We start from the raw sequence: 288,358 nt of genomic DNA on the forward strand, positions 1-288,358 counted from the left end.
TTCTTGCGGCTGAGCCATATAGCGGTGTGGCGGTTCTTTTCACCGCACCGGTAAAATGCAGACGGATGATAGAATTAGAAATGGGGAGGTGCCTGATTTTAGATGTTCTCATGAAGGGCCAAGAATTAAGGCTAATTAACATCTATGGTCCCCAAACAAAGTGGGACCGAAAAAGTCTCTTTATGAGGATTAAACCTTTCCTTTTTTGTAGTCGACAGGTCATCTTTGGAGGGGATTTTAACACTGTCGTTAGATCCGGTGATAGAGGAGGTTCCAAAGATAGACTAGGCTATGATAGCGTGGCCTTAAATAGCATAGCTAGCGAGGCTCGTCTGGTGGATATCCACATTAGGCATACCCCAGGTCATCCCGGGTTCACCTATCAAAGAGGTAGTTGTAGGTCTAGGATAGACAGGTTTTTTTTGAAGGAGGAAGCCATCTCTTCACCAGTGTCCGTTGTTGAGGTGGAATTCTCCGACCACTGTATGATTTTGTTTTCTCTGGACATTGCAGAATCCCTCCGGATGGGACGAGGTATATGGAGGCTGAATTCCACTCTCCTGGAAGAAGCAGAGATAAGACAGGCCTTTGAGGATTTTCTTCAGGACCAGGTACCTTTGTTGGATCTAGGTGGCACTAAGTCAGAGTGGTGGGAGTTGTTCAAATATCGGGTGGCAGGATTTTTCCGGCGGCTTTCAGGCCTCAGGTCCATGAGCAGGTACCGCCTGTATCAGGAACTGAGGAGGAAACTCGAACGTCTGATCTCGGCCGGAGGTAGCCAGGTGGAGATCTCCGGGGTGAAAGCGTTGCTCAAGAGGTGTAAGTATGATAGGCAAGCCTCTTTGGTTCTTGAGAGGGATTTCGGGAGGTACCGCTCGCCCGACCCCTACAGGAGCTGTAAGATGTCAATGAGTCGTAAAATAGTGACTGGACTAATAGACAGTACAGGGTCCCTGAGGAGATCCAAGTCAGGGATTCTGGAGATCGTTAGATCCTTCTACTCTCACCTTTTGGGTAAGCAGGATCCAGACCGAGAGGAGATGTCGGCTTTCCTGGCTGAAACTGTTCCCGAGCCAGGAGAGGATTCCTCTCAATGTTTTGATAGATCCAATGAAAGAAGAGGAAGTAATGCTGGCGATTGACGTGCTAGGTCTGAAAAAAATCGCCAGAGCTGGATGGCTTAACATCCGAATTCTATAAGACCTTTAAAGGAACCCTAGTTCCCCTCTTGACATCGGTGTTTAATTAGTGTCTATCCTCGGGCACTCTGCCGAGGTCAATGAGGAGGTCAGCTTTGATTGTTCTATCAAAGGGTAAGGATTCGACTCGTATTGAGAATTGGCGTCCCATAGCGCTCCTCAATACGGACAGAAAGGTTCTCGCCAAGGTGCTGTTTAATCGGTTGGTGAAATTTGCACCCCGGCTCCTTTCACCTGTCCAGCATTGTTCCGTTCCAGGCCGCAGCACATTTAGTGCTGTCCTCAGTGTCAGAGAGGCAGTGGAGCGGGGAAATTCTGGCCAGTGGAAGGGGTACGTCCTGTCCTTGGACCAGGCCAAAGCGTTTGACCGGGTGAATCATGAGTATCTATGGTCGGTCCTTCTGAGGTATGGCCTGCCGGGTGGGTTTGTCAATTGGCTCCAGACCTTATACGCTGGGGCAGTGACTTTTGCACTGGTTAACGGTTGGGTTGGAACCCCCTTTGAGGTTGGGTCTGGTGTCCACCAGGGCTGTCCTCTGAGTCCCTTGCTATATGTGTTCGCGATTGACCCTTTTCTTAGAAGGGTTGACCGTGGACCATTGGCGGGGATCGGGATCGGCTGGGAAGGGCCAGAAGCCACTCAGAGGGTGGTTGCCTACGCGGATGACGTCTCCATCTTCGTCTCCTCGCAAGGGGAGGCGGAGTGGGTGATGTCAGAAGTGGAATGTTACTCGCGGGCATCTGGGTACAAGATTAACCGTGACAAGTGTGAGAGTCTCTGGCTGGGAGGAGGAGATCCTAGTTTTGGTCTCCTGGACACCCTTCCTGAGCCTCAGGGGTCTGCAAAGATCTTAGGAGTGGAATTTTGCCCAGGTGATTATCCCAAAAAAAACTGGGATGGCAGGCTAAACTTAGTTGCCCAGATGGTTGGCCAATGGAAGGGTTGGTCCTTAACCCTTAGAGAAAGGGTTCATTTGGCCAAAGCTTACCTGATGCCCATGTTGCTCTACCTTGGCAGTGTGTGCATCTTGGTGGATTCTCTCCTGCAGTGAGTGGTTTCAGCCCTTCTTCCAGGAATGGGAGAGAGGAGGCCAAGTGAAAGACCTGCGTACACCCCACGGGCATCTCCCGGCTTATGCCGCCCTGGTTTTGAAGATGGTGCACCGGTGGGGTCTGGAGGTGTGGGAGATCGGGACCATGCCGAGAAAATTTCTCGACAGAAGGGTTCTGATGACCCACTTCCAGAAGCCCCTGGCACTCAAATATTGCCCAAGTAGTTACCTCGGGGAGGGGTTAAAACTTTTAAATTCAGTGAGGATTCCCCAGAAGTTTTGGGATCTGGCTTGGCGCTGCTTCCACGGGGGACTGTACGTAAGGGGCAATCTGAAGTACAGAAACACTGATGACAGAGGATGTCCTCGGGAGGAGTGTAGCAATACACTGGAGAGTATGGAGCATTTCCTGCTTCATTGCCCCTTTAATGCAGAGGTATATAAAAGGGTGGGTACCTCCATCGGCTGGCCCGGCTTAGCCAACTTCTCCTATGCCGGGTGGGCTTATGGGATGTTCAGAGACCTTGGTGGTAGGGACCGTAACACTTCCTTTTTAGTTAGCATAGTGGTTAGGCACTTTACTTGGAATGCACGTGTTTAGTATCTACGCAGAGCAAAATCCTCCGGGTTGATGAGGTTGTAGGGAATATCATCGGTGACCTGGTGAAGGTGCGTTCTTTGGAGGTCGATAGACTGGGAGCACCCAAAGCCTCTCGCTTATGGAGGGGCTTTTCATTTAGGGTGCCTTAGGGTATCGGCCTTCAGGGGGGGGCTCATCCGGCTCATCTGGGTGGGGTTCGCCCTTGTTTCGGCACATAAAATGAAGCGATAGGGAGAATAATAGGGAAAGATTAGGGCTAGATTAAACATAGGGTAAGAGAAGGGACAGCAATAGGGGAAAGCGATAGGGGAAGCGATAGGGAAAGTGTCAGCGTGGGTGGAACCTGGCCTTGGGGGGGTCGGGTGAGTCTCTTTTCTCCTTCCTTCTGGTGGTAGGCTGGATTAGTGCACTTCAGGTTTTTGTTTTTTTTGTTTTTTTGATACGTAAAGGCAGTATAAAGGCTTACAGGAACCGAACTTGGTGCTTTCGGGTTGTGGTTTTGTTGTTTCGTTGCTATGAATATGTGAGGGATAGTGAAAGGGGTTTAGATAGGATAGGTGGGGGAATTGGGGGGAGTGGTTAAAGTTTATTTTCCCGCTCAGGCCAGGACTATGCAGAACATGAGAGGACATGGGGCGAGGGTCTGAGTGGGAGGTTTAGGGTGAGGTGGTGGAGGCCAACGCCAGGACTAAGCAGACATGAGAGGACATGGGGCGGGGTGTTGGCCTGGTGTGGTGATGGGATAGTTTAGATAGAGTTAGGGTCAGTATATTAATATAAACAAAAAGAAAAAAATATATATAAAAAAAATGTAAATGAAAATGGATGAGGAAATTGGCCAAGACCAGGGATGGGAAAAAATGCAGTCATGTATTTTGTGTATATATTGTATATATTGTTGTCATTTATGTTATGTATTTGTTATGTTTTTCTATTTTTCTAATACAACAAAGAGTTTCAGGCTAAGATGAGGCTCCGACAGTAGACAGACACCCGGCGGGGTGCGACACAATAGATGCAGCGGAGGGCACAACACGACTCCAACTCTTGAAGGCACAGAGACACGGTAGCACGGGATACAGGGTACAGGCAGCAGGAATGGGTAACACTGGGAACTGGAAAACACTAGGAGACCATTTGCAAGGACAAACTTAAGGTAACACAACAACGCTCAGGCAAGGATCGAGAGGGCAGAGTCCCTTTTATAGTCCAGAAGTATTCTGGGCTAATTGCAGTATTCTGCAACTGTGCGTGTACTGGCCCTTTAAGGCCATGCACGCACGGGCCCTGTGGGAGACAGTGTCCGGACCAGGAAGTGAGTGCCGGCGTCTCCCAGGAGAGAGATGCCACCTGGAACTCGCTCGTCCATGGCCGTGGCTGTCAGAGGGTAAGTCAGGACGAGGGTCCGCGGCCATAGACGTTACAATTTCTCTGATAAAACTTTCTGTGTTACAAAAAAAATGGATTAAAAAGGAATTTCTGCAAAAACAAATGACATTTGTAAATTTCACCTCTACTTTGCTTTAATTCCTGACATTTTTTTTTTGTTAAACAGTTAGTGTATAGGCGATTAGACATTGTGCTAATTTTTTTATTTTTTTCACGAGTCAGGAAATATTATAAATTAGATTCTAATTTATAATATTTCCCAGCGCTGGTCACTAGATGGAGCAATTCCCAAAATTGCAGCATTGCATGTGGTAAAGCAACCACATTGCTTTATGCTGCAAAATTTGAGAAAACTCACTCGCTCTAGTGAGCTCTCAGAACCCCCCCTTCCTTTATCCTGGCTAGTGCCGGGAGAAACGAGGGGATTGAATGGTCAAACCTCCTACACTGTGTCGCCATTTTTTGAGCTAACACACAGTGTAGTAGGTTAACATACAGTAGTAAACACACACTAAAACACGAACATACATAAAAATAACTTACCTGCTCCTGCCGCCGCCGCTCCTCCGGTCCGTCTGCTACCGCCGCTCCAAGTGCACAAGTCCGGAAGCCGCGACCGGAAGTAGTAATCTTACTGTCCGGCCGCGACTTCCGGTCCACAGGAAAATGGCGCCGGACGTCGCACAGTTCAACTTAGACTGTGTGGGAGCGGTGCATGCGCCGTTCCCACACAGAAGGTGTACAGCATAGTGGATGGAACGGGCCCCGTTCGCATTCACTATGGGACTGTAGCTGCCATATTCCATGTCTGTATGTGTCGTTAATCGATACATACAGAAATGGAAAAAAAATGGCAGCCCCCATAGGGAAGAAAAAGTGAAAAAATAAAAAAAAGTAAAACACAAACACACAAATAAATAAAAAAATGTTTAATAACACACTAAAGTCAAATTGATGTAAAAAAAAAATTTGCCGTGACACTGGTCCTTTAAGAAACTTTTAATATGCCGTTTTTAATAGTTTGAGCGGTGAAGTTTTTAAAATGGGGTTTCTAATATATAAGGCCCTCAAAGCCACTTCACAACTGAACTGGCCCCTGTAAAAATAGCTTTTTGATATTTTCTTAAAAATGTGAGAAATTGCTGTTAAAGTTCTAAGCCTTGTATCGTCCTAGAAAAATAAAACGATATTCAAAAAATTATGGCAATCTAAAGTAGGCATATGGGGGATGTTAATTAGAAACAATTTTGTGTGGTACAACTGCCTGTCTTACAAGCAGATACATTTAAATTTAGAAAAATGCTAATTTTTGCAATTTTTCACTACATTTTGATGTTTTTCACAATTAATTACTAACTATATGGAGCAAATTTTGCCAGTAGCATAAAGTCCAATGTGTCACGAGAAAACATTCTCCGAATCGCTTGGATAGGTGAAAGCATTCCGAAGTTATTACCACATAAAGTGAAACATGTCAGATTTGCAAAATGAGGCTGTCAGGAAGGTCAAAAGTGGCCAAAGCGGGAAGGGGTTAATACATCTGACTCAGGGGTTATTAGTCCCATCTGGCTATGGTCCCTTGGGCACTGCCCTAATGTCTCAATGGTCAGTCTGCCACTGCACCTAAGTTGCAGAAATAGCAAGAGAAGGGCTTGGGCATCAAGCAGCAGCACATAATGCCAAACAGGCAAGCTGCAAAGGCAAATAAAATTTTGTGGTGTACAAAAAGAGAAATAAACACCGATGATCTTAATATTATATTGCTACTTGTGACGCCTTAAATGCAAAATATGGGGTGCAATTTTAGGCTTCATATTCTAAAAAGGATATTGAAAAGTTGGAGAAAATTCAAAGGCGCCAACTAGATTTGTTAACTTGATGGTTGGTCTTTTTTAACCCCTTAGAGACATAACCAATTTTCGTTTTTTTTTCATTTTCATTTTTCCATTGTTGCAATCTAAGAGCAATTCCTTTTTTTTTTCCTTCGACATAATGAGGGATTGCTTTTTGCAGGACAAGTTGTATTTTTTATGGCACAATTTGTATCATATAATATACTGAGAAATAGGTAATACATTTTTTGTGGGGTGTAATAGAAAAATAAAACTGAGATTAAACCTGCGGTAAAAACGACATGTTAATTTTATTCTGTGGGTCAAAACAATTACAGCGATACCAAATTTATATAATTATAAGTACTATCATAAATTTTACCGCTCAGATGTTTGCAAGCAAAAGTACGAAGTAGCACATTTTTTCCCTTTTAAGCCACGCCCCTAATCCTACCCAATCCCCGACCATACACACCTGCTTCAGCCCGCACAGTATCACAATGCCTCCCACACAGTATAATGCCTCCATAGCTGCCCCATACAGTATAATGCCCTCATAGATGCACCCATACTGTATAATGCCCACACAGATGCCCCCATACAGTACAAAGCCCATGCAGATGCCCCCATAGCTGCCCCCATACAGTATAATGCCCCCGTAGCTGCCCCATACAGTATAATGCCCCCATAGCTGCCCCACATAGTATAATACCCCCATAGCTGCTCTTATACAGTATAATGTCACATAGCTGCCCCATACAGTATAATGCCCCAGTTTCCCCATACAGTATAATGCCCCTATAGATTCCCCATACTGTATAATTCCCCCATAGCTACCACCATACACTATGATGTCCCCACAGCTACCCTATACAGTATAATGCCCCTGTAGCTTCCCCAATACAGTATAATTCCCCCATAGCTGCCACCATACAGTATAATGCCCCTTAGCTGCCCTATACAGTATAATGCCCCATAGCTGCACCCTTACAGTATAATGCCCCCTTAGCGGTCCATAGTGCCAGTGCCCACATATAAAGTGCCAGTGCCATGTAGATAGTGCCATAGTGCCCATGTAGATATTGCCACACACAGTGCCCATATAGATAGTTCCACACCCCCTTAAAGATAGTGCCATACCCACTGTAGATAGCGATACCCCCCTGTAGCCATTGGAGCGTCCTCTAGGGGCGGAAACTCATATATAGATAATGAAATCAGGGATTCCCTCTAGGAGCAGAATCCACAGCCATAGCATCCGCAACACACTGGTACGAGATTCCACTCAGGAGGAGCCACAGACGTCACTGTCCATAAATGGACAGCGACGTCATGGATTCTCTCTAGGCAACGCTCTGGCAGGAGATTCAGCAATGGAGGAGTGACGTCAAGCGCTTCCCTGGGCTCAGAGCTTAAAGTAGCTCTGTGCCCGGAGAGTCCTCTGTACTAAAGCTGAAGCAGGGAGCTGACGATTCCTTACTTCAGCATTGGGTTCAATTGTATCTGCGTCCTGAGGATGCAGATACAGTTGACACTCGGAGTCCTGGAAATACCACGGCCGTCTGGGACAGCGGGGCACCGCCCGAAATCCGGGACTGTCCCGCTGAATCCAGGAGGGTTGGGAGGTATTGTAGTAGATGTTACCTGCAGTCCTATGTAACAACACAGATAACACAGTGATAACTTACTGAGTACAGATAATGTAGTGGATGTCACCTGCAGTCCTAAGTACCACCACAGATAACACATAGTTATAACTCCCTGAGTACAGATAATATAGTAGTCTTACCTGCAGTCCTATGTAATACCACAGATAACACAGTGATGTTCACATCTGCGTCGGAGGCTCCATTAGGGGCCTTCGTCGCAGATCCGACATGGTTTGCCAGAGATTACCGGAGACAATAGCCCAGCATGCTGCGCTATTGTGTCTTGTAAAATCACGGACACCCCGATGGAAAGCTGACGGAAACCATTAAAGTGAATGGGTTCTGTTGGCAACCGGTGGTATCTGTTGTGCAACACAACCGTTGGCTCTGTTGTTCCCTTGTTCTGCTCCTCTAACGGAGCTGAACAACGGAACACACCAACGCAGGCGTGAATCCAGCCTAATGTAGTGAATGTCACCTGCAGTCCTATGTAACAGAACAGATAACACACTCTGATAACTATACCCACAAAGGCACATACAGTATAAACACACACAGAGGCATATATACACATGCAGACACATATATAGACACACAGGCACATATACACATACATACTGGAATGTATACACATACAAACACAGAGTCATATATATACACACATAGGCACTAACCATCTCTCCTTGCAGCACAGGCTCACAGGTTTCTTGCAGGGGCAGGATGTGGGTGGAGCTTCCTCCTCTTCTTTAGCTGCCTCTGCTCTTGTTTCCTCTGTGTGTGTAACCAATAGCAGAGAAAAGAGCAGAGGCAGAGCCCACTAACACCCCCTGCAGGGAGTTGCAACAAAACCAGCAATTCTGACATTGTTTTTTGTGTTGTCATCCCCACTGTTTACCTAATATGTATTATTTTTATAGTGAACTATTTTAAAAAGAATAAAATAATTTTTTAATGAAAAAAGGATTTTTTTTTAAAGAGACTCATTTTTTAAATTACATCTTATTAAACATACTTGTCCTCTACTATCCTTTGATCGCTTGTATGAATCTTTGGAATATTTAGTATTCCAAAGGATTATTGCATGTTAGTTTTTTTGCATGTCAGTGGCATACAGCCATAGAAAGCCTGGGGGCCTTTGTCAGCCTACATGCTGACAGAGGGAGTTCCCACCTTTTGTTAAACACCTAAGATGCCGTAGTAGCTACTGACCATGGCATCAAATGGGTTAAACTGTTAGTATCAGCATTTTTTCCGGTCCCGGCAGTTGTGGCATTAGCCCAGCTGTGTTTAACAGCACAGTCCTGCCACTGATCTCGTGGATACACTTGGCAATACCCATTAGAAACGAGTGATAGATATATCCATCACAATGCGGGAATTAGTCATTACTTGTTGCAGCACCAGACTTGTCCACAGGTTGTGAGCGGTAGCTCACCCCATCACCAGACAAAACCCATTGACAAGTGTGGCACTGTTTTTGAAAAAAAGCAGCCATGTTTTTTTTTTTAATCCTGGAAAAACCCTTTATTCGAATTACATATTGGTTAGTTAAAGGGGTTTTACCATCAAAAAAGTGCACCTGAGTGCAGTGCTCGGCTTTCTCCTTTAGGCTGGGTTCACACGACCTATTTTCAGACGTAAACGAGGCGTATTATGCCTCGTTTTACGTCTGAAAATAGGGCTACAATACGTCGGCAAACATCTGCCCATTCATTTGAATGGGTTTGCCGACGTATTGTGCAGACGACCTGTAATTTACGCATCGTCGTTTGACAGCTGTCAAACGATGACACGTAAATTGTCTGCCTCGGCAAAGAAGTGCAGGGCACTTCTTTGCAACGTAATTTGAGCTGTTCTTCATTGAACTCAATGAAGAGCAGCTCAAGATATACGAGCGTCACAGACGCCTCGTATATTAAAGAGGAGCTGCTTTTACGGCTGAAACGACGCAGCTGTTTTCTTATGAAAACAGGCTGTAATTTCAGCCGTAAATGACAGCTAGCGTGTGAACATACCCTTAGTCCCATAGTGAATGAGTGAATGGGTAGTGCCTACACATGACCGTCGCTCCATTAATATGGGGCACACGGGCCCATCGTTCTTGCGATCATTTATCACTTATCCTGTGGATAGGTGATAAATGTTTTTCCTGGGACAACTCCTTTAACCCCTTAATGACGCAGCCACATTTGGACCAAATGACACAGCCTCATTTTTTAAATCTGACATGTGTCACTTTATGTGGTAATAACTCCGGAATGCTTTTACCTATCCAAGCGATTCTAACAAAAAATTCTCATAACATATTGTACTGGTGAAAAAATTTGGTCGATCAATTCAATATTTTTTGTGAAAAACATCAAAATTTTGAGAAAATTTGCAAAAATTTAAATTTTTCTAAATTCAAATGTATCTGCTTGTAAGATAGATAGTTATACCACACAAAATAGTGACTAGTTAACATTTCCCATATGCCTACTTCATGTTTGCATCATTTTTCGAACATCCTTTTATTTTTTTAAGACGTTACAAGGCTTATAAGTTTTTCAAGAAAATTTCGAAAGGCTATTTTTTTAGGGAACAGTTCAGATCTGAAGTAGCTTTGAGGGCCTTATATATTAGGAAGCCCCACAAATCACCCCATTTTAAAAACTGCACCCCTTAAAGTATTCAAATCAGCATTTAGAAAGTTTCTTAACCCTTTATGCATTTCACAGGAATTAAAGCAAACTGGAAGGGAAATTTGCAAATGTCATTTTTTTTTGCAGAAATTCCATTTTAATACATTTTTCCTGTAATACTGAAGGTTTTTACCAGAGAAACACAACTGAATATTTATTGCCCCTGCAGTTTTTAGAAATATCCCATATGTGGCCCTAGTGTGCTACGGGCCTGAAACAAAGGTCCCAGTAGCAAAGGAGCACCTAGTGGATTTTTCAGCCTTCCTTTTCTTAAATTATATTTCAGGCACCATGTCATGTTAGAAGAGGTCTTGTGGTGCAAAAACAAAGGAAACCCCCCAAAAGTGACTCAATTTGGGAAACTACACCCCATGAGGAATCATCTAGGGGTGCAGTGAGCATTTTGACCACACAGGTATTTCATAGATTTCATTAGAATTGGGCAGTGAAAATGAAAAATTACATTATTTTCCAATAAGATGTAGCTTTTCCTCAGAATTTTTAATTTTTTCAACAAATAAATGAGGAAAAGCACCCCAACATTTGTAAAGCAACATCTCCAGAGTATGGAAATACCCAACATGTGGTTATAAACTGCTGTTTTTTTGCACACGGCAGGACTCAGAAGGGAAGGCACGCCATTTAGCTTTTGGAGTACAGATTTTGCTGGTTTGATTTCTCGGCACCATGTCGCATTTGTAAAGCTCCTAAGGTACCAGTATAGTGGAAACCACCCAAAAGTGACTCCATTTGGGAAACTACACCCCTAGAGGAATTCAACTAAGGGTTTAGTGAGCATCATTTTGACCCCCCAGGTGTTTCATAGATTTCATTAGAATTGGGCAGTAAAAATGAAAAATTACATTTTTTTCCACTAAGACGTAGCTTTAGGTAGAAATGTTTCATTTTCTCATCAAATAAAGGAGAAAAAGCACCGTAACATTTGTAAAGCAACTTCTCCAGAGTATGGAAATACCCCACATGTGGTAATAAACCACTGTATGAATACACATCAGGGCTCAGAAGGGAAGGATCGCCATTTGGCTTTTGGAGAGCAGATTTTGCTGGATTGATTTTTCTGCACCATGTCGCTTTTGCAAAGCCACTTAGGTACCAGTACAGTGGAAACTACCCAAAATTGACTCCATTTGGCAAACTACACCCATTGAGGAATTCATATAGGGGGGTAGTGAGCATTTTGACCCCACAGGTGTCTCATAGATTGTATTAGAAATGGGCAGTGAAAATGAAAAATTACATTCTTTTCCAATAAGACGTAGCAGTAGTTAAAACATTTTCATTTTCTCAACAAGTAAAGGAGAAAAAGCACTGTAACATTTGTAAAGCAACTTCTTCAGAGTAGGGAAATACCCCACATGTGGTCATAAACTGCTATTTGGACACACAGCAAGGCTCTAAAGGGAAGGAGCGCCATTTAGTATTTGGAGTGGAGATTTTACAAGATTCATTTTTTGACACCATGTTGCATTGAGCTATAGTACCAGTACAGTGGTTGCCCTGAAAAATTACCCCATTTTGGAAACTAGATCCCTCAAAGAATTTATCTAGGGTTGTAGTGAGCATTTTGATCGCACAAGGGTTTGGCAAAAATGAGTAAACAATAGATGTTGCAGATTGAAAATTGCAGTTTTCCACAGATATGCCATTTCAGTGCCCAATGTGTTGTGCCCAGCTTGAACCACCGTAGACACACACCCCATAAATTGTTAAGCGGGCTCTCCAGAATACAGTAATACCCCATATGTGGTCATAAATTGCCGTTTGGGCACACTGCCAGGCTCAGTTGGACCACCATTTGGCTTTTAAAGTGCAGATTTTGCTTGGTGTTTTACTGGTATTTCATCTTATAATGTGGGGGCATATGTAAGCTGGGCGTAGTACATCAGGGTATATGTAAGCTGGGCTGAGTACATCAGAGTATATGTAAACTGGGTGGAGTATATCAGTGTATATGTAAGCTGGGTGGAGTACATCAGGGCATAATAGGATGATGTAATAATGGGGTGAATGAATAATCCATGGATTGGTGTGGTACGTGTTGAACCAATCCTTTATGCACAGGCCGGGTTTATTGGGTATTATACAAAATATCTACGCTCCAGTATTGCCTAATCTTTGACTTCTTCACCAGCCCTATAAGCAGCACAAGGCTCTATCATAGCTTCCTCATCTCCGCTGCATCTACAGAGTCCACCTGTGGGGTCCAGCAAATGACGATGTGGGGTATTTAGTGAAATTCTACTGGACCTAAAAAATTAGTCTTGGCCGTCATTTAGCATCATTTTGCATCATTGCGTTTTGGGAGTCATAACGTTTTATTTTTCCGTTGACGAAGCTGTGTGAGGGCTTGTTTTTTGTGGAACGAGCTGTAATTTTTATTGGTTCCATTTTGGGGTACATGCGATTTTTTTTTTATCACTATTTATTTCATTTTTTGGGAGATGAGGAAACCAAAAAACAGCAATTCTAGCACGGTTTTTATTTTTTTATTTTTTACAGTGTTCACCATGCAGTATAAACAAAATGTTAACTTATTCTGCGGGGCGATACGATTACAGCGACACCAAATTTATATCGTTTTTTTAAGTTTCACTACGTTCCCACAATAAAAATACTCTTTTCTAAAAAAATCATGTTTTAGTGTCACCATTTTCTGACAGCCATAACCTTTTTTATTTTTTAGTTGATATCGTAGTTAAAACTTTTATTTATTTATTTTTCTTTAACATTTTTTATTTTTACTTTTTTCACTTTTTTTTACACTGACCTGGGGACTTGAAGATCTGGTCTTCTGATCCCCGGTACAATACACTGCACTACTTATGCAGTGCAGTGTATCGTAACTGTCATTCTTCATTTGACAGTTAGCCTATTACGTCATGCCTCGGGCAGGACCTGATAGGCTACCGTACCTGGGCAACCAGGAAGCCTAGCAACGGCTTCTTGGTTGCCATATCAACCATCGCCACCTGCGATCCACCGCGGGGGGGGGGGGGCGCCCGGGGGGTACAGAGGGAGCTCCCTCCCTCTTTTAACCACTTCAATGCGGCGGACGTCATTGACAGCCGCATTGAAGGGGTTAAATGGCTGCGATCGGCGGTAACTGCCATCGCAGCCATTGCAACGGGATGCCAGCTGTGTATTACAGCTGACAGCCACTGAAGATAAAGCGCGCACAGCTCCTGTGCCGGCTTTATCTACAGGGCGTGACTGTACGCCCTATTGCGGAACGCACTTTGAATTTGGACGTACAGTCACGCCCAAAAGCGGGAAGGGGTTAAGGTTAGTCATTAACTGTGTTGTGACATGAATTGCAATATTGCTTTGTGGTAACAGTCTTGATGGTGATAGTATTATTTATCAGAAGTGATACTGCTACAGTATGTACAATTTAAATGTCCTTCCTTATATTAACACAAATTATATCTCCAAGGTAATTAATTAATGGATGAAAAATAAAAAGATTTATATAATAATAATGAGTCCAATGATAATAATAATAATCATAGTATCATAGTTTGTAAGGCTGAAACAAGATATATGTCCATCCTGTTCAGCCTATTATCCTGTAATGTTGATCCAGAGGAAGGTAAAACCCCCAAGAGGTTGATTCCAATTGCCTCATTAGGGTAAAAATTCCATCCCGACTCCAATATGGTGATCAGAATAAATCCCTGGATCAATGTCCCATCTCCAGTAATCTAGTACCCATAAGGCTGGGTTCATACGACCTATTTTCAGACGTAATGGAGGCGTTTCACGGCTCGAATTACGTCTGAAAAAACGGCTCCAATACGTCGGCAAACATCTACCCATTACTTTCAATGGGTTTGCCGATGTACTGTGCCTACGACCTGTCATTTTACGCGTCGCTGTCAAAAGACGGCTCATAAAATTACAGCCTCGTTAACCCCTTCCCTCTTTAGCCACTTTTGACCTTCCTGACAGAGCCTCATTTTTCAAATCTGACATGTTTCACTTTATGTGGTAATAACTCCGGAATGCTTTCACCTATCCAAGCGATTCTGAGATTGTTTTCTCGTGACACATTGCACTTGCAAAATTTGCTCAATATGTTCAGTATTTAATTAGTAAGACAGGCAGTTATAATACAAAAAAATCTTGCTAATTAACATCCCCCATGTGTCTACTTTAGATTGGCATCGTTTTTTGAACATCCTTTTATTTTTCTATGACATCACAAGGCTTAGAACTTTAGCAGCAATTTCTCACATTTTCAAGAAAATTTCAAAAGGCTATTTTTACAGGGGCCAGTTCAGTTGTGAAGTGGCTTTGAGGGCCTTATATATTAGAAACCCCCAAAAAGTCACCCCATTTTAAAAACTTCACCCCTCAAAGTATTCAAAACAGCATTTAGAAAATGTCTTAACCCTTTACACATTTCACAGGAATTAAAGCAAAGTAGAGGTGAAATTTACAAATTTCATATTTTTTGGCAGAAATACATTTTTAATACAATTTTTTTTATAACACAGAAGGTTTTACCAGAGAAATGCAACTCAATATTTGTTGCCCAGTTTCTGCAGTTTTAGGAAATATCCCACATGTGGCCGTAGCGTGCTACTGGACTGACGCACCGGCCTCAGAAGCAAAGGAGCACCTAGAGGATTTTGGGGCCTTATTATTGTTAGAATATATTTTAGGCACCATGTCAGGTTTGCAGGGCTCTTGCGGTGCCAAAACACTGAAAATCCCCCAAAAGTGACCCCATCTGCGAAACTACACAACTCAAGGAAATTATCTAGGGGTATAGTGAGTACTTTGACAGCACAGGTTTTTTACAGAAATTATTGGAAGTAAGCCGTGAAAATTAAAATCTACATTTTTTCAAAGAAAATGTAGGCTTAGCGATTTTTTTTCTCATTTCCACAAGGACTAAAGGAGAAAAAGCTCCTGAGTAAAACAATACCCCACATGTGGTAATAAATGGTTGTTTGGACACACGGCAGGGCTTAGAAGGGAAAGAGCGCTATTTGGCTTTTGGAGCTCAAATTTAGCAGGAATGGTTTGCGGAGGCCATGTCACAGTTACAAAGCCCCTGAGGGGACAAAACAGTGGAAACCCCCCACAAGTGACCCCATTTTGGAAACTACACCCATTGAGGAAATTATCTAGGGGTATAGTAAGTGTTTTGACCCCACAGGTTTTTTGCATAAATTATTGGAAGTGGGCCCTGAAAATGACAATCTAAATTTTTTTAAAAAAAAATGTAGGTTTAGCTAATTTTTTCTCATTTCCACAAGGACTGAAGGAGAAAAAGCAGTAAAATTTGTAAAGCAATTTATGCCGAGTAAAACAATACCCCACATGTGGTAATAACCGGCTGTTTGAACACACAGCGGGGCTTAGAAGGGAAAGAGCGCTATTTGGCTTTTGGAGATCACATTTAGCAGGAATGGTTTGCGGAGGTCATGTCACATTTGCAAAGCCCCTGAGGGGACAAAACAATGAAAACACCCAAAAAGTTACTCCATTTAGGAAACTACACCTCTTGAAGAATTCATCTAGGGGTGTAGTGAGCGTTTTGACCCCACAGATGTTTCATAGAACTTATTAGAATTGGGCAGTGAAAATAAAAACAATCCTTTTTCTTCAATAAGACGTAGCATTAGCGCAAATTTTTTCATTTTCTCAACAAATAAAGGAAAAAACGAAACCAACATTTGTAAAGCAATTTCTCCTGAGTACGGCAATACCCCATATGTGGTCATAAACTGCTGTTTGGGCAAACGGCAGGGCTCAGAAGGGAAGGACCGCCATTTGGAGTGCAGATGTTGCTGGATTGGTTTCTGGGCGCCTGTGGGCCCAAAACAGTGGAAACCCCCCAGAAGTGACCCCATTTTGGAAACTACACCCCTCAATGCATTTACCAAGGGGTGTAGTAAGCATTTTAACCCTGCAGGTGTTTTGTAGAAATTAGTGTGCACTCGATGTTGCAGAGTGAAAATGGGATTTTTTTCCATAGATATGCCAATATGTGGTGCCCGGCTTGTGCCACCATAACAAGACAGCCCTCTAATTATTATGCGGTGTTTCCCGGTTTTGGAAACACCCTACATGTGACCCTAATCTTTTGCCTGGACATATGACAGGTCTCAGGAGTGAAGAGTACCATGCGGAGTGGAGGCCTAATTTGGCGATTTACAAAGTATTGGTTCACAACTGCAGAGGCTCAGATGTGAAATAATAAAAAGAAATCCTTGAGAAGTGACCCCATTATGGAAACTGCACCCCTCAAGGGCATTTATTAAGTGTAGTGAGCATTTTTTTACCCCACAGGTCTTTTCCATAAATGATTGCACTGCGGATGGTGCAAATTAAAAATGTATATTTTTCCCTAGATATACCATTCAGTGGCAAATATGTCATGCCCAGCTTATGACCCTGGAGACACACACCCCAAAAATTGTTAAAAGGGTTTTCCCGGGTATGATGATGCCATATATGTTGAAGGAAACTGCTGTTTGGGCACGCTGTAGGGTTCAGAGCGGAGGGAGCACCATTTGGCTTTTGGAGAGCGGATTTTGCTTGGTATTAGATTTGTTTGATTATTGCTGGTGTTTCCATTTATAATGTGGGGGTACATGTAAGCGGGGCGGAGTATATAAGGGGCATAGTCAGGTGGTATAATAATGGGGTAAAAAAAATAAGAAAATAATCCATAGGTGTGTGTTACGCTATGAAGCAATCCTTTCTGCACAGGCCGATGTCGCACTGATAAATGGTGTCATTTCTTATCCCCCTTTTGGTCCGCACTTCGCACCTTTGTAGTTTGGGGAATTTTGCTTGGAAAGTGTTGTCCTGGTATAATACGGGCACCGTCGCTTCCAGCGGATATGTTTGGGCTCTCCCCTTCCTGGTTCCCTAATTTTAGGTCCTTGATAAATCGCCTCTTGAAACAGAAGAAATGTTCCCCTCGGGCACAACTGCATATTTTTTTATTTCCTGACTTATTGGAGCCATAACTAATTTTATTTTTTCATAGACATAGTGGTATGAGGGCTGGTTGTTGTGGGACGAGCTGTAGTTATTATTGGTACCGTTTTTGGGTACATGCAACTTTTTGATCACCTTTTATCCTATTTTTTGGGATGCCAGGTAAACAAAAAACCAGCAATTCTGGCACAGCTTTTTTCGTTTTTTTTTATACAGCGTTCACCATGCGTTATAAATTACATGTTAACTTTATTCTGCGGGTCCGTACGATTCCGGCGATACCTATTTTATAGCACTTTTTTATGTTTTACAACTTTTTGCACAATAAAATTGTAAAAAGAATGTATTTTTTCAAGTTGTGAGAACCATAACTTTTTATTTTTTTTGTCGATGGAGCTGTATGAGGGCTTGTTTTTTGCGGGACGAGCTATAGTTTTTATAGGTACCATTTTTGGATACGTGCGACTTTTTGATCACTTTTTATTCCAATATTTGTAGGGCAAAGTGACCAAAAAGCAGAAACTCTGGTAACATTTTTTAAGTTTTTTGTTTTACGCTGTTCACCGCATGCAATAAATAATATAATATTTTGATACCTCAGGTCGTTACGGCCGTGGCGATACCAAATACGTATGGTTTATTATTATTTTTCAATAATAAAGGACTTGATAAGAGTAAAAGGGGATTGCGTTTTATTTGATTACTTGAAACTTTTATTGTTTTCAAACTTTTATTTTTTGCACTTTTTTTTTACACTTTTTTATACTTTTTTTACACTTTTTCTCAAGTCCCACTAGGAGACTTGAAGGTCCAACGGTCAGATTTGTTTTTTTCTAATACATTGCACTACCTACGTAGGGCAATGTATTAGATCTGTCAGTCATTCACTGACAGCAAGCCGATTAGGCTTCGCCTCCCGGCGGGGCCTAAATCGGCTTCCGTAATGGCAGAGCAGGAGGCCATTGTGTCTCCTGTTGCCATAACAGCAGTCGCTAGTCCTGATTGCCTGTCAGGGCTGGCGATCTGCTAGTAACCGCTACGATGCAGCAATCGCTTTCAATTGCTGCATCGAAGGGGTTAATGGCAGGGATCGGAGCTAGCTCCGGTTCCTGCCGTTACAGGTGAATGTCAGCTGTAACATACAGCTGACTTCCACCGCTGATGACGCCTGATCAGCTCCTGACCCGGCGCCATCTTGCCGGCAGTTACGGAAGCCGATCAGGCTCCGCCGCCGGGCGGATCTTGACCGGCTTCGGTACTAGGCAGACCGGGAGGCCAGTATTAGGCCTCCGGTTGCCATTGCAGCCACCAGAACCCCGGCAATTTCATTGCTGGGGTTCCGATGAGCTGCAAACACCTTAAGTGCAGCACTCGCGTTTGAGCGCTGCACTTAAGGGGTTAACGGCGAGGATCGAAGCTAATTTCGGTCCCCGCCGTTACAGTCGGATGTCAGCTGTAAGATACAGCTGAGATCCGACGATGATGGCACCGGCTCAGCTTCTGAGCCGGTGCCAAACATTTGTCGTAAGTATACGACATTTTGCGGGAAGCACTGGCTTTCCATGACGTATACTTACGACAAATGTCGGGAAGGGGTTAAAAGAAGTGCAGGACACTTCTTGGGACGTTTTTGGAGCCGTTTTCTCATAGACTCCAATGAAAACAGCTCCAAAAACGGCCGTAAAAAACGCTGCGAAAACGCAGCGAAAACGCGAGTTGCTCAATAAACGTCTGAAAATCAGTAACTGTTTTCCCTTGAAAACAGCTCCGTATTTTCAGACTTTTTTGACTCTACGTGTGAACATACCCTAAGGCTTCGTTCACATCTGCGTCGGGGCTCCGTTCGTGGGTTCCGTCTGAGCTTTCCGTCAAAGGAACCCTTGAACAGAACCCAAACTGAACAAACGCAAACCATAGTTTTCCGTTTACATCACCATTGATTTCAATGGTGACGGATCTTTGCAAATGGTTACCGTTTGTCACCGCTATGTAAGGCCCTGTTCACGCAGAGTTTTTTAAAAAAAGTTTTTTTCTGCGGAAACTGCCATTGTTTTCAATGGTAGGTGGAGGCGTTTTTTCCCATGAATGGGAAGCGACATGCCCTATCTTGAGGCATTTTCCGCCTCAAAAACTCCATTGAAATCAATAGGAGATGGAAAAAATGCAGCGAAAGGCAGAAGCGTTTTTTGCCGCGTTTTATGTCAAAAACGCTTGCGTTTTTTTCCTTTAACTGTTGAAGAAATAGGTGAAAAAAAAGTCAAAAAACGGTTCTTAAAACGCCTGTGGTGCACAGCCACTTAAAAAAAACCGGAGCTGATTTTTCCAGCCAGAATTTTCCGCCTGCAAAAAAACAGGGCCCAAGAGTTCCGTTGTTTTGACGGAATCAATACCGTAGTCGACTACGCTATTCATTCCATCAAAACAATGAAACTCTTATACAACAGATTCACCACCATTGAAATCAACGCAGATGTGAACGAAGCCTAACTTGTAATATTATTACACTCAAGAATGGCATCCAGGCCACTTATGAACTCTTTCAGCTAATTCACCATAATAATTGCCATGGCAGAGAGTTTATTAATAATAATAATAATAATAATAATAAAAATACAAACTATACCCTCACTTTTGGTGAAAAGTGACCAGGCCCAGACTATAGTTTAGGAAAAATAAGTAATTGACCCATATTTTCCATTGTTTAGGGCCACCATCCCGCCATCCCTACCAATCATGGTCCACTATAACTTCCTCTCAATGACTCGCAAGCAGCAAACTTATAATGGGGTCTACTGAGGGTAGAAAAATGGGTCTGCTTTTTTTTATTTCAAGAAAGAACAAAACTCTAGTCAATGGGATGTGTCTGGTACTGTAGCTCATCCCCATTCAAGTTGACTAGGCTGAGTTGTCCTTGAACAAAAGTGGTGCAAATATAGACCTTTTTTCTAATCACAGACAATATAAAGGGGTTGTATAAGGTTAGAAAAACATGGCTTCCTGGAACGGCACCATTCATGTCCATGTGCTGTGTGAGGTATTGCAGCTCCGCTCAATTGAAAGTAATGAGGCTCATGATGCAACACTAAGGCCGCATGCACACGACCGTAAAAACGCCGTTGAAAAATATAGAACATGTCCTATTTCAGGCCGTAATTACGGCACAGGCAGGCCCATAGAAGTTTATGGGGCTCCCGTAATCACGGGAGCGTTGCTAGGCGACGTCAGGGGATTAAAATTTTTGAATAAAGAGAAGCAGAGAAAATGGCGTCTGAGCGATCATGTGACCCTTTTAAGGGGTTTGGCCATGATTGTGACAACATTTGCAACCCCCCTTTTTTTATAGGTCCGTAAATACGGGTGGAACACAGATGACAACGGACCCATATTTACGGGCACGGGTCCGTTAATATGGGTTAAATACGGGTTAAAAACATGTGAAAAAGGACCCGTATTTACAGGAGGGAAAAAATATGGTCATGTGCATGGGACCTAAATTGAATGAACAAGAGTGGGACTGCTTGTAGAAGAAAGTATTACCATGTTTTTCTAACCTTATACAACCTCTTTAGGTCATGGTTCCCGATGTGTCTACCCTGTAAGAATCATCTTCTGTGCAGGCAGCACCATCATCCCCAATATTTGTTACTTCTAGCAGCTAAATTTTCACTCTTTTTTATTTTATTTTTGTCATTTCAACAAAGCAAACAGGGTTCTGATACAGTGTCCATACTTGGCAGGAAACTGATTTCTAGATAGGTGGCAGCAGTTGGACCTCCACTGACTTTTAAAGGGGTATTCCCAAGATCATAAATTATCACCTATCTACAGGATAGGTAATCATTTTCTGATCGCTGTGGGTCCCACAGCTGGTACCCCCACTGATCTTAAAAAAGGGTGTCCCAAACCCCCAGATCCTCCTCACTGCATCAATCTTTCCCTGCATTGAGGAGGACATTAAATGGAGCAGCGATCAAGCATGTGCGCTGTCACTCTATTTAAAGCCTATGGGAATGACAGAAAGGCGAGTTCAGCATTCAAGCTTCTCCTCACTGCGGAGATTGCAGTGAAGGGGATGTGGGCATATAGGAACCCTGTTTTCACAATCAGTGGGGCCCCCAAGGATCAGAAAATTATAACCTATCCTGTGGATAGGTGATAATTTATGATTTTGGGAATACCCCTTTAAGGCAAGATCTATCTATATGAATGTCATGCCATTAATGTCTTCAGTGGGAAAACTTTTTAGCTTTTCACTGCAAAGCCTACCTAAAACTGGACTGTAATGCACTCTAATGATGCGGTATGGGCGGACTACGCTTCTCTCTTTTCTTCCTCTCCCCAGCCATTTTACAATGCACAGGGAAAAGGGTTTCCAGGGATTAGACCCGCATTGATCTAGCATCCTGTGGACAGGTGATAAATGTTTATGTTCACAAAACCCCTAAAACTACAATAATTTCATCATCCACTAGATGGCAATATAACAAAATGTTTACATTTTAATTCTTTCTCTGCCTTTTCTCTGGTCCTCGATAGTCATTAGAAGCACCAATATTTTACCATAGAGTACATTAAAAAGTGTGATCTCTTTAGGCTCTCGCACTATTAAACACAATTATGGATTTATTTAAAGTCCTAAAGGAACAGCAATAACATCCTGAGTATTAGGCAAGCAATGCAGGTGGCACGCATCATTTTCTAATGTATTGATCTGTTTTATTTACATTGTTTAATAAGTATTATGACATGATCACTTTCCAGTATATAATTACAGTACAAGTCACTAAATCTATTTAATTTCTGCAAACACCACAAAATGGATGTTTTTACAGAAGCAACAAGAAGAGGTCATCATTCACAAGAAATCATATTAAGATCTAATGCAAGAAATTTACAATCCCTGGAGCATAAATGTACAGAATGTGAAATATCTGTTTCCAACCGATGAATACAAACTGGACGTAGGTATATGTTTCAGTGTCCAGATGGCTATTCTTGATTAAAAGGAGCTTTATTCATTGATCCGGTAAATGGTGGCATCAATCACATGATCTTGTCTCATCGAATAATAGGAGCAGATCGATCATTGGTTTGAACAGGTCGAAGCTTAACTGTTGCGAATGGATTTGTTCCCCTAGTAGAAAGTAAAAGTGAGTTAATGTAGTTTAGTTGTCATGCTTGCTGCAAGATAGATGGATCGTATGTCATCTAGTATTGTTAGGGCGGATTTACACGAACGTGTAATACATCCGTGAAACGCGCGTGATTTTCACGCGCTTCGCACAGACCTATGCTAGTTTATGGGGCAGTGCAGACTGTCAGTGATTTTTGCGCAGCGTGAGTCTGCTGCGTAAAACTCATGACAGGTCCTATATTTCTGCGTCTTTGAAGTCAATGGCTGCGTGAAAATCACACATGCCACACGGAGGCACCTCTGTGGGACGTGCGTGATTTGCGCAACAGCAGGCAAACTATGATTGCAAACAGAAAAGCACCACGTGCTTTTCTGTTTACAAACATCCAGAGTGTCATAATGATGGCGGCTGCGCGAAAAGCACGCAACCGCGCACCATATGATCATGACACACGGAGCTGTTAAGTGCCTTTTGCGCACGCAAAACACGCATTTTTTGCGTGCGCAAAACGCACACGCTCATGTAAATTTGCCTTTAGGCTGTTATCTCCTTGGGACAAGTGTGAGGTGTTTAGTCTGCATAATTTTTTCTTACTATTTTGGAAAGTACAGACACATACTACCAAAGCACCTGTTTGTAACCACATGTGCGAAGATGTATATGCACTTCCCTCCCTAGCCCTACATGAGTTACAAACTACTTCTTCAAGAATTCTCCTGTGCTGCATCTGTACTCTGGAATGCATTACCTCAGACAGCCAGGCTAAAGATGGACATACAAGACAAAGGTGTATCTATTAGGCCTTATTCACGTGACGGGTGGCATAAAATCGATGCATCTCTATGGGGCTTTTTACATGGCCGTTTTTTTAACGGACCGTGTGAATGGCCCGGGAAAAATAGGACATTTCCTATTTTTGCCCGGTTTCCCGGATCCCTCAATAGACCCAAGTCTATAAGTGATCCGTGAAAATGTGAATAAAGCCTTAGCAATTTAATGTGTATGGTGGCCGCCTGACTGTCCCTTGATGTCTGCTATAGGGGCAGAGAAGGTTTAGGCATATTCGATTCTGCCGTCTCGGGAAATAATCACTGTCAAATGTTTCTGGCAATGGTCTTTACGTCTTTCTTTGTGTCCCACAAACCTTAACTGGCTATGTTGTGGGAGGCTCCTTGGCCGGATTGGTCTGGCTATTTAATGCGGGCACCATTGCTGGCTCAGTTATGAGGGCACTGTGGTTGGTTCAGTTATGAGGGCACAGTGGCTAGGACGGGCTAAGTGGGTATATTGGATGGTCCTATTATGGGATTGCCATGGTGCACACAGCCTATAAGTGTTTCACATATCCAAAATGTGGAAAGAATGTAGTAACCCTAAAAATGCATTATTTAAGAGATGTTTATTAAAGAGGATCTGTCACCTTTCCTGACATGTCTATTTTAGTATTTACTTTTAGTATTCCGCATTTCTGGATCATCTTTTCTTGTAACTCTGTGTTGTGCTGATCTTCTGTTATTACTCCTAGAAATTAACAACTGTGTGTCACCATTTCCCTTCTCAATAGGGTGTGTCCCTACACATTCTGGGGGAGGAAATTAAGTAAGACTGTCTTTTCATACACCAGTCTTAAAAGAAAGAAAGTTGGAGTAAGATACAACACATTTATTAAGAGGCGAACGCCTCTTAACCCCTTAGTGACCAGCCTATTTTAGGCCCTAATGACCAAGCAATTTTTTTTTTTATTTTTTTTTTTCGTTTTTCTATAGTCGCATTCAAAGAGCTATAACTTTTTTTATTTTTCTGTCGACATAGCTGTATGAGGACTTGTTTTTTGCGGGATTAGTTGTACTTTTTAATGGCACCATTTTGGGGTACATATAAATTTTGATCGACTTTTATTAACTTTTTTTCTGGGGAACAGAAAAAACACTGACATTCTGCGTTTGTTCTATGCGTTTTAAATTGACGCTGTTTACTGTGCAGCGTAAATAACACATTACCTTTATTCTATGGGACGGTACGATTACGACGATGTCACACATGTATAGGTTTTTTCATGTTTTACGACTTTTGCACAATAAAAACTCTTTTGAAATAAAATTATTTGATATTGCATCGTTGCTTTCCAAGAGCCGTAATTTTTTTATTTTTCTATCAATGTAGTGATTTTTGCGCTTGTTTTTTTTGCTGGACGAGACGTAGTTTTGATTGGTACTGTTTTAGGGTACATGGGACTTATTGATTAACTTTTATTATGACTTTTTTGGGGGGCAATGAAAAAAATAGTAATTACGCCATTGTTTTTTGCGGTTTTTTTATGGTGTTCACCTTGCGGTTTAAATTACATATTAACTTTATTGTTTGAGTCATTACGGTCGCTGTGATACCATATATGTGCACTTTTACTAAATAAAACCACTTTTTATGGAAAAAAAATGTTTTTGTTTTTTCTTTTACTATAATTTGTATTAATAATTTTATATTTCACATTACTTACTTATTTTTTTAGTCCCACTAGGGGACTTTACTATGCGATCTTTAGATCGCTGCTATAATGCTTTGGTATACTTAGTATACCAAAGCATTATTGTCAGTCAGTGTAATTCTGACAGGCAATCTTATAGGGGGCCATAATACTCAGAAAGCTGAGGGGCCCCTGTAAACGAACAGTATATGTTCACCCTGATTTCCAATATCTCATCATAAATCACCCTTATGTCTCTCTAAGGCCCAGATTACACAGAGGTTTTTTTTACGCTGATTTTGACGTGGAAACCGCGTTGGATGTTCAGGCAGATGCTCAGATTAGCAGACACGTGGCACATGTGATGCTTGGTGTGGCAGATGACACCAGAAGTGACAGATGATACCAGACATGGCAGATGACACGAAACGTGGCAGATGACAACACGACTCCAACACAAGATACAGCTCAGGAACAAGCACAGTTACTGGATACAGGATACAGGTAGTAGGATACGGGAACACTGGGAGCAGGATAACAACTAAGGGACCATTTGCAAGACTAACATGGGAAAAACAACAACGCTCAGGCAAGGAGTGGAAGGGCTGAACCCTTTATATAGTCCAGGGAGTAAGGGGATAGGGTTAGGGAACATTTAGTTGGTGCGCGTGCTGGTCCTTTAAGACTGGGGATGAGCGTGTGCACACCCCAGAGATAGGAGAGTGCAACCATGTGAGTTGGCGTCTCCTGGGAGGGTGACGCCAACAAGCTCTTAGTATCCAGCGGTCGCAGCTGCAGGTAAGTGAACGACCGCGGACACAACAGTATCCCCACCCTTACGTCCCCTCTTTTTAGGTCCAGAGAGTAGGAGGAATCTTTTGAGAAGAGTTGGGGCATTGATGTTCTCTGCTGGCTCCCAGGACCAAACCCTTTCCAGTTCACCAGATAGAAAGTCTTTCCTCCTACTCTCTTGTAGTCTAGGATCTCCTCCACCTCAAAGACATCAGAAGAACCGCTGGGAGCAATTGCAAAACTAGGAGATTTACTGTAGCGGTTCAGGACCACAGGCTTTAGGAACGAATTGGGGATTCTGAGAGTAGGAGACAGTCCGAGTTTACAGGACACTGGGTTGATCTGTTGTAACACCTCGAAGAGACCGAGGAACGTGGGAGCGAACTTGTGGGAAGGGATCTTCAGACAAATATTCTTAGAGGGAAGCCAGACCTTGACTCTGGGGATAATCTGAGGCGGAATCCTTCTTTGGCATATGTTTTCATGCGATTTACTGCCTGAAGAATTGCATACTTGGTTTGCTGCCAGATGTGAAGAAACGACCTGAATGAAGAATTGGCTACAGGCACTTGAGACATAGTTGGTACAAAAAGAGGACCTTTTGGGTGCTTACTGTATACAATATGGAACGGAGAGTAAGCAGTACATTCGCTAGTATGGTTATTGCATGGGAATTCCGCCCAAGGCAGGAGCTGTACCCAATTGTCATGTTGGACAGAGACATAATGACAGAGATAATTCTCTAGTATCTGTTTGATCCTCTCCACTTGACTGTTAGACTGTGGGTAATAGACTGAATAGAAATCTAGCTTCACATCTAAAAGATTACACAGGGGTCTCCAGAATTTAGACGTTAACTGTACACCCCGGTCAGAAACAATATGAAGAGGTAGTCGAAAGATGTGTTGGACGAACAGATCTGCCAGACAAAGAGCTGAGGAGAGGCCCATTAAAGGAATAAAATGTGCCATTTTGGAGAATCGATCCACCACCACCCAGATTTTAGTACATCCATCAGAAGAGGGAAGGTCAGTAATAAAGTGCATAGCAATGTGTTGCCAGAGAGCATCAGGCACCGGCAGAGGCTGGAGCAGACCAGCAGGTTTATAATGAGGGGACTTGTTTAGAGCACAGTTAGCACAGGAGGAAACAAAGTCCAAGACATCCCTAGGTAGTGAGGGCCACCAGTAATGACGAGCAATAAAGTCCAGAGTCTTTCGATGCCTGGCCAGTTTCTTATTATGCCCCCAGCGAATAATTATTTTCCTGTCAGCAGGACGGACAAAGATCTTTCCAGGAGGAATGTCCTTGATCTGCAGAGGGCAATAATCCTAGAACGATCAATAATATGTTGAGGTTTCTCTTCTGAGTCGTTAGTCTCAAATAATCAAGACAAGGCATTGGCCTTAATGTTTTTGTCCGCAGGCCGGAAATGAAGAAGAAAATGAAACCTGGTGAAGAACAGCGACCACCTAGCTTGACGAGGATTTAGTCTCTGTGCAGATTGCAGATATGTAAGATTTTTGTGGCCGGTGTAGCTGATGATGTGGTGGGCAGACCCCTCAAGCAGGTGTCTCCATTCTTCCAAGGCCAGCTTGACAGCGAGCAAATCTCGATCCCCAATAGAGTAGTTGCACTCAGCAGGAGAGAAGAAATTGAAGAAGAATCCGCAAGATACTGCCTTACCCTTAGAATTTGTTTGAAACAAGAGCGCTCCAGCACAAATGGAAAAGTCATCAACCTCCACGGAAAACTGCTGAATAACATCAGGATGATGAAGAATAGAAGACGTGAAGGCGTTCTTGGGGTTGGAGGTCTGCTTCAGAGGTCCAGTCCTTAGAGTTCACTCCCTTTCTGGTGACAGCTGAGATGGGAGCAGTAAGGGACGAGAAATTTGTAATGAACTGGTGATAGAAATGAGAGAATCCAATAAATCTTTGTATAGCTCGGAGACCCTGAGGACATGGCCACTCCAAAATGGCCTTCACCTTCTCCGGGTCCATTTGAAGACCATAATCGGAGACAATATAACCCAAGAAGGGCAAGGACCTCTTTTCAAATACGCACTTCTCCAGTTTTGCATATAATTTATTCCCCCTTAGCCGCAACATGACTGTAATGACCGTGGCTGCGGGCTGTCAGCTCCAACCTCCCCCTGACAGCCGCAGCCACGAGTCGGCAAGCGCTGGCCCTCAGGAGACGCCAGCGCTCGCGTCCACCCACCTCTGCCGTATCCCGTAGCGTGCTCATAAAGGGGCAGCGCGCGCACCGGACCTCATGGACGAACTTTGATCCATGAGTACCCTGGACTATAAGAGGGTTCCAGCCCCCTAGTTCTATGCCTGAGCGTTGTTGTGTTCCCTATAGTTGGTCTATGTGATGGCCTCCTGGTATGTTTCCTGTTCCAGTTCCTGTCCCTGTACCTATACGTGTTTCCAGTTCCTGTTCCTAGCAATCCATCCCTTCCTGGTCTAGCACTGAGCTGTGCCAAAGTCGTGCCGTGCTGCATCCATGTCTGACCTGCTTCACCTCGCCTGACATTTGCCTGCTACCTAAGTCCCAGCCAAGCCTGCCCTGCTGCTGTCTGAGCTGCCACAGGTACCTATAGAACTATAGACCCTCACCTGCTCCCTGTTGGCCAGCTGCCTTACCGCCAAGACCCTTCGTGACAATGACTTGGCGTACATGCTTCCGATGTTGTAGATGACACGGAACGTGGCAGATGACAACACGACTCCAGCACAAGATACAGCTCAGGAACAAGCACAGTTACGGGATACAGGTAGTAGGATACGGGAACACTGGGAGCAGGATAACTGTCACGATGGGTGTGTGGACCCACTGGGCTGTACCGCCGTAGCAGGATAGCAGCTGGCCAACAGGATAGCAAGTAAATGTCTATAGTTCGAAAAAGGGTTCCTGTGGTAATTAAGACAGTAGGGATGGTTAGGCTCGGATGGGAACTTGGCAGCAGGCAGACACCAGGCGAAGTGTAACACTGCAGGCACAACATGACTCCAACTCTTAATGGCACAGGAACAAGGTAGCACGGGATACAGGAGACACAGAGCCGGTATGGGAACACTGGGAACTTGAAAACACTAAGGGACCATTTGCAAAGACTAACACGGGTAAACGCAACAACGAAGAGGCAGGGCCCTTCTTATAGTCCAGCATGATCATGGGTTAATTTGACATACTATTCAGGTGCACGCGCTGGCCCTTTAAGGCCGATGCACGAGCGTGCGCGCGCACCCTACGGGACACAGCAGAGTGAAGTGGGAGTGAGCACTGTTGTCTTCCGAGGAGGAGATGCGGGCCAGCGCTCACTGATCCATGGCTGCGGCCGTCGGGGGTTGAGTAATCCCGACAGTCCGGAGCCATGGGTGTCACAGTATCCCCCCTCTTACGCCCCCTCCTCTTGGGACCAGAGTGAGAGAGAATCCTCTTCACGAGGGTAGGAGCATTAAAGTTCTCCTCTGGCTCCCAGGACCTCTCTTTTGGACCAACCCTCCTCCAATCCACCAAATAAAAAGTTTTTCCTCCTACTTTCTTGGTGTCCAGGATCTCCTTAACCTCGAATGTATCTTATGAACCGCTGGGGGCAACTGCAGGACTAGGAGTATTGGTGTAGCGGTTCAGGACCACAGGCTTCAGGAGGGAGACATGGAAGGAGTTGAGGGTAGGAGGCAGCCGAAGCTTGTAGGAAACAGGGTTGATCTGTTGCAAGATCTCGAAGGGTCCGAGGAACCTTGGAGCAAACTTGTATGACGGCACCCTCAGCCAGATATTCCTAGAGGACAGCCAGACCTTGGCACCCGGAAGAAACTGGGGAGGCTCTCTTCTCCATGTGTCTGCCTTACGTTTCATGCGGTCGACTGCCCATTATAAGAGAACTCGGTCCAAGGAAGAAGCTGCGCCCAGTCATCATGCTGCCTGGAGATTAAGTGTCATAGGTAGTTTTCCATGATCTGATTGATCCTCTCGACTTGACCATTGTACTGGAGATGGTAGACTGAGTAAAAGTCCAACTTTACCTTGAGGAGTTTACAGAGGGCTCTCCGGAACTTTGAGGTGAACTGAACCCTCCGATCAGACACGATACACAGAGGTAAGCCATGCAGGCGGAAGATGTGTTGGATGAAGAGGTTGGTCAGTCGAGTAGCAGAAGGTAGGCCGGTCAGCAGAACAAAATGAGCCATCTTCGAGAATCGGTCCACCACTATCGGTCCTTATAAAGAAAGTGAAGTCAGGGGCTCCTCCTGCAGCGGAATCCCCGGCCAAAGCATTTCCCTGTGGCAGTTACTGGGACACGTCCCGGGACAGTAATTTTCCGAGACTGTCTCTGAAAATTTGTGACAGTCCCAGCAAATTTGGGACTATTGTCAGCTATGGTGACCTGCACTGCTGGATGCTGTTGTGGAAACAGGTAAATATAGTAATGGCTATAGTAATAGACTTCAGTGGCAAGGCCGCGTGCGTGCGTATGTGCGTGCGTGCATGCTTGCATAGCCACCTCTCCTATACATACGTGGTTGCCAAAGGCGGTGAGGTAGGGACTGAGTATCAAAGGTGGGATGGGCCGGGGGCGTAACTAGGAAAGACTTGCCCCATAGAAAACTTGTAGATAATGCCCCCTGTAGATTCTGCCACACAGCGCCCCCTTGTAGATAGTGACGCCCTGTAGATTGGGCTATACAGCCCCCCTGTAGATAGTGTCATACAGCTCCCTGGTAGATAGCGGCATACAGCCCCCCCAGGGGCGTAGCTAAAGGCCCATGGGCCCCGATGCAAAGATTCTTCTTGGGCCCCCCTCCCCAAACTTATCATGGCCGACAGCCTGCAGCTTTCAGCTGCATCGCTGGGTCTCCTACGTGACCCAACGATGCAGCACTAGCAGCCAGGGGCGTCACTAAGGTCTTGAAACATCAGGAGAAATAGCCCCAATACATATACACCCCAAAAAAATGTGTGTGCGTGTATGTATATGTGTGTGTGTGTATATACAGTGAAGGAAATAAGTATTTGATCCCTTACTGATTTTGTGAGTTTGCTCACTATCAAAGACATGAACAGTCTAGAATTTTTAGGCTAGGTTAATTTTACCAGTGAGAGATAGATTATATAAAAGAAAAAACAGAAAATCACATTGTCACAATTATATATATTTATTTGCATTGTGCACAGAGAAATAAGTATTTGATCCCTTTGGCAATCAAGACTTAATACTTAGTGGCAAAACCCTTGTTGGCAAGCACAGCAGTCAGATGTTTTTTGTAGTTGATGATGAGGTTTGCACACATGTTAGATGGAATTTTGGCCCACTCCTCTTTGCAGATCATCTGTAAATCATTAAGATTTTGAGGCTGTCGCTTGGCAACTCGGATCTTCAGCTCCCTCCATAAGTTTTCGATGGGATTAAGGTCTGGAGACTGGCTAGGCCACTCCATGACCTTAATGTGCTTCTTTTTGAGCCACTCCTTTGATGCCTTGGCTGTATGTTTCGCGTCATTGTCGTGCTGGAAGACCCAGCCACGAGCCATTTTTAATGCCCTGATGGAGGGAAGGAGGTTGTCACTCAGGATTTGACGGTACATGGTTCCATCCATTCTCCCATTAATGCGGTGAAGTAGTCCTGTGCCCTTAGCAGAGAAACACCCCCAAAACATAATGTTTCCACCTCCATGCTTGACAGTGGGGACGGTGTTCTTTGGGTCATAGGCAGCATTTCTCTTCCTCCAAACACGGCGAGTTGAGTTAATGCCAAAGAGCTCAATTTTAGTCTCATCTGACCACAGCTCCTTCTCCCAATCACTCTCAGAATCATCCAGATGTTCATTTGCAAACTTCAGACGGGACTGTACATGTGCCTTCTTGAGCAGGGGGACCTTGCGGGCACTGCAGGATTTTAATCCATTACGGCGTAATGTGTTACCAATGGTTTTCTTGGTGAGTGTGGTCCCAGCTGCCTTGAGATCATAAACAAGTTCCCCCCGTGTAGTTTTCGGCTGAGCTTTCACCTTCCTCAGGATCAAGGATACCCCACGAGGTGAGATTTTGCATGGAGCCCCAGATCGATGTCGATTGACAGTCATTTTGTATGTCTTCCATTTTCTTACTATTGTACCAACAGTTGTCTCCTTCTCACCCAGCGTCTTACTTATGGTTTTGTAGCCCATTCCAGCCTTGTGCAGGTCTATGATCTTGTCCCTGACATCCTTAGAAAGCTCTTTGGTCTTGCCCATGTTGTAGAGGTTAGAGTCAGACTGATTAATTGAGTCTGTGGACAGGAGTCTTTTATACAGGTGACCATTTAAGACAGCTGTCTTTAATGCAGGCACCAAGTTGATTTGGAGCGTGTAACTGGTCTGGAGGAGGCTGAACTCTTAATGGTTGGTAGGGGATCAAATACTTATTTCTCTGTGCACAATGCAAATAAATATATATAATTGTGACAATGTGATTTTCTGTTTTTTTTATTTTTATATAATCTATCTCTCACTGGTAAAATTAGCCTAGCCTAAAAATTCTAGACTGTTCATGTATTTGACAGTGGGCAAACTTACAAAATCAGCAAGGGATCAAATACTTATTTCCTTCAGTGTATATGAGACAGCATACCCATAGCACTACGACCCTATAGCTATGGATAGGATTAGATACAGTGGCTCAGCAGACAGTATCACCCATGATGGGATTAGCTATAAGGCCCAGCAGACAGTATCACACATGATAGGATTAGATATAAGGCCCAGTAGACAGTATCACACATGCTGGGATTAGATACAGTAGCTCAGCAGACAGTATCACATATGATAGGCTTAGATACACAGCTACGCAGAAGACTATCACACATGATATGATTAGATATAGGACTCAGCTCGCTGACATTGCGGCTTCAGCGCTGGACCCAGGAAAGGTAAGAATAATCATTATTTTGCTTTTTTATGTGTTACTAAGTATTTTTGTGTGTTTGCGTTTTTTTCACATTCGAGGACTACTTCGATGACGGTGTTTTGTTTATTCTCAATAAGATGGTTAATGAGGGTTGTGTGTGGGATTTTTATTTCAATAAAATATTTTTCCTATGTCTTTGTATTTTTCTAAACTTTATTACTACCACCTTAGTAATAGCTGCTGGCTGATTGACAATGTCCATTACTAAGGCGGGACTTAATGTTAGACATGAAGAGGCTAACACTAACCCTCATTATTACCCCAATACCCACCGCCACTAGGGGTATTGGGAAGAGCCGGGTATGATCCAGTACCTGACAATCTGTAGTGATGGTTGGGCATGGCTGCAGGCTGGTATTCGTACGCTGGGAAAGTCTAAAAACAGTGGCCCTTCCCACCCTGGTAATGCTAGGCTGCTGCTGCTATGTTGTTTCTGACTGGCTATAAAAATGAGGAACCCCACATCAATCTTTCCAATTATTATTATTTTTTTTAAATGGCACAGCAGCAGCAGCAGCCTAGCATTACCAAGGTGGAAACGGCCAGTGTTTGGCCTTTCCAAGCCTAATAATACCAGCATGCTGCCTCCCCAGTATCCGACCATCACTACAGATGTTCAGGTACTGGATCGTACCCGGCTCTTCCCAGCACCCCTAGTGGAGGTGAGTACCAGGGTATTAACAGGGGTTAGTGTTAGCCTCTGCACTGGCTAACACTAAGCCCCGCCTTAGTAATGGACGCTGTGAATCAGCCAGCAGCTATTAATAAGGCAATAGTAATAAAAAAATGTTAAAATACAAGGACATAGAAAAAATATTTTACTTAAATAAACCCCCCCCCCACACAACCCTCATTAACCATTTTATTGATAATAAAAAAAGCCATCATCGAAGTAGTTCTCGAATCCGACATAGTCCAACGACCGAACCTTTAAAAAAACACAAACACAAAAAATTTGTAAGGGCCAGTTTACATCACCGCTGCCCTTCCTTCTGAGGTATGTGGGGTAACCCCTCAATGGCAAGGTAAACTGAAACCTCATCTTCTGTTTCCTCACCAAAGGTAACAGAAACATTGGTAAAGGTTTCCGTTTGTCACCATTGTGACAGGGTTTCGTTGTTTTGATGGAATCAATAGTGCAGTCGACTTGGTTGTGTCAAGAACAACGGGACCCTGTCACAATGGTGACAAACGGAAACCTTTAGCAATGTTTCCGTTACCATGGAGATCAATGGTGAGGGAAACAGAAGCTGAGGTTTCAGTTTGTCATTCCGTTGAGGGGTTACCCGACAAACTTCAGATGGAACAACTCAACGGAGGGGCAACGCTGATGTGAACACAGCCTAACGCATATGGTAGGCTTAGATACAGGGCCCAAGTGCATGTGTGATACTGTTTGTTGGACCCTGTATCTAAGCCTAAGTTAGGCTTAGATACAGGGTCCAGCAGAGAGTAATCTTATGCAATATAAGATTACTGCCTACAGGGGCCAGTATTTAAGCCTACCACATCGTAGGCTTAAAATGGGTTGTCCAGTCCCTAAACATTAGTGGCCTATCCTCAGGATAGGCCATCAATAGCTGATGGGTCGGGGTCTGACTCCCGGGACCCACGCCAATCAGCTGTTTTGAAGGGGGTGCAGAGCTCGTACGAGCGCTGCTTCCCTTTAATTTCCCTCACTTGTTTACACTGTGAATCGCTGACACGGACGTGTCAGCGATTCAGTGTGAGAAAGTGATCGGAATCGTACGAGCTTGGCACCCCCTTCAAAACAGTTGATTGGCAGGGGTCCCGCGAGTCAGACCCTGACCCATCAGCTATTGATGGCCTATCCTGAGGATATGCCATCAATGTTCAGGGACTGGACAACCCCTTTTAAGCCTATGAGGTGGTAGGCTTAGATACAGGACCCCGACCTATCAGCTCTAGCAGACAATAATATTAATCTTGCCCTCCACTTCGGCCGCAGCAGAGGTCCTGACTCCATCCAGGGTCAGGATGCTGTGCGCAGCGCATAGCTTTGTGACGTCATGCGCTGCACACAGCTCTGTGACGTCAGGACTGCCGCTGCGCTCCGGAAGGAAGAATGGAAGTACTATTACTAGAATAACGGGGGCCCGTGTAGTTTATCACATAGGCCCCAGTTACTATTGTAACTTTCCAATGATGTGATGCGGGGGGCCGCGGGCCCCCCTGGCTTCAGAGCCCAGTCACAATTGCGACTGCGGCAACCTCTATACTTACGCCACTGCAGCCCCCTCCTGTCGATAGCTCCATACAGCCCCCCTCCTGTAGACAGCGCCATACAGCCCCCTCCTGTAGATAGAGCCATACAGCCCTCTCCCAGTAGAAATAGCCATATAGCCCCCTACTTGTAGATAGCTCCATACAGCCCCCTCCCTGGAGATAGCGCCATAAAGCCCCCTCACTGTAGATAGCGCCATACAGTCCGCTCCCTGTAGATAGCGCCAAACAGCCCCAACCCCCCCCCCCCCCCAAAAAAAAAAAAAACGGCCTGTAACCTAGTTAAAGGGATATTCCCACAAAGTACATGTATCCCACTATTCACAGGATAGGGGATACATCTGTTATCACTGGGGGGTCCGAACGCTGGGACCCCCAGCCATAAGGAGAATGGGGGACCGAAAGTACCCTGAAGTGCTCCATGAGAAGCATTGGACTTCCGTGGTCTCTGTCCAGCTTGTGTCCCCCAGCGATCACACATGTATCCCCTATCCTGTGGATAGGGGTATACATGTGTTTTGTGGGACAACCCCTTTAATGGCAGAGCGGGGAGATACCTCCCTGCTCTGTTGTAGCGTTCAATAGTATATGCATCCTAAGGACGCAGATACTATTGAATGTGGCGGCGCTACCGCTGTAGCAGCTATAGCGGGCATGGGGCCCATGCCGCTATGGCTGCTACAGCAGTAGTTACGTCACTGGCCACTGGTCACCTTAATCTGCCACTATATGTCACATTTGCTGATATGATGACAATTTCTGTGTAGTGCTTATAAAGTTGGCACTATGGAAGCAAAGGAAAGGAAATAAATGCTTGCTAAGGCTACATTCACACGACAGTGAAAAAAATGGCCATTAAAAACTGATCAACTGTCAGTTTTTCATGCCCATTTTTCATCAGTGTGTCTCCAAATTTTCACCCATTTCCAGTTTGTCTCTCAGTTTTTAATGGTCGTTTGTCATCTGTTTGCCTTCCGTTTTTCATGGCTGTTAAAAAAAAAGGATGGATTTAATTTATCAGGGTTTTTTTTGTCCCAACCGCCTAAAATCATCACAGTGCCCATGTAGATAGGTCCGCAATGTCTCTGTAGATCCTGTTCCATGCAAGACGCCCTCAAAAAACAAGGGGGCACCCCCTCCGTCTGGAGAAAAAAAAGTTCAATCTGCAGAGGCGACAAGCCTTCTTTACTGTGAGAACTGTGAATCTATGGAATAGCCTATCACAGGAGCTGGTCACAGTATCTACAGTAGATGGCTTTAAAAAAGGCTTCGATATTTTCCTAGGACAAAAAAACATCAGCTCCTATGTCAATGTGTAGAAATTTTGTTTCATCTCTTCCCTTTTCCCATCCCTTGGGTGAACTTGATGGACATGTGCTTTTTTTCAACCGTACTAACTATGTAACTCCCTGTAGGAGCAGAATCCCTCTGGCAGGGGATTCCGCTCATAGCCTGAGCACCTGATGTCTCTGTCCATGTATGAACAGTGATGTCAGAGGCTCTCTCTTAGAGCGGAATCCCCTGCCGTTGGGGACGCTGGAGGCTTCTCCTGGATCAGAATCCCCGGGCAGAGCAGAGTCTTTCCGCCATGGATTCCGCTCCTATATGGAGCTACAGTGGCGCTCTTTTCAGGGGGGGTTGCGATCTACAGGACAGTGACATCAAGGGCTTTCCCAAGTACCAAGACAGGAGTCCCCGGCCAGAGAGCTTTCGTTTCTCTGGCCGGGGACTCCATAGTTGACAGCCCTGACTTTACTCACAGTGCTGTCAGGGGCTTCCCCAGGCTCCGTTCTCAAAGTAGCTGTTAGAAAAATTTCTGTTTACCCTCTGGCTGGCTGGTTATCTTGTTCAGGTTTGCCTGCATTGCACCTCTTATCCAAGACTGAACTCTGCTAAGACAACCTGGGTTCTATGCAGCAAAGACCATCCCACCTTGCGGTCAGCTCTGGCAAAAACCTTAGAGTAGCCTGTGACAGATTTGAGGTTGAAGTTTTATTTGCACGCTCTCTCCCGGAAGTCTCCAGCATCCTTTGGGGAATTGCTCAACTTACATAATCACAAGCCCATTTATATTTGTAACGTCCGTGGTCGCTAACCACGAACTCCTCCAATCCTGTTGACGCCCTTCTCTCCAGAGATGTCTGCACATACGGTCATCCTGTAACGCAGTGACCACTAGGGTGCGCTCGTGAGCTCAGTCCAGCCTTAAGTAGCCAGAGCGCACACATGTATGAGATTGAGCTTATTGCTCCCAGATTACCCTGGACTATAAGAAGGGCTCTGCCCCTCCCTGCATTGACCACCCCCAGACGAAGGCTTCCGGGCCAAAACGCGCGTCGGGGTGACGCCAGAGACGGTGACCTGTTTAAATGGGTATGAGCTCCGCTTTCAGCATATGTAAACTTTCAGCAATACGAGTCTTCCAAGTAGATTATACCTATTGGGTAGTGGTTGTCTGCACTTGTGGCTGACAACACAGCCACAGCTTTGATTTTTGCTTTGTGCTTTCTGCTTATGGGGTTTAAACTGAGCCATATATTTTGTGTGTATAGTACGAATGCTGATTTCTTTATCTGGCTTTTGTCAGGGGTATTTACACTGCTGTACACGCTTCAACTTATATTCATATTTATTCAAACCCTACCTTCAATGTGCAAAAAATATATATAGATTTGTCCTCCTGCTCAATAGTTTTTCCTGCTGGTTTATGTAACAGAACATGCACATCATATAAATGTAATATACTGCTGATGTATTTTTGCATTTCTGGATTTAAACAGTGTCGCCCATCACCCATATATTTTGATATATTATGTACTTGTGATCTGGTTGTCTTTCTGCACTGTGGAATTCATCTCTGTTTTAATTTATGTTACTTTTTAGATGTATTTAATAAAGAAACCTTTGTTTTAAATCATTTTGGTGTGTCAGACTCCGAACTTTAGGTCTTGCTATTATTCAGCGGGTTCACCGTTACTACCATGCTTCATTCCCCATAAGCTATTATGTAATAAGTCTGACTTTTGACTACAATAAATGTATCCGGGGGATATTTTTCGTGGTGTTCTTCATGTAGGTATACTACCCTCCCTGCATTGCCTGAGCATGTTTATATCTATCCGTGTCTGTCTTTGCAAATGGTTCCTTGAGTGTTTTCCAGTTCCAGTGTTCCCGTTCCTGCTACCTGTATCCTGTTTCCCGTGCTACCGTGTTCTTGTGCTATATTGCTATATTGAGTTGGAGTCGTGTTGTGTCGCCTACTACACCCGCTGTGTTTCTCCGCAGCTGTTGTCTGCCTGGGGTCAGAGTTCCATCTGAGCCTAAACCATCGCTACTGTCTGAATTGCCACAGGTACCTATATCCGAACTATAGACATTGACTTTGTACCCTGTCTGGCCAGCTGCTATACCGCTACGGCGGTATGGCCCAGTGGGTCCGCATACCCACAGATTGTGACAATATTATCCTTTCACGGTGAAACCTATGCAAGCCCTGGTGGATCAGATGCACGATCTCACTCTGCTGGTACAAGATCTTGCTGTCAGGGTCCAACGGCATGAAACTACGCAGGCCCAAGCAGTCGTTCCAGTCACAACCCAGGTGGAACCTAAGGTGAACTTACCTGATAATTTCTCTAGTGATCGTAAGTCGTTTGTTAATTTTCGGGAGAGCTGTAAATTATATTTTCAACTAAGACCTAACTCCTCTGGTACTGAGCAACAGCGAGTGGGTATCGTCATTTCACTTTTACAGTGTGATCCTCAAACGTGGACCTTTTCATTGGGACCTGTTGCCCCTGAACTTTTTTCTGTGGAGACCTTCTTTGCGGTCCTAGGTTTAATTTATGGAGAACCAGATATCATTCCAGTGGATGAGACCAATCTGTTATTTCTCCAGCAAGGACTGCGTCCTTTCGAAGAATATTGTTCAGAATTTAGACGATGGTCTATTTCGTCACAATGGAATGATGCTGCACTCCGATGCCAATTCTACCAAGGCCTTTCCAAGACTTTGAAAGATCTCCTTATAAATTCCCCTGTGCCGTTGACTCTAGAGGATACCATGACCCTTGTTGTGCGGTTGGAAAGATGACTACGTGAGCGCAGAAATGAAAGATCAATGATGGTTACGCCCCTTCCCTGTGCTGAGAACCATTCATCTGATGCACAAGAACCCATGCAGTTGGGCTCCACTATGTCTACTCAGGAACGGAGACTTTTTGGAAAACGTAAGGGACTGTGTTACTATTGCGGGGACATACACTCAGGAACTGTTCCAAGCGTCCAGAACGTCCAGCTCTGGAAAACTTCAAAGCCCAGATGGTCCCCAGGAATGCCATCTGGGCAATCAGGTTTTTCCCACATTTTTTTAAAAATATTTTGCCTGTTAATATATGGTTTAATAATGTTTGTATTTATGGTCAAGATTTTGTAGATTGTGGTTCTGCGGCTAATTTCTTAGATTTTCAGGTTGCAAAAAGATTGGCTATCCCCCTTGTTCAGTTGAGTACCCCAGTCAAAGTCTCTGCTATTGATAATACTCCTCTCGCTCAGGGGTCAGTCAAGTTCTCTACTCTGCCTATTACATTGGAAGTAGGTACTTTGCATACTGAACAAATCACTTTCTTTATTCTAGAAAATTTTCCCTCTGAAGTAATATTGGGTATTCCATGGTTGCAGACACATAATCCGGTTATTGATTGGGTAAAAGCAGATTTGATTAAGTGGAATTCTAAATGTTATAATTCTTGCATATATTTGTCTACTACTAATGTACCTTGCAACACACCATCGTTGCCTGAGCGATTCAAGATTTTGAGGATGTCTTTTCTGAAATCGCTTCTGAATCTCTCCCTCCTCATAGGCCTTATGACTGTCCCATTATACTTCTCCCTAATTCTAAGGTGCCCAAGGGGCGGATTTATAATCTTTCTGCTCTGGAAAGACAGGCCATGAAAGATTATATTAAAGACAGTCTCCGTAAGGGTCATATTCGTCCATTTACTTCTCCGATGGGTGCAGGTTTTTTCTTTGTTGAAAAAAATGGCAGTTTAAGACCCTGTATCGACTATGGTGAATTTAATAAAATTACCATTAAGAATCCATATCCTCTACCACTCATCCCGGACCTGTTTAATCAGATCTCAGGAGCCAAATGGTTCTCTAAACTAGATTTACGCGAGGCCTACAATTTGGTTCGTAAGGGGATGAGTGGAAGACAGCATTTAATACTCCAGATGGTCATTATGAGTATTTGGTCTTGCCTTTTGGTTTAAGTAATGCTCCAGTGGTTTTTCAAAACCTGTTTAATGATATTTTCACAAATTTTATTGAAAGCTTTGTGGTGGTGTATCTGGACGATATTTTTGTGTTTTCTTCCGATTGGTCCTCTCATGTTCAACATTTAAGGTCCGTCCTTCAGGGAACGGAGGGAAAATTGTCTTTAACCAAAATTTGAAAAATTAATTTTTGGAATTCAGGAAGTTAACTTCTTGGGATATGTGCTGTCTCCTCATGATTTTCGTATGGACTCCGCTAAGGTTCAGGCAATTCTTGATTGGGCTCAACCCACTTCACTAAAAACCCTGCAGAGTATCTTCGGTTTTGCTAATTATTACCAAAAATGTATTCATAATTTTTCCTCCATTGCCAAACCTTTGACGGATCTTACGAAAGTGGGTTCTGATCTTGTAAGTTAGAAGCCTAGTGCGGTCTCCTTTGAAACCTTAAAACAGTGTTTTATGGAAGCGCCCGTACATGTGCAGTGTCCCGGTACCGTCTCCCAGCTGCTGTATGTAAGTTGTCAGGTGGCTGAGGAGTTCTCTCTATGTAATCCCTGTGTATTTGCTGGGTATCGTGAGTTCCAAGTGTGTAATAATATGCATTTCCTTTTATCTGCTGCAAATCTCATGTATACCCTAAGGCCTCATTTACACGAGCGTGTGCGTTTTGCGCACGCAAAAAAACGCAGCGTTTTGCGTGCGCAAAAGGCACTTGACAGCTCCGTGTGTCATCAGTGTATGATGCGCGGCTGCATGATTTTCGCTCAGCCGCCATCATAGAGATGAGGCTAGGTGATGTCAGGAAATAGTCACTGTCCAGGGTGCTGAAAGAGTTAACTGATCGGTAGTAACTCTTTCAGCACCCTCGACAGTGAATTCCGATCACAATATACAGCAACCTGTGAATAAAAAAAAGACGTTCATACTTACCAAGAACTTCCTGCTTCCTCCAGTCCGGTCTCCCGGCCGTTGCCTTGGTGACGCGTCCCTCTCTTGACATCCGGCCCCACCTCCCTGGATGACGCGGCAGTCCATGTGACCGCTGAAGTCTGTGCTTGGCCTGTGATTGGCTGCAGCTGTCACTTGGACTGAATCGTCATCCCGGTAGATCAGACTGGAGGAAGAAGCCGGGAGTTCTCGGTAAGTAGGAACTTCTTTTTTTTTTACACGTTCATGTATATTGTGATCGGAAGTCACTGTCCAGGGTGCTGAACCAGTTTAACTCTTTCAGCACCCTGGACAGTGACTATCTCCTGACGTCGCGTACTGGAAAATTTTTGCCGGGTTCGGTCAAAACGAGTTCGGACGAACCCGGTGAAGTTCGGTTCGGTTGTCCGGGTTCGCTCATCTCTAAGACACTCCGTTTGGATGTTTGTAAACAGAAAAGCACGTGGTGCTTTTCTGTTTACATTCAGAGTTTGACAGCTCTTGCGCGAATTACGCAGGTCGCACGGAAGTGCTTCCGTGCAACCTGCGTGGTTTTCACGCACCCATTGATTTCAATGGGTGCGTGATGCGCGAAAAACGCAGAAATTTAGAACATGTCGTGAGTTTTTTTCAGCGCACTCTCGCTGAGCAAAACTCACGGACTGTCTGCATGCCCCCATAGACTTGTATAGGTCCGTGCGACCCGCGTGAAAAGCATGCGCGTCGCAAGGACGTATATCACGTTCGTGTAAATGAGGCCTAAATGTGATGTTGTGCAAGGGTTAAAATATTCTCACATTGTAAAGGAGTAAAATACATGGTCACATGCTACTCCTCAGGCTTCTACTTGAAGCCAATCAGCAAGCTCTGTGGGAGGAGTTAGCAGTTCCACCTTCTCTCCCCAGAGGGCAGAACCGGCAGAAACCAGTTTTGAGAGAGACATGTGCTAGCTCAGCCATGAGGTGAGACAGACATGCTGTCTGTTCATTCAGTCAACTTTAGCTTAGGCTAGAGTAGGCCACATATGTCCAGTTCCCTATCTAGAAGCAATATTCTAAGCTTGGAGCTGCCAGTCAACTCACTAGTATCCGCTTGCCCAAAACCTTCATCCGTTTCCAGCCTTGGAGCGCTCGCGGTGTTACACGGTGCCGCGAAGTAATACGACTAATCCAAATCTGTACCAGTCCACACCAGGAGGACACGTTTTGCTAAGTTCTATGTGCCAGAGAAGATAATGCTGTACAAAGGCTTCTCTGCAACGCGTTATGCCTTTAATGGTTTCGCCAGCGTGCGCACTTTCCGGCTATCATGTCGAGATCCGTTCTGCTGTACGTTCCACAAGAGGGTATCGTGCCAGCGTCAAACTGTGAGTAAAAGCCTCTCAAGAAACCATCCACAGTGAGCTAAGCTGTGAAGGCCCTACCCTCGGTGGATTCCATAATATTGGACTGTGTCAATCGCCCATAGCAACCGATAGTTATCCTCATCATCCTAGCCACTTTTCAAGCTAGAGATAATTATACCATTTCAGGGAACTGTGACCAAGTATATTACACCTCTTTGCAAGTCTGTGTACTACTACTATTATCCTGCAAAGAACTGTATTTATATGCCATTAATCTGCACGGACCTCATCAGTAAAGTTTCCCATCTTGTTACAACCAAGTTGGGGTCTCTTTGCTGCAGACTTGCACCTTGACAAAAGCTGTGTGGGTTCAGAGGTAGAGATGCAGGGGTCAGCCACACCACCCGTCACATCAATGTGATATCTGCAGGACCAAAAGTCCCAGCTGCCACTCATGCACCATCTGGTCTCCCTCTGCATACCGCAAGGCTTTTTCTGGTGTCACGAACAGGATTTGGCTGTGTGCCGGTCTAAAGGACTTTTCTCATAAGTCGCGGATTAACAGATTGTCTGGCTGTCTGCCATTAACCACGTATCACAGAATCTTGTACCGCCTGAGCGGTACATCAGGGGTTAAAACCGACCCTAATCTTTTCCCGCACGTGGCAAAGTGCAAGGTCCGCCCACCAATATTCCATGCGTGTGTACCCCTTGAAAAAGCTACCGCGAAACGTGCGTCGGGGCTCTTGCTGTGGAGCTCATTTTTGGCTTGATATGCAATACACGGGTTGGTATGGCTTCTGGGACCTACTCTGATTTTTGGTGATACCCTGGTCTCTATACCACTTTATTTACACTGAGATTTCAGTGTTAGCTACAAGTCTCTCGTGTATACTATTTTTTACAGGGTCTGTATTACATTGTTCTGTTTCAGCATGCTTTTTGGAGACACATTTTGTGGTGTCGGTTATCCTTGTACTGTACATTTATAGCATGACTGTCATAGTGACCCTGTCCGGTATTATTGAATGTTGAATATAGGCCATTCTGAGTAGCCTCATGTTCTCCACATTGTATATTTTAATTGTCTGTGGTTTTTAGGTCCTGATGGCCAACATGTTCGGGGCTCTTGCTGTGGAGCTCATTCTTGGCTTGATATGCAATACACGGGTTGGTATGGCTTCTGGGACCTACTCTGATTTTTGGTGATACCCTGATCTCTATACCACTTTATTTACACTGAGATTTCAGTGTTAGCTACAAGTCTCTCGTGTATACTATTTTTTACAGGGTCTGTATTACATTGTTCTGTTTCAGCATGCTTTTTGGAGACACATTTTGTGGTGTCGGTTATCCTTGTACTGTACATTTATAGCATGACTGTCATAGTGACTCTGTCCGGTATTATTGAATGTTGAATATAGGCCATTCTGAGTAGCCTCATGTTCTCCACATTGTATATTTTAATTGTCTGTGGTTTTTAGGTCCTGATGGCCAACATGTTCGGGGCTCTTGCTGTGGAGCTCATTTTTGGCTTGATATGCAATACACGGGTTGGTATGGCTTCTGGGACCTACTCTGATTTTTGGTGATACCCTGGTCTCTATACCACTTTATTTACACTGAGATTTCAGTGTTAGCTACAAGTCTCTCGTGTATACTATTTTTTACAGGGTCTGTATTACACTGTTCTGTTTCAGCATGCTTTTTGGAGACACATTTTGTGGTGTCGGTTATCCTTGTACTGTACATTTATAGCATGACTGTCATAGTGACCCTGTCCGGTATTATTGAATGTTGAATATAGGCCATTCTGAGTAGCCTCATGTTCTCCACATTGTATATTTTAATTGTCTGTGGTTTTTAGGTCCTGATGGCCAACATGTTCTTATGTATATTGTAATAAAGAATTTATATTTTTTGCAAGTTACTTACTGTACTTGGTGTCATTATTTTTCCCTTTTGGGAGATTTGATTTGTCTTCACATACAGTTATAGGTATTTAATATTCCATGCTTGCTGCCTCCATTGACGTCATCCAGGAGGAACCTTTGTGCACAGCCTCTGCAGCACAGGGGAGCAGTGTTCAGCCGGATCATCAGGAAGTGGCGCCGGAAGTCGCTGGGCGCCGCCATCTTGCACTGAGCGGCACTCCTCCGCAACAAGCTGCAGGCCTGCTGAGGACAGTAGTGCCACAACAAACCTCCCCTACAGCTGCCTGGCATCTTAAGTCTAGACTATTAATTGGAGGGGAGTCCTCTTCAGCTTCCTGCACCACCTTGAAGGACTGTAAAACATTGTGCACAGCTGCAGCATCATCCGTCTTAAAGCGGCAGTACACCAATTGATTCTTAAAGGGACAGCGACACAAATTACTTCGCTATGCTTGATCCAAGCAGCAGTGAACAGCCGGGCATCAGCGCTCCAGCATCTCCTGCGGTAGCCATATCTGCACTTCTGGGTGCCAGCGCACCTCCAGTTCCTGCTCCAGTTATGTCATTTGGGATGCCAGTGTTCCTCGGAGCCTCCAACTTGCCGAGCTATAGAGGGGATCCACATACCCTCGCGGAATTCAAGGAGAAGATCCTAAGGACCTTGGAGTTTATTTCTCTGACTCCCATTCAGAAGGTACAGCTCCTTCTGGGTCAGCTGGAAGGACCTGCTGTGGAGTTCTTGGCCATCCACTGACAAGACCAGCGTGCACCAGATCCTTCACTAACTCCAGCAGGAGATTGAACTTCAGTCGCCAACAGAGGTTAGACTCCACTTCTACGAGCGAAGGCAGAGACCAGATGAGACCCTCAGGGACTATGCGCTTGCCCTTCAGACGGCTTTCAGCGCTGTGTGCCAAGTAGACGCTCTAGCCCCAGCTGACATAGAGCGTGTAATCATGGATAGGTTCATTGAGGGTGTGGACTCTAGGTTGCTGCAGAGCCAACTCCATATGCTGGCTGTCCAGAACTCTGGGTTGTCCTTTTCTGAGTTTAAAACCCTGGCACTGCGTGTACTGGGGACTGATTCAGGTTATGGGGGACACCCTACGGCTACCTGCTTACCAGACCTGGCTGGTAGAGTCTTTACCCTACCCCCATCTTCACATGCCCTGCCCTCTCAGGCCTGTCATGCTTCCCAGGCCTCTACTTCTACCACCATGTCTCCTCTACAGGAGCAAGTACATACGTGCAGGGGGGCACGACGGCAGAAGTCATCTGTCTAAGTGTCATACTGTCAAAGTGTCCTGGCAGTTATACATGGCACAGATCTAACATCCATCTCTCTTCTATTCATACAGGTATATAATCCATTTCATTCCTGCATGAACCTCATCCCTGCTGTAGCTGCATTTCAAAAAGCTGAAACTTTTATTTTATGCTATATAATCCATTTCATTCCTGCATGAACCTCATCCCTGCTGTAGCTGCATTTCAAAAAGCTGAAACTTTTATTTTATGGTACTCTGCTTTCCTGTCTTGCTATATAGTCTAATGTTATCTCAAAGTTTTGTTAAAGTGTTTGATCGTCGTTAAGTTTTATGATCATCCAGACCTGCTAGTTTGTTTGTTTATCTCTGCATAGCTTTTCACCTCATGTGTCTAGTTGATTTGATTAATAGCTGAACGAGCTTAATTAGGCCTAGATCTGAGCATCTACTCCCCTATAAATTTAGATATAGCATATGGGGAAGGCACTCGTGCAGGGTGGCACGACGGCAGAAGTCATCTCTGTCTAAGTGTCATACTGTCAAAGTGTCCTGGCAGTTATACATGGCAGTTGCACAGGGTCAGTGACAGGTAAGCTGCATTACCAAACCAGACAAACTAGCCCACGCTCTCAATATTAGATTTCTAACTATCTGTAAACAAACATGTTTGCCACCGCTCTCATCATTATAGCTGCTCTTGATTTTCAATCCTATCGCCCATTTAAGACTTGCCCAAAAACAGTCCGCATCAGTCCTTCTCTCCTGGCCTCACCCATGTACAGCTCCCATTCACTATTCACTTTCCTCAGTCAACTTAACCCATCTCATCCCACTGCCCAACATAAAAAACGCTCTCATAAATCACAGAACCATCTGCTGTCTCTCTCCTGCTATTAGCTGCAGGGGAAATCTCTCCCAACCCTGGGCCTCCCTTTTCTTCTGCCAAGCTCAACCACTTACCTGCCACACATAGAAACCCTGCAAATCTTCTTGCCATTCCTTGTATGTCTTCTCCTGTCTCTTTTAACTGTGCTCTCTGGAACTATCGGTCCGTGTGCAACAAACTCACCTTTATTCATGACTTATTCCTTTCTAACTCTCTCAACCTTCTGGCTCTTACAGAAACATGGCTACACCTGTCTGACACTGCTTCCCCTGCTGCTCTATCTTATGGTGGTCTCCAGTTCTCTCATGCCCCCAGACCTGAGAACAGGCAGGGTGGAGGAGTAGGTATACTTCTTTCCCCACACCGCACTTTCCAGGTCATTCCCCGGTCCCCTCACTCACATTTCCCTCTTTTGAAGTCCACACCCTCAGACTCTTTCACCCTTTTCCCCTCCGAGTGGCAGTTTTCTACCGCCCACCGGGCTCACCCCGCCAATTCCTGGATCATTTTTCTGCCTGGCTTCCACAATTTCTATCCTCTGAAAGACCCACTCATCATTGGTGACTTCAACATCCCCATTGATAACCCAATCTCCTCATCTGCCTCCCAGTTTTTATCTTTAACCTCGTCCCTCGGTCTGTCACAACTTACTAACTCTCCTACACATGAAGACGGGCATTCACTTGACCTGGTCTTCTTCCGGCTCTGCTCAGTTTCTGACTTTATTAACTCTCCTCTCCCGCTTTCTGACCACAATCTTCTCTGCTTTACTATCAAATATTCTCTGCCTCCTCAGGTCATCCCTACGTATCAGACATACAGAAATCTACATGCCATTAACACTGTGAAACTCATAGACAGTCTACAGTCCTCATTGTCCCCTATCTCTTCCCTCTCCTGTCCCAATCTGGCTGCCAAACTTTATAATAACACTCTCAAAAATGCATTGGATGAAGCAGCCCCCACTACACTCCGAACCATCCGACAAAGACGACGACAACCCTGGCACACGCCTCAATCCCGCTTTCTTCAGCGGTGCTTGAGATGTGCCGAACGACTGTGGAGAAAATCGCATTTGGATGCAGATTTCCTCCATTACAAATTTATGCTCAAATCTTACAACTCTGCCCTTCACCGCGCCAAACAAGTCTATTTCACTTCTCTCATCTCCACACTATCTAATAATCCAAAACGCCTCTTTGATACTTTTCACTCCCTCCTTAGTCCTAAAGTGCAGACGCCAATCACAGATCTCAGTGCTGAAGACCTGGCCAATTATTTTAAAGTTAAAATTGACAACATCCGGCATGATATTATCTCCCAGTCCCCTAGTAACATCGATCCCCTTCCCCCCCGCACTCCCTCTTCTTCACTCTCAGCATTTGACCCAATAACTGAAGAAGAAGTCTCGAGGCTCCTCTCTTCTTCTCGTCCTACTACCTGCCCTAGTGATCCTGTCCCCTCACACCTCCTCCAGTCCCTCTCCCCAGCTGTCACTAGTCACCTCACTAAAATATTTAACCTCTCTCTTTCCTCTGGTATTTTTCCCTCCGCTTTTAAACATGCCATTATAAACCCATTATTGAAAAAACCAACACTTGACCCATCCAGCGCTGCCAACTACCGACCAGTCTCTAATCTGCCCTTCATCTCCAAACTCCTGGAACGCTTGGTCTACTATCGCCTTATCCGCTATCTCTCTGCTAACTCCATTCTTGACCCCTTACAATCTGGTTTCCGCACTCTACACTCCACAGAAACTGCCCTTACTAAAGTCTCAAATGATCTCTTGGCGGCTAAATCGGACGGTAAATCCTCTCTCCTGATTCTTTTGGATCTCTCTGCAGCCTTTGACACTGTAGACCACAAACTCCTACTTAACATGCTCCACTCTATTGGCCTCAAGGACGCGGCTCTCTCTTGGTTTTCCTCCTATCTCTCTGACCGCTCATTCAGTGTGTCATTTGCTGGTTCCACTTCTTCTCCTCTTCCCCTTGATATCGGGGTTCCTCAGGGATCAGTCCTAGGTCCACTCCTCTTTTCTCTCTACACAGCTCCTATTGGACAAACCATCAGCAGATTTGGCTTCCAGTACCATCTCTACGCTGATGACACCCAATTATATACCTCTTCCCGTGACATCACCCCTGCTCTAATACAGAACACCAGTGATTGTCTGTCCGCTGTCTCTAACATCATGTCCTCTCTCTATCTGAAACTGAATCTTTCTAAAACTGAGCTCCTTGTGTTCCCACCATCTACTAACCTCCCTAAACCTGATGTCTCCATCTCTGTGTGTGGCACTATCATAACTCCTAAGCAGCACGCCCGCTGTCTCGGGGTTATTTTTGACTCAGATCTTTCCTTTACTCCTCACATACAATCACTTTCACGCTCCTGTCATTTTCACCTCAAAAACATCTCCAGAATCCGCTCTTTTCTTACGGAGGAAACTGCCAAAACTCTCATTGTTGCTCTGATTCACTCTCGTCTTGACTACTGTAACTCATTACTAGTCGGTCTTCCCCTCACTAAACTCTCCCCTCTCCAATCTATCCTCAATGCAGCAGCCAGGCTCATCTTTATGACCAACCGCTACACCAACGCCTCTAATCTGTGCCAGTCACTGCACTGGTTGCCCATCCCCTTCCGAATAAAATTCAAACTTATTACTCTCACCCACAAAGCTCTCCACAGTGCTGCACCTCCTTACATCTCCTCCCTCATCTCTGTCTACCACCCTACTCGGGCTCTATGTTCTGCCAACGACCTTAGATTAAAATCCTCCATAATCTGAACCTCCCACTACCGTCTCCAGGATTTCTCTCGTGCTGCACCCGTTCTCTGGAATGTGCTACCCCAGACAATCAGATTAATTCCCAATATCCACAGTTTTAAACGTGCACTGAAAACACATCTATTTAGACAGGCCTATAACATTCCCTAATCTGACTCCTTTCCATGGCCCTCCATTTAGATTAGTCATCAGAATAAGATTCCCTCACACTCCTTCTCTTCATGTCCGTCATACACGGATACTGGCTGGTGACCGGCTCATGCAGCTTTATGTTACCACCGCATGTGTATAAAAATGGCCGGACCATTGTACAGAACAAACACTATTACACTTTGTGTCTCCCTTATGTCCTCATAGATTGTAAGCTCTTGCGAGCAGGGTCCTCACTCTCCATGTTTGAACTGTAAATGAACTTTGTCACTATGTAATGTCTGATATTGTTTGTTTCATGTTCCCTCTAAATTGTAAAGTGCTGCGTAATATGTTGGCGCTATATAAATAAAGATTATTATTATTATTACTATGTCCAAGACTCTTGACCTAGTTTGCCAAACCTTAAACGAACTGACGGTTCAGAAGTCTCCGTTCCCCCATGGACCGTCACCAAGCAGGGACATGTCACCGGAGCCTCGCCCTAGCCGCCCCAGTCCTGCACGGTCCTCTCTAGGAAGAAATCCTAGTGGTGATCGAGCATGTTGTTCATATTGTCAAAATCCTGGACACTACAGATCGCAGTGCTACCAGTTAAACGGGCAACTCCAGACGCAGAGGGCCGCCCCTTGGGAGCAGAATCAGAGGGTCCGGAGCGATCATCACAATGGGCATCCAGATTCCTCTCGCCCTGCCTGCACATAACTGTACGGTTTAATTATGTCCCACTAGAAGCTTTGGTGGACACTGGGACTCAGGTGACCACACTTGAAAAACAGGTGTTTGATGAGATCTGGGACTCTAAAGCGTTAAATACTGTACCTATTGGGAAACGACCATCCAAGTGGGTGATCACACTTTACATAGTCAGGGAGTAATAGTTACTGATTCTGGTAGAGGAGCAACGTCGGCAGTTGAATCGATTTAAAAATATACTCCATCTGGCTTGTCAGGGTGAGAGTCTCTTTGCAGACCTGACATATTCTAAATTCCAATGGTCTGTCAGTTCAATTATTTGATGTTCAGCACCCTGCAACAGATGTCTCCACTCAGCAAAGGCACTTATGATGGCCAACAGTTCTTTATTTCCCACATCATAGTTCCTTTCTGGGGCAGTCAGTTGATGAGAGAAGAAAGCACATGGGTGTAATAAAAAAAATTATCCCACTCTCTGCAACTATATTGCTCCCACAGCAGAATCTGAGGTATCTGCTTCAATAATAAAAGGGAGCCTTGGATCAGGATAAATCAAGATGGGGGCTGTTGTAAACCTCATCTTCAATGCAGGAAAAGCCTTCTCAGCTTCTGGGGACCAAATAAAGGATGATCCCTTCTTAGTTAATGGAGTGATTGGAGAAACAATCTTGGAAAAGTCTTTAATGAAGCGTCTATAGAAGTTGGCAAATTCTATGAACCTCTGAACCTCCTTAACATTTCTAGGAATTGGCCATTCTATTACAGCCTGAACCTTGCTGGGATCCATTTGTAAACCTTGAGGTGAAATGAACCTCTGAACCTCCTTAATGTTTCTAGGAATTGGCCATTCTATTACAGCCTGAACCTTGCTGGGATCCATTTGTAAACCATGAGGTGGAATGATATATCCCAGGAACAAAACTTGTGTCTAATGGAATTCACATTTTTCCAATTGAATGCATAGTTGATGTTTCTGAAGACGCTCTAGCACAGTTCGAACCTGATCTTGATGCTCTTCTAGGGAATTTGAGAAAATTAATATGTCATCAAGTTAAATGACAACAAATTGGTCCAGTAAATCCCTAAAAATTTAATTAATGAAATGTTGGAACGTTGCAGGGGCATTGCACAGTCCGAAAGGAATTATCAAATATTCATAGTGTCCATATCTGGTTCGAAAAGCAGTCTTCCATTCATCACCTGGTCATATTCGGATTAAATTGTACGTATCTCGTAAGTCTAATTTAGTGAAGATCTTAGCAGAGGAAAGCCTCTCCAACAATTCAGAGATAAGTGGGAGAGGATAGCGGTTCTTGATTGTGATTTTATTAAATTCCCTGTAATCAATGCAAGGTCTTAAGGAACCGTCTTTTTTCTTCACAAAGAAGATAGGTGCCCCTGCTGGAGATGTAGAAGCATGAATAAAATCCTTTGCTGAGTTTTCTTCTAAGTACTTCTTAAGAACCTTTAATTCAGGTTCGGCTAATGGCTATGTACGTCCAAAGGGTATAGCTGCTCCAAATAATAAATCCACCGGGCATTCATATGGCCGGTGAGGTGGTAATTGTTCAGCATTTTTCTTATCACAGACGTCAGAGAATTCTTTATATTCAGGTGGTAATTGTTCTGGCACTTTAGAACAGAGGCTATTGTAGTACTAATTTTCATGAAAGAGGATACATAATCGGCCTGAGCAGCAGCAATCTCCTGGGGAAAAGAAATGGTCTTTGATTCCCAGTTAATAGATGGGTTTTGTGTCGTCAACCAAGGAATCCCCGAAATAACAGGAAACTGAGGGGATGAGATAAGCAAGAAGTTAAGAGCCTCGCAGTGATTTGGTTCAATTACTATGTTCAACTGCTCAGTTTCATGAGTAACCGGACCTGAGCTCAAAGGTGAACCATCTACGGTTTCCATCAATACTGGTGTTGGCTTTTCTCTGAATTTAATTTGATTGTTCTGAGCAAACGTAATGTCCATAAAATTGCCATTCTCCCCACGATCCACCATCGCGGAAGTGGAAAACCAACGAGACCCAACTTGGAATCGAATTGGAATGGAGATGTGCGAACTATTGTTTTCTTTGTTCTCAGTTGCTGCTAAGGGGGACAGACGAGGGATCACTGCGTACACATGCTGAGGCGTACTGGAAATTATAGACTCCTGGTCATAAAGGTCAGCATCTGCCAATGTAGCTACTGTCTTTTGAGGTCTTTTGAGACAGTTTGACACATAATGTCCAGGTTTGCGACAATGCAGACACAAGTTCTCCTGGCGCCGTTGCGCTCTTCTTTCATCAAGACTCTGTTTGTGAACTGCGTCTACTTGCATAGATTCAGTCTCCAGTTCATTAGTTGATTTAACCTCAGAGTACCTTGAATAATTTGAGATCATGGGTTCACGATAACTGGGATAACTCCAAGTGGAAGCTTTCTTTTCTCGTCTTCTCTCAATCAGTCGAGCATCGCTACGAAGACAATGGTTAATGAAAGGTTCAAGTTCTGTGGAAGTCTCGGCTCGGGCTAATTCATCTTTGATTGGGTCAGAAAGTCCCTTACGATAGAAAGATAGTTGTGCGTCAGAATTCCATGTGGTGTCAATAACCCATCTTCGAAAATCTGCAGTATATTCTGCTACTGAGCGTCTCCCCTGACGTAGCCTCAATAATGTATTTTCGGCAGTATCTCTGTGATTTGGATCATCAAAACTTTGTCTCAGTGCTGTGATGAAGTCATCAAGTTTCTCCAGTACTGGACTACTACATTCAATATAAGGAGAGGCCCATGCCAAAGCTGCATCTTTGAGAAGCAAAAGGATACACCGTACCTTTAATCTTTCAGATCTGAAATTAGACTCCTATAATTCAAAATGCATCCGATGCTGACTAATGAATCCACAAAACTTTTGGGGATCTCCTCCGAAACGGGCTGGTGGAAGAGGGAGAGTACCCGGTGAAGCTGCAGATTGTGGAACGGTTCGATTCTCCAAATTGGAAATGCGCCTTTTTTGCTGGGATAATTTAGTTATAAATTCCTGAAAACCATGTGTATCACGGATGTTTTGCAAACAGACTTGAACCTCCTGAGTCACATGTATCTCAAGGGCAGCAAAACTATTCTTCAGGGATATTAATTCACTATGGCATTCAATTAATATAGTGCTTAAACCTGCTACACGTCGCTTAACAGGTATGTCTTTGGCAGGATCCATTTTTTGGGCTTGAGTATTCTGTCACGATTCTGGTGTATTAAGCTGGGTCCTTTTAGCTGAAGAGCAACTATATTGATGTAGCAGGTCGTCAGATGAAGACGGTTCGGTACACACGCAGGTAGTCAGATGAAGCCGGGTCAGTACACAAGCAGGTAGTCAGATGAAGCCGGGTCGGTACACAAGCCAGTAGTTAGTTGAAGCCGGGTCGGTACACAAGCAGCTAGCCATTTGAAGCCGGGTCGGTACACAAGCAGGTAGATGTTCCAACAGGAGCAGGTGCAAGGCAGAAGGAAAAGAGCAAACAAATACTCAAGAAAAGGCTATATTCAGGAAGTACCTATTTATAGGCCCAAACAGGAAACAGGAACCAAGATGGATTCTTCCGAGGTAAAGCTGGCCATCTTGGAAAAGGGCAAGTTCAGTGGGTTATAGTGGCCTCTTGTGGCTGGAAGTGGTAATTGCTGATAATATTCCTAACACTGTGGCTCCCGAGGACAGAGAGAAGGCAGCGTTCACGACTTCTATGGGACTGTTTGAATTTAACAGCATGCCATTCGGGCTGTGTAACACCCCTGCCACGTTTCAGAGACTCATGGAAAGGTGCCTCGGTCATGTCAACTTCCAGAGTATCCTCCTGTACCTTGATGATGTCATAGTGTACTCCCACAACTATCAAGATCATCTCCATCATCTGGCAGAGGTCTTCAAGGTACTTATTCAGCATGGCCTAAAGTTAAAGCCTTCCAAATGTCACCTACTGAAACCACGAGTCAATTATCTGGGACATGTCGTCTGTGCAGCAGGTGTCCAACCTGATCCTGAGAAGGTTGCTGCTGTACAGACCTGGCCGATAACAACAACCATCGAGGAAGTCAGAAGTTTCCTGGGCTTTGAAGGCTACTACCGCCGCTTCATACCACACTTTGCGCAGGTAGCAAAACCCTTCAAAGAACTCCTGCGTGGGTGCCCAAAAGAAAACTATAACCGAATACTTTCCATTGACTGGTCGGACATGCAAGAAGAAGCGTTCCAGACACTAAAGGCCTTACTGACTGAACCTCCAATCCTGGCGTATCCTGACTACAGTCAACCTTTCCGTCTCTACACGGATGTCAGCTTCCAAGGCCTAGGTGCTGTATTGTCTCAAGTCCGGGATAACAAAGAACGTGTCATTGCCCATGCCAGCCGAATCCTCTGAGGTGCTGAAAAGAATGACAACAACTACAGCTCGTTCAAGTTAGAGCTCCTGGCTCTCGTTACAGAAAAATTCAAGGATTACCTGGCGGCTACACCATTCGCCGTGTACACGGGCAACAACACTCTAGCATACCTTGATACTGCCCGGCTAGGCACCCTGGAGCAACGATGGGCTTCGAGATTGGCAAACTTCTGCTTCACTATCAAATATCGCAGTGGAAAATCTAATGTCAACGCTGATACGTTATCCCGTCTGCCTGTAGGTGAAGAACCTCCCAGAGACGACATCTGGGAAGAAGTGGAAATGCCTCCCTTCTATAACAGGTTCACACAGCAGAACAACATCACGGCAAATACAGTCTCTGTCTCTGATAGAGGTGTACAATTTATGGCTAGCTTCTGGAGAGCTTTCTGTAAGAAACTTGGTGTACAGTTAGCTATCTTTCTCTTCGGCATTTCACCCTGAGACCAATGGTCAAACCGAGTGTTTTAATCAAACCTTGGAACAATATCTTAGGTATTATATTGCTGATAACCAGGTTGAATGGGTCTCATATCTTCCTTTAGCAGAGTTTGCTATAAATAATCGTCACCATGTGTCTCTTGATACCACGCCGTTTTTCTGTAATTATGGTTTTCATCCTTGTTTTGGTTCATTTTCCGCCTCCTCTAGTGATAAACCTGAGGTAGAAGATGAATCAAATAAACTGTGCACATTTTGGGCTCAGGTTCAATTGAACCTGAAGAACTCCCAAGTTATACAAAAGAAAAATGCTAACAAAAAATGTACGGTGGGTCCTGTGTTTAGTGTGGGTCAAAAGGTGTGGCTTTCTACTAAAAATCTGTGACTGAAAGTATCTTCATGTAAGTTTGCCCAAGGTTTATTGGTCCATATGAAATTGTTGAAATTATTAGCCCTGTGTCTTTTTGTCTTTTCCTCTGTCTTTTAGAATTCATGATGTGTTTCACAAATCTCTCTTAAAAATTTTTGTCCCACCATCTAATCCATTTAGGAAACCTCCTCCTCCAGTTCAGGTAGGTGATAGAGGTTCAGAGGATTGTGGATTTTAGAAGGGTCAGGGCCAGAAGAACGAACTTGGGTTCCTGCCCATTGAGTACATGCTAGTTGTTTAGTTAAAATTTTTCATTCAAAGTTTCCTTTGAAACCTAGTCCGAGGTTTAAGGGTTCGGTGGCCCCTCATAGAAAGGGGGGTACTGTTAGGAAAACGCCTGTTCCCTTAAAGAGGCTCTGTCACCAGATTATAAGTGCCCTATCCCCTACATAATCTGATCGGCGCTGTAATGTAGATAACAGCAGTGGTTTTTATTTTGAAAAACTATCATTTTTGAGCAAGTTATGAGCAATTTTAGATTTAGTTTCTCAATAGACAACTGGGCGTGTTTTTACTTTTGACCAAGTGGGTGTTGTAAAGAATTGTATGAGGCTGACCAATCAGCGACCAATCAGTGTCATACACTTTTCATTGTTCCAGCCCAGCATGATTCACAGCACTACTGTTCTAGCTTCTGGGCAGTTCTGTTTTACTTTGAGCCTATCTCTTGTCTCTGTTTTTTTGACAATTAGGTGTGGGGTTGTATTTATATCTGGCTTCCTCCACCTGGTCTTTGCTTGTGATTTTCCGAGTCTTCTGGTGTTCTGATCAAGCTCTGACACTCCCTGTACTTCTGACTTCTGGACTTCTTGAAAACTGACCTCGGCTTGTCTCTCATTATGCCCTTATTTACCGATTTTGATTATCTGTCCTGGTTGGTTCTGACCTCTGCTGTACCTGATTTACCTTGCTCTGTTTTGGACTTTCCGTTTACCTCTGGCTGGCTGGTTATCTTGTTCAGGTTTGCCTGCATTGCACCTGCACTGCACCTCTTATCCAACACTGAACTCTGCTAAGACAACCTGGGTTCTATGCAGCAAAGACCATCCCACCTTGCGGTCGGCTCTGGTGAAAACCTTAGAGTAGCCTTAGACTCTGAGGATCGGAGTTGTGACGGATTTGAGGTTGCGTGTTTTTTTTGTACGCTCTCTCCCGGCAGTCTCCTGCAGCCTTTGGGGAATCGCTCAACTTGCAATTCCATAACAGTAGCACTGTGTGCGGGGTGTGCTCAGCCAGGATCAGTTTTTACTGGCCGTTACAACAAGGATTGATTCCTGAAAAACATCCAGTAAAAACTGATCCATTGACTTTTATGGCAGCTGCCTGGTCGTAAAAATGGCCAAAAATACGACATGTCCTATTTTCTTACGGCTGGTATTCATGACCATGTGAATACACCCATAGAACTTCATTGTTCTGAAAACAGCCATTATAAAAACGCCCGTAACACGCCCGTTTTTCACTGTCGTGTGAATGTACATAGCCTAAGTCAATTCTTGTCTAATATGAAAAAGCCAATGTCAAAGATACAGTATGGAGAAGTTATCCCATGCAGCATCAACAATCTATTTTCCATCTTTCCTTACTGAAAACCTAAGGAATATGGGTTTAAGACCTCTTTTTTTTGCCTTTGTTAGATTTCAGAAAAATAGGGTGGAGACAAACATACTTTAAGGGTATGTTTACACAAGGCGGATTAGCTGCAGACTTTCCACAATAGATTTCAGGGCGGAGATTCCGTAGCGAATTACAGTAGCAGCAAAGTGGATGAGAATTGAACAAATCTCATGCACACGCTGAGGAAAAATTCAGCTGAGAAAACGTTCATAAATTGACCTGTGGTGCGTTTTTTTTTAATCCACAGTATGTCAATTTATACTGCGGAATCGCTGCTCTTTTGTTGCAGGTTTTTCCCATTGAATTCAATAGAAACCTAAAACCCACAACAAATAGCCAAGTGCTGCAACTTTTGCGGAGGAAACGCACTGATTCCGCCACACAAAATAAATAAACCCTTTTGTTTTTTAATTTAAAATCAATGAAAAAGCCAATACGTATCCCCAGGCATTGTTCTAGTGACACGTCCCTCTGTTCTCCGTGCAGCCCGGCCTCCTGGGATGACGTTTCATCCTAAGTGGCTGCTGCAGCCAATCACAGGCTGCAGCGGTCATATGGGCTGCAGTGTCTTCACAGGAGGCTAGGCTGTATGGAGAACAGAGGGATGTGTCGCTATCGCAGAGCCTGGGAGGTAAGTATGTCTCTTTGTCTTTTTTTTCCAGCACAGTTTTCCGCAGCAGAGATTCCGCTCAAAAATCTGCACCACAATTTGGTTTGGTTTTTTGGCAGGAATTCCCTACGGGTTCTGGCTTGGAAACGCTGCATACTTTTACAGCGTATCTGCCCTGTGTGAATATACCCTAAATTGTAACCTTACCATTATTATTGTAAGAAATTAGTTTAGCTGGACTTACTTGGGAAACAGATCTCCACGCCCGCCTCCGGATTTCTGTGATCAAAAACAGCATGGTTAGAAACAGATACACATGTACATAACAAACACATGCAGGTGTATGTGTGTAAAAATCTAAGGTGCAAGGATTTCGCCACTGCAAAACATTGTCTTTGCCTTGTTATATGCCATCGGACTCTATGGCATGGACTGTACATAGGGTGAAATGGTTTCATGCACTGTTGGAACAACAGAAAACATTATATTTGTCATAAAAATGTCTTGTGATGGGAATGCTCAATGTAGCATGCTCAGGGGTAAGGAATAGTCGCACTATAGTAGCACTTTCCTCTGCATTGGCAGTCATTGACCAATTTTCGATGTCAGTAACATCATTTCTATATCTACTGTATATATATCCCTTACGTCAATCACACACACACAACTTTAACCCACTCCCTACAGTGAGTTTTCTTTCAAACTGTAGCTTTCTATATGCACATATCTAGCCCCCTTCCCCTATCTAACACAGTGTGGGGATCTTCCATGCAAGGTTGACAGTGGCAATAATGATCATACGTTTAACAGTCAGAGCTGTCATCCTGTATCCACCAGAGGTGTGGCTCAGGTGTCATGGATGTGAGGATGGAGCTAAAGGGACCCTGCTGAGAAGAGAGAGGAGGTTGATTGTATGCGGAATCTGAGGTTATGAAGTGTGGGGAGAAAAGAAAATGAAAGGTAACATAAAAGTTATGGAGGGGATGGGGCGATTACTGACTGTATATGTGTGTGTCTAGCATTTATTTTTAGTTGTATAAGCATGCAGTTCCCCAGTCTACCCTGTGCTATTACTGACCAATATGTTCTTACCAATTCTACCAAAAGAACACATGCCTTTGTGGATGACTTAAACTAACACAATATTTTTCTAATCCTGGATAACCACTTTTTTAAGAATGCTCTATACAGATCCCGATAATGATGTGAGGTCATCCTCGACTGTATTTTCTCAGAATATATTCAGCAGTCTCTACATTGAGAAGACTACTGTCAGGGAAGATGGTTAGTCAATCCTATATGATGCCGTTTTGGTTCCATATAGTGCTGTAGTGTGTATGGCACACTTTATTGCGATATATGGTTTCTGGACTTATAAATGTTTATCAGAGATTTTAACAATAATGTGCCTTATGTTGTATCTATTTTGTGAAGCAGGTGAAGACAGGTGCATTTACTTTAATACTGTTGTTCATTGCAGGGGGTGGAGGCGCTGGATTGGAAGTTTTGATGGAAGGTCTCTGATTTGAGACATTCTGCCTGTAGTCCGGCTGGGGGATGTTGTCTGAAACGTCCAGGAGATCACTGGTACTGTGTGCACTACGCAACATAGAGGACCTGTATGGACGGATCAATACCGTTATGGTATAACAGATTATCAGGTATACAAAACTATACTTACTGCAGTATGATATGATTTATATTACTCTAATATATTAATAAAGACTGCACCCATCCTAATAAATTATGAATTGTGTCTTGCCTGGGATTAGGGTCTGTGTCCATAGATTTTACATAAGCCTCAGGAAACCAGCCAGTCCTATGAAGACAAAAGGGAGGGACAATTAGGGATCATATTACCTATTATATTGCTTCCGGTACTCTTTTCAGGACTGCAAATATCAGAGTTACTGTAAAGAAAATAGTTATATCACACTGCTACACAATGTCCACTGTCAATAAAACATAAATAATTGGTTCCAGAGCTATAGGGTAAAAATGTTGTCAGCATATACCAAACGCAAACACTGTAACCACCAATCATTCAATATGACAAACAGATCCTACAGAGGGGATACAGAACCATTAGACCAGTCATTTCAGTAAAGACTCGCTTGGCTTTTCTAACCAGTGAAGCTGTAAATTAATATTACAATCAAAATATAACTGCAGCCTATAGATGTTTCAATCAAATTGCTGCAATCCGTCACTAAATGGTGTTTACAATGGAGAAGCAGTTGTATCCAGCAAGTTATTATTTCCATTAAATAGCAACATATAAACTTCCTCTAATAAAGTCATAGCTAAGATGCAACTAAAATATATTCAATTGGGTTATAAATGCTTCAGCAAAATCTGACTTGCTTTTAAAAGAATCACAGCAAATAAGTCGGCCCTGTTCACACAGAGTTTTTTGCAGGCTGAAAATTCTGCCTGGAAAAATCAGCTCTAGTTTTTTTTAATGCTGGGTTCACACAGAGTTTTTGTTTTTGCTCTGCCTGCATGCCAAATTTCACTGTGTTTTTCGCCCAGGGCCATTGAGCGCTGTGGGCAAAAAACGCAGCGAAATACGCTTTCTCTGCCTCCCATTGATGTCAATGGGGGGGTCAGAGGTGTAAACACCCAAAGATAGGGCATGTCCCTTCTTTTTCCCACGAGCCATTTTTTCCGCTCTCGGGATAAAATACCTCGGCCTCCCATTGAAAACAATAGGAGGCATTTTCAGCCGTTTTTCTGCGCGTTTTCCGATGCGGTTTCGACGTAAAAAAAAGTGTAAAAAAACTCTGTTTTGATACTTTCCCATACAATGATCATGCAGAAAAATATCCTCATATAAAAATACATGTGCACGGGACATAGATGATGTACCGATATACAGGCCTAGGATACAGGATTTAACAATTATAATGGTATAAAGGCCCTGCAGAATGCATTAAAACTTTCCATCCAGATGCAACCTCTCAACATAAAAAATGGAAATGTAATAGCCAAGGAGCAATGAATTGCTGAAGGTATATCTGACAGATTCACTTTATTTGGCATTCAAGGTGCTTCAAGATGTTTCAAGATTCAAGATGTTTCACAGGCAAACCCGTTTCCAAAAGTGGATCGTATTGCGTCCTTGTTTTCTAACGGAACAATGCAAGGACACTTTTATCAGCCAAAAATCGTGCAATAAGTCAATGCTAAGAAAAGAGGGATTTGATAATACTTATCTATCAATGTTCTCCATTCAGTTCAGGACAGAGTGTAACGCAGCTCCTCTGTTTAGCAGCAGGTGGACAAATAAGTGGATAGCTATGTTCTTCCAAGCATATAATCAAATCCTCCACTCAAATAACTTCCATGCCTTTGAAAGATAATCCTTCTAATAGACGGTTGCAAAGCACCAAGATTTAAATATGGTCCCAAACGTACGGAGCCTGGTTTCTGGAGGCCAGGATGGCAAGCGGTGTGGTATGTTTCTCAGCGTGTTGTAACATTCAAATACGCTGAGGGAGAGATGTGTGATGATGTCACTCACAACCAGTGGCGTAACTACTGCTATAGCAGCCGTAGCGGCTGCTACGGGGCCCGCAGAATGAGGGGGCACATGCCACCCGCCGGCACAGGGCCCCCCCAGGATAAGGGATACATGTGTGATCGCTGGGACACCCAGTGATAAGGAGAACGGGGGACCAAAAGTCCCCCGAAGTTCTCCATGACAAGCCTCAGGCTTCCGGGGTCTGTCTGCAGCTCCATAGAAATGACTTGCGCACCGTTCGCGCTTGTGCACATGCGTAACCAGCGCTCCTTTCATTTTTATTGAACTGCGCAGACGCCGGAAGTCCGAGGTTTGTCATGGAGAACTTCGGGGGACTTTCGGTCCCCCGCTCTCCTTATCGCTGCCAGCGATCACACATGTATCCCCTATCCTGTGGATAGGGGATGTATGTCTTTTGTAGGACAAACTATAGGCCGTTTTTTTATGGGGGGGCTATATGGCGTTATCTACAGTAGGGGTCTGTATGGCGTTATCTACAGGGGGATTCGATATGGCGTCATCTACAGGGGCGGGTTTGTATGGCGTTATCTACAGGGGGGGCTATATTGCGTTATCTACAGGGGAGGGGGTCTGTATGGCGTTATCTACAGGGGGGTCTGTATGGCGTTATCTACAGGGGGTCTGTATGGCGTTATCAACAGGGGGGGTTCTGTATGGCATTATCTACAGGGGGTCTGTATGGCGTTATCTACAGGGGGGACTCTGTATGTCGTTATCTACAGGGGGGACTCTGTATGGCGTTATCTACAAGGGGGGTCTGTACGGCGTAATCTACAGGGGGATGTCTGTATGGCGTTATCTACAGGGGGGTCTGTGTGGCGTTATCTACAGGGGGGCTGTATGACATTAACTACAGGGGGGATTTGGGGCTGTAAGACGTTATCTACAGGGGCTGTGTATGGTGCTATTTATAGGGAAGTGGAATCTATAGGGAGGCACTATCTACAAGAGGGGGGGTGTGATACCCAGCAGAGGGGAGCCCCAGTCAAAAGTTTGCTATGGGGCCCAGTCTTTCCTAGTTACGCCCCTGCTCACAACTACGCAATAGGCTATGGCTGATACGTTTCATCCCCATTGGGACTTCCTCAGAGCCGCTGGGTCTCGTTCCCAGCATTCAATTGTTTTATAGAAATAGATTTAAAGGTATATTACCTATTTATAATTAAATATAAATATTTTTTTAAATTTGGCTATTCATCCATGGAGCAACCAAAACCTCCATACATATTGATAGTACATTGTATATATATTCCAAAAAATTCAGTGTAGATAGTGTACGTTTAAATTGTAAATAAAAATGCACTGCCTGTGTAAACGTTTAAAATAATTTTATTCTTATTAATCTAAAAAATTGGGCACTAATGCCAAAAGGATCTGAGTACAGGTGTTGGCAACACAGATAAGTCCTTGATAAAGTGTCTGAGATATATTCGTTCAATGTACATAAATTAATGCGACACTATACAAAGGCAATCAAATGTGATACTGGTCTGTTTGCCATAACAAAGTGAAGTTCCCAAGCCTTAGATAAAGTGTCTGAGATATATTAGTAATGTTCATGCACCAATACGAGACTATACAAAAGCAGTAATAAATCTAATGCTGGTCTGTTTGCCATTAAAAAACAAAATTCCCTACGCGTTTCTGCGCCCCTGTATCATCAGGGGAGCTTCCTCAGGGATACATAGTTGCCTAAATAATTCTAAATGCCGGTCAGCACATATTATGCTGTGTTTGTTTTCCGGCGTGAACTGGACACTGATGACTGGTCTAGCGTGCGCCGGGGAAACCCTAGAGCCTAATAAGGCTTAGCCCTGCCTACTCAGGTCGCGTCATCGGTACCTGCACCAATAGGTGTGTATTACGTCAAGCTGACATCCACCATATAGGACAGCCCCTTAGTAACGTCCCGACCAATAGAATAGCTTCAGTTGTCACCAGGGGAGCTTCAGGCGGCCGGACATACACCGCTAATCAACAACACAAAGGAAAATTTAATAAATACGAAGTGCATGGTCTGAAAGTGTTGGACCTAATAAAAAGTTGATAGAGAGGGTTTCTTAACAGATGAGAATAACAGGCTAACGCTACATATTGCAGTGCCTGAATACTCAAACTAAATAAACATTCGACATAGTTGGTGATTATTCTAATGTAACTCTTGTGATATTGCATTATGTGACTTAGAGGGCACTAAATGTTAGTATGTGGGGCGGCACGGAAACAAGTAATTGAAACACAGCCTTACCATGATTATGATGTCCAAGAGGAGACAAAGAGATAGGCATATAAAAGAAATTGCCAAATTTAAAGGAAGGAGAGATAGGATATTTGACTTAAGGCCCAGTGGTCTGATGGTTTGCATCCTCAGGATCCACTGGGCCTCCTTCTGCAAGATCCTCCTGTCCCAGTCACCCCCTCTAACAGGTGGTTTAATATGTTCCATTCAGTGGAATTTGAGGACCATTGGGTCCCCTGAATGGCATTCCCATACATGCCTGGAGACAGAGGTGTCTTCCTTTCTAATAATGTCGTATACATGATCCCTAATTCTACACCTAAATTCTCTTTTGGTCTTCCCTACATACTGCATTTCACAAACACAGGTAATGAGATACACCACCCCTTTAGTTAAGCAATTGATAAAGGATCTCGTATGAAAAACTTCTCCTGTGGTCTTACTCTTGAAGACTTTAGTATTCAGAATAGAGCTGCATGCTTTGCACATGCCACAACGAAACGTCCCCTTAAGTGTTGTTGACAGCCAAGTTGTAGTATTCCCAGCCTCCAGATGACTATGTACTAGTCTATCTTTGATGTTCCGACCTCTTTTGATCGTAATCTGAGGGCTGTCCCCAACAAGGTTACCTACATCTGGGTCTGCTTTAAGAATGCCCCAGTAGGAATTAAGGATCCTCCTGACGTCCTGATGTGCAACGTCATAGGTCCCTATTACTCTGATAATCTCCTCCTTCTCTAGACTCTCTCTTCGCCCCCAAAGCCTGTTGGTATGTTGTCTTCAGTATACCACTGGGGTATCCCATACATTCAAATCTCTCTTTAAGACCTCTCGCTGACATCTTAAAGTCTGATATTGTAGAGCAGTTTTGTCTGGCTTTAATGTACTGCCCCTTAGGTATACCTCTTTTAAGGGGTATCGGGTGCCAACTATCCCATCCCAATAGATTATTTGTTGCAGTACTTTTTATGAACATTTCCGTACGAATATAGCCCAGATCCATTTTCTCTATCTTGATATCAAGTAATGTAATATCCCTCTCTTTCATTTCAGAGGTAAAAAAAAAAAGGCCCAGATCATTGATGTTAAGAATGGATTCAAATTCCTTGAACTCACCAGATGTTCCTGACCAAAGAATAAATACGTCATCAATGAATCTGAGCCACATCAAGATGAAGGAGGTATACTTCTCCATTTCCACACAAAACACAAACTCCTTCTACCATCAGCCCAGGAAGAGGTTTGCATAGGTGGGGGCACAAGGACTCCCCATTGCCATCCCCCTGAGCTGGTGGAAGATTTTATGATCAAATAGAAATAAGTTGTGTTCCAATATAAACCAAAGTAATTTCATGACAAACTGGTTGTGTGAATGAAAATAGGTCCCTCTATCCTGGAGGAAATACTCCACAGCCCCACAATTGGGGAAAAGTCCCTTGTGGACCTTAGGTAGACTGTAAAATGTGGCCTCCTGTGGGCAGTTCCAAAAAAAAAAAAATGCCATATCACTACTGTCAATGGTCTTATCACGCTTAGCCTCAACCAAAATACATTTAAGTTCCGCTAAATATCTAGCTGTGGAATTTTCCGCCAACACGTGATAGCACAGCTTATCCTTGAGGATATTCATGCACATTTCACTATATTGTGTACGATCCATAATGACCACATCCCCCCGCCCCTTATCGGAGGGTTTGACTATAATTTTAGAGTCTTTCTCCAAGGTCTGCAAAGCCAACATATCCTCCCAAGACAAATTGTAATTCATAAATATATCAACCTCCAATTTCCTTAGTTAATCAGTGACCACTTACAAGAAGACATCCATCATAGTGTTGTCATTGAGGGGTGGGTTCTTGGTTGAGGGTACCCTCAAATCAGTGAATGGTCCCTCACCCAAACCCCTCTGTCATTCATCCTATAGTCCCTCAAGGACTCTGACATGTGGAAGATGCTCTTCCTGAATCCCCAATTCTGCACTGGACAGAACTTTTTCCATTTCAATTTCCTTATAAATATATTTAGATCTTTGACCCACGCAAAAAGGTCAAACCTATTAGTAGGGACAAATGACAAACCCTTCCTAAGAACATTATTTTCTTCACTGGTCAACTCTTAAATATACTGTAATGATGGGGTCGAGAGACAGACAGGTGAGCCCTAATCTACCCGCCACTCAGTCCCTGCCTACTTGCACGACCCATCCTAGGCGACGGCGTACAACTGGGCGACGGTCCCTACGCTCAATAAGTGCACGACAGACCAACAGACAAGGGTACACAGAAGCTAAGGGAAATGGGGCAGTTGCCCACGGCAACACCGTGAGCAACAAGAGCAGTGAACGAGCCGAGTCAAACCAGGAGTGTATGAGGTACCATACGCAGAGCAGGAGAGTAGTCAGTAAAGCCAGGGTCAATTTGAAGCAGAGGACAATAGTACAAGCAGGAGCAGCAGAGCCAGGAAACCAGACAGAATCACAGGCAAAGGAGGAGCAGGAAATGAAGGTATAAATAGACAGAGGGCGGGAGCTAGCTCCGTCTGGCCAGGCTGTGTTAGGTTCTCCCACTCCTCAGCCTCCCAGTCTGAGTGGTAGCAGATCGAGTTACTCCCAGTCGACAAAGAAGCTGTGTCAGGCAAATCCATTACAGTACCCCCCTTTTATGTGGGGCCACTGGACCCTTCCTAGGTGGACCTGGCTTGTTGGGGAACCGAAGATGGAACTTCCTAAGCAATAACCCGGCGTGAACATCCCGGGCGGGTACCCAAGTCCTCTCCTCAGGCCCGTAACCTCTCCAATGGACCAGGTACTGGAGGGAGTCCTGGACCATCCTGCTGTCCACAATCTTGGCCACCTCGAATTCTACCCCTTCAGGAGTGAGAACAGGGACCGGAGGTTTCCTCGAGGTAGCCAAGGACGGGGAGCATCTTTTCAGGAGAGAGGCATGGAACACGTTGTGAATCTGAAAGGACGGGGGTAACTCCAGCCGGAAGGAGACAAGGGTTAAGGACCTCAATGATCTTGTACGGCCCTATATACCGGGGAGCAAATTTTTTGGACGGGACTTTAAGGCGCAAATTTTTTGAGGACAGCCACACCAGATCCCCGACCACAAACAAGGAGTTAGTAGAACGTCTCTTATCTGCCTGAGTCTTTTGGATGCTCTGGGACGCCTCAAGGTTCTTCTGAACCTGGGCCCAGACTGTGCACAGTTCCCGATGAATGACATCTACCTCGGGATTGTTGGAACCACCAGGTGAAACGGAGGAGAACCGTGGATTAAACCCAAAATTACAGAAAAAGGGGGAGACCCCCGACGAGTTACTGACCCGGTTATTAAGGGAAAATTCGGCGAGGGGAATGAAGGAGACCCAATCATCTTGACAGTCAAAGATAAAACACCTTAAATATTGTTCTAGAGACTGATTAGTCCTCTCAGTTTGGCCATTAGTTTCAAGATGGAAGGCCGAGTAGAAGGACAGGTCAATCTCCAACTTCTTACAGAAGGCTCTCCAAAACAATGAAACAAATTGTACCCCTTTGTCAGAAACAATATTGACAGGAACCCCATGGAGACGCAGGATGTGTTTGACAAACAAGGTAGCTAACATCTGGGCATTGGGTAGTTTCTTGAGGGGTACAAAGTGGGACATCTTGCTGAAACGGTCTACTACAACCCACACCACTGACTTGCCTTGGGATAGAGGCAGATCGGTGATAAAATCCATGGAGATATGGGTCAAGGGTCTCTGGGGAGTGGGCAAAGTAAGCCCGCTGGTTGGGACCTGGGAGTCTTGGACCTAGCACAAGTTTCACAATCGGCAACGTAGGCCTTAACGTCTTTAAGCAACCCAGGCCACCAATAGGTTCTAGAAATTAGGTGTTTGGTACCCAGGATGCCTGGATGGCCAGATAGTGCAAAGTCATGATTCTCCCTGAGTACCCTTAGCCGGAATTGCAGGGGAACAAACAGCTTGTTCTCAGGAAGGTTCTCGGGAGCTGAACCTTGATCAGCCGCAATTTCGGAGACTAAGTCAGAATCAACAGAGGATATGATTATACCTGGGGTCAAAACACAAGCAGGATCCTCCTCAGGAGGAGGGATGGCCATGAAGCTACACGATAGTGCATCAGCTTTAATATTTTTAGACCCAGCCGTATAGGTGACCAAAAAGTTGAATCTAGTAAAAAACAATGCCCATCGAGCTTGTCTTGGGTTTAGACTCTGGGCAGATTCTAGGAAAACCAGATTCTTGTTTTCGGTAAGGACCGTTACCTGGTGCCTAGCCCCCTCCAGGAAGTGGCGCCACTTTTCAAATGCCCATTTAATGGCTAAGAGTTCACGGTTGTCAACGTCATAGTTACTCTCAGTGGGGGAGAACTTCCTGGAGAAGTAGGCACAGGGACGGAGATGGGTAAGACCCCTGGTACCCTGGGACAAGACAGCAAGCACTCCCACTGCGGAGGCGTCAATCTCCACGATGAATGGCAGCATTTGGTTAAGCTAAATCAGCACTGGGGCAGAGACAAAGCACCTCTTAAGGACCTCAAAAGCCTGAGCCGCCTCCGGAGGCCAGTGGAGGAGATCAGCACCCTTGCGAGTAAGGTCCGTAAGAGGCTTAGCGATGACCGAGAAGTTAACAATAAATCTCCTGTAATAATTAGCGAACCCCAGGAAGCACTGTAAAGCCTTCAGGGAGGCAGGTTGGACCCATTCCGCAACAGCCTGAACCTTGGCAGGGTCCATGCGGAATATGTTAGGAGTGAGAATTTGACCCAAAAATTGTATCTCCTGCACCCCAAACACACATTTTTCAGTTTTAGCAAAGAGTTTGTTTTCCCTAAGGGCCTGGAGCACCTTCCTGACATGCTCAATGTGGGAGGACCAGTCCTTGGAAAACACAAGTATATCATCAAGCTACACTACAAGAAATACCCCCAGGTAGTCTCTTAAAACCTCATTTATGAAATTCTGGAAGACAGCGGGAGCATTACACAACCCAAAGGGCATGACGAGGTATTCAAAATGACCTTCGGGCGTGTTAAACGCAGTCTTCCACTCATCCCCTTCCCTGATTCGGATAAGGTTATAAGCACACCGAAGATCAAACTTAGAGAACCATTGGGCCTCCTGAACCTGATTGAAGAGATCAAGAATCAAAGGAAGGGGATATTGGTTCCTTACAGAGACCTTATTCAAGTTCCGATAATCGATGCATGGCCTAAGACCACCATCCTTCTTCCCTACGAAGAAGAAGCCAGCACCTACCGGAGAAGTAGAGGGGCAGATGTAACCCTTGGCCAGGATTTCCTGGATATATTCTCTCATGGCTTCACGTTCAGGACAAGAGAGATTAAATATCTTTAGGGAGCTTAGCTCCTGGTACCAAATCGATTGTACAATCGTACTCTCTATGAGGAGGTAACTCTTCGGAGGCTTTTTTAGAAAAAACATCAGCGAAGTCCTGAATTAACTCAGGTAGAGTGTTCACCTCCTCAGCGAGAGAAACCAAATTAATAGAAAAACAGGAAGTCATGCATTCATTACCCCATTTAGTAAGATCCCCAATATTCCAGTTAAACGTGGGATTATGCATCTGCAACCAAGGAAGGCCTAAAACCAAATCGGACGATAATCCCTGCATCACCAACACAGAACACTGCTTCAAATGCATGGAGCCAACCATGAGTTCAAATACAGGGGTATGCTGTGTAAAATAACCATTAGCAAGTGGAGTGGAGTCGATACCCACTACCGGGACAGGGTTAGGCAAATCAATTAAAGGCATAGCAAGAGACATAGCAAATTCCACAGACATAATATTTGCAGAAGGCACGAAGGCACTGCCGGAGGCAGACCTACCACCAAAAGAGACCTGAAAGGGAAGCAAGATTTTATTAGGCTTCATATTTACGGGAAATACCTGTGCGCCCAAGCGACCTCCCCGATGGTCACTTAGGCGTGGAAGTTTTCCGGCTGCTTATTCTTATGCCTAGGACAGTCGTTCACTTGATGCTTGTCATCCCCACAGTAGAAGCAGAGACCATTCTTCCTGCGGAACTCTCTACGTTGTTGGGGAGACACGGAGGCCCCGAGTTGCATAGGTTCATCTGATTTTTCTGTGGAAGAACGAAGCAACGGAACCTCTGGAGCCATCATAGGGGAGTCAGAGGAAAAGGCACAAAAACGTTCAAGTCGTCGTTCCCTGAGACGTCGGTCAAGACGTACCGCTAAATCCATAACCTGATCTAGAGAGACCGAAGAGGGATAACTAACTAACTTACAGGTCTTTCAGGGCGTTCGACTGACCCAATCTAAACTGGCACCTCAAGGCAGGGTCATTCCACCTAGAAGCTACACACCACTTCCTAAAGTCAGAACAGTAGTCCTCAACAGGTCTCTTACCCTGACGTAAGGTCACCAGCTGACTCTCGGCAAAGGCAGTTTTATCAGTCTCGTCATATATGAGCCCGAGAGCGGGAAAAAAAAAACAACAGACAATAGTTCAGGGGCGTCAGGAGCCAAGGAGAAGGCCCATTCCTGCGGTCCGTCCTGGAGCCGGGACATAATTATACCCACTCGCTGGTTCTCAGAACCTGAGGAGTGGGGCCTTAAACGGAAATAGAGCCTACAACTCTCCCGGAAGGAGAAAAAAGTCTTCCGGTCCCCTGAGAACCGGTCAGGCAACTTGAGGTGGGGTTCTAGAGGTGAGTTGGGGGCACTACCAGGGTAGCATCACGCTGGTTGCACCTCTGAGCCAGGTCTTGGACCTGTAGGGAAAGACCCTGCATTTGCTGAGCCAGGGCCTCAAGGGGGTCCATAGTGTGTCAGGGACCAGGGTAGAAAAGGTATTTGGGCCTGTGATTATGTAATGACGGGGTAGGGAGACAGACAGGTGAGCCCTAATCTACCCGCCACTACCCTGCCTACTTGCACGGCCCATCCTAGGTGATGGCGTACAACTGGGTGACGGTCCCTACGCTCAATAAGTGCATGACAGACCAACAGACAAGGGTACACAGAAGCTAAGGGAAATGGGGCAGTTGCCCACGGCAACACCGTGAGCAACAAGAGTAGTGAACGAGCCGAGTCAAACCAGGAGTGTACGAGGTACCATACGCAGAGCAGGAGAGTAGTCAGTAAAGCCAGGGTCAATTTGAAGCAGAGGACAATAGTACAAGCACGAGCAGCAGAGCCAGGAAACCAGACAGAATCACAGGCAAAGGAGGAGCAGGAAATGAAGGTATAAATAGACAGAGGGCGGGAGCTAGCGCCGTCTGGCCAGGCTGTGATAGGTTCTCCCACTCCTCAGCCTCCCAGCCTGAGTGGTAGCAGATCGAGTCACTCTAACAGACCTAGGCACAGATGCAGGCTGATTAATCACGGGCGTCGACAAAGAAGCTGTGTCAGGCAAATCTATTACATAAACATAGTGTATATTTCTTACGAAAATATCTGAATAGAAAACTTCCACATTTTATAAAGATTAATATCTGTCAACTACAATAATGAACCAATGTTCACATAGAAAATCAAAAGAAAAATACCATGAGTGTATTGAGAGAGGTATCCCTCTCCCTGCTAAAATAAAAAATAACAAATCTAATAAAATGAAGAGGGAAAATGAAAAAAAAAGGGGGGGGGGAGAAAAATTGGATGGCCATATTAAATGGAAAATATTAGATAACCTCATGCATAGACAGATTATAAATTACGAAATCATATAACTTATCAGGACATTTTGTATAGAAATATCTTAGACAATAAGAGGGAGGATAGAGAGAAAAAGGAAGGAGGCTGAGACAAATCCGTCTTGGATGCCAGGGAGCAGGTCAGGGGCTAAAAAAAAGCCGTCAGACTGGGTCCCCACCAACCAAGACAAAAAATAATTAATTATAGACCATGCTATAAGAGGAATATAGAATTCCATATGTAAATTTACGGATCTAAATCCAAGTAACAAGCAGAGACTGACACCCAAAAAATATGTGGATAACTCCTTGTTAATCAAATAGTTTATTAAACGCCAATATTTGAGACGATGGAAAAGATGGAGGGGTAAGTGTGGGTTCCGTAAGGGTTGGCAATCAAATGGGGTGCTGGAAACACAGCTGACCCAAAGGGGACCAAAAACGCCAATTCACATATTGTTTGATATTTTATAATATTATATATTTACTATTTATATTTCTGAAGCTAGTGAATCCAAAACTAAAAGTTAAATTGAATAAAAGTGAAATAGCAAATAATAAAATGATAAATAATATAATGATCAAAAACAAATAATCTAAGCGGAGGGAGTATGTCAAAGATGCACGATTGCACGATTTTTGGCTGATAAAAGTGTCCTTGCATAGTTCCGTTAGAAAACAAGGACGCAATGCGATCCACTTTTGGAAACGGGTTTGCCTGTGAAACATATGCACCTTCAATGCTAAATAAAGTGGATCGTCAAATCTGTCAGATACAGTATACCTTCAGCAATTCATTACTCCTTTGATACTCCATTTCCATTGTTTATGTTGATAGGTTCTGGATCAAACGTTTTAATGCATTCTGCAGGGCCTTTACACCATTATAATTGTTAAATTCTGTATCTTAAGCCTGTATATCGGTACATCATCCATGTCCCGTGCACATGTATTTTTATATATGTACATATGTGGATATTTTTCTGCATGATCATTGTATGGTTATTGCCTAAATTTGTTTCTGGTACTTTATAGAAACACCTGGCCAGGTGGTATTTTAATTGGATCCATTTGTTTGGCACTTTGCGGGGGGATGGTTTTTCATCTTATTTCATATATTTAAATTAATAAAAATTTAAATTTTTCATTACTTTGATGAGTACTGGATATGTCTTAGATATATTTTTTCTGTTTTGTTTTTTTCATAGTCTTATTCCTCTGGGATGGCACCGTGTATAATTTTCTTGGTTACACTAGTCAGAGATTCCTATTTGGATATTTTTTACATATATCCTAAAACTGACATGGAAAAGGACTTAGGAATTTTAGTTGACAGTAAACTTAACCGTAGCAATAAATGTCAAGCAGCTGCTGTCAAGGCAAATATGATCATGGGGTGCATCAAAAGGGGTGCACAAGACTTAACACAGTTCAACCACTTTATAAATCTCTAGTAAGACCGCACATGGAATATTGTATACAGTATTGGGCATCAGTACACAAATAAGACCTAGTAGAGCTTGTTCATGTTCAAAGGCAGGCAACTAAAGTAATAAATGGACTACAGTGCCCAGAAAAATAGAGTTCTTTCGTTTAGTAAAAAGTTGGAGAGGTGACCTAATAACTATGTATAAATATGTCAAAAGTCAGTACAGAGATCTCTCTACAGATCTATTAACACCCAGGACTGTAACTATAACAAGGTGCATCCTCTACGTACAGAGAAAAGGAGGTTTCTACACAAACATAGAAGGGAATTCTTTACTGTAAGAGCAGTGACACTATGGAACTCTCTGCCAGAGAAAGTTGTTATAGTGAATTCACTGAAAGAATTCAAGAGAAACCTAAATGCCTTTCTTGAGTATAATAATATTACAAGTTATGGTTACTAGATTACTTTAGACAGGTCATTGATCCAATGATTTATTCAGATTTTGAAATCAGGAAATAATTTTTCCCTAGTATGAGGAAAATTAGCTTTTGTTTCATGGGGGTTTTGCCTACCTCTGGATCAACATTATAGAATTATAGGCTGAACTAGATGGACATATGTCTTTCTTCGGCCTTACAAACTATGTTACTATAAATATGTTTTGGTTTATTGGGTTCTAACAGAATTACAAGTGTGTACATGCCATCAAAGAAGATTTAACCCGTTAGTGACCGCTCATAAGTGTTTTTACGACAGCCACTAACGGACTTTATACCAATGCAATTGCCATTTTACGGCATTATTTCAGAATAAATTAGTGGTGACCTGAGGAGGGTTAGCTCCCATGTATGTTTTGTGAGAGAAGATAAAAAACTAATTCTTATGCCCCCACCACCAGCGATCGTGCCCCCCATCCTCTCTTTCCAAACTCCGGGAAATAATGGCGCACGCATGCGCTGTGAGTGAAAAGCAGATATTCTGCCTGTAAATAGAAACTGATCAGTGACCGTTATAATTGGTCCCTGATCATATGGTCACTGTGATATACCTATCACAGTGACTATAGTCCTATTTTTACAAAATACAGCACAGGATTTGTACAGTTTCCCTCCCTCCTCTCACTGTAGTTGATTTGTGAGAGGAGAGAGAGATACTACGTACAAAACTTGTGCTATTATACTGTGAAATACACCACATATTAACCCATGGGTCCCAAACTTGGCCGGGTAAGTGGGCCGCATATAGAAAAAATGGGAAGTTGACGGGCCGCATTACTTTCAAATTTGATACAATACAAAATTATTGTTAATCAATTAGTTATTTGAACTACTATAACACTATATTACTATAATAATATTACTACATTGCTATAATAATACCGCTAGGTTTAAAATTTGAGATATTTCTCCACGTGCTTATTTCAACAATCCAGCTTTCCAGTTTAAGTGTTGCTAAATGCAGTCCGGCGACTCAGTTAGCACACATGTCAAGATTGGGCAGCCCCTTTTTAGATAGTGCCGCAGTGCCCTCTGGGGATGCTGCCGCAGTGCCCTCTGTGGAAGCTGCCGCAGTGCCCTCTGTGGATGCTGCCGCAGTGCCCTCTGTGGATGCTGCCACTGTGCCCTCTGTAGATGCTGCCGTTGTGCCCTCTGTAGATGCTGCCACAGTGCCCTCTGTAGATACTGCCACAGTGCCCTCTGTAGATGCTGCCACGGTGCCCTCTGTAGATGCTGCCACAGAGTCCTCTGTAGATGCTGCCACAGTGTCCTCTGTAGATAATGCAACACACCCCTAGATAAGGCCACAGTGCCCTCTGTAGATAATGCCACAGTGCCCTCTGTAGACAATGCAACACACCCCTAGATAATGCCACAGTGTCCTCTGCAGATACTGCCACACACCCACTTGTAGATAATGCCACAGTGCCCTCTGTAGATGCTGCCACAGTGCCCTCTGTAGATGCTGCCACAGTGCCCTCTGTAGATGCTGCCACTGTGCCCTCTGTAGATGCTGCCACAGTGCCCTCTGTAGATGCTGCCACAGTGCCCTCTGTAGATGCTGCCACAGTGCCATATATGGACAGTTATGTCAGGGGCTTGCCCAAAGCTGGAGTCCCTGAGCAGAGCCGCTTCTAGCACTATGCCTGGGACTCCCGCTGTGCTCCTGACATCACTGTCCAGGTCTGGGGAAGCCCTAGACATCGCTGTCCATATGTGGACAGCAATGTCCGGGGATTCCACAGAGTCCCGTAGCAGAGCCCATACTAGCACTCTGCCCGGGATTCCGCTCTGGGGAAGACCCTGACAACACTGTCTATATATGGACAGCGATGTCAGGGAAATCCAAAGAGTCCTGGCGCGGAGCCTATACTAGTGCTCTACCCAGGACTCCGCTCTGGGGAAGACCCTGACAACACTGTCCATATAACACTGTCCCGGAGCAGAGCCGATACTTGCGGCTCTGTGTCCCGCGGGCCGCAGATGACAGCCTCAGGGGCGCATGCTGCGTGCTTGAGACCCCTGCTATAAATGGTTTTGCACACTGCTCCGTTAGATATACTTTAACCGATTGGTTGTTTTGTGCACATAGCGGTTTCTACACTGGCGAGCAGGAGCCTTTTATGGTGTACCGCGTCATTTGGATCAGCTCGATTATATGACTATATTTTTTTATAGGGTGCCATTACGCCTCCATGCCCTTATTCCAACAGCTGATCCAACATGTTGGAGATGCTGGAATGAAATCTGCACCCTTTTCCACAACTTTTGGTAGTGCCATTTGTTATTTCCTTTTTGGGAGGGGATAAAAGAGACTATTTGCAGTTATCGGGGCTAGTTTTGACCTGAATCTGGCATTGTTCCTTCTATGTCACTTTGAGGCTGGGTTCACACGACCTATTTTCAGACGTAAATGAGGCGTATTATGCCTCGTTTTACGTCTGAAAATAGGGCTACAATACGTCGGCAAACATCTGCCCATTCATTTGAATGGGTTTGCCGACGTACTGTGCAGACGACCTGTAATTTACGCGTCGTCGTTTGACAGCTGTAAATTACGAGGAGCAGCATTTACGTCTGAAATGACGCAGCCGTTTTCTCCTGAAAACAGTCTGTCTTTTCAGACGTAAAAGCCTCTCATCGTGTGCACATACCCTGAGACTTCAATCATCTCTCATAAACTATTGCGGTTATGTTTTTTAATCATGGCAGGGAGAATGTGCATTCCACTAATGTGGAGGAAAACTGCATCTCCTTCGCATTCTCTATGGGTCTCTAAAGTTAACGATATCATGCAAATAGAAAATCAAATTTCTTCTTTGACTGACACATATGATAGATTCTATAAAATATGGTATCCTTGGGCGGAATTTCAGAAATCTAATGTGTATCGTATCCTACTGTGGGGCTCCTTAGGCTGAGGCTACCATGGCTTACTATATGGCTACTGGGAAAGTTGGAGGTATTTGTCTGTGCGGCGGGCCCATTTTTATTTTCCTTCTCTTCTTTTTTTCTTTCTCATTTCCGTGAGTTGGGATTTGTAACATAGAATATAAATGTAATGCTATTGTATCAATTGTTATTACATACCCGATCTCATGTTGTTGTGGGGTTTTGCTTGGATTTGGCGGATATATCCACATAAAGATTATAATAAAGTATTAAAAGATAAAAATAAAAAATAACTAACACTGACCATACATCTCAAATCCAGATGTTTGATCTAGTGGTTGAGGAGGATGCTCGCCGTACACATTAGAAATAAATAGGCAGACAGATTGGTGGCTCATCAGTCATCTGGTGATGGCCTATTGCTAAATATCAAACAATCAAAGTTTTAGTAGATTATCTGTCATTTCTGCAAAAGAACATTACTGAATAATGCCAAATAATCATCTGAAACAATCATTTCTGGCAGTTTCTATCTAATGTGTATAGTGAGCTTTAATGTCATACTTATACTGCCATATAAGATCTGGCCATTCAGCCTCTTGGGCTAATAATTCGGATCAGCAGCAACTAAGAAAACAATAGTTTAAGTATCGTAGGCAATCCCTTATTAGGGCGAGTATGGGAAATAGAGAAAGCTTTGGATCAAAGTAGCTCTCACTCTAGAAGACCTAACATGTCCATTGAAATCAGTGGAAGACCGATAGATTACAATGGGACAATGTGTAATGCTTCAATGAGCATTGAGCGTGAGCTTCCCCAACCATAGTTGATGATCATAGAGCAGACATGGGCAAACTACGGCCCGTTAGGCTTTTTAATCCGGCCCGCCGAACTTGACCAAATCATAGTAAAAACCTCCTTTTTTTTCCCCTTTCCCTGCAATGCCCACGTTTTCCCAATAGATGGCGCACTCAAAACACATTGACCGTTGTTACGCCGAAGGACGGATATATCCGTCCTCAGCAGCTGCTAGTTCGCGCAGGAGGACGGATATATCCGTCCTGTGATGGCGCGGGTACTGCAAGTGTACCCACGCGATCAGCGGCAGGAGCACGGCTGTTATACACAGCCTGGCTCCTGCTGCAACTGCCGGAATCGAAGCGCGCTCCGATTCCGGCAGTTTAACCCATTAAATGCCGCTGTCAATAGTGACAGCGGCATCTAATGTGTTTGACAGAGGGAGGGAGCTCCCTCTGTCACCCGATCGGCGCCCCCGCAAACAAATCGCGGGTCGCCGTCGGGTTTACATGACAGCCGGGGGTCTAACAAAAACCCCCAGGTCTGTCTTCCGCAACTGCCTGTTTGGCGATGCCGGAGGCATGACCTAACAGGTTGCCTGTCAGTTTTACACTGACAGGCAATAATGCTTTGGTATACTAAGTATACCAAAGCATTATATATGCGATCGGCACATCGCATAGTGAAGTCCCCTGGTGGGACTTAAAAAAAAAATGTCAATCAGTTAAATAAAGTTTGTTGAAAAAAAATAAAATAATTACAGTCAAAATCAAATAAAACTACTTTTTTTGCCCAAAAAGTGGTTTTATTCAGTAAAAGTGTCAAAACAAATCACACATACACATATATGGTATCCCCGCGATCATAACAACTTGACCAATAAAATGAACACATTAATGAAACCGCCGGATGTACGGCGTCCAAAAAACCCGCAAAAAACAACGGCAAAATTCTCTCTTTTCTCCCATTCCCCCCATAAAAAATAAAATAAAAGTTAATCTATAAGTCCTATGTACCCCAAAATAGTACTAATGAAAACTACGCATTGGCCCGCAAAAATCAAGCCCACATACGGTCACATCGACGGAAAAATAAAAAAATGACGGCTCTTGGAACGCGGCGATGCAAAAACAAGTAATTTTTTTCTAAAAGGGTTTTTATTGTGCAAACATAGGAAAACATATAAAACCTTTACATATTTGGTATCCTCGTAATCGTGCCGACCCGTAGAATAAAGTTAACATGTTATTTATGCTGCATAGTAAAGGGCATAAATTTATAACGTGAAAATTAATGCTGGAATAGCTGCTTATTTTCAATTCTCTCCTAAAATAAAGTTAATAAAAGTTAATCAATATATTATAAGCATCTAAAAATGGTGCAATTACAAAATACAACTCGTCCCGCAAAAAACAAGCCCTTATACGGCTATGTCGACGTAATAAAAAAAAGTTACGACTCTTGGAATGCGACCATGAAAAAACAAAAAATAATCCTTGGTCATTAACGTGCAAAATGGCCCGGTCATTAAGGGGTTAATGTGGCGCGTATTTCTCTTTATTTCACTTCGTTTCACGTCACCATTAAGCCCTTCGGTTTTCAAAGAGTACAATATCAGCCGTCACTTTGCCACGAAGCATGCAAACTATGCTAGCAAGCAGTCAACACAAGAACGGGCGGCTACTGCTCAGAGGTTGGCAGCTAATTTACAGAGTCAACAGAACTTTTTTCTTGATAAATCACAGTGCGTATGTTATTTTAATCTATTTACATTTCCTCCTCCCAGTATCTGCGAAATAGTATGTAAATGCCATATCTTGCATATTCCTTGAGACAAATTTATTAACTGATAAGGGCTATTTTTCACATTTGAAAGACAGTTAATAAATTGGGTTGTAGTGTTCTTACTGTGCTATGAGGTTTGCACACACTACATTTAATGCTTTAGTATATCCGGCCCAAACACTCCCTCCAAATGCTCCTGGCCCGGCCCCTCTGTCAAATTTTAGAACCCATTGTGGCCCGCGAGTCAAAAAGTTTGCCCACCCCTGTCATAGAGGAATCCCAACAACAGGACGGCAGCAATCAGATAGCTGCTTAGGAAACATGACAACCTCTATATTAATCATCATTAACACAGTCAGATCATTATTGGTAACTATTAGCTCTATGACCAGCTTTAGCTTACACTTTATAACCACAACACCAAACGGTACAACTAGTAGTGTTTGTACCAAGTACAATTATCTTTTCAACAGCTGTTATAATCAAAATACCCATTATGCTGAGGTTTCATCAGTACTGTAATATATGAAATTGATGCATGTATATTGTTGCTTAAACCCAACATACGTGGATAGAGCATCGAGTCTCCCATACAGCCAACCATTCCGTGCTTCTGACACTAAGACAGTGATCACACTGCCTTTTGAAAATTGCAGCATGGTAGGGTTTTCTCCTGGTTTGTGGTCTACAATGGCCTGGACCTTCCTATTTCCAACATTCACCGCCGCAGCTGCAACTGCAGCAACTGCCACCTCACCAAAGGAACTAGAACGAGAACGAAAACCACCTGATGTAACTGTAAGAGAGGTAATAAAAATATTTTTACAATATGTTCAAATTAGAGCAAGGAGAATGAGGTCAGAAATGAATGTGTTGGATACCATTAGACGGTGTCCTTTGGAGACCTCTTGTAGTAGTGTCAACCGGACCTCTAACATTATTCTGTTCTTGGCGATTTACCATGGATAAAACATCAGCCACAGATCTTGGTGTCTAAATGATACATGGAAATATGCAATGTTTTAGGAGTATTCCCTTTAATAATCAGGAAGTAGATACAAACGTAAACCTGAGGATTCATGAAATTGACCACTTTTAATGTAGGGTTCAGAGGGATTACAATGTATAGAATTTTTACAAAAGTTCCTTGTTATAATAAGACTTACCATAGTCATTGAGTCCCTTGGGCTAGTTGTTGGTCGACCAGATGTATAACTCAGAGAAGCTGGACCTGCCTGAGCTCTGCTTGCATCAATCTGTTCTTTCCAGAAAGACAATCGCGTGTTGAACACACCCTGAGCCTAAACACAGGATGGAATAAAAACATATAGATTATAATGTCAATATTTTTTAACTCACGGCATACTCTGCATAATAGCCCCAAGTATCACTGTGGGATTCTTCTAGGAAGATGATGGTGTTTCCAACATAGCTGAGGATGAAGGGTCTCACAGTTTTCAGGATCACTGCTTGCTTTTGTTCAGTAGGAACCTTCCTTGTTTACTTCCAGTGGATATAAATATGTTGTGATCAAGAGGTGATCACACAGGTTATCAGAACTGTATCCTTCAACGAGCCATGCACCTGTGTGTTCATCACATGACCAGGACAGATTTTTATCCACTAGTAGTAAACAATAAAGATTCCCATTGACTGACTACAAGCAGAGAACTTGAAAACTGTGCGAAATTAATACAGAAAGTATAAGGGAAATTTGCACATCTTTTCATTACACAATAAATAAGCTTCATTTGCTGCAATGCTCCTTTAATAACCCTGCATCTATCCTTATTTTCACATGAAGGCTATTTCAAATTCCAGGTGTTAATAAACATCAGAAATGCATGTGTTAATAAGCCAGTTTGTTTGATCAAATCCCAACTGCAGTCTTTTACCTTTACCACTGCAACTGATAATCTATCTGGACTTAGATTTTTTTGGGGAAAAAAATGCGGGAGATTCATTTAAAAAAAATGGGGGAGATTTATTAATACTTTCTTAAAGATTGACAGTCTGAAACTAGACCAAACAGGCAGAAACTGTGCCAAATTTATCACAGTGACGGACGCTGTATGAATAAATTAAGCACATTGTGCTAGACATGTTAGACACTTTTCTCTTATGCAACCACATGGCTGACATACTTTACAATAATATTTTGTGCAGACATCAATCTGGTGCATTTTATGACTTCTCTTAGCCATGCCCCTTTTACAGACACTTTTCAAAAGGAGGAAGGTACAAAATGTGTCTAAAACACATAATTAATTTCGCCCGTGCCATGTTCGCCACTTTTTTAGCGCAATTTGTGCCAGAGTTATGGCACCTTTTGCTAATTAAATCTCCCCATTGCGGTTGGGGAAACGTCTTACCCGGTTGTGGTATTGCAGGAAGGAGCTGCACAGTAGCAAATGTCGTTCTGCCAGAAACCGGTATCTGCGCTTCTCCTCCAGTTCTGCTGCTCGCTGACTCTCTCGGACAAATGAAAGCATGTCTGTATGCAACATGTCCACTTTTTCCTGCAGAAGATAGAAGAACAAATAACCATTGGAGTATCTACCATGGTAGCAGGCATAGCAGTTCTTATGGGGCCCAGCATTCAAAGGGGCACTCCTCCATTCAGAAGTGAGGTGCAATGCGTGACTATGACAGAAATACAAAGACAGAGTAGACACCAAATTCATCACTGTTTCCATGTCCTGAACTCTCCAGCTGCTGAAGGTGGTTGTTGCGAAGCAAGGCCAAATTCCAAGTTTTGCTATGGGTCCCCAAGGTACGTGGTTATAGATAGATAGATAGATAGATAGATAGATAGATAGATAGATAGATAGATAGATAGATAGATAGATAGATAGATAGATAGTGTTAAAGGGGGCAAATGACTATCTGTATTATCTCCCTTTTCTCCGTTCCTAGTCCGTTACCTTTGTTTCTCATATAGTCCGCTTACTTTGTATTGTTCACAATGTGCACACACTCCAGTCCTTCACACACACCACAGGAGTAACATACAACCCTCGCAGATACTTAAATATATAAAAATACTTTACTCATAACATAGACGTGACAAACCAATATACACTACATCAAGATACAATACATTACATAGACAACACAACCACACACAGCGGCCTCTCTTCCTACCTTCCCTGAACACTTTGCACATGTGACTAGTAATGTGTATGTATATATAATATAAATCCAGGTCCCAACCTTATACGGTCTCCTGGTACTACCACTATAACCAAAGCCACATACAGCGCCTGACCATTAGTACATGTACATATAGAGACTCATGCATAAACAGCATATATATATCTACTCATCTATAATCCACATAAGATTCCTAGAATATCTCTATGTACACATATAAAGTCTGCTGTAATATAATTATACTTATATACATACACAGAAAGCACACATATAATAGAACTTAGCTGGCTCCTGATGTTAAGTGCTGAGCGTCCAGGGCTGGCAGGAAAGAGCCCGCACCAAGAGCTTCCCATGACCTATATGTTCCTATCCCTGGGTTGAACCCACCCATTCCATTGACTCCGCCTTATGACCACCCATACACCTTCCAATGTGCATCTGTACAGTATAGGTAAATCTATTCCCAGTATGCTCAGCTGTCTCTACATCCAGTTTACAATGGCTCCTTCCTGTACTGAGGTCCATTGTAATGCTAATAAGGCAGTAGATAAGAATCTATGACCAAATGGCTTCTGAGCATACTGCCACCTCAAAGGGTGAACACCACTGAATAATATCAGTATATACTATATCTATTTACCAGGTATATTTTATGTGGTCATAAAACAGAGTGTCTGGATGGGAACAATATTCTCCTGTAACATTCCCCCTGTTGTCGGTATACCGACACAATATGTTGGAAGTCTGGTCTTTTGTGTGTGGGGTGCTTACATTTCATTGCAAAAACAAGTAAAGGTGAGATCTTCTGTCAACCACTGTGGAGGAGGTATAAAAAAACATCTGTGTAATTGGCACACAGCAGGAAAAACACCTAGGAAGTCCACAGTGGAAAAATAAAAATCACTACTTCTCCCTTGGATGTGAGAAAGAAGATTGTCCACAAGAACATGTATCTTAGAGGCAGTCCATATGTTCTTGCAAGCACATAAGACATAGAATAAGTTTATTCATTTTGCATTTCTGGCCAATCTGTTGGTTCATCTTCTTGGGCATCATCAGTTCTGGTTGTCACCCCATCTTGGAGTCCATCAGAAATGGGTTGTTTGGGCAGATGTTAGGTCACTTTTACCGTCCAAGGCATTCATTGTTTCTTTGTGCATTTCTGTACCTGAAATTATATTAAGAGAACAGTATGCTCCTCGGAGGAGGTCTCCTCAATAGCTGCAGTTAGTACCAAACACAAGGTTCAAGACATTTCATCTCTGCATGTTGTCCATGCTTTCCTTCACCTGTCATTGTTGTCTCAGTTATCTGTCATTTACATGATTAGAATCCATCAGGAGATTTGATGCTCCCCCTGTGGACGGTATCTATAACAGACTACAACACTTGGCACCCTCAGTAGTTACAGTATGAACAGAGGCTTGGGATCATGACTCCTCTGGAGTTCCCCCTTGGACCGGCTGCGACAAAGACCTGCGTCCGACCGGGCGGTCGTTGTTCCTTCAATGCGCCTCTGTGGTACACAGTGGGGCTATCCACTCCCTCACAGAATCCCCAATAGCGAGAGCTATGCTCCACGGCCTATTGGCTGCGCCGCAGACTTTGTAGGCTTGCGCCCAAATCACACCACACGCCTCCATGGGTCCTAGTGGAAGCTATCCGCTACATTTCTTTGGACCGGTTACACAATTGATTGGCAATTGTTGGCCTGACCAACCGCCTACGTACAGGGTTTACCTTAGTAAGAGACACAGGAGAATAAGCAATAGACCTTGGAAAAAGCGTATCAAGACCCAACACCACCATCTTCAAGACCGCAGCCTGTATCACATGCAGTTCTGCTGCTAGGTGTGTTCTGCATCATACTCTTGTCTTTTAGGTACATTATGCATCTGCCTTACCATTCTTCAATGATCTGGGGGTGTTATTAACATTTTAGCACTCCCAGCATGAACTGAACAGCCCAATTCTACAAGAACTTATAGTGCTTGGAGTTCTGTGCACTACAATAGTTTGAGAACCATCAACACCACTATTGCCATTAGATACCAAGAGACAAACAAAATAATAAAAATACCTTGCATTTTAACAAGTAAAAGATTGATATTCATGAGCATACCTTTCACAGAAAACACCAAATGTGTGTGTAAAGTAAGGGTTTTCATGCTATGTTTTCCAGTATAACAAAATTGTACTACAATGAATGTGCATAAACTAGTTAGGAACTCACAAAGTTTATATGCGCATTGCCACTGCTGTTGCATCTGGCAAAATCAAGAGTCACAATGTATGTGAAAGCTGCATGGCCTTACCCCCTAGGGGGCACACCTGTGAATAGAATGGCTTCTACAGTAAAAACGCCATAAAAGCCAAGGCAACTCTAGATATCTCTTGTGTAGACAACCCCCATCCACTGGGCAAACAGGACTGTAATACATTTACATTTTGCTAAGAAAAACAATACAACAAAGAGGTTCTGTAACAGTAAACCAAATCCCTCCCCCCCCCCCTTGTTGGTGATCATGTCTTATCACCACCAACTGAGAGTTATTTAGGTTTACATGAATAATAAATTGTGGGCAATTTTCTATGGGGTATCAATGAATATTACATATTAGGGCCAGATGTTTAGGGATCCCCAACCACAAGTCTTACTGTACCAGTATCCCAATATGGGCATCTGTTGTACCAGTGTCTTGTACCAGCCCAACTTTATCTGTAGCCTGTGTGCTCAGATGTTCTCTCTGTGTCTGTGTTGGAGTACCTGTCCACCTAACATAATTAGATTTCATTGTGAAACCATTATTATCTAAGTTCACATGATTCTTGTGAACTCTTCGTGGACAGAATCTCTTTATGTGCCCAAATTGTAGGCAATGGAAGCACCGGACATTCCCCCACTTCCCAAATTTGGATGCATTAGGATACACAGGTATTTGGCTAGAAGCCGTATCCTGTAGCACATGGTCATGTTGCAGTTTGCTATTAGCTGCTACCTGTCTCCTGATATTTATGGACTTTCTTTTCTTCAGCAAATCCTGCCTGGACTGCTCTATCACTAATGCTGCTTCAATGAGTGATGGCGCTTTAGCCGCGTACAAACGAATTGCGATGTCAAGATATGGAAACTTTTCCACAAACATGCGTACCATTCCTTGTGGGACTCCCATACTATGATCCTTAGTCACTTTCCTATACATAGCTTCAAACCTCCCACATAGAGACAAGGGCTCATCATGGATGGTAGGCCTGAAATTACTTAGGACTTCCGGGTTGACGTCTAAATGCCCTGTTACCAATTTCATGAGGATGGAAAGTCTGTCTTCCTCATCATGAAATAAGCCATTCCTGGGGGCAGTTTTCCCTATGACCTCATATCTTTGATGAAGATGTGTAGGTAACCATAGTTTAAACAGTTCCATGCGATATTCCTGAGGGACAGAAAATTTCTTACAATGTCCCTCAAAAATGTCACAGGAAGTGAAGGGATCTACGTTTGGATCATATCTAGGAATCAGTTTGTATATCTTCATCAGAAATTGCATCCTCTCCATGCTATGGAAAGATTGCAATTCTCCTGTACTACTGTGGCACATTTGTGAGTTGGAGGTGGCCTGAAAATTCTCCACGTCCCCCCCCAATCCACCAACTGTGTCACCAGCAATACTTGTGGCAGCATTACAAGCAGTCCCCTTTGGGGCAGACCTTGTATAGTCTGCAGTAGTCATAGGTGCAGTCTCCTCAGTCCCCCTGTTTGCACTCAAAACACAAATTTGTTTTGTGGGCAAATATTGTTGACGTGATGACTCACCTATAGTCTTTGTCAGATCACTGATAGTCTCATCCCTTTTACCTAGCTCGCTTTTCAGGTCAGCAATAGTCACATCAGTAGATGCTGCTTTTTTCTTATATTCAGTTATGTCCATATATAACTGTATAAAAACCTTGTCAACATCTGCATAATATTTCTCTCTTTCAGCTAGTTGAGACTGTAGCCTGATTATTTGGCTGTCTTTCTCTACGGTTACCTCACTGTTTTCTTTTAGTTGTGTCTCTAAACTGCAAACCTGTTTAACCCGTTCTGTACAACAATAGCAATGTAAATTTCCAGAGATAACTGTCCCTGACCTATTGTGCTGGTCAACCTCCTCCAGCTTACAAATGCTGTCCTCAAAAACGCACACCAGCTTAGCAAGCATGTGAAGGCGTTTAGAGGTTTGGTTCAACACACTACGCTTGGCAATATGCAACTTATCATAGGAACCAGCCTGTTCTAACAGTGATTCCCATAAAATCTTAGTAGATTCATACGTGTTCAGTATTACAGGGTTAAACGTATTGCATTTACTTAACTTTTCAAAAGTTACATGTCCTGCTTTGTCACTCATTGTTATCCTGCGATCCGTGCTACTCCTATGAGTGCTGTCTAGTGGTTGCTGCATGGGAAAGATCCTCTTTTGAACTTCTTTCCCCGACCAGCAAGATTCTATCAAAGGACTGAAAATACAAAACAAAGAAACACAAAAAACAAAAAAAAAAACAACACAAAAAACACAGGAAGTAACCAATATTCTAGGAACTCAACTTAACTAGATTCGCTGTAATTAATCGCTCACACTAGGCCTCAGAAGAAACTGTGCTACCTGTCCGAACCTCTCAGGGATAATAACCTAAGTTCACAGTATAACAAAGATTTCTACTTGATATCCTAATAAAGAGTAATTAAAACAGTCCACGTTCGGGCGCCATTGTTAAAGGGGGCAAATGACTATCTGTATTATCTCCCTTTTCTGCGTTCCTAGTCCGTTACCTTTGTTTCTCATATAGTCCGCTTACTTTGTATTGTTCACAATGTGCACACACTCCAGTCCTTCACACACACCACAGGAGTAACATACAACCCTCGCAGATACTTAAATATATAAAAATACTTTACTCATAACATAGACGTGACAAACCAATATACACTACATCAAGATACAATACATTACATAGACAACACAACCACACACAGCGGCCTCTCTTCCTACCTTCCCTGAACACTTTGCACATGTGACTAGTAATGTGTATGTATATATAATATAAATCCAGGTCCCAACCTTATACGGTCTCCTGGTACTACCACTATAACCAAAGCCACATACAGCGCCTGACCATTAGTACATGTACATATAGAGACTCATGCATAAACAGCATATATATATCTACTCATCTATAATCCACATAAGATTCCTAGAATATCTCTATGTACACATATAAAGTCTGCTGTAATATAATTATACTTATATACATACACAGAAAGCACACATATAATAGAACTTAGCTGGCTCCTGATGTTAAGTGCTGAGCGTCCAGGGCTGGCAGGAAAGAGCCCGCACCAAGAGCTTCCCATGACCTATATGTTCCTATCCCTGGGTTGAACCCACCCATTCCATTGACTCCGCCTTATGACCACCCATACACCTTCCAATGTGCATCTGTACAGTATAGGTAAATCTATTCCCAGTATGCTCAGCTGTCCCTACATCCAGTTTACAATGGCTCCTTCCTGTACTGAGGTCCATTGTAATGCTAATAAGGCAGTAGATAAGAATCTATGACCAAATGGCTTCTGAGCATACTGCCACCTCAAAGGGTGAACACCACTGAATAATATCAGTATATACTATATCTATTTACCAGGTATATTTTATGTGGTCATAAAACAGAGTGTCTGGATGGGAACAATATTCTCCTGTAACAGATAGATAGATAGATAGATAGATAGATAGATAGATAGATAGATAGATAGATAGATAGATAGTGTGTGTGTGTGTGTGTGTGTGTGTGTGTGTGTGTGTGTGTGTTTAAAGTTGGAAAGCATTGTGCCTGTATACTGTGATGCTGAGACTCAACAATGTGAACTATAAGATGCTAATTTATATTAGCAATAAATGCACCAGTGACTTTATAACTATTTATGTATTTATCTGTATATTAACCATCCATACACACCACAACCTCCCCTAGAGCATATATTTCCATAACTAGGAATAAAGGAAGTAAATGGCTCTTTAGAAGTAGCAGTGTACTGGAGGCTCATTAAAAAAAAAATCTAACCAGCACTGATGGGGTTCATACACATTACTAAATACTTTATATATACATGCTATATGGCTTGGCCATTTCATAAACAACCTTTATAAAAAAGATGTATAAAGTATTTCTGCATACAGAAATGCAGTCTCCAAAGTAGCAGTAGTTTGAGTCACACTTAAGATCTGTGACACAAACGTGGCACCCACACAGTTTGCCAAGTTTCTTCACAATTAGAATTCCTCCAGTCAACTGTAAGGGCATGACCACACGTGGCGGATTTCCTCCGCAACTGTCCGCATCAATGCCGCACAGAATCTGCGTTGCAGATTCTGCTGCGGATCTGCACAAAATGTGCAGTACATTGATGCGGACTAGCTGCTGCGGACTGCGGGAAAAGTGCTTCCCTTCTCCCTATCAGTGCAGGATAGAGAGAAGGGACAGCACTTTCCCTAGTGAAAGTAAACGATTTTCATACTTACCGGCCGTTGTCTTGGTGACGCGTCCCTCTTTCGGCATCCAGCCCGACCTCCCTGGATGACGCGCCAGTCCATGTGACCGCTGCAGCCTGTGCTTGGCCTGTGATTGGCTGCAGCCGTCACTTAGACTGAAACGTCATCCTGGGAGGCCGGACTGGAGACAGACGCAGGGAGTTCTCGGTAAGTATGAACTTATATATTTTTTAACAGATACATGTATATTGAGATCGGTAGTCACTGTCCCGGGTGCAGAAACAGTTACTGCCGATCGCTTAACTCTTTCAGCACCCTGGACAGTGACTATTTACAGACGTCTCCTAGCAACGCTCCCGTCATTACGGGAGCCCCATTGACTTCCTCAGTCTGGCTGTAGACCTAGAAATACATAGGTCCAGCCAGAATGAAGAAATGTCATGGTAGTAAAACCAATACGCTCCGCAGCACACATAAGATCTGCGGACTTCATTGCGGAATTTTGACTCTCCATTGAAGTCAATGGAGAAATTCCGCCATGAGTCCGCCACTGCTCCGCAACAGACAGAGCATGCTGCGGACACCAAATTCCGCTCCGCAGCCTATGCTCCGCAGCGGAATTTTACGCCTCGTCTAAACGAACACTGCTAAATTAAAGTGTAAGTCAATGGACAAACGGCACCGCTGCGGATTAACGCTGCGGAGTGTCCGCAGCGGAATTTAAGTGAAATTCCGCCACGTGTGAACCCATCCTTAGTGTTGCTATTGTGATGTTACAAATATGTAGGTGCAACGACAGCTCACCCACATAGAAGAACAAGTGCGGAAGTTTATAGTGCATCAAACTAGTCTGTTTGGTAGCAACAATCACTAGCGGGTTGTAAACTACTTCAGGGAACAAGGTCAGCACAAGAACGGTTTATCAGGAGCTTTATGGATTGAGTTTCCATAGATGTGAGACTTGTATGCATCTGATCAAAACCATTGTGCTGTGGAGCAGTAAAAATGTCACCCTCTGGAATGAATAATTGTGATTCAGCATTTGACAGTGTCAGAGGCGGACACAGAAAACTAGGAGCCCGTGTGCAAAAACAGCACATGGGCCCCTCTTCCCTCAGCATGCCTGCAACTGCTCATACTTAAAATGTATAATGACACAAAAAAAAAAAGAAACATATCCCTGGTAGACCAGGGTGTCACATTGGGTATGTGGACCCACTGGGCTGTACCGCCTTGACGGTATGGCAGCTGGCCAACAGGACACAGGTCACAGTCTATAGTTCGTAAAGTGTACCTGTGGTAGCTCAGACAGTAGCAAGACAGGCTTGGCTAGGACTAGGCAGCAGGCAGGCGCCAGGCGTGGTGTAGCAGGACAGGCGTGGAAAACAGCACAGCACGACTTCAGCTCAACACGGCACTTGACCAGGATAGCACGGGATACAGGTTACAGGTAGCAGGAACAGGGAACACTGGGAACTGGAAAACACTTAGGAGACCATTTGCATAGACATACTAGGATAACGAAAACAAGGCTCAGGCCAGGCAGGAAGGGGCAGAGCCCTTCTTATAGCCCAGGGTTCTGTGGAAGCAATCAGCTCAATCTCACACCTGTGTGCGCTCTGGCTCCAAGGCTGGACTGAGCTCACGAGCGCACCCTGGTGGTCACTGTGGAACAGGACAGCCGCATGTGCAGACATCTCTGGAGAGAAGGGCGTCGACCAGATGGAAGGACTTCGTGCTCAGCGACAGATGTTACAGTATCCCCCCTCTTATGCTCCCTCCTCTTGGGACCAGAACGAGAGAGAAACTTCTTAATGAGGGTAGGAGCATTAAGATTTTCTTCTGGCTCCCAGGACCTCTCTTCTGGACCAAACCCCCTCCAATCTACTAAAAAAAGCTTCTTCCTCTTACTTTTTTTTGTGTCCAGGATCTCCTTAATCTCAAATATCTCGGAAGAACCGCTGGGGGCAACTGCAGGGCTAAGAGTCTTATGGGGGCAACTGCAGGGCTAAGAGTCTTAGAGTAGCGGTTCAGGACCACAGGTTTCAGGAGGGAGACATGGAAGGAGTTGGGGATATTGACGGTAAGAGGCAGCCGAAGCTTGTAGGAGACAGGGTTGATTTGTTGCAAAATCTCGAAGGGTCCAAGGAACCTGGGAGCAAACTTGTACGATGGCACCCTCAGCTGGATATTCCTAGAGGACAGCCAGACCTTAGTACCTTAGTACGTCTTCTTGTGTCTGCCTTTCTTTTAATGCGGTCGGCCGCCAGCAGAATAGAAGATCGGGTCTGCTGCCAGATTTGTAGAAAATCCCTGAATGAGTCAACTGTAGGCACCTGGGTTGTAGGGGAAACAGGGAGAGGTATTCGAGGGTGTTGGCCATAGACAATGAAGAATGGACTCTTAGCGGTGGACTCACTAGTGTGGTTGTTGTAGGAGAACTCGGCCCAAGGAAGCAGCTGCATCCAGTCATTATGCTGCTTGGAGATAACGTGCCGTTGATAGTTCTCCATAATCTGATTTATTCTCTCGACTTGACCATTGGACTGGGGATGGTAGGCAGAGGAAAAGTCCAACTTGACACCGAGGAGTACGCAGAGGGCTCTCCAGAACTTTGAGGTGAACTGAAACCCCCCGATCCGTCACAATATGCATAGGCAAGCCATGAAGATGGAAGATGTGTTGGACGAAGAGATTGGTCAGTCGAGAAGCAGACGGTAGACTGGTCAGTGGAACTAAACCAGCACCACCCAGACCGTACTGCAGCCAGCAGAGAGAGGCAGGTCCGTGACAAAGTCCATAGCAATATGCTGCCAGGGGGCATCGGACACAGGCCGCGGCTGGAGCAGGCCTGCCGATTTGGAGTGGGCAGCTTTATTTGCTGCGCACACCGTGCAGGAGGAGACAAAGTCTGTTATGTCTTTTGGCAGCGTGGGCCACCAGAACTGACGAGCGATCAAGTCTCGGGTCTTACGGAAATCCACGTGCCCTGCCAGTTTGGAACTGAGACCCCAGCAGAGGATTCTTCTTCTGTCTGCCAGACGCACAAAAGTCCTCCACGGGGGAATGTGTCTAACTTGCAGAGGGTTGACAGGGATGATGCAGGACAGATTAATGATATTCTGTGGAGACTCCATAGTGTCCTCTGTCTCTAATGACCCGGACAAGGCATCGGCCCTCACATTCTTGTCGGCCGGACGGTAGTGGAGCTCAAACTGGAACCGGGCAAAGAACAGCGACCACCTGGCCTGACAGGGATTCAGTCATTGGGCCGTCTGGAGATAGGTGAGATTCTTGTGGTCCGTAGGTATCAAGATGGGATGAACTGCGCCCTATAATAGTTGTCGCCACTCCAGAGGCAATTTGATGGCCAGCAACTCCTGATCCCCAATCAAGTAGTTGTGTTCTGCGGAAGAGAAGAGTTTGTAGTAACAGCCACATACCATTGACTTGCCCTTGGAACCTCTCTGGATCAGGAGTGCACTAGCAGGCGTCCACCTCCAATGAGAACTGTCGAGAAACATCTGGATGATGGAGGATAGAGGCTGACGTGAAGGCACTCTTCAGGCTATTAAATGTGGCTTCCGCCTCTGGAGATTACACCTTGGCATTCATGCCTTTCTTGGTGAGGTTAGAGATAGGAGATGTCAGAGAGGAAAAGTTTGGAATGAACTGTCTGTAGTAATTGGCGAATCCCAGGGAGCGCTGTATGGCCCTCAAGCCTTGAGGGCTTGGCCATTCCAGGACAGCCTTTAACTTTTCAGGATCCATCTTGAGACCTTGATTCGAGATGATGTAGCCCAGGAAGGGTAGAGTATCTCTCTCAAACACGCACTTCTCCAACTTGGCGTACAGACGATTCTCCCTTAACCGTACTAAACTTGACGGACATGTCTCCGATGAGTCATTGGATCTGGAGAAAAAAATCAAGATGTCATCAAGATAGACCACAACACAAACATAGATGTGGTCACGCAAGATGTCATTAACGAACTCCTGGGAGACCGCGGGAGCATTACACAGACCGAAGGGCATTACTAGATGTTCATATTTTCTGTGACAGGTGTTAAATGCCGTCTTCCATTCGTCACCCCGGCGAATCCGGATTAGGTGGTAAGCCCCACGCAGGTCTAGTTTTGAAAAAATCTTGGCTCCATGTATGCGATCAAACAGTTCAGAAATTAACGCCAACAGATACCTATTTTTTACCGTGATCTGGTTGAGACCCCGGTAGTCGATGCAAGGATGCAGAGAGCCATCCTTTTTCTTGATGAAGAAGAACCCTGGCTCCTGCCAGGGAGGAAGACTTCCACATGATGCCCCTCTCCAAGTTCTCCTTAACATAGGCGGACATGGACAGAGTCTCTGGCACGGAGAGAGGATATACCCTACCACGGGGAAGGGATGCCCAAGGATTTTGGGATGCCCCAGTGTGGGGGAAGCGACTCCGCCTCTTTCTTGCTGAAGACATCCGAGAATGCAAAATAATGACCAGGCAATCCTGCTAAGGACTGAGGCAAAGGAGGCTGAGTCAAACTAATCTGCACCAGGCAACCTCTCCAGAATTCCAGTCCAGGACTGGGGCATGTAGACGGAGCCAGGGCAGACCCAGCAGCACAGGATTGACAGCTTTAGCCAGGACAAAGAACGAGAGGTGCTCAGAATGGAGGGCTCCCACTTGCAGCCTCAGCGGCTTAGTCACAGCTACAATTGGGTCTGGCAGAGGTAGTCCATTCACAGATGCAACCATCAACGGCCTCTCCAGAGGGGCTGTGGCCAATTGGAGAAGATCCACCAGGTCTCTACGTATGAAATTAGAAGCGGATCCAGAGTCCAGATACGCAGAGACCCGATGCGTTTTCTCGCTGGACACTATGGTCACAGGAATGGACAATTTAGACAAAAGGCCTTCTTTACCCAGGGTTGTCTCTCCCACCAACCTTAGGCTCTGGGCCTTTTGGGGACACAGATGCACAAGATGGCCTCCGAGGCCGCAATACAGACAGAGTCCCGAGGTGCATCTGCGTTGTCTCTCCTGCGTGGACAGCTTAAACCGGTCCGTCCTCACAGACTCCTTAGGAGGATCAGCATCTGAGGACAGCAGGGGTTGCTGCAAAGTAGGAACCGGAGTAGGGAGTCCTCCCTCCCAATGAGCTTCTTGGAACCGTTCTCGGATCCTTATATCAATCCAGGTGGCCAGAAGGATGAGGGCATCCGGGGTAGACGGTAGCTCGTCCCTAATCCTAGGAGACAATCCCTGCCAAAATGTAGCCACCAGGGCCTCACTGTCCCACAACAGTTCTCCCACCCGGGTGCAGAAGTGGATGGCGTACTCGCCCACGGTGGTGTCTCCCTGGCGTAGGTTCAGCAAGGAGGCTGCAGACGAGACTCGTCCAGGCTCCTCAAACACTGTGTGAAATGTCTGTAGGAACCCCTGGAAGTCACGGGTCTCAGGTCCTTGTCTCTCCCAGATAGGCTTCGCCCATGCAAGGGCCCTGCCAGTGAGGAGAGAGATGATGAACGCGACCCTTGCGCCATCAGACGCGAATGCCCTTGCATACAGGCTAAAGTGGATCTGTCACTGGTTCAAATATCCACGGCAGGTCCTCACTTCTCCATCATAGCGGTCAGGAAGCTGCAAAGAAAATCAGGGATCAGCACTGCCAGGAGGTGTAGTTGGAGGGTCAGTACTGCCAGGAGGTGTAGCAGGAGGAACGGCAGCTTGCACCTTTAGCATACGTGCAATAATGTTCAATGTCTGAAGGAGTTGGTCCTGTCGAGACCGGAGGTCTAGCATATCCGCCCGCATCTTGGATTGACCAGCGGGGTCCATGGCCTGAGCCTACTGTCACGTTGGGTATGTGGACCCACTGGGCCGTACCGACTTGACAGGACACAGGTCACAGTCTATAGTTCGTATAGTGTACCTGTGGTAGTTCAGACAGTAGCAAGACAGGCTCGGCTGAGACTAGGCAGCAGGCAGGCACCAGGCATGGTGTAGCAGGACAAGCATGGAACACAGCACACAAACCCTATGTCATCAGAGTGGGCTCCCTCTTCCCCCTAGGCCCCTTTGTAGCTGACAATGTGGTGGGCAAACTTGGCAGGTGCTAGGAGAATACCTCGTAGCTGAATAGGCAGTGCTGTGACACTTGGAGGAGGAGTGGGAAAGTTCTGGGACGGTTTTTCATGGATTTTATCTGGGCTGCTTTACAGCATACAAGGGACGAAAGAGAATTGTCAACTTCCAGCTCTGTGGCAACAATTTTGGGAAGAACATTTCCATTTTTTTACAAAATGCACAATGATTTGAAGTCAGTAGAATTAGACTGAATAATACAAAGCCCTGACTTCCATTCCATGAAACACAGGTATAAATAGGAGAGCTGAATGCAAACCAGGCTTCTCTGAACATCATCACCCAACCCTAATACGTAAATAGAAGTCCCAACAGATTTTCCATACATAATATTGCCATAATATTGAAAATATCAGTGCCAAATATTATTGAACAAACAGCAGCGCTCCCTCTGCAGTGCCAGTAACGTTTCATAAACAGCTTTGAATAAATGCTTGTTTCTTGTACTTACCTTCATACTTTCCAAATTACGGTCTCTTTGTCGCTCCATTTTCCATGCATCTGACATACACCTATCAAGGGTATTTGCTCTCTGGCGATACTCCATTTCATAACGGTTTTGGCTTTCCTATGTAACAGTAGAAGAGAAAATAACAACGGAATTGCAATATTAGCAATAAATTGAAATTACGTTTTTACCCAAATCTCACCCTTTACAAGCAGGAGCAATTCTGGTAATAAGGCAAATCTTCTGCAGGGAAACTTATTCTGAAAACTGTAAGCACAACAGGGGTGTTATGAAGGCCATAAGCATATTGTTAAAGGCAAGCCCCTCAGCTGTCTCCATACACAGAACACAAGTGACAAACAGCTGACCGTTCCTGGGGAGCAGCTTCAAGGTATTAAATTTTTTCTATAACCCAAATCTTCTAAATGGAGAGGTATGGGTAGAAGGAGTTTGTTAAGAAAATGATTATAATGCAGTCCCCTAATATTCAAGTGTAGGTTTTACTTTAAGTAAAAATGTGGTATTGTTGAGAACAATTTATCTTTATACTACATATGTGCAATTATATTTTGCCGTTATGTAATTTTATTATTATTTCTAATTTCTGGCTTGTCTCTGGACACAGATAGCAACCTATGTAGAAGAAGCTGCATAATAATGTGGCGACATAAAGTATACAGAATGTGAAGCACTAGAAATGTATTGTAAATCATACTCACTAGTATAAACTTCATATCCAGCTTTGTGTTCTCGTCCATTTGTTGGATAATCTCACCATGCAACGTCTGAAACTAGAAAACAGTCAAAAGTTATTCTGTCTGAACAGAACAAGGATTTTTTTTGATCGTTGATGCAAATTCGTCTAGAGTTTTTAAATCAATTTAAGGTGTGTTCACATCACATTAGAATGGGAAAGCTCCTGGCGCATGTAACAAATCTATCTATAGGGCCCCACTGACCCGAAATATGTCAAAAGACTAATCTTTTGACATACATCGGTGAGGTATGCGTTGGTGTACCTTTTTTTTTACAATGGAAACCTATGGGCAACTTATAACACTGTTTCCCTTTACAATGATATTGGTTTAGAGCCTTCCATTGGAGGTATACATTGGTAAATACTCCTGACGTATACTGCTAACAGCAGGCTCTGACATAATGTGAGCAGAGCCTTTAATGAGTTGCCGAGCAAAAAGGGAGTGGTCTGTAAACTCCTAACACTGTAGAGCTTCTTTAGCTGTCCTTGTGCGTGAACAAGACAAATTATATATTCTTTTTTTTTTTACCCTACTGTATCACTATTTGATTATTAAAAAAAAACAAAAAAATAAAAACAGAGACTGTCCTTTTGCCTCCATGCTGCATGCAAGGTCAGCTACAGCAGATCTATAGTGTTTTCACACCAAAACAAATCCACACATGCACTTGTTCTGGCAAGTGACATCATTTAGGGGATGTTCACACGGTTAACAAAATACGGCTGAAAATACGGAGCTGTTTTCAAGGGAAAACAGCTCCTGATTTTCAGCCGTTTTTTTAATCGTTTTTCTCTGTGTTTTTTACGGCCGTTTTTGGAGCTGTTTTTCTATTGAGTCAATGAAAAACGGCTCCAAAAACGGCTCCAAAAACGGCTGAAGAACTGACATGCACTTCTTTTTTGAAAATGAGGCGTAGAAAAACTCCCAGTCGGAACAGAACACCGTATTTTCCATTGGAATCAAAGGGCAGATGTTTGTCGGCATTCTGGTTCTGATTTTTCAGCCGTTTTTTGGGACGTTCACGGCCTGAAAAATGGCTAAAAATAGCCCGTGTGAACATACCCTAAGGGTTCTTCACAGTTCAGTACATTTGAAAATGCCCATGACTCAAGTAAGTAGAGTTGTCTAATAATGCAATATCCCTTATGTGGCCCCTGTAACCGAATAAAATACACCCCAGAAACATAGTTGGATCTTATTGGTCACATCAGCCGTTTATTAAGTACAATAACCAAGAATTATTCATTTTTAATAGCATATTAAATAACATGGAATTCCCACAATGGAATTCAAAACATAAATAAATAAACCGCGACCCTATCAAGGTCATAACATTAACATTTTAACTACAACATGAATGACAGGGGCAAGTCCTTCTGCAGATGACCTCAGATTGATAACAAAGCCTTCAAAGGGATCCATCCCCTCCACCACTTTTAATGATCCACTTCAAGGACCCCCCCCCCCCCCCCCCCCCCGAAGCTGCCATGACAAAACAAACAAAACAATACACTACACACAAAACAAACTCACACCTGCAAGACAACCAGTAACCATTTACCCTAAACCACAGTGTTAACATAAAAACAAAACACAGAACTCCGCTCCTTTGCCCGTGCGATTACCATGATGCACATGCAAGTCGTGAATGCTTTAGTTAGAGTGTATCTATCATTCCCCCTCCCCGTTTTTCTGGGTTTTTTTTTCACCCTGTTCATGCGTCATTAGCTCCTGGCAAAAATATTGTAGCTGCATGGCTGAAGTGTGGGATCTCTCTATGTGTCTGCCAGTACATCGTGTACTGTTGCCGGTGCCCTAAGTTCCCAGAAATCATTGCGGAAGCATCAAGAGTACTGACTCTATGAGCAGAAAGTGCTTTGGGAAGCCTATGGGAGCGCGCTGGCTGGAGAGGAAGGATATCCATATCCATTATTAATCAGTATGGTATACAGATAGCGATGGTCAGCGGAGGTTTTGTTTACTTGGAGAATGCCACTTAGCAACATAGATAGGGGGATAGAGAGTAAAAGAATGCAGGTACCAAGCCATAGTTTGTAAATATACTACATTAGTAAGGTATCATTCTGTAAATATGCAGTTCAATTGTGAAAAAAATTATTTAACTGATAGTTTCCCTTTAAGACCATAAAGGTCATATAGTAGTAAATTAGAGGATTCTCAAAGAATGGTAATTATGTTTCTCTTACATAGAGAGATATTTGCATTTATTTCCGTTTTGTTGTGGCTGCCATTTTTGAAAATGTGACAACATGAAGTGCAGTCATATGAATTAGCTTCTCAGAAACTGATGCGCTACTGTCATTTTGTAAGCATGATCAAACAAAGCAACAGTTATCAACCAGTGGCTGGGCAGCTAATTTATTAGCAACAACCAAATCGGCTGCATTTTCATTTGTCCCATTTTAAAAAATGGCCAGAATCTGCAGAAAAATTTTGGTAAAATAAAAAAAGAATTGGCAAATGCTCTATCCTCTATTTTACTAATGCATAGAACATTTTATGTTTTAAGTTAAAATCATCTTTAAATATTTCAACAATTATTAGTTTATTCAAAAGGAGAAAGCAATATTTCCCTAATAATATAACAATTTTACTTAAAATTCCTTACCACTACATTAATCCCAGCACTTGCATTCTTGCAGCTATCAGCCATCTGGATAAGTAGCTGACCTGTAAAATTAAAAGCGAGAACATTGCATTTATGTAACTGTATATGTAGCTCCTGATATGCTTGTCAATACAGTACAATTCCTGGAAACACATAATTGGGAGTGTGTGCCTTATTTGTCATAGGTTGCTCTTGGAATGGTTTCTAATGAAACTGTATAAGCACTACTACATGTAATAAAAATTCCTATGTGTTTTTTACATGAGATTTTTAATAAAAAAACAACAAAACAAATAAGAGTAGTAGATGATACAATAAAAAAAGAAACTCAACATGCTCTAAAATCTTTGCCGTACCACAGTTACAAAAAAATAAAATTTCCATTCACTAAGGATCTATTCGCAATTGCATTGTAGTTTCCATTCACTCGCGGAGAACATGATGCAGTGCTGATCCCAATGGCTCCCAAAGGACTAAATTGACTTACAATAGGGTCTGTTGAGGTTCCAAAAACACAGATGTTTATTAGTAAGATTATTATTTATTCATAGCGCCAACATATTCCGCAGTGCTGTACAGAATTTGACCTCAGTTGCTGTCCCCAGTGGGGTTCACAATCTAAATACCCTATCTGTATATTTTTGGAGTGTGGGTGAAAACCAGAGTACCCGGGCAAAAACCACGGGAGGAGCATACAAATTCCATGCAAACAATTCCATGTAAACAAATAAAAGGACAAACATATTTTTTTATAGCAAAACTGGCTTGGGATCTAAAAGCAAGAAGAATTGTAAAATTATACATTATACTTCTCTCTAACAATTTTGACAAAAACATTCTCTTGCTATTGTTATTTTAGCAGCCAAAAGAATATATTGTGTAAACTTCCGTGTATATTTAGGAACTGATTATATGGGACCATTTAGGAGAGCAGTAGCTATATCAAGAGTCAGGGATATACCAGTGAGAGAGGCGACAAAGGTTTGAATTCCCGATCAGAATTTGGTCACCGTGGGGCATTACCACCATGTATGAACTACTGAACGCATTGTCTAAAACATATAGGATTGCTGGATGGAAATATGCGTGACAGTCTAAGTGGGATCATATACCTATACCAACACAGAAGAACTTTGTATCACGTCTCAATCAAAGTTGTGTTAAAGAGGCTCTGTCACCACATTATAAGTACCCTATCTCCTATATAAGGAGATGGGCGCTATAATGTAGGTGACAGTAATGCTTTTTATTTAAATGATCTGTTTTAAACCACTTTATGAGCGATTTTAGATTTATGCTAGTAAGTTGCTTAATGCCCAAGTGGGCGTGTTTTTACTTTAGACCAAGTGGGCGTTGTACAGAGGAGTGTATGACGCTGACTAATCAGCGTCATGCACTCCTCTCCATTCATTTAGGCAGCGCATAGAGATCCTTTTAGATCGCTATGTGCTGTCTTATACTAACACATTAACAATACTGAAGTGTTTAGACAGTGAATAGACATTCCACAGGATGTCTATTCACAATCTGTGCACTTCGTTACTCTGTCTGTGGTAGTTGCAGCAGAGGAAGCGTAATCTCGTTGTAACCTGTCATCTACAGAGTAATCTATGGGGCCGGGTAATACACGGCCATCACCGGAATGTGTCCCGAGTGATGGCCGGGTTTTCCGTGGCTTGCGCTCTATCTCCTCCTCCTCCTCACAGCGCAGAGTGCATGTGAGGAGGAGGAGTTGATGCCATTCGGATGAATGGCTGTGCGCTGTACACTGTGTGGCAGGGCCGGGGTGTACAGCAGGTGGAGGGAGCGCTGCGCTGGCTTCCTTCCCCTGCTTGTTTTAAAAGCACCCTGGCCCGGCGACACCTTCCATGGCGCCCCTAGCAGCTGCTGCGGCTGCTACTACTGTAGCGACGCCACTATAGCAGAGCAGGGAGGTATCTCCCAGCTCTGCTATGTGCTAGCCCCACTTTAGCTCCTTGAAGGAGCGGAATCCCCGTGTTTTCGGGGATTCCGCTCCTGGACAGAGCACTTGATGTCTCTGTCCATATCTGGGCAGTGACATCAGGGGAAACTCCTGAAGCGGAATCCCCGAACACATGGGGATTCCCCTTCAGGAGTTGCCGCTGATGTCACTGTCCAGATCTGCCCGGCCCGGAACGGATGCAAAAGTTTATGCAAACCGGCCGGGCAAAATGGCAGATTTTACCGGCCGATACTCGGGCTCGGGCGGTGTGAATACCGCCTTAGGGTGGTTTTACATGGCCAGATTTACATGGTCCAATGGTTGGAATGCATGGGAAGAACAATCAGTAATACAGTTGTTCGTCCTCATACATTTTGCAAATTTTCGGTAGCACATCCACTGTTTATACGGGGAGATGTGCTACCAACAAGTGACCATGATCAGGAATAAAAGAGTTTGTTCACCCAATCATTGGCTTGTATAAAAGAGCCTTTAGTTTAATATTTAACTCTAGTAATCCTGTATGAGGCCAGTAACTATAGCTAAATCTATTGTAGAAAAAGAATGGTAAATTTTGGAATATCATTAAAATGTAAAGGTTTTCAAATTCCTTGTGCGCCACGCATCTTCCCACCCAAATTCTTCCAATTGCGACCCCAACTTTTAATTTTTATGTAGTTTATGTGAATCAATCCCTTTCTCTTTTGTATTTTTACTATAATCTATCACTGCATTAAAGCCCCACCAATAACATTGTATAATTTATTTTATCCACATATATTTATTAAGTTTAATCAACACCACTGGTGTATAAGGAGGAGGTATGTACACTACCGTTCAAAAGTTTGGGGACACCCAGACGATTTTGTGTTTTCCATGAAAACTCACACTTATATTTATCAAATGAGTTGCAAAATGACTAGAAAATATAGACAAGACATTGACAAGTTTAGAAATAATGATTTTTATTTGAAATAATAATTTTCTCCTTCAAACCTTGCTTTCGTTACAGAATGCTTCATTTGCAGCAATTACAGCATTGCAGACCTTTGGCATTCTAGCTATTAATTTGCTAAGGTAATCGGGAGAAATTTCACCCCATGCTTCCAGAAGGCCCTCCCACAAGTTGGATTGGCTTGATGGGCACTTCTTGCGTACCATACGGTCAAGCTGCACCCACAACAGCTCTATGGGGTTGAGATCTGGTGACTGCGTTGGCCACTCCATTACAGCTAGAATACCAGCTGCCTGCTTCTTCCCTAAATAGTTCTTGCATAATTTGGAGGTGTGCTTTGGGTCATTGTCCTGTTTTAGGATGAAATTGGCTCCAATCAAGCGCTGTCCACAGGGTATGGCATGGCATTGCAAAATGGAGTGATAGCCTTCTTTATTCAAAATCCCTTTTACCTTGTACAAATCTCCCACTTTACCAGCACCAAAGCAACCCCAGACCATCACATTACCTCCACCATGATTGACAGATGGCGTCAGGCACTCTTCCAGCATCTTTTCAGTTGTTCTGTGTCTCAAAAGTGTTCTTCTGTGTTGTCCAAAAACCTCAAACTTCGATTCGTCTGTCCATAACAGTTTTTTCCAATCTTCCTCTGTCCAATGTCTGTATGCTTTTGCCCATATTAATCTTTTCCTTTTATTAGCCAGTCTCAGATATGGCTTTTTCTTTGCCACTCTGCCCTGAAGGCCAGCATCCCGGAGTCGCCTCTTCACTGTAGACGTTGACACTGGCGTTTTACGGGTACTATTTAATGAAGCTGCCAGTTGAGGACCTGTGAGGCGTCTATTTCTCAAACTAGATACTCTAGTGTACTTGTCTTGTTGCTCAGTTGTGCAGCGGGGCCTCCCACTTCTCTTTCTACTCTGGTTAGAGCCTGTTTGTGCTGTCCTCTGAAGGGAGTATTACACACCGTTGTAGGAAATCTTCAGTTTCTTGGCAATTTCTCACATGGAATAGCCTTCATTTCTAAGAACAAGAATAGACCATCGAGTTTCACATGAAAGCTCTCTTTTTCTAGCCATTTTGAGAGTTTAATCGAACCCACAAATGTAATGCTCCGGATTCTCAACTAGCTCATAGGAAGGTCAGTTTTATAGCTCCTCTAAACAGCAAAACTGTTTACAGCGGTGCTAACATAATTGCAAAAGGGTTTTCAAGTGTTTTCTAATCATCCATTAGCCTTCTAACACAGTTAGCAAACACAATGTACCATTAGAACACTGGAGTGATGGTTGCTGGAAATGGGCCTCTATACACCCATGTAGATATTGCATTAAAAACCAGACTTTTGCAGCTAGAATAGTCATTTAGCACATTAACAATGTATAGAGTGTATTTCTGATTAATTTAATGTTATCTTTATTGAAAAAAACGGTGCTTTTCTTGCAAAAATAAGGAAATTTCTAAGTGACCCTAAACTTTTGAACGGTAGTGTATATATTAGCAATAACCGAACATTTTCCCTCAGCTGTGCATTGCAAAAATTCAATTTTTCACTCTGTGTCAATTATCACATACAAATACTGACCCCACCTTGAAATTGTCGAGGAACATAAGTGATATATATGGCTAGGCCATTTCTTATTGAGAGGTTCTGCCATTTGCTTAATTAAATGTGTCTCCTTGGCATGGCAGCCCGAACCGCGCATCGTTTTATAAAACTATTCAGCGCGCTAGCGCTGCTAACTGCCGCTACGAAGATGGGGAGGAGCAGGGAATTGGCCGGGGTAGGTAGCAGGCGTTAAGCACGTCTGCTAGTGCTTAGGACACGCCTCCCTGACAGTGCGGGTGCCGCCATTGAGTAACAGAACAGCGACGGACGGCTGTTCTGTTACTCCAAAGCTAGAAGAGAAGAGCCGGGTGGGCGGTCACCGTCGCTAAGGTTAGTACTGGCTTATCCTCCTGCCCAACTGGTTCCCGACCGCTGGCTGTATTTTTACGGCCAGCGGTCAGGGACGGGTCCTTAAAACCCGAGCCATAGACTTTTTACGGCTCTGGTTTTAACTTGCTGCTCGCTTGATCGGGCAGCTGAATGTCGGGTCTCCGGCTGTCAGTGACTGCCGGGGACCCTGAGGAGAGGGTAGTAGCAGCTTTCGCTGCTTCTATCTTCTCCGATTTCTCTTTTACACAGCGCTCAATGAACGCTGTGTATAGGAATAGACACAGCAGTAGCGCTGCTGTCTCTATTCCTCCCGGTGATCATGTGACTGGTCACATGATCGCCGGGTGCCATTAGTGACAGACTGCTGCTGGGTCTTACTAGACCCAGCACAGTCCAGTTAGTAACAATTGTCACTATGAGAGGGCTGATTTCCCCTGTAACTGGGGCTGCTGTGCAGCTCCAGTTACAGTGGAAAAGCATGGTGTAAAAGAAAGAAAAAAAATATATAAAGTTCCCCAAAGGTCTTTTTTGACCTTTGGGGGACAGACCATAGTAATAAAAAAATAATAAAATAAAGTGCAAAAAAAAATAAAATAATAAATACACATAAAATACCCACCCCAAAAACAAACGTCCCCCCCCGCGCCAATCATTGTTGTAACGCTAGCGCTGACCCAATTACCCTAACATAGACATGTAATATATTAAAATTTACGGTAAACAATGACGATTACAAATAAAAGGTCTATTTTAGGGTAAAAGCAGCTGTATCTCAAAAAGTAAAAATATTTTTTATTAAAATCAATCAATCACACTGATACACACACATACATTATACATATTGTGAGACCGTGACAGGTAAAGTCATTGAGGAAGGTACATTTCCCCTAGAATCCTGTCATATGTATCCTAGGCTCCAGGGAATGAGTAGTTCTTGCAATAGAAAGCTCTAGCTTTCCAATCTCGGCTTAAGGAAAAGCCGGAAAAAGGGCATGGAGTTGGATTGGAGAAGAGCAGGGCGGGTTCCCCAATCCCTAGTCCATCTCTGATTGTAGGACAAGGCTGCTGCTCAATTAGCTGCACCTGTAGCCTGTGTATAAAAAGGTGCAGACACAGTGTGTGTGAGTCTCAGACGAGCAGGATTTATTTTGTATTTTGCCTTGTTGTACAAGAGGCTGTTTCTTTGACAAGAATAAAAACACAGGCAAAGCCCTGTTATGACTTTTAATGCACAGTGTGATCCTGGGGAGAGACTTCCCAGTGTTCTGGGACTTGTGGAGGAAGAAAGATGTAACCTCCACTGTATATGTTAATGATGGTATTAATGAGTGTGCTGTGATTAGCCCAGAACCCTTTAACGAAGATGCTGAGGTGCCAGCAGTAGGGGTGACCACTGAGCCTGATAAATTTCCTCTGGCTGTTTTTGCTGGTGAAACAGATGAGCAGGAGGAAATTTCTGAGATACCAGAGTTAAATGTATCACGTAACAATTTTGGGACCGCTCTTCTTAGCGATCCCACATTGATAAAAGCCAGGGAAAATACTAAGGTATTAAATGGAGTGCCTCAACATCCAGGGGCTGATAAGGTGTTTCCACACATGGCGGTTAACCAGGATTTGCTGTATCGGATAGATAACGTACGTGGGGAGGTTGTTGAACAGCTGGTGATACCCCAACCGTATCGTAGAACGGTGTTGGACCTGGCTCATAAACACGTGCTGGGTGGACATCTAGGTTGTGAAAAGACCAGAGAGCGTATCTTACAACGATTCTTCTGGCCGGGGGTATATACGGAAGTTCAGAGGTATTGCGAGTCCTGCCCGGAGTGACAGATAATGGCTCCTATGCCACATTTTAGGAGTCCGCTGCTGCCTTTGCCTATCTTTGTGATCCCTTTTGAAAGAATTGCCATGGATCTGGTCGGCCCTTTAGTCAAATCCTCTAGAGGACATCAATATATCCTAGTGGTGTTGGACTATGCCACACGCTACCCTGAGGCAGTCCCTTTGCGAAATTCCTCTTCAAAAGCCATTGCAAGAGAGTTGTTTTACATGTTTTCCCGTACTGGTTTACCTTAGGAAATCCTTACCGATCAGGGAACTCCCTTTATGTTCAAAATCACCAAGGAATTATGTAAACTGCTGAAAATTAAACACCTGCGTACCTCTATATATCACCCTCAAACTGATGGTCTTGTCGAAAGATTCAATAAGACATTAAAAGGCATGTTGAGGAGGGTGGTTAGTAAGGATGGGAAGGATTGGGACTGTCTTCTGCCCTATTTGATGTTCGCTGTACGTGAAGTTCCTCAATCATCCACAGGGTTTTCTCCTTTCGAACTTGTATACGGCAGACAACCCCGTGGTCTCCTGGACATAGCCAAGGAAACCTGGGAGCAAGAGTCCACACCTTATAGGAGTGTAATTAAGCATGTCACGTTGATGCAAGACCGAATCGCTGCGGTCATGCCGATAGTTAAGGAACACTTGGAGCAAGCTCAGGATGCTCAGAGCAGGGTGTATAACCGGACTGCTAAAGTTAGAAATTTTAACTCTGGTGATCGAGTGTTGGTCTTAGTGCCAACCGTAGAAAGCAAATTTCTTGCTAGATGGCAAGGGCCGTATGAGATAATTGAAAAGGTGGGGGGTGTCAATTATAAAGTTTACCAACCAGGTAAAAGGAAGACAGTGCAGTTATACCATGTAAACTTAATTAAGCCATGGAAAGAAAGAGAGACCCTCATGGCAGTAAGGACCCCCTATGGTCCTAACCCAGATGTGTATGTGTCAGAATCCCTCGCAAAGCCACAGAAACAGGAGACAAAAGAGTTTGTGCAGAGAAACACAGACGTGTTTTCAGAACTGCCAGGACAGACCAGTATAATAAAACATGACATTGTGACCGAGCCTCAGGTTCGGGTCCACTTGAAACCCTACAGAGTCCCTGAAGCTCGTAGACAAGCCATATCTGAGGAGGTCAAGAAAATGCTAGACCTTGGGATTATTGAAGAGTCAAAAAGTGAATGGTCAAGTCCCATTGTATTGATTCCGAAACCAGATGGGTCATTGCGTTTCTGTAACAACTTCCGCAAGTTAAATGAGATGTCAAAGTTTGACGCATACTCAAAGCCAAGAGTTGACGAGTTAATAGAGAGACTGGGCCATTCAAGTTATTTTATTTTTCAACACTTAATTTAACCAAAGGCTATTGGCAAGTACCCCTCACGGAGGGCGCCAAAGAGAAAACTGCGTTCATCACCCCGGATGGTCTGTTTCAATATATTTGTTTACCATTTGGGCTACATGGGGCTCCAGTGACCTTTCAAAGGTTAATGGACATAGTCCTCAAACCCCATCGTCGGTATGCTTCGGCATATCTGCACGACATTATAATCTTTAGTGATGACTGGGAAAGCCACTTACCAAAAGTACAAGCAGTACTAAACTCCCTCAGAGCCACGGGGTTAACAGCAAACCCAAAGAAATGTTCCTTAGACTTGGAGGAAGCACGGTATCTGGGGTACATAATTGGGAGAGGGGTGATAAAGCCACAGGTCAACAAAATTGAGGCTATCCAAAACTGGCCCCAGCCTTCAACCAAAAAGCAGGTCAGAGCTTTTCTAGGAATTGTAGGTTATTACCGCAGGTTCATTCCAAACTTTGCCAGCACAGCAGCGCCCCTGACAGATCTTACCAAGGGAAGTAAGTCTGTCATGGTCAAGTGGGACACGAAGGCTAAAAGCGCCTTTCAAGAGTTGAAACTGGCCCTGTGTAACCAACCAGTCTTAGTCACTCCTGACTTCAAAAAGGAGTTTGTTGTCCAAACTGATGCTTCTAATGTGGGGCTCGGAGCAGTTCTGTCACAAGAGGTGGGTGGTAAGGAACATCCTGTGACCTATTTGAGCAGAAAACTTACCCCGGCTGAGAAAAACTATAGCATAGTTGAACGGGAGTGCTTGGCAATTAAGTCGGCACTTGAGTCCCTGAGATATTATTTATTGGGTCGTCGGTTTAGGTTGGTTACAGACCACTCTCCTCTTACGTGGATGTGTCAAGCTAAAGAGAGAAATGCAAGAGTTACACGGTGGTTTCTTACTTTGCAGAACTTCAAATATACTGTGGAACACAGAGCAGGAAAACTTCAGGGGAATGATGACGCTTTGTCTAGGACACACTGCCTTGTAGCTAAATGTGTCCGATCCCACGGGCTCGAACAGAGGAAGAGGGTATGTGAGACAGTGACAGGTAAAGTCATTGAGGGAAGGTACATTTCCCCTAGAATCCTGTCATATGTATCCTAGGCTCCAGGGAATGAGTAGCTCTTGCAATAGAAAGCTCTAGCTTTCCAATCTCGGCTTAAGGAAAAGCCGGAAAAAGGGCCTGGAGTTGGATTGGAGAAGAGCAGGGCGGGTTCCCCAATCCCTAGTCCATCTCTGTTTGTAGGACAAGGCTGCTGCTCAATTAGCTGCACCTGTAGCCTGTGTATAAAAAGGTGCAGACACAGTGTGTGTGAGTCTCACCCCTGACTCAGACTGGAGACTACTAAGGCTGGAGTAGCCTGTATTCTATGTGAGTAAAGACCTGTGTTACTTTGTGTCCAGTGCCTGGTAGGAAGGCACTCGGTATAGTTAGATAATATCTTGTTTAGTTAGTGCTCAGACGAGCAGGATTTATTTTGTATTTTGCCTTGTTGTACAAGAGGCTCTTTCTTTGACAAGAATAAAAACTGGGAAAGTGTATATATATAAAATTATATTATAAAGTTTTTAAATGTGTACATAACCTTGTGCCACTATATACAAGGGGGAGCGCTGTGAGGCACTATATACAAGGGGGAGCGCCGTGAGGCACTATATACAAGGGGGAGCGCTGTGAGGCACTATATACAAGGGGGAGCGCTGTGAGGCACTATATACAAGGGGGAGCGCTATGAGGCACTATATACAAGGGGGAGCGCTGTGTGGCACTATATACAAGGGGGAGCGCTGTGTGGCATTATATACAAGGGGGAGCGCTGTGTGGCACTATATACAAGGGGGGGCTGTGTAGTGCTATGCACAGTGGTATGTGTGTGGCGCTTTTTATAGGGGGGGCTTTTTGGTGCTATTTACAAGAGGGGGAGGGCTGTGTGGCGCTCTCTACAGGGGGGCTGTATGGCACTATCTATAGGGGGCTGTGTGTAACGCTCTCTACAGGGGGGATGTGTGATATATAGAGGGGGCTGTGTATGGCGATATCTATAGGGGTGTGTAATATCTACAGGGGCTGTGTGTGTCACTATGTACAGGGGGCTGTGTGTGGCACTATGTACAGGAGGCTGTGTGTGGTACTATGTACAGGGGCCTGTGTGTATGTGGTGTTTTACAGTGTGTGGTATTATTATATTCAGGCGCGCAGTGTTTGGTGCTATTATATTTAGGGGTACAGTATGTGGCACCATGATAACTTTATTTTCGTTTATAGGTGTTGAAATGTTGGAAAAGTGAGGAGACGTCTGAGTGGCAAATTCTTCAGAAATGAGTCATGGCCGGGAGAAGTCGTCATGAGCGCTGGACCGGATGGAGAAGAAAAGAGGAAAATAACTACTAGAATCTGAGACGTCGTCACCTGTGAGTCACTAGATTTATAGAGAATCTGTCACCTCTCCTGACATGTTTATTATAGGAAATCCTTGTATTTCACAAAAAGTCTTTCTGCAGGCCAGGACTGATAGACAATTCCCCTTATCAGGAGGATGTGTCCCTGCACAGTGTAATCCTGTCAGTATGTAGGGACACGGCCCTGTGACAATGGAAATTGTAACACTGTTAATGCTTGCCCAAAAAAGTAGTGTTAAAAATAGTTACGGCGCGGCAGGGCGGCAGTGAGGAAGGGGGGCCCAAGTTTGGGTAACAGCCCAGGGCACATGGTCTACTTAATCCGCCACTGAGTACAGCACACCAGATATACCCACCCCTCTCTCTCTGAAATGTTTGAGGTATATACTTGAAGGGTTATTATTACAGCACATAGGGCAGATGTGGGTCAGTTGGTTTCATGGCATATTTGAGAAAGCTGATGAACTTTTTATAATGAGAACTGGGAGTTTGGTTGTAAAATACCACAAATAGGGCGGGAAGAAAGCTTCTGAGTATGATTTTTTTTTTTCTTGGTGTCAAAGTCCTTTGTAGAGATTTATTCAAAGGATATAGAGTAAAGATAAGCGCCTGACATTCCGATAGTTACTTCCTTGAACAGATTTGTTTTACATAATCAAGACTAAAGGACACCCACCTAGGGGTTTTCCCATGAGAGCCATTTATGACATATCCACAGGTATAATTTAATTGAAGGAGGTGGTTTTCTTTTTCTCATCATTTTTTGAGCAACTGTTGCGCGAATCACGCACAGCACACAGATGTGCGTCCGTGCGATGTCCTTGATTTTCACGCACCCATTAACTTCAATGGGTGCGTGATGCACAAAAAACGCTCAAGTATAGGACATGCAGTGAGTTTCACGCAGCGTACACACACTGCATGAAAAACACGGAATGTCTGAATGGCCCCATTGACTTACATAGGTCCGTGCGACGTGCGTGATTTTCACGCGCGTATCATGGAAGTGAAATACGTTAGTGTAAATAAGGCCTAAGGCTGGGTTCACACGACCTATTTTCAGACGTAAACGAGGCGTATTATGCCTCGTTTTACGTCTGAAAATAGGGCTACAATATGTCGGCAAACATCTGCCCATTCATTTGAATGGGTTTGCCGACGTACTGTGCAGACAACCTGTCATTTACGCGTCGTCGTTTGACAGCTGTCAAACGACGACGCGTAAAAATACAGCCTCGTCAAAAGAAGTGCAGGGCACTTCTTTCAGACGTAATTTGAGCCGTTCTTCATTGAACTCAATGAAGCACAGCTCAAAATTTACGGCTGTCAGAGAAGCCTCGCAAAATGCGAGGAGCAGCATTTACGTCTTAAACAAGGCAGCTGTTTTCTGCTGAAAACAGTCTGTCTTTTCAGACGTAAAAGCCACTTATCGTGTGCACATACCCTAAGAGTGTGGTGCTTGTTTTTAGCCATTTTCTGTCTTTCTCAAAACAATTTTTGGTAAGGGGTGCCCTGACTAAATTTTTTTCCAGGGATGCCTCGAGTCCAAAAAAGGTTGAGAAACTCTGTACTAGGCTACAGGATCACGCCAGCCTATACAAGGATCCCGTCGTGGAGCAGCTCAGTTCGTCGTGGGAACGGGGCCTAGGTGAGTACAATTTTGTTTTGTTTTGGGGGCACTGTCTACAAGGGGAAGGTGGGGGACTGCATGACACTGTCTACATGGGGGAGGTTGGGGGCTGTATGGCACTGTCTACAAGAGCAATTTCGGATCATCATAGGGCGTTTTTGGCTGCCGCCTGTGGCCCATGGCCGCCCAAAGTACAATGTAGATTTGTGGCGTTTTTGCCATGAATCGCGGAAAGAAACATTATGAAATGGCATTGTATATGTCATGCAAAAGGACCTTTAGACATAAAATCACATGACCTCATCTCTGAAGTTCACGTGACCGTAGTTCCTTAAACAGCAGCAAGACTCCACAGAGAAGACTTAGGTGAGCTCCTATGTTAGTATAAGGGGATGGATTTGTTTAAGGGGTCTGTATTTAGGGGGTCTGGTGTGGGGACTGTATTTAGGGTTTCTTGTGTGGGGACTGTGTTTAGGAGGTCGGGTTTGGGGTCTGGTCTGTATTTAGGAAGTTTGGTGTCTGTATTAGTTTAAGTGGTCTGGGGTCTGTATTTAGGGTGTCTGAGTTCTGTATCAGTTTAAGGGGTTTAGGGTCTGTATATTTAGGGGTCTGTGATAGTTTATTGTCTGGGGTCTGTATTTAGGGGATCTGTATTCGTTTGACGTCGGGTCTGTATTAGTTTATGGGGTCTATTTAGGGGGCCTATTCTAGGGTCTGTATTCGTTTAGGTGTCTGTATTTAGGGGTCTGGTCTGGGGTCTGTATTAGATTAGGGGGTCTGGTCTGGGGTCTGTATTACTTAAGGGAGTCAGGTCTGGGGTCAGGTCTGGGGTCTGTATTTAGGGGGTCTGTATTAGTTTGAGGTCTGGGGGTTGTATTTATGGGGTCTGTATTTAGGGGTCTGGGGTCTGTATTAGTTTATGGGGTTTGTATTTAGTGGGCCTGGTCTAGGGTCTGTATTAGTTTAGGGGTCTGTATTTAGGGGTCTGTATTAATTTAGGGGATCTGGTTTGGCGTCTGTATTTAGGGGTCCTGTCTGAGGTCTATATTTATTTAGGATGCTTGTTCTGGGGTCTGTACTTGTTTAGGAGGGTCTGGTCTGGGGACTGCAATAGTTTAGAAGGTCTGGGTCTATATGTATTCTATGATCTAGTCTGGGGTCCAAATTTATTAGTCTGAGTAAAAGGGGTTGTCCGGGCACATCGATAGGTCATCAGTATAAAAAACGTTCTGTGCCCGGATATCCCCTTTAATATATGGTTCTGGGCCTTGGTGTCTAAATTTATGTGTTTCTATAGAGGCTGGAAATGGCTGCAGAAGGGATGGACAGAGATGTCTCATCAGGAGAAGTCGGCAATACGGTCTGTGTCAGATGGAGAAGAAAAGAAAATGACTTCCATCATAGAAGACATCACTTGTGAGTCACTGGATCTATAGAGAATCTGTAATGACAGGGTAGGGAGACAGACAGGTGAGCCCTAATCTACCCGCCACTCAGTCCCTACCTACTTGCAACGGCCCGTCCTAGGCGACGGCATACAATTGGGCGACGATCCCTACCCTCAATAAATGCACGACAGACAAACAGACATGGGTACACAGAAGTTATGGAAATAGGGCAGTTGCCCATGGCAGCACCGTGAGCAGCGAGAGTAGTGAATGAGCCGAGTCAAAACAGGAGTGTACGAGGTACCAAACGCAGAGCAGGAGAATTGTCAGTAAAGCCAGGGTCAAAATGAAGCAGAGGACAAAATGTTCAAGCAGCAGCAGCAGAGCCAGAACACAGACAGAATCACAGGCAAAGGAGGAGCAGGAAATGCAGGTATAAATAGACAGAGGGCGGGAGCTAGCTCCGTCTGGCCAGGCTGTGATAGGCTCTCCCACTCCTCAGCCTCCCAGCCTGACTGGTAGAAGATCGTGTCACTTTCTCAGACTTAGGAGCAGGTGCAGACTGATTACCCACGGGCGTCGACACAGAAGCTGTGTCAGGTAGATCCTTTACAGTACCCCCCTTTTAAGAGGGGCCACTGGACCCTTTCTAGGTGGACCTGGCTTATTGGGGAAGCGAAGATGGAACCTCCTGAGCAATACCCCAGCGTGAACATCCCGGGCGGGTACCCAAGTCCTCTCCTCAGGCCCGTATCCTCTCCAATGGACCAGGTACTGGAGGGAGCCTTGGACCATCCTGCTGTCCACAATCTTGGCCACCTCGAATTCTACCCCTTCAGGGGTGAGAACAGGGACCGGAGGTTTCCTCGAGGGAGCCAAGGACGGGAAGCAGCGTTTGAGGAGAGAGGCATGAAACACGTCGTGTACTCGAAAAGACGGGGGTAACTCCAGTCGGAACGAGACAGGGTTAAGGACTTCAATGACCTTGTACGGCCCTATATATCGGGGAGCAAATTTTTGGGACGGGACTTTAAGGCGCAAATTTTTAGGAAATAGCCACACCAGATCCCCGACCACAAACAAGGGGTTAGCAGAACGTCTTCTATCTGCCTGAGTCTTTTGTATGCTCTGGGACTCCTCTAGTTTCTTCTGAACCTGGGCCCAGACTGTGCACAGTTCCTGATGAACGACATCTACCTCGGGATTGTTGGAACTACCAGGTGAAACGGAGGAGAATCGTGGATTAAACACAAAATTACAGAAAAAGGGGGAGACCCCTGACGAGTTACTGACCCGGTTATTAAGGGAAAATTCGGCGAGGGGAATGAAGGAGACCCAATCATATTGACAGAGATAAAACACCTTAAATATTGTTCTAGAGACTGATTAGTCCTCTCAGTTTGGCCATTAGTTTCAGGACGGAAGGCCGAGGAGAAAGACAGATCAATCTCCAACTTCTTACAGAAGGCTCTCCAAAACAATGAAACAAATTGTACCCCTCTGTCAGAAACAACGTTGACAGGAGACGCAGGATGTGTTTGACAAACAAGGTAGCTAACGTCTTAGCATTGGGTAGTTTCTTGAGGGGCACAAAGTGGCACATCTTACTGAAACGGTCTACTACAACCCACACCACCGACTTGCCTTGAGATGGAGGCAAATCGGTGATAAAATCCATGGAGATATGGGTCCAAGGTCTCTAGGGAATGGGCAAAGAACATAGTAAGTCCGCTGGTCGGGACCTGGGAGTCTTGGACCTAGCACAAATTTCACAAGCCGTGACGTAGGCCTTAACGTCTTTAAGCAACCCAGGCCACCAATAGTTTCTGGCAATGAGATGCTTGGTACCCAGGATGCCTGGATGGCCAGATAGTGCAGAGTCATGATTTTACGAAAAGGGGGAGACCCCAGACGAGTTACTGACCCGGTTATTAAGGGAAAATTCGGCGAGGGGAATGAAGGAGACCCAATCATCTTGACAGTCAAATTTCGCAATTTCGGAGACTAAGTCAGAATCAACAGAGGAAATGATTATATCTGGAGGCAAAACACAAGCAGGATCTTCCTCCGAAGGAGGCCTGGCCATGAAGCTACGCGACAGTGCATCAGCCTTAATATTTCTAGACCCAGCCCTATAGGTGACCAAAAAGTTTAATCTAGTAAAAAATAACGCCCATCGAGCTTGTCTCGGGTATAGCCTCCGGGCAGATTCTTGGAAAACCAGATACATGTGGTCGGTAAGGACCGTTACCTGGTGCCTAGCCCCCTCCAGGAAGAGGCGCCACTCTTCAAAGAGTTTGCGGTTGCCAATATCATAGTTACTCTCAGTGGGCGAGAACTTCCTGGAGAAGTAGGCACAGGGACGGAAATAGGTGAGGGACCTGGTACCCTGGGACAAGACAGCACTCACTCCCACCTCGGAGGCGTCAACCTCCACGATGAATGGCTCCATTTGGTTAGGCTGAATCAGCACAGGGGCCGAGATAAAGAACTTCTTAAGGACCTCAAAAGCCTGGACCGCCTCTGGAGGCCAGTGGAGGAGATCAGCACCTTTGCGAGTAAGATACGTAAGAGGCTTAGCAATGACCGAGAAGTTAGCAATAAGTCTCCTGTAATAATTAGCGAACCCCAGGAAGCACTGTAACGCCTTCAGGGAGGCAGGTTGGACCCATTCAGCCACAGCCTGCACCTTGGCGGGGTCCATGCAGAATTCATGAGTAGTGAGGATTTGACCCAAAATGGTATCTCCTGCACCCCAAATACACATTTTTCGGTTTTAACAAACAGTTTGTTTTCCCGAAGGGCCTGGAGCACCTTCCTGACATGCTCAATGTGGGAGGACCAGTCCTTGGAAAACACAAGTATGTCAGCAAGGTACACTACAAGAAATACCCCCAGGTAGTCTCTTAAAATCTCATTTATGAAATTCTGGAAGACCGCGGGAGCATTACACAACCCAAAGGGCATGACGAGGTATTCGAAATGACCTTCGGGCGTGTTAAACGCAGTCTTCCACTCATCCCCCTCTTTGATGCGGATAAGGTTATAAGCCCCCCGTAGATCAAACTTAGAGAACCATTGGGCCCCGTGAACCTGATTGAAGAGATCAGGAATCAAAGGAAGGGGATACTGGTTCCTTACAGTGACCTTATTCAAGTTTCGGTAGTCAAGGACGGCCTAAGACCACCATCCTTCTTCCCTACGAAGAAGAAGCCAGCACCTACCGGAGAAGTAGAGGGGCGAATGTAACCCTTGGCCAGGCATTCCTGGATATACTCTCTCATGGCTTCACGTTCGGGACAAGAGAGATTAAATATCCTACCCTTAGGGAGCTTAGCTCCTGGTACCAAATCGATTGCGCAATCGTATTCTCTATGAGGAGGTAACACTTGGGAGGCCTTTTTAGAAAAAACATCAGCGAAGTCCTGAACAAACTCAGGTAGAGTGTTCACCTCCTCAGGTAGAGAAATAGAATTAACAGAAAAACATGACGTCATGCATTCATTACCCCATTTGGTAAGATCCCCAGTATTCCAGTTAAACGTGGGATTATGCATCTGCAACCAGGGAAGGCCTAAAACCAAATCGGACGATAATCCCTACATCACCAGTACAGAGCACTGCTCCAATTGCATGGAGCCAACAAGGAGTTCAAAAACAGGTAACAAGAGGAGTGCAAATAACTATTAGCAAGAGGAGTGGCGTCGATACCCACTACCGGGACAGGTTTAGGAAAATCAATCAATGGCATAGCTAGAGACATAGCAAATTCCACAGACATAATATTAGCAGAAGACCCTGAATCCACGAAGGCACTGCCGGCAGCAGACCTACCACCAAAAGAGACCTGAAAGGGAAGCAAGATTTTATTAGGTTTCACATTTACGGGAAATACCTGTGCGCCCAAGTGACCTCCCCCATGATCACTTAGGCGAGGAAGTTTTCCGGCTGCTTATTCTTACGCCTAGGACAGTTGTTCACTTGATGCTTGTCATCCCCACAGTAGAAGCAGAGACCATTCTTCCTGCGGAACTCTCTACGTTGTTGGGGAGACACAGAGGCCCCGAGTTGCATAGGTTCATCCGAGTCTTCCGTGGAAGAACGAAGCAACGGAATCTCGGGAGCCATCATGGGGGAGTCAGAGGAGAAGGCACAAAAACGTTCAAGTCGTCGTTCCCTGAGACGTCAGTCAAGACGTACCGCTAAAGCCATAACCTGATCTAGGGAGTCAGAAGAGGGATAGCTAACTAACAGGTCTTTCAGGGCGTTCGACAGACCCAATCTAAACTGGCACCTCAAAGCAGGGTGATTCCACCTAGAAGCTACACACCACTTCCTAAAGTCAGAACAGTAGTCCTCAACAGGTCTCTTACCCTGACGTAAGGTCACCAGCTGACTCTCGGCAAAGGCAGTTTTATCAGTCTCGTCATATATGAGCCCGAGAGCAGAAAAGAAAAGATCAACAGAGGAAAGTTCAGGGGCGTCAGGAGCCAAGGAGAAGGCCCATTTTTGGGGCCCGTCCTGGAGCCGGGACATAATTATACCCACTCGCTGGCTCTCAGAACCTGAGGAGTGGGGCTATAAGCGGAAATAGAGCCTACAACTCTCCCGAAAGGAGAAAAAAGTCTTCCGGTCCCCTGAGAACCGGTCAGGCAACTTGAGGTGGGGTTCAAGAGGTGAGGTTGGGGGCACTACGAGGGTAGCATCATGCTGGTTGCCTTGTTGCCAGGGCTTTGACCTGTAGGGAGAGGCCCTGCATTTGCTGAGCCAGGGTCTCAAGGGGGTCCATAGTTGTGTCAGGGACCAGGGAAGAAAAGGTATATGGGCCTGTGATTATGTAATGACGGGGTAGGAGACAGACAGGTGACCCCTAATCTACCCGCCACTCCCTGCCTACTTGCAACGGCCCATCCTAGGCGACGGCCTACTACTGGGCGACGGTCCCTACGCTCAATAAGTGCACGACAGACAAACAGACAAGGGTACACAGAAGTTAGGGAAATGGGGCAGTTGCCCACGGCAGCACCGTGAGCAACGAGAGTAGTGAACGAGCCGAGTCAAACCAGGAGTGTACGAGGTGCCAAACGCAGAGCAGGAGAATAGTGAACAAGCCGAGTCAAAAGAGGAGTGTACGAGGTACCAAACGCAGAGCAGGAGAATTGTCAGTAAAGCCAGGGTCAAAATGAAGCAGAGGACAAAATGTTCAAGCAGCAGCAGCAGCAGAGCCAGGACAGAGACAGAATCACAGGCAAAGGAGGAGCAGGAAATGCAGGTATAAATAGACAGAGGGCGGGAGCTAGCTCCGTCTGGCCAGGCTGTGATAGGCTATCCCACTCCTCAGCCTCCCAGCCTGACTGGTAGAAGATTGTGTCATTCTCTCAGACTTAGGAGCAGGTGCAGACTGATTACCCACGGGCGTCGACACAGAAGCTGTGTCAGGCAGATCCTTTACAGGATCTGTCCCCTCTCCTGACATGTCTGTTGTAGGAAATCCTTGTATTCTACATATCTTTGTGTACCCAGGACTAATAGGCAAATGTGTGTTACCATTCCCATTGTCAAGAGGAAGTGTGATACTGTCAGCGATGGTTGGAGACTGTCAGTATGTAGGGACACAGCCCTTTGACAAGGGGAATCGTAAAAACCCATTTGTCAATGCTCGCACAAAAAGGTGGTGTTCACTATAGACACGGTAGAGCGGCGGTGGGAAGGGGGGTCCAAGTTTGGGGAACAGCCCAGGGCCTATGGTCTACTTAATTTGCCACTGTACATGAGGGAGGTGGGGGCCTGTATGGCACGCTCTTCAAGGGGGAGGTGGGGGGATGTATGGCACTGTCTACAAGGAGGAGGTGGGGGATTATGGCACTGTCTACAAGGAGGAGGTGGGGGATTATGGCACTTTCTACAAGGAGGAGGTGGGGGATTATGGCACTGTCTACAGGGAGGCTGCATGACACAATCTACAGGGGGCACTATCTACAAGGTGAGAGGGCTGTGTATGGCAGCCAGGGGAGGGGGGCAATATACTGTGTGGAGGCCACTAAGCGAACATTATACCGTGTAGGGGAACTACAGAGGCAATATACTGTAGAAAAAAGTGAACCAAACTCCAGCGCTGGGTGAAAGTAAAAAGGAACTCCTGTTCCAATTTTATTAGTATAACAATAAAAAGAACTAAATAGGATAGTTCTGCAGTGTGGAGAGTACAGGGATGAGTGATGGGTAAAGGATCAAAGATTTCCTTGTTCGAATGTGCAATATACTGTGTGTGGCTCTTAGGGGGCATAATACTGTGTGGGCACAATTACAGGACAAAATACTGTGTCTTTGAAGGGGTTATAATATATTATGAAATATTATTATACTGCACAAAAGGGGCATCATACAGTGTGGGGGCACTATATAGAACATTATACTGTGGGGGGTCATTATACTTTTTTATGGGGCATTTTTTTTATGATGGGGTGGGGCGCCGAAAGATAATTTTGCACGGGGTGCCATCTATCCTAAGGCCAGCCCTGCTCCCGATCATATAGTCAGGAAGTGGCCATGGAGGCAGAGGGAGCAGAAAAAGGTAGAACAGGGTTTAGGGGGCCCCGTTTTAGAGATGGGACTCACATCTATCTGACATTTATGACATATCCTGTGCATAAATGTCCCTGATGGGTAAACCCCTTTAAAGAAGGATGAAGAGATGAATCAGTACCAGTTCCCAATGGGGCTCACAATCTAAGATGGGCACGCACACATGCAAGCAATCACACACACACACACACACACACACACACAATATGAAGGAATCGCACACAAACACAGGGAGAACATTTGTCTTTAGTTGGAGATTCCACTAATAATGTTTATTACAGTCGTTTAACAAAGGCAGATTTTTTTACGGTAATGAGCGCCGGTAGACAATATAGTAAGTAGATTGGCGCTCCTTTAGTTCCATTTACATCGGTACTGTATGTGACAACAATTGGTATGTGACTTAACAATTGTTAGTCCAATCGTTCGGGCACATACAATTTTATTATTGTCAGCAACACTTCCCTGATTACATAGGGATATTTGCTGCTGAAAACCGACAATTTTTATGCCAACAATAATTGTTCAGACAGGTCAATGATTGGGAACAAGCGTTCTAAATCTTTAGGCTTCATTCATACTAATGTTTTTCTTTATGATATTATGTTTCATTTCTTCTACTGAACAACATAGAACAACTTTTAATGTGATTATGTTGACAGCAAATACGATCTATTTACACGGGCCAATGATTTAATTTTTTTTTATGCTGCCGTGAAAATCTTCGTTGTCGGCAACACATCTCCCAGTATAAACAGGGGATGTGCTGCCAACAGTATGTAAACTTTATGTGGACCGAACGTTCATTTGTCCCCAAACAGTTTACATTGGCGTGTGTAAAGGGTCTTTAACCCCTTTACGACTGCCATACGGCTATATATGTTCCAACTGCCGATGACCCGTGCAGTTAGCGTGTATGTAGACGTTGACAGCCTGGAACGAGAGCAGTGCTGCTTCAGTGTGAGCAGCGCTGCACTCTCATGTTGGCCAGGGCTTTGAAAGCACAGGACTACACCCCCCACAGAAGATAGCGCCGCCCACAATACCCTGTAAGTGGCGCAAATTCCCCTGTAGATAACCCCTCTCAAACACCCTCCAGCATCGGAATCCCCGGCAAGCGCTCTGACCGAGGATTCCCCTCCCAGAGGGAGCCGCTGCTGTCTCTCCATCCCCACTGTAGATAGTGCCACCCCCCTGCTATAGCAAACCCCCCGCTGTATATAGCATCGCACCGCCCCCCCCCCCCCACTATAGATAGCGCCACCTGAACTGACTCCAGGATTGGAATGATGTCACTGTTCACTCTGGCCGGGGATTTCACTACTGGAGAAGCCCCTGGTGTCACTATCCATATATGGTCAATGATGTCAGCGGCTCTCCCTATGAGCGGAATCCCCGGTGTCTGATCGCTCTGTGCTGGGATTTTCACTACTGGAGAAGCCCCTGGTTTCACTATCCAAATATGGACAGTGACGTCAGGGGCTACTCCTGGAGCGGAATCCCCGCTCTGGCAGGGGATTCCCCTTTTAGAGTTAACCCCTGACGTCACTGTCCATATATGGACGGAGACATCAGGAGCTTACCTGGAGCGGAATCTTCGGCTAGAGAGATTACGCTCTTACAGGGAGCTACGGTGGTGCTATTTACAGGAAGGAAGTGCCATTTATGGGGGGTGGCGCTATCTGCAGGGGGGATGTTGCTATCTACAGGGGGTGGCACTATATACATGGTGTGTTGTGCTATCTACAGGGAGTACTATATACAGGGGGTGTGGCACTATCTACATGGGCACTAGGGCATTATATTGGCACTACCTACAGGGGACACTGTGGCGCTATCTACATGGGCACTGTGTGTGGCACTATGTGGGCATTATCTACAGGGAGAACTGTGGCACTATGTGGGCACTGTGGCACTATTTACAGGGGGCACTATCTATGGGGGCACTGGCACTATCTATGTGGGCAATGTGGCACTAACTACAGTGATATTGCGTCATTATCTACATGGGCACTGTGGTGTTTTCAGGGGGTTGGGACAAAAAGCCCCTAACAAAAAAATGGATGAATTTTAATCAACGTTCATGAAAAACGGATGGCAAATGACAGTTAAAAACGGTCAGATGGACGGGAAATGCATTCAAATTTTAAGACACATTGATGCAAAACAGCCATGAAAAACCGACAGTTGCTTTGTTGTTGACGGACATTTTTTTCACGGTCATGTGTGTCACATTGGGTATGTGAACCCACTGGGATATACCGCCTTGACGGTATGGCAGCTAGCCAACAGGACACAGTCTATAGTTTGTATAGTGTACCTGCGGTAGCTCAGAGAGTAGCAAGAGAGGCTCGGCTTGGACTAGGCAGCAGGCAGGCACCAGGCGTGGTGTAGCAGGACAGGCGTGGTACACAGCACAGCACGACTTCAGCTCAACACGGCACTTGACCAGGATAGCGCGGGATACAGGTTACAGGTAGCAGGAACGGGAAACACTGGGAACCGGAAAAGACTTAGGAGACCATTTGCATAGACAGACTAGGATATCAACAACAAGGCTCAGGCATTGCAGGGAGGGCCCTTCTTATAGTCCAGGGTGCTCTGGGAGCAGTCAGCTCAATCTCCCACCTGTGTACAACCTAGTTCCTTGTCTGGACTGAGCTCGGGAGCGCACCCTGGTGGTCATTGTGGAACAAGTGCAGACATGTTCCACAATGACAAGAGCTCATGTGCAGACCTCTCTGGAGAGAAGGGCGTTGACCGGGTGGAAGGAGTTTGTGGTCAGTGACCACGGACGTTACAGTATCCACCCTCTTACACCCCCTCCTCTTGAGACCAGAATGATAGAGAAACTTCTTAATGAGGGTAGGATCATTGTGATTCTCTTCTGGCTCCCAGGACCTCTCCTCTGGACCAAACCCCCTCCAATCCACTAAATAAAAGGTTCTTCCTCTTACATTTTTAGTGTCCAGTATCTCCTTAACCCCAAAAATATCTGATGAACCTCTGGGAGCCACTGCAGGAGTAGAAGTCTTGGAGTAGTGGTTCAAGATCACAGGCTTCAGCAGGGAGACATGGAAGGAGTTGGGGATCTTGAAGGCAGGAGGCAGCCGAAGCTTGTAGGAGACAGGGTTGATTTGTTGCAAAATCTCGAAGAGTCCAAGGTTCCTGGGAGCAAACTTGTACGATGGCACCCTCAGCCGGATATTCCTAGAGGACAGCCAGACCTTCGTACCTGGAAGAAACTGGGGAGGCTCTCGTCTTCTTGCGTCTGCCTTTCTTTCCATCGACCACCAGCAGAATAGAAGATCGGGTCTGCTGCCAGATTTGTAGAAATTCCCTGAATGAGTCAGCTGCTGGCACCTGGGACGTCGTTGAAACAGGGAGAGGTATTCGAGGGTGTTGGCCATAGACAATGAAGAATGGACTCTTAGCGTTGAACTCACTTGTGTGGTTGTTGTAGGAGAACTCAGCCCAAGAAAGCAGCTGCACACAGTCATCATGCTGCCTGTAGATGAAGTGTAGTAAATAGTTCTCCATAATCTGATTTATTCTCTGAACTTGAACATTGGACTGGGGATGGCAGGCAGAGGAAAAGTCCAACTTCACACCGAGGAGTACACAGAGGGCTCTCTTTGAGGTGAATTGAACCCCCAGATCCGACACAATATGCAGAGGCAACCGTGCAGATGGAAGATGTGTTGGACGAAGTTATTGGCCAGTCGGAAAGCGGACGGTAGGCCGGTCAGTGGAACGAAATGAGCCATCTTAGAGAATCGCTCCACCACCACCCAGACCGTACTGCAACCAGAAGAGAGGCAGGTCCATGAAAAAGTCCATAGCAATATGCTGCCAGGGGGTATCGGGCTTAGGCAGCAGCTAGAGCAGGCCCGCCAGTTTGGAGTGGGCAACTTTGTATGCTGCGCACACTGTGCAGGAGGAGATAAAGTCCGTGCTGTCTTTGGGCAGCATGGGCCACCAGAACTGACGAGCGATCAAGTCTCGGGTCTTACGGACACCTGCGTGCCCTGCCAGTTTGGAACTGTGTCCCCAGCGGAGGATTCTTCTTCTGTCTGCCAGACGCACAAAAGCCCACCCTGGGGAATGTCTCTAACTTGCAGAGGGTTGACAGGGATGATGCAGGACAGATTAATGATATTCTGTGGAGACTCCATAGCGTCCTCTGTCTCGAACGACCTGGACAAGGCAATGGCCCTTACATTCTTGTCGGCCGGACGGTAGTGGAGCTCAAATTGGAACCGGGCAAAGAACAGCGACCACCTGGCCTGGCGGGCATTCGGTCGTTGGGCCATCTGGAGATAAGTGAGGTTGTTGTGGTCTGTGAATATCAAGATGGGATGAACTGCGCCCTCTAATAGATGTCGCCACTGCTCCAGAGCCAACTTGATGGCCAGTAACTCCCGATCCCCAATCGAGTAGTTGCGTTCTGCGGAAGAGAAGAGCTTGGAGTAATAGCCACATACCATTGACTTGCCCTTGGAACCTCTCTGGAACAGTAGTGCACCAGCACCGACAGAGGAGGCGTCCACTTCCAATGAGAACTGTCGAGAAACATCTGGATGGTGGAGGATAGAGGCTGACGTGAAGGCACTCTTCAGGCTATTAAATGCGGCTTCCGCTTCTGGAGTCCACACCTTGGCGTTCATGCCTTTCTTGGTGAGGTTAGAAATAGGAGATGTCAGTGAGGAAAAGTTTGGAATGAACTGACTGTAGAAATTGACGAATCCCAGGAAGCGCTGTATGGACCTCAAGCTTTGGGGGCGTGGCCATTCCAGAATAGCCTTTACCTTTTCAGGATCCATCTTGAGACCTTGATTCGAGATGATGTAGCCCAGGAAGAGTAGAACATCTTTCTCAAACACGCCCTTCTCCAACTTGGCGTACAGACAATTCTCTTTTAACCGTAGCAAAACTTGACGGACATGTCTCTGATGAGTCATTGGATCTGGAGAAAAAAATCAAGATGTCATCAAAGGAAGACCGCGGGAGCATTACATAGACCGGAGGGCATTACTAGATATTCATAGTGTCCGTCACGGGTGTTAAATGCCGTCTTCCATTCGTCACCCCGGCGAATCCGGATTAGATTGTAACCCCCACGCAGGTCTAGCTTTGAAAAAATCTTGGCTCCACATATGCGAAATCAAAGGCAACGGATACCGATTTTTTACCGTGATCTGGTTGAGACCCCGATAGTCGATGCAAGGACACAGAGAACCATGCTTTTTCTTGACGAAGAAGAACCCGGCTCCTGCCGGGCAAGAAAACTTCCGTATGAAACCCCTCTCCAAGTTTTCCTTAAAGAGACTCTGTCACCACATTATAAGTGCCCTATCTTCTACATAAGGAGATCGGCACTATAATGTTCGTGACAGCAGTGCTTTTTATTTAGAAAAACTATCTATTTTTACCACGTTATTAGCGATTTTAGCTTTATGCTAATTACTTTCTTAATGCCCAACTGGGCGTGTTTTTACTTTAGACCAAGTGGGCGTTGTACAGCGGAGTGTATGACGCTGACCAAAGTAAAAACACGATCAGTTGGGCATTAAGAAAGTAATTATCATAAAGCTAAAATCGCTCATAACGTGGTAAAAATAGATAGTTTTTCTAAATAAAAAGCACTGCTGACACCTACATTACAGTGCCCATCTCCTAATGTAGGGCACTTATAATGTGGTGTCAGAGCCTCTTTAACATAGGTGGACATCGAGAGAGTCTCTGGCAACGAGAGAGGATATGCCCTACCATGGGGAAGGAATGCACCAGGAACTATGTAGATAGGACAGTAATACACCCGGTGTGGGGGCAGCGACTCCGCCTCTTTCTTGCTGAAGACATCCAAAAATGCAGAATAATGACCAGGCAATCCTGCCAAGGACTGAGGCAGAGAGGGCTGAGCCGAACTAATCTGTACCAGGCAACGGTTGAGACACTCGGGACCCCACTGGAGAACCTCTCCAGAATTCCAGTCCAGGACTAGGTCATGTAGTCAGAGCCAGGGCAGGCCCAGCAGCACAGGATTGACAGCTTTAGCCAGGACAAAAGAACGAGAGGAGCTCGGAATGGAGGGCTCCTACTTGGGGCGTCAGCGGCTCGATCACAGCTACAATTGGGTCTGGCAGAGGTAGTCCATTCACAGATGCAACCATCGACGGCCTCTCCAAAGGCGTTGTGGGCAATTGGAGAAGATCCATCAGGTCTCTACGAATGAAATTAGCAGTGGATCGAGAGTCCAGATACGCAGAAAACAGATGCGTTTTCTCGCCGGACACTATGGTCACGGGAATGGACAATTTAGATGAAAGTCCTTCTTTACCCAGGGTTGTCTCCCCCACCAACCCTAGGCTCTAGGGCTTTTGGGGACACAGACACACAAGATGGCCACAACATAGACAGAGTCCCGAGGTGCGTCTGTGTTGTCTCTCCTGGGTAGACAGGTTAAACTGGTCCGTCCTCACAGACTGCTTAGGAGGATCAGCATCTGAGGACAGCAGGGGTTGCTGCAAAGTAGGAACCGGAGTAGGGAGTCCTCCCTCCCGACGAGCTTCTTGGAACTGTTCTCGGATCCTTATATAAACCCGGGCGGCCAGAAAGATAAGGTCATCCAGGGTAGACAGTAGGTCTCGGGCGGCAAGCTTGTCCTTAATCCTAGGAGACAGAATGTAACCACCAGGTCCTCATTGTTCCACCACAGTTCCCCTGCCAGAGTGCAGAAGTGGATGGCGTACTCGCCCACGGAGGTGTCTCCCTGGGGTAGGTTCAGCAAGGAGGTGGCTGTAGACAAGACTCATCCAGGCTCCTCAAACACTGTGCGAAATGTCCGAAGGTAACCCTGGAAGTCACGGGTCTCAGGTTCTTGTCTCTTCCAGATAGGGTTCACCCATGCAAGGGCCCTGCCAATGAGGAGAGAGATGATGAACGCGACCCTTGCGGCATCAGATGACAATGCCCTTGCATACAGGCTAAAGTGGATCTGGCACTGGTTCAAAAATCCACAGCAGGTCCTCGCGTCTCCATCATAGCGGTCAGGAAGCGGCAAAGAAAAGCAGGGATAAGCACTGCCAGGAGGTGTAGTTGGATGATTATTACTGCCAGGAGGTGTAGTAGGAGGAGCAGCAGCTTGCACCTCCGTGCAATAATGTTCAATGCCTGGAGGAGTTGATCCTGTCCAGACCGGAGGTCTAGCATATCCACCCGCATCTCCTGTGACGTCGTCATGGCCTTGGATTGACCAGCGGGGTCCATTGCCTGAGCCTACGCTCACGTTGGGTATGTGGACACACTGTGCCGTACCGGCTTGATGGTATGGCAGCTGGCCAACAGGACACAGGTCACAGTCTATAGTTCGTATAGTGTACCTGTGCTAGCTCAGACAGTAGCAAGACAGGCTCGACTGGAACTAGGCAGCAGGCAGGTGCCAGGCATGGTGTAGCAGGACAGGCTTTGTACACAGCACGGCACAGCACGACTTCAGCTCAGCACAGCACTTGACCAGGTTAGCGCGGGATACAGGTTACAGGTAGCAGGAACGGGAAACACTGGGAACCGGAAAAGACTTAGGAGACCATTTGCATAGACAGACTAGGATATCAACAACAAGGCTCAGGCATTGCAGGGAGGGGCACAGCCCTTCTTATAGTCCAGGGTGTTCTGGGAGCAATCAGCTCAATCTTCCACCTGTGTGCGACCTGGCTCCATGTCTGGACTGAGCTCGTGAGCGCACCGTGGTGGTCATTGTGGAACATCTCTGGAGAGAAGGGCGTTGACCGGATGGAAGGTGTTTGTGGTCAGGGACCACGGCCATTACAGTGTGTATATAGCCCTCTTCACTCTCTCCTCACAGTGATCCAGGGTAACAGAGAGAGAAGAGGACTAATTGTTACAGAGCTCTACAATGTATGTATATGTAAACCTTTTGAAATTGTTTTTTTTTTAATAAAAGAGTCAATCAGTGTGTTTGGTGAAACTTTTGAATTCATTTTTATTTACACGCAGGACCCGCTTTCACTGAGCCCGCCAGTCCCGCGGACCTGACAGGAACAGGATTTAGTGAACAATACAGTTGCTCTGTATACAGAATACTTAGCTGCTGTATCTCAAAAAGTAAAACAAATTTTTAATAAAAACTAATTATAAAGTTGAACCAAACAACACTACACTGATTGCACTTTTTATTAAAATAAATAAGTAAATGCCTTTCAAAGGTTTACATAGCCTTTAAACGAGCACCGAGCTGTAGCGCATGTTATGGGCACAAATCTGCCTGTGTAAACCCAGATTTTGTCTTCCTTCCAGCATAAATTATATACAACAATAATTTACATAGTACTATCTAACAAGTAAACTGAGCAAAGCATATAAGTCAGTAGTACTGGAAGTTGCTGATAAAATTTCTTCAAGTAAATAAACTGTTATGAATCAGTAACTGAACCTGACAGATTCCCACACCGCATTACTGAACATCGGTTCCTTCCTTATTTTTATGGCAAAAAAAAAAACCTGGTAAGTCTTAATTAGATTCCTGTAGACAAAGCCCACTGTTTTCAGCAGGATGCACTAACGATGGAGCTGACAAACACTCTCAGAGTTGTCCTGAGTTTTTATTAGGTCCCCGGTTATAAGTGGTGTACCCCAGGGTTCCGTGCTGGGACAACTATTATTCAACTTATTTATTAATGATATAGAGGATGGGATTAATAGCACTATTTCTATTTTTCAAGATGACACCAAACTATGTAATATAGTTCAGACTATGGAAGATGTTCATGAATTGCAAGCTGATTTGAACACACTAAGTGTTTGGGCGTCCAGTTGGAAAATGAAGTTTAATGTAGATAAATGTAAAGTTATACATCATATGTCCTAGGGGAAGCTACACTGGGGGAGTCACTTGTTGAGAAGGATCTGGGTGTACTTGTAATTTAAACTAAATAACAGCATGCAGTGTCAATCAGCTGCTTCAAGGGCCAACAAGATATTGTCGTGTATTAAAAGAGGCATGGACTCGCGGGACAGGGATGTAATATTACCACTTTACAAAGCATTAGTGAGGGCTCATCTAGAATATGCAGTTCAGTTCTGGGTTCCAGTTCATAGAAAGGATGCCCTGGAGTTGGAAAAAATACAAAGAAGAGCAACGAAACTAATAAGGGGCATGGAGAATCTAAGCTATGAGGAAAGATGAAAACAATTAAACCTATTTAGCCTTGAAAAAGACGACTAAGGGGGGACATGATTAACTTATATAAATATATGAATGGCACATACAAAAAATATGGTGAAATCCTGTTCCATGTAAAACCCCCTCAAAAAACAAGGGGGCACTCCCTCCGTCTGGAAAAATAAAGGTTCAACCTGCAGAGGCGACAAGCCTTCTTTACAGTGAGAACGGTGAATCTATGGAATAGTCACCACAGGAGCTGGTCACAGCAGGGACAGTAGATGGCTTTAAAAAAGGCTTAGCTAATTTCCTAGAACAAAAAAATATTAGCTCCTATGTGTTGAAATTTTTTACTTCCCCTTTCCCATCCCTTGGTTGAACTTGATGGACATGTGTCTTTTTTCAACCGTATAAACTATGTAAATATGTAACCAGAGCACATCCACTTTTAATTGCATAATCTTTATAGTTATCATTGCTCACATAGGACATATCATCAATAAGGTCTAAAAGGAAATAGATTCCAGTGACAAGTGATTGGCTACAAAGTCAGCTTGAGTTAACGTTGTCTTGACCTTGTCTTGTTAGGGGGCTATTATTGTGTCAGAGCTTGGGTCTATTGGAGGATCCTCTATTGGGCCAGCGAGGCCCTGGAACCAGTATCAGATCTCAAGAGAGAATCAGATTATTAGAGGTGCTTTTATTGTTATGACACAGTGGTGCATGTAATAAGGACCTCTGTTAGATAGGAAATACTGTTTACAGTGCTTCAACAGACCTTGTGCTGTGCGCTCTTACAGCAATACTGGTAGTTCAAGAGCACTGACTAATAGAAGGACAAGGGCAGCGAACACCACTGTAGATCAGTTTAACCCTTTTATTCTGTTAGCATGCAATATAATTTGGGTGGAAACATTGATGATAATTCAGCGGATAAAAATAATAAGCATGGGCTTGTTCAGATTAGGAAACAACTGGTTCCATTAATTTCAAAGCATTCATTTCTATTAATTTGAAACAGTTGTCAAAATGCTCATCCTGACATTAGCTTCATTCTGTTTCATAATGATCCCAAACATGAAGAGCAACAGAGAGAAGAAAAAAAAAAGAGAAAGGAGACCAGGAATAAATATTTCTATAAATCCTGGGAGACCATCACGCAAGATACATAGGTGATAATGGTAAGAACTCTCTCCTTCATTCAGTATACTATGGACGAAGTTTCTGCATTTGAGAGGCTGACATTGCTCGCCGGTTCTCATGATGAACATATAAAGGCCCTTTTACACCGGCCAATTATCGGGCAAATGAGCATTCATAGAATGTTCGTTCCTGATAATTGCCCTGTGTAAACATGGCAACGATCAGCCGATGAACGAGCAAACGTGTTGCCGACATGATAGAAATGTATGGGGACGAGCGATCGGAGTAACGAGCACTCGTCCCCATACTAGCTGCTTGTGAAAAGAGCAAACGAGCACCGATCAATGTTGACTCTTTCAAACAACGTTGATCAGCGATAGTTTGCACGGCCCACGTTGGGGCCATGTAATGTCACGTTAATTCTATGGAAATGTTTTATTTACCAAAGTATCCCGACATCAACCTTGACTTTAGAACTGAATGTAGTATTCAAGTCATGTGTATTGGAAAGAATACAAGATGCAATTGATCAAAAGTGTGAATACTCCCTTCATATTACACTCGCAGTTTGAGTCATCATTGACACCTCTTCTCCTTACTGAATTCCATGCACCATAATCTGCTTGTTGGACAATCTGAGAACTACCTGAATATAAACAAGTTACTGACTCTTTAATATGTGTTTTGGGCCAGAACCACATACAATACATTGGGCCCAATTATTAGCAGTGCATAGAGGAAAGTTGCATGAAGAAAAAAAATCTCAAATAGCCGCTTGCCTGGTGGTGGTGCTGATTTACCCCATTTTTGTTCATATCAACTCTCTGTTTTCATTTACCCTTAAAGGAGAGATGAGGGCAGAATTACCCTCGGGGCAGTTTCTCCCTCCTTAATTTGCAAACGTGGCGTCTGCCCAGAAAGGGAAAGCATTCACAATGAAAATGGAAAAATAGACTGGGTCAATATTAAGTGAAGCCCCCTTTCCTAGGAGCCCTTCATTGTTACTTTTTTTTCAAATCTGTTTTTATTCAAATTTTCATAACAAACAGGTGAAAAGGAAATTATTAGCAGCCAAGACAATTGAGTACCACGCAGGGTAGAAAAGAGGCATATGTAATCACAGTCACCTGAAAGAAACACAATCACATACAAAAATACAAACAAAATTTACAAAAACACAAAATAAGGTCTAGACCGGGCCTCAGCACATAAAATAGCAGAGGGTTACTTCCAAGAAAGCTATTACCAAACTGATATGTAAAATACAACAACATAAGTGCAGAGTTCAGTTATAAAGTACATAGATACCAAGATGTATTATCTAAATAAGAGCTAGTATAGGCGAAAGTCGAAGTAATAGTTTGATTCCAGAACCACCAGCAATAGAAGGTGGAGTGCTGTGTGTAGTAAGGGTTTACCTTTCATTGTTACTTGGTAGTCCATCCACAACAAGTTCTAAATTATTGTTTTTCATAAATATAACACGTGTATATGTGTTTTTAATTTGTGCTTTAGGAAAATAAACTATAAACTGTTACTTGTGTGATCCAGGACAATTACATTTAATTGGCTAATTTCATTAATACAATATGTGAATATTTGTATATTTATTTGTGTTAGGCTATAGGCATTTTGTATAAATTTGGACTTATATTTATTTAGGGATTATGGAAACTGGTCATAGTGCTATTATTATTTATATGTATGCAATATTGATTTTGCATACCACTTGCGAAAAAATTAAATAATTTTTCACCAACCTTTCATTATCAATGTTTTCTCTCGTTAATAATGCAGAGGTGTAAAGTATTTGTCTACTTATATTGTGAACTATGCTTAGCTATCACTCTTTTCACTGGGTGTTACTGTTGTATCGAAGTGTTTTAATATTTGTCTTTCGATGATGGTCTATATTCTTTTTTTGTTTTACCTTGAGTTACTTGAAAAAATGTGTTTGGTATGAATATATATGCATACTGTCACGATGCAGGGTGTGGACCCACTGGGCCGTACCGCATAGCGGGGATGGCAGCTGGCCAAACCGGAAGGTACACAGTTCAATAGTTCAGCGAGAGTACCTGAGGCAATCGTAGGCAGTGGTGAGGCGGACACGTCCAGAACCAGGCGGTGGGAAGTCGTTCGGTGAGGCGTAGCAGGGTAGCATAGACTGTAGCACAGCACGGCAATAGCACTAGGTAGCACGGAAACAGGATACGGGATACGGAATACAGGAGCAAGGTACACTCGGAGGATGGAAGATACTGGGAGACCATAAGCAAGACGAACAACGGGAAAACTAACAACGCTCTGGCAAAGGGCAAGAGGGCAGAGCCCTTTTTATAACCCAGGGCATCCTGGGCCAGATTGCAGTTTTTTGCAAAACGCACCCGCCGGAGACACTCGGAACCCGGAAGAGAGTGCCGGCGCCTGACTGGGGGACGACGCTGGAGGCAGGTAAGCTGTCCATGGCCACGGCCATCGGGGTTAACGACCGATCGACGGGCTGTGGCCATAGACGTTACAGTATCCCCCCTCTTACGCCCCCTCTTCTTGGGACCAGAGCGAGAGAGAAACTTCCTCACAAGGACAGGGGCATCGATGTTCTCCTCTGGCTCCCAAGACCCCTCTTCTGGGCCGAACCCCCTCCAGTCCACCAAATAAAATGTCCTTCCTCCCACCTTCTTGGTAGCCAGAATCTCCTTTACCTCGAAAGTCCCAGATGGGCCACCAGGAACCACTGTGGGACTAGGAGTCCTGGAGTAGCGGTTCAGGACCACCGGTTTTAGCAGGGAGACGTGAAAGGAGTTAGGGATCCTGAGAGTGGGGGGGAGCCGCAGTTTGTAGGATACCGGCTTAATTTGTAGCAGGACTTCAAAGGGACCAAGGAACCTCGGGGCAAATTTGCATGACGGCACCTTCAGCCGGATATTCCTAGAAGACAGCCAAACTTTAGTCCCTGGAAAGAACTGAGGAGGAACCCGTCTTCTTGTATCTGCCTTTCTCTTCATGCGGTCCACCGCCAAGAGGATAGAAGATCGGGTCTGTTGCCATATCTGTAGAAAGTCCCTGAAGGTGGAGTTGGCTGCAGGCACCTGGGACATTGTAGAAACAGGAAGAGGTATACGAGGATGTTGGCTGTAGACGATAAAAAATGGACTGGATGTGGTCGACTCACTGGTGTGGTTGTTATAGGAGAACTCTGCCCACGGGAGCAACTGCACCCAATCATCATGGCGCCTGGACACAAAGTGACGTAGGCAGTTCTCCATAATCTGGTTAACTCTCTCGACTTGCCCGTTGGACTGGGGATGATAGGCCGAAGAGAAGTCCAATTTCACACCAAGGAGCCCGCAGAGTGCTCTCCAAAACTTCGAGGTGAACTGGACACCTCTGTCCGAGACCATATGCAGGGGCAATCCGTGCAGACGGAAGATGTGCTGTATGAAGAGGTCAGCCAACCGCGTAGCAGACGGCAGAGCGGTCAACGGGATGAAGTGAGCCATCTTGGAAAATCGATCCACCACCACCCAGATCACACTGCAACTCGCAGAAGGAGGAAGATCCGTGACGAAGTCCATAGCGACATGTTGCCACGGGGCAACGGGCACAGGCAGTGGTTGGAGCAAGCCCGCAGGTCTGGAGTGAGCAACTTTATTTGCTGCACAGACTGTGCACGAGGAGACAAAGTCCATGACATCTTTGGGCAGCGTGGGCCACCAGAACTGACGGGTGATTAAATCTTGGGTCTTACGAGCACCCGCGTGACCTGCCAGCTTAGAGTTGTGACCCCAGCGAAGAATTCTTCCTCGGTCAGCCAGACGCACAAAAGTCCTACCCGGAGGAATGTCTCTGACTTGCAGGGGATTCACAGAGAAGATACAGGATGGGTCAATGATATTCTGTGGAGATTCCATGGCGTCCTCGGTTTCAAAAGATCTAGACAAGGCATCGGCCCTCACATTCTTGTCGGCGGGACGGTAGTGGAGTTCGAACCGAAACCGAGCAAAGAACAATGACCACCTGGCTTGACAAGGATTCAACCGCTGGGCCGTCTGTATGTAGGTCAAATTCTTGTGATCCGTGAAGATCAGGATATGGTGAACCGCGCCTTCCAGTAGGTGTCTCCACTCCTGCAGAGCCAGTTTGATGGCCAGTAACTCCCGGTCCCCAATCGAGTAGTTACGCTCTGCGGGAGAAAACAGCTTGGAATTGTAACCACATACCACAGCCTTGCCTTTCGGTCTTTTCTGGAACAACAGTGCACCAGCACCCACCGAGGAGGCATCCACCTCTAACGAAAACTGTAAGGACACGTCCGGATGGTGCAGAATGGAGGCAGATGTGAAGGCTTTCTTTAAGGATTCAAATATGGCTTCAGCCTCCGGGGTCCACAACTTGGCATTCATACCTTTCTTAGTGAGGGTGGAGATAGGTGCTGTCAAAGATGAGAAGTTGGGGATGAAGAGTCGGTAGAAGTTGGCGAATCCTAGAAAGCATTGGATGGCCCTTAAGCCTTGGGGGCGTGGCCACTCCAGGACGGCCTTTACCTTCTGGGGATCCATCTTGAGACCCTGATCTGAGATAATATAGCCCAGGAAGGATAGAGACTTCTTCTCGAACACACACTTCTCCAATTTGGCGTAAAGTCGATTCTCTCTTAGACGGAGCAACACCTGGAGGACATGACTTCGATGAGTTACTGGGTCTGGGGAAAAAATCAGAATGTCATCGAGATACACCACAACACAAACATACAGGAGATCACGAAAAATGTAATTGACAAATAGCACTAGGTAGCATGGAAACAGGATACGGGATACGGAATACAGGAGCAAGGTACACTGGGAGGCTGGAAGACACTGGGAGACCATAAGCAAGACGAACAACGGGAAAACTAACAACGCTCTGACAAAGGGCAAGAGGGCAGAGCCCTTTTTCTAACCCAGGGAATCCTGGGCCAGATTGCAGTTTTTTGCAAAACGCGCGCACTGGCCCTTTAAGGCCGTGCACGCGCGGCCGCGCGCACTAGCCGGAGACACTCGGAACCCGGAAGAGAGTGCCGGCGCCTGACTGGGGGACGACGCTGCAGGCAGGTAAGCTGTCCATGGCCACGGCCGTCGGGGTTAACGACCGATCGACGGGCCGTGGCCATAGACGTTACACATACATGAATAAACATAAATGTATATATACTGGAATTGTTTCTGGAACCCAGATTGTACCTGTAACGTCCATGGCCGTGGGCCGTCGGGTTTACTCACCCCCCAACGCCGCAGCCATGGATCCGTGAGCGCTGGACCCTGTCTCCTTCCTAGGAGACACTAGCGCTCACTTCCGCTCCGTCCTGCTGTGTCCCGTAGGGTGCACGCGCATGGCCTTATGGGGCCAGCGCGCGCACAAAAGGATCGTCATCATCATCAACTTCCCTGATTTAATGGTCTATAAGAGGGCCCCAGTCCTTCTGATCCTTGCCTGAGCGTTGTTAGTCTATCCCAGTCTGTCTCACAAATAGTCCCTTAGTGTTTCCCCGTTCCAGCTGTTACCCGTGCCCTGTTACCCGTTTTTGTATTCCGTATTGTTCCAGTTCCTGTGCCTACCAGCGTTGGAGTCGTGCCTTCTGCCACGTCCAGTGTCTTCTGCAACGTCCAGTGTCGTTTGCCACGTCCAGTGTCTTCTGCCACCACCAGTGTCGTTTGCCACGTCCAGTGTCTTCTGCCACGTCCAGTGTCTTCTGCCACATCCAGTGTCTTCTGCTTCATCGGATACTGCCCGCCACGTCTGGCGCCACCTGCCGCGCCAGCCTCCATCCGTGCTGAAGCCACAGCCACCGTCCGGACTATTTCAGGTACCCAAGCGTTACTGTCTGTCATTGACTTTCGCATAGACTGTGACCTGGTCAGCTGCCTCCCCGCTACGGCGGAGCGGCCTAGTGGGTCCACATAACCTGTGTCCGTGACAGTACCCATTATACATAACTTTCAGTAGAGCCCCCTTTTTTGGTTAAAATGTGCTGCCAATGTCAGGCAACTGCTAGATGTTCTATTAAGTTTAGGATCAAATTAAGCTCCAAGATAAAATGTAATTGTCACCAAATTTTGTAGCGCATTATTAGATATGCTGGAAAATGTGCTATGGCAATGAATGCAGCAACCAAAAGATGTGTATGTGGCCATCTTTCATCAAATAAACCAACAATTAATAAATCTATCCTGTCGTTCAATCATTGGATTTGTCCAGTATGTTTGGTTTAAAATGTATTGACAAAACACTGTAGTGTTTTCTAGTTTTTTACACTTTCTACCACATAATGACTAAGGCAACATTCACACAACAGTGAAAAAAAATGTCCATTTAAAACTGATCAACTGTGAGTTTTTTCATGGCAATTTTGCATCAGTGTGTCTCTAAATTTGCATCAATTTCCAGTCCATCTGTCTGTTTTTAACCCCTTTAGGACACAGCCTGTTTTGGCCTTCAGGACACAGCCGATTTTTTCAAATCTGACATGTGTCACTTTATGTGGTAATAACTCCGGAACGCTTTTACCTATCCAAGTGATTCTGAGATTGTTTTCTCGTGACATATTGTACTTTATGTTAGTGAAAAAATTTGGTTGATAAATTCAATATTTATTTGTGAAAAACTTGCATTTTTCTAAATTTAAATGTATTTGCTTTTGATACAGATAGTAATACCACACAAAATAGTTACTAGTTAACATCCCCCATATGTTTACTTTATGTTTGCATCATTTTTTTTCACGTACTTTTATTTTTCTAGGACGTTACGAGGCTTAGAACTTTAGCAGCAATTTCTCGGATGAGGGGCAGCTGCCTGAGCGGCACCTTGCGCGGGGCCCCCGCCACCCGTTGGCAGACAGGGCACGAAGCTCGGTACCGCCGCACGTCCTCAGTCAGCCCTGGCCAAAAGAAAGCCTTCGAGAGCCGGGCCCTGGTGGACCTGGTCCCAGTGTGACCCGCCGCGGGTATGTCGTGGGCCAGGGCTAACAGTCGTGCATGGTAGGCTTGGGGAACAAGCAGCTGTTTGGAGGCGGTCCAGGGCGACTCGGGCTTGGTCGGGGCTTCGACCCGGTACAACAGCCCGTTGTCCCACTGGAACCCTGCCTGGGCCCCTCTACTGGGTGGTCGATCGGCCAGGCTACGGGCAGAGGACAGGGAAGGATCCGTATGCTGGGCCTCCCTAAAAGCGACCCTATCCACCTCCCCCAGGTCTGTCGGGGGGTTCGTCGGGTCAGTCAGTTGTGAGGCGTCAGGGCCTTGGGTTCTTACCACCGGCGGTTCGGTGAGTGGGGCTTCCGGGAGAGGAGCCTCGGTGGTTACACTGGTCGGTGGTGGAGGCCGGTATAGGTTCTCCCGGGCTTGGCTGCGGGTCACGGCCCCCGCGAACTGACTTGTGAGACCGTTCCCAAGGTCGTTCCCCAATAAGACACCGGCGGGGAGATCCGGCATGAGCCCGACTTCGACCTCCCCTTTTCCGGGGCCCCAGTCCAGGTAGACTCTGGCGCGGGGAATGGACCTCTGCTGTCCGTCCGCCAGGGCAATCCGGGCTAATCGCTGGGGAAGTACCTTAGCCTGGGGAACCAGGTCCGCTCTTACCAGGGTGAGGGATGCCCCCGAGTCACGGAGTCCTTGGACGGTGCGGCGTCCCAGCACCACGGGCTGTCGGTGGCCCTGCATGTTGGCAGGGACCTGGTTCATCACGAGGCTCGCAAGCTCTACGTGGTAGACCACCTCCTCCACCTCTGGTGCAACTAGGAGGTGGTCACACTCATCGGGGTCGCCCGCCTCCGGGCAAAAGGCGACCCGGGTTGGGGTTGGTCTGGGAAAGGGCACCGTTGATTGGGCAAGGGGGCAGTCCCGTCGGATGTGCCCCGGCTGGTGGCACCCATAACACTGGCGGGAGTCCGTAGGGCCGCGGACCCTTGGAGGGATCGGGGCGGCCGTAGGCTGCGGCTGGGGTCTCATCGAAGTTGGCCGGGGTGGTTCTGCTATTTTGGTAGGGGCTCGGAGCTCTCGGCGTTGGTCCTGGCGTGGAAGGCTTCTCCACTGGGGTCGGTGGGCCAAGAACTCGTCGGCCAGGGTGGCGGCATCTTCAGGGGTGCTGGGGTGGCGGTCCGCGACTCAGGCAGGAACGAGGACCTCCATCCTGGAGAGGAGTTGCTCCAAAACGACGAGGTCTTCCAGGGCCTCCCGACTGAAGGCCTTCTTCCCCTCGGCCCACCTGGAGCAGCTTAAGCGGAGCTGGGCTGCCAGTTCCACATGGGTACCCTGGCCGGCGAGCGTCAAATTACGGAACCGCTCTCTGTAAGTCTCTGGGGTGATCGCATACCTCTTCAGCAGGGCGTCCCGGAGGCAACCGTAGTCCCATCCTTCATCTGGACCTAGGCTCCGGTAGACTTCAAGGGCCCTCCCTTGCAGGCTGGGCCCCACGTAGCGAGCTCATTCGGTGGTGGGGATGTCATGCACCTGTAGCTGTGTCTCCAGCATGGTTAGGTGCGCATCGATATCCGTGGACGAAGGATCCAACTTGGGGAGGTCGTTGTATCGTAGTTGGGGTCTTCGGGGCCCGGCAGGGATTGGGGTTGTTGGTTCTGGGGGTGCCACTGCACAGGCCACGGCCCCAACGATGATCAGGCGCTCGGCCTCGGAGCTTTGAGGCCCCAGAGCGGTCAGCAGATCCCCCATCCGCAGGGCCTGGGCGTCCGAGATGGCGCTACGGCCGGTTCCCTGGCGACTGGCCGGTTCTTCGGGGCAGTAGTCAACGTCACCCTCGGCCATCTCTCCCATCTCGGCCGGGTTCGCCAGGTCCCAGGCTTGGAGCTTCTCAATCAGCCGATCCTTGATGTCGCGGGACGAGAAGGCAATACGCCGGAACCGGCACAGCTCTTGGAGTGTAATTCGGAGGTAGCTGCCATAGGGGACAGCCTCTGCTCCGCCGGGAGGATCCATAGAGTCAGGCTCCATGACTGGGGATTCAGGTGCCTGTGGTCCCCCTGTACTGCAGCACGTGTGGCAGTCCGCCCTTGAGGTCTGGCCGCGAAGCGCCGGATGGTACCAGGGTACCTATCCCCTGCCGCTTCCCCTAGAACGGGCTGAATCTATCCCACCGCTGCCACCAAATGTGGCGAAACCGGGTCAGTGGGGGTTGGTTTACGCCAAGAGAATGTGGGCGATAGATTCAGGCGACACAGATTAACAGGGGACAAGCCACAGAGGCGCGTTTATTAACAGGGACAGACACACACAGAACCAATGCATCGCTGCTTCTCCCCTCTGGGCTGGATGTGACAGGCTACCTCACTATGGGGTCTCTCCACTGTACCTTTCATCCTTTGGGGTGTCTCCAGATCCTCCTTAGTTAGATGAGACTCCAGCACTTGTCCTCTATTACTGTCCCTAGGTCAGGTACCATCTCTGAGGTAGACAGCCCCTGCCTGCAGCTCACACTGCTATCTCATCCTCTCCTGGGCAGCAACTCAACTGAGAACTCATCCAGCACAGCTATATCCCTCACTCAGGAAACAGGCCCCCTCCTTTTTCTTATTTACATTACACATGTTCCCGCTCTCAGCCTGTGACTCATTCTCCTTCAGTATAAGATTAACCCTAGAGGGGAGGACATTGAAGCAGCACTGAATACAATACAATATAAAACAACTGGTTATCAAACATAACGTAATGCAGTTTTAGGGGACATATCCCCATCTAGCACCGGGCGCCATCTAAGCTATGGCACCCGGATGGCGGGAGTGCGACGGTTTGCAGCAGGCTTAACCTTTATCTGGGTACAATGCCTGTAACCGTCACCCGTTCTGCCACAGAAACCCCCCAAAAGTCACCCTATTTTGGAATCTACACCCCTCAAGGAATTTTTCTAGGGGTATAGTGAGCATTTTGGCCCCTCAGGATCTTTTTTAGAGCTAAGGTGACCAAAAAACAGCAATTTTGGCGCTTTACAGCGTTCACCGTGCGCATTAAATTACGTTTTAATTTATTCTGCCCGGTCGGTACGATTACGCCGATACCATATGTATATAGTTTTTTTTACGTTTTGCAGCGTTTGCACAATAAAATTAAGTTTCTATAAAATAATTTATTTTCTGGGACACGCTATTCTGAGCCGGAACTTTTTTATTTTTTCGTCAAAAAAGCTGTGGGGGGTCTTGTTTTTTGCGGGACGAGTTGTAGTTTTTATTGGTACCATTTTGGGGTAAATGCGACTTTTTGATCACTTTTTATTCTATATCTTGGGAGGGGCGGTGACCAAAAAATAGAGATGCTGACAGTTTTCCGTTTATTTTGTTTCATAGTTTGGGCCGTTACGAACGCGGCGATACCAAATATGTGTACTTTTTTTTAACGTTTTCATTTTTTCCCTATAATAAATGACTTATTATAGGAAAACAAAACCTATTATTTTTACACTTTTATAAAACATTTTTATTAACTTTTTTTTACTTTTTACACTTTATATCTTTGTTTATTAACTTTTTTTTTACTTTTTACACTCTCTTTTTTTGACCTGCAGCTCTGATCGCTGCTAGAATACATTACACTACCTAGGTATGTATTCCAACTGTCAGTGTGACGTCACAGTCACTCTGACAGTTGGTCTACGAGGATCAGCAGAGGCTGATCCTCATAGGCTGACATACATGGCAGACTTGGGGGCCGTTGTCTGGCCCCTGGGTGCCATCACAAGCATCAGAAGCCCCCACGATTGCATGGGGGCTGCTGATGCGCTACAAACCCGCTACATGCGGAGATCGCAATCGAGCCCCACATGTAACGGGTTAATTGCCGAAATCAGTGGCGATGAGCCGCTGATCGGCAACACTGGAGAGTGTCAGCTGATCTCCAAGTTCCCGATGCACACTGTCGCCGACAGTGTGCATCGGGAACGGCACAGTGACTTTCTGTCACTCTAACAGGAAGCCTATCAGGACCAGCCGAAGGTTGGTCCTGATGGGCTTCCGTCCATGGCAGACCCGGAAGCCATTGTTTGGCTTCCGTTTGCCATACTAACTATCGGCAGACCCCGCGATTTCGGACGGGGGTCTGCCGATATGCTAGAAACCCCTAAAATTCGGCGATTGCACCCGATCGCCGAATTTAAGTGGTTAATTCGCCTTAATCAGTGGCAAAGGACCGCTGGCCGGCAAGAGGGGAGTGTCAGCTGTCGGCGACAGCTGACCTCCCGGTTCCCGGTGCACACTGTCGCCGACAGTGTGCACCGGGAAAAACTCAGTAACTGTATGTCCTCGTGCGGGAAGTAACCTCCCGCAACGACGGACAGTTAAGTCCTGGTGCGGGTAGGGGTTAATGGCCGTTTGACAATTGTTTTGCATCAGTTTTTCATGGCCGTTAAAAAAACAGATGCATTTCATTGGTCCGGCTTTTTTTGTCCCAGCCCCCTGGAAACACCCAAAGGAAGGTAACATGTTCACCTAGACACTATTTACAGCCTCCCTGTATATAATGCGACACACACTTCCTGTATATGCCACACATCTCCCTGTATATGATGCCACACACCTCCTGTATATGACGCCACACACTTCCTGTATATGATGCCACACACCTCCCTGTATATGATGCCACACACCTCCCTGTATATTATGCCACACACCTCCTGTATATGATGCCACACACCTCTTGTATATGATGCCACACACCTCCCTGTATATGATGCCACATACCTCCTGTATATGCCACACAGCCTCCATGTATATGATGCCACACACCTCCCTGTATATGATGCCACACACCTCCCTGTATATGATGCCACACACCCTGTATATTATGCCACCCACTTCCCTGTATATGCCACACAGCCTCCATGTATATGCCACACACCATCCCTGTATATGCCACACACCTCCTGTATATGACACTACACACTTCCTGTATATGATGCCACACACCACCCTGTATATGATGCCACACACCTCCCTGTATATGATGCCACACACCTCCTGTATATGATGCCACACACCTCTTGTATATGATGCCACATACCTCCTGTATATGCCACACAGCCTCCCTGTATATGATGCCACACAACTCCCTGTATATGATGCCACACACCTCCCTGTATATGATGCCACACTCCCTGTATATTATGCCACCCACCTCCCTGTATATACCACACAGCCTCCCTGTATATGCCACACAGCCTCCCTGTATATGCCACACAGCCTCCCTGTATATGCCACACACCTCACTCTATATGCCACACAGCCTCCCTGTATATAACACACACCTCAGTGTATATGCCACACAGCCTCCCTGTATATGCCTCACACCTCCCTGTATATGCCACACACCTCCCTGTATATGCCAGACAGCCTCCCTGTTTATGCCAGACAGCCTTCTGTATATGATGCCACACAGCCTCCCTGTATATGCCACACAGCTTCCCTGTATATGCCACACAGCCTCCCTGTATATGCCACACAGCCTCCATGTATATGCCACACAGCCTCCCTCTATATGACACACAGCTTCCCTGTATATGCCACACACCTCCCTGTATATGCCACACAGCCTCCCTGTATATGCCACACACCTCCCTGTTTATGCCACACACCTCCCTGTATATGCCACACACCTCCCTGTATATGATGCCACACAGCCCCCTGTATATGATGTCACACAGCTTCCCTGTATATGCCACGCAGCCTCCCTGTTTATGCCACACAGCCTCCCTGTATATGCCACACAGCCCTGATGTAGATAATGCCACACAGCCCGACATGAATGCCCTAAATACTCACTGATGAAGCGCTGTCTTCTTCAGGTAAGGTCTCTCGTCTTCACGGGATCTGCGGCGACGCGATGACACTCACCGATGCAGCTCGTTTTTACGCATAGTCTCTCGTCTTTACACGATCTGCGAAGGCAGCGCGATGACGTCGCCTTCACAGAACCCGTGAAGACGAGAGACCGCACCTGAAGAGGTCGGCGCTGCATCGGTGAGTATGTGTCATCTAACTAGTAGTTACCTTGCCATCTCCATGTCACAGATCCGATTTTAACAGTTGTTACATGTGTAGACAGCCCTTAAAAACTGATCCATTGAGTTCTATGGGGGCCGTCAGGTCATGTAAATGGCAAAAAATAGGACATGTCCTATTTTTTGATGGCCATTATTCAAGGGCCGTTAAAAAAACGACTCTGTGACTACACCCATAGAACATCATTGTTCTGAAAACGGCCGTGTGACAGAAGCGTATACTTTGCTGAAATATGCATGAAAACTACATACAAAAAGATTCCTTTTATTTAAAGGGGTTGTCCCAAGTTGAGTCAAATTTTTTTTTTTATACATTCTAAGCAGGAAATGAATTTTAAAACATTTGGTGTTAAAAAAAAATTAAAATTCATTTCCTAAGTGCCTTTTTTTTACACTTGATAACTCAGCAAGTGCTGGTTATCTTTTCTAAAAAGGGGCGTGAGCGGCTCGATGTCAATCAAGCCGCTCCGCTCTGCAGTGTGCGCGCTCCCGATGTTGCTAGATACTGTAGTTCTAGCAACATCGGGAGAATGTTCGTCTCAAGCGGGCATGGTAAGCCCGATTGAGACGAACTTACAGTGTAGTGTAGTGTAGTGTAGTGTAGTGTAGTGTAGATACACTACACTACATTCACCCCGTTTCGGCAAACAACTTCTCCCCCCCCAACCCTGTCACTACATGTAATGTTTGTACCCGCCGCATCGGTGCTGCATCAGCACCCGGCGAACAACTAAAAATATATATAAAAAAATAAACTCACCTAAGACGTTCTAACGGCGCTCTGAACGGTCCCGTCACTTGCCATCATCCTTCTTCTTGGCGCCGCTCGCATTCATAGTAACAATGCGTTGTGGCGCAGATGACGTAATCATATCAGGCCCATGTGATTATGTCATCTGCGCCCACCGCTATGTTATTGTGAATGGGAGAAGAAAAGTGACGGGACCGTTCAGCTCTTCGTGGGAACGTCTTAGGTGAGTTTATTTTTGTATGTATGTTGACATGTTTGTATGTGTATATGTGCATGTATGTGAATATGTGCATGTATGTATGTTTGCATGTATGTTTGCTTGAATGTATGTTTGCATGTATGTTTGTATGTATGTATGTTTGCTTTTATGTATGTTGTCATGTTTGTATGTGTATATGTGCATGTATGTTTGCATGTATTTATGTTTTCATGTATGTATGTTTGCTTGTATGTATGTTTTCTTGTATGTATGTTATCATGTTTGTATGTGTATATGTGCATGTATGTTTGCATGTATTTATGTTTTCATGTATGTATGTTTGCTTGTATGTATGTTTTCTTGTATGTATGTTATCATGTTTGTATGTGTATATGTGCATGTATGTTTGCATGTATTTATGTTTTCATGTATGTATGTTTGCTTGTATGTATGTTTTCTTGTATGTATGTTATCATGTTTGTATGTGTATATGTGCATGTGTGTATATGTGCATGTATGTTTGCATGTATGTTTGCTTGTATGTATGTTTGCTTGTATGTTTGCTTGTATGTATGTATGTTTGCTTGTATGTATGTTGTCATGTTTGTATGTATGTGTATATGTGCATGTATGTTTGCATTTATGTATGTTTGCATGTATGTATGTTTGCTTGTATGTATGTTTTCTTGTATGTATGTATGTTGTCATGTTTGTATGTGTATATGTGCATGTATGTTTGCATGTATGTATGTTTTCATGTATGTATGTTTGCATGTATGTATGCATGTATGTATGTATGTATGTTTGAATGTATGTATGTTTGCATGTATGTATGTTTGCATGTATGTATGTATGTTTGCTTGTATGTATGTTTGCATGTATGCATGTTTGCATGTATGTATGTTTGCTTGTATGTATGTTTTCTTGTATGTATGTATGTTGTCATGTTTGTATGTGTATATGTGCATGTATGTTTGCATGTATGTATGTTTTCATGTATGTATGTTTGCATGTATGTATGCATGTATGTATGTATGTATGTATGTTTGAATGTATGTATGTTTGCATGTATGTATGTTTGCATGTATGTATGTATGTTTGCTTGTATGTATGTTTGCATGTATGCATGTTTGCATGTATGTATGTTTGCATGTATGTATGCATGTATGCTTGCTTGTATGTATGCTTGCTTGTATGTATGCTTGCTTGTATGTATGTTTGCTTGTATGTATGCATGTTTGCATGTATGTATGTTTGCATGTATGTATGTTTGCTTGTATGTATGCATGTTTGCATGTATGTATGCTTGCTTGTATGTATGTTTGCTTGTATGTATGTATGTTTGCTTGTATGTATGTATGTTTGCTTGTATGTATGTTTGCTTGTATGTATGTATGTATGTTTGCATGTATGTATGTTTGCATGTATGTATGTTTGCATGTATGTATGTTTGCATGTATGTATGTATGTTTGCTTGTATGTATGTATGTTTGCTTGTATGTATGTATGTATGTTTGCATGTATGTATGTTTGCATGTATGTATGTTTGCATGTATGTATGTTTGCTTGTATGTATGTATGTTGTCATGTTTGTATGTGTATATGTGCATGTATGTTTGCATGTATGTATGTTTGTATAAATGTCTGTATGGCCATGTATGATACTGTCTGCTGGCGCCCTGTATCTAAGCCAACTTTGCCGCAGGCTTCTATACATGGTATAACAGTCAGTATGACACATGAAAGTGAAACTAAGCCTACGACATGTTTTATTTCATTTTTTTTTTATATTTTTGATTTTTTACAGGTTTGGTGTTTGGACTACGTCGGTTTCGAGGACTACTTAGAGGACGCTTTTTTTTTCATCAATAAAATGGTTAATGAGGGTTGTGTTGGGGGTGCTTTATTTCAATAAAATATTTTATCTATATCTTTGTGTTTTATTTTCAAGTTTTATTACTATCACTTTAGTAATGGCCGCTGTCTGAGTGACAAGGTCCATTACTAAGGGGAGGCTTAGTGTTAGCCGGTGCAGAGGCTAACACTAAACACCATTATTACCCCGGTACCCACCACCACCAGGGGTGCCGGGAAGAGCTGGGTACGATCCAGTACCCGACCATCTGTTGTGATGGTCGGGCTCTGGGGCGGCCGCAGGCTGGTATTATGAGGCTGGGAAGGGCCAAAAACAGTGGACCTTTCCACCCTTGTAATGCTAGGCTGCTGCTGCTGTGTTGTATCTGGCTGGTTATAAAAATGGGGGGGACCCCACGTCATTTTTTTTTATTATTTATTTATTATTTTTATTAAAAAGACATGGGGTTCCACCCAATTTATCATAACCAGCCACAAACAACACAGTGTTATTAGCCTGGGAATGTACTAAACCAGTGGCCCCTCCCACCCGTGTAATGCCAGGCTGCTGCGGCCTTGTATATGGCAGGTTATTAAAAATGTGGGGGACCCAACGCCTATTGTTAAATTTAAAAAAAAAACGACGTGGGGGTCCCCCCCATTTTTATAACCAGCCCGATACAACACAGCAGCAGCAGCCTAGCATTACAAGGGTGGGAAGGTCCACTGTTTTTGGCCCTTCCCAGCCTCATAATACCAGCCTACGGCCGCCCCAGTACCCGACCATCACAACAGATGGTCGGGTACTGGATCGTACCAAGCTCTTCCCGGCACCCCTGGTGGTGGTGGGTACCGGGGTAATAATGGGTGGTTAGTGCTAGCCTCTGCACCGGCTAACACTAAGTACCGCCTTTATAATGGACACTGTCAATCAGCCAACTGCCATTATCTAGGCACTAATAAAGTTTGAAAAAAAAACACAAAGACAATTTTTTTTTATTGAAATAAGAAATCCCCAACAAAACCCTCGTTAACCATTTTATTAAAATTTTCAAAAAACGTAGATCTACGCAGTAGTCCAACGAATCGAAGACGTAGTACAATTGGTACATCAAAATCTGCAACAACATTAAAAAAAAGTTATCAATGTGAACAATACCGATACTTATACTCACCTACACACACACAAACAACCACACACAAACATATACACAAACACATATAAACACACACCCATATATTACACAAACACACACATACACACAAACATATACACAAACACACACACACATACACACAAACACATGTACACAAACACCCATATATACACAAACACACAAACATATACACAAACACACACACACATACACAAACACATATACACAAACACATATACAAAAACACACAAACATATACACATGCACAAACACACCCATATATACACAAACACACACACAAACTCCAAAAACACACATATACACACAAACCTAACAATACCGATACTTATACTCACCTACACACACACAAACAACCACACACAAACATATACACAAACACATATAAACACACACCCATATATTACACAAACACACACATACACAAACACACACACATATACACACAAACACATGTACACAAACACCCATATATACACAAACACACAAACATACACAAACACATATACACAAACACACACATATACACAAACACCCATATATACACAAACACACACATATACAAAAACACACAAACATATACACATGCACAAACACACCCATATATACACAAACACACACACATAAACTCCAAAAAACACACATATACACACAAACCTATACACAAACACATGTACACAAACACACAAATATACATATACAAAAATACACAAACATATACACACAAACATATACACATGCACAAACACACCCATACACACACACACACAAACACATATACACACACAAACATATACACAAACACACGTACACAAACACACCCAAATATACACAAACACACACACACACACACAAACATATACACAAACACACCCATATATACACAAACACAACCATATATACACAAACACGTCCATATATACACAAACACACACATATATACACAAACACACACAAACATACACACAAACCTATACACATATGCACAAACACACCCATATATACACAAACACACACATATACACGCAAGCATATACACATATACACACAAACATATGTACACAAACACACCCATATATACACAAACGCAAACCCACACATATACAAAAACACACACACACAAACATACACACAAACATATACACATATGCACAAACACACCCATATATACACAAACACACACATATACACGCAAGCATATACACATATACACACAAACATATGTACACAAACACACCCATATATACACAAACGCAAACCCACACACACACAAACATACACACAAACATATACACACACACACACACACACATATACACAAACACATGTACACAAACACACCCAAATATACACACACACACAAACACATACACAAACACACCCATATATACACAAACACGCCCATATATACACAAACACACCCATATATACACAAACACATATACACAAACACATATACACAAACACATATACACAAACACATATACACAAACACACACGTATACAAAAACACACACACAAACATACACACAAACCTATACACATATGCACAAACACACCCATATATACACACAAACACACACATATACACACAAACATATACATATATACACACAAACATGTACACAAACACACCCATATATACACAAACACAAACCCACACATACAAAAACACACACACGCACACAAACATATACACACAAACATATACACAAACACACCCATATATACACACACACACATATACACAAAAATATACACAAACACACAAATACACCCATATATACACTCACACATAAACACACACACACACAAACACATATACACAAACACACCCATATATACACAGACACACACACACACACACACAAACACATACACACTTACCTTTAGCGGAGCGCAGACTTCTCCTTGCGACGGGTGCCTTCCACTGCATCTTCTGCGCATGCGCCGAGATGCGCCGAGATGCGCGTTCACGAGCAAATGACATCCTCGGCTCAGGGCGCAGAGGATGTCATTACGCATGCGCGGCCACCGCTAAAGGTAAATAGCGGTGGCCGGGAACCTAGGCAACGAGCAGGATACAAAGAGGGACCGACCGCAACTTCAATCAACGATATCATGAAAACGACATCGCTGGACGACGGACAGGTAATTAGAATTCTTCTTATTTTTACATGGGGGAGCTTTATAGCTCCATTTATCAACTTGGGACAACCCCTTTAACCCCTTAAGGACGCAGCCTAGTTTTGGCCTTAAGGCTCAGAGCCCATTTTTCAAATCTGACATATTTCATTTTATGTGGTAATAACATCGGAATGCTTAAACCTATCCAAGCGATTCTAAGATTGTTTTCTCGTGTCACATTGGGCTTCATGTTCGTGGTAAAATTTGGTCAATATATTCAGTGTTTATTGGTGAAAAATTGCAAAATTTAGAGAAAATTTTGAAAAAATTGCATTTTTCAGAATTTAAATGCATCTGGTTGTAAAACAGACGGTTATACCACCCACAAAAGTCACTAGTTAACATTTCCCATATGTCTACTTTAGATTGGCATAGTTTTTTGAACATTCTTTTATTTTTCTTGGACGTTACAAGGCTTAGAACATAAACAGCAATTTCTCATATTTTTAAGAAAAGTGGCTTTGAGGGACCTATGTATTAGAACCCCTGATAAAACACCACATTTTAAAAACTAGACCCCTCAAAGTATTCAAAACAGCATTTAGAAAGTTTTTTAACCCTTCAGGAATTTCACAGGAATTAAAGCAAAGTGGAGGTGAAATTTGCAAATTTCATTTTTCTTGCTGAATTTCTATTTTATTCAATTTTTTTTCTGTAACACAGAAGGTTTTACCAGAGAAACACTAGTAAATATTTATTGTCCAGATTCTGCAGTTTTTAGAAATGTCCCACATGTGGCTCTAGTGCGCTCATGGAATAAAACATAAGCCCTAGAAGCAAAGAAGCACCTAGTGCATTTTGAGGCCTCTTTTTTCTTAGAATATATTTTAGGCAGCATGCCAGGTTTGAAGAGGTGTTGAGGTGCCAAAACAGTAGGAATCCACCAATAGTGACCCCATTTTGGAAACTACACACCTCAAGGAATTAATTTATGGTTGTTGTTACCTTTTTGACCGCACAGTTTTTTCACAGCACCTATTTGAATTGGGCTGTGAAATTAAAAAAATTTAATTTTTTCCAATAAAATGTCATTTGTGATCAAAATTTCATATTTTCACCGGGAACAAAATACCCCATTTTGTTGCCCAATTTGTCCTTAGTGTGGCAATACCCCATTTGTGGTGATAAACTGCCGTTTGGGCCCATGGGAGGGCTCAGAAGGATAGGAGCGCTATGTGTTTTTTTGGGGTCCAGATTAGCTGGATTGGTTTTCGGGTTCCATGTCGCATTTGCAGAGCCCCAGAGGTATCAAAGCAATGGAAACCCACCAGAAGTGACCCCATTTTGGAAACTACACCCCTCAAGGAATTCAAATATGGTTGTTGTTACAATTTTGACCGCACAGTTTTTTCACAGCACCTATTTGAATTGGGCTGTGAAATGAAAAAAATTGCATTTCTTCCAATAAGATGTCATTTTTTATCAAAATTTCTTATTTTCACAGGGTACAAAATACCCCATTTTCTTGCCCGATTTCTCCTGAGTGCAGCAATACCCCATTTGTGGCAATAAACTGCCGTTTGGGCCCATGGGAGGCCTCAGAATGGAAGGAGCGCTGTGTGTTCTTTGGAGTGCAGATTTTGCTGGTTTGGTTTTCGGGTGCCATGTCGCATTTGCAGAGTCCCAGAGGTATCAAAGCAATGGAAACCCACCAGAAGTGACCCCATTTTGGAAACTACACACCTCAAGGAATTTATTTATGGGTAATTTGACCATTTAGACTCCATAGTTTCTTCACAGAACTTATTTGAATTGGGCTGGGAATTTAAAAAAATATATTTTTTCCAATAATATGTCGTTTTAGCTCAAAAATTCTTATTTTCACAAGAAATAAAATACTACATTTTGTTGCCCAATTTGTTCTTAGTGCGGCAATACCTCATTTGTGGTGATAAACTGCCGTTTGGGCCCATGGGAGGGCTCAGAAGGAAAGGAGCGCTATCTGTTCTTTGGAGTGCAGATTTTGCTGGATTGGTTTTCGGGTACCATGTCGCATTTGCAGAGCCCCAGAGGTATCAAAGCAATAAAAATCAACCAGAAATGACCCCATTTTGGAAACTACACCCCTCAAGGAATTCATTTATGGGTGTTGCGACCATTTTGACCTCATAGTTTTTTCACAGAACTTATTTGAATTGAGCTGGGAATTAAAACAAAATAATTTTTTTCCAATAATATGTCGTTTTGGCTGAAAATTTCTTATTTTCACAAGAAACAAAATACCCCATTCTGTTGCGCAATTTGTTCTGAGTGCCGCAATACCCCATTTGTGGTGATAAACTGCAGTTTGGGCCCATGGGAGGGCTCAGAAGGAAAGGACCACCATTTGGCCTACTGGGGATTTTCTGGTGCGAAGTCATGTATGCAGAAGCCCCTGAGGTACCAGTACAGTTGAAACCCGCAAGAAGTGACCCCGTTTTAAAAACTACACCCTTAAGGCATTCATCTAGAGGTGTAGTGAGCATTTTAACCGGAGACCTACACCCCATAAACTGTAATGTGGGTTCTCCCGGGTACGGCAATACCCTACATGTGGCTGTTATCAGCTGCCTGGGCACACAGCAGGGCCCAGAGGTGAAAGACGAGGGGGGATAAGCTGTGCGGAGTACATCAGGGTAAGTAAAATTGGGGTAAATTATAAACCAAGGGATGTATGATAAATTTTAAAACACTCTTTCATACAGAGCTCTGGTTTTTCGGGACACGTGACACATTGATAAATTGTGTCCTCCCTTATCCCCCTCTTATAGCAGACTTTGCACCTCTTTTGACTTTTTCCCTTCTTGCCAGTTTGGGGAACTTCTTCTGGAAAGTGTTGCCCTGGTACGATGCATGTGGCCTCGCTTCCAGAAGTACTTGGTTCCCCCCCCTTCTTGGTCCCTAAAGATTAGGTTCTTGATAACCACCTCTTGAAATTCCAGGAAAGTTCCCCTCTGGCCTGCACATCGACGTAGCACGTACACATTGTACAATGCCATCTGTATGATGTGCACGACCAGCTTCTTATACCACACCGCATGGCGCTGTAGGGCTTCAGGACTTGATCTGACTTGTCCACCCCTCCCATGTACCTATTGTAGTCCAGGATGCAGTCTGGTTTGGGGGTCTCTGTACTGGTACAGGGGTACTGGTGTGGCCATGTATTGTTGTTAATACAAGGACATCTCTGTTGTTCTTGACACACAATATGTTGCTGCTAGAATGTGCCCTGCTCTCACCCCTTCTGAGTGTTTGCCCAAGCAGTGTCTTAGGGAGGCCTCTCTTATTTTTTCTAGCAATTCCGCATGCCGCAGTACTTCTGGAAGCGAGGCACTTGAAGAGTGGGACACTGGTATAAAAATTATCCAGGTAGAGGTGGTAACCCTGCTCCAGCAGTGGGTGCACCAAATCCCACACACTTTTTGCATTAGCTCCCAGTAAGGGGGGGGGGGCATTCTGGGGGCGGAATACTGGTGTCCTTCCCTTCATATATCCTAAATTTGTAGGTATACCCTTATGCACTCTCGCACAGCTTATACATCTTCACGCCATACCTTTCACTCTTACTCGGCAGGTACTGGCGGAATTGAACCCTCCCTTTAAAATGTACCAAGGACTCATCAATAGAACTACACTTCTTGGGGGTGTATGCTTGGGAAAACCGGCACTGAAACGGTCTAATAGGGGTCTCCGTTTATACAAACGGTCAAAACTGGGGTCATCTCGGGGTGGGCACGGCTCATTATCAGTAAGCGAAGTATTGCCTAATTCATTTATTTTTTTCGGTTCCAGTTCAGTTCTGAAGTTGCTTTGAGGGGCCTACATATTAGAAACCCATATCAAACACCCCATTTTAGAAACTAGACCCCTCAAAGTATTGACAACAGCATTTAGAAAGTTTATGAACCCTTTAGGTGCTTCACAGAAATTTAGAGCAAAGTAGAGGTGAAATGTACATATTTTTTTTTGTCAGAAGATCCTCTTTATACCATTTTTTTTTATAACACAAAAGGTTTTATCAGAGAAACGCAACTTAATACGTATTGCCCAGATTCTGCAGTTTTGAGAAATATCCCACATGTGGCCCTAGTGCGCTAATGGACTGAAGCACCGGCCTCCGAAGCAAAGGAGCACCTAGAGGATTTTGAGGCCTCCTTTTTATTAGGCACCATGTCCGGTTTGAAGAGGTCTTGTGGTGCCAAAACAGTGGAAACCCCCCAAAAGTGACCCCAATTTGGAAACTAGGAATTCATTGTAGTTTTCTTGGGGTGCATGCGGCTTTTTGATCAGTTTTTATTCTATTTTTAGGTGGCGTGGTGACTAAAAAACAGCAATTCTACTATTGTTTTTTATTCAATTTTTTTTACAGCGTTCACCGTGCGCTATAAATGACATATTCACTTTATTCTTCAGGGCGATACGATTATGGCGATACCATATGTTTATAGTTTTTTTTTATGTCTTATAGCGTTTGCACCATAAAATAAGTTTTGTAAAAAAATCGTTCACTTTTTGTGTTACCTTATTCTAAGCGCCAGAACTTTTTATGTTTCCATCAATAAAGTCGTGCGAGGACTTATTTTTTGCGTAACGAACTGTAGTTTCGATCAGTACCATTTTTAGGTACATGCGACTTTTTGATCTCTTTTTACTCCATTTTTTGCGAGGTGAAGTGACCAAACAATTGTGATTGTGGTACGGTTTATTATTATTTTCTTTTACCGCGTTCACCGTGCGGGATAAATAATGAAATAATTTTGTAATTCAGGGCGTTACGGACGCGGCGATACCAATTAAGTATAGTTTATTTGTTTGTTTATATATTTTTATTAATAATAAAGGACTGATAAGGTAAAAAGGGGTATTTAAACTTTTAATACTTTTAAAACTTTTATTTTCTTATTTTTACACATCTTTTTTTTACTTTTTTTTTACTTTATTACTTTGTCCCACTAGGGGACTTGAGGGCAGGAGGCCCTGATCGCTATTCTAATACACTGCACTACATGCGTAGTGCAGTGTATTAGAACTGTCAGCTACTCACTGACAGCAAGCATAGTGGGTCCTGACTTTGTCAGGACCCACTAGGCTTCCGTCGATGGCATAGCCGGACGCCATTGTTTGGTGTCCGGTTGCAATAGTCACCATTGCCGGCCGCTATCGTGTAGCAGGCCGGCGATGACAGCTTAACCCCTAAAAAGCCGCGATCTCTATTGGGGTTAATCAGCGGGTACACAGCGATCGGTCCCTGCTGTAGGAGCTGCGGCAGCTGCTGTACGAGACAGCAGCTGTCACAGCTCCTGTATGTGTCGGGAGGACGGCCGAAACGGACGTAATATTAGGTCATGGAGCGCGAACGATACAGCTGCCATGACCTAATAGCACGTCCAGGAGCGGGAAGGGGTTAAATAGGAAATCGACCCGCTGATCACTTGGGGCTGAATTTTACGCTTGCGGAATTGAAAAATGCATTGCAGGAAAAAAGAAGTGACATGTTATTTCTTGATGCGGTTTACGCATGCATTTCACGTGAAAACAGCATCGGGTAGCCAGATGCAGATTAGCCCTATTGAATGTGGCTAATCTGCGTAAGGATTCACTGCAGTTTAAACTGAAAATCCTCGGATTTCTGCCACGGATTCAGGGGAAAATCAGCAACAGATTTTTTCGACTGAAAAATTTAGCTGCCTGAACATAGCCTAAGAGTATAGTCACAATTGCGTTAGTGGCTCCGTTACAGATTTCATCATAGTTGGCAGGGGAAAAAACTGCAGCATGCAGTTCTATTTTTTTCCATCAAAACGACGAGGTCACAATGACAGAACGCGACGGAACTATTATGTCAGTGTGGTCCGATGGGCGCCACTGTTGTCCGTCATGCGATATATCCGGCAATTCGTTGTTCTGCTCCTATAAGAACGCAGATGTAAATGAGGCCTAAGAATCTGTATATTGTGCGTGTAATGTTTTTAAATATTTATATAAGTGATAGCTGTTGGTAGATTGTTGTAGCAACTGCCTCTGCTTTTTGACACATATCTTAATCAGAATAATATTCACAAGATATTGGAGAATATGTAATGCAGAAGGAAGGTAGATAACTGCAAGGTAGATCAATAATCCAAGCGAATAAAGGAATAAAGGAAACTTTAATATATCTTATTAGAGAAAAATGCCTCTTTCTCCACTTATCATGCTCTTTTCCTGACCCCCCCCCCCCCCTCTTAACTGTTCACTCACTCTGAATTTACTGCTAAATCTGTCACCTCAAATGAGATGGATTATCAGCCAACTGAAGAATCAAGCTACATGCCCATGCCCATAGACATCTATGAGGAGGGGAGAAGGAATCAGGGACATAGCTAAAGGCTCATGGGCCCTGGTGCAAGAGTTCAGTTTGGGCCCCCCTATCCCTTCCCAACATCACCAGACCCCTGCGTGTGCCTATGCCCAGCAGCCTTGCCCAACAGCCTCCATGGATGTTCCCACAGTATAATGCCCCCATAGCTGCCTCTACAGTAGAATACCCCCACACAGTTTAATGCCCCTATAGCTGCACCCACACAATATAATGCTCCCATAGCTGCCCCCACATTATAATGTCCCCATAGCTGCCTCCACACAGTATAATGCCCCCATACAGTATAATGCTTCCCAGAGCTGCCCCATACAACATAAAGCCCCTCATAGCTGCCCCATACAGTATAATGCTCCCCATAGCTACCTCATACAGTAAAATGCCCCCCATGGCTGCCCCTAATACAGTATATTGCCCCCACACAGTATAATGCTCTCCATATCAGCCCCCAAAGTAAAATACCCCCCATATCAGATACCCATACAGTATAATGCCCCCCATATCAGCTCCCCATACAGTATAATGCTCCCCATATAGTATAATGCCCCCCATATCATCTCCCCATACAGTATAATGCCCATACATATCAGCTCCCCATACAGTATAATGCCCCTCATATCAGCTCTCCATACAGTATAATGCCCCCCATATCAGCCCACATACAGTATAATGCACCCCCATATCATCTCTCAATACAATATAATGCCCCCATACAGTGTAATACCCCCATATCAGCCCACATACAGTATAATGCATCCCCATATCAGCCCCCATGAAGTATAATGTCCCCCATATCAGCCCCCATACACTATAATGCCCCCATAGCAGCCCCCATATCAGCCCCCATGCAGTATAATGCCCCCCATCTCAGCCCCCACAGTATAATGCTCCCATATCAGCATCACATACATTATAATGCCCCCCATACAGTATAATGCCCCCGCCATATCAGCCCCTATACAGCATAATGTCCCCATACAGTATAATGGCTCCCTGCCATATAAGCCCCCCATACAGTATAATGCAGCCATATGTGCATAATAGAAAATTAAGAAAATGACTTACCTATACCCATTCCCATGCCGGGTGGAGGATCCTTCTCCTCCTTTGGTCTGTGCTATGAGTGACTCAGTGCAGACTGGTGCGATGACGTCACTACATCGCGCCTGTCTGCGTCGAGCCGCTCAGGGCACAGTGAATGCTGGAGAAAGGAGCAGCTCCTTGCTCCAGAATTGAATGGAACCGGGACCTCGGTGAGTGACTCGCGACCTCCCGGAGGTCTTCACACGAACCCCCAGGAGGTCGCGACCACAGTTTGTAATGTATTGTGCAATTTGCGATGGAGAGAGGGGGGCCTGTAATTTAATGGCCCCACTCTCCACTGCAAACACAGACAGCACAATACAATACATTACGGGCCCCCTCTGCAGCTCATCTTCAGGACCTTCCACACCGACTCTTCCACGCTGGCTGGAACGCCCCTCACGTGACATCACGGTTACATGGTACACGGAGTGTACCATGTGTCCGTGACATCTAAGGATACCGGCCTGTAACCAGGAAGCGCCGGAAAATTTATTTAATCATTAGCGCGCTATGTGGCAGTGGGGGCCCTGTGGGCCCCCCCAGGCATAGAGGCCCGGACACAACTGCGACCGCTGTGACCCCAATAGCTACGCCACTGGAGGGGATGAAGAAGCAGGATCACAGTAGATGCTTGCAGAGGGGAAAACTGCTATAAGATGTCATATACAAGTCAAATAATGAGCAGATATAGTGTGAACATACATAACATCTTATACTGAAGAGTCACCTGAAAGGTTAGGAATGCTTTTACGGAAGCTTATTAGGGCCCGTGGGACTAAATTAAAAAAAAAAAGTTTGTAAAAATAAATTCAAAATTTGCCCTTTTTTCCCTTATTTCCCTTCCTTTATCATTGGAAAAAAATTAAAATTAAATGTACCATACATAATTAAATTTGATGCTTCTGTAACGACCTTAAAAATTATTACGTTATTTTCCAAAGTGGTAAATGGCGTAAAAAATAAATAAAAAAACAATGCCAGAATTGCTATTTTTTGATCACCTTGTTTTCCACAAAATGGAATAAAAAGTGCTAAAAAATTAGCATTTACCCCAAAATACAAAAAAAAAACGACAGTTCGTCCCACAAAAAAAAAAGCACAACACAGCTCTGTCGATGAAAAAATAAAAAAAAAGTTATGGCTCTTACAACATGAAACACAAAAAAAATATTATTTTTACAAGAAAGTAATTTTGTTGTTTAAAAAGCAGTAAAACATAAAAAAAAACTATATCAATTTGGTATTGCCAGAAAACTACAGCTTGCCTTGCAAAAAACATCCTTCATACCATTACGTCAATGAAAAAATAAAAATGTTATGGCTCCCGTAACGTTAGGCTGAAAAAACATCCCTATGTCTAGGCCAGAGGGGAACATGTCTTCTGTTGCAAGAGGTGGTTATCAAGGTCCTAATATTTGAAAACCAGAAAGAGGAGGGCCCAACCACATCTACTGGAAGCTAGGGAGCCCGTATTCTACCAGAGCAACACTTTCCCAGCGAAATTCCCTAAACGGCAAATGTTCAGAGTGGGTTTTTTAAAAATGGGATAAAAAAAGGACACCATTTATCAGTGCAACACCTGAACTCATTTCTTGGGGTTTCTTTTACTTTTTGACCTCAGATCCCCTGCAATTGTGGGCTAATGCTGCATAAATCAACAAATTAGTCTCATTTGCGCATTGTGCTCTTTCCTTCCTGAGCTGCTGTGGTATGTCCAGGCAAAAGTTTAGGGCCACATGTAGGGTGTTTCTAAAACCAGGAGACACTGCATAATAATTAGAAAGCTGTATTTTCAAGGTGGTTCAAGCTGAGCACAACATATTGGCCCCTCAATTGGCATATCTATGTACAAATTGCCATTTTCACTTTGCAACATCCACTGTGCACTAATTTCTGGAAAACACCTGTGAGGTCAACATGCTCACTACACCTCTGGATAAATGCCTTGAGTGGTGTCGTTTCCAAAATGGGATCACTTCTTGGAGGTTTCCACTGGTTGAGTCCTCTAGAGTCTTTGCATTGGTGACATGGAGTTCATTCTCTTCTGAGCCCTGCCGTGTGTCCAAATAGGTTATGATCACATATAGGGTATTGCCATACTTGGGAAACATTGCTTTACAAATGAAACTAAATGTCTCCTTTATTCCTTGTGAAAATGAAGCATTTGAAATAAAACTACATCTTAGTAAATTCCAAAAATAATGTAATAGGTATACGTTTGAATATGTTAATAAGTATTTTACTGCCTGTCTAAACGTTTAAAATGATTTTATTAATGGTATTCTAAAAAATGGGCACCAATGCCAAAGAATCTGAGGACAGGCAATGAAAACACACATCATAGGTCCTTCGTAGAGTGTCTGACATATGATAGTTCAAAGTTCACTGAGCTCATATAACAATACAACACTGCAGAGGAGGAGTAGTAAACCAAACTACTGGTCTGTTTGCCAGAGCGATACAAAATTAACAAGCCTTTATTAGGATGTCTAAGATACAATAGTAACAACATGTATCACTACGACACTCCAAAAAAGCCCTGACACTTAAAACATTGGTCTGTTTGCCAAAAATAAGCAAATTTTCCTTCTCTATGCGTTTCTGCGCCCCTGTAATACAGGGGAGCGTCCTAAGGGGTATAAATTGCTACAAGTATTTCTTAATGCCGATTAGCACATATTGTGCAGTTTGCTTTGTGTTTTCCGGCTGCACTAAACACTGATAGCTGGTCTAGGGCGCACCGGGGGAAACCCAAGAGCCTTATAAGGTTTATCCTCACCTACATGATTCGCGTCATCGGGACCTCAGCCAAACGGTGTGTAAAACGTCACACTGACGCCCACCAGCTGGAGCAACCCCTTAGTAACGTCGCGTCCAATTAAATGGATGCATAAAGCATCAATAGTCTCTAGGGGAATTTCAGGCAGCCACAACATACAGCGCTAGACAAACAAAATAGAAAGGGATGTAGCGAATGAAAGACCTAATCAGTACACGAGTCGAGCAGCATAAAGGACTAAATTGGATTACAAAGCACAGCAGGTAGACTATGCCTGATGGAAACATGACAATACAAAAAAATGCAGTGTGAGGCTGCCTTGAGTGGATTGAGTACCAATACAAATTGAGACCACTAACATATAAATACTCACAGACCGAGAACTGAGCTGGTGTATAAAGGTGACAAAGAATCTCAATGATAAACAAGATAGGTAAATGATGAACACTGAGAGGGAGGGAACAAGGGAAGACAGTACATCTATAATATTATATTATATTATAGATAGATTCCCAAATTAAATAAATGGGAGAAAATATATTTGTTCATTGAGCCCCAGTGGTCTGATGATTTGCATCCTAAAGATCCACTGGGCCTCCTTCTACAGAAACCTCCAATCGCAGTCCCCCCCTCTCAAGGATGGTCGAACATGTTCCATCCCCTGAAATTTGAGGACCGTATGATCTCCTGAATGATGTTCTCACACGTGTCGAGAGACTGATGTGTCTTCTTTTTTTTAGCAATGTCACATATATGATCCCTCACCCTCGCCTGAATTCTTTCTTAGTCTTTCCAACATACTGTGTCCCACATGTACAGGTTATAAGGTATACCACGCCTTTAGTCAGACAGTTGATAAAGGTTCTCATATCGAACACTTCTCCTGTGATATTGCTCATAAAAGTTTTGGTGTTCCAAATAGAGCTACAGGCTTTGCATCTACCACAATGAAATGTTCCCTTTAGGTTTGATGATAGCCAGGTTGTAGTTTTACCCGTCTCAAGATAACTATGTACTAGTCTATCTTTAATGTTACGACCTCTTTGAAATGTGATCGGAGGCCTCTCACCGACAAGACTACCCACATCTCGATCTGCTTTGAGGATATCCCAATAGGAAGTAAGTATCCTCCTGACATCCTGATGTTCAGTGTCATAAGTCCCTATGACTCTGATGATCTCATCCTTAACTGGATGAATTTTGGGATTGAGGAGGGATTCTCTATTTGCCCCAAGGGCATGTTGGTAAGCTATTTTAAGTACACCACTAGGATAGCCTCTCCGTACAAACCTATTTCTCAGACCTCTTGCTGAAGCCTTTAAATCCGGTATTGTTTGATACAGTTTGATACAGTTTTGTCTGGCTCTCATATACTGCCCCTTAGGTTTGCCTCGTTTAGGGGGTATAGGGTGCCAGTTATCCCAATTGAGTAGATTATTCGTGGTGGTATTTTTTCTGAACATTTCTGTCTGTATATTGCCAAGATCAGTTTTCTCTATCTTGATATCAAGGAATGTGATATTCCTTTCCTAAATTTCAGATGTAAAAAAGAGGCCCAGGTCATTGATATTCAGAATAGATACAAACTCCTTAAACTCATTAGATGTTCCTGACCACAGGATGAACATGTCATCAATGAACCTAAGCCACATAATAATGGAGGAAGTATACTTATCCATTTCCTCACAGAACACAACCTCCTTCTCCCACCAGCCCAGGTAAAGGTTAGCATATGTGGGGGCACATGGGCTTCCCATTGCTACCCCTCTGAGCTGGTGGAAGATCTTTTGGTCAAAAATAAAAAAATTATGTTTCAAAACAAACCAGAGTAGTTTCAGTACAAATTGGTTATGTGCATGGAAGTGGGTCCCCCTGTCCTGGAGGAAATATTCAACAGCTCCACATCCCAATGAGTGGGGAATGGAGCTGTAAAGTGCCTCCACATCGAGACTAGCAAGGAAGACATTGGGGTCACACCTGATACCCTCTAATTTCCTCAGCACCTCCATCGTATCTCTCACATACGATGGAAGTGCCGTCACAAAGGGCCTCTGGATCCTATCAACATAGATGCTGGCATTCTGGGATAGACTCCCAATGCCCGAGACAATCGGTCTACCTTTTAGGGGACAAAGTCCCTGGTGGACCTTCGGGAGACTGTAGAAGGTAGCCACCTGAAGACAGTTCCCCACCAGCTTACCAACATGCCCTTGGGGCTAATAGGGAATCCCTCCTCAATCCCAAAATTCATCCAGTTATGGATTAATAGGGACCTATGACGCTGCACATCTGGATGTAAGGAGGATACTTACTTCCTATTGGGATTCCTCAAAGTAGATCCAGAGTTGGGTAGTCTTGTCGGTGAGAGGCCTCAGATTACATTTAAAAGTGGTTGTAACATCAAAGATAGACTAGTAAAGGGAATGTTTCGTTGTGGTAGATGCAAAGCCTGGAGCTCCATTTGGAACACCAAAACTTTTATGAGCAAAACCACAGGAGAAGTTTTCGACGCGAGAACCTTTATTAAAGAGGCTCTGTCACCACATTATAAGTGGCCTATATTGTACATGATGTGATCGGCGCTGTAATGTAGATTACAGCAGTGTTTAATTATTAAGAAAAACTATCATTTTTGACGGAGTTATGATCTATATCAACTTTATGCTAATGAATTTCTTTAATGTTTTACTTTTTGACCAAGTGGGCGTTGTACAGAGGAGTGTATGACGCTGACCAATCAGTGACCAATCAGCGTCAAACACTTCTCTCCATTCATTTACACAGCAGATAGCGATATAGCTATATCGCTATGTGCAGCCACATAAACACACTATAACATTACTGCAGTGTCCTGACAATGAATATACATTGCCTCCAGCCAGGACGTGATGTGTATGCAGAATCCTGACCACTTCTGTAGCGTCTGTGTGAGACTACAGCACAGCACAGTGAGATCTCGCTGTAAATGACAGCTTACAGCGTAATCTCGTGAGACTACGCCTGCTATGCAGTAAATCAGAGAAGTGCAGAGAAGTGGTCAGGATTCTGAATACACATCCGGTCCTGGCTGGAGGTAATGTATATTCATTGTTAGGACACTGCAGTAATGTTAGTGTTTGTGTATGTGGCTGCACATAGCGATATAGCTATATTGCCATGTGCTGTGTAAATGAATGGAAGTGAAGAAGTGTATGACGCTGATTGGTCACTGATTGGTCAGCGTCATACACTCCTCTGTGCAACGCCCACTTGGCCTAAAAGTAAAACGCGCCCAGTTGTCCATTAAGAAACTCATTAGCATAATGCTAAAATAGGTCATAACTCCGTCAAAAATGATTGTTTTTCTAAATAAAAAACACTGCTGTAATCTACATTACAGCGCCCATCACATAATGTACAATATAGGGCACTTATAATGTGGTGATAGAGCCTCTTTAACTGTCTGACTAAAGCGGTGGTATACCTTATAACCTGTACATGTGGGACACAGTATGTTGGAAAGACTAAGAGAAAAATTCAGGCGAAGGATGAGGGATCATATATGTGACATTGCTAGGAAAGAAGACACATCTGTCTCTTGACACGTGTGGGAACATCATTCAGGAGATCATACGGTCCTCAAATTTCAGGGGATGGAACATCTTCGATCATCCTTGAGAGGGGGGGACTAGGATAGGAGGATTCTGCAAGAGGGAGGTCCAGTGGATCTTTAGGATGCAAACCATCAGACCACTGGGGCTCAATGAACAAATATATTTACTCACATTTATTTAATTTGGGAATCTTTCTAGAATATAATATTATAGATGTACTGTCCTCCCTTGTTCCCTCCCACTCAGTGTTGATCATTTACCTATCTTGTTTATCATTGAGGTCCTTTATCACCTCTATACACCAGCTCAGTTCTCGGTCTGTGAGTATTTATATGTTAGTGGTCTCCATTTGTATTGGTACTCAATCCCCACTTAAGGCAGCCTCATATTGCACTTTTTTGTATTGTCATGTTTCCATCAGGCATAGTCTAACTGCTGTGCTTTGTAATCCTATTTAGTCCCTCATGCAGCTCGACTTGTGTACTGATTAGCTCTTTCATTCGCTACATCCCTTTCTATTTTGTTTGTCTAGCTCTGTATGTTGTGGCCGCCTGAAATTCCCCTAGAGACTATTGATGCTTTATGCATCCATTTAATTGGACGCAACGTTACTAAGGGGTTTCTCCAGCTGGTGGGCGTCAGTGTGACGTTTTACACACCGTTTGGCTGAGGTCCCTGTAACGCAAATCATATAGGTGAGTTTAAACCTTATAAGGCTCTTGGGTTTCCCCAGCACGCACTAGACCAGCCATCAGTGTTTAGTGCACGCCAGAAAACACAAAACAAACAGCACAATATGTGATGATCGGCATTAAGAAATACTTGTAACAATTTATACCCCTGAGGACGCTCCCCTGTATTACAGGGGCGCAGAAACGCGCAGGGAAGGAAAATTTGCATATCTTTGGCAAACAGACCAATGTTATAAGTGTCAGGGCTTTTTTGGAGTGTAGTAGTGATACATGTTGTTACTATTATATCATAAACATCTTAATAAAGGCTTGTTAATTTTGTATCGCTCTGGCAAACAGACCAGTAGTTTGGTTTACTACTCCTGTGCAGTGTTGTATTGTTATATGAGCTCAGTGAACTTTGAACTATCATATGTCAGACACTCTACGAAGTACCTATGATGTGTGTTTTCATTGCCTGTACCCGTTTTTAGAATACCATTAATAAAATCATTTTAAACATTTAGACAGGCAGTAAAATACTTATTAATATATTCAAACGTATACCTATTACACTATTTTTGGAATCTACTATATTCACTTTATACGTGGAGGGGATGGCAGGCTTTCTCACAGCTGACATTAATACTGACAAGTGGATATGTGATGCGAAGGAGGTGTTCTCTGAGAGAGAGCTGTTACTGAACCCAAGCATTACCAGTACATTCATTCAAACGTTTAACCAAATCTTACAAGGACTACATCAGATCATGGTGGGAAGTTCAAACCATTGAGACTTACCTAAAAAAGCATATTGTACCTTGAGGGCTTAGAATCACCCTTATACCAGCAGAAAGGTTGCGATCAGGGGACCTTATCAAAAAGTGGGAAAAGCTATCTATTGAATCATCTCTTAGATTCATGGGCCTCCTGTTAGATGAGGAAAAAAAATCACCTTGCACGTAGCTCTAAGGAAATCAAGGTAGGCGTTGACCAAGTTAAGAAGTTTACAGGTAGTGCGGACTTTGAACAAAAAGAAACTATCTTACAACAGGCTATTGAAAAGTTTACAGCACATATTAAGGAATGGAAACATTTCCAGTATGTGCGTGACACCACTGATTTTAAAGAGGGTAGGGTGTTTGACTTTGGTCCCAACTTCCCAAGCCTAGCGGATACTAGGAGGCTGATACTGAGTTGTCCTCCTCAGAACCGGATGTATCAGACTCAGATACCATACCCAGAGATACCCTCTAAGGACAGCCCGAAACAATAGGCCATAGGGTAGAATTCAGTCACGTCCCGTACAAAGAGTGAGAAATAGAGGCCGAGCACCCACTGGAGAAGGTTTGTTAGGCAGGAGTCATCCCATCTCGGACTATCTCCTAAGGGACCAAAGGGAATTTGATGATATGCTGATTATTAATCTGTCTGCTAGAATCCCCACGACTGAAGAAAATAAGGTGCTCAGAAATGGGTTATCTTTTGTTCCGACCACTAGGTTTGACCTTTTTTCATGGGTCAATGACCTTAACCTGTTTATTAGGAAGCTAAAATGGAAGAAGTTTTTCAAGACGCATGACAAGCGGCAATGTGCCAAATTGGGGATCTTGGAGGAGGATCTTCCTCATGTCAGGGTACTTGAGGAGTTATGGGATGAAGGCCAAAGAGATCTGGAGGAGGGGCCCTTTACCGATTTGAGAATACCCTCAACCAAGAACCCACCCCTTAACGATAACACCCTGATGGATGTTTTTTAGAAAGTGGGCACTGATCAACTCAGTAAACTGGAGGCTGACAATTACATGAGTCATAACCTACCGTGGGAAGAAATGTTGGCCCTTCAGAGCCTTAAGAATGATTCTGAAATCATAGTCAAACCCTCAGACAAGGGGGGAAATTTGGTTACTATGGATCGTAGTCAATATATAACTATGTGCATGAATATCCTTAAGGATGCGGTGTGCTATCATGCCCTGATCGATAATCCCATGCATAATTTTTTAGCTGAGCTTAAAGGAATTGTGGCTGAGGCTAAGCGTGAGAAGATTATTGATGGCCGTGAATTGGCATTTTTGGTGGGGATCTGTTCTCCAGTGGCTACCTTCTACAGTCTCCCGTAGGTCCACAAGGGACTTTGTCCCCTAAAAGGTAGACCGATTGTCTTGGGCATTGGGAGTCTATCCCAGAATCCCAGCATCTATGTTGATAGGATCCTGAGGCCCTTTGTGTTGGCGCTTCCATCGTATGTGAGAGATACGATGTAGGTGCTGAGGAAATTAGAGGGTATCAGGTGTGACCCCAATGTCCTCCTTGCTAGTCTCGATGTGGAGGCACTTTACAGCTCCATTCCCCACTCATTGGGATGTGGAGCTGTTGAATGTTTTCTCCAGGACAGAGGGACCCACTTCCATGCACATAACCAATTTTTACTGAAACTACTCTGGTTTGTTTTGGAACATAATTTTTTTCTTTTTGACCAAAAGATCTTCCACCAGCTCAGAGGGGTAGCAATGAGAAGCCAATATGCCCCCACCTATGCTAACCTTTACCTTGGCTGGTGGGAGAAGGCGTTTGTGTTCTGTGAGGAAATGGATAAGTATACTTCCTCCATTATGATGTGGCTAAGGTTCATTGATGACGTGTTCATCCTGTGGTCAGGAACATCTGATAAGTTCAAGGAGTTTGTATCTATTCTGAATATCAATGACCTGGGCCTCTTTTTTAGATCTGAAATTCAGGAAAGGAATATCACATTCCTTGATATCAAGATAGAGAAAACTGATCTTCGCTATATAAAGACAGAAATGTTCAGAAAAAATACCGCCACAATTAATTTACTCAGTTGGGATAGCTGGCACCCTATACCCCTTAAAAGAGGCATACCGAAGGGGCAGTATATGAGAGCCAGACAAAACTGTACAACAATCTCGGATTTCAAGACTTCAGCAAGAGGTCTGAGAAATAGGTTTGAACGGAGAGGCTATCCTAGTGGTGTACTTAAAACAGCTTACCAACATGCCCTTGGCGCAAATAGGGAATCTCTCCTCAATCCCAAAATTCATCCAGTTAAGGATGAGATCATCAGAGTCATAGGGACCTATGACGCTGCAGATCAGGATGTCAGGAGGATACTTACTTCCTATTGGGATATCCTCAAAGCAGATCCAGATGTGGGTAGTCTTGTCGGTGAGAAGCCTCCGATTACATTTAAAAGAGGTCAAAAATGGGGATTTTGCAAATACCCTCTCTTTTTTGTATTATACAGAGTGAGTTTTGGGAACCACAAAGGTGTATACCACCAGTATTGTGCTAGTTTTTATTAAGGAAATAGGAAGAAGGGATAAGAGTTGTGGTTCCTAGGGGAAATTAAAAATAGTGCTAAAAATAATAAACTTTATTAACATATTTTATTTAAACATTTTTTTAGAAATTTTTACAATTGTCCAATGTAGGTCAAATTTAATTAGGGTGCAGATGACCCCCTGTCCTGCACCATGAGAGCACAATTTGCCTTATGAATAGTTAACTATCAATTATTACTGTCATACAATAACATAGCCAAACCTTTTTTTTATTTGATGAGGTTGGTAGGAATATTGCTTTAAATTGAGCTTTATTAGTTGCTCTGTGGTAAGCTATGTAGAGATCTGATAGCAGTGGTATAATGGTCTTTATTCCAAGTGTGCTGTATTGTGTGCACTGAGTGTATCAGCATTTGCTGTTAATCAGTAGACACTGTATCAGTGTCTTAAAGTTCTCTTGGTGTAGATACAAGAGACAAGAAATGCTGAAGAGACCCTAGTAGTTGGCAGGTATATAGTTAATACAGAAAAGAACGAATGTGCCTGAGGCACACTGAAACCCAGTTTCCCAACTACTATCTAATTAGTGATATTAAAATATAACTTTTATTATTTTGCTATTAAGATGTCCATGAGGGGACACACGATGAACACAAAAGGTTAAAATTTATAGCCAATGTTAGTTAGCACACGCTCTGTCTAGACTCAATCTGCACTGTTGCAAGATAGAGTATGGAGTGAATAGGTCTAAATGTATTAGAACAGCAGCTGCAGACTGCTGAACCTACGTGAATACAACAATTGTGACTGATATGCGTGCTGTAGATGCTAATAGGACAAGGCTGTTTTAAAATTAACTTAGCCCCCCCTAATATTAATATTAGGTCATTAATGTGACTAGACACCCGACGCGCGTTTCGCCGACGCGCGTCGGGTGTCTAGTCATATTAAAGAGGCTCTGTCACCAGATTTTGCAACCCCTATCTGCTATTGCAGCAGATAGGCGCTGCAATGTAGATTACAGTAACGTTTTTATTTTTAAAAAACGAGCATTTTTGGCCAAGTTATGACCATTTTTGTAGTTATGCAAATGAGGCTTGCAAAAGTCCAAGTGGGTGTGTTTAAAAGTAAAAGTCCAAGTGGGCGTGTATTATGTGCGTACATCGGGGCGTTTTTAATACTTTCACTAGCTGGGCGCTCTGAAGAGAAGTAACGTCCTCTTCTCTTCAGAACGCCCAGCTTCTGACAGTGCAGATCTGTGACGTCACTCACAGGTCCTGCATCGTGACGGCCACATCGGCACCAGAGGCTACAGTTGATTCTGCAGCAGCATCAGCGTTTCCCCTCTACTTTGCTTTAATTCCTGTGAAACACCTACTTTGCTTTAATTCCTGTGAAACACCTAAAGGGTTAAGAAACTTTCTAAATGCTGTTTTGAAAACTTTGAGGGGTGCAGTTTTAAAATTGGGTGACATGGTGGTTTCTAATATAAGGCCCTCAAAGCCACTTCAGAACTGAACTGGTACCTATAAAAATAGGTTTTGGAAATTTTCTTGAAAATGTGAGAAATTGCTGCTAAACATCCCAAAAAATTAAAAGGATGTTAAAAAAAGATGTCATTATAAAGAAGACATATGGGAAATGTTAATTAGTAACTATATTGTGTGGTAATGCTATCTGTCTGAGGCCGGATTTAGACGAGCGTGTGCATTTTGCGCGCGCAAAAAACGCTGCGTTTTGCACGCGCAAAAGGTACTTAACAGCTCCGTGTGTCACCCTCGTATGATGCGTGGCTGCGTGATTTTCGCGCAGCCGCCATTATTATGACACTCTGTTTGTATGTTTGTAAACAGAAAACCACGTGGTGCTTTTCTGTTTTCATTCATACTTTTTACTGCTGTTGCGCGAATTACGCGCGTCACACGGAAGTGCTTTCGTGTGCTGCGCGTGATTTTCACAGAAACCTTTGACTTTAATGGGTGCGTGATGTGCGAAAAACGCACAAGTATAGGACATGTCGTGAGTTTTACGCAGCGGACACATGCTGCGTGAAAATCACGGACAGTCTTCGCGGCCCCATAGACTAACATAGGTCCGTGCGAGGCACGTGAAAATCATGTGCGTTGCACGGACGTATATCACGTTCGTCTAAATAAGCCCTTACAAGCAGAGTAAATCAAGTTTTTTAAAATACAAATTTTTCCCCATTTTTGATAAATGCTTTTTTTAATTTTTGTTTTTTGAAAAAGGAACAATGAATGCATTAACCAAAAATTTATCGTTAACATAAAGTACAATGTGTCACAAGAAAATAATCTCAGAATCCCTTGGATAAGTAAAAGCATTCCAAAGTTCTAACCACATAAATGAGACATGATAGATTTGAATACTGTGGCTTTGTCAGGAAGGTGAAAACTGGTGGCGGTGGCAAGAGGTTAATTGCTTTAAAAATTATATTATGCAATTGTATTAGAAATTATTCCTCTCATAAACTGCAGTGATAAAGGCAGCTGTAAAGTCTGTCACAAAAGTTTCATAAATGTGCAAAGTAAAAAAATCCTGGCAAAGAGGGTTAATTTTTATATGTTCAAACCCAATCTAATTGCTCATTCTAAAAGCTCATTCACTTTTTTGCCACATGACCACTTCTGGCAGACATACTATTAAAGAACATAGAAATGGGCATGTTGAATTAAATGTAAAATCTACCTTTGCTCAAAGTTCTCACCCTAGTCTCTTTACAAATAAATAGGACACAGACCTCTTAACTTGGGCTCAGCCTGTGTTAAACTTTATGTCACACAATGTGTCAGATATATTGAATTTACTATTATAGATACTAGTGTTGCAATATCTTTCAAGCATTGTCTATCCCTCATACCACAATTTCAGCATAGTAACTTGAAGTGCAAATGTTAAATCCAGTACCTTACCACCAATGATGCCAAGTTACATCATCTGTGGTGACATCACGTTTGCTTAAAGATCTATATACAGTTTAAAAAATGAAGTATTTTCATTCAGTAATTGTCATCGATTCTTTACAGTGAATACTTCATCCCTACTGTTGTATATGGGTTCCTCAGGTTTAAGGTCCTAGTTATGACCTCTCAAACACAATTGAATACTTTTTAACAATCATTTTCAGACACAGTGCAATTTTTCTCTATATAAACCACACTCGCAAGTACAAGTGAAGCCAAAGTGTCTCTATTAACAACATCATCAGAGTGACACCATTAAGAGTGGCAGCAGAGTGCCCCGCATAAATAGTGCCTGTAGAGTGCCCTCGAAAAAAACTGGAAGGAGGCAAGTATTCTCTTAACCCTCATTGCCATGCTACTTAAGTTAAGTTGTTTCCTCACACTTACCCAGTCCATGACATGCAGAGTTCTGTAACGCTTGTTCACCTATCTTCCTAATCGCATTATAATAGGTTTCAGCAACTTCAGATAGAGCTGTGGACAAAGAAAAGGAATAAACTTATACAGTAAAATCTCCGCAGAAGACCACCTCTTGGAGAAGACCACCCCTCCCCCCCAAAAAATTCCAGATTTTTCCATGACTGACATTTAGTTACATTATAGTCTATGCACAGTGGCACTCTTTCAAAAGGCCCCCTCTCATTCTTACCCATGACCCGCCTTTTTGAACAGCTTTTTTGGGACCCTTTGTAAAGAATGCATGTGTCACTTATTAACCCTTCTCTGTGCTGCTGTGTCAAGTGAAATAAAAAGCAGCACAACAGCAAGGCCTAGCAGAGGCCACGAGGGTGCAAGAGGAGAGGCGGGAGGTGCCAAGCTTTGAATCTCTTCTCTTGCTTCCCCCTTCAACCCCTGATTGAATGCTGAACAGGGGAGCAATGTGCACCTTACTGGTGGATGGAAGGGATTGAGAAGAGGGGAGTTGCCAACTCTGTGTGCTGCTGGCGTCATGCTGAATGTAAACAAAATTCATCCCACATGATAAGCTGCAGCACAGCCTGCCACAGCCTGCGGAAAGAGCCACTGTTTGGAGGCAAACAACTTAGCCATTCTGGGTAGAGGCTATGCAATGAGGAAGGTAAGCAATGCATGAGACTAAGAAGGAGAGGGGAGCCATGCTAGGGAATGACAAGATGGTGGTGTCATCCTGTAAACTGAGAAGGTGGTTATCCTGAGGACTGAGAAGGATAGTAGTGCCATGCTGGAGACTGAGAAGGATAGCAGAGTCATGATGGTGACTGAGAAGCTGAAAGAGTTATCCTAGAGACTGACAAGAAGAAGGAGGTATTACTGAGGACCGAGAAGGAGAGTGGAGCCATGCTGGGCAATAAGGAGAGAGAAGACATGCTGGAAACGGAAGAGAGGAAAGCCACTCTGGGGGATTGAGGAGAGGGCTGCCATGCTGCGAACTGAGAAGATGGTAGTCATGGTGGGGACTAAGGAGAGGGCAGTCACGCTGGGGACTTAGAAAGATACTGCACAGTACTATAGTGTTCTTCAACCTGTGGCTCTGCAGCTGGTATGAAACGAAAATTCTCAAGGTGCGCTACAATTCTCTGGTGGGGTGAACTGGGAAGCTGCAGAAAGAAGACCACTGCACTCCAATACACTGTTTAGATATTGAGTTTACAAATCACACATAAGTTACAAGATTAGGTAGAGGTAGGACAATACTTCTCAGATGCAGGGAATACAGTACTATTTGATATCCAAACTCTGTCATTAACATGATTTTGGGGTGCTTTAGCATTCATTAGGATCTTCCTGTCACTAAATCTTCCTGCACAGTGATTAGATCTTCCTGAACAGTGCCGTAGGAAGCACCCCCGTCCTCAGAAAGCACTTTGCCCGGGGACTGCGACCCTGGGGAAGCTCCTGATGTCACTGTCCATATACGAACAGTGACGTCAGAAGCTTTCCCAGTGATTTTGTCAAAGGTACTCTGCGAGGGGGTCGTATCTTTGACGTATCCCACTGTATGCATATACAGTGGGAATACTGCCTTCCGTCGGAGGGATATGTCTGGATTACTCCTGACATACCTCTGACGGAAGGCAATTAACGTGATGTGTAGGGGGCCTATTTTATTTTCCCATTTATTAGGATTTTGTGATTTACAAACCATTCGTGATGGCACGGCTGAGAGTGGGGTCTGCGTGTCTCTAACACACAGGAACCAGCTAATATCAATCACAGCTATGTTCATAACTTAGATGTGATCGATATTAGGTGGATCCTGTGCGTCAGGGACACACAGTACCCGCTCTCAGCTGAGCCGTCAGTAGAGAGAACAATACATCTTCTATATATACAGGATACAGATAAGCTGTATCGTAAAAAGTAACACATTTTTTTAAATAAAAGTCAATCAAAAAAGTGATTCAAAATAGATTGATTTATTAAAGAAAACAATTTTCATTCAAAGGTGTACATAGCCTTTAATGCTGGAACATTGTTCCCAGAACTGTGAGTCACTCATCTTTGTGCCAATAAAGATCATCATTAAGTTATTTATTTAAATAGGGATCGCCAACGTATTGCTTGACATTTTGGCCTTGAATATAATTGATTTACTTATGAACTTATTTACTTACTTCCTATGGAACAAGATATGAGAATAATCTAAAACACATACTGTATTATTGCATATGATATTTAATGTTCCTCTATTAGCGGTAAGTAGCCTGCCTTTTGTTCATTCCAAGCCCAACATAAAGTGATTGTTGACCTTTTTAATGCAGATACATTTTATACTATATCTTTATAGAGGTGTGGAGCTCAGTATTTGTTCTGATACAGAGCTCTAAATCCCCTGCTGGCCTCATACAGTCATAGATGCTCCAGGATACGGCAGCCGCTACTAGAGTTAGCCACTAGAACCATACCGAAAAATTAAACGCGCGTTGGGGTTCCCTGCGGTTGAGCCAACACGGACCTGTAAACTTTTTCTTCACACAATATGGGTAAGACTATACGCCTGACAGCTTATGACTGATACTGATTCTTCCCGTTGCCGCCGCCCCCCCCCCACCTTCATTAGATGTTTATTTAGAGGGGATTTTGGAGGCTATCAGGGTGCTTCAGTTTTTTTAACCCAATGTGGTTGAGATTTTTTCACACAATCGTGATAAGTAGTCTGGGTATTTTGTAGTCTATCCATTATTTCTGATTAGTCAGTACTCTCCCTGTTGTGCTCTTTCATACCGCAGTGGTTTTACTAGAGTCCTAAAAACCCCTCTGGGGTTTTTTTAAATGTTTCTAATGTATGTTATATTTGTATAATAAAACCATTATATTTTTATATGTACTTTGACTGTGAGCTCTAATTTTTCGGTATGGTTCTAATTGTTATGGAGCAGTCTATATGCTAATTATGGGAGGAAGTTGGTGTCTCACACTTTACCCAGCCCACAATTATAATACGCTTGGAGCCTATTTATTTACTAGAGTTAGCTACTGCATTCTTCAATGTATGCGTTTCATGCAAATCCTCTCAGTGGTCAGTGCTCAGAATTTTATCATATGAATCTATGGCTATGAAGGGGATTTGGAGAACTGTATCAGAAATATAAAGTTATGGGCCAAAAAAAGATAAATAATGAAATTATCATCATCACAGAATTTTGACACTATCTAGATAAAAAAATGGTGTCCCCTTGGATTTTCGATCATTGCTTGTAAGGGATAGGGTGTCAATATTTGGCACTTTTACATAGTGGTATTTTGGTCAGTATTTGTCAGTCAGAACCAAGATTGTTCACTGTAAATACGAATGTCACGTTCCGTTCAATTATAGTCGTATAACCTATCACAGCCTGATAGAACGATTAAAATATACCTTTATTAAATTAATGATAATAAAACAAGTTCATTAGCCCAAAAATCGACACAGGCATAGGCAGGAGGTCAGAAAGGGGAAATGCGTCTTAGTGTAATAGGAAATGCATCCACCCGCAGACTACAGTCTCACCTGGTTATATAATATTACTCTGAGAACCTGCCACAAATTGATATCCCTAAGCATTTCAGTACACCCTATATTGTGGGATACATCATCAGGGGTTACAATATCATTCAGCCGGTTAGCACCATTTTTGTGCTTAGTGGTCTCCCGGCATGTCCACGACTCTAATGCATTGGCCGAACACGCGCCATGGAGACGCCGGATATTTAAAGACTAAAGCCCTCCTACCAGTTGACATCATTCTGGCAGTGCACCAATCCGCATACAGAGCGTCATTATTGACGTCCCAGATGGTGGCGAGCCTCCGCTTTGACAGCCAATCCCAGCTTCATGATGACAAAGCGACCCTAGTAACCTGGGGAGCTCCAGGCGGTTTGTAAATAACACATCATGTCAACATAGCCGGGGAAAACAAACAATGCAGTCGATTCATTTAACCCTTGACACGGGAACTATACAACATTAACCATAAAACATGAGAGATGAAGAGCACAATGAGTCACTCTATAACGTCGGGAGAATAGTGTGCACGTGAGGGACCAAATCCTGAGCCCCAGACCGCACTTTAGTGGAGACCATATAGATAGAAAATACTAAAGGGAAAACAGAGGAATACATCTTCCAAAGGTAGGGGGAGAATGTACTATAGGGTGTAGATTCTATGTCACCTATCACACCCAGGAACAGTGGTCAGATATTGTGAGGAATTATAAGAAGCATTTATAAGAATGTATTTGTTCATTAACCCCTTCCCTCTTTGGCCACTTTTGACCTTCCTGACAGAGCCTCATTTTTCAAATCTGACATGTTTCAATTTATGTGGTAATAACGTCGAAATGCTTTCACCTATCCGGGCGATTCTGAGATTGTTTTCTCGTGACACATTGGACTTTAAGATAGTGGTAAAATTTGCCCGATACATTCAGTATTTAATTGTGAAAAACACGAAAATATAGTGAAAAGTTGCAAAAATTAGCATTTTTCTCAATTTAAATGTATCTGCTTGTAAGACAGGCAGTTATAACACACAAAATTGTTGCTAATTAACATCCCCCATATGTCTACTTTAGATTGGCATCGTTTTTTGAACATTCTTTTATTTTTCTATGACCTCACAAGGCTTAGAACTTTAGCAGCAATTTCTCACATTTTCAAGAAAATTTCAAAAGGCCATTTTTACTGGGGCCAGTTCAGTTGTGAAGTGGTTTTGAGGGCCTTATAAATTAGAAACCCCCAAAAAGTCACCCGATTTTAAAAACTTCACCCCTCAAAGTATTCAAAACAGCATTTAGAAAATGTCTTAACCCTTTACACATTTCACAGGAATTAAAGCAAAGTAGAGGTGAAATTTACAAATTTCATATTTTTTTGCAGAAATAAATTTTTAATACAATTTTTTTTATAACACAGAAGGTTTTACCAGAGAAATGCAACTCAATATTTGTTGCCCAGTTTCTGCAGTTTTAGGAAATATCCCACATGTGGCCATAGCGTGCTACTGGACTGAAGCACCGGCCTCAGAAGCAAAGGAGCACCTAGTGGATTTTGGGGCCTTATTTTTGTTAGAATATATTTTAGGCACCATGTCAGGTTTGAAGGGCTCTTGCGGTGCCAAAACAGTGAAAATCCCCCAAAAGTGACCCCATCTGGGAAACTAGACACTTCAAGGAAATTATCTAGGGGTATAGTGAGCATTTTGACCGCACAGGTTTTTTACAGAAATTATTGGAAGTAGGCCGTGAAAATTAAAATGAACATTTCTTCAAAGAAAATGTAGGTTTAGCGATTTTTTTTCTCATTTCCACAAGGACTAAAGGAGAAAAAGCACCGCAAAATTTGTAAAGCAATTTCTCCCGAGTAAAACACTACCCCACATGTGGTAATAAATGGATATTTGGACACACGGCAGGGCTTAGAAGGGAAAGAGCGCCGTTTGGCTTTTGGAGCTCAAATTTAGCAGGAATGGTTTGAGAGGCCATGTCACATTTACAAAGCCCCTGAGGGGACAAAACAGTGGAAACCGCCCACAAGTGACCCCATTTCGGAAACTACACCCATTGAGGAAATTATCTAGGGGTATAGTGAGCGTTTTGACCCCACAGGTTTTTTGCATAGATTATTGGAAGTAGGCTGTGAAAATGATAATCTAAATTGTTTCAAAGAAAATGTAGGTTTAGCTAATTTATTCTCATTTCCACAAGGACTGAAGGAGAAAAAGCACCACAAAATTTGTAAAGCAATTTCTCCCGAGTAAAACAATACCCCACATGTGGTAATAAACGATTGTTTGGACACACGGCAGGGCTTAGAAGGGAAAGAGCGCCATTTGGCTTTTGAAGTCCACATTTAGCAGGAATGGTTTGCGGAGGCCATGTCACATTTACGAAGGCCCTGAGGGGACAAAACAGTGGAAACCTCCCACAAGTGACCCCATTTTGGAGACTACACCCATTGAGGAAATTATCTAGGGGTATAGTGAGCGATTTGACGCCACAGTTTTTTTGCAGAAAATATTGGAAGTAGGCCCTGAAAATAATAATCTAAATTTTTTCAAAAAAAATCTAGGTTTAGCTAATTTTTTCTCATTTCCAGAAGGACTGAAGGAGAAAAAGCACCACAAAATTTGTAAAGCAATTTCTCCCGAGTAAAACAATACCCCACATGTGGTAATAAACGGCTGTTTGGACACACGGCAGGGCTTAGAAGGGAAAGAGCACTATTTGGCTTTTTGAGATCACATTTAGCAGGAATGGTTTGCGGAGGCCAGGTTACATTTGCAAAGCCCCTGAGGGGACAAAACAATGAAAACGCCCAAAAAGGGACTCCATTTAGGAAACTACACCTCTTGAGGAATTCATCTAGGGGTGTAGTAAGCATTTTTACCCCACAGATGTTTCATAGAATTTATTAGAATTAGGCAGTGAAAATAAAAACAGTCCTTTTTCTTCAATAAGACGTAGCTTTAGCGCAAATTTTTTAATTTTCTCAACAAATAAAGGAAAAAAAGAACCCAAAATTTGTAAAGCAATTTCTCCCGAGTACGGCAATACCCCATATGTGGTCATAAACTGCTGTTTGGGCAAACGGCAGGGCTCAGAAGGAAAGGACCGCCATTTGGAGTGCAGATGTTGCTGGATTGGTTTCTGGGCGCCTGTGGGCCCAAAACAGTGGAAACCCCCCAGAAGTGACCACATTTTGGAAACGACACCCCTCAATGCATTTACCAAGGGGTGTAGTAAGCATTTTAACCCTGCAGGTGTTTTGTAGAAATTAGTGTTCACTCGATGTTGCAGAGTGAAAATGGGATTTTCTTCCATAGATATGCCAATATGTGGTGCCCGGCTTGTGCCACCATAACAAGACAGCCCTCTAATTATAATGCGGTGTTTCCCGGTTTTAGAAACACCCTACATGTGGCCCTAATCTTTTGCCTGGACATATGACAGGGCTCAGTAGTGAAGAGTACCATGCGGAGTGGAGGCCTAATTTGGCGATTTACAAAGTATTGGTTCACAACTGCAGGGGCTCAGATGTGAAATAATAAAAAGAAACCCCTGATAAGTGACCCCCACTATGGAAACTGCACCCCTCAAGGCATTTATTAAGTGGTGTAGTGAGCATTTTCACCCCACAGGTCTTTTCCATAAATGAATGCACTGCGGATGGTGCAAATTAAAAATGTATATTTTTCCCTAGATATGCTATTCAGTGGCAAATATGTCATGCCAAGCTTATGACACTGGAGACACACACCCCAAAAATTGTTAAAATGGTTCTCCCGGGTATGACGATGCCATATATGTTGAAGGAAACTGCTGTTTGGGGACGCTGTAGGGTTCAGAGCGGAGGGAGCACTATTTGGCTTTTGGAGAGCGGATTTTGCTTGGTAGTAAATTTGTTTGAGTATTGCTGGTGTTTTATAATGTGGGGGTACATGTAAGCGGGGCGGAGTATATAAGGGGCATAGTCAGGTGGTATATAAAAAAAAAAATAATAATCCATAGATGTGTGTTACGCTGTGAAGCAATCCTTTCCGCACAGGCCAGTATCGCACTGATAAATGGTGTCATTTCTTATCCCCCTTTTGTTCCACACTCCGCACCTTTTGTAGTTTGGGGAATTTTGCTGGGAAAGTGTTGTCCTGGTATAATACGGGCACCGTCGCTTCCAGCGGATATGTTTGGGCCCTCCCTTTCCTGGTTCCCTAATTTTAGGTCCTTGATAAATCGCCTCTTCAAACTGAAGAAATGTTCCCCTCGGGCACAACTGCATATTTTTTTATTTCCTGACTTATTGGAGCCATAACTAATTTTATTTTTCATAGACGTAGCGGTATGAGGGCTGGTTTGTTGCGGGATGAGCTGTAGTTATTATTGGTACCATTTTGGGGTACATATCCTATTTTTTGGGATGCCAGGTAAACAAAAAAATGCAATTCTGGCACAGCTTTTTTCGTTTTTTTTGTACAGCATTCACCATGCGTTATAAATTACATGTTAACTTTATACTGTGGGTCAGTACAATTCCGGCGATACCTAATTTATAGCACTTTTTTATGTTTTACAACTTTTTTCACAATAAAATTACTTTTGTAAAAAGAATGTATTTTTTTTCTGTCGCCAAGTTGTGAGAACCATAACGTTTTAATTTTTTTGTCGACGGAGGTGTATGAGGGCTTGTTTTTTGCGGGACGAGCTATAGTTTTTATAGGTACCATTTTTGGATACGTGCGACTTTTTGATCACTTTTTATTCTAATATGTGTAGGGCAAAGTGACTAAAAAACAGAAACTCTGGTAACGTTTTTTACGGTTTTTTTTACGCTGTTCACCGCGTGCAATAAATAATACAATATTTTGATACCTCAGGTCGTTACGGTCGTGGCGATACCAAATACATATGGTTTATTATTATTTTTCAATAATAAAGGACTTGATAAGAGTAAAAGGGGGATTGTGTTTTATTTGATTATTTGAAACTTTTATTGTTTTCAAACTTTTATTTTTTGCACTTTTTTTTACACTTTTTTATACTTTTTTTACACTTTTCTTCAAGTCCCACTAGGGGACTTGAAGGTCCAACGGTCAGATTTTTTTTTTTCTAATACATTGCACTACCTATGTAGTGCAATGTATTAGATCTGTCAGTCATTCACTGACCGCAAGCCGATTAGGCTTTGCCTCCCGGCGGGGCCTAAATCGGCTTCCGTAATGGCAGAGCAGGAGACCATTGTGTCTCCTGTTGCCATAACAGCAGTCGCCAGTCCCGATTGCCTGTCAGGGCTGGCGATCTGCTAGTAACCGCTACGATGCAGCAATCGCTTTCGATTGCTGCATCGAAAGGGTTAATGGCAGGGATCGGAGCTAGCTCCGGTTCCTGCCGTTACAGGTGGATGTCAGCTGTACAGTACAGCTGACTTCCACCGCTGATGACGCCGGATCAGCTCCTGACCCGGCGCCATCTTGCCGGCAGCTACGGAAGCCGATCAGGCTCCGCTGCCGGGCGGATCTTGACCGGCTTCGGTGCTAGGCAGACCGGTAGGCCAGTATTAGGCCTCCGGTTGCCATTGCAGCCACCGGAACCCCGGCAATTTCATTGCTGGGGCTCCGATGAGCTGCAAACACCTTAAGTGCAGCGATCGCGTTTGAGCGCTGCACTTAAGGGGTTAATGGCGGGAATCGAAGCTAATTTCGGTCCCCGCCGTTACAGTCGGATGTCAGCTGTAAGATACAGCTGAGATCCGGTGATGATGGCACCGACTCAGCTTCTGAGCCGGTGCCAAACATTTGACGTACATGTACGGCATTTTGCGGGAAGTCAATGCTTTCCATGACGTACATGTACGGCAAATGTCGGGAAGGGGTTAAGGCTAGATGGATTAATAGTCTGCATGCGGAAAATCCATTGCACTTCTTTCTGCAGGATTATCTTATACAGATTTCTACCTCTCACTGGATAGTCGCAGGGGGTTAACTTTAACATCACAAAGGGGGAAATCATTGGAAAGGGCTGACACAATTATAATCAAGCCTTCAGATAAAGGTGGTAACATCGTGGTGATGGATCGCACCAAATATAGTAGAATGTGTCATCAAATATTGGGCGACCAAGATTGTTACAGATTACTTACGTGTGACCCCACTCCTATATTCAGAAATGAATTAAAGAGCATACTGAATCAGTCCAAATCCCTAAATCTCATAAGTGAAAAATAAAGGACCTTCATGCTTATTGACCACTCACAATGCGCAACTTTTTATGGCCTTCCCAAAGTACACAAGGGGGTAACCCTGTTAAAAGGTCGGCCAGTTGTCCCGGGAAAAGACAGTCTGTCACAAAATTTTAGTCTGTATCTTAAACAAATTCTCAGACCATTTGTAACCTACCTCCCGTCTTACGTGAGGGATACATAGTTACATCGTTTGTACGGTTGAAAAAAGACACATGTCCATCAAGTTCAACCAAGGGATGGGAAAGGGGAAGTAAAAAATTTCTACACATAGGAGCTAATATTTTTTTGTTCTAGGAAATTATCTAAACCTTTTTTAAAGCCATCTACTGTCCCTGCTGTGACCAGCTCCTGTGGTAGTCTATTCCATAAATTCACCGTTCTCACAGTAAAGAAGGCTTGTCGCCTCTGCAGGTTGAACCTTTCTTTTTCCAGACGGAGGGAGTGCCCCCTTGTTTATTGAGGGGGTTTTACATGGAACAGGATTTCACCATATTTTTTGTATTTGCCATTCATATATTTATATAAGTTAATCATGTCCCCCCTTAGTCGTCATTTTTCAAGGCTAAATAGGTTTAGTGCTTTTAATCGTTCTTCATAACTTAGATTCTCCATGCCCCTTATTAGCTTCGTCGCTCTTCTTTGTATTTTTTTCCAACTCCAGGGCATCCTTTCTATGAACTGGAGCCCAGAACTGGACTGCATATTCTAGATGAGGCCTTTACTAATGCTTTGTAATGTGGTAATATTACATCCCTGTCCCGCTAGTCCATGCCTCTTTTAATACACGACAATATCTTGCTGGCCTTTGAAGCAGCTGATTGACATTGCATGCTGTTATTTAGTTTATGATTTACAAGTACACCCAGATCCTTCTCAACAAGTGACTCCCCCAGTGTAGCTCCCCCTAGGACATATGATGCATGCAGGTTGTTGGTACCCAGATTCATAACTTTACATTTATCTACATTAAACTTCATTTGCCAAGTGGACGCCCAAACACTCAGTTTGTTTAAATCCGCTTGCAATTCACGAACATCTTCCATAGTCTGAACTATATTACATAGCTTGGTGTCATCTGCAAAAATAGAAATAGTGCTATTAATCCCATCCTCTATATCATTAATAAATAAGTTGAATAATAGTGGTCCCAGCACTGAACCCTGGGGTACACCACTTATAACCGGTGACCATTCAGAGTAGGAATCATTGACCACAACTCTCTGGATACGGTCCTTGAGCCAATTCTCAATCCAATTACAAACTATACTTTCTAAACCTATAGTCGTTAATTTACCCATTAGACGTCTATGGGGGACAGTGTCAAATGCCTTTGCAAAGTCCAAAAACACTATATCCACAGTGGCCCCTCTGTCTAGGCTTCTGCTCACCTCTTCAGAAAAACAAATAAGGTTGGTTTGACAGCTTCTGTCCTTAGTAAAACTGTGCTGGCTGTCACTTATAATACTATTTATTGTCACATAATTCTGTATATAGTCCCTCAATAGCCCCTCAAACATTTTCCCCACAATTGATGTTAAGCTTACTGGTCTATAATTACCCGGCGAAGACCTAGAGCCCTTTTTGAAAATAGGCACCACATTTGCCCTGCGCCAGTCCCTTGGCACTATACCAGTCTCGAGAGAATTTCTAAATATTATGAAGAGTGGGACAGAAATAACTGAACTAAGCTCCTTAAGAATTCTAGGGTGTAACCCATCTGGTCCCGGGGCCTTGTGTACGTTTCTTTTATTTAATTTAGCATGCACCATATCTACATTCATCCAATTCAGTATATCAACTGATATATTAACAGCACTGGCACCGGCTACATCAGCTGTTACATTTATTCTGTTGTATATACAGAGCGGAAGAACCCATTTAGTAACTCTGCCTTCTCTTGATCCCCTGTGACCAACTCCCCATTACCACTATCTGGGGGTCCTACATGTTCAGACCTTGGCTTTTTTGCATTTATATGCTTGAAGAATTTTTTGGGATATGTTTTACTATCCTTGGCCACCTGCCTTTCATTTTGTATTTTTGCTGATTTTATTACCTTTTTACAGATTTTATTAAGCTCTTTATATTTCACAAAGGCTACAGCTGTACGTTTGTATTTTTCAAATGCCCTTTTTTTGTCAAGTATTTCCCTTTTTACAGAAGGTGTAAGCCATGTGGGGTTTAATTTTAGTCGTTTATACTTATTACCTATAGGAATAAATTTTGCAGTATAATTACCCAAAGTAGATTTGAAAATCTCCCATTTATCATTTGTACCATTATTTGACATTAGTTCTTCCCAGTCTATATCCTGAATTGCAGCCCTCATCTTGGGGAAATTGGCTTTCTTAAAATTAAGTGTTTTTGCCCTATCAGCCTGTGTTTTTTTTTTTTTACAGTATAGGTAAAATGTAACTATATTGTGATCACTGTTACCGGGGTTTTCACGAACATTGACATTCCCAACAAGCTCTGCATTATTAGAAATGACCAGATCCAACAGAGCTTGACCTCTAGTCGGGTCTTCCACAAACTGGCCCATAAAATTTTCCTGAAACAGGTTGAGGAAATTTCTCCCCTTTGCAGTTGAAGCCGAACCATGACACCAATTAATATCCCGGTAATTAAAATCTCCCATTATCACTACAGTACCTGCCTGTGCAGCCCGTCCCATCTGTTTATACAGCTGACCTTCCATCTCCTCAGTTATATTAGATTGGATTATACAATGGATGTTCTGAGGAAACTTAAGGATATACGGTGTAAAGCTGATGTTTCATTGGCTTCACTGGATGTTGAGGCGCTGTATAGCTCCATCCCTCATAAACGGGTATGTAGAGCTGTTGAATATTTCCTTAATGGGAGAGGTATACAATATCAAGCCCATAATAAGATGGTGATTAACCTGCTAAAGTTCGTATTGGAACATAACTTCTTTTTGTTTGACCAGAAGATTTTCCACCAGCTCAGGGGTATGGCAATGGGGAGTCCATGTGATCCTACCTATGCCAATCTGTACCTGGGGTGGTGGGAAAAAGAGGTTGTCTTCAGTGAAAGAATGGAAAAATGGATATCCTTAATCCTGTTGTGGATCAGATTCATAGATGATGTTCTGATCCTATGGACAGGAACTAGGGAGGAATTGAATGAATTTGTGGCCACTCTCAACATCAACGAGATGGGGCTCTTTTTCACGTCTAAAATCCATGAAAATTGTATTACATTCCTTGATGTCAGTATCTTGAAGACCAACACAGGAGTTATTTAAACGAACATATACAGGGAAAGTACAGGGACCAACAGTTTGTTACAGTGGGAAAGTTGGCACCCGATGGCTCTGAGGCGAGGTATACCCAAGGGTCAATACCTCAAGGCACATCGAAACTGCTCCACCATATCTGATTTCCAGACCTCTGCATGGGAACTTAGAGATAGATTCAAGCGGAGGGGTTATCCTCATGCGGTCCTGAGATCAGGGATATCCTACAATGATATTGGGGCATATTGAGAGCTGACCCCGATATTGGTGGCCTTGTAGGGGAATCTCCCTTGATCACACACAGGAGGGGACAGAACATCAGGGATCATCTGTTACATAGCCACCTTAATGCACAGACCAAACCTATCACTTGGTTAAACAGTGGATTTAAAGGTACTTTCAGATGCGGCTCTTGTAGAGCCTGCGACTCCATTCTGTGTAGCAAAGATTTCAAAAGTAATAGTACTGGTGAGACCTTTGACAATAGGTCATACATTAACCTCAAAATGAAGGGCATTGTGTACCTGATTACATGTGGATGTCAGTTACAATATATTGGCAAGAACAGTAGGGAATTCAGGAGAAGAATTTGGGACCATATAGGAGATGTCAGGAGAAAAGCTGACACCCCGGTGTCACGTCACATGTGGGAATGCCACAGGGGGGATGCAACGACCGTCAAATTTCAAGGGATGAAGCAAATTAGATTATCAGTGAGAGGTTAAAATCTGGATAAGAAAACCCCTCAGAAAGATGCGCAATCGGTTTTTCGCATGCGGGCTATTAATCCATCTGGTCTTAATGAACAAATTTCTTATACATGCTTCTTATAATCCCTCACAATATTTGTCGACCATTCCTGGGTGTTATAGATGATGTAGAATCTACACCCTATAGTGCATTCGTCCCCTACCTTTGGAAGATGTATTCCGCTGTTTTCCCTTTAGAATTTTATATCTACATGGTCTCCACTAGAGTGTGGTGTGGGGCTCAGGATTTGGTCCCTCACGTGCACACTATTCTCCCGACTTTGTAGAGTGACTCAATGTGCTCTTTATTTCCATTTTTTTTTTTGGTTAATGTTATATATATCCCCCGTGTCAAGGGTTAAATTAGTCAACTGCTTCATTTGTTTCCACTGCTATGTTGACATGATGTGTTATTTAAAACACATATGCAGAAAATCAGTGTTAGCCCTTATTCACACGACAGGATTTCCCACCGGGTGACGGCCGTTCATAAATCGTCCATCACCCGGCTGCAGTAGGAACAATAGACCCCTAATGGGGCTATTCACACGACCGATTTTTTGACGGCCCGGGAAACCTGACCCTCAAAAAATGGGACATGCCCTATTTTCGGCCGTTTACGCGGCTGCCCGGCTCCCATAGAAGTCTATGGGGCCGGGTAATACACGGCCATCACCGGAATGTGTCCCGAGTGATGGCCATGTATTCCGTCGCTCGCGCTCTCTCTCCTCCTCACAGTGCAGAGTGCATGTGAGGAGGGTCTTTTTACGCTCCCTGTATAAGTCGGAATCTCCAATCCCCGGCCGGGGATTGGGGATTCCGCTACAGGAGTGACACATATATGGACACATATATGGACACAGCGACGTCACTCACTTCTGAAGCGGAATCCCCGACACCTTGGCCGGGGATTCAGCTACAGGAGAAGTGAGTGACTACGCTGTCCATATATGGACACCGCGACGTCACTCACTTCTGAAGCGGAATCCCCGACACCTTGGCCGGGACTTCTGCTACAGGAGAAGTGAGTGACTACGCTGTCCATATATGGACACCGCAACGTCACTCACTTCTGAAGCGGAATCCCCGACACCTTGGCCGGGGATTCCGCTACAGGAGAAGTGAGTGACTACGCTGTCCATATATGGACACAGCGACATCACTCACTTCTGAAGCGGAATCCCCGACACCTTGGTCGGGACTTCTGCTACAGGAGAAGTGAGTGACTACGCTGTCCATATATGGACACAGCGACGTCACTCACTTCTGAAGCGGAATCCCTGACACCTTGGCCGGGGATTCCGCTACAGGAGAAGTGAGTGACTACGCTGTCCATGTATGGACACAGCGACGTCACTCAATTCTCAAGCGAAATCCCCGACTCCGTGGCCGGGGTTTCCGCTACAGGAGAAGTGAGTGACTACACTGTCCATATATGGACACAGCGACGTCACTCACTTCTGAAGCGGAATCCCCGAAACCTTGGCCGGGGATTCCGCTACAGGAGAAGTGAGTGACTACGCTGTCCATATATGGACACAGCGACGTCACTCACTTCTGAAGCGGAATCCCCGACCCTGTGGCCGGGGATTGCGCTACAGGAGAAGTGAGTGACTACACTGTCCATATATGGACACCGCGACGTCACTCACTTCTGAAGCGGAATCCCCGACACCTTGGCTGGGACTTCTGCTACAGGAGAAGTGAGTGACTACGCTGTCCATATATGGACACAGCGACGTCAATCACTTCTGAAGCGGAATCCATGACACCTTGGCCGGGGATTCCGCTACAGGAGAAGTGAGTGACTACGCTGTCCATATATGGACACAGCGACGTCACTCAATTCTGAAGCGAAATCCCCGACTCCGTGGCCGGGGATTCCGCTACAGGAGAAGTGAGTGACTACACAGTCCATATATAGACACAGTGACGTCACTCACTTCAGAAGCGGAATCCCCGACCCTGTTGCCGGGGATTTTTCTCCAGGAGATGTCAGTGACTAAACTGTCCATATATGGACATTGAAGTCAGTGACTTCTCCTGGAAGGAGGGGGGATGGGTGCAACCTACAGGGGGCTGTGTGACATTACCTACAGGGGGCAGGGTGGCACTGCCTACAGGGGAAAGGGTGGCATTTCCAACATGGGGCTGGGTGGCATTACCAACAGAGGGCTGTGTGGCATTACCTACAGGGGGCAGGGTGGCATTACCTACAGGGGGCAGAGTGGCATTACCTACAGGGGGCTGGGTGGCATTACCAACAGAGGGCTGTGTGACATTACCTAAAAGGGGCAGGGTGGCATTACCTACAAGGGGCAGGGTGGCATTACCTACAGGGGGAGGGTGGCATTGCCAACAGGGCGTTGTGTGGTATTACCAACAGAGGGCTGTGTGGCATTACCTACAGGGGACTGGGTGACATTACCTACAGGAGGCAGGGTGGCATTACCTACAGGGGGCAGGGTGGCATTACCTACAGAGGGAAGGGTGGCATTGCCAACAGGGGGCAGGTTGGCATTACCTACAGGGGGCACGGTTGCATTGCCAACAGGGGGCTGGGTGGAATTACCAACAGGGGGCTGTGTGGCATTACCTACAGGGGGCTGTGTGGCATTATCTACAGGGGGCAGGGTGGCATTGCCAACAGGGGGCTGGGTGGAATTACCAACAGGGGGCTGTGTGGCATTACCTACAGGGGGCTGTGTGGCATTACCTACAGGGGACTTGGTGGCATTACCTACAGGGGGCAGGGTGGCATTACCTGCAGGGGGCTGGGTGGCATTACCTGCAGGGGGATGGGTGGCAATATCTACAGAGGGCTGTGTGTGGCAACAAATTTAAATGAAATTCATCTGATTTTAAAACGGACAGGGAAAAAAACGGATGCAAAAACGGGTCAAAATCGGCCGGTAAAAACGGCAACACGGCCCGAAATGGAATCGGAACGGATGCAAACCGGCCGGGAAAAACGGACCATTTTATCGGCCGACACTCGGACCCTGTCGTGTGAATGAGGCGTTAAATGACCCAAACATTTTCAAAATAAAATAGTTTTTATTGAGACATGATAAAAATACAAAATACAGTTAATAGCATCAAAAATTTATTAAAATATAAGTCCTCACAGTAAAGAAAATACTGAGTGGGCTACTGGCCATAACATCTATACCGTACAGAAATACATTGTAAATAAAAAGCCATGGTGAGTCACATAACAAAGAAACAATTGTGAAATAGACCATCAGAATCGATAAACAGAACTGGCAAGGTAGCAAAAAAAAGAATAGAATAGAAGTTGACAGACCATGCAGATATACAATGGGGTAAAGAGTAGCGATGTGCCAGGAGCCCACTTACACCCAACGCGTTTCGCCACCAGGCTTCGCCAGGGGGAAAAGGATGAAGATGATGTGTTATTTACAAAGCGCCTGGAGCTCCCCAGGTTAATAGGGACGCTTTGTCGTCATGAAGCCGGGATTGGCTGTCAAAACGGAGGCTCGCCACAATCCAGGACGTCAATAATGACGCACTGTATGCGGACTGGTGCACTGCTGGGGTATGTTCACACGCAGTGCTCTCAGGCGGATTTCGGGGCATTTCGTCTAAAAAAACTCCTGAAAAAACGGAAGCTGAATGCCTACAAACATCTGCCCATTTAAATCAATGGGAAAAACAGCATTTAGTTCATACGGGGCGTCTTTTAAAGCCTCTGTTTTAAAAAACGGAGCGTAAAAAGACGCTCCGTAAAAAGAAGTAGCATGTCATGTCTTAAGGCTGGGTGCACACAACCTATTTTCAGACGTAAACGAGGTGTATTATGCCTCGTTTTACGTCTGAAATAGGGCTACAATACGTCGGCAAACATCTGCCCATTCATTTGAATGGGTTACCGACGTACTGTGCAGACAACCTGTCATTTAAGCTGTCAAACGACGACGCGTAAAAATGCAGCCTCGTCAAAAGAAGTGAAGGGCACTTCTTTCAGACGTAATTTGAGCCGTTCTTCATTGAACTCAATGAAGCACAGCTCAAAATTTACGGCTGTCAGAGAAGCCTCGCAAAATGCGAGGAGGAGCATTTACGTCTGAAACGAGGCAGCTGTTTTCTCCTGAAAACAGTCTGTCTTTTCAGACGAAAAAGCCTGCTACCGTGTGCACATACCCTAAGGCGTTTTTGGAGCTGATTTTCCATAGAAAAATATGAAAAACGCCTCAAAAGAAGCCTGAAAAGAAGCCTCAAAAGAAGCTCCAAATTAAAAGAAGCTTCATTTTCAGCTTCAAAAACGCCTGAAAATCAGAGGCTGTTTTTTCTGAAAACAGCTCCGTATTTACAGACGTTTTTTGTTAAGCGTGTGAGCATACCGCCTAGAATGACGTTAAATTGTATTATATAACCAGGTGAGATTGTAGTCTGCGAGTGGATGCATTTCCTATTACCCTAAGGCCTGGTTTACACGAGCGTGTGCGTTTTGCGCATGCAAAAAACGCGGCGTTTTGCATGCGCAAAAGGCACTTAACAGCTCCGTGTGTCATCAGCGTATGATGCGCGGCTGCGAGATTTTCACGCAGCCGGCATAATTATGACACTCCGTTTGGATGTTTGTAAACAGAAAAGCACGTGGTGCTTTTCTGTTTACATTCAGAGTTTGACAGCTGTTGCGTGAATCACGCTGTTCGCACGGAAGTACTTTCACGCACCCATTGACTTCAATGGGTGCGTGATGCGCGAACAGCGCACAAATATAGGACATGTCGTGAGTTTTTTTCAGCGGACTCACGCTGAGCAAAACTCACGGACTGTCTGCATGCCCCCATAGACTTACATAGGTCCATATGACACTCGTGAAAAGCACGTGCGTCGCACGGACGTATATCACGCTCGTGTAAACGAGGCCTTTGACGCATCTCCCCTTTCTGACCTCCTGCCTATGCCTGTGTATGTTTTTTGGCTATGAGCCGGTTTTATTATCATTAATTTAATAAAGGTATATTTTAATCGTTCTATCAGGATGAGATAGGTTACAGAACCAAGAGTGTATGCAAAACATGGAAGCCACACAAATCTGTCCATTCTACTTTTTCCTCTGTGTAGGTTTCATTACTAGTTCTGGCTTACAAATAAAGTACCTAATAATATCTGGTTGACGCTTCCTGAGGTCAGTGTTATGGAATTGCAAGTTGAGCGATTCCCCAAAGGCTGCTGGAGACTGCCGGGAGAGAGTGTGCAAATAAAAAACCGCAACCTCAAATCTGTCACAACTCTGATCGATCTTTGCTGTATAGAAACCAGGTTGTCTTAGCAGAGTTCAGTTTTGGATAAGAGGTGCAATGCAGGCAAACCTGAACAAGATAACCAGCCAGCCAGAGAGTAAACAGGAAGTCCAAAACAGAGCAAGTGGAAATCAGGTACAGCAGAGGTCAGAACCAGCCGGGAGCAGATAATCAAAATCAGTAAACAAGGAGTTAAACAGAGACAAGCTGAGGTCAGTTTCCAAGAAGTCCAGAAGTCAGAAGTACAGGGAGTGTCAGAGCTTGATCAGAACCAGAAGACTAGGAAAATCACAAGCAAAGACAGGTGGAGGAAGCAAGATATAAATACAACCCCACACCTAATTGCCAGAATGACAGAGAAAAGAGATAGCCTCAAAGTAAAACTGAACCGCCCAGAAGCTAGAACAGTAGTCATGGTGATCTTAAGGTAACAGGCGTTTTCCTAACAGTACCCCCTTTTCTTTAAGGTGCCACCGGACCCTTAAACCTCGGCCTAGGTTTCAAAGGAAACTTTTAATGAAAAATGTTAGCTAAATGACTAGCATTTACTTTATGGACAGAAACCCAAGTTCGTTCTCCTGGCCCATACCCCTTCCAGTTCACCAAGTACCGTAGAGTACCCCTGACCCTTCTAGAATCCACAATCCTCTGAACCTAAAACTCCATATTTCCTTCTACCTGAACTGGAGGGGGAGGCTTCCTGAGTGGATTAGATGGTGGAAAAATAATTTTTTAGGAGAGATTTGTGAAGCACATGAATTCTAAAAGACGGAGGAAGAGCCTGACGAAAAGACACAGGGTTAATAATTGCAACAATTTCATAAGGACCAATAAACCTAGGGGCAAACTTATGAGGAGGCACTTTCAGTTGCAGATTTTTAGTAGAAAGCCACACATTTTGACCCACACTAAACACAGGACCCACCATACGGTTTTTGTTAGCGTTTTTCTTTTGAATAACTTGGGAGTTTCTACAGGTTCAATTGAACCTGAGCCCAAACTGTGCAACGTTTATTTGATTCAACTTCTATCTCATCTTTATCACTAGAGGTGGCGGAAAATGAACCAAAACGAGGATGAAAACCATAATTACAGAAAAACGGCGAGGTATCCAGAGACACATGGTGACGATTATTTATACCAACTCTGCTAAAGGAAGATATGAGACCCATTTAACCTGGTTATCAGCAATATAACACCTAAGATATTGTTCCAAGGTTTGATTAAAACCATTGGTCTCAGAGTGAAATGCCGAAGAAAAAGATAACTGTATACCAAGTTTCTTACAGAAAGCTCTCCAGAAGCTAGCCACAAATTGTACACATTTATCAGAGACAATATTTTCCAGAATACCATGCAGACGAACCACTTAATCAATGAATAATTTAGACAGAGTTCTGGAATCAAGGAGTTGCAGGAATGGAACGAAATGACACATTCCACCACAACCCCAATTCGGTGATAAAATCCATAGACAGACGAGACCAAGGTATCTGTGGAACAGGCAATGGTAGTAGTTCACCCATAGGACAAATTCTAGGAGATTTAGCGTGAGTGCAGACATCGCAAGCAGAGACATAGGAACTCACATCACGAGACAAAGACGGCCACCAATAGAGCCGCGAGACAAATTTTTTAGTACAAGTTATCCCTGGATGGCCACACAAGACAGAATCATGTAACTCATTGAGCAAACGAAATCAGAACTGAGGAGGTACAAACAACTTTCCAGCAGGAATGGTTTGCGGGGTGAGTTGCTGACATTCTTTAACCCCTTAGTGACCAGCCCATTTTAGGCCTTAAAGGAACAGTGTCATCACAAATTATTTTTTTATATGTTAAAGATGTTAGTGCTTTATTAAAAACGTTTATATTTATTTGTGTGTTTGTGTTTTACTTTTTCTTATTTTTACACATTTTCTTCCCTATGGGGGCTGCCATTTTTTGTTCCATTTCTGTATGTGTCGATTAACGACACATAGAGACATGGAATACGGCAGCCACAGTCCCATAGGGACTGCGAACGGTTCCCGTCCCATTGACTTCAGTGTACGGCGTCTGTGTGGGAACTGCGCATGCGCCGCTCCCACACAGTCCAATTCGAAATTGGCGCCGTCCGGCGCCATTTTCCTGTGGACCGGAAGTCGCGGCCGGACAGTAATATTACTACTTCCGGTCGCGGCTTCCGGATTTGTGCACTTGGACCAGCGGCAGCAAACGGAGCGGACGGGCCGGAGGGAGCCGCGGCGGCAGGAGCAGGTAAGAGATTTCAATGTATGTTCGTGTTTGTGTGTGTTTACTACTGTATGTAAACCTACTACACTGTGTGTTAGCTCAAAAAATGGCGACACACAGTGTAGGAGGTTACACCGTTCAAAGCCCTCGTTTATCCCGGCACTAGCCAGGATAAAGGAGGGGGGGATGCTGAGAGCTCACTAGAGCGAGGGCTTTTTACCCAATTTTGCAATGCTGCAATTTTGGGAATAGCTCCATCTAGTGACCAAAAATGGGTAATATTATAAATTAGAATTAATTTATAATATTTCCTGACTCGTGAAAAAAATAAAAAAAATTTGAACAATGTTTAATCACCCACACACTAAATGTTTAATTTAAAAAAACAAAACATGTTTTTCTGGCAACACATTCCCTTTAATGACCAAGCTATTTTATTCGTTTTTCTATAGTCGCATTCAAAGAGCTATAACGTTTTTATTTTTTCGTCTACATAGCTGTATGAGGACTTGTTTTTTGCGGGATTAGTTGTGCTTTTTAATGGCACCATTTTTGGGTACATATAATTTTTATATTAACTTTTATTAACCTTTTTGGGGGGGATTATAAAAAAAAACTGAAATTCCGCCATTGTTCTATGCGCTTTTAAATTGACGCCGTTCACTGTGCGACGTAATTAACATGTGACCTTTATTCTATGGGTCGGTACGATTACGGCGATACCACATATGTGGAGGTTTTTTTATGTTTTACGACTTTTGCACAATAAAAACACTTTTGAACTAAAATTATTTGTTTTTGCATCGTCGCTTTCCAAGAGCCGTAATTTTTTTATTTTTCCATCAATGTAGTGATTTTTTGGGCTTGTTTTCTGCGGGACAAGACATAGTTTTGAATGGTACTGTTTTGGGGTACATGGGACTTATTGATTCATTTTTATTATGACTTTTTTGGGGGGCAATGGAAAAAAATTGCAATTTCGCCATAGCTTTTGGCGTTTTTTTTTTACGGTGTTCACTTTGCGGTTTAAATTACATATTAACTTTATTAATGGAGTCATTACGGTCGCGGCGATACCACATATGTGTACTTTTTTTTTTTTTTACACTTTTACTAAATAAAACCACTTTTTATGGAAAAAAATGGTTTTATTTATTTTTTTACTGTACTTTTTATTAATAATCTTTATTTCACTTTGATGACTGATTTTATTAGTCCCACTAGGGGACTTTACTGTGCGAAGTTCCGATTGCTGCTATAATGCTCTGGTATACTTCGTATACCAGAGCATTATTGCCTGTCAGTGTTGCCTCCGGCGCGTCCTAACAGGCATATGTCCAGGGCAGACCTGGGGGCTTTTATCAGTCCCCCGGCTGCCATGACACCCCATCGGAGACCCGCGATTGCATTCGCGGGCCGCCGATGGGTGACAGAGGGAGCGCACTCCCTCTGTAAACAAAGTTAAATGCCGCGGTCGCTATTGACGGCGGCATTTAACGGGGGAAACCGCCGCGATCGAAGTAAACTTCGATCGCGGGCGTTGGAGCAGGAGCTCAGCTGTCATCAGACAGCAGAGCCCCGGCTCCTGCCTCTACGGGAGACCTGTGCAGGATTTAGACTAGGCTGACGTGAAAAGGCGTCAGCCTAGCCTAAAGCCCAGTAGTGAATCACGTGAAAAGGCGTATTAGTGGTCACTAAGGGGTTAATTTCAGTTGCAAGATCAAGTGAAATTGCAGAAATCCCTATCCCCTTAGATAAAATAGGTTCAGGATGAATGTCGGGGACCTGTGAGGAACAGAAACCTCGAGATAATTTTTAGACCCGGGTCTGTAGGTTACAAAAAAGTCAAACTTGGTAAAGAACAAGGCCCACCTAGCCTGTCTGGGATTGAGCCTTTTGGCTGATTGTAAAAAAAAAGGCAGGTTTTTTGGTCAGTTAGTACAGTAATTTGATGTCTAGCTCCCTCTAGAAAGTGGTGCCACTCTTCAAACGCCCACTTAATAGCAAGAAGCTCACAATTACCTATATCATAATTATTTTCAGTGGAAGAAAATTTGCGAGAAACAAAGTACAGGGACGCAAATTAGTCAAAATGGAAGACCCTTGAGACAACACAGCCCCCACACCTATTTCTGAGGCATCAACCTCAACAATAAAGGGACTAGAAAGGTCAGGTTTCCAATTTACAAGATCAGAACACGTGAGATCCGACAAAGGTTTGGCAATGGAGGAAAAAATATCAATAAATTTTCGGTAATAATTAGCAAAACCCAAGAACTTCTGCAGAGCTCTTAGTGACGTTGGTTGAACCCAATCAAGAATTGCCTGAACCTTAGCAGAGTCCATACAAAAATCATGAGGATACAGCACATATCCCAAGAAGTTAACTTCCTGAACACCCGAAAAGTCATTTTTCAAATTTCGGATGAAGACAATTTTCCCTCAGTACTTGAAGACGGATCTTAACCCCTTAACGCTCAGCGACGTACTATTCTGTCGTGCTGACCGACCCATTCGCGCTCCGTGACGGAATAGTACGTCGTGGGAGTAACGGCCATTTCGGCCGTCTTCCCGACACGTACAGGAGCTGTGACCGCTGCTGTCTTGTACAGGGGTTACCGCAGCTCCTATAGCGGAGACCGATCGCTGTGTCCCTGCTGATTAACCCCTTAAAAGCCGCGTTCAATAGCGATCGCGGCTTTTAGGGGTTAAGCTACCATCGCCGGCCTCCTACACGATAGTCGTCCGGCTATGCCATCGACGGAAGCCTAGTGGGTCCTGACAAAGTAGAACCCACTATGCTTGCTGTCAGTGAGTAGCCAACAGCTCTAATACACTGCACTACGCATTGCGATCAGGGCCTCCTGCCCTCAAGTCCCCTAGTGGGATAAAGTAATAAAGTTAAAAAAAAGTAAAGAAAATATGTGTAAAAATAAGAAAATAAAAGTTTTAAAAGTAATAAAAGTAAAAATCCCCCTATTTCCCTTATCAGTCCTTTATTATTAATAAAAATATATTAAAAAACAAATAAACTATACATAATAGTTATCGCCGCGTCCGTAACGGCCTGAATAACAAAATTATTTCATTATTTATCCCGTGCGGTGAACACCATAAAAGAAAATAATAATAAACCATACCAGAATCACAATTGTTTGGTCACTTCACCTCCCAAAAAATTGAATAAAAAGAGATCAAAAAGTCGCATGTAAAAATGGTGCTGATCGAAACTACAGTTTGTTACGCAAAAAATAAGTCCTCGCACAGCTTTCTTGATGGAAAAATAAAAACGTTATGGCTCTTAGAATAAGGTAAGACAAAAAGTAAATGATTTTTTACAAAAAGTATTTTATTGTGCAAACGCCATAAGAAATAAAAAAAACTATAAACAGTGGCGTAACTACCGCTATAGCAGCCGTAGCGGCTGCTACGAGGCCCACGGCATGAGGGGGCCCGTGTCGCCCGCCTGCACGGGCCCCCACCATGGCCGGAGGCTTCGCTAGCAGCCGCTATGGCTGCTACAGCGGGACGCCACTGAACACGACTACGGCAGAGCAGGGAGGTATCTCCCCGCTCTGCCATTACACAAGATACATGTGTGATCGCTGGCAGCGATAGGGAGAACGGGGGACTGAAAGTCCCCTGAAGTTCTCCATCACAAACCTCGGACTTCCGGGGTCTGTGTCAGCAGCTCCGTAGAAATGAATGAAGCGCCGGTCGTGCTTGTGTGCATGCGTGACCAGCACTCCTTTCATTTTCATTGAGCTGCGCAGACGCCGGAAGTCAGAGGTTAGTCATGGAGAACTTGGGGGACTTTCGGTCCCCCGTTCTCCCTATCGCTGCCAGCGATCACACATGTATCCCCTATCCTGTGGATAGGGGATACATGTCTTTTGTCTTTTCACACTGTAGGTCGCATTTTTTTGGGGGGTTGGGGATGCTGTATGGCGTTCCCTACAGGGGAGGGCTGTATAGCGTTCCCTACAGGGGGGGCTGTATAGTGCTCCCTACAGAGGGGGGGCTTTATGGCGTTCCCTACAGAAGGGGGCTGTATGGCATTCCCTACAGGGGGGGCTGTAAGGCGTTCCCTACAGGGGGGCGGTATGGCGTTCCCTATAGGGGGGGGCTGTATGGCGTTCCCTACAGGGGGGGGGGTTTTGGCGTTCCCTGCAGACCCCCACTCTAGGGAACGCCATACAGACCCCCTGTAGATAACGCCATACAGACCCCCTGTAGATAACGCCATGCAGTCCCCCTGTAGATAACGCCATACAGCCCCCTCTGTAGATAGCGCCATACAGTCCCCCCTGTAGATAGCACCATACAGCCACCTCTGTAGAGAACGCCATACAGCCCCCCTGTGGATAGCACCATACAGCCCCCTGTAGATAACGCCATACAGCCCCCTGTAGATAGCGCCATACAGCCCCCTCTGTAGATAACGCCATACAGTCCCCCTGTGGATAGCGCCATACAGCCCCCTCTGTAGATAACGCCATACAGCCCCCTCTGTAGATAATGCCATACAGCCCCCTCTGTAGATAACGCCATACAGCCCCCTCTGTAGATAGCGCCATACAGCCCCTCTGTAGATAGCGCCATGCAGCCCCCCTGTAGATAACGCCATACAGCCCCTCCTGTAGATAACGCCATACAGCCCCCCCTGTAGATAACGCCATACAGCCCCCTCTGTAGATAACGCCATACAGCCCCCTCTGTAGATATCGCCATACTGCCCCCTCTGTAGATAACGCCATACAGCCCCCTCTGTAGATAGCGCCATACAGTCCCCTCTGTAGATAGCGCCATACTGCCCCCTCTGTAGATAGCGCCATACAGCCCCCTCTGTAGATAGCGCCATACAGTCCCCCCTGTAGATAACGCCATACAGCCCCCTCTGTAGATATCTACAAGGGGGGGGGGTTGTGTGACACCCAGGGGAGGGGGGCCCCAGTCAAAAGTTTGCTATGTGGCCCAGTCTTTCCTAGTTACGTCCCTGACTATAAACATATGGTATCGCCGTAGATGTATCGCCCCGCAGAATAAAGGAATGAGATGACCCCAGTTTTGACCGTTTGTATAAACAGAGACCCCTATTAGACCGTTTCAGTGCCCGGTTTTCCCAAGCATTCACCCCCGAAAATTGTATTTCTATTGATGAGTCCTTGGTACATTTTAAAGGGAGGCTTCAATTCCGCCAGTACCTGCCGGGTAAGAGGGCAAGGTATGGCGTGAAGATGTATAAGCTGTGCGAGAGTGCATCAGGGTATACCTACAAATTTAGGATATATGAAGGGAAGGACACCAGTATTCCACCCCAGAATGCCCCCCTTTACTGGGAGTTAATGCAAAAATTGTGTGGGATTTGGTGTACCCACTGCTGGACCAGGGTTACCAACTCTACCTGGATAATTTTTATACCAGCGTCCCAGTCTTCAACTGCCTCGCTTCCATAAGTACTGCGGCATGCGGCACTGCTAGAAGAAATCAGAGAGGCCTCCCTAAGACTCTGCTTGGGCAAACACTCAGAAGGGGTGAGAGCAGGGCACATTCTAGCAGCAACACATTGTGTGTCAAGTACAAGACAAGAGAGATGTCCTTGTATTGACAATACATGCCCACACCAGTACCCATGTACCTGTACGAGGTACCAGTACAGAGACCCCCAAACTAGACTGCATCTTGAACTAAAATAGGTACATGGGAGGGGTGGACTTGTCAGACCAAGTCCCGAAGCCCTACAATGCCATGCGGAAATCGAGGGTGTGGTATAAGAAGCTGACCGTGCACATCATACAGATCGCATTCTACAATGCGTACGTGTACGTCGATGTGCAGGCCAGAGGGGAACGTTCCTGGAATTTCAAGAGGTGGTTATCAAGAAACTAATTTTTATGGACCAGGAAGGAGGGGCACCCAGTACTTCTGGAAGCGGGGCCACACGCATTGTACCAGGGCAACACTTTCCAGGAGAATTTCCCCAAACTGGCAAGAAGGGAAAAAGTCAAAAGAGGTGCAAAGTCTGCTATAAGAGGGGGATAAGGAAGGACACAATATATCAATGTGACACATGTCCTGAAATACTAAGGCTCTGTATGAAAGAGTGTTTTAAAATGTATCATACAGCCCTTGATTTTTAATCTTCCCAGTTTTACTTACCCTGATGCACTCCGCACAGCTTATCCCCCTCATCTTTCCCTTCTGAGCCCTGCTGTGTGCCCAGGCAGCTGATAACAGCCACATGTGGGGTATTGCCATACCCGTAAGAACCCACATTACAGTTTATGGGGTGTATGTCTCCGGTCAAAATGCTCACTACACCTCTAGATGAATGCCTTAAGGGTCTAGTTTTTAAAACGGGGTCACTTCTTGGGGGTTTCAACTGTACTGGTACCTCAGGGGCTTATGCATACATGACTTCGCACCAGAAAATCCCCAGTAGGCCAAATGGTGGTCCTGTCCTTCTGAGCCCTCCCATGGGCCCAAACGGCAGTTTATCACCACAAATGGGGTATTGCCTCACTCAAGACAAATTGGGCAATAAAATGGGGTATTTTATTTGTTGTGAAAATAAGAAATTTTGAGCCAAAACTACATCTTATTGGAAAAAATTACATTTTGTTTTAATTCCCAGCCCAATTCAAATAAGTTCTGTGAAAAAACTATGGGGTCAAAATGGTCACAACACCCATAAATGAATTCCTTGAGGGGTGCAGTTTCCAAAATGGGGTCACTACTGGTGGGTTTCCATTGCTTTGATACCTCTGGGGCTCTGCAAATGCGACATGGCACCTGAAAACCAATCCAGCAAAATCTGGTCTCCAGAGAACAAATAGCGCTCCTTTCCTTCTGAGCCCTCCCATGGGCCCAAACGGCAGTTTATCACCACAAATGGGGTATTGCTGTACTCAGGACAAATTAGGCAACAAAATGGAGTATTTTATTTGTTGTGAAAATAATACATTTGAGCTAAAACTACATATTATTGTAAAAAATTTTTTTTTTTAAATTCCCAGCTCAATTCAAATAAGTTCTGTGAAGAAACTATGGGGTCTAAATGGTCACATTACCCATAAATGAATTCCTTGAGGGGTGTAGTTTCCAAAATTTGGTCACTTCTGGTGGGTTTCCATTGCTTTGATACCTCTGGGGCTCTGCAAATGCGACATGGCACCCAAAAACCAATCCAGCAAAATCTGCACTCCAAAGAACACACAGCGCTCCTTCCATTCTGAGGCCTTTCATGGGCCCAAACGGCAGTTTATCGCCACAAATGGGGTATTGCTGCACTCAGGAGAAATTGGGCAACATAATGGGGTATTTTGTTCCCTGTGAAAATAAGAAATTTTGATGAAAAATGACATTTTATTGGAAAAAAATTCATTTTTTTTATTTCACAGCCCAATTCAAATACGTGACGTGTAAAAACTGTGAGATCAAAATGGTAACAACAACCATAAATTAATTCCTTGAGGGGTGTACTTTCCGAAATGGGGACACTTTTGGGGGATTCCTACTGTTTTGGCACCTCAACACCTCTTCAAACCTGGCATGCTGCCTAAAATATATTCGAATAAAAAAGAGGACTCAAAATGCTCTAGGTGTTTCTTTGCTTCTGAGGCTTGTGTTTTAGTCCAGTAGCACACTAGAGACACATGTGGGACATTTCTAAAAACTGCAGATTCTGGACAATACATATTTAGTAGTGTTTCTCTGTTTAAACCTTCTGTGTTACAGATTTTTTTTTTAATACAATTGAAATTCAGCAAGAAAAATGTAATTTGCAAATTTCACCTCCACTTTGCTTTAGTTTCTGTGAAATGCCTAAAGGGTTAAAAAACTTTCTAAATGCTGTTTTGAATACTTTGAGGGGTCTAGTTTTCAAAATGGTGTCTTTTATGGGAGTTTATAATACATAGGTGTCTCAAAGCCACTTCGGAACTGAACAGCTACCTTAAAAAAAAGGCTTTTGAAATTTTCTTAAAAATATGAGAAATTGCTGTTTATGTTCTAAGCCTTGTAACGTCCAAGAAAAATAAAAGAATGTTCAAAAAACTATGCCAATCTAAAGTAGACATATGGGAAATGTGAACTAGTAACTATTTTGGGTGGTATAAACATCTGTTTTGCAAGCAGATGCATTTAAATTCTGAAAAATGCAATTTTTTTATAAATTCTCTCTAAATTTTGAATTTTTCACCAATAAACACTGAATATATCATCCAAATTTCACCACTAACATAAAGCCCAATGTGTCACCAGAAAACAATCTCAGAATCGCTTGGATAGGTTTAAGCATTCTGACGTTATTAACACATAAAGTGAAATATGTCAGATTTGAAAAATTGTGCTCTGAGCCTTAAGGCCCAAACTAGGTTGTAAACCTAAGGGGTTAAATGTTGAACATGAGAGGACCCATCGGAAGAAAACACTAGAATATCGTCTAGATAGACCACCACAAAGCGTCCAATAAAATTCCTGAAAATATCATTAACCAGGTTTTGAAAAACCGCTGGAGCATTACTTATAGGGAAGGTGTCATGATTTTTTTTTTTATATATTATATGGCTTTTAATAGAATATTAACAAAAATAGTATTTAATTGTGTTCTCATTTTTTACTTTTTAATGTATTTTTACTTTTACCTCTCTATGGGGGCTGCCATTTTTTTTTTATTTATTTATTTTTATTTATTTTGTATGTGTCAATTAACGACACATGCAGAGATGGAATACGGCACATACAACCCCATAGAGAATGCGAATGGGAGCCGTTCCATTCTCAGAAGCGTAGGCCGTCTGTGTGGGAACGGCGCATGCGCCACTACCACACAGACCAAAATGAACACCCCATTTTAAAAACTAGATCCCTGAAAGTATTCAAAACAGCATTTAGAACCTTTTTTTTTAACCCTTTAGGCATTTCACAGGAATTAAAGCAAAGTGGAGGTGAAATTTGCAAATTTAATTTTTCTTGCTGAATTTCAATTTTATTGTATTTTTTTTCTGTAACACAGAAGGTTTTACCAGAGAAACACTATGAAATATGTATTTTCCAAATTCTGCCGTTTTTAGAAATGTCCCACATGTGGCTCTAGTGTGCTCGTGGACTAAAACACAAGCCCCAGAAGCAAAGAAGCACCTAGTACATTTTGTGGCCTGTTTTTTTATTAGAATATAGTTTAGGCAGCATGCCAGGTTTGAAGAGGTGTTGATCCAAAACCATAGGAATCCCCCAAAAGTGACCCCATTTTGGAAACTGCACCCCTCAAGGAATTAATTTATGGTTGTTGTTACCATTTTGACCCCATAGTTTTTTCACAGCACGTATTTGAATTGGGCTGTGAAATTAAAAAAAATATTTTTTTTCCAATAAGATGTCATTTTTGATCAAAATTTCTTATTTTCACAGGGAACAAAATACTCTGTTTTGTTTCCCAATTTGTCCTGAGTGCGGCAATACCCCATTTGTGGTGATAAACTGCCGTTTGGGCCCATGGGAGGGCTCAGAAGGAAAGGACCACCATTTGGCCTACTGGGGATTTTCTGGTGCTAAGTCATGTATGCAGAAGCCACTGAGGTACCAGTACAGTTGAAACCCCCGAGAAGTGACCCCGTTTTAAAAACTACACCCCTTAAGGCATTCATCTAGAGGTGTAGTGGGCATTTTGACCCCACAGGTATTGTGTAAAAGATAATGCGCAGCAGATGGTGCAGAGTGAGATTTGCAATTTTCTCTATATGTATGCCATTTCAGTGTCCAATATATTGTGCCCAGCATGTGCCACCGGAGATATACACCCCATAAGCTGTAATGTGAATTCTCCTGTGTATGGCAATACCCTACATGTGGATGTTATCAGCTGCCTGGGCACATAGCCGGGCTCAGAAGGCAAAGATGAGGGGGATAAGCTGTGCGGAGTGCATCAGGGTAAGTAAAACTGGGGTAGATTAACCTGTTCAGGACTGGGCTATTTTGAGCCTTCAGGACCAGACACCGTTAAGCCATTTTTAGAACGCGTTAGTTAAATGGCTATAACTTTTTTATTTGTTGGGCTAGCAATGTGATATTTACAATGTTTTTTTTCCGTGGACAATGCAGTTTTTTTTTTATCATTCTTATACATATCCTTTTTGCTATTTTAGAATTTTTAGGCTAGAAGTTTGAAAATAACAGTAAAAAAATAAGCTTTTTTAATTTTCAGCTATTTTTTATTTTTTTTTGGTAATAACTTAATTTTACCCTAAAATAGACCTTTTGTTTGTGATAGTCATTGTCTACCGTAAACGTTAATATATTACATGCCTATATTAGGGTAATTGGGTCAGGGCTAGCGTTATGACAATGATTGGCGGGGGGGGGGTTGGAGTGGGTATTTTATGTGTATTTTCTATAAAAAAAATTGCACTTTACTTTACTATTTTCTGTCCCTCAAAGGTCAAGAAAGACCTTGGGGATCTTTATATATATTTTTTCTTTCTTTTACACCATGCTTTTCTCCTGTAACTGGAGCTGCACGGCAGCCCCAGTTACAGGGGAAATCGGCCCTCTCATAGTGACGATTGTCACTAATTGGGCTGTGCAGGGTCTAGTAAGACCCAGCAGCAGTCTGCCACTAACGGCATCCAGTCACATGAACACCATGACCAATAGAGACAGCGGCGCGGCCGCCGCCTCTATTCCTATACACAGCGTTTATTGAGCGCTGTGTAAAAGAGATCGGAGAAGATAGAAACAGCGAAAGCTGCTTCTATCTTCTCCTCAGGGTCCTCGGCAGTCACTGACTGCTGGAGACCCGACATTCAGCTGCCCGATCGCTCGGGCAGCCAGTTAAAACCTGTGCCGTAAATAGTCTATGGCGCGGGTTTTAAGGACCCTGACCGTTGGCCGTAAAAACACAGCTAGCGATCGGGAACCAGTTAAAAATCAAGAGATGTATGATACATTTTAAAACACTTTCATACAGAGCCCTGGTTTTTCAGGACACGTGTCACATTGATATATTTCGTCCTTGCTTATCCCCCTCTTATAGCAGACTTTGCACCTATTTTGACTTTTTCCCTTCTTGCCAGTTTGGGGAACTTCTCCTGGAAAGTGTTGCCCTGGTACGATGCATGTGGCCTCAATTCCAGAAGCACTGGGTGCCCCCCCTTCTTGGTCCCTAAAGATTAGGTTCTTGATAACTACCTCTTGAAATTCCAGGAAAGTTCCCCTCTGGCCTGCAAATCGACGTAGCACATACGCATTGTACAATGCCATCTGGATGGTGTGCACGGCCAGCTTCTTATACCACACCCTCTATTTCCGCATGGCACTGTAGGGCTTCAGGACTTGATCTGACTTGTCCACCCCTCCCATGTACCTATTGTAGTCCAGGATAAAGTCTGGTTTGGGGGTCTCTGTACTGGTACAGGGGTACTGGTGTGGCCATGTATTGTTGTTAATACAAGGACATCTCTGTTGTACTTGACACACAATATGTTGCTGCTAGAATGTGCCCTGCTCTCACCCCTTCTGAGTGTTTGCCCAAGCAGTGTCTTAGGGAGGCCTCTCTTATTTTTTCTAGCAATTCCGCATGCCGCAGTACTTCTGGAAGCGAGGCACTTGAAGAGTGGGACGCTGGTATAAAAATTATCCAGGTAGAGGTGGTAACCCTGCTCCAGCAGTGGGTGCACCAAATTCCACACTATTTTTGCATTAGCTCCCAGTGAGGGGGGGGGGCATTCTGGGGGCGGAATACTGGTGTCCTTCCCTTCATATATCCTAAATTTGTAGGTATACCCTGATGCACTCTCGCACAGCTTATACATCTTCACGCCATACTTTTCACTATTACTCGGCAGGTACTGGCGGAATTGAAGCCTCCTTTTAAAATCTACCAAGGACTTATCAATAGAAATACACTTCTCTGGGGTGTATGCTTGGGAAAACCGGGCACTCAAACGGTCTAATAGGGGTCTCCGTTTATACAAACTGTCAAAACTGGGGTCATCTGGGGGTGGGCACTGCTCATCTATTATATATTTTTGAAAGTTTGTTTGAAGCCCGATTTTTTATCGGTTTAAAGAGGCTCTGTCACCAGATATTGCAACCCCTATCTGCTATTGCAGCAGATCGACGCTGCAATGTAGATTGCAGTAACGTTTTTATTTTTAAAAAACGAGCATTTTTGGCCAAGTTATGAACATTTTTGTATTTATGCAAATGAGGCTTGCAAAAGTACAACTGGGTGTGTTTACAGTAAAAGTACAACTGGGCGTGTATTATGTGTGTACATCGGGCGTTTTTACTTCTTTTACTAGCTGGGCGTTAGGAATGGGAGTGTATGATGCTGACGAATCAGCATCATCCACTTCTGTTCGTTAACACCCAGCTTCTGTCAGTGCAGACACACAGCGTGTTCTCGAGAGATCACGCTGTGACGTCACTCACTTCCTGCCCCAGGTCCTGCATCGTGTCGGCCACATCGGCACCAGAGGCTACAGTTGATTCTGCAGCAGCATCAGCGTTTGCCGGTAAGTAGCTACATCGACTTACCTGCAAACGCCGATGCTGCTGCAGAATCAACTGTAGCCTCTGGTGCCGATGTGTCCTCGCTCGTCCGACACGATGCAGGACCTGGGGCAGGAAGTGAGTGACGACACAGCGTGATCTCTCGAGAACACGCTGTGTCTGCACTGCCAGAAGCTGGGCGTTCTGAAGAGAAGTGGATGATACGTCTCGTCAGAACGCCCAGCTAGTAAAAGAAGTAAACACGCCCAGATGTAACACACATAATACACGCCCAGTTGGACTTTTACTTTAAACACGCCCAGTTGGACTTTAGCAAGCCTCATTTGCATAAATACAAAAATGGTCATAACTTGGCCAAAAATGCTCGTTTTTTTAAAATAAAAACGTTACTCTTATCTACATTGCAGCGCCGATCTGCTGCAATAGGAGATAGGGCTTGCAAAATCTGGTGACAGAGCCTCTTTAAAATGGATCACTTCATCTGTAAGCCATAACAACCAATCAGATCGCTGCATGGATTTTTAATACCTGGTTTGGAAATTATAAAAGCTTACCTGATTGGCTGCTGGTAGGGATGTAACAACCAAAGTGATGTCACACTGCTGCTGCTGACATCATAATCTGCCTCCCGGTACATTATTCAGAGACCAGACACACTTCTAATACACCGCCTGCTGCCACCGGACTCCACATCCAGGAGAGGACACACAATATTCCTCACAAGACCGTACTCCATCTCCTGCTACAAAGAGAAGCCATCTCTGCTGTATTTTCCTGGGACATGATCAGAACAACTTCCTACATGTAACATGGGAGACATCACAGTCCTTCTACTATACTGGATAAAGGTTAGTATATATAGGCAGGTTGTGTATTTTGGTATATTTGCCAACAACCCCGTTTTGTGGGAGACAGTCCAGCAAGCCAGGTTAGGAAAGGTGGTGTTTATGCAAATTTGTGTTTTCAGGCAGAAAGGGGGCGAGTCATCAATGCTTTGCTACTATGGGTTTGGGTTGATTGGCAATGATAAATAGTATGGGGGAGGGGTATGAGTGAGATTATAACCCATTTGTTCATCCACACACTAACGCTCTGTGCAGTAACGGGACGTCTCTGTAATGGAAATGTCTCCAGATTTATTATGGACACAATCCATTATAACGTTAATTTTTATATCCATGTTACAGACAATTCTTTTGGCTATTGATATAAATTAGACTTTCAATGTTAGTGTTTACTGAAAATTACAATGTTATATATGTCTCATAATGAGAGCCACTGTAGTTTATATGAGAAGAATGCATTGTGCTGGTTGCGATGGTGATAGCAGCCATCTTGGAGCTTATGTCAGAAGAATGCATTGTGCTGGTTGCTATGGTGATACCAGCCATCTTGTGCCTTATATGAGAACAATGTGTCGTGCTGGTTGCAATGGCAGACATCTTGGAACTTATGGGAGAAGATTGAACCCAACTGTCTAATAGAAAAACTAGATTTGTTGACCATAGCAACCAATCACAGTGCAGCTTTCATATTTCCAGCGCAGCGGAAAAAATAAATAAAGGCTGAGCTTTGATTGGTTGCTATGGGCCACAGGATATGTTTTTCTATTAAACAGCTTTGATAAATGCGGCTCAATGTGCTGTGCTGGTTACTATGGAGACGGCAGCCAGCTTATTACAGTCAAAGGCAGTTGGTGTGAGCAGCCTGATACTGGTTAGAACTATATAAAGTTTGTTTGTTTGAAGCCCTATCAGGGAATAGCTATTTTTGATTGGACATTGAACAAAGTTTGCCTCTTTTTGTGATTTTTGATTGGATTAAAAATCGCTTTTACTGAAAGTCACTTTTACTGAAATTTACTTTTCACTGCCATTCACTTTTAAATTTGCATTGAAGTACACACTTGCCTGATCGTGATTTTTGATTGGTTGAAAAGCTAACCAATAGCGATTTTTGATTGGTTGAGGAACAAACCAACACGATTTTTGATTGGCTGTAAATCAAACCAGTAGCGATTTTTGATCGTATTGGACATTTCACAAAGTTTGCCTCCTTTTGCAGATTTTGATTGGTTTTAAAGTCACTTTGATTGGTTTAAAAACAAACCAATAGCGATTTGTGATTGCATTGGACATTGAACAAAGTTTGCCTCCTTTTGCCACTTTTGATTGGTTTAAAAGTCACTTTTACTGAAATTTACTTTTTACTGACCATGGCTCCCAAAAGAAAACCTCCTGAACAAAGAGAAGGTCGACGCTTGGCACAAAGAATATGTTGAGCAGCAGAAACGGCAGAAATGACCAATGCTCGGCTTGAAGATCAAAAATTGCTACAAGCGACCGCAGGAGCTGAAGAAACACCTCAAGCGATTGATCGTCGGGTTTGAGCACAAGGCGCAAGAAATATTGTTTCTCGACAAACATCTTGGGATTGCATGAAAAAAGCTGCTATGCAATACGACCCAACAATTGAATATGATATGCACGACTTGGTCAATATTGGAAACATGGACATGACCTCTGAACATTGTGAAGCCCAGAAGTGGAAGTCAGAGCCACCTGGCATGTGCTGCTCTGCTGGCAAGGTTCAACTACCCCCACTTACTGCACCACCAGAACCACTCAAGTCACTGATGACTGCGAACACCCCCCAAATCAAGCACTTTCTGGGAAATTTGAGGCACTACAACTCTTGCCTTCAGATGACGAAATTCGAGAGAGAGGCTTCATGCCCACCTTCAAAATTCAGGGACAAGTTTCCCATCGACTTGGATCGCTCCTGCCATTGCCCAATGAACCACCAAAGTTTCTACAGATTTATTTAATGGGCGATGAAGAGTTTCTGAAACCCATCGATCATATGACGCACTTCAGTACCCACTAATCTTTTGGCAAGGCGAAGACGGATACGATATTCAAATCTTCCAAACAAATGTTACCGCCGGGAAAAAAGTTTAGTGCATGGCCTTCTACGCCTATCGAATTGTGATGCGGGTGAGCCATTCAAATCACCTCTTGATGTGCCAAAATCTTTTCCATCTGTTTTTGGTTGATATGTATGCCAAAATCGAAACGGAGTGACTTTGCTTCATCGGTTTCAATCAGAAGGCACTTCGCGCTGAAAGCTATATCCACCTTCGAGATGCTCTCGTCAACGATGGAAACACAATCAATGTTGGTCAGATGGTTATCTTGCCTTCCAGCTTCACAGGGAGCCCTCGACATATGCACGAATACACTCAGGACTCCATGACATATGTGCAAAAATACGGAAGGCCTGACCTGTTTATTACTTTTACGTGCAACCCAACATGAAAAGAAATTCGCCCAGAGCTCTTGCCAGAACAATTGGCGACTGATAGACATGATCAGGTAGCCCGAGTCTTTCGACAAAAGGTTATCAAGTTCATGAATGTCCTCACGAAGGGCAAGGTATTTGGAGAAATTCAATGCTTCATGTGCACAATCGAATGGCAAAAAACGAGGTTTGCCTCACGCACATATACTGATCTGGCTGAAGGAGAAGATCCGACCAAATCAGATCGATTCTGTCATTAGTGCAGAGATCCCAAATGCACAAGAAGATCAAAAGCTATTTGACATCATCATGAAGAACATGTTCCATGGACCATGTGGAAGACTGAATCCAAGCTCCCCATAAATGAAAGATGGCTTCTGTACAAAGAGATTCCAAAGACAGCTGATCCATGAAACTCAGTCTGGAGATGATGGTTATCCACTTTATCGCAGAAGAAAAGTGGGAGAAGGCGGGTTCACTGCATTGATGAAGATTGGCAATAGTTACCAGGACATCGAGGTCGACAACAGATGGATTGTACCCTACTCGCCATTTCTTTTCAAGACCTTTCAATCTCACGTGAATGTTGAGTACTGCAACTCAGTTAAGGCGATCAAGTACATCTGCAAATATGTCAATAAAGGATCGGATCAAGCAGAATTTGGCTTGGAAAGACAAGGAAGAACAACTGATTAAATCAATCGCCAAGAAAGACAAGAAAGAACAATTGATGAAATTGATCGCTTCCAAACTGGATGTTACATCAGTAGCAACGAGGCTGTATGGCGAATTTTGGACTTTCCAATTCACGACCGCTATCCGACGGTAGTTCATCTCAACATCCACTTGGAAAATGGACAGAGAGTCTACTTCCCCAGAGGAAACCTGCTGCACGACGAGTTTTGCAGCCCAAAGACACCACGCTAACAGCATTATTCAAGCTTTGCCAACAAGATGACTTTGCAACAACACTCCTATACTGCTATGTTCCAAAGTATTATACGTGGAATAAATTTACAAGAGTTTTCAAGCGAAGATTCCAAGGAACACCAGTTGAAGGTCATGTTGGAATCAAGTCAAGTGATGCTCTTGGCAGAGTCTACACAGTGCACCCAAACAACCACGAGTGCTTCTTCCTCCGGTTGCTTCTTCACACAGTAGCAGGCCCGACACCGTTTGTTTGCCTCAAGACTGTTGGCGACCATGTTTGTACAACCTACCGGCAAGCATGTCAAGAAAGGGGACTACTTGAGAGTGATTCTCATTGGGAAAAGACTTTAGAGGAAGCAGCAACCTGCCAATTACTAGCAAGCTTACGAAACCTATTTGCTGCCATACTAACGATGTGTGGACCATTCAAGCTACTTGAACTGTGGGAAAAGTACAAAGAGCACCTCTCGAAGGATGCTCTTCTGCAAGCACGATGGCAAAACCCGGGACTCCAATTAGACAGCGGTACTCCGCAAATGTTCAACATGTCATTGATCCTACTTGAAGAAAAGACCCTCATGATGGTTGGAAAGAGACTTGAGGAACTGGGACTTCCCGTGACGGAAAGGAACAACGATGAAAGACTTGGACCGGAATTGCTTCGAGAAACAAGCTATGACATGAGCCCCCTGGAGACTTATCTTGCAACAAATGAACCTCTTTTGGTTGCTGACCAAACGACGGTGTACAATTAGATCTTGGACATCTTGGAAGCTCCTGGAGGAACAAGAAATACGTTTGTCCTAAACCTATTGTTGGCAAAGATCTGACAACAATCCAGGATTGCTCTGGCTGTTGCTCCCTCAGGCATTGCAGACACATTGCTTGATGGTGGCAGAACTGCCCATTCAACGTTCAAATTAACGCTCAACTTGACTCGAGATGCTTCTCCTGTTTGTAACATCAGCAAAGGTACTGGTGTGGCAAATTTCCTGCAAGAATGTTTGATGATTGTCTGGGATGAATGCACGATGGCACACAAGTTGGCGCTTGAAGCTCTGGATCGAACTCTGCAGGACTTGCGTGGAAACAATACAGTCATGGGTGGTGTCGTCTTGGTGTTGGCCGGTGATTTCTGTCAGACGTTGCCTATTGTTCCAAAGAGAATACCAGCAGACAAATTGAAAGCTTGCTTGAAGCAGTCGGTGTTGTGGAGGCATGTGAAGAAGATGAGTCTGACTACCAATATACGAGTTCATCTGCATGGAGATGCCGCAGCTGGTGAGTTTGCCAGCAGATTACTCAATCCGGGGAATGGAGATGTTCAAGTTGACAATGGAACGGATCTGATCAGCTTCCATGATGAGTTCGCAAATTTTTCCAAGTCGGTGGAAGAGCTTACAAACAGTGTCTTTCCCAACATCGCCTACAACTACAGAGATCATGAATGGTTATGTCAACAGGCAATACTGGCACCAAAGAATGATTCTGTCAATGCCATCAATCAGCAAATTCAACTGACTCTACCAGGTCAAGAAAAGCTGTACAAGTCCACCAACACAGTTATTGACCCCGATCAGGCAGTGTACTATCCGACAGAATTTCTCAACTCTTTCGAGCCGCCTGGCTTACCTGCCCATCGATTGATGTTGAAGGTTGGCTCACCTATCATGCTGTTGAGAAATATTGTCGCTCCGAAACTTTGCAACGGGACAAGGCTGTGTGTCAAGAACTTGATGGATCACGTCATCGAGGCCACTATACTAACAGGATGTGCCAAGGGGGAAGTTGTCTTTATTCCTCGAATTCCCCTCGATCCAAATGATGTTCCTTTCGAGTTCAAGCAGCAACAGTTCCCAGTACGCCTAGCCTTCGCAATGACAATTAACAAGGCTCAAGGTCGATCCCTGAAAGTGGCAGGAATACACCTTCAAAGTCCCTGTTTTTCCCATGGGCAACTATAGTCGGCACTGGAAAAAATCTCTACATCTTGGCACCGGATCAAAAATACAAAAAACATTGTTTACAAGAAAGCGTTGGCATAGAAACATGCAGTCCTAAAATCAACACTATATAAATCTGTAATGAATATATTGCTTCATTTCATTTCTTTTATGCTTCCAATAACATTATTTACACACTCTAGCAATTAAATTCATATCGAGGGGTATCAATTACATTCATACTGAGAGGTATTTAAATAGTGAGCTTTTACTCTATCTATACCGTAAGTCAACCTCCCGAGCAACGCCGGGTATAAAAGGCAGTTATCAGTATAATGTAAGAAGCAATTAATGGTAAAAAGCAAAGTATTGCCTCATTTTTTTTTTAGGTTCCAGTTCAGTTCTGAAGTTGCTTTGAGGGGCCTATATATTAGAAAACCCCTATCAAACACCCCATTTTAGAAACTAGACCCCTCAAAGTATTCACAACAGCATTTAGAAAGTTTAACCCTTTAGATGTTTAACAGGAATTTAAAGCAAAGTAGAGGTGAAATTTACATATTTCTTTTTTTTTTGTCAGTAAATCTTTTTTATTTCATTTTTTTCTGTAAAACAGAGGGTTTTACCAGAGAAACGCAACTCAATACTTATTGCCCAGATTCTTCAGTTTTGAGAAATATCCCACATGTGGCCCTAATGTGCTAATGGACTGAAGCATCGCCTCAGAAGCAAAGGAGCACCTAGTGGATTTTGAAGTTTCCTTTTTATTAGGCACCATGTCCGGTTTGAAGAGGTCTTGTGGTGCCAAAACAGTGGAAACACCCCAAAAGTAACCCTATTTTGGAAACTAGACCCCTTGAGAAAATCATTATAGTTTTCATGGGGTGCATGTGACTTTTTGATCAGTTTTTATTCTATTATTAAGAGGCGTGGTGACTAAAAAATTCTACTATAGTTTTTTATTCTATTTTATTACAGCGTCCACCGTGCGCTATAAATTACATATTCACTTTATTTTGCGGGTCGATACGATTACGGCGATACCGTATGTTTATATATATATTTTTTATGTCTTATGGCGTTTGCATAATAAAATACTTCTTATAAAAAATAATTTACGTTTTGTGTTGCCATATTTTAAGAGCCATAACTTTTTTATTTTTCCATCAAGAAAGCCGTGTGAGGACTTGTTTTTTGTGTAACGAACTGTAGTTTCGATCAGTACCATTTTTAGGTACATGCAACTTTTTGATCTCTTTTTATTCCATTTTTTGAGAGGTGAAGTGACCAAAAAATTGTGATTCTGGTATGGTTTATTATTATTTTCTTTTATGGCGTTCACCTCTCGAGATAAATACTGAAATAATTTTGTAGTAGAGGCCATAATGGACGCGGTGATACCAATTATGTATAGTTTAATTGTTTATTTATTTTTATTAATAATAAGGGAAAAAGGGAGATTTTTACATTTATTACTTTTACACATTTTTTTTTACTTTATTACTTTGTCCCACTAGTGGACTTGAGGCCAGGAGGCCCTGATCGGAATTCTAATACACAGCACTACATGCGTAGTTCAGTGTATTAGAGTGTCGGCTACTCGCTAACAGCAAGCATAGTGGGTCCTGACTTAGTCAGGACCCACTAGGCTTCCGTAGATGGCATAGCCGGATGCCATTATTAGGCGGTTGCCATAGCAACAATCACCGTCCGCTATAGTGTAGCGGGCCGTCGATGGTAGTTTAACCCCTAAGAAGCCCCTAAGATCGCTATTGTACGTGGCTTCTAAGGGGTTAATAAGCAGGGACACAGCGATTGGTCCCCGCCGAAGGAGCTGCGGCAACTGCTGTATGAGACAGCAGCTGTCACAGCTCCTGTATGTGCCGGGAGGATGGCCGCTTCTCCCGCGACTTACTATTCCGTCACTGAGTCAGTTTCATGCTGTTGGACCCTTATGGCCAGACCTTGTACCAGCCCGTCAGATCGTGCATCTGATCCATAAGTGCTTGCATAGGTTCCATCGTGAAAGGATAATATAGATGGGCTTGTGATTATGTTATGCAATTGCATGTTGAGCAATGCCCCAAAGGCTGCTGGAGACTTTGGGGAGAGAGCGTGCAAATAAAACCGCAACCTCAAATCCGTCACAACTCTGATCGACAGTCTAAGGCTACGCTAAGGTCTAAGGCTACGGATGGTCTTTGCTGCATAGAAACCAGGTTGTCTTAACAGAGTTCAGTGTTGGATAAGAGGTGCAATGCAGCCAAACCTGAACAATATAACCAGCCAGCCAAAGATTAAACAGAAAGTTGAAAACAGAGCAAGTGGAAATCAGGTACAGCAGAGGTCAGTACCAGCTAGAAGCAGATAATCAAAATCGGTAAACAAGGGGTTAATGAGAGACAAGTCGAGGTCAGTTTCCAGGAAGTCCTGAAGTCAGAAGTACAGGGAGTGTCAGAACACCAGAAGACTAGGAAAATCACAAGCAAAGACAGGCGGAGGAAGCCAGATATAAATACAACCCCACACCTAATTGGCAGAAAGACAGAGGAAAAAGATAGGCTCAAAGTAAAACAGATCCGCCCAGAAGCTAGAACAGTAGTCATGGTGAATTTAAGGAAACAGGCTTTTCCTAACAGTCAGCTAACCAGGGATTAGGAAACCGAGTGCTCTTAGTCATTCCCTTTTTATGCCCGTAACCGTGCTTTAGCCTATTCCCCAAAAAAAGCACTTTCTGTGACTTGGCTGAGCGTGAATAGTATTTAAATAATGCAGGGTAAAGAAAGGCTGTCAAACTACCCATTCCATATTCAGCAGGATTCCCAGACTATAATCTATGGCAACTTTAATAATGACCCAATGATCAGATATAAAATGCCCAGGAGGATCATCAAGTGAATGTTTCCTCTGGATACATGGTAAAAATATCAAGTACGTAATATATGCTGGGAAATCTTAAAATCAATAAGACAATAGTATACACTTACCATTTAATGCCCGTAGGTAATTATTACCTAGGTATACAAGGTTTTCCAGAGCTGGGTTAAACTTGCGTAAAATTTTCTGCATAGAAAAGAATATAAATTGTATTCATACATTAATTAACGCTTTGAATCCTGAGTGCGATTACTGCAACATATCTATTCTTTACTTGTGTACTGGTATGGGTCTCTCTAAATGCAAGAATAGAGTTAATCTGTGATATAAATAAAGTTTATATGCCACAACTTGCAGCAAAAGCTATTGATTTCTTCCTGTAACATCCTTATCACAAGTTGTTTTAAAAGCTTGTAAATAAACCCTCTTGAAGCTGCTCTTATATATTAGGAAATTGTATAAGCAGCAGTACATACTTGAATGACTTCCTTTAAAAGCAGGAGAGTCCTGATAGAAAGAAGTCCAGGCTGCAGAGAATTCAAATAATCTGCTGCTTTCTGAGAATCCATGCCTATATCAAACTTATGAAACAGTAGACATTTGCTTTTGCAAAACATCATGTGTCAGGATGACAGGGAATTTCTAGCAACTTCCCTTATCCATTATCAATTGTTCCTGCTTGTATAAGGAGTGATTCCAATATCAGTATATATTAGTGAATTGCCGTGAACCTAAATTTTCACACTTTAGCTCTGCCTTTAAATATAGCTATTTTATTTTTCAGATTACAGAATTTGGAGTTTTCAGTTACATTTATAGAATTCCCTTCATCTCTTTGTAAACAACTACCATGCGTTAAATATGATTATTTTCTAAAAAAAAATAAAAAATGTATTATGCAGAAAAGATGTCTCACGTTAATTCTTCCTATCTTCTTATGTATTTATGAAGTATTAAAAGCGAGGTGATCTCACCGCATATGAAGCAATTGTGGAGGTATAAATTGAATCCATTTCTTGAGCCATGGCTGCTCTCCTGGAGCCAGCAAGAAGAAGAATGGTATCTCTGCCAGCGAAGTTTGGACGTTGACCATAGGGAGAGGGGAAGAGGAGAGGATGGTTTAATAATTTACCAGGTACAATGATACCTGATCATGCTAGTAACAGAATACCTGAGAGTTTAATAAGTGCTCTGGTAAGGAGTGCGCCACTTGATTATCTAGGAACAGCTGACAAAGACACAGAGTCTGTTCCTCCAACTGTAAGTGAGGTGAAACAAGCTCCTGTCTTAAACCTTTTCTTACAAAAGGGATAAGAGATAGGAGTTAAAGAGGCTCTGTCACCAGATTTTGCAACCCCTATCTGCTATTGCAGCAGATAGGTGCTGCAATGTAGATTACAGTAACGTTTTTATTTTTAAAAAACGAGCATTTTTGGCCAAGTTATGACCATTTTTGTAGTTATGCAAATGAGGCTTGCAAAAGTCCAAGTGGGTGTGTTTAAAAGTAAAAGTCCAAGTGGGCGTGTATTATGTGCGTACATCGGGGCGTTTTTAATACTTTCACTAGCTGGGCGCTCTGATGAGAAGTAACATCCTCTTCTCTTCAGAACGCCCAGCTTGTGACAGTGCAGATCTGTGACGTCACTCACAGGTCCTGCATCGTGACGGCCACATCGGCACCAGAGGCTACAGTTGATTCTGCAGCAGCATCAGCGTTTGCAGGTAAGTCGATCTTACCTGCAAACGCTGATGCTGCTGCAGAATCAACTGTAGCCTCTGGTGCCGATGTGGCCATCACGATGCAGGACCTGTGAGTGACGTCACAGATCTGCACTGTCACAAGCTGGGCGTTCTGAAGAGAAGAGGATGTTACTTCTCATCAGAGCGCCCAGCTAGTGAAAGTATTAAAAACGCCCCGATGTACGCACATAATACACGCCCACTTGGACTTTTACTTTTAAACACACCCACTTGGACTTTTGCAAGCCTCATTTGCATAACTACAAAAATGGTCATAACTTGGCCAAAAATGCTCGTTTTTTAAAAATAAAAACGTTACTGTAATCTACATTGCAGCGCCTATCTGCTGCAATAGCAGATAGGGGTTGCAAAATCTGGTGACAGAGCCTCTTTAATGCACACAGACTCTCTTAAAGGGAAGGTGTCACAAAAATTTTTTTTTATATGTTATTGCTATTAGTATGTCATTAAAATACATTTTATTTATTTGTGTTTTTGTGTTGTACTTTTTTCTTTTTTCTGTCTTTTACTTGTCTATGGGGGCTGCCATTTTTTTTTTCATCTCTGTATGTGTCGATTAATGACACATACAGAGATGGAATACGGCACATACATCCCCATAGAGAATGCGAACGGGAGCCGTTCCATTCACTATAGCGTACGCCGTCTGTGTGGGAACGGCGCATGCGCCGCTCCCACACAGTCCAAAAGGAAGGTCTTCGGTCTTCATGTGGACCGGAAGCCGTGGCCGGACAGTAAGATGACCACTTCCGGTCACGGCTTCTGTCCATATGTTCAGAAGCAAGAACTAGGAGGTGGAGGGAGCCGAGGCAGCGACAGCGGCCAGTGGCAGGAGCAGGTAAGTTATGTTTGTGGATGTGATGTGTGTGTATGTTCGTGTTATACTGTCTGATTACCACTGTATCTAATCCTCCTACACTGTGCATTCACTCAAAAAATGGCGGCACACAGTGTAGGAGGTTTGAACATTCAACCCCCTCCTTTCTCCTGGCATTAGCCAGGATAAAGGAGGGGGGATTGTTTGAGCGAGTGTGTCTTCTTCAATTTTGCAGCATAAAGCAATGAGGTTGCTTTACCACATGCCAATGCTGCAATTTTGGGAATTGCTCCCTCTAGTGACCAGCACATGGAAATGTTATAAATTAGAATCTAATTTATAATACTTCCTGACTTGTAAAAAAATGTTTACAAAATTAGAACAATGTGTAATCATTTATATACTAACAGTTTAACTAAAAAAAATTAAAATAATTTTTCTAGTGACACATTCCCTTTAACCCCTTAGTGTCTAAACCTGTTTTGGCCTTGTGGACACAGCCAATTTTTGCAAATCTGACATGTGTTACTTTATGTGGTAATAACTCCAGAATGCTTTTGCATATCCAAGCGATTCTGAGATTGTTTTCTCGTGACATGTTGTACTTTATGATACTGAAAAAATTTGGTCGTTAAATTCAATATTTATTTGTAAAAAACACCAAAATTGAGAGAAAATTTGCAAAAATCTGCATTTTTCTAAATTGTAATGTATCTGCTTGTAAAACAGATCGTAATACCACACAAAATATTTACTAGTTAACATTTCCTATATGTCTACTTTATGTTTGCATAATTTTTTGAACGTCCTTTTATTTTTCTAGGACGTTACAAGGCTTAGAACTTTAGCAGCAATTTCTCACATTTTCAAGAAAATTACAAAAGGCTATTTTTTCAGGGACCAGTTCAGTTATGAAGTTGCTTTGAGGGCCTTATATATTAGAAAGTCCCCATAAATCACCCCATTTTAAAAACTGCACACCCCAAAGTATTTAAAACAGCATTCTGAAATTATTTTAACCCTTTAGGCATTTCACAGGAAATAAAGCAAAGTAGAGGTGAAATTTACAAATTTAAATTTTATTTTTTTACGAAATTCATTTGTAATACAGTTTTTTCTGTTCCACAGATGGTTTTACCCAAGAAACAAAACTCAATACTTATTGCCCAGATTCTGCAGATTTTAGAAATATCCCACATGTGGCCCTAGTGTGCTTATCGACTGAAACACCGGCCTCAGAAGCAAAGGAGCACCTAGTGGATTTTGGGGCCTTATTTTATTAGAATATATTTTAGGCACCATATCAGGTTTGAAGAGGTTTTGTGGTGCCAAAACAGTGGAAACCGCCCAAAAGTGACCCCATTTTGGAAACTACACCCCTCAAGGAATTTTTCAAGAGGTATAGTGAGCATTTTTAGCCCACAGGTTTTTTGCTAAATTTATTGGAACTGGTCTGTGAAAATGAAAATCTACTTTTTTTCTGAAAAAACATACGATGTTTTAGTTTTTACAAGGTATAAAGGAGAAAAAGCACCCCAACATTTGTAAAACAATGTCTCCTGATTACAGCAATACCCCATATGTGGTAATAAATTGCTGTTTGGACACACGGCAGGGCTCAGAAGGGAACGAGGGCATCTGGATTTTGGAGCGCAGATTTTGCTGGAATGGTTTTCGGTGCCATGTCGTGTTTGCAAAGCCCTGGAGGGACCATAACGGTAAAAATTCCCCAAAAGTGACCCCATTTTGGAAACTACACCCCTCAAGGAATTTTTCTAGGGGTATAGTTAGCATTTTTACCCAACAAGGTCTTTGCTGAATTTATAGGAATAATGCAGTGAAATTGAAAATCAAAATTTTTTCTAATAAAATGTCGTTTTAGCTCAGATTTTTCAATTTTCACAAAAGATAAAGGAGAAAAAGAACCACAACATTTGTAAAGCAAACTCTTCTGAGTACGGCAATACCCCATATGGGGTAATAAACTGCAGTTTGGACCCACAGCAGGGCTCAGAAGGGAAAGAGCACCATTTGGCTTTTGGAGCTCAAATTTTGCTTGATTGTTTTTCAGGTGCCATGTTTCATTTGCAAAGACCTTGAGAGGCCAAAACAGTAGAAACCCCACAAAAGTGACCCCATTTGGAAAACTACACCCCTCAAGGAATCTATCTATGGGCATAGTGAGCATTTAGACCCCACAGGTCTTTTGCAGAATTTATTGAAATTAGGCTGTGAAAATGAAAATCTACATTTTGTTCCAGTAAATTGTAGAATGTCTTCATTTTCACAAGGGATACTGGAGAAAAAGAACCCCAATGTTTGAAAAGCAATTTCTCCCAATTACGGCAATACCCCACATGTGGTCATAAACTGCTGTTTGGACACACGGCAGGGCTCAGAAGGGAACGAGGGCCATCTGGATTTTCGAGCGCAGATTTTGCTGGAATGGTTTTCGGTGCCATGTCGTGTTTGCAAAGCCCTGGAGGGACCATAACGGTAGAAATTCCCCAAAAGTGACCCCATTTTGGAAACTACACCCCTCAAGGAATTTTTCTAGGGGTATAGTTAGCATTTTGATCCAACAAGGTTTTTGCTGAATTTATAGGAATAATGCAGTGAAATTGAAAATCTACATTTTTTCTAATAAAATGTCGTTTTAGCTCATATTTTTCAATTTTCACAAAAGATAAAGGAGAAAAAGAACCCCAACATTTGTAAAGTAAACTCTACTGAGTACAGCAATACCCCATATGCGGTAATAAACTGCAGTTTGGACCCACAGCAGGGCTCAGAATGGAAGGAGCACCATTTGGCTTTTGGAGATCAAATTTTGCTTGATTGTTTTTCAGGTGCCATGTTTCATTTGCAAAGACCTTGAGAGGCCAAAACAGTAGAAACCCCACAAAAGTGACCCCATTTGGAAAACTACACCCCTCAAGGAATCTATCTATGGGTATAGTGAGCATTTAGACACCACAGGTCTTTTGCAGAATTTATTGAAATTAGGCTGTGAAAATGAAAATCTACATTTTGTTCCAGTAAATTGTAGAATGTCTTCATTTTCACAAGGGATACTGGAGAAAAAGAACCCCAATATTTGAAAAGCAATTTCTCCCGATTACGGAAATACCCCACATGTGGTCATAAACTGCTGTTTGGACACACGGCAGGGCTCAGAAAGGCAGGAGCACGATTTGTCATGCAGATTTTGCTGTATGGGTTTTTGGGCGCCATGTTGCATATGCAAAACCCCTGAGGTACCAGAGTACAGTGGAAGCCCCAAGAAGTGACCCCATTTTGGAAACTGCACCCCTCAAGGCATTTATCATTTGCCTGCACAAGACAGGGCTCAGAAGTGAAGAGCACCATGCGCATTTAAGGTCTATTTTGGTGATTTATCACAGCATCGGCCCACAATTGAAGGGCTCGGAAGTCAAATAGTAAAACAAACACCCCAAGTAGTGACCCCCATATTGGAAACTACAACTCCTTAGGGCATTTTAAGGGGTGTAGAGAGCATTTTGACCCCGCAGGTGATTTTACATTAGAAATTAGTGCCCAGTGGATGATGCAAAGTGAAAATTGCAATTTTCCACTGATATGCCATTTTAGTGCACAATATGTTGTACACAGTTTGTGGCACTGAAGACAAATACCTCATAAAATGTTAAGCGGGTTCTCCCGGGTATGGCAATGCCAGATCTTTGGACGTAAACTGCTGTTTGGGCACGCTGCAGGGCTCAGAAGGGAGGGAGCGCCATTTGGCTTTTGGAGCGTAGATTTTGCTTGGTATTTGTTCTGTTAGGGGTTTTGCTGGTATTTCAGTTTATTATGTGGCGGTATATGTAATCTGTGCGGAGTACTGTGCGGAGTACATCAGGGCATAATAAGAGGGTATAATCATGGGGCAAATAAATAATAATCCGCAGATGTGTGGCCAGTGTCGCACTGATAAATGGTGCCCGATTTATCCGCTTTTGGAAGACTTTGCACATTTTTCATCGCCATATTCTGAGAACCAGAACTTTTTTATTTTTTCACCACAGGAGCTGTGTGAGGGCTTATTTGTTGTGGGACAATCTGTAGTTTTCATTGGTACCATTTTGGGGTACCTGTGATTTTTTTTTATATCACTTTTTATTCCATTTTTTTGGCAAGCAAGGGGACCAAAAACCATCAATTCTAACAATGTTTTTTTGCTTGTTTTTTTTTACGGTGTTCACCCTGAGCGATTGATTACAGCGATACCATATGTATATAGTTTTTTTTATGTTTTGCAGCGTTTGCACAAAAAAAAATCCCTTTTTTTAAAGAAAAAATATTTTTTGTGTCACCATATTCTGAGAGCTATAACTTTTTTATTTTTGCGTTGACAAGACTGTGTAAGGACTTGTTTTTTTGCAGGACGGGATGTAGTTTTTATTGGTACTATTTTGCGGTACGTGCGACTTTTTTATAATTTTTTATTTTATACTTTAGAAGGGATGGTGACCAAAAAAATATTTTTGCGGTGTTCACCGTGCGGGAAAAATAACATTATAGTTTTATAGTTTGGGTCGTTACGGACGCGCTGACACCAAATAATTTATGTGTAATTTTTTAACAGTTTAATTTTTTTCCTATAATAAAAGACTAATTATAGGAAAAAAGGTTTTAAAAGTTTTTAATTTTTTAACTTTGAACTTTTTTATAACTTTTTTTTGTCCCACTAGTGGACTTGAAGACCTGCACCTGTCATCTTTATTCTAATACATTGCACTACCCACGTAGTGCAATGCATTAGAGCTGTCAGCTATTCACTGACAGCAAGCCTATTAGGCTCCGCCTCCAGGCGGGGCCCAATAGGCTTCTGTACGTGGGAGATGAGGAAGCAATTGTTGGCCTCCGGTTCCCATGGTAACGATCGGCATCCGTGCGACTACATCGCAGCGATGCCGGTCACCTGGAAACACCTAAGATGCCGCGATCGCGGCTTCTAAGGTGTTAATGGCAGGGATGGGAGCTAGCTTGCTGTTACAGAGCGATATGAGCTGTAACAAACAGCTGACATCCATCGGCTGATGGCGCAGGCTCAGCTTCTGAGCCGCCGCCATCATTCATCTATGGCCGGAAACCTTTTAAGCCCCGCCTCCAGGCGGGGCTTAACAAGCCGCCGTACTTGGCAGACGGGGGCACCATTGTTAGGCCTCCTGTTGCCAACAGCCGATTGGCTAGCGTGGCTACCTGGCTCTTTTAGCCGGGTAACCATGCTGCAATACTGTGATTGGTCAGTCTCTACTGACTGACCAATCACAGCGATTGCTGGCGGCGCCGCGCCGCGATTGTTCTCCCGACGAGTCACAGTGACTGTCGGCTGTCTATGACAGCCGATGTCACTGTTCTGTCACCATGTGTTTTGACATGGTGACGGAAAAGCACCATGACGTAACTGTACTTTATGGTGCCTTAATGCAGAGCAAACCATGACGTACAGTTGCGTCATGGTGCGTTGAGAGGTTAAAGAGGCTCTGTCACCAGATTATAAATGCCCTGTCTCCTACATAATGTGATCAGCACTGTAATGTAGATAACAACAGTGGTTTTTATTTTGAAAAAAAACAATACATTTTGAGCAAGTTATGCACAATTTTAGATTTATGCTAATTATTTTCTTAATAGATTACTGGGTGTGTTTTTACTTTTTTTTACTAACTGGGCATTGTAAATAGAAGTGTATGACGCTGACCAATCAGCATCATACACTTCTCTCCATTCATTTTTATTAGTACTTGCTAAAAATGAATCAGCGTCATATACTTCTCTTTACAACGCCCAGTTGGTAAAAAAGTAAAAACACACACAGTTGTCTATTAAGAAACTAATTAGCATAAATCTAAAATTGTGCATAACTTGCTCAAAATTTTTCATTTTTCAAAATAAAAACGACTGCTGTTATCTACATTGTAGCGCCGATCACATTATGTAGGAGATAGGGCACTTATAATCTGGTGACAGAGCCTCTTTAAATAAAGAGTTAGAAATCAAACATTCAATAGACGTTGCACCTTAGATTTAGGTTGCAGTCACAAAAATACATAAAGTTACCAAAATGATATCAATTGTGCAGTATACATAGCATAACACTGTATAAATGTAAATACATCCCTGTGGCCTAGGCATCCATGTAGCACCCCACTTGTATCGCTGCCTTCTGTACAATATAGAAACTTTAAGTTAACATTTTATTAATGCTGGCTTATCTGTGAGAACAACATGACGAAAATGTACGTAATGGTGTGGGAACTGACAGCCACTCATGACATAATTTTGCGTCACAGTGGGGGAATGGGTTAAATAAACGGAATAAACAGATATATCAAGAGAGGTGACAAATCTTCTATAAATCCAGTGACTCACAGGTGACGTCTTCTCTGATTGGAGTTGTTGACTTTTCTTTTCTTCTCCATCGGGCTCAGACTGCCATGACAATTTCTCCTGATGGCTGCAGAGTTTGCAGCTCAGACATCTTTGGTCTGTTGCTTCAGCAGCCATTCCCAGCCTCTATAGCAACACAAATAAATTCAGACCCAAGACTAGACCCCTATATTAGGGCAGATCCCAGACCAGACCCCCCAATTAATGCAGACCCTAGACCAGACCCCCCAATTAATTCAGATTCCTACATTAATTCAGGCCCCAGACCAGACCCCTACATTAATTCAGACCACAGACCAGACCCCTAAATGAATGCAGACCCCAGACCAGACCGTTCAATTAATTCAAACCACAGACTAGATCCCCCAATTAAGTCAGACACCAGACCACTCAATTACTGCAGAACCCAGACAAGACCGGGCTCCTCCTTCAGTTCCAGGCGTGTGACATTGTCCAACGTCAGAATGCGGGGTTCATCATAACTTTATTGGATTAATTCATGAATGAATTAACAAAAAGTGTACAATGATATTAAACTGACTGTACAGTTATACTCTGCCATCCGAATTAACATTTGGCATTTAGAGATGCACCTGCACACTGGGCGGCAGGGGCGGATTGGCCATGTCCTTTACCAGGAATTTTCCTGGTGGGCCGGCCACTCCAGTGATCAGGGGCCAGGGGCGGGCTGGGTCGTGGGACAGGGAGGCCGCCCATTGCTGTAAAATGTATTAAAAGAGCTGGGTCAGCGCAGGTGAGTACTGGGGACAGGAGTTGTGTAATGAAGTGTAGTGTAATGTGTTCTCTTGCACAGGTAGAGCGTGTGTGCTCCGGGCGACTGCATTATACATCAGTGACGTCATATAATGCAGCCGGTCATACAATCTGCCTGTGAGGAGAACATTGTGGAAGTGTTTGCTCAGCAGACAGGCCGGGAGGATGGAGGAGGAGAGGGCTGGGGAGGAGCAGTCTTACACAAAGCTCTCCTGCTGCCTCCAACGTGTGACCACGGACAACATAAAGATCCCCCCACGGAGCTGAGTACAGATGTGCATGTACAAGTAGGGGGGGGGCTGTCAGTGTGATGTGTGTGTGGGGGGGGTACTTTATAAATCGTTTTTGTGGGGAGGGAGGATTTTACTGTAAATGCTATGCGTTGGGGATGGGGAATTCTTAATACATTGTTTTTTTGTGGGGGTGACTTGGCTGTGAATGCTGTGTGTGGGGGTGACTTGGCTGTGAACGCGTTGTGTCGGGGTGACTTGGCTGTGAACGCTGTGTGTGCGGATGACTTGGCTGTGAACGCTGTGTGTGCGGGTGACTTGGCTGTGAACGCTTTGTGTGGGGATGACATGGCTGTGAACTCTGTGTGTGGGGGGTGACTTGGCTGTGAACGCTGTGTGTGGGGTGACTTGACTGTGAACGCTGTGTGTGGTGGTGACTTGGCTGTGAATGCTTTGTCTGGGGGTGACTTGACTGAACGTTTTCTTTGGGGGTGACTTGGCTATAAATGCTTTGTGTGGGGGTGACTTGGCTGTGAACGCTATGTGTGGGGGTGACTTGGCTGTGAACGCTGTGTGTGGGGGTGACTTGGCTGTGAACGCTGTGTGAGGGGGTGACTTGGCTGTGAACGCTGTGTATGGGGGTGACTTGGCTGTGAACGCAATGTGTGGGGGTGACTTGGCTGTGAACACTATGTGTGGGGGTGACTTGGCTGTGAACGCTGTGTGTGGGGGTGACTTGGCTGTGAACGCTGTGTATGGGGGTGACTTGGCTGTGAACGCTGTGTGTGGGGGTGACTTGTCTGTGAACGCTGTGTGTGGGGGTGACGTGGCTGTGAACGCTGCATGTGGGGGGGACTTATTTATCATCTATTCACAAGTTATGGTCATATAGTTTTCTTTTTGCAGCGATTTTCACAAAAAAACAACGCACTAGTTTTTTACAATTTGTCGTGGTTTTGTGATGCAGTAATTGGCCACAGTTTTTATAGGTGAAACATATAAAATAAATATTTCACCCGAAAAAAATATTGGCGACTATTTAACGTAGCGCAAAACTGCAGTGAAACTGCATGTGTTTTTTCAAATGTGGTTTTCAACCACTCCTCAACCGCTATGTTTGAATATAACCTAATGTGATAATTTACCGTTGGATCCTGCATGTCAAACACGCAGGACCCGCTGTCACTGAACCCATCAGGTTCACGGGACTGATGGATTCAGTGAATAACGCTAGATACAGCAGCTCTGTATAGAGAATACAGAGCAGCTGTATCTAAAAAAAATAAACATTTTGAATAAAAAGTATTTGTAAAGTTACACCAAACACATTGATACACCTTTTTATTAGAAAATAAAATAAAAATGTACCTTGCAAATGTGTACACAGCCTTCTGGCCCCCATTTTTCATATCCAGCCAGATACAACATAGCAGCAGCAGGCTACCATTACCAGGTCGGGAAAGGCCCTGTCACGTTGGGTGCGTGGACCCACTGGGCTGTACCGCCTTGACGGTATGGCAGCTGGCCAACAGGACGCAGGTCACAGTCTATAGTTCATATAGTGTACCTCTGGCAGCTCGGACAATAGCAATGACGGGCTCGGCTGGGACTTAGGCAGCAGGAAGACATCAGGCGTGGAGTAGCAGGACAGGCGTGGGATGCAGTACAGCATGACTACAGGTCAGCACGGCACTTGACCAGGTAGCACGGGATACAGGATATACGTACTGGAACGGAGAACACTGGGAACTGGAAAACGCTAGGAGACCATTTGCTAGACAAACTTAGGGTACGACAACATTGCTTAGGCAAGGGAGGAAGGGGAGGAAGGGGCTGAGCCCTTCTTATAGTCCAGGGTACTCATGGGCTAATTTTAACATTAACTTCAGGTGTGCGCGCTGGCCCTTTAGCAGAGAGCACGAGCGTGCACGCGCACCCTACGGGACCCGGCCGAGGTAAGCGAAAGTGAGTGCAGGCATCTCCTGAGGAGGAGACTGGGGCCAGCAGTCGGAGACCAGTGGCTGCGGCCGTCAGAAGGTGAGTGAGCCTGACGGCTCACGGCCATGGACTTGACAGTATCCCCCCTCTTACGCCCCTCCTCTTGGGGCCAGAGCTAGAGAGAAACTTCTTCAGAAGGGTAGGAGCATTGAGGTTCTCTTCTCCTCATGTCTGCCTTCCGTTTCATGCGGTCGACTGCCAGAAGGATGGAGGATCGAGTCTGCTGCCAGATCTGTAGGAAGTCTCTAAAAGCAGTGTCAGCTGCTGGTACCTCAGATGTATCAGGCACCGGGAGAGGAATTCGTGGGTGTTGGCCATAGACAATGAAGAATGGTGTATTCCTTGTGGACTCGCTGGTATGATTGTTATATGAGAACTCAGCCCACGGAAACAGCTGCAACCAGTCATCATGCTGCTTGGAGATGAAGTGGCGTAGGTAGTTCTCCAAGGTCTGATTGATCCTCTCGACCTGGCCATTGGGCTGAGGATGGTAGGCTGAGGAAAAGTCCAACTTCACACCTCTAGATGAATGCTTAAGGGGTGTAGATTTTAAAATAGGGTCGCTTCTTGGGGGTTTCAATTGCTTTGATACCTCTGGGGCTCAGCAAATGCAACATGGCACCCGAAAACCAACCCAGCAAAATCTGGACTCTAAAGAACAAATAGCGCTCCTTTCCTTCTGAGCCCTCACATGGGCCCAAACGGCAGTTTATCACCACAAATGGGGTATTGTCGCACTCAGGACAAATTGAGGAACAAAATGGGGTATTTTATTTCTTGTGAAAATAAGAAATTTTGAGCCAAAACGACATATTTTTGGAAATAATTAAAACATTTTGAATTCACAACCCAATTCAAATAAGTTCTGTGAAAAAAACCGTGGGGTCTAAATGGTCACAACATCCATAAATGAATTCCTTGAGGGGTGTAGTTTCCAAAATAGGGTCAGGTCTGGTGGGTTTCCATTGCTTTGATACCTCTGGGGCTCTGCAAATGCAACATGGCACCCGAAAACCAATCCAGCAAAATCTGGACTCCAAGGAACACATAGCACTCCTTCCCTTCTGAGGCCTCCCATGGGCCCAAACGGCAGTTTATCGCCACAAATGGGGTATTACTGCACTCAGGACAAATTTAGGAACAAAATGATGTATTTTATTTCTTGTGAAAATAAGAAATTTTGAGCCAAAACAACATATTTTTGGAAATAATTAAAACATTTTTAATTCACAACCCAATTCAAATAAGTTCTGTGAAAAAAACCGTGGGGTCTAAATGGTCACAACATCCATAAATGAATTCCTTGAGGGGTGTAGTTTCCAAAATAGGGTCAGGTCTGGTGGGTTTCCATTGCTTTGATACCTCTGGGGCTCTGCAAATGCGACATGGCACCCGAAAACCAATCCAGCAAAATCTGGACTCCAAGGAACACATAGCACTCCTTCCCTTCTGAGGCCTCCCATGGGCCCAAACGGCAGTTTATCACCACAAATGGGGTATTACTGCACTCAGGACAAATTTAGGAACAAAATAATGTATTTTATTTCTTGTGAAAATAAGAAATTTTGAGCCAAAACGACATATTTTTGGAAATAATTAAAACATTTTGAATTCACAACCCAATTCAAATAAGTTCTGTGAAAAAAACCGTGGGGTCTAAATGGTCACAACATCCATAAATGAATTCCTTGAGGGGTGTAGTTTCCAAAATAGGGTCAGGTCTGGTGGGTTTCCATTGCTTTGATACCTCTGGGGCTCTGCAAATGCGACATGGCACCCGAAAACCAATCCAGCAAAATCTGGACTCCAAGGAACACATAGCACTCCTTCCCTTCTGAGGCCTCCCATGGGCCCAAACGGCAGTTTATCACCACAAATGGGGTATTACTGCACTCAGGACAAATTTAGGAACAAAATGATGTATTTTATTTCTTGTGAAAATAAGAAATTTTGAGCCAAAACGACATATTTTTGGAAATAATTAAAACATTTTTAATTCACAACCCAATTCAAATAAGTTCTGTGAAAAAAACCGTGGGGTCTAAATGGTCACAACATCCATAAATGAATTCCTTGAGGGGTGTAGTTTCCAAACGGAAGTTTATCACCACAAATGGGGTATTGCTGCACTCAAGAGAAATTGGGCAACAAAATGGGGTATTTTGTTCCCTTTAAAAAGAAGAATTTTTTTTATCAAAAATGACATCTTATTGGAAAAACATGTCATTTTTTTAATCTCACAGCCCAATTCAAATACGTGCTGTGAAAAAACTGTGGGGTCAAAATGGTAACAACAACCATAAATTAATTCCTTGAGGGGTGTAGTTTCCAAAATGGGGACACTTTTTGGGAATTCCTACTGTTTTGGCACCTCAACACCTCTCCAAACCTAGCATTCTGCCTAAAATATATTCTAATAAAAAAAGAGGCCCCCAAAATGCACTAGGTGCTTCTTTGCTTCTGAGGCCTGTGTTTTAGTCGAGTAGCACACTAGAGCACATGTGGGACATTTCTAAAAACTGCAGACTATGGACAATATATCTTTAGTAGTATTTCTCTGGTAAAACCTTCTGTATTAGGGCATGACCACACATGGCGGAATTCCTCCGCAACTGTCCGCATCCATGCCGCACAGAATCTGCGTTGCAGATTCTGCTGCGGATCTGCACAAAATGTGCAGTACATTGATGCGGACTAGCTGCTGCGGACTGCGGGAAAAGTGCTTCCCTTCTCCCTATCAGTGCAGGATAGAGAGAAGGGACAGCACTTTCCCTAGTGAAAGTAAACGACTTTCATACTTACCGGCCGTTGTCTTGGTGACGCGTCCCTCTTTCGGCATCCAGCCCGACCTCCCTGGATGACGCGCCAGTCCATGTGACCGCTGCAGCCTGTGCTTGGCCTGTGATTGGCTGCAGCCGTCACTTACACTGAATCGTCATCCTGGGAGGCCGGACTGGAGACAGACGCAGGGAGTTCTCGGTAAGTATGAACTTATATGTTTTTTACAGATACATGTATATTGAGATCGGTAGTCACTGTCCCGGGTGCAGAAACAGTTACTGCCGATCGCTTAACTCTTTCAGCACCCTGGACAGTGACTATTTACAGACGTCTCCTAGCAACGCTCCCGTCATTACGGGAGCCCCATTGACTTCCTCAGTCTGGCTGTAGACCTAGAAATACATAGGTCCAGCCAGAATGAAGAAATGTCAAGTTAAAAAAGCAAGACGCATCCGCAGCACACATGACATGTGCATGACAGCTGCGGACTTCATTGCGGAACTTTGAATCTCCATTGAAGTCAATGGAGAAATTCCGCCATGAGTCCGCCACTGCTCCGCAACAGACAGAGCATGCTGCGGACACCAAATTCCGCTCCGCAGCCTATGCTCCGCAGCGGAATTGTACGCATCGTGTAAACGAACACTGCTAAATTAAAGTGAAAGTCAATGGAGAAACGGCTCCGCTGCGGATTAACGCTGCGGAGTGTCCGCAGCGGAATTTAAGTGAAATTCCGCCATGTGTGAACCCGCCCTTACAGAGAAAAATTGAATAAAATTGAAATTCAGCAAGAAAATTGAAATTTGCAAATTTCACCTCCACTTTGCTTTAATTCCTGTGAAATGCCTAAATGGTTAAAAAAAACTTTCTAAATGCTGTTTTCAATATTTTGAGGGGTCTAGTTTTTAAAATGGGGTGTTTTATGGGGGTTTCTAATACATAGACCGCTTAAAGCCACTTCATAACTGAACATGTACCTTAAATAAAAGGCTTTTGAATTTTTTTAAAATAATAGAAATTGCTGTTTGTGTTCTAAGCCTTGTAACGTCCAAGAAAAATAAAAGAATGTTCAAAAAACTATGCCAATCTAAAGTAGACATATGGGAAATGTAACTATTTTGGGTGGTATAACCATCTGTTTTACAAGCAGATGCATTTAAATTCAGAAAAATTCTATTTTTTCTAAATTTTCTCTAAATATTGCAATTTAACACAAATAAAAACTGAATATATCGACCAAATTTTACCACTAATATAAAGCCCAAAGTGTCACAAGAAAACAATCTCAGAATTGCTTGGATATGTTTAAGCATTCCCAAGTTATTACCACATAAAGTGAAATATGTCAGATTTGAAAAATGGGCTCTGAGCCTTAAGGTCCAAACTAGGCTGCGTCCTTAACCCCTTCCCGACATTTGCCGTACATGTACGTCATGGAAAGCATTGACTTCCCGCAAAATTCCGTACATTTACGGCAAATGCTTGGCACCGGCTCAGAAGCTGAGTCGGTGCCATCATCGTCGGATCTCAGCTGTATCTTACAGCTGACATCCGACTGTAACGGCGGGGACCGAATTTAGCTTCGATCCCCGCCATTAACCCCTTAAGTGCAGCGCTCAAACGCGATCGCTGCACTTAAGGTGTTTGCAGCTCATCGGAGCCCCAGCAATGAAATGGCCGGGGTTCCGGTGGCTGCAATGGCAACCGGAGGCCTAATACTGGCCTCCCGGTCTGCCTAGCACCGAAGCCGATCAAGATCCGCCCGGCGGCGGAGCCTGATCGGCTTCCGTAGCTGCCGGCAAGATGGCGCCGGGTCAGGAGCTGATCCGGCGTCATCAGCGGTGGAAGTCAGCTGTACTGTACAGCTGACATCCACCTGTAATGGCAGGAACCGGAGCTAGCTCCGATCCCTGCCATTAACCCCTTCGATGCAGCAATCGAAAGCGATTGCTGCATTGTAGCGGTTACTAGCAGATCGCCAGCCCTGACAGGCAATGGGGACTGGCGACTGCTGTTATGGCAACAGTAGACACAATGGTCTCCTGCTCTGCCATTACGGAAGCCGACTAGGCCCTGCCGGGAGGCGAAGCCTAATTGGCTTGCTGTCAGTGAATGACTGACAGATCTAATATGTACTGCAATGTATTAGAAAAAAAAAAATCTGACCGTTGGACCTTCAAGTCCCCTAGTGGGACTTGAAGAAAAGTGTAAATAAAGTATAAAAAAGTGTAAAAAAAAGTGCAAAAAATAAAAGTTTGAAAACAATAAAAGTTTCAAGTAATCAAATAAAACACAATCACCCTTTTACTCTTATCAAGTCCTTTATTATTGAAAAATAATAATAAACCATATGTATTTGGTATCGCCACGACCGTAACGACCTGAGGTATCAAAATATTATATTATTTATTGCACGCGGTGAACAGCGTAAAAAAAAAACCGTAAAAAACTTTACCAGAGTTTCTGTTTTTTGGTCACTTTGCCCTACAAATATTAGAATAAAAAGTGATCAAAAATTCGCACATATCCAAAAATGGTACCTATAAAAACTATAGCTCGTCCCGCAAATAACAAGCCCTCATACACCTCCGTCGACAAAAAAATTAAAAAGTTATGGCTCTCACAACTTGGCGACAGAAAAAAGACATTCTTTTTACAAAAGTAATTTTATTGTGCAAAAAGTTGTAAAACATAAAAAAGTGCTATAAATTAGGTATCGCCGGAATCGTACTGACCCGCAGAATAAAGTTAACATGTAGTTTATAACGAATGGTGAACGCTGTATAAAAAAAACCCGAAAAAAGCTGTGCCAGAATTGCGTTTTTTTGTTTACCTGGCATCCCAAAAAATAGGATAAAAGGTGATCAAAAAGTCACATGTACCCCAAAATGGTACCAATAATAACTACAGCTCGTCCCGCAACAAACCAGCCCTCATACCGCTACGTCTATGAAAAATAAAATTATTTATGGCTCCAATAAGTCAGGAAATAAAAAAATATGCAGTTGTGCCCGAGGGGAACATTTCAAGAGGCGATTTATCAAGGACCTAAAATTAGGGAACCAGGAAGGGGAGAGCCCAAACATATCCGCTGGAAGCGACGGTGCCCGTATTATACCAGGACAACACTTTCCCAGCAAAATTCCCAAAACTACAAAAGGTGCGGAGTGTGGATCAAAAGGGGGATAAGAAATGACACCATTTATCAGTGCGACACTGGCCTGTGCAGAAAGGATTGCTTCACAGCGTAACACACATCTATGGATTATTTTTTATTTTTTATACCACCTGACTATGCCCCTTACATACTCCGCCCCGCTTACATGTACCCCCACATTATAAATGGAAACACCAGCAATACTCAAACAAATATAGTACCAAGCAAAATCCGCTCTCCAAAAGCCAAATGGTGCTCCCTCGGCTCTGAACCCTACAGCGTGCCCAGACAGCAGTTTCCTTCAACATATATGGCATCGTCATACCCGGGAGAACCCTTTTAACAATTTTTGGGGTGTGTGTCTCCAGCGTCATAAGCTTGGCATGACAGATTTGCCACTGAATGGCATATCTAGGGAAAAATATAAATTTTTAATTTGCACCATCCGCAGCGAATTCATTTATGGAAAAGACCTGTGGGGTGAAAATGCTCACTACACCCCTTAATAAATGCCTTGAGGGGTGCAGTTTCCATAATGGGGGTCACTTCTCAGGGGTTTCTTTTTATTATTTCACATCTGAGCCTCTGCAGTTGTGAAGCAATACTTTGTAAACCGCCAAATTAGGCCTCCACTCCGCATGGTACTCTTCACTCCTGAGCCCTGTCATATGTCCCGGCAAAAGATTAGGGCCACATGTAGGGTGTTTCTAAAACCGGGAAACACCGCATAATAATTAGAGAGCTGTCTTGTTATGGTGGTGTAATGGTGGGGGGGGGTTGGGAAACGGACAAGTGAGCCCTAATCTACCCGCCACTCTGTCCCTGCCTACTTGCAACGACCCGCCCTAGACGACGGGGTACAACTGGGCGGCGGTCCCTGCGCTCAGTAAGTGCATGACAAACACGACAAACAAACAAGGGAACACAAGCAAGGGAAATGGGCAGTTGCTCGCGGAAACACCGTGAGCAACAGAGTAGTGAACGAGCCGAGTCAAGCCAGGAGAGTGCGAGGTACAAAGCGAAAAGCAGAAGAGTAGTCGGTAAGCCAGGGTCTGTATGGAGCAGGATCAAAAAGTAGCAGGAGCTGTTGCTGGGCCAGGAAACCTCAAGGAAAGAATTCACAAGCACAGATGGACAGGAAGAGCAGGCTTAAATAGACCGAGGGCGGGAGCTAGCTGAGTCTGGCCAGGTTGCGATAGGCTCTCCCACTCCTAAGCCTGCCAGCCTGAGTGGAGGAAGCTGGTGTCTGTCTCAGGGATGTACACTCAGGTGTTGACTGATTAATTCTGGGAGTTAACCCTGAAGCAGTGCCTGGCAGATCCTTTACAGTACCCCCCCTTTTATGAGGGGCCACCGGACCCTTTCTAAGTGGACCTGGCTTACTGGGGAAACGCAGGTGGAACCTCCTGACCAATACCCCAGCGTGAACATCCCGGGCGGGTACCCAAGTCCTCTCCTCGGGCCCGTATCCTCTCCAATGGACCAGGTACTGGAGGGAGCCTTGGACCATCTTGCTGTCCACGATCCTGGCCACCTCAAATTCCACCCCCTCAGGGGTGAGGACGGGAACAGGAGGTTTCCTCGAGGGGGCCAAGGACGGGGAGCAGCGTTTCAGGAGGGAGGCATGAAACACGTTGTGTATACGAAAAGACGGGGGTAACTCCAGCCGGAAAGAGACAGGACTGAGGACCTCAATGACCTTATACGGCCCAATAAACCGGGGAGCAAACTTTTTGGACGGAACCTTGAGACGCAAGTTCCTGGATGACAACCACACCAGATCCCCGACCACAAACAGGGGGTTAGCAGAACGTCTTCTATCGGCCTGAGCCTTCTGTATGCTCTGGGACGCCTCTAGGTTCTTCTGAACCTGGGCCCAGACTGTGCACAGATCCCGATGAACGACCTCCACCTCGGGATTGTTGGAACAACCAGGTGAAACGGAGGAGAACCGTGGATTAAACCCAAAATTACAGAAAAAGGGAGAGACCCCTGACGAGTTACTGACCCGGTTATTAAGGGAAAATTCGGCGAGGGGAATGAAAGAAACCCAATCAAATTGACAGTCAGAGACAAAACATCTTAAGTATTGTTCTAGAGACTGATTAGTCCTCTCCGTTTGGCCATTGGTTTCAGGATGGAAGGCAGAGGAGAAGGACAGATCAATCCCCAACTTATTACAGAAGGCTCTCCAAAACAATGAAACAAATTGTACCCCTCTGTCAGAAACAATATTGACGGGGACCCCATGGAGACGCAGGATGTGTTTGATAAACAAGGTAGCCAACGTCTTGGCGTTGGGTAGTTTCTTGAGGGGCACAAAGTGGCACATTTTACTGAAGCGGTCTACCACCACCCACACCACCGACTTGCCTTGGGATGGAGGCAAATCGGTGATAAAATCCATGGAGATATGTGTCCAAGGTCTCTGGGGAATGGGCAACGAACGCAGTAAGCCCGCTGGTCGGGACCTGGGAGTCTTGGACCTGGCACAAACCTCACAGGCGGCGACGTAGGCCTTAACGTCTTTAGGCAAACCAGGCCACCAATAATTTCTGGTAATGAGGTGTTTGGTACCCAGGATGCCTGGATGGCCAGATAGTGCGGAGTCGTGATTTTCCCTAAGTACCCTTAGCCGGAATTGCAGGGGAACAAACAGCTTGTTCTCAGGAAGGTTCCCAGGAGCTGAACCTTGATCAGCAGCAATTTCAGAGACTAAATCGGACTCGATAGAGGAAATGACTATACCTGGAGGCAAAATACAAACAGGATCTTCCTCCGAAGGAGGGCTGGCCATGAAGCTACGCGACAGTGCATCCGCCTTAATATTTTTAGACCCGGCCCTATAGGTAACCAAAAAATTGAATCTGGTAAAAAACAACGCCCATCGAGCTTGTCTCGGGTTTAGCCTCCGGGCAGATTCTAGGAAAACCAGATTCTTGTGGTCGGTAAGGACCGTTACCTGGTGCCTAGCCCCCTCCAGGAAGTGGCGCCACTCTTCAAATGCCCATTTAATGGCTAAAAGTTCGCTGTTGCCAATATCATAGTTACACTCCGTGGGCGAAAACTTCCTAGAAAAGTAAGCACAGGGGCGGAGATGGGTGAGGGAGCTGGTACCCTGGGACAAGACGGCCCCCACTCCCACCTCGGACGCGTCAACCTCCACAATAAATGGCTCCCTTTGGTTGGGCTGAACCAGCACGGGGGCCGAGATAAAGCACTTCTTGAGGGTCTCAAAAGCCTGGACGGCCTCAGGGGGCCAATGGAGGACATCAGCACCCTTGCGAGTGAGGTCCGTAAGAGGCTTAGCGACGACCGAGAAGTTAGCAATAAATCTCCTGTAATAGTTAGCGAACCCCAAAAAACACTGTAGCGCTTTCAGGGAGGCAGGTTGGACCCATTCAGCCACAGCCTGAACCTTGGCAGGGTCCATGCGGAATTCATGAGGAGTGAGGATTTGACCTAAAAATGGTATCTCCTGTACCCCAAATACACATTTTTCGATTTTGGCAAACAGTTTGTTTTCTCGAAGGACCTGGAGCACTTTCCTGACATGCTCTATGTGGGAGGACCAGTCCCTGGAAAACACCAATATGTCATCAAGGTACACTACAAGAAATATCCCCAGGTAATTTCTCAAAATCTCATTTATGAAGTTCTGGAAGACCGCAGGGGCATTGCACAACCCAAAGGGCATGACGAGGTATTCGAAATGGCCTTCGGGCGTGTTAAACGCAGTCTTCCACTCATCCCCCTCTTTGATGCGAATAAGGTTATACGCCCCCCGTAGATCCAATTTAGAGAACCATTGGGCCCCCTGAACCTGATTAAAGAGATCAGGAATCAAAGGAAGGGGATACTGGTTCCTTACCGTGACCTTATTCAGGCCACGGTAGTCAATGCATGGCCTAAGACCCCCATCCTTCTTCCCTACGAAGAAGAAGCCAGCACCTACCGGAGAAGAAGAGGGACGAATGTAACCCTTGGCCAGGGATTCCTGGATATACTCCCTCATGGCTTCACGTTCGGGACAAGAAAGGTTAAATATTCTACCCTTAGGAAGCTTAGCTCCTGGTACCAATTCGATAGCGCAATCGTATTCTCTATGAGGCGGTAATACTTCGGAGGCCTCTTTAGAGAAAACATCAGCGAAGTCCTGAACAAACTCGGGTAGCGTATTCACCTCCTTAGGGGGAGAAATAGAATTAACAGAAAAACATGACGTACAACATTCATTACCCCATTTGGTTAGCTCCCCAGTATTCCAGTCAAACGTGGGATTATGCAACTGCAACCAGGGAAGACCTAGAACCAAATCGTACGATAATCCCTGCATCAATAGTACAGAGCACTGCTCCAAATGCATGGAGCCAACAAGGAGTTCAAAAACAGGGGTATGCTGTGTAAAATAACCATTAGCAAGAGGAGTGGAGTCGATACCCACTACCGGGACAGGTTTAGGCAAATCAATCAGAGGCATAGCGAGAGACATAGCAAATTCCACAGACATGATATTAGTAGAGGACCCTGAATCCACGAAGGCACTGCCGGTAGCAGACCTACCACCAAACGAGACCTGAAAGGGAAGCAATATCTTAGTACGTTTCATATTTACGGGAAATACCTGTGCGCCCAAGTGACCTCCCCGATGATCACTTAGACGCGGGAGCTCTCTGGCAGCATTCTTACGCTTGGGACAGTTGTTTACTTGATGCTTGACATCCCCACAGTAGAAGCAGAGACCATTCTTCCTGCGGAATTCTCTACGTTGTTGAGGGGACACGGAGGCCCCGAGTTGCATAGGTATTTCTGAGTCTTTAGGGGAGAAACGAAGCAACGGGACTTCGGGAGGCATCATGGGGGAGTCGGAGGAAAAAACACATAAACGTTCACGTTGTCGTTCCCTGAGACGTCGGTCAAGTCGTACCACTAAAGCCATAACCTGGTCTAAGGAGTCAGAAGAGGGATAGCTAACTAGCAGGTCTTTCAGGGCGTTCGACAGACCCAACCTAAACTGGCACCTTAAGGCAGGGTCATTCCACCGAGAAGCTACGCACCACTTCCGAAAGTCAGAGCAATACTCCTCAACAGGTCTCTTACCCTGACGTAAGGTCACCAGCTGACTCTCGGCAAAGGCAGTTCTGTCAGTCTCGTCATAAATAAGTCCGAGGGCAGAAAAGAAAAGGTCAACGGAGGAAAGTTCAGGGGCGCCAGGAGCCAAGGAGAAGGCCCACTCTTGGGGCCCTTCCTGGAGCCGGGACATAATTATACCCACCCGCTGGCTCTCAGAACCTGAGGAGTGAGGCTTTAAGCGAAAGTAAAGCTTACAACTCTCCCGAAAGGAGAGAAAAGCCCTCCGGTCACCTGAGAACCGGTCGGGCAACTTGAGGTGGGGTTCAAGGGGTGCGGTGAGGGGAACTACCAAGGTAGCATCAGGCTGGTTGACCCTCTGAGCCAGGGCCTGGACCTGTAGGGAGAGACCCTGCATTTGCTGAGCCAGGGTTTCACGGGGTTCCATAATGGTGTCAGGGACCAGGGTAGACTAGGTATAGGGCTTGTGAATTTGTAATGGTGGGGGGGGGGTTGGGAAACGGACAAGTGAGCCCTAATCTACCCGCCACTCTGTCCCTGCCTACTTGCAACGACCCGCCCTAGACGACGGGGTACAACTGGGCGGCGGTCCCTGCGCTCAGTAAGTGCATGACAAACACGACAAACAAACAAGGGAACACAAGCAAGGGAAATGGGCAGTTGCTCGCGGAAACACCGTGAGCAACAGAGTAGTGAACGAGCCGAGTCAAGCCAGGAGAGTGCGAGGTACAAAGCGAAAAGCAGAAGAGTAGTCGGTAAGCCAGGGTCTGTATGGAGCAGGATCAAAAAGTAGCAGGAGCTGTTGCTGGGCCAGGAAACCTCAAGGAAAGAATTCACAAGCACAGATGGACAGGAAGAGCAGGCTTAAATAGACCGAGGGCGGGAGCTAGCTGAGTCTGGCCAGGTTGCGATAGGCTCTCCCACTCCTAAGCCTGCCAGCCTGAGTGGAGGAAGCTGGTGTCTGTCTCAGGGATGTACACTCAGGTGTTGACTGATTAATTCTGGGAGTTAACCCTGAAGCAGTGCCTGGCAGATCCTTTACAGGTGGCACAAGCCGGGCACCACATATTGGCATATCTATGGAAAAAAATCCCATTTTCACTCTGCAACATCGAGTGAACACTAATTTCTACAAAACACCTGCAGGGTTAAAATGCTTACTACACCCCTTGGTAAATGCATTGAGGGGTGTAGTTTCCAAAATGGGGTCACTTCTGGGGGGGTTTCCACTGTTTTGGGCCCACAGGCGTCCAGAAACCAATCCAGCAACATCTGCACTCCAAATGGTGGTCCTTCCCTTCTGAGCCCTGCCGTTTGCCCAAACAGCCGTTTATGACCACATATGGGGTATTGCCGTACTCGGGAGAAATTGCTTTACAAATGTTGGGTTCTTTTTTTCCTTTATTTGTTGGGAAAATGAAAAAATTTGCGCTAAAGCTACGTCTTATTGAAGAAAAAGGACTGTTTTTATTTTCACTGCCTAATTCTAATAAATTCTATGAAACATCTGTGGGGTCAAAATGCTCACTACACCCCTAGATGAATTCCTCAAGAGGTGTAGTTTCCTAAATGGAGTCCCTTTTTGGGCGTTTTCATTGTTTTGTCCTCTCAGGGGCTTTGCAAATGTGACCTGGCCTCTGCAAACCATTCCTGCTAAATGTGATCTCAAAAAGCCAAATAGTGCTCTTTCCCTTCTAAGCCCTGCCGTGTGTCCAAACAGCCTTTTATTACCACATGTGGGGTATTGTTTTACTCGGGAGAAATTGCTTTACAAATTTTGCGGTGCTTTTTCTCCTTTAGTCCTTGTGGAAATGAGAAAAAATTAGCTAAACCTAGATTTTTTTTGAAAAAATGTAGATTATTATTTTCAGGGCCTATTTCCAATAATTTCTGCAAAAAAACTGTGGGGTCAAATCGCTCACTATACCCCTAGATAATTTCCTCAATGGGTGTAGTTTCCGAAATGGGGTCACTTGTGGGGGGTTTCCACTGTTTTGTCCCCTCAGGGGCTTCGTAAATGTGACATGGCCTCCGCAAACCATTCCTGCTACATGTGGACTCCAAAAGCCAAATGGCACTCCATCCCTTCTAAGCCCTGCCGTGTGTCCAAATATCAATTTATTACCACATGTTGGGTATTGTTTTACTCGGAAGAAATTGCTTTACAAATTTTGCGGTGCTTTTTCTCCTTTAGTCCTTGTGGAAATGAGAAAAAAAATCGCTAAACCTACATTTTCTTTGAAGAAATGTTGATTTTAATTTTCACGGCCTACTTCCAATAATTTCTGTAAAAAACCTGTGCGGTCAAAATGCTCACTACACCCCTAGATAATTTCCTTGAGGTGTCTAGTTTCCCAGATGGGGTCACTTTTGGGGGATTTTTACTGTTTTGTCACTGGAAGAGCCCTTCAAACCTGACATGGTGCCTAAAATATATTCTAACAAAAATAAGGCCCCAAAATCCACTAGGTGTTCCTTTGCTTCTGAGGCCGGTGCTTCAGTCCAGTAGCACGTTACGGCCACATGTGGGATATTTCCTAAAACTGCAGAAACTGGGCAACAAATATTGAGTTGCATTTCTCTGGTAAAACCTTCTGTGTTATAAAAAAAATTGTATTCAAAATTTATTTCTGCAAAAAAATATTAAATTTGTAAATTTCACCTCTACTTTGCTTTAATTCCTGTGAAATGTGTAAAGGGTTAAGACATTTTCTAAATGCTGTTTTGAATACTTTGAGGGGTGAAGTTTTTAAAATGGGGTGACTTTTTGGGGGTTTCTAATATATAAGGCCCTCAAAACCACTTCACAACTGAACTGGTCCCTGTAAAAATAGCCTTTTGAAATTTTCTTGAAAATGTGAGAAATTGCTGCTAAAGTTCTAAGCCTTGTGAGGTCATAGAAAAATAAAAGGATGTTCAAAAAACGATGCCAATCTAAAGTAGACATATGGGTGATGTTAATTAGCAACAATTTTGTGTGGTATAACTGCCTGTCTTACAAGCAGATACATTTAAATCTCCGCCGTTTTGTGTTGTTTGCGGTGGAGAGGGGGGGGGCGTTAAATCACAGCCCCCCCCTCCTCCACCGCAAACTGCACAATATACAGTATAGTACACATGACTATGAGAGCGGGGCTGCGGCTGTGTAATACAGTCACTGCCCCGCTCCTGAGTCCAGACATGTGCGCGCCGTCAGGATGATTCGATGCAGCCGGCGCTGCACTAATGATCTGCGGCACTGAAGACAGAACATGGCGGGCGCGCTACAAAACACCCCCATGTTCTGTCTTCAGTGCCTGCACCGCCGCTCATTAGTGCAGCGCCGGCCGCATCACCTCAGGCTGACCGCGCGTGCACTTGTTGTCAGGAGCGGGCAATGACTGTATTACACAGCCGCAGCCCCACTCTATAACGGCGGAGATCAGAGAAACCTCTCATCTCCGCCGCTATTCTCCTGAATGCTGCGATCAAAGCCGACTGCAGCATTCAGGGGAAAATGAGAAGGATGATGCCCCTGGATCGCGTCACGGGGAATTCCTGTGACGCGATTGAGGGACATACCATATATGGGCAGACAGCCCAGGGTCTATTGACGGACCCCAGGGCTGTCTTACCATATTTCCTGTTGTTAGGGCATACTGAGGTATGTCCTAACAACTGCCTGTGTATAGGCCAATACATTGAAGTTTAAAAATAAAGTAAAAACAAAGTAATGTTAAATAAAAAAATTACACATACACCTTTTTTACAATAAACATTAAAATAAGTCTCAATACATAAAACATACACATAATCGGTATTGGCGCGGCCGTAATAACCTGCACAACTATTTTTTTGCATCATTTATGATGTGTACTCTGTAAAAAAATAGCTTTCTATCACTTAGGCCCCATTCACACGACCGTGCCCGCAATCACGGCCCGCGATTGCCACTCGCATTTTCGGGCCATGCTCCCATACAAAGTATGTGAGCACGGCCCGCAAAATGCTAATGGACGGACATGTTCCATAATTTTCGGAACATTTCTACGGCACGGTCACCCATCCATAGAGCTACGGAAATGTGTCCGCGCTCAATGAAAATGAATGGGTCCATTTTTGCAGACCGCAATTGCGTTCCACAAAAACTTAGGTTATATACGGTCGTGTGCATGGGGCCTAATTGTGAGACGCGAGGTGCGATGATGAATTTAACCTCCATGTGCCTCACATTAATAGTAATTAACCCCATCATGTACCTTACACATTAACCCATTATGACTGAGAAACATGATGGGGTTAATTACTATTAATGTGAGACATTCAAAATTCATCATCTGGCACCACATTATAAGTGCCGTATCTCCTACATAAGGAGATGGGTGCTGTAATGTAGGTGAAAGCAGTGCTTTTTATTTAGAAAAACTATCTACTTTTACCACTTTATGAGCGATTTTTAGCTTTATGCTAATTAGTATTTTAATGCCCAAGTGGGCGTGTTTTTACTTTAGACCAAGTGGGCGTTGTACAGAGGAGTGTATGACGTTGACCAATCAGCGTCATACACTTCTCTCCATTCATTTACACTGCACTAGCGATATAGCTATATCGCTACGTGCAGCGACATACACACACTATAACATTACTGCAGTGTCCTGACAATGAATATACATTACATCCAGCTAGGACGTGATGTGTATTCAGAATCCTGACACTTCTGAAACTTTTCTGTGAGATTTAATTTGTCCTGTATAATTCTCTTAAAAATATGCTCATGTAACTCCATCCTTCCGGAATGTTGAAATTTAAAATCCATTTATGTTATTTTTTTTATTTAAATAGCCCTACAATTTTGTGCTGATAAGTTAATTAATATCTTTTTAGGGCATAGCCTGGCTGGCGATGTAGACAGACGCGCAGAGTAAGCTCTCTTGCCAGAAAAACTCCTGCTCGATCCATACTACTTATACTGAAGAGATTTGGGCTCCACCTAATGCTTTTATCCCCCAATAGACTGTATGAAGATGGAGGATGGCGAGCGGTGCGGCAAAATTGCATAAGGAGGCAATGGAAGCCAGTGATCGAGAGGCCCAAAATGGCATCAACACGCTGGCACCTGTACACTTGTTCTGTAATGAAGCCAGCTGCAAGGAAAGATCTTACCGCTGCCTGGATGGAAGCTGACCCTCCTCAGGTGAGATGACCAGTGAGGCTAGACAAAATCACATTTGCAGGTAACTGCTCCTACTACAGTGCAAGATACAGAGCCCACTCTGAGCAATGTATTTATAGCTGTTACCCAATATAACCCTCTTATCTCTGAATCTACAATTGGGGACTCTGAAGGAGAAGTTTTCCTTTATAAGGCAAGATCTGCAGAAAGTGAATGAGTGTACAGGGAGAGTGAGTGAATTGGAAGACAAAATTAGTTTTATTAGCCATGATGTCCACAAGCGTATTGCTTCATAATATCCAAGACAGATGACCTGGAGAACCGGCTATGGAGAAATAATGTTTGGGGTCCCGCAGAAAACTAAAGGGATAAATCGCACTGATTACATTGAGAGTTGGCTGCGGAAAGGGCGCACATGTCCCAACCCATCCATTACCACAAGGTGCCCCGCCACATTCCAGTTCTTATTAAGCGACTTGAACAAAAAAACAGAGATGCTACACTGCATTCTGCTCATAATATGCCTGATGTCACTATTCATGGTCATAAAATTGCTTTGTTTCCCTTACTACGCTGCTGAAATTCAAAAACGGAGACATCAGTCTCCATATGTGAAACTTTTTTACGCAACATGTATATCTCATACTCCATGTTATACCCCACAAGACTTCAGGCTGCTGCCATAGAGAAAATGCAATTCTTTGAGAATCCCAAAGATGCTCTTCATTGGTTGGATCATTTTGAACAATGTCTAAGAAATGAGGAATGATAGTAATGGATTGTCCTTCATAACAAATATGCCCCCAGATGACTGCTAGGTGAAAGTTTAGAGGATTTCTACCACAGTACATACTGTAGCTCACAGGCTATACCCAATTGAAGATGGCAGAGCACCTATGGGAATGTGTCTACTGGTTGGGCCTTGCTTACACCTAAAGATCCCACTCCATGGAGGACTTGTGCCCCGGTCTGCATGGAGGTCACGAGATGATTTTATCTTTTTTTTGTTCTTTTTTAGGTGAGGTAATGTACAGTTAGGTCCAGAATTATTTGGACAGTGACACTTTTGCATTTTAGCTGTTTACCAAAACATATTGAATATACAGTTATATAATCAATATGGGCTTGAAGTGCTTTAATTTGAGGGTATTCACATCCTAATTTGAGGAAGGGATGGGCTGCATGGGCTATTCCCTCGTTAATCCATCATCAATTAAGCAGGTAAAAGATCTTGAGTTGATTCCAGGTGTGGCATTTGCATTTGGAAGCTGTTGCTGTGAACCCACAACATGAGGTCAAAGGAGCCCTCAATGCAAGTGAAACAGACCATTGTTAGGCTGAAGAAAATGAAGAAATCCATCAGAGAGAGAGCACAAATGTTAGGAGTGGCCAAATCAATAGTTTGGTAAATTCTTGAAAAAAAAACAAAAAAACAACATCTAAAGAAGCCATCCCAGTTCTGGAATAGCATTCTTTGGACAGATGAAACGAAGATCAACCTGTACCAGAATAATGGGAAGAAAGTATGGAGAAGGCTTGGAACGGCTCTTGATCCAAAGCACACCACGTCCCCTGTAAAACATCATGGAGGCAGTGTGATGACATGGGCATACATGGATGCCAAAGGCACTGGGTCACTAGTGTTTATAGATGATGTGACTGAAAACAGAAGCAGCCGGATGAATTCTGAAGTGTTCAGGGATATACTTTCTGCTCAGATTCAACCAAATGCAGCAAGGTTCATTGGACGTTGCTTCACAGTACAGATGGAAAATGACCCAAAACATACTGCAAAAGCAACCCAGGCGTTTTTTTTAATGCAAAGAAGTAGAATATACTGCCATGGCCAAGTCAATCACCAGATCTCAACCCGATCGAGCATGCATTTCACTTGCATAAGACAAAGCTTAAGGCAGAAAGACCCACACACAAGCAACAACTGAATACAGCTGCAGTAAAGGCCTGGCGAAGCAACACAAAGGAGGAAATCCAGCGTTTGGTGATGTCCATGGGTTCCAGACTTCAGGTAGTCATTGCCTGCAAAGGATTCTCTACAAAGTTTTAATAATTTTTTATTTTATTTATGGTAATGTTAATTTGTCCAATTACTTTTGAGACGCTGAAATGAGGAAGCTGTGTAGAAAAATGTTTGCAATTCCTAAATATTTAACAGGATATTTTTGTTCAACCCCTGAATTAAACCTAAGGGTATGTGCACACACACTAATTACGTCCGTAATTGACGGACGTATTTCGGCCGCAAGTCCCGGACCGAACACAGTGCAGGGAGCCGGGCTCCTAGCATCATACTTATGTACGATGCTAGGAGTCTCTGCCTCGCTGCAGGACAACTGTCCCGTACTGTAATCATGTTTTCAGTACGGGACAGTTGTCCTGCAGCGAGGCAGGGACTCCTAGCATCGTACATAAGTATGATGCTAGGAGCCCGGCTCCCTGCACTGTGTTCGGTCCGGGACTTGCGGCCGAAATACGTCCGTCAATTACGGACGTAATTAGTGTGTGTGCACATACCCTAAAAGTCTACACTTCAATTGCATCTCAGTTTCATTTCAAACCCAATGTGGTGGCATGCAGAGCCCAAAACATGAAGATTGTGTCACTGTCCAAATAATTCTGGACCTACGGTAACTGTATATTGTTTAATTGGTTTGTATGCACTTTTCACTCGCTACTTCTTAAGCCTGCTGTGCTTAATAAAATCTCCAATGACAAAGTTTAATAATGTTAATATATCATGGACTTTACGAGGGTTGGGCGATATATGTAAGAGTGCTGCTGTGTTTCATTTTCTGCGTAGATACCTGCCAGTCATAGTCTGTCATCAAGAGACACATTTGGAAAAAAATAGGTGTTATGTACAGTGGGTAGTCGACCCTCTGGACTATTCCAAAGATGAGAGTAGCAGCTGGCAGCAGGTAACAGGCCACAGGCAGGTAACTGGTAGCTGGATATGGGCAGGCAACAGGTAGATGGAATACTGGATACAGCCTGGTGCCGGAATACTGGATACAGGCTGGTGTCGTATTACTGGACACAGGCTGGTGCCAGATTACTGGAGACAGGCTGGTGCCAGATTACTGGACACAGGCTGTTGCCGGATTACTGGAGACAGGCTGGTGCCGGATTACTGGACACATGCTGGTGCAGGATTTACTGGACACATGCTGGTGCAGGATTACTGGACACAGGCTGGTGCCAGATTACTGGACACATGCTGGTGCAGGATTACTGGACACAGGCTGGTGCCAGATTACTGGACACAGGCTGGTGTCAGATTACTGGAAACATGCTGGTGCAGGATTACTGGACACAGGCTGATACCAGATTATTGGACACAGTCTGATACCGGATGACTGGATATAGGCAGGTACCGTATTATTGGACACAGGCTGATATCGGATGACTAGAGACAGGTAGGTACCGGATTATTTGAAACAGGCTGATACCGGATGACTGGGAACAGGCACTGGGGCAGAGGGCAGGCTTACTTATAAAGCCCTGGGTGTGCCGTGATAGGCTAGGGACACTTTTACTTGTGTGCATGATGGCCCTTTAAGAAACAGAAAGCGAACGCGTGCAGCCTATGGGCACATCGAGCAGGAGAGGAGGCAGGGAGCAAAGCATGCCAGCGTCACTGAGAAGGAAGAGGGAGATGCCAGCGAGCATGGATAGAACGGTAGCCACCAGGGAGAGAGAGATGCCAACAGTCAGTGCCCGCCTGCGCTACAGTACCCCCCCTTATGCACCCTCCTCTTAGGTCCAGAGCGTAGGGGGAACTTCGTGATAAGAGCTACGGCATCATTGTTTTTTTCAGGTTCCCAAGATCTTTCCTCAGGACCAAAACCTTTCCAGTCCACAAGATAAAAGGTCTGCCCCCCTACTTTCTGGTAGTCCAGAATCTCCTTGACTTCAAAGACCTCTGAAGAACCCACAGGAGCAGACGCAGAATTAGAGAACTTGCTATACCGGTTGAGGACCACAGGTTTCAGGAGAGACACATGAAAGCAGTAGGGATTTTTGAGGGTAGGAGGCAAACGTAATTTGTAGCACACAGGATTAATTTGTCATAAGACTTCAAAGGGATCGAGAAATCCAGGAGCAAACTTGTAAGAACAAATTTTTAAGCAAATATTTTTAGAGTATAACACCGGGAGAGAAGAGGAGACGGCCTTCTTTTCCTATCAGCGTATTTCTTGATCAGAGCCACCGCCTGAAAGATAGCAGACTCGGTTTGCTGTCAGATTTGGAGAAATGATCCAAACAAATTTGGAGAAAGCCTCCGTAGGTAAAATTAGCTGCAGGAACTTCGGAGGTAGCAGGCACATGGGGCGGCACACAAAGATGTTGGCTGTAAACAATAAAAAATGGAGAAGAAGCGGTAGATTTACTTGTGTGATTATTATATGAGAATTCTGCCCACGGAAGGAGATGTTGTTGAGGCCGATATAAAAAAGCGGAATTTTCAAGCACTCGATTAATGCATTCAACTTGGCCGTTGGATTGCGGCTGGTACGCAGAAGAGAAGTCCACTTTCACATCCAGAAGTTTACACAGAGCTCTCCAGAATTTTGATGTGAATTGGATGCCACGTCAGAGGCAATGTCGAGAGGTAATCCGAATCGACGAAAGACATGATGAATAAAGAGACTTGACAGGCGAGAAGCTGATGGAAGATCATTTCTCCAAAATGTGCCATTTTGGAAAAATTATCAACAATAACCCTGGCAGTGGTGCAGCCCACGTAGGGAGGAAGATCTGTAATAAAAATACATGGCAATGTGCTGCCAAGGACAATCAGAAACTGGCAATGGTTGGAATGGGCCAATAGGCTTGGAATTAGCAATTTAGTTTTGGGGACACTTGGCACATACGGAGACATAGTCTTGAACTTCCTTGGGTAGTGTGAGTCACCAATACTGGCGAGAGACGAAGTCCCGAGTTTTACGAATGCCAGAATGACCTGCCAACTTGGAGTTGTGACCCCCTGAGAGAATCTTTTCCTTATTAGCAGAAGAGACATAGGTTTTCTCTGGAGGGATGTCTTTAAACTGCAGAGGAGTAACAGCTATTATGCGTGAGGGGTTCATGATATGCTGAAGATCCTCTTCTAGATCAGCTGTCTCAAATGAACAGAACAGAGCATATGCTTTGATATTTTTATCATCTGGAAGTCGAAAATTAAATCTAGTAAGGAAAAGTGACCACCTGGCTTGACGCGGATTCAGACGTTGTGCTGACTGTAAGTTGGTGAGTTTTTTTCCCAAAAAATGCAAAGATCAGCAGCACATCATAAATCCTAGAACCATAGGGAAGAAAGTTTCATAGTATACAAATTTTGTGCAAAGCGGTGTCGAGCTGTAGCCAGGTAATCTCCAATTCAACGACAATGTCTGGAAAAAAACTGCAGCACACATTCTTGAAATAGTAAAGGAAAGAGAAGCCTTTTATTTCACCATAACATAGCGATGTTTCAACCCAAGCAAGGGTCTTTCTCAAGCCAAAAGAGAAAGACCCATGCTTATTGCTATGTTATGGTGAAATAAAAGGCTTCTCTTTGCTTTACTATTTCAAGAACGCGTGCTGAGTTTTTTCGAGACTTTGTAGGTGAGGTTTGTAGAGGAGGTTGAAGTCCCAGGAAGTAACTCGTCCGGACAATCGTAAGGACGATGCGGAGGCAGGGTCTAAGCCTCCTTTATTCTGAAGACGTCTGCATAACAGGCATAGGTAGACCAGGGAGTGACAGAGGTACTGGAGGTCAGGCAGGACGGACCTGTGGCAGACATTTGAGTTGACAATGGGGTCCCCACTGACAAATTTCTCCGGAATTCCAGTCAAGGATTGAAGTGTGTTTGCGAAGCCAGGGTAGTCGCAACAGGATTAGATTAATAGTGTCAGGTAGAACATGAAAAGCTATCTGTTCTGAGTGGAGAACATTCACTTGTAACCTCAATGGTTTACTGATGGAGAGAATTGGATCTAGCAACGGATAACCATTCACGGAAGGTACTGCTAGAGGTTTCTCCAAAGGAGTCGTTGGCAAGTGGAGGTCTACCAAGGCCTGGTGTATGATGTTCCCGCCCAATCCACAATCCAGATAAGCGGAGACTAAATGTAATGCTTCACCAGTAAATATAGACACAGTGAACCAGAGTAGAATAGGAGAAAATTTTGCAGGAGACATCGGTTCACCTAGTGTGGTCTCTCCTATCAACCCTATGTGTGGACGCACAAAGTGACCCATGCACAAATTAGCTGAGTGTCTGTGCTGTGGCTCTTGGTTTGGCAAATTGTATGGCATATTTACCAACAGTCGAACCTCCTTGACGAAGAGATAGAAGGGAAGCATCGCCTAAGGACGTACGGCCTCGTTCTTTGAAAACAGTGCAGAAAGCGTCTAAGAAGAGCTGCACATTAGTAGACTCCGTACCCTCACTATTCCAGAGGGGATTCGCTCATGCCAAAGCCTTGCTAGACAGCTGATCCTGACGTAATCTGAGGTCTTGCATATCCTCTTGCATGACTTGAACAGCAGTATTGGGTTTGCCAGCGGGGTCCATGGCCTGAGCAAACTGCAGATAACAGGCCACAGGAAGGCAACTAGTAGCTGGATATGGGCAGGTAATAGGTTACAGGCAGGTGCTGGAATACTGGATACAGGTGGTGCCGGATTACTAGACACAGGCTGATGCCAGATTACTGGAGACAGACTGGTGCCGGATTACTGGAAACAGGCTGGTGCCGTATTACTGGATAACACCAGGTACCGGATTATTGGTAACGGACACAGGAAATGGGACACAGGAACCTACACATGATAACACAACGTCTGTCCAACGCTGCTCAGCCACTGGGGCAGACGGCAGGCTTACTCATAAAGCCCTGGGTGTGCAGGGATAGGCTCAGGAAATTCTTACTGGTGCCTGGACTGGCCCTTTAAGACACAGCAAGAGCACGTGTGCACCCTACGGGCACACAGAGTAGGAGAAGAGGCAGGGAGCAGAGCACGCTGACATCCCTGAGAATGGAGATGCCAGAGAGCACAGACTGGCCGCTGGGGGGGGAGAGAGATGCCGGCGGTCAGCAGCCACCAGAGCTACAATTGGATACCCCTGCTGCGCATATCATGGATGAGCTATAGTTTTCATTCTACATTTTTATGATACACACAGGGAGTGAGTGTTTTAGCACATAGATCTATACCATTTGACTGGTTGATTTTTTGGCAATCTTGTCATTGTTGTGCCCGTGGTCGCTGACCGCCGGCACGTCCTACTTACCTCCGGAAGCCGCGACCTTGTGACGCTCACTTTGTTCCAGGGTCTCCCTCCCTGGAGATGCCAACACATGCGGCTGTAGCTCCCCACTACTTCCTGTAGGGTGTGGGCGCGCGCTCGTTCCGAACGTAAAAGGCCAACGTGCGCACCAATGTAAAATGTTCCCTAACCAATCCCTCTGCATCCTGGACTATATAAAGTACTCTGCCCTCCTCCTCCTTGCCTGAGTGATGTTGTGTCTGCCCATTTTCATTTTTGAAAATGGCCCCTTAGTCGTATCCTGTATCCCCTTGCCCTGTATCCCGTAATTGTGTTTGTTCTAGTACGAGGTCTATTGTCGGAGTCGAGTGTCATCTGTGCCAAGTGTCTGCTAAGCTATGTGTCTGCTACACCACGTGTCTGTCTGTCTCGCCAAATGTCTGTTATGGCAAGTGTCTACCACGCCGACTGTCTGCCAAATCTTCTATCAAGGTACTCTTGTCCTAAAGACTATCATTGACTGTTGTTTGGCCAGCTGCTACTCCGCTACGGCGGAGCAGCATAGTGGGTCCACATACCCTATAGCCATGACAGTACGCTCAGGCTATGGATCCCGCTGGTCAACCCAAAACCGCGGACCAAATGATGCAAGCAGACATGCGTGACCACTGGGCACGCCAGGATCAGCTCCTACAGGCTGTAAACTCCATAATTACTCGTTTGGATCTTCCTACTGTACCTCCTCTGGCTGCTTCCACTGTTCCACCACCTGCTGTCCCTCCTGTAGCGAGGAGGTAGAGGCAATGAAATTGTAGACCCAGGACAGGGGGTCTACAATTTCATTGCCTCTACCTCCTCGCTACAACGAGGATCCTAAGACCTGTAGAGGCTTTATCAATCAGTGTACGATCCACTTCAATTTACGTGCTCATCTCTTCCCCTCTGATGAGGCCAAGGTTGCTTTTATTATTTCTCTTCTCGCTGGCAAAACCTTGGCATGGCGAACCCCATCTTGGAACGAGAGGGTCTGAAATTCCCTGATTTTAAATGGTTTCTTGAGACCTTCCATACCATGTTTGAGGAACCTAGTCAAACATCCTCTGCAGCTGCCTCACTGCTGACCTACAATCAAGGGGAGTCAACTGTTGGGGAGTACGCCATCTCCTTCCATACGCTGGCAGTGCAGTGGCTTCGAATAATGAGACTTTAGTGGCAACTTTCTGGCAGGGTCTTGCCTCTCATATTAGGGATGAATGGGCAGCTCGAGTGCTTCCTGCTACCTTGGATGCCCTAATACTTCTGGCAATCAGGATCGATATGAGTACCAGGAGCGCACTCTGGAAGTTTGTCGCGAGAAAAAGTCTTGTTGACTGGCGCCACAATTTCAAAGGCCCCTACTGCCCTCTTCTACTGCAACTCTAGAGGAGCCTATGCAGATAGACAAACTCTGACTGTCCGACCAGGAACGGCGACGCAGAAGATCAACTGGGACATTTTGTGCGCCAATGCCCTAAAGACTATCATTGACTGTTGTTTGGCCAGCTGCTACTCCGCTACGGCGGAGCAGCATAGTGGGTCCACATACCCTATAGCAATGACAGTACGCTCAGGCCATGGATCCCGCTGGTCAAACCAAAACCGCGGACCAAATGATGCAAGTGGACATGCGTGACCACTGGGCACGCCAGGATCAGCTCCTACAGGCTGTAAACTCCATAATTACTCGTTTGGATCTTCCTACTGTACCTCCTCTGGCTGCTTCCACTGTTCCACCACCTGCTGTCCCTCCTGCCTGTCCTGGGTCTACAATTTCATTGCCTCTACCTCCTCGCTACAACGAGGATCCTAAGACCTGTAGAGGCTTTATCAATCAGTGTACGATCCACTTCAATTTACATGCCCATCTCTTCCCCTCTGATGAGGCCAAGGTTGCTTTTATTATTTCTCTTCTCGCTGGCAAAACCTTGGCATGGCGAACCCCATCTTGGAACGAGAGGGTCTGAAATTCCCCGATTTGAAATGGTTTCTTGAGACCTTCCGTACCGTGTTTGAGGAACCTAGTCAAACATCCTCTGCAGCTGCCTCACTGCTGACCTACAATCAAGGGGAGTCAACTGTTGGGGAGTACGCCATCTCCTTCTATACGCTGGCAGTGGAGTGGCTTCGAATAACGAGACTTTAGTGGCAACTTTCTGGCAGGGTCTTGCCTCTCATATTAAGGATGAATGGGCAGCTCGAGTGCTTCCTGCTACCTTGGATGCCCTAATACTTCTGGCAACCCAGATCGATATGAGTACCAGGAGCGCACTCTGGAAGTTTGTCGCGAGAAAAAGCCTTGTTGACTGGCGCCACAATTTCAAAGGCCCCTACTGCCCTCTTCTACTGCAACTCTAGAGGAGCCTATGCAGATAGACAAACTCTGACTGTCCGACCAGGAACGGCGACGCAGAAGATCAACTGGGACATTTTGTGCGCCAATGCCCTCAAAGGCTGGGAAGCTCCATCACCTAGGCTTGATTGTAGAGACAATCCTAGGTGAATCTCCCTTGACCACTAAATTCTCTCCAAATCTTTCCATTCTTGTGTCTATCGTCACCGATCAAGGATCACACTCTGTTCCTGCTTACTTATATTTTGGAGCAGCTGCAAAATTCATCCAGCAGGATTTAGTAGACTGTCTCCACTTGGCCACTGTACCACTGGAGAAACCTCTGGCAGTCGCTTCTGTTGATGGACAACCTCTGCCGGAGCCTATCCTGTCCTTCACCAAACCTCTGAGATTACAGATAGGAGTCCTTCATTCTGAATCTATAACTTTCTATGTTCTATCAAAAGTTATAAATCCCCTCCTACTGGGATTGTGATGGCTTCGCCAGCACGCTCCAGTCCTCCAATGGGGACCCCGCTGTCTTCACCGCAGTGTGCCTGAGGTTCGACCTGTTATTTCTCCACTGCCTCAGTCTCTCTCTGGACTGCCTCCACAATATGCTAGTTGCATAGATTTTTTTCAGCAAAAAAGAGACAGACCTCCTTCGTCCTCATCACCCCTATGACTGTCTTATCGGGCTGCTTCCTGAAGACTATCCTCCTCGCAGATGGGTTAATTCTCTCTCCTTGCTGGAAACCCAGGCCATGTCGGAGTATGTCAGGGAGAACTTAGAGAGGGGTTTCATCAAGAAGCCAAAGTCACTAGCCGGAACTGGATTCTTTCTTGAGAAAAAGGATGGATCTCTTCAACCATGCATTGACTACCATGGGTTGAACCAAATCACGGTCAAAAACAAGTACCCCTTGCCGCTTATCTCCAAAATCTTTGACAGGATTTCGGGAGCCAAGGTTTTCACTAAGCTGGATCTACGCGGGGCCTATAACCTGATTCGTATCTGCAGGAGTAACGAATGGAAAATCTCATTCAACACCTAGGATGGTCACAACGAATATCTCGTAATGCCCTTTGGACTGTGTAATACTCCAGCAGAGTTCCAAGAATTCGTAAACTGTATCCTCCATGATCTTCTGTATGTCTGCATGGTGGTGCATCTGGACGACATCCTGATCTACTCACCTTATCTGATGACGCATCGGAAGCATGTACGTCAATTTTTGTTGCGATTAAGGGGGAATAGCCTATGTGCGAAAATAGAGAAGTGTGTAATTGACAAAAAGTCCTTGCACTTCCTGGGTTATACTGTATTATTTCTGATCGTGGTGTTCAAATGGATCCGGAAAAGGTGAAGTCCGTTTTGGAGTGGCCACGCTCTCTAGGCTTCCGAGCTAAAAGAAAGAGATCAGCAGCACATCACAGTCCCAGAAAGCATTCACAGGGGGCATTTAAACAGGAAAAGATTTCAATAGGTACAGGCAGTGTCGAGTTGTAGCCAATTCAACTCCAAAGCAGACACAAGAAGGTAGAGAAACCGCAGCACACACTTCATCCAGGTATCAAAAAGAGGTGTCTTTATTTCTCCATAAAAAGCGAAGTTTCGACCCCAGTGGCGATCTTTTTCAAGCAATAAACAAAGTGTTAATGTGCAGTTTATATAGAGGAAGTGATATCACAACGATAATTGCAAATGTCAATGCAGGTGCAACATAATTTTGATCAATAAACAAGATTCATCAATAAACGTACATTACAATACAATACACACAGTAAGAACATTACCCTGTTGGATAGATAGCCGGACCATCTAAAACAAGCTGTCAAAACTCGTCAATATTAAATTTTTGTATATCGGCGTTCAGCCGTCCCCACTGCCCATGCACAGGATTCAGTGCGCATTACAAGAGCATTCCTGTTGCCTAGCGATCACAATCATGTGACCGCAAGCAACATGCCGCGTCATCAAGTGCCGATCACATGTCTAGACGCTCCGAATACATAGTAAGTGGCGTCAATTTAACTATTCATCTGCCACCATACTTGCTTCTTAATGTAGCATGCTCAATAAAGCATGTACCCCAAAGAAGATGTCCTAGATTTATAATATTGAAGAAAGTCATTTTAATATAATAGTTTAATAGATTTCTTTTATATTTTAAATTATCTTTAACTTTTAGTCCATAGTATGATATAGCCATCGGCTAATGTCCATAACGCAGCACGCGTTAAAATAGAACCAGCACTGTACCCACTCATAGTGTCCCACAACCTAATAATAGAAAAACCGTAAGGTGATATCACAAAGAGTGCCACTATGCCTAAAGAGCATAATCTCAATGAAAGTTATCCTGTATTTCTGGGTCTACACTAATATGAAGGGCATCAGGGAATATTATAGTCTACAGTATAGAAATGTACATATCACCAAAGGCCATATAAAAAGAGCATTTTATTATAATGTATGACATCAAGAGGAAATATGAATGGCAGAGTAGCTTAAACATTTGAAAAGATATTTATTTATATCATATTGGTCCAGAATTCCATCTCCACAGAGTTTACAAGATCCCAACATGTATAAACAATCTAAAAAAAAAAAGAGAACATTTTTATTATAAGATAAAGCCAAAAAAATCATAAAAACATCATAACATATCAGTACGATTGTTAGGTACAAGCACTTAAATTTAAAACCAAACCTACAGCAATAGGGTAGAAACAAGTATTTCAATGTAGAGCTAGAAGAGAGAGACAATTTTGAATTCCCGATTCAAGCCTTTTGGCTCCAAACAATCAAGCTCATAGATCCAGCGAAGCTCCAGCCTTTTCAACATGGCTTCCCTATCACCTCCCCTACGTAACTCAGGGATCCTGTCAATAATTCTAATTGAGAGACTTAATTGAGAGACATTGTGTCCATGTTTATCAAAATGTTGTGGAATGGGTAAATCCAACTTTTATTGACGTATAGTATATTTATGTTCGCAAAGCCTGTTCCTGCATTCTTGAGTGGTTTCATGTACATAAAGCAACCCACAGGGGCAATGTAAGAGGTAGCTGACAAAATCAGATCTACATGTAAAGTATTGTTTTATTGAATAGCGTTTGCCAGTATGAGGGTGTACAAACTATTCCCCTTCTGCATGCTGTTGCAATTGCAGCAGCCCAGACAGGGGAAGCATCCTGTCTTACCATGTCCAGAAACCCTCTGGCCCAAGGAATCAGTCTTGACCAAACGGTCTTTTAAATTTTTAGATCTTCTAAACGACATTAAGGGCGGAGAGTTAAACTCTAGAATATCAGGAAATGTTTGTGGAAAAATAGACCAGTTTTTTTTAACAATGTTACCCAACCTTTTACTAACATTAGAAAAGGTAGAGACAAGCTGGATCCTAGGCCTTTTTTCAATTTTATTCCTCCCACTTAAGACATCATTCCTAGAATGCTTCATAACCTTCTCTCTACGGCGATTCACCAAATTACTGGGGTAACCCCTCTCTAGAAACCGATTACACATCTCATCAAGACGAACATCGACAATATCATCCTCCGCAACAATTCGCCTAACCCTCAACAGCTGGCTAAGTGCTAACGTCAGATTTCAATTTCTTTTTCACTTCCGTCCTGCGAACAAAAACATTAAGTCTGATGCCCTGTCCCGGTCATTCAAAACCGATGTCTCTGAAGAAAGTCCTCAACATATAAATTGGCCCTTCCAGGATTATTTCTGTAAACCGTGTACAAGTCAAGGACATTCCTCCTGGAAAAAAATATTTGTTTGTCCAGTTAACAGGAAAATAATTATTCGCTAGGGACATAATTTCAAACTGGCTGGGCACTCTGGTGTCCGCAGGACTCGGGACTTTATTGCTCATCACTACTGGTGGCCCACGTTGTTTTGGACTATGTTTCCTACTGTACTAACTGTGCCCTAAATAAATCTACCCATTCCAAACCTGCTGGTTTGCTGCAGCCTCTGCCTGATGCCTGAGGCAGCGCATCGCTATGGACTTTATTACAGACCTACCTCCTCCTTCTGCTGGATGTACTACTGTCTGGGTAGTAGTGGACCGTTTCTCCAAAATGGCACATTTTGTTCCTTTAACCAGCCTTCCCTTAGCTCCTCGCATGGCAAATCTGTTCATCCAGCACATTTTTAGTCTACACGGACTACCCCTCCATATCGTGTCTGACCAGGGTGTACAGTTCACGTCCAAATTCTGGAGAGCCCTGTGTAAGCTGCTAGATGTGAAGCAGAATTTCTCTTCTGCCTATCCATAGTCTAAGGTATCATCCACAGTCTAATGGTCAAGGGTAAAGGACCAATCAAATATTAGAAAATTATCTTCCGTCATTTTGTTTCGCTTCAACATGACAACTGGGTACAGCTTCTGCCTTGGGCGTAATTTTCTATCAATAATTATACTAGTCAGTCTACTGCTTCTTCTCCATTCCTCATCATCTACAGTCAGCATCCATGAGTTCCTCTTCCTGTGCCAGCTGTGACTCAACTACCTGCAGACAATTTTTCCTTTGGGTGTTTCCTTCACATCTGCCAGCAAACCAAGTCCGTGATTCTTCTGACAGTTGATAGCATGAAAAAGTCTGCCGATAAGAAAAGAAGAGTTCCTCCATAGTTTTCTCCAGGAATCAAGGTCTGGTTCTCTTCTAAAAACATTAGTCTTAAGATCACGTCTCACAAGTTATCTCCCAAGTTCCTCAGCCCCTTTGAGGTCTTGCAACAAATAAACCCTGTGTCCTATAAGCTTGCTACCTCCTACTTTCAGGATTCCCAACTCGTTCCATGTGTCCATCCTAAAGCCTGTGGTTCTGAACCGCTAAAGTAAATCTCCTGGTTCTACAACTGCTCCCAACCTTCTGACGTCTTTGAGGTGAAGGAGATCCTGCACTATTAGAGGGTAGGAGCAAAGACGTTTTATCTGGTGGAGGACTGGGAGGGGTTTGGTCCTGAGGAGAGGTCTTGGGAGCCAGAAGAGAACATTGATGCCCCAGCTCTCATCAAGAAGTTCCTCTCACACTCTAAACCTAAGAAGAGGGGGCGTAAGGAGGGATACTGTTGTGCCCGCGGTTGCTGACTGCTGGCACGTCCTACTTACCTCAGGAAGCCGCAACCACAGGACACTTTCTTTGTGCCAGCGTCTCCTTCCCTGGAGATGCCAGCACACATGGCTGCAGCTCACCGTTGCTTCCTGTAGGGTGCGCACGCTCGTTCGGGCCTTAGAGGGCCAGCGCATGCACCAATGTATTGTTTCCTAACTGTTACAAAAGAATATTGTTCCCATCCAGACACTCTGTCTTATGACCACATAAAATATACCTGGTAAATAGATATGGTATATACAGAGATTATTCAGTGGTGTTTACCCATTGAGGTGGCTGGCAGTATGCTCAGAAGCCATTTGGTCATAGATTCTTATCTACTGCCTTATTAGCATTACAATGGACCTCAGTACAGGAAGGAGCCATTGTAAACTGGATGTAGAGATAGCTGAGCATACTGGGATTAGATTTACCTGTACTGTACAGATGTACATTGGAAGGTATATGGGTGGTCTTAAGGCGGAGTCAATGGAATGGGTGGATTAAACTCAGGGATAGGAACATATAGGCCATGTGAAGTTCTGGGTCTCTCGCTCTCTCTTTTCCTGCCAGCCCTGGATGATCAGCACTTAACATCAAGAGCAAGCTAAGTTATATCATATGTGTGCTTTCTGCGTATGTATATGAGTAGAAGTATAATAACATTACAGCAGACTTTATATATGTGTACATATAGATATTCTAGGAATCTTATGTGGATTATAGATCAGTAAATTATATATATGCTGTTTATGTATGAGTCTCTATATGTACATGTACTAATTGCCGGGCACTGTATGTGGCTTTGGTTATAGTTGTAGTACCAGGAGACCGTATTGGGTTAGAACCTGGATTTATATTTTATATTGTGACAGGACCAGGGGAAAAGTAGTGGATGGAGTGTACATCTCACCCAGGTTCCTGTCATATACATTTTAAAACAGCCGGGGAATCGAGCTAGAAGGAAAATGTGTTTGCCTTGCTCAAGGGTTTTCTGGAAAACCTGTGTAAAAGGGCCTGGCTGTTGGAATAGGGAGAGTTGGGAGGGTTCCTATTCCACCAGCCACTTCAGGTATAGCCTTGTGGCTAATTACCTGCATAGGTGAGGTGTGCTTTAAACAGAGGCAGAGTTCAGTCTCTCTCTCTCTCTCTCTCTCTCTCTCTCTCTGCTCCTGGGAAAGCTGGAGGTGCGTAAAGCAACTGTGGTATTGTGTTTGGGAGCTGAGCTCTAGGCTCAGCTCATTGTAGTTGGGAACTGCATGTTTAGTTAGTGGCTAGACGGCCTAGGATTTACTTTATGTATTCATTTGTTTTCTGTTACGGCTTTTTTTACCTAATAAAACTGGCTGAGGCCAGTAGTACCACACTGTGACTGGACTGTAGTCTGACCAGCTGATCCAAGCAAATGTCCAGCTACAACAGGCTAATGCACTGCAGCAAAAGACTAATACTAACCAGCAGGAAACAAATCGTTTGCTTCTAGAGTCTACACAAGCCGCCTTCAGAGAGCAGCACGTGATTAATAAAAATCTGGTGGAGCAGATAAAGGTGCTGGCTGAAAAACCTCAAGTTCAGGCAGAAGCTGCAAGTGCTGGAAGGAGAGTGCAAGCCTCACTCAAGAAAATGACACCAGAGGATGATGTGGAAGCGTTCCTCTCTATTTTTGAAAGGGCTGCAGAGAGAGAGGGACTTTTAGCAGATCGGTGGGCGGATGCAGTTGCTTCGTTTCTCACTGGAGAGCCCCAAAAAGCCTACTTCGACTTGAGTGAGCAGGAGGCCAAGCAATACCCAAAGTTGAAAGCTGAAATTCTGTCTCGCTTGGGAGTGACACCTGCGGTTAGAGCCCAGCGGGTACACACCTGGACTTTCCACCTGGATAAACCAGCAAGATCCCAGATGTACGACCTAATCCACCTGGCTAAAAAGTGGCTGCAGCCAGATGTCATCACTGCTGGACAGGTCATCGAAAGAGTGGTCCTGGACATATTTTTCAGAGCCCTGCCCATCAGGATACAATGCTGTGTCGGCCAAACGGAGCCCAAAGATGCGGATCAGCTAGTCGCCATCGTGGAGAGATACCTGAACACGGAGGACTATCTCCAGGATTTCTCGGTTACTCGGCATACCCCAAGGAACCAGAAGAACTGGGTAAGACTGTTCCTAATCTCAAGGGGACAAAGGAAGCCCGTAAAGGAGGACCTGCGTCAGAGGTGTTAGCCAGGCCCGTAAGCCCAGTTAGCCCTAAAAGGTCTATGAATGTAAAAAACATTGTGTGCTGGTGTTGTCAAGGGCTGGACCATATGGCTGCCAATTGTCCCATAGTGGATGAGGCTATGGAGTGTGGTAGTGGGCGGAGACCATCGCTGTTTGCTAGACCCGCCTACTCTGCCTTGTTCTCTCCAAACACAGAGCGACAAGCCTGCCAGTTGATGATAGAGGGACACTCTGTGGAGGCTCTGATGGACTCTGGTAGTCCGCTTGTCCATGCCAGTTTGGTGGACACCCGAAAACGGCAAAACAGGCGGATGGGAGTGGTCTGCATACATGGAGATACAAAAGATTATCCCACTGCTGTGGTGTCTTTTGAAACTCCATGTGGATATGTAACCCATGAAGTAGGGGTTGTAAAAACATTAATGTATAATATAATTGTGGGATGTGACTTTCCTTTGTTTTGGCAAATGTGGGAAAGGATTGAAAAATGTTTGACCATTATATATGTGAATGTGGTTGACCCTGTCCCAGTGGGAGAGCCTGACAATGGGCAAGCAGTAGGGGTGACCCTGGGTGAAACGGAGAGTTCTCTCTTAGAGGTTTTTTTCAGGAGATGTTGAGGAAGACCCTGCTGAAATCGGTCTCCCTGACTTTCCAGTCTCCAGAGATAACTTTGGCACTGCTCAACTCAGAGACCCTACATTAACCCATGCCAGGGAAAATGTAAAAGTAATAAATAGGGTACGCCAAGACCCCGGGGCTGAGAAAATATTTCCCCATTTTGCCATGCAAAGGGACCTACTATATAGAGTCAGTGAAGTGGGGGGCCAAGTGGTAGAACAATTGGTAGTGCCTAAGACTCATCGCCAAAATGTGTTAGATCTAGCTCACTCACATGTGCTAGGGGGACATCTGGCCTATGACAAAACAAAAGACCGTATCTTGCAAAGATTTTATTGGTCAGGGGTACATGAAGAGGTAAAAAGATATTGTGAATCCTGCCCACAGTGTCAATTACACAACCCTGTAGCAAATTTTAGGAGCCCTCTCGTGCCTCTACCGATTATTGAAACCCCCTTTGAGAGGATTGCAATGGATCTGGTAGGACCTCTGGTGAAGTCTGCCCGGGGACACCAGCATATTCTGGTGATCCTTGATTACGCTACCCGCTATCCAGAGGCTCTCCCACTAAGGAAGGTGTCCCCTAAGATCATTGCCAAAGAGTTGTTCTCTATGTTTACCCGGACAGGGATTCCCAAAGAGATACTCACAGACCAAGGGACACCCTTCATGTCAAAAGTTACAAAAGAGTTATGTAAACTGTTGAAAATCACACACTTGCGCACCTCAGTCTACCATCCCCAAACAGACGGGTTGGTGGAGAGGTTCAATAAAACCTTAAAGGGGATGCTTAGAAAAGTGGTGGCCCAGGATGGAAAGGACTGGGATTGTCTTTTACCTTACCTTATGTTTGCTGTCCGAGAGGTACACCAAGCTTCCCCTTTCGAGTTGGTTTATGGCAGACACCCCCGTGGTCTGTTAGATATTGCCAAAGAGACTTGGGAGCATGAACCTACCCCATGCAAATCTGTGATTGAACACACTGCGCAGATGCTGGACTGAATCGAAAAAGTAATGCCCCTGGTAAGGGTACACTTACAGCAGGCCCAGGAGAGTCAGTCCCGGGTTTTTAATAGGGCCACTAAGATAAGGAGTTTCAGCCCTGGGGACAGGGTCTGGATACTAGTCCCCACCGTGGAAAGTAAATTCCTGGCTAAATGGCAAGGGCCTTATGCAATTGTAGAGAAGGTGGGAGAGGTAAATTATCGGGTGCATCAACCAGGTAAATGCAAACCCTACCAAATTTATCATGTTAATTTAATTAAATCATGGAAGGACCAGGAAGTGTTGGTGGCTACCAACAGTACGGATAAAGTGATTCAGGTCTCTGGGATACCAGAGGTAAAAATTCGTAAAAAAGTTTGTACAGAGCAACAGAGATGTATTTTCTGAGCTACCCGGTCAAACCAAAGTAATTAAAGAGGCTCTGTCACCAGATTTTGCAACCCCTATCTGCTATTGCAGCAGATAGGCGCTGCAATGTAGATTACAGTAACGTTTTTATTTTAAAAAAACGAGCATTTTTGGCCAAGTTATGACCATTTTTGTAGTTATGCAAATGAGGCTTGCAAAAGTCCAAGTGGGTGTGTTTAAAAGTAAAAGTCCAAGTGGGTGTGTATTATGTGCGTACATCGGGGCGTTTTTAATACTTTCACTAGCTGGGCGCTCTGATGAGAAGTAACATCCTCTTCTCTTCAGAACGCCCAGCTTGTGACAGTGCAGATCTGTGACGTCACTCACAGGTCCTGCATCGTGACGGCCACATCGGCACCAGAGGCTACAGTTGATTCTGCAGCAGCATCAGCGTTTGCAGGTAAGTCGATCTTACCTACAAACGCTGATGCTGCTGCAGAATCAACTGTAGCCTCTGCTGCCGATGTGGCCGTCACGATGCAGGACCTGTGAGTGACGTCACAGATCTGCACTGTCACAAGCTGGGCGTTCTGAAGAGAAGAGAATGTTACTTCTCTTCACAGCGCCCAGCTAGTGAAAGTATTAAAAACGCCCCGATGTACGCACCTAATACACGCCCACTTGGACTTTTACTTTTAAACACACCCACTTGGACTTTTGCAAGCCTCATTTGCATAATTACAAAAATGGTCATAACTTGGCCAAAAATGCTCGTTTTTTAAAAATAAAAACGTTACTGTAATCTACATTGCAGCGCCTATCTGCTGCAATAGCAGATAGGGGTTGCAAAATCTGGTGACAGAGCCTCTTTAAGCATGATATAATAACCGAACCAGGCGTCAGGGTAAACCAAAAGCCTTACAGGGTGCCCGAGGCTAGACGTAAAGCAATAGCTGAAGAAGTGCAAATGATGCTAAAATTGGGAGTGATAGAGGAGTCACATAGTGATTGGTCCAATCCGATAGTCTTAATCCCAAAACCTGACGGCATCTTACGCTTTTGTAATGACTTCCGGAAGCTGAATGCTGAATCCAAATTTGATGCTTATCCAATGCCACGGGTGGATGAGCTAATGGATAGGCTGTGTAATGCAAGGTATTTCACAACCTTAGACCTTACCAAAGGCTAGTGGCAAGTGCCATTGACCGATTCGGCCAAAGAAAAAATAGCGTTTAGCACCTCTGAGGGACACTTTCACTATGTGGTCCTTCCCTTTGGTCTGCATGGGGCTCTGGCCACCTTCCAGCGATTGATGGACAGAATTCTAAGGCCACATCACAAATATGCCGCTGCCTATCTGGACGATGTTATCATACATAGCCCAGATTGGGAGAGTCATCTACCCAGAGTTCAAGCAGTCTTGAACTCTATTAGAGAAGCCGGTTTGACAGCAAACCCCAAAAAATATGCCGCTTGACAGGAAGAGGCGAAATACCTGGGGTACACAATTGGGCGAGGTATTATCAAGCCTCAAATAAATAAGGTTGAGGACATTCAGAACTGGCCCAGGCCGATAAACAAAAAACAGATGAGGGCCTTCTTGGGCTTAACAGGTTATTACCGGCGGTTTATTGAAAATTTTGCAACTATTGCTGCACCTTTAACTGACCTCACAAAGGGTATAGATTCTGTTATGGTCAAATTGACCACTGAAGATGAGCAGGCTTTGCAGAGCTTAAAGCATGCTCTATGTGCCCACCCGGTGTTAATAACACCAGAGCTCAGGAAAGAGTTTGTGGTGCAAACGGATGCCTCTGATGTAGGAGTAGGGGCTGTATTGTCACAACTGAGGGGAGGAGAAGAACATCCGGTGGTTTACCTGAGTAGAAAACGAAATGAGCATGAGAAAAACGACGCCATTGTAGAAAAGGAGTGCTTGGCGATAAAATGGGCCTTAGAAGCTCTCAGGTATTATCTGATAGGGAGAACATTCAGACTGGTCACTGACCATGCCCCCCTCAAATGGATGTGCCAAAATCGGGAGAAAAATTAGACGCGTGACCCGATTGTTCATGTCGTTACAAAACTTCAGTTTTGTAGTCCAGCATAGACCAGGACGTCAACAGGAAAACGCAGATGCCCTGTCCAGGGTCTATTGCTTGGAGGCACAGATTGTTCCACCCCCGAGGTCGAAACAGGGGGGGAGGATATGTGACAGGTCCAGGGGAAAAGTAGTAGATGGAGTGTACATCTCACTCAGGTTCCTGTCATATACATTTTAAAACAGCCAGGGAATCGAGCTAGAAGGAAAATGTGTTTTCCTTGCTCAAGGGTTTTCTGGAAAACCTATGTAAAAGGGCCTGGCTGTTGGAATAGGGAGAGTTTGGAGGGTTCCTATTCCACCAGCCACTTAAGGTATTGCCTTGTGGCCAATTACCTGCACAGCTGAGGTGTGCTTTAAACAGAGGCAGAGTTTAGTCTCTTTCTCTCTCTCTGCTCCTGGGAAAGCTGGATGTGAGTAAAGCAACTGTGGTGTTGTGTTTGGGAGCTGAGCTCTAGGCTCAGCTCTTTGCAGTTAGGAACTGCATGTTTAGTTAGTGGCCAGACGGCCTAGGATTTACTTTATGTATTCATTTGTTTTCTGCTACGGCTTTTTTACCTAATAAAACTGTCTGAGGCCAGTAGTACCACATTGTGACTGGACTGTAGTCTGTTCTTACTGTGCCAAAAGTGCCTGTCTACCCCAGGAGACAGCGATCCGGAGGGCTGCCCCCTTACAATATACATAGACATTACTAGTCACATGTACAAAGTGCCCTGGGAAGGTAGGAAAAGGAGGCAGCTGTGTGTGGTTATGCTGTCTATGTAATTGTCACGAAGGGTCTGTGCACCCACTGGGCCGTACCGCCTTGGCGGTAAGACAGCAGGCCAACAGGGTGCAGGTCAATGTCTATAGTTCGTATAGGTACCTGTAGCAGCTCGGACAGCAGCAGGGGAGGCTCGGCAGCAGGTAGACGTCAGGCGAGGTGAAGCATGTCAGACGTGGGATACAGCACGACACGACTTTGGCACAGCACAGTGCTCGACCAGGATAGTATGGAATGCAGGGGACAGGAACAGGTATATGAACAGGAAAACACCAGGAGGCCATCATATAGACAAACTTAGGAAACATCAACAACGCTCAGGCTAGAAGCAGGGGATTGGAGTCCTCTTGTAGTCCAGGGTTCTCACGGGTTCAAGTTTATTAGAAGTCCGGTGCACGCGCTGCCCCTTTAAGAGCGGGCACGAGCGTGCGTGCGCCCTGCGGGATCCGGCGGAGGTGAGCGGACGCGAGCGCTGGTGTCTCCTGAGGAGGCTGGGGCCAGCGCTTGCCAACTCGTGGCGAGGAGATTGGAGCTGACGGCCCGCAGCCACGGACATTACATTAATGTACTGTACCTTGATGTAAGGTATATTGCTTTGTCATTTCTATGTTATGAGTAAAGTATTTTTATATATTTAAGTATCTGGGAGGGTTTTATGTGACTCCGGTGGTGTGTGAAGGACTGGAGTGTGTGCATATTGTGAACAATACAAAGTAAGCGGACTATATAGGAAACAGTGGTAACCAACTAGGAACGGAGTAAAGTGAGATGATACAGATAGTCAAAGCCTCCTTTAACAATAACCAATCCCTATGCATCTTGGGTTATATAAAGTACTCTGCCCTCCTCCTATTTGCCTGACCGTTGTTGTGTCTGCCCATGTTCATTATTGCAAATGGTCCCTTAGTCGTATCCTGTGTTCCTGTGCCCTGTATCCCGTAATTGTGTTTGTTCTAGTGCGAGGTCTAGTGTTGGAGTAGAGTGCCATCTGTGCCAAGTATCATATGTGCCAAGTGTCATCTGTGCCAAGTATCTGCTACGCGACATGTCTGCCATGACGAGTGTCTGCCAAATCTTCTATCCAGGTACTCTTGTCCTAAAGACTATAATTGACTGTGGTTTGGCAAGCTACTACTCCGCTATGGTGGAGCGGCCTAGTGGGACCACATACCCTATAGCCAGGGCTGCCATCAGGAATTTCTGGGCCCCATACTGCCAATGAGTCTGGGCCCCCACCCCCCTCGTTATTAGGAGGGGGGGTGAAATGTAAAGGGGGGTGTCGGAGGGCAAAGGGGAGAGACTAAGTGCCAGGGCTTGGAGAACTGAAGGTAGCAGTGGTAGCCAGGGGGGAGACGCAACCTCACAGGGGCTCTGTGGAGTGACAGGGAAGAGACAAGAGACAGCGGCTCTGTGGGGGGCAAGAAGAGAAAGTGAGTGAGTGTGTGTGTGTGTGTGTGTGTGTGTGTGTGTGTGTGTGTGTGTGTGTGTGTGTGTGTGTGTGTAGAATCTGTCAGGGTGTAGGAGGGAAATATAAACAAAAATCATTGCACTGAAACCCTAAACACAGCAGAGTCACTCACCAAAATGTAGTCCCTAAGATCTCCCACCGCCACGGGCATGCCTGGATGATGCTTTTGCATTCTCTTCACACGCTGCACACACGTTATCTGTGTAAAAACCACACAACAAAATTAATTCAGACACCAAACCAGAAAAAAATTCAGATCCTAGACCAGACCTGTTAGGTAATTCAGACACCTTTCCACCAGAACCCTACCTGTGGCCAGAGTTTAGCATTTAGACTTTTATCTACAGGGGAGTGTGTGTGGCGCTATCTGCAGGGGGCAGTGTGTGGAGCTATTTACAGGGGGGCTGTGTGTGGAGCTATTTACAGGGGGGTGTGTGGCACTATCTACAGGGGGGTGTGTGGCACTATCTGCAGGGGGGTGTGTGTGGCACTATCTACAGGGGGGTGTGGGGCACTATCTACAGGGGGGGTGTGTGGCACTATCTACGTGTGGCGCCATCTACAGGGGGTGTGGAGCGCTATTTACAGGGGTTGTGTGTGGCACTATCTACAGGGGGTGTGTGTGGCGCTATCTACAGGGGGCAGTGTGTGGAGCTATTTACAGGGGGGCTGTGTGTGGAGCTATCTACAGGGAGCAGTGTGTGGAGCTATTTACAGGGGGGCTATGTGTGGAGCTATTTACAGGGGGGGTGTGGCACTATCTACAGGGGGGTGTGTGGCACTATCTGCAGGGGGGGTGTGGCACTATCTACAGGGGGGTGTGGGGCACTATCTACAGGGGGGGTGTGGCACTATCTACAGGGGGGGGTGTGGCGCTATCTACAGGGGGCAGTGTGTGGAGCTATTTACAGGGGGGCTGTGTGTGGAGTTATTTACAGGGGGTTGTGTGTGGAGCTATCTACAGGGGGGTGTGTGGCACTATATACAGGGGGGGTGTGGCACTATTTACAGGGGGGTGTGTGGCACTATCTACAGGGGAGTGTGGGGCACTATCTACAGGGGGGGTGTGTGCCACTATCTACAGGGGGGGGTGTGGCGCTATCTACAGGGGGTGTGGAGCGCTATTTACAGGGGTTGTGTGTGGCACTATCTACAGGGGGGTGTGTGTGGCGCTATATACAGGGGGCAGTGTGTGGAGCTATTTACAGGGGGGCTGTGTGTGGAGCTATTTACAGGGGGTTGTGTGTGTAGCTATCTACAGGGGGGTGTGTGGCACTATCTACAGGGGGGGTGTGTCACTATCTACAGGGGGGTGTGTGTGGCACTATCTACAGGGGAGTGTGGGGCACTATCTACAGGGGGGTGTGTGGCACTATCTACAGGGGGGGTGTGTGGCGCTATCTACAGGGGGTGTGGAGCGCTATTTACAGGGGTTGTGTGTGGCGCTATCTACAGGGGGCTGTGTGTGGCGCTATCTACAGGAGGCTGTTTGTGGCGCTATCTACAGGGGAGGTGTGTGGCACTATCTACAGGGGGTGTGTGGCACTATCTACAGGGGTGTGTGGCGCTATGTACAGGCGGGTGTGTGTGGCGCTATGTACAGGGCTGTGTGTGGCGTACGTTAAATGTATATGTCATTAACTCTCATGACCCATTTCAAGACATATATACGTTAAACGGATGCCATAATAGCCTATAGGTGAGGGATGCCACTGTTAGGGTATGTGCAGACGTAGTGACCAAAAACGTCTGAAAATCCAGAGCTGTTTTCAAGGGAAAACAGACCCTGCTTGTCAGACGTTTTTTGACCAACTCGCATTTTTCGCGGCGTTTTTCGCGCCGTTTTCGCGGCGTTTTTACATCCTGCACTTGTCCTGCACTTCTTTTGACGAGGCTGTATTTTTACGCGTCGTCGTTTGACAGCTGTCAAACGACGACGCGTAAATAACAGGTCGTCTGCACAGTACGTCGGCAAACCCATTCAAATGAATGGGCAGATGTTTGCCGACGTATTGTAGCCCTATTTTCAGACGTAAAACGAGGCATAATACGCCTCGTTTACGTCTGAAAATAGGTCGTGTGAACCCAGCCTTAGGGGGAGTTCACACAGTTTTTTGGCACGTTTTTTTACGCGGAAACCGCGTCAAAAAACCGCCTAAAATGCCTCCCATTGATTTCAATGGGAGGCGGAGGCGTTTTTTATTCCAGCGAGCGGAAAAACCGGCTCACGGGAAAAATAAGGGACATGCCCTATCTTTGGGCATTTACGCCTCTGACCTCCCATTGATATCAATGGGAGGCAGATAAAGCGTATTTCGTGGTGTTTTATGCCCGCGGCGCTGAATGGCCGCGGGCGAAAAACGCTTCGAAAATCGGGGTGCAGGCAGAGGAAAATCTGCCTTAAAATTCCAAACTAAATTTTGAGGCAGATTTTTCTCCTGCAAAAAACTCAGTGTGAACCCAGCCTTAGGCATCTGTCATAGGCATCCGTCACCCATCGACAGATCAATGTAACATATACATGTCATGAAAAGCTATTTTAAATCCTATGACGGAGGCCTGTGACGTATGCTATATAGTGGTATACGTCACCCATAGTCTCCCATGCTCAAAAACATATACCACGCATTGTACATTTCTTGAGGGATTCCGTTGTATGGAATAGCGTATACCAGCCTGACTTAGGCCAAAAGGACACTTTTTTTTTTACCTCTGTCGGGCTAGTGGAGACCTATGAACACTTTACTATGTAATTTGGGAAAACTCAACTAAACGTAAGGCTAATATTGATCATATCATGTCAAAATCTATCAATTACAATATATGTAAAGGGATAAAAGGGGTCTTTGAAAGAAAAAAAACAAAATTAACATATTTTGAATTATGTTAAAGAGCACCTGTCACTAAAATAATCCTTTTCTATGTCTTTGGAGAAATCACTGTAGAATCATATGATAAATATCTCCTGTACTAAGTAACTGTGATTTCCTTCCAGTAACTTACACCACAGCTGTCCTGAATTTTATCTATGTATCTTAACAAAATGGCTCATAATGAACATTTATAAGGGGGTTCCACCCATGTTCAGACCTCTTTTTAACCCCTTAAGGACGCAGCCTTGTTTTGGCTCAGAGCCCATTTTTCAAATCTGACATATTTCACTTTATGTGGTAATAACGTCGGAATGCTTAAACCTATCCAAGCGATTCTGAGATTGTTTTCTCATGACACATTGGGCTTTATGTTAGTGGTCAAATTTGGACGATATATTCAGTGTTTATTGGTGAAAAATTGCAACATTTTGAGAAAATGTATAAAAAAAATTGAATTTTTCCGAATTTAAATGCATCTGCTTGTAAAACAGACGGTTATACCACCCAAAATAGTTACTAGTTCCCATTTCCCATATATCTATTTTAGATTGGCATAGTTTTTTGAACATTCTTTTATTTTTCTTTGACGTTACAAGGCTTAAAACATAAACAGCAATTTCTCATATTTTTAAGAAAATTTCAAAAGCCTTTTTTTTAAGGTATCTGTTCAGTTCCGAAGAGGCTTTGAGGGGCCTATGTATTACAAACCCCCATAAAACACCCCATTTTGAAAACTAGACCCCTCAAAGTATTCAAAACAGCATTTAGAAAGTTTATTTAACCCATCAGGCATTTCATAGAAATTAAAGCAAGGTAGAGGTGAAATTTGCAAATTTAATTTTTCTTGCTGAATTTCAATTGTATTCAATTTTTTTTCTGTAACACGGAAGGTTTTACAAGAGAAATACTACTAAATATGTATTATCCAGATTCTGCAGTTTTTAGAAATGTCCCACATGTGTCTCTAGTGCGCTCGTGGACTAAAACACAAGCCCCAGAAGCAAAGAAGCACCTAGTGCATTTTGAGGCCACTTTATCATTACAAATATATTTTAGGTAGCATGCCAGGTTTGAAGAGGTGTTGAGGTGCCAAAACAGTAGGAATCCCATGAAAGTGACCCCATTTCGGAAACTACACCCCTCAAGGAATTAATTTATAGTTGTTGTTACCATTTCGACCCAACAGTTTTTACACAGCACGTATTTGAATTGGGCTGTGAAATTAAAAAAATGAAATTTTTTCCAATAAGATGTCATTTTTGATAAAAATTTCTTATTTTTACAGGGAACAAAATACCCCATTTTGTTTCCTAATTTCTCCTGAATGCAGCAATACCCCATTTGTGGTGATAAACTGCCGTTTGGGCCCATGAGAGGGCTCAGAAGGAAAGGAGCGCTATTTGTTCTTTGGAGTCCAGATTTTGCTGGATTGGTTTTCGGGTGCCATGTCGCATTTGCAGAGTCCCAGAGGTATCAAAGCAATGGAAACCCACAAGAAGTGAAACTACACCCCTCATGGAATTCATTTAATGGTGTTGTGACCATTTTGACCCCATAGTTTTTTCACATAACTTATTTGAATTGGGCTGGGAATTCTAACAAAATTAATTTCTTCCAATAATATGTCGTTTTGGCTGAAAATTTCTTATTTTCACAAGAAATAAAATTCCCACCTTTGGGCCCATGGGGGGGGCTCAGAAGGAAAAGACCACCATTTGGCCTACTGGGGATTTTCTGGTGCGAAGTCATGTATGCAGAAGCCCCTGAGGTACCAGTACAGTTGAAACTCCCAAGAAGTGACCCCATTTTAAAAACTACACCCCTTAAGGCATTCATCAAGAGGTGTAGTGAGCATTTTTACCGGAGACATACACCCCATAAACTGTAATGTGTGTTCTCACTTGTATGGTAATACCCTCAATGTGGATGTTATCAGCTGCCTGGGCACATGGCAGGGCTCAGAAGGGAAAGATGAGGGGGATAAGATGTGCGTAGTGCATCAGGGTAAGTAAAACTGGGGTAGATTAAAAATCAAGATATGTATGATACGTTTTGAAGCACTCTTTCATACTGAGCCTTAGTTTTTCGTAACACGTGTCACATCAATATATTGTGTCCTCCCTTATCCCCCTCTTATAGCAGACTTTGTACCTCTTTTGACTTTTTCCTTTCTTGCCAGTTTGGGGAAGTTCTCCTGGAAAGTGTTGCCCTGGTACGATGCGTGTGGCCTCACTTCCAGAAGTACTGGGTGCCCCCCCCCCTTCTTGGTCCCTAAAAATTAGTTTCTTGATAACCACCTCTTGAAATTCTAGGAAAGTTCCTGTCTGGCCTGCACATCGACGTAGCACATACACATTGTACAATGCCATCTGTATGATGTGCACAGCCAGCTTCTTATACCACACCGCATGGCGCTGTAGGGTTTCAGGACTTGATCTGACAAGTCCATCCCTCTCATGTACCTATTGTAGTCCAGGATGCAGTCTGGTTTGGGGGTCTCTGTACTGGTACCTCGTACAGGTACATGGGTACTGGTGTGACATCTCTCTTGTCTTGTACTTGACACACAATATGTTGCTGCTAGAATGTGCCCTGCTCTCACCCCTTCTTGTTTGCCCAAGCAGAGTCTTAGGGAGGCCTCTCAGATTTCTTCTAGCAGTGCCGCATGCCTCAGGACTTCTGGAAGCGAGGCACTTGAAGAGTGAGACGCTGGTATAAAAATGATCCAAGTAGAGGTGGTAACCCTGGTACAGCAGTGGGTGCACCAAATCCCACAACATTTTTGCATTAACTCCCAGTAAGGGGGGCATTCTGGGGGCTGATCACTGGTGTCCTTCCCTTCATATATCCTAAATTTGTAGGTATAACCTGATGCACTCTCGCATAGCTTATACATCTTCACACCATACCTTGCCCTCCTACCCGGCGGGTACTGGCGGAATTGAAGCCTCCCTTTAAAATGTACCAAGGACTCATCAATAGAAATACACATCTCGGTGGTGTATGCTTGGGAAAACCGGGCACTGAAACGGTCTAATAGGCGTCTCGGAGTAGGCAATGCTCATTAGGAGAAGCGAAGTATTGCCTCATTTTTTTTGTTTTTTTAGGTTCCAGTTCAGATCTGAAGTTGCTTTGAGGCGCCTATATATTAGACACCCCCATCAAACACCCCATTTTAGAAACTAGACCCTCAAAGTATTAACAACAGCATTTAGAAAGTTTATGAACTCTTTAGGTGTTTCACAGGAATTTAGAGCAAAGTAGAGGTAAAATTTGCATATTTATTTTTGTCAGAAAATCCTTTTTATACCATTTTTTTCTATAACACAAAAGGTTTTACCAGAGAAACGCAACTTAATACTTATAGCCCAGATTCTGCAGTATTTGAGAAATATCCCACATGTGGCCCTAGTGTGGTAAAGGACTGAAGCACCGGCAGGGGTGAACCTAGCCTGTCTGCCGCCTGAGGCAAACTATAAAAAGGCGCCCCCCCCCCCCAAAATCTATCAGAGTTTTCTCATTCCTAGCTTTACACATCGAACACGCAATATATACATTTTTTAAATAGGAAAGCATTTGATGTTTATTTGTTAGGCCCTGTTCACATGGAGTATTTTGACGAGTTTTTGGGCGCGGAAACCGCTCCGCAAAACTCATCAAATACCGGCCGAAAATGCCTCCCGAGAAAGAAGGGACATGCCCTATCTTCGTGCGTTTACGCCTCTGACCCCCCATTGACATCAATGGGAGGAAGAGAAAGGGTATTTCGCAGAGTTTTTTGCCCGTAGCACTCAATGGCCGCGAGCGAAAAACCGCGGCAAACGACGTGCAGGAAGGACAAAATTTGCCTCGAAATCCCAAACAGAATTTTGAGGCAGAATTTTCCTCCTGCAAAAAACTCAGTGTGAACACAGCCTTAAAGTTCTGTTTGAAGTATGGAAAATATTTAAAGAATTATTCTTACTGCCAATCAGTGCAGTGCAAATAGTACAGTCTGCACTGCCCCATATCTCTCCTCGGCAGCCAGTCTCATTTGTGGCGTCACTCTCTGCAATTACATTCAGGCCAGTCCAGGACGGGTCGCGCTTAGCGCTGTTTTGAAGCGGCACGTCCTGGGCCGGTTTCTTTGCTCTACCTGCTGTATTGTTGTGGCCTGCCTGTGCTGACTTGATGCCAGTGGTGGATTCATATGATCTTTGGCCCTGGGCTGTGCACAAGTTATGGGCCCACATACCACACGTAAGTATAACCTACATGTCAAAGTGCATCACATGCCACGCTGCAGACTGTCTCTTAGGGGGGATTCACACGAGCGTGATTTGGCAGCGTGTAGGCCGCGTGGTTTTCGCGCGGCACGCAATGCCCTATAGAAGTCTATGGGGCAGTACACACAGTCCGTGTATTTTGCTCAGCGTTTGTTCGCTGCGCAAAATACGCGACAGGTTCAATAACTCTGTGTATTTCACGCATCACGCACCCATTGAAGACAATGGGTGCGTGAAAACCAGGCAGGTCGCACGGAAGCACTTCCGTGCGAACAGACTGAAACAGCGCACGAGCTGTCAAAAGGATGAATGGAAACAGAAAAGCACCACGTGCTTTTCTGTTTCCAAGCATCCAAACGGAGTGTCTTTGCGAGGAGCGAACCCCGACAACCGAAGCTAACTTCACCGGGTTCGGCCAAACTCGTTTTGGCCGAACCCGGCAAAAAAAATTCCGGTCCGCGACGTCGGGAGACATTCACTGTGCATGGTGCTGAAAGAGTTAAACTGTTTCAGCACCATGGACAGTGACTTGCGATCCCAAAATACATGAACCTGTAAAAAAACCCGAAGTTCTAACTTACCGATTACTCCTGTCTCCTTCCTGCAGTCCGACCTCCCGGGATGACACTTCAGTTCAAGTGACAGCTCCAGCCAATCACAGGCCAAGCACAGGCTGCAGCCAATCACAGGCTGCAGCGGTCACTTGGACTTCCGCGTCATCCAGGGAGGTGGGGCCCGATGTCAAGAGAGGCGCGTCACCAAGGACGCGTCACCAAGGACGCGTCACCAAGGCAACGGCCGGGAAGTTCTCGGTAAGTAGGAACTTTATCTTTTTTTTTTACAGGTTTTTCGCTGTTGTGTTCGGCATTCACTGTCGAGGGTGATGAAAGATTTAGCTCTTTCAGCACCTTGGACAGTGACGGGCGTTGACAAGCCTCATCTCTATGATGCCGGCTGCGCGAAAATCACGCAGCCGCGCATCAGACACGCATGACACACGCAGCTGTCAAATGGTTTTTGCGCTCGCAAAACGCCGCGTTGTTTGCGCGCGCAAAAACGCAACGTTCGTGTGAATCTGCCCTTAGCCTGATCATCTTCTGCCACATTCACACTTCCTCACAGCCCACACCACAATAATTTACATAGATTGTAAGCCCAACATTACCAATAATACCCCCGTACTGTTACTGAATAATACCCCCGTACTGTTACTGAATAATACCCCCATACTGTTACTGAATAATACCTCCATCCTGTTACTGAATAATACCTCCATACTGTTACTGAATAATACCCCCATACTGTTACTGAATAATACCTCCATACTGTTACTGAATAATACCCCCATACTGTTACTGAATAATACCTCCATACTGTTACTGAATAATACCCTCATACTGTTACTGAATAATACCTCCATACTGTTACGGAATAATACCCCCATACTGTTACTGAATAATACCCCATACTGTTACTGAATAATACCCCCATACTGTTACTGAATAATACCCCCATACTGTTACTGAATAATACCCCCATACTGTTACTGAATAATATCCCATACTGTTACTGAATAATACCTCCATACTGTTACTGAATAATACCCCCATACTGTTACTGAATAATACCCCCATACTGTTACTGAATAATACCTCCATACTGATACTGAATAATAACCCCATACTGTTACTGAATAATACCCCATACTGTTACTGAATAATACCCCCATACTGTTACTGAATAATACCCCCATACTGTTACTGAATAATACCCCCATACTGTTACTGAATAATACCCCGATACAGTTACTGAATAATACCTCCATACTGATACTGAATAATACCCCCATACTGTTACTGAATAATACCTCCATACTGTTACTGAATAATATCCCCATACAGTTACTGAATAATATCCCCATACAGTTACTGAATAATACCGCCACACCATAACCACATAGTGACTGAATAATACCCCCATACTATTACTGAATAATACCGCCACACCATAACCACAGTGACTGAATAATACCCCCATACTGTTACTTAATAATACCTCAACGCCATAACCACATAGTGACTGAATAATACCCCCATACTGTTACTGAATAATACCCCCATACTGTTACTGAATAATACCACCACACCATAACCACATAGTGACTGAATAATACACCCATACTGTTACTGAATAATACCCCCATACTGTTACTGAATAATACCACCACACCATAACCACAGTGACTGAATAATACACCCATACTGTTACTGAATAATACCCCCATACTGTTACTGAATAATACTGCCACACCATAACCACATAGTGACTGAATAATAACACCATACTGTTACTGAATAATATCCCCATACAGTTACTGAATAATATCCCCATACAGTTACTGAATAACACCCCCATACTGTTACTGAATAATACCCCCATACTGTTACTGAATAATACCCCCATACTGTTACTGAATAATACCCCCATACTGTTACTGAATAATACCTCCATACTGTTACTGAATAATACCCTCATACTGTTACTGAATAATACCCCCATACTGTTACTGAATAATACCTCCATACGGTTACTGAATAATACCCCCATACTGTTACTGAATACCCCCATACTGTTACTGAATAATACCCCCATAGTGTTACTGAATAATACTTCCATACGGTTACTGAATAAAACTACCAAACCATGATCACATATTACTACAACATAGTGTCAGAAAAAACCCACCATACTGTTCGTGAATAAATCACACTATATATAGACCAATATTACCACCATATAGTGACCTTATAGAGGTAGATGCCAGTTATACACAAGATATCTGCAGACCATATAAGTGATTACAGTATAGTTATATCGAGTGACTATTGTGGCAAATTTAAGTTTTTAAAATTTTTATACTGCTTTTTTTTGGTAGGTTCCACTGGAGTGTTTGGACTACGTCGTAGATTCATTGGACTACTCCGATGATCTACTTTTAAAAAAAAAATAAAATGGTGAAAGAGGGTTGCAAGGGGGAGTTTAGATTTCAATAAAAGTTTTTCTTATGTCTGTTTTTTTTAATACTTTATTATGGCCTTGGTAATGGCTGTTGTCTGATTGAGAGCATCCATTACTAAGAAGGGGCTTCGTGTTAGCCAGTAAAAAGGCTATCACTAACCCCTATTATTACCCCAGTTCTCACTGCCGCGAGAGGAGTACGATCCAGTACCCGACCATCTGAAGCGACGGTAAGGCAGCAGGGCGGCCACAGGCTGGTTTTACCAGGCTGGGAAGGGATAAAAAAAAACGTGGCCCTTCCCACCCTGGTGATGCTAGGCTGCAGCTGCTGTATTGTATCTGGCTGGTTGTGAAAAATAGCGGGAACCCCACGTCTTCTAAAAAAAAAAAAAATAATAGAAAAAAAATTACGTGAGATCCCCTCCATTTTTCATAACCAGCCAGATACAATAAAGCAGCAGCAGCCTAGCATTACCAGTGTGGGAAGGGCCATGGTTTTTGGCCATTCCGAGCCTGATAGTACCAGCCTGCGGCCACCCTAGTACCCGCCCTTCTCTTCAGACGGTCGGGTGCTGGATCGTACATAGCTCTTCCCAGTACTCCTGGTGGCGGTGGGTACCGGGGTAATAATAGGGGTTAGTGCTAGCCTTATTACTGGCTAACACTAAGCCCCTTCTTAGTAATGGACGCTCTCAATCAGACAGCATCCATTACTAAGGCGGTAATGAAGTATTAAAAAACAGAGACATAAAGAAATTTATTTTATTGACATGACAACTCTTCCACAGAATCCACTTTAACCATTTTATTAAAAAAATTAAAATAAAGCTTAAATCAGCGAAGTAGTCCAACGAATCTACGACGTAGTCCAAATGGTCCAGCGGAACCTGCAAAACAAAAATGAGCAGTATGAAAAATAAAAATAAAGTTACATAGTTACATAGTTACATAGTTTGTACGGTTGAAAAAAGACACATGTCCATCAAGTTCAACCAAGGGATGGGAAAGGGGAAGTGGGATGGGAAAGGGGAAGTAAAAATTTCTACACATAGCAGTTAATATTTTTTTGTTCTAGGAAATTATCTAAGCCTTTTTTAAAGCCATCTACTGTCCCTGCTGCGACCAGCTCCTGCGGTAGACTATTCCATAGATTCACAGTTCTCACAGTAAAGAAGGCTTGTCGCCTCTGCAGGTTGAACCTTTTTTTCTCCAGACGGAGGGAGTGCCCCCTTGTTTTTTGAGGGGGTTTTACATGGAACAGGATTTCACCATATTTTTTGTATGCGCCATTCATATATTTATATAAGTTAATCATGTCCCCCCTTAGTCGTCTTTTCTCAAGGCTAAATAGGTTTAGTTCTTTTAATCTTTCCTCATAACTTAGATTCTCCATGCCCCTTATTCGCTTCGTTGCTCTTCATTGTATTTTTTCCAACTCCAGGGCATCCTTTCTATGAACTGGAGCCCAGAACTGGACTGCATATTCTAGATGAGGCCTCACTAATGCTTTGTAAAGTGGTAATATTACATCCCTGTCCCGCGAGTCCATGCCTCTTTTGATACACGACAATATTTTGCTGGCCTTTGAAGCAGCTGATTGACACTGCATGCTGAAATTTAGTTTATGATTTACAAGTACACCCAGATCCTTCTCAACAATTGACTCCCCCAGTGTAGCTCCCCCTAGGACATATGATGCTTGCAGGTTTTTCGTACCCAGATGCATAACTTTACATTTATCTACATTAAACTTCATTTGCCAAGTGGACGCCCAAACACTTAGTTTGTTTAAATCTGCCTGCAATTCACAAACATCTTCCATAGTCTGAACTATATTGCATAGCTTGGTGTCATCTGCAAAAATAGAAATAGTGCTATTAACCCCTTGAGTACCCAGCTCATTTTGGCCTTGAGGACCAGACCCATTTTTTCAAATCTGACATGTATCACTTTATGTGGTAATAACTCCGGAATGCTTTTACCTATCCAATTGATTCTGAGATTGTTTTCTCGTGACATATTGTACTTTAGTTTAGTGCAAAAATTTGATCGATAAATTCATTGCTTATTTGTGAAAAACACCAACATTTAGCGAAAATATGAAGAAATTATGATTTTTCCCATTTTAAATGTATCTGCTTGTAAAACAGATGATAATACCACACAAAATAGTTACCAATTAACATCTCCCATATGTCTACTTTATGTTTGCATCGTTTTTTGAACATCCTTTTATTTTTCTATGACCTCACAAGGCTTAGAACTTTAGCAGCAATTTCTCATATTTTTAAGAAAATTTCAAAAAGCGATTTTTTCAGGGACGAGTTCAGTTCTGAAGTGGTTTTGAGTGCCCTATATATTAGAAACCCCCATAAAACACCCCATTTTGAAAACTGCACCCCTCAAAGTATCCAAAACAGCATTCAGAAAGTGTTTCAACTCTTTAGGCGTTTTACAGGAATTGAAGGAAAGTAGAGCTGAAATTTTCAAATTTCATTTTTTTTTACAAAATTCATATGTAATACATTTTCTTCTGTACCACAGAAGGTTTTACCTGAGAAACGCAACTCAATATTTATTGCCCAGATTCTGCAGTTTTTTTTTTTCATTATCAAGATTTTTATTTTGTAGCAACAACATTACAGCGTATATACATTACACAGCTTTGGCAGAAAAATTTGTATCAAGTATAAAGTACAGATTATGACAGTATATAAACATTAAAAAGATGCATAAACCCAAATAGGCGGTAACCTCCCACCCATCTAAAGAGCAAATGAATTAAAGTACAGTAGAATTAACTGTACCCCATACACAATAATATAACACCATATCCAAGAGGACCAGGCCTCTATAAAGTAAACATTGGTACATATAAGTGCCACAGAAAAAATATAACACCAACACAAGACACCAGACAACAAAGGGAAACACACCTAGCGCATAAAGAAAAAGATCACATAATTTGCTAAGAACCTACCATCAAGCCATAGAGGTAGATCAGTCCCACCCCGGAATCCAGACCATACTGCCCAAGTTTGGACAAAGAGTACAGACTTGCCCCTGTCTGCTGACAGTAATTCCTCCATTCTCATTATCCCGTTCACCTCTGTTACCCATTCCGTCAAAGAGGGAACCGTATGAGATTTCCAATGCCTAGGTATCACCGTTCTCGCCGCAGTCAGAAAATGTCGAAAGATACCCCTTTTGAGGTGTGTGAGAGATCCAGGAACCATGGAGAGTAACCCAATAGAGGCCGAGGTCGGAACTTCAATGTGCAAGAGTTTCTTGCCCAGATCAAAAATCTTCCCCCAAAAGGTACGTATCCTGGGACAGTCCCACCAAATATGTAACATGGTTCCAGGAGCTTCCCCACACCTCCAACAATCAGCAGACACATCCGGAAATATCTTATGCAACAAAGCAGGGCAACGATACCACCTAGTGAGTATTTTGTAGTTTTTTTCCTGAGCAAAACAAGACATTGGCAGTTTATGAGCTAACAAGAAGGCAGTACCCCATTCCTCTTCAGTATGTTGAACCCCCAACTCTTCGTCCCATGCATTGGTGAAAGACAGTTGAGAAAAAGAACAGCTGGGCAGAAGAACTCCATGCAAATAGGACAATACATTTGAAGGGGCCGTTGGTAAAGATAAATACTTTTCCAAAGGAGTCTTATCCTGTAATAACACCAAACAGTCCCCCATAGAAGAGAGATAAGAACGCAACTGTAAGTATGACCACCAGGTTGATCTTCTCCCCGGGCAAGCCTCAGAGACTGCATTCATTGACAACATGACACCTTCAGGAGTAAGGGTCTCAGACAGATATCCACCCTCTCTTCTCTCCCAGCAGAGGAATGTATCAACACCCACCGCCGGAGGGAACGAGGAGTTGTCGAAAAGAGGAGTCATAGGACCCGGCCGATTCACCAGGCCCGCAGCACCCATGATCCGCTCCCATACCACAAGAAACTGACGTGTGAGGAAAGGCAGAGATAGACTATGGCGCTGTGGGACAGTCAACCACGGCAAAGAGGACAATGCAAGAGGAGACATATCTCTTTCGATACGCACCCATTGCTTACCTGTTTCCGAGCGGAACCAATCCACTACCCTCATAATCAGTGCGGCTTGATGGTATCTTTTAAAGTCTGGAAGACCCGCGCCCCCGTCTATTTTTGGCCGACTAAGGACAGCAAAATGAATGCGGGGCTTAGAGGATCCCCACACAAATTTGGTTATGGCCCTATGTAAGGTCTTGAAAAAACCCGCTGGTATTACAATAGGGACGGTCTGGAAAAGGTATAAGAATTTGGGCAAAATATCCATTTTGACCGCATTAATTCGCCCAAACCAGGACATGCGGTTCCCTCCATATTCTGCCAACTCCTTCAAAGTACGTTGAAGAATAGGTGTGTAGTTCAACGCGAACAAATCTGTCTGTTGTGCGGGTACCTGCACCCCCAAGTATTTTAAGGATGTAGATTGCCATTTGAATGGGAAAACCCGAGCGAGATGGGCAGCCAGAGAAGCATCCAAAGATATATTCAATGCCTCCGATTTGGAGTAATTAACTTTAAAATTGCTTAGATGACCAAAACGCTCAAATTCCTCAGTCAAAGATGGCAAAGAAATCATGGGAGTTGTTATAAATACCAGGAGATCGTCTGCATAAAGCGCTAATTTATGATGCTGTGATCCCACCCGTACACCATTAACATCAGGGTTGCCCCGCAGTGCCACTGCCAGGTGTTCCATGACCAGAACATACAATAGAGGCGACAGTGGGCACCCCTGTCTCGTGCCATTAGAAATAGACAAGGAATCAGATAGGAGTCCGTTAACACGAACCCGAGCCGTAGGCCTATGGTATAATGCCATTATCCTGTCCACCATAGTAGTGCCAAGGCCCACCTGCGTTAGGACACTGCGGAGGAACACCCAATGCACTCTGTCAAAAGCCTTTTCGGCATCCACCGACAGCAAGCACATCGGTATCTTACGGGATTGGCAAAATGAAGTTAAAAGGAGAGTTTTGTTAGTGTTATCCCGTGCCTCCCGACCACATACAAACCCCACCTGATCATCCCGTATCAAGCCAGGTAACAACGGTGACAAGCGAGATGCAAGCAACTTCGCGAAAATGTTTACATCTACATTAATTAGTGAGATGGGTCTGAAGTTAGCGCAAGAGGTTGGGTCCTTGCCAGGCTTTGGTAACAGAGTAATGTGAGCCTCGAGGGACTGGGGCGCAAATGGACACAAGGAAGACACGGAATTAAAGACTTTCGTCAAAAAGGGAACCAGTTGAGCCTTAAATGTTTTATAAAATTTGTTGTTAAACCCATCAGGCCCTGGACTCTTGCCCAAGGGTGATTCCCTAATAACATGTTCCACTTCTGATTCCACAAAATCCTCCTCGAGTCCCGAAGCCTCCCCCTCCTCTAAAGACGGTAAAGCCGTACTATTTACATAACGATCTATTTTGTCCCGCAACGCCTCAGCCTGCATGTCGTGAAATTGCCCCTTGATGTTATATAAAGTCGAGTAATACTGTTTAAAGCACTCTGTAATACCCACCGGGTCATGAACTTCGCCCCCCGAAGAAGATAATATTTTAGGGATGTAGGACGCTTGTGTTCGGGGATGTAACATACGCGCTAAAGATCTACCGCACTTGTCCGCAAATTCATATGCGTGTTTTCTCATCCGATCTCTAAACCGGGCGTGTGATTGATCTATAAGAGATCGCAAGGACTCCCTTGCTGTGGTAAGATCCGCAAAAACCTGTGAAGATGGAATTTGTTTATAACATGATTCCAACTCCCTTATCTGAGTCAGGAGACGTGCAATAGAAATCCCTTTCTCTCGCTTCATACGTGCCCCGTGCTGTATTAGGACTCCTCTAATGACACATTTCAGCGCCTCCCACTGGAGTGGTAAGGAGGTAGAGTCATGTTCATGCACTGCAATAAACCCATCCAGAGCGTCCTTAAGAGCCGACACACATACTGTATCCTTCAATAGATTATCATTAAGTTTCCAAGACCGAAAATTCAGTCCCGAGTCAGGAAAGGAAAGGGTCAGGAACACTGGGGCATGATCTGACCAGATCATGGGGCCCACATTAGTAATAGGACGCCAGGTAAGCAAATGGTGACTAATCAAAAAAGCATCTATCCGACTGTACATGTTATGCAAAGGGGAAAAGTAAGTATACTCTCTTACCTGAGGGTGCAGAATCCTCCACACGTCAATCAATTGCATGGAATGCATCATAGCCTTTAGTGCCCCCAATTGTGATTTAGGAACAGCAGACCTGCCCGAGGAGGTATCAAGCCTAGGATCAAAGGTCAAATTAAGATCTCCACCCACAATTAAGACGCCCTCTGTAAACTCTTCCAATTTCTTCAAGAACACACGCCCCACTCTAGCCTGATCCTGATTGGGAAGGTACAAGTTGGCCAAAGTAAAAGTCTTATTGCGCATAGACAATTTTAGAAAGACATATCGACCTCCCGGGTCAACCAACACATCAATGATTTTATGAGAGAGTGACTTGTGGATACCTATTCTAGCACCCTTGGACTTGGATTCCGGGTTGGCACTGTGAAACCAAGACGGGAAGTATCTATTTGTACATTGTGGCATATGGCCCACCTGAAAGTGAGTCTCCTGTAGGAACAATATGTGTACTTGTTCCTTATGCATGTTATATAAAATTTGTGAGCATTTTTCCGGGACATTAAGCCCCCTAGCATTGTAGGTACAGACCTTCAATTGCGCCATCAGAATCTTTACCCCGAGGAGCTCAAAAAAAAAAAAAAAAAAAATGCACTAAGGCAGAGGTGAATAAGACAAGACAGACGAGGAGGGGATACACAATAACAAAGACAAACGAACGGGCAAACTAATCACCCACTCCTTGAGCTACTCAAGGAGAAACACTTTAACAGACACCGGAATCAACCAGTGAGTCCCTAAGAGGAGAAGTGTCAGGACAAGGACTAGCCAGTGCCCCGCACCCCCCCCCCCAACCCAGCGATTATATTCAAGCACGTAATAATAGCTTATTACAGTTAGGAAAACCAAGGCACTTTGCATAATACCCAGTAGTAATGAGACAAAAGTATGCAGCATTAATATACCCCTAGAAATACCTCAATGGAGCACATTCCCATATACATTCAATGTTATCAAAAGTGCATATACTTGTAAGTGGTACACGGGATTTTAGAGAACATTAAGCATTCACGTCTGTAGCACAATAACATTAATCGAACCATACCAATGGACCCGCAGCGTCCAGCAAAAATAAAATCAGTTGCAACGAGCGGTAACACAAATGTGAGTGGCTACAAGAACACAGACTATATTTGCTTTAACTGAGAAACCCAAGACTTATTGCATTGAACTCTGATAACAGAACACAGAAAAGTCTAAAAAGGATATCAGATCGGTTCAGCTAGGCGATCCTCATGCCTACGACCAGGAGAAGCAGGAGACCGACCTCGCCTACGCGGCCGTGGACGCGGCGGCGGAAAGGGAACATAAGGCCAATCAGGAATGGAGACTCGAGGTACACGGAGAGCAGCGCAGAAGTCCGGAACATCCCCTGGGTCCCGAACACTCAACAATGACCCATCTCTGCGGACCTGTAGCTAAAAGGGATGACCCCAAGAATAAGAAATCTCATGCTCCCTCAATACATCCAACAGAGGACGAAGTACTCTGCGCTTATCCAGAGTCATTTTGGACAGATCTGATAGCAGTTGAATCTTGACCCCTTGCAATAAAACCTCCCCTTTATCACGGGCCTTTCTCATTATCTGCTCCTTGAGAGAGAAAAAATGGACACGGCATAGCACATCTCTAGGTCTGTCTGGATCCGGGTTCCGAGGGCCCAGGGTCCTGTGGGCTCTATCCAACTCAATAGGATCTGCAGTAGGGCGTCCCAGTAAGGTATTAAATAGAGACTGTAAAGTAGGGATAAGTTGACCCGGAGAGATGTCCTCAGGAATGCCCCTCAGCCGAATGTTGTTGCGACGATTCCGATTCTCATGATCCTCAGCCAAATTAAATAATGCATGAATCTGATGAGAGTGCTGATCTAACCGGGCGTCCTGAGAAACTTGTTGCTGTGAAATAACTGAGACATCGCTCTCCATACGCTGCACCTGATCTGACAATTGGGATAGGTTAGTGGTGAGAGATTGTATCTCAGACTTGTATGTCGTTTCCAGACGATTAACATAACGCTCCATGTCCTGCTTAGTGGGTAAAGCTGATAGCTGACGTCTCAAGCACTGTAAATCATCCCCAAGGGCCGATGAACCTCCCAGTGACGTTGAGGGGTGAAGAGCCATATCTATATGAGATGTGGAAGGCAGCAATGCAGGCCCCAGCACATGCGGGAGGGAGGATGGAGAGACTCGGCCGCCATGACAGGCACCACGTGACACGCAATCCCGCGCAGGCAGCGCCATTCCATCCCCAGCAGAACTCGGTGTGACCCCATCTAGCCTGGAGGGAACCAGCCCCGATGCACCGGACAATGAAGGGAAGGTACTATCAGTACCTGAAGCAGCAACGCCGGCCGCAGATGAAATCCCCTCAGGGAGCAAGGACTCGGTGCCATCGCGTCTCTCCTCTATCAGCGCCATCTTGAAAGCTGATCCTGCACCAGCGTCGGTAAGAAAACGCTGAATAGAGCCGGCTGCAGGTTAGTAAATAGATGCGCTTTTGATGCTTTTAAATTGGCATATGATCGGGTTGAAAGGAGTGCAGGCGCGGAGCTCTCAGTAAGCACGTCCGGTCAGCGCCATGTCCAAGCCACGCCCCGATTCTGCAGTTTTTAGAAATATCCCACATGTGGCCCTAGTGTGATAATGGACTGAAACACAGGCCTCAGAAGCAAAGGAGCACCTCTTGGATTTTGGGGCCTCCTTTTTTCAGAATATATTTTAGGCACCATGTCAGGTTTGAAGAGGTCTTGTGGTGCCAAAACAGTGGAAACCCCCAAAAGTGACCCCCATTTTTTAAACTACACCCCTCAGGGAATTTATCTAGGGGTATAGTTAGCATTTTGACCCCACAGGTATTTTGCTATATTTTCTGGAGTTAGTCTGTGAAAATGAAAACCTACTTTTTTTCTGGAAAAACGTAAAAATTTCTAATTTTTGCAAGAAATAAAGGAGAGAAAGCACCCCAACATTTGTAAAGCAATTTCTCGCGATTACGGAAATACCCCATATGTGGTAATAAACTGCTGTTTGGACCCACAGCAGGGCTCAGAAGGGAAGGAGCGCCATTTGGATTTTGGAGCTCTGATTTTACTGGAATGGTTTTCAGTGCCATGTCACGTTTGCAGCGCCCTGGAGGGACCTAAACAGTGGAATCCCCCCAAAAGTGACCCCATTTTGGAAACTATACCCCTCAAGGAATTTTTCTAGTGGTATAGTTATCATTTTGACCCCACAGGTTTTTTGCTGAATTTATTGGAATTAGTCTGTGAAGATGAAAAGAGACTTTTTTTTGGAAAAAACACAGAATTTTCTAATTTTTATAAGGAATAAAGGAGAAAAAGCACCTCAACATTTGTAAAGCAATTTCTCCTGATTACGGAAATACCCCATTATGTGGTAATAAACTGCTGTTTGGACCCATGGAGGGCTCAGAAGGGACGGAGCACCATTTGGATTTTGCAGCTCCGATTTTGCTGAATTGGTTTCTGGGGGCCATGTCGCATTTGCAGAGTCCCTGAAGTACTAGTACAGTAGAAATTCCCCATATGTGATCCCAATTTGGAGACTATACCCCTGAAAGAATTAAATTAGAGGTGTAGTGAGCATTTTGAGCCCTCAGGTGTTTTATAGATTTTATTAGAATTGGTCCGTGAAAATGAAAACATTTTTTTTTCCCAATAACCTGTAGCTTTAGCTCAGAATTTTTCATTTCCACAAGGAATACAGGAGAAAAGACACCCCAAAATGTGTTACACAATTTCTCCTGATTACGGAAATACCCCATATGTGGTTGTAAACGGCTATTTGGACATACGGCAAGGGTCTAAACAGAAAAAGTGCAATTTCGTTTTTGGAGTGGAGATTTTACAAAATTAGTTTTTGACGCCATGTTGCATTGCGCTGAGGTACGAGTACAGTGAAAACTCCCGAGAAGTGACCCCATTTAGGAAACTACACCCCTCAAGGAATTCATCTAGAAGTGTAGTGAGCATTTTGACCCCCAAAGGTTTTGCAGAAATTAGTGCACAGTGGATGTTGCAGATTGAAAATTTACATTTTCCACATATATGCTATTTCAGTGCCCAATGCATTGGGCCCAGCTTGTACCACTGGAGACATACGCCCCATAAATTGTTAAGCGGTTCTCCAGAGTACGGTAATACCCCATATGTGGTCATAAACCGCTGTTTGTGCACACTGCCAGGCCCAGAAGGAGCGCCATTTGGCTTTTGGAGCGCAGATTTTGCTTGGTAGTAGTTTTGTTTAGTGTTTTACTGGTGTTTCAGTTTATAATGTGGGGGCATATGTAATCTGTGCGGAGTACATACATTTTTTGCGTGACACACTGTCGTTTTTATTGGTACCATGTTTGGCTACGCGCGACTTTTGATCACTTTTTATTCCATTTTTTTGGAAACAACGTGACCAAAAAAGGAAATTCTGCCATTGTTTTTTATGGTATTTTTTTTACGGTGTTCACCGTGCGGGATAAATAATATGATATTTTTTTAGGTCAGGCCGATACGAACGCGGCGATACCTATTATGTCTAGTTTTTGTCTTTTTTTTCATTTTTTTTCTAATTATAAAGGGCTTGGTCAGGGAAACAAGGCGATTATTGTTTTTATTACGTAAAACTTGTATTTATTTATCTAAAACTTTTTTTTTTACTTTTTTTTCACTTTTTATTTTACACATACTAGGGGACTGGAAGATCTGATCTTCTGATCCCCTGCACAATACACTGCACTACTTCTGTATGTACTGATGTAGTGCAGTGTATTTTAACTGTCACATTATAACTGACAGTTGAGCCTATTACGTCCTGCCTTGGGCAGGACCTAATAGGCTCCCGTACCTGGCAACCAGGAAGCCGTTGCTAGGCTTCCTGGTTGCCATTGCAACCATCAGAACCCCGCGATTTTTCGCGGGTGGGCAATGGGGTGCAGAGGGAGCCCCCTCCCTCTGTATCAATCACTTAAATGCCGCTGTCGCTATTGACAGCGGCATTTAAGGGGTTAAACTACAGCGATCGGAGAGGACAGTGATCGCTGTAGTTGCAGTGGGATGTCGGCTGTATATTACAGCCGACATCCGATGAAGATGGAGCGAGCACAGCTCCTGTGCCCGCTTCATCCTCAGGGCGTTACTATACGCCCATTTTCGGGAAGGGGTTAATAAAAAGTGTTTTGGTTTTTTTTACACCGCTTTCTCTGATCTCCTCACGTATCTCACAGAAGTGAGGAGATCAGAGAAAGTGACAGGAGCTTTCTCCTGCAGACGACGTCACAGACGGCTGTGATTGGTCAGTCTTCAGAGACTGACCAATCACAGCAATCGCCGGCATTGGGGACTGCTAATTGGTCCCCAGGCCGGTTGCAGAGACGGTTAGCTGTTAATGACAGCTGCCGCCGCTGTTCTGTCACTATGTGATTTCACATAGTGACAGTTTATTCCTGCGCCGTAATAGTACGTCGAAGGTACGCTGGAATAAGCGGCCAGCGACGTACTATTACGTCAAAGGTACGCAAGGGGTTAATCCCATCCTCTATATCATTAATAAATAAGTTGAATAATAGTGGTCCCAGCACTGAACCCTGGGGTACACCACTTATAACTGGGGACCATTCAGAGTAGGAATCATTGACCACAACTCTCTGGATACGGTCCTTGAGCCAATTCTCAATCCAATTACAAACTATACTTTCTAAACCTATAGTCCTTAATTTACCCATTAGATGTCTATGAGGGACAGTGTCAAATGCCTTTGCAAAGTCCAAAAACACTATATCCACAGCGGCCCCTCTGTCTAGGCTTCTGCTTACCTCTTCATAAAAACAAATTAGGTTGGTTTGACAGCTTCTGTCCTTTGTAAAACCATGCTGGCTGTCACTTATAATACTATTTATTGTCACATAATTCTGTATATAGTCCCTCAATAGCCCCTCAAACATTTTCCCCACAATTGATGTGAAGCTTACTGGTCTATAATTACCCGGCGAAGACCTAGAGCCCTTTTTGAAAATAGGCACCACATTTGCCCTGCGCCAGTCCCTTGGCACTATACCACTCATGAGAGACTCTCTAAATATTATGAAGAGGGGGACAGAAATAACTGAACTAAGCTCTTTAAGAACTCTAGGGTGTAACCCATCTGGTCCCGGGGCCTTATGTACATTTATTTTATTTAATTTAGCTTGGACCATATCTACATTCATCCAATTCAGTATATCAACTGATATATTAACAGCACTGGCACCGGCTACATCATCTGCTCCTTCTTCTGTTGTATATACAGAGCGTAAGAACCCATTTAGTAACTCCGCCTTCTCTTGATCCCCTGTGACCAACTCCCCATTACCACTAAGGGTCCTACATGTTCAGACCTGGGCTTTTTTGCATTTATATGCTTGAAGAATTTTTTAGGATTTGTTTTACTATCCTTGGCCACCTGCCTTTCATTTTGTATTTTTGCTGATTTTATTACATTTTTACAGATTTTATTAAGCTCTTTATATTTTACAAGTTGGCTGTCCCCACAGACGTACAAACATATGAATAAATAGCTACCTTCGGAAACATATTAAAATAATTCGACAAATTAGGCCCATAAAATAAAACATATCAAATAAAAAAAAATTATTATAACATCTTTCTTTTAAAGAGAACCTTTCACCTCCCCATACATGTACAGCTGAGTGCAGCATGTAATGGGGAGGGCTGCACAAACTCTGGGGCACTTTACATTTTTTTCTTAGCCTCCTTCGTTATTTAGATATCGGTGCTGTAATATTTGGCGCCCGATATTTAAATAACCCCATGAACTGTCAATGGGGAGGTAATTGGCAAGGGGGCGTGTAATATCGCTGTGACACTGTCCAATCAGCTACGGTCAGCGTTACAGCAAGAGCTGGAGAGAGAGCGTGTGCGCGCAGCTCCACCACCACTAAGGAACACAAGAGGAGAAGAAGAGTGCGAATTCTTCTTCTTCTGTTCCATGGCATCGGAGCTGTGCGCGCACGCACGCTCTCACTCTTTAGCTCTCGGCAGACAAGGACGACCAGACTGATCTCTCACCTGAGATCCCAGTCTTGTACTTGCCTGCCGAGAGCTGAAGAGTGAGAGCGTGCATGCGCACATGATCTCCTCTCTCCAGCTCATGCTGTTGACATTGTCTGTAGCGGATTGTGTCACAGCGATGTTACACGTCCCCTTGCCAATTACCGCCCCATTGGCAGTTCATGGGGTTATTTAAATATCGGGCGCCAAATATTACAGCACCGATATCTAAGTAAGGACAGAGGGTAGGAAAAAATATATAAAGTGCCCCAGAGTTTGTGCAGCCCTCCCCATTACATGCTGCACTCAAATGCAAATCTGTGGGCAGGTGAAAGATTCTCTTTAAAGTGTAACAACTTTTTAAAAAACGTTTGACATGTCAGAAGTTTTGATCAGTGGGGTCCGAACATTGAGACCCCCCACTAGTCGCTAAAACGAAGCAGCAGAAGTGCTCGGGTGAGCGGTGTGCCGCTTCAATTCTGTTTGGCTTTCCTTGGAGCAGTACACCGCTCACTCGGCTGAAAGTCGATCATAAATGAAGCGGCACAGCGCTCACCCGAGCACTTCTGCTGCTTCGTTTTAGCGATCGGTGGGGGCCTCAGTGCTCGGTCCCCCACCGATGAAAACTTCGGACATGTCACTATGATATATAAAGATATCTATTAATGGGATTGGTGCAAATTTTAATTACTTTTTATTGAAAATGATTTGTACTTTTTAAGATACAGCTGCTTTGTATCCTGTATACAGAGCAGCTGTATATAGCGCTGAGACCTGAATGCATTAGGTCGCCTATTACTCTAAGTTATGAACTTAGATGTGATCGGTAACAGCTCGATCCTGCAGGACTCGCTGACACTGAATCAGTCAGTCCCGCTGACCTGACGGATACAGCGCTATATACATTATATAATATATTTATTTTAATTAGCGGGGGCAGGATTATGGGGAAGGATTAGGGCCTGTTCACATCAGCGTTGGCTTTCCTTTCCAGGGTTCCGTGGGAGGTTTCCGTCGGTTGAACCCCGCAACGGAAAGTCAAACTGAAAATACAGCTTCCGTTTCAGTCACCATTGAAATCAAACATTGCTAATGGTTTCCGTTCGTCACCATTCCGGCAGGTTTCCGTTTTTGTGACGGAATCAATAGCGCAGTCGACTGCGCTAATGGTGACAGAAACGGAACTGTGGTTTCAGTTTGACTTTCCGTTGCGGGGTTACCTCCGACGGAACCCCAGAACGGAAAGCCAACGGTGATGTGAACAGGCCCTAAGGCTTCTTTCACACTAGCATTAATATACGTTTACCTCTTTTCCGTCAGAGGAAGAGAGGATCAATACGTTAAACGGAAAGCAACGGTTCCATTAGAATTACCATTGCTTTCAATGGTAATTCTTTTGTATCAGTTGCTTTCCGTTTGTCTCCGTTCTCTAAGTTTCCGTTTTTTTTTAAAGGAAACAAAAGTGCAGTCTGCAGAACTTTTATTTCCATTCAAAAGAACGGAAACCTA

The 288,358-nt window shown here is 44.2% G+C and overlaps 1 protein-coding gene and 1 long non-coding RNA gene across 2 annotated transcripts; both read right to left on the minus strand.

The window, feature by feature from the left end:
• Positions 1-21,981: 21,981 nt before the first annotated feature.
• On the minus strand, positions 21,982-213,156 carry BAIAP2L2 (BAR/IMD domain containing adaptor protein 2 like 2). The gene is made up of 14 exons (XM_075833680.1): positions 212,908-213,156; positions 212,044-212,119; positions 169,047-169,133; positions 98,320-98,381; positions 95,652-95,723; positions 94,936-95,052; positions 81,035-81,181; positions 79,829-79,963; positions 79,544-79,655; positions 79,230-79,458; positions 59,548-59,604; positions 59,243-59,402; positions 58,030-58,064; positions 21,982-22,515 (listed from the first exon to the last, which is right to left on the minus strand). Exons 1-14 carry the CDS (start codon positions 212,956-212,958, stop codon positions 22,440-22,442), a joined length of 1,416 nt encoding a protein of 471 aa, XP_075689795.1. The 5' UTR covers positions 212,959-213,156; the 3' UTR covers positions 21,982-22,439.
• Positions 213,157-252,240: 39,084 nt separating this feature from the next.
• LOC142657266 (uncharacterized) lies at positions 252,241-276,868 on the minus strand. Its single transcript, XR_012849865.1, has 3 exons — positions 276,525-276,868; positions 263,501-263,587; positions 252,241-252,351 (listed from the first exon to the last, which is right to left on the minus strand). It is a non-coding gene; the product is annotated as an uncharacterized LOC142657266 (long non-coding RNA).
• Positions 276,869-288,358: the final 11,490 nt, after the last annotated feature.

The sequence above is a fragment of the Rhinoderma darwinii genome, chromosome 7, assembly GCF_050947455.1.
Source record: "Rhinoderma darwinii isolate aRhiDar2 chromosome 7, aRhiDar2.hap1, whole genome shotgun sequence".
Lineage (NCBI taxonomy): Eukaryota > Metazoa > Chordata > Amphibia > Anura > Rhinodermatidae > Rhinoderma > Rhinoderma darwinii.

What these genes read in the sequence shown, in the direction of transcription:
- BAIAP2L2 (XM_075833680.1), bottom strand. Translation starts at nt 212,958, where the DNA reads ATGGCTCAAGAAATGGATTCAATTTATACCTCCACAATTGCTTCATAT. An exon ending in GACACAGACCCTAATCCCAG is followed by an intron (nt 59,403 to 59,547) that starts GCAAGACACAAT and finishes CCGTCCATACAG; the next exon opens with GTCCTCTATGTTGCGTAGTG. An exon ending in CGTGGAGATCTGTTTCCCAA is followed by an intron (nt 22,516 to 58,029) that starts GTAAGTCCAGCT and finishes ACTTTCTACTAG; the next exon opens with GGGAACAAATCCATTCGCAA.